This window comes from Schistocerca cancellata, chromosome 8 (assembly GCF_023864275.1).
Source record: "Schistocerca cancellata isolate TAMUIC-IGC-003103 chromosome 8, iqSchCanc2.1, whole genome shotgun sequence".
NCBI lineage: Eukaryota > Metazoa > Arthropoda > Insecta > Orthoptera > Acrididae > Schistocerca > Schistocerca cancellata.
This window is the reverse complement of record NC_064633.1, coordinates 386660493-386948850: the sequence shown is the minus strand read 5'-3', so window position 1 is coordinate 386948850 and position 288358 is coordinate 386660493.

Sequence of the window (288358 nt, the reverse complement as noted above, 5' to 3'; positions counted from 1 at the left end):
TCAACCAGACAATCGTCGGAGACGTGTTTGGTGGCAACCCGCTCAGGCTGAACGCCTTAGACACACTGTCCAGCGAGTGCAGCAAGTGGAGGTACCCTGCTGTTTTGGGGTGGCATTTTGTGTGGCCGACGTTCGTCGCATGGAGAGCGCCGTAACGGCTGAACGATACGTGAATGACATCCAGCGACCGGTAAAGTAACCACATCGGCGACATATTGGCGAGGCATTCGTCTTAACGGAGGACAATTCGTGCGCCCATCGTGCACATCTTGTGAATGACTTCCATCTCAAGAATGACATCGCTCGACCAGAGTGGCCAGCATGTTCATCAGACATGAACCTTATCGGACATCCCTGGGATGGATGGAAAAGGGCTGTATAAGGACGACGTGACCCACCAACCGCTCGAGGGATCTACTCTGAATCGCCCTTGAGGAGTCGGACGACCTGGACCGACAGTGGTTCAAATGGTTCAAATGGCTTTGAGCACTGTGCGACTTAACTTCTTAGGTCATCAGTCACCTAGAACTTAGAAATAATTAAACCTAACTAACCTAAGGACATCAGACACATCCATGCCCGAAGTAGGATTCGAACCTACGACCGTAGCGGTCGCTCGGCTCCAGACTGTAGCGCCTAGAACCACACGGCCACTCCGGCCGGCAACAGACCTCCAGTGCCTTGATGAAGTTGTGGATAGTATACCACGACGAATACAGGGATGCATCAATGTAAGAGGACGTGCTACTGGGTATTATAAGTACCAGTGTGTACAGCAGTCTAGACCACTACCTCTGAAGATCTCGCTGTAGAGTGATACAACATGCAATGTGTGGTTTTCATGAGCGATAAAAAAGCAAAAATAATGTTTTAGTTGTTCTCTAATTCAATTATCTGTACAGGTTCCGGAGCTCTTAGAACCGAAGTGGTGCAAAACTTTTTTCGGTACGTGTATATAGTCTTATCAGGCCTGTTTCTTTAAACTACTGATAGTAATTGTTACATTTTAGTCTTCTTGTACCTTCTCGCACGTTACGTTGCTGTATCCCACAATGGTGGTTACCACAAAATCCGTCATTCAAGTTTTACGCATGGTGTTTTCCATGTGTGTCTCAACAAAATAGTTGATCACTGATAGTTCAAATGGTTCAAGTGGCTCTGAGTACTATGGGACTTAACTTCTGAGGTCATCAGTCCCCTAGAACGTAGAACTTCCCAAACCCAACCAACCCAAGGCTATCACACACATCCATGCCCGAGGCAGGACTCCAACCCACGACCGCAGCGGTCGCGCGGTTCCAGACTATAGCGCCTAGAACCGCTCGGACACCCCGGCCGGTGATCACTGACAGTGTTACCACATTCTTCACCTCTTATGTGCTTACGAACTTTTGATTTCGGATGGAAATACGAAATACGCCCCTCTTACCCAATTAGAATAAGTAAGAATTTTCGCTCAGCATTGATAGCGTACCATAGTAGGGATGAAAGCTCGTGCGATCAGACATTTCTGTGGTCGATGTTAGTCAGTAACATATCAAGGGATGAAAGTCACCAGGCCATGCGTGGTGAGTTATTCTTCATTTTCAAGGTTGCGACTCCACTGAGTAGCCTGTCGTCTATTGAGGTCCTGATGCTTGAGAAGATGTCACCAGAGTATTTGATTGCTAAGAGAAGGTAAGCAAGAATTAATATTTGGTAAGTTCATAGCCGTGGAAAGCAGAGATGTAACAGGGGCCAGCAGACAAAACCTTATCAAGTAGCAGACAAAGTGATCTTTGTGATTTGGGGCCATTAGTAAAGCTGTTGACAACATCACAGAAAACCTGTATCACATCTCAATAAGACATGGGAGCTGTATCTCTTCTTACGTCAGTAACATAATTTTATCTGATCTGGAGCGAAAGTTTACTGTGAGAGTACAACTTTCCCAGGTCAAACTGGTCACTAATGGCCTTGCTAACTAGTATATGTATCTTAGCATACAACTCCTAGTGTCTAGTGGTCAACAGCCCTAGAATTTGTGTGTCATTGTCAGACTATTTGAGGTCATTTATTTGGCTCTGGATCGTGTCATCGCTTGTAGGCCAACGCACGAACGACTGCCCAGAGCGAGGAGAAACGAGTGGTATGTTGTGAACAGATAGGGGAGCAGCACAGTTCAGCGAGAAATTGTAACGACTGGTGGAGATACTAGTTGCAGCTACAGGATATGTGCCGGGGTGGTGCTCTGCCTTGCCCATGGTTGCTACAGCTGTTGGTTGGATGGCACTGGTATTAGAGTCGCATTGCCACCGAGTGTTTTTTGAACTGGAGTGAACTAGAATACCGTGATGGATTCCACAAGCACAGCTAATCTTCTAGAAGGGGATTGCTTCCGTATGGAGCCACAGCAGTACAAGGAAACAATTCTGTGACCTAAAGTGGTTGGTTCAGACTAACTGTACCCGAGTGCTCTCCTTCCCAGTATGTGGATTCAGTAACTGATATCTAAGCAAGCTATTGATTCTGAGTTCACAGGCCGCGCTTCCACTTTCACAGTGGCTGTTACTTATATAACTAGTCAGACACCTTGGTCGTCACCATGTGGGACTGACTTTAATGTCGAAAGTCACCAAGTATAAGAGGTCATATACTTACGTCAGCTTACCTTTTAATGTTTTCTGTGTAGACTGCTCTACTATTAAAGAGCACACTAAAGTCCAGGAAGAAAGATGGAGCGCAGTTCATGGTTGTGTTTTAAGAAATATTTTTTTTATTGTAGCTAACTTGAGTATTGTCATTTGCTTTATATTTATCGGGCTGCCGAGATGTTTTATAAGTGGACCATCTTATGCTACTGGTTTGCTGAGGTACACCCTTAACTTATTAGGATGTCAGGCTCATTAAATTGTGAACTTGACCAGCGCGAGTCAGTATATCTAATACTATATATGACATTAGTTTTGTGGAACCTGTAAATTTCTTACCATAACATGAAGAGTAGCTTTGAGTATCAGTGGATTATTGTAGCTATACTCACAGTGTGACTAGACTGAATACAAAAACCAGAAGTCCAAATAGGCGCGATATGAATTGTTAACGCTGATGACTCCTAGAATCCGTTATTTTTTAGATGATTAGTTTCCTTGTGCATCCTGTTACTATGACCATAACAGAAATCAAACATTGATGTTTGTATCCGGTGGGCGCTCTCCAGGTAAGCAAGAAATAATATTTGGTAAGTTCATAGCCGTGGAAAGCAGAGATGTAACAGGGCCCAGCAGACGAATCCTTATCAAGTAGCAGACAAAGTGATCTTCGTGATTTGGGGCCAGTAGTAAAGCTGTTTACAACATCACAAAAAACCTGTTGTTTTAAGCTGTTTGTTCAATTCCTGTGCTGACTTTTTGGTCAGATGCGCCTGGTTTCGTAAAATCATATTTTAAGTAGAAAGAAAAATAAAGAAAATAGTTAAACAATTAATTCATCTTAAACAAACTATTTCAGGAATCAAGTCCTTTGAATTAAATCCGGCCAAAAAAGTACGTTTTTAATTGCAAATTTTTTCCTGATATATTGGACAGATAAAACATATTTTAAAATTAATTGACTAACCAGCTGTATGTTTTTAATGAATGACCTTTTGTAGTTTTCATAGAGCACGTTATTCGCACAGACGTCGCTCCAAAAATCCTATAGTGTAAAGATTTATTATTTAGTGTAAAGTGTTATTATGAATCATTCGATCCATTGAGGAATCTATATGTGGAAGTGGAGATCGAAAAGAAACGGTAACATAAGTGTCCCTCGTAAGATGTATATCAAGTTCAGTTTCTCTTAATGTATTTCGACGTGAAATGAAACAGCTGGACGGATCTTTACAAACGAATTTAACTTACAACGTTTTCCATGGCAGATAGTGACGATGCTGAAAACCATTTAATAGTTTAACAGTCTGCTGGTAGAAAGATATGTTTTCACTTCTCGAGATAAATAATGGAACAAAACATGTGATTGCAAAAAAACTCTGTGTTTGAAACAAGGTAAAATAAACTTCAATCTACTATTTTTATTCTGTAATAACTGTCTCTAACCTCAGTATGTTCTACTGTTGTCTCTCTCTAGTTAATTTTGATAGCACAACGTTCAGTTCTAATGAAAAACTCATTGACTTGTCGAGGGTGGCGGTTGCGACCAAAGAAGTATCAATGTTATGCTTCTCTCCTTCCCCCGAAATGGAACTGGAGCAGCAGATGAGCTGTAGTGTGTTGGATCATTTTGGTGAAGCAGAAGGACTTGAAAATGGTGATAAGCTCGCATAGGAGCTAAACAGTTTATTTAAAAATTCAGTTAATCCCCTCTGATATTCTAGTGCGCGATCTTGCCGTGGAAAGTTAGTGACATATTATGGAGATAGGACTTACTGGACAAGCAACTAGCCCCAACCAGGCTTTTTTAAACAAAAAAGTGAATGCCCACGTAAAGATTTAAGTAACGTGGCGTATTTTACAATCGGCTTTAGTGACTACGTTGATCCTCACATTAATAATTGAACCATCTGACAATCTCTTCGCCTTCTGTAACACGAAAATCATCACTCACTTTCCATAATTGAGTCCACAACATTCCTGTAGTCGTTTCTACGACGAAAGTACCTTTCATCGGCTTCATACATGTTCTTTGCTGTCATATCAAATTTTCAGGTGCTTGTGAAGGAAGCTACCTACAATCTCCTTTTTAATATATTTTTTTATCTTGTCCTGTTGTTGCCTTCCGTGCCGATCATTTTACTAAGTCTTCAGATTTGCGTCATGGCTCTTGCGATCTTCTCTCTTGGTCTCCTTTTCTTCGTCGACAATTTCAAATCAGTGTCTTTTCTTAAAATTTAGTAACTCATTGGAACGATGGTATTATTATAACCTTCAGGCAACTTCTAAATTCCATTTACCTTTGGATTTTCAAAATTGCTTCCACTGTCTCAGTACTATAATTTTCTTTTCTACCTTACGCCTTCCTGCTATTACCACAAGAAAAGTGCCTATTTCTGCAAATTACCCTTCCTTTCCAATAAACAATCGACCTTTAGATTTAAACGTCCCAGCTTCAACTTAAGCATTCTGCATGTCAGTATTTCGGGTTCTCTTTTCCACATTTCTCCTTACTTCCATTACGACAAAGAAACAGAATCTTTTCCACACACTGAAAGTATTTCTCCAGTAACAATCCTCTATGTTCCTTCCGTACTTCGTTACTCTTCAGCATCCCATAGTCAAATGCTCATTTTCATCTGTCGCTTAGAGATTAAGAAAAATTTTGAATACTACATTTCTCCTATCGAACAAAAGCACTCTCCTTTGCATATACATTGCACATTACATTGAAGTACAGTGGTGTTATTAAACACCTGGTAAGTTCTACAAGTTTTCCCGTTAACAGTTTCACCTCTTAAAGCAACATATTCCTTTCATAAGAGAGCTTTTTCTCGAGAAGCGAAACATCTTATGTCATTATAAACTTAACGTACTCTTTCAGGTGAAAATTCATTGAAATTTTCGGTTTCCTCCATAGCTTACCAAGGGAATTTCATGTCGATTACAATATTTATCATTGTAATATATGAGTATGTCATTAATAATGTGCATGGACAAAAGCTCTTACGTATAGTATGATATCAGACGGCATGGAATTAATTACGTGATTTGCTAACACGACAAAGATATTTCGTTGTTTCCAGTTCACTGTTTACAGGGTAAAAGGAAACTCGATTTTGCCGCAAGCTGTGTCAATAAAATCTTAATCGCAACACGATAATCATATCCGTTAAACCAAGCGGTGCCACGAACGTAAATAAATTATATTCGAAAGTTGTATCACAGCCCAACATAGCGAGCAAAATGTTTTTGGGATTGTCTGCGTAGCGGAGATCAGTAAATAACTGATATAAATGTACAGCCAGCTCCAAAACGGAAACAATTACATTGCACTACATTTCATCCACAACGCTTAAGCCTGCGTATGAAGCATTTTCACAATATGATGTTAGTATTAGGTTTAGGATTTTCAAAGAATTTTATAGATTTGAACAGAGTTATTTAATCTGTGATATATTGGAATGGTGTGAAATACTGAAGTGATCGTGATAAAAGAATATAGGGCACAATTTTAATTTTCTACTCATTAGACCGTAATACATTGATATAAAGTAGGAATTAGGATGCTCTGAACAGTTACGAAACACACGTAAAGTTAGGTATTTGGGCTATAAGAAAAGGTATAGCATGTAGAACACATACACCAAGTGAGAGGTATAGAGAAAGTGAGAGAGATAGAGAGTGAGAGAGGGCGAGAGGAGAGAGAGAGAGAGAGAGAGAGAGAGCATTAGCTGTCAGTTAAAATCGCTGTATATTCGTACACATTTCCAGCTTCCCTCACGTCTCACAAATACTTTCAGATACATCTTACGCCTCACCGAAACGAATTTGTCGTGTCGCGAGTTGCGAGATATTCGCAATAAGATTCCACTGCCGTTTAGGAAATATTTATTTTATAATAAATCCACTTACAGACCAAAATTTTATTGATTACATCATTAATTTCGGTCAACGCTTACTGTCTTCACACTTGAGTAAATCCGTGTACTACAAAATTCTTATCGTAGTATATATAGATGGCAGGAAAACATTAACCAGCCGCACAACCTTCGTCATAAAATTATAAAATTCTTAAGTAACATGGACCTTTCATTGAAATATCTTCTAAGATAAGTCGTAGGGTCAGTATTGCCTCGCGTGTTCCTACATTTCTACGGAATCCAAACTGATATTCCCCGACGTCAGCTTCTAGCAATTTTTCCATTCTTCTTTCAGGAATTCGTGTTAGTATTTTGTAATTGTGACTTATTAAATTGATAGTTCGGTAATTTTCACATCCATCAGCATCTGGCTTCTTTGGAATTGGAATTATTTATTATGAGCAAGATGTATGAGATACGCGAAATACCCTCAGACTTCAAGAATTTGTAATTTGTATTACAAATTACAAATTCTTGATGTCTGAGGGTATTTCGCATATCTCATACATCTTGCTCATAATACGGAATCGTTTTCTTATGGCTGGTTCTCCCAAGGCTATCAGTAGTTCTACTGGAATGTTGTTTACTCCTTGGGCCTTGTTTCGACTTAGGTCTTTTAGTGCTCTGTCAGAGTCTTCACCCAGTATCGTATCTCCCATCTCATCTTCATTTACCTCCTCTTCCATTTCCATAATATTGCTCACGAGTACGTCGCTCCTGTATAGACCGTCTATGACCATTGCGTTTTCAGTTTTCCAACATCGGCTTCTTCGATATCGTGCTGTTTTAACTTTAGAATATCCTTGGTGCCTGACGATATTATTGCTGAAAGAATGCGTTGTTTACTGCACTTAAGTGACAGGATTCGTCGTTCCATGTGAGGTTCGACTAGTTCTTTCCCTAGTTCTGAGAGGAATTCTCTTCTTGCAGTTTTACTTCTCATATCATGTAAAAATTTACATTACAGAACGTAAGCATTGCGACAATCTAAATCTAGTATATCAAAAAATGTTGCAAGTGGCCAACTTCTTGTTCCACGTTTCACTGAATAATGTCTAGCCCTATTATCAACAGTATCAACTCCTGAGTTTGTTGACTTGTAGAACATTATTATAAGTATTTTAGGTTTTTTGTGCTCATGCTCGTTTACATAAAATGTTTGGTGTAGAGTAGACAATAAAATGACTGATTTATTTTGTTTAGGAACATACGAAGCTAAAACAGTATTTTGTGCGTACCCAACAATGGTCTGTGTTGATGGCAATATTTCTTTTGGTATTTCCTTTCGGCTGGCCCAAAGAGTTCCCACAAGTGCCGATGTACTAGCAAAACTTGTAAATAAGTCATCAGTTGTAATGTTTCTACCACTTCCCTTCAGGTGATCAACTAAATCATGTACCACTCGTTTCCCTTGATTTATTTCCCTTCCTTCAGCAGATTTCCCAATACATACTTGCGCATTTATGACGTAATTGGTCTCACAATCTACAGCAGTCCTCACTTTTGTCCCATACTGTCCAGGTTTCGAAGGAATGTACACAGATGCTCATTAACTCTAATATAAGGTTCAGGAGACGTGAGACGATATGCATGCATCAACGAACATTTCAAACTCAGCCCTTATAGTTTCAGTTTTCGATCGAGAAGCAGCTTTACTTTGTTCCCTTGCAAGTTTATTAACGAAACGGAGGCACATTAAAATATGACGAAATCTTGAAAAGCTCACTGTGGCTCGAAAAATAGGTAAGCCACACTTTCCTGACCAAAATTGACTCAAAGGCTTCCCATGTTCCTTATGCAAGCCAACTACCATTAGCAGACCAAAGAATACCTGCAGCTCTGTAGAATCAAGCACAATTCAGCATTCAAGAGCTGGATACGGAATTTTATTATCTTTTGCATGATTTTTGATATGCGTGGCTATTACACTCTGCATGTGATTGGTGATAAAAAGGCTGAAACAATCTGCCCTTGTCTGTAATTGTGGTCTAAGGTGACGTGGAAAATGCGCAGTTTTATGTATTACATTCATTGAAATCTGTTTAAGCACATCACGTGGTACTGTGTTATATGTTATCTGTCCATTTCTAGACACAAGAGTACACGCACTCGTTACCTATACCTTTATCATATTCTTCACAGTCATTCATATCCACTTCATATCCGACCTGTATATCTTCCTCCACGTATGACTGTCATCCTCGTTTTCAAAAACTGATGATTATCACAATCACTCTCCTGTAAATCTGCCATAGCCTGCTCGAGATCCATGACTAATAAACTATAACACCACATCTTCCTTCCACAAAACTAAAATCCAAATTGTGAATATGTCTTACCAAAGCATAAGAATCCACTCTTTGTCCAAATTTCAAATTCTTGTATTACAGACTGTGATATAATCATAAATATTTTACCCAATCATAATAAAAAGTCCGTGAATAGCATATCTGTAGTATGAGTAGCCTCCACCCGCATTGAAACAGTTTATTTTTAGTTAAACAAGGTTTTACTATGTACATACATTTTCTCCTTTCGTAGATTAAATTCAAAATCTCTTGTGTTACCCCAGGATTTCTACAAGCCCCCTTCCTTTTAGATACTTGATTCTCTACTACCTCCCTTATTTCATCTTTGAAAGCTACCCATTCTTCTTCTACTTTATTCCTTTCCCTCGTTCTTGTCAATCGTTCCATAATGCTCCCTCTGAAACACTACATCCTGTGATTCTTTCTGGTTATCCAAGTCCCATCTCCTTAAATTCCTACCTTCTTGCTGTTAATTCATTTATAACCTGCAGTTCATAACCAATAAGTTGTTGTCCTTTAAAACCAGGTTCCTAAATCTCTTTTCACCATAATATAATCAATCTGAAACCTTCTGATGTCTCCAGGTCTCTTCCACGTATACTTCCAGAATACTTCTAAACTTCTAGAAGGAGCATTAGGTATTCTTTCATGATTCTTAAACCAAGTGTTAGCAGTGATTGAGTTATGCTGTGTGCAAAATTCTACCAGATGGCTTCCCCTTTCATTCCTTCCCCCAGTCCATATTCGCCTGCTACTTTTCCTTCCTTTTCTTTTCCTGCTGTTGAATTCCAGTCCTGTCTGACTAATGAATTCCCGTCTCCCTTAACTATTTGAATAACTTGTTTTTCTCGTCATTCACTTCTTCTATTTCTTCATCATCTGCGGAGCCAGTTGGCATATAAACATGTACTATTGTGGCAAGCATGGTTTTTGCATCCTTCTAGGCTACAATAATGCGTTCACTATGCTGTTCGTAGTAGTTCATCGGCATTCCTATTTTTGTTATTCATTATTGAACTTACTCCTGGATTACCCCTATTTGGTTTTGTATTTATAAACTTGTAGTCATCTGACCAGAAGTTCTGTTCCAGCTGTCACAGAACTTAACAAATTCCCACTATATCTAACTTTAACCTATGTAACTCTAACCTATCATTTTCCCATTTTAAATTTTCTAACCTATCTGCCTGATTAAGGTGATCTAACATTCCACAACCCGATCTGTAGAATGCCAGTTTAATTTCTCCTTATAATGACGCCCTCCTGAGTAGTCTCCACCGAGAGATCCATATGGGCGACTATTTACCCTCTGGAATAATTTACCCAAGGGTACGCTATAAAGTAAAGCTGAACTCCGGAAAAATTGCAGCTATACATTCCCCTTACTTTCGGCTGTTCGCAGTACCAACACAGCTATGCTGTTTCGGTTGCTGTTACAAGGCCAATTGAATCGAACATCAAGACTGTTGCCCCCACAACTACTGAAAAGTCTGCTGCCCCTATTCAGGAACCACACGTTTGACTGACCTCTCAACAGGTACGCCTCAGTTGCGGTTGCACCTACGGTACGGCTGAACGTATCGCTGAGGCATGCAAGCCTCTCCACCAACGGCAAGGTCCACGGTTCATTGATAATTACTACACAAACAGCTTTGCCCATGACAATGTATCAAGATCCAGACTGAACCTCCATTTATAGATAAAAATATATGCACATAAAACACAAAACAGAATTTTCTACCAAGCAGTAAAGTTGTACGCTAAATGTCTAAAGGTCATTAAATAAATTGCTAAAACTTATATAAAAAGGCAGTTAAAATGTCACTGTTAAACAACACGTTCTATCCATTCACGGGTTACTTAAAGGTAAAGGAGAGAATAATACAAAATATTAATAACAATAATGATGATAAAACAGGTATAATTTCACGTAACACACCGACACTATATCATTTCCAGCTTTTCCTTCTGGAAAAACTTGCTCCCACAGCTTTGCAGTATGTAATAGCAATACCATATCCTCTTTATGAGTTCGTCTCACTCATTATTGTGGAATGCTCAATTCAGTTTTTCTTCAGGCCAGCATATCGGAAGGTGTGGTACACAAAATAGTTCTGGCGTCAGAGGGTATTGTGCGTAGTGTTACGAAAAAGTCTGTGTATAGTTTGTGCTGTGTGACATGTATTAGCAGTATAACATGTCTTTTGCATTATTAAATAACTTACGTGTGGAACAGTATTGTACAATAGGGATAAACCCAATAAGGATGCAATGTTTTTTTAAAAAAGTAGCTTAGTTTTCAGGAGGGAAGGGTAAAGTATTCATCCAGCCATTCTAATTTACGTATTCTGTAGTTTCCTTAAATCATTTCACGGCAGACTACCTGTCCCACTATTGTAGCACTAGCCAAGTAAACCAGTTAATATCTGCTAATATACTTTTATTGTTCTTAAACTGTAAAATCAAGACATGTCCAATATACTTGTAACATATATTTACTGATGAAGACAACTGCTAATATTGCTGCACCGGCAGATTAGGGAATTTTGCTCTGTGATAACCTTAGGTTAGTTAGGTTTAAGTAGTTCTAAGTTCTAGGGGACTTATGACCTAAGATGTTGAGTCCCATAGTGCTCAGAGCCATTTGAACCATTTGTGATAATCAGAGCTCAGCAGAGCACGCCTGTTCCTGTCTTTTGTGACGTGCTTCTGTCTTGGATGTTCATTGCCTGAGCTCTCACTACTGTAGCAGCAATTAATATTGGGTAGGCTGGGTGTTTCCCTTAAGATTTGAGTTGCAAGGAATTGGCTCCACATACCACTTGGTCATAAACGTCACAAGCTAGTTTACGGACAACTTCACATTCACAGCATTTATTTGAGTATCCAATTTGACATACTCTAAGTGTTTTATGTGTTTTGTTTATTATTTTGAGTTTAGTCTTAATAAATCAAATTGTTAATTTGGACCGAAGTTTTATTCTGTGGATCGGTAAAACAACCCTTTCATGTCTCACTACGTTAATGAAACTTCCCTTTATCAAATTAATTTCTATCAAATTAAATTACTGCAGGTGCCAAACTCTTTTCTACTCCACTTGCAGGATTGATTACAGTCAGTTCGCGCTCCTTCCAAATCCATGTGTAACAGCAAATGTCGGAGTTAGAAAAGGGGGGGGGGGCTTACAGCATCATATCCATATGAAGACTATAGAAGAATTTAGTGTTAAATACACTGCTAGCCCAGTACCTCGCATAAAATGGCGACCCTTAGCCTCGGATCTTTCCTGTGAATCGCTGATAAGCAAGCAGTATTCTCAGTAGGAACATTCAAAATTTGTTTAAAGATTAATACCCAAGTTTTTTTCTGGTACTTCCGCGTTTAGTTTTTAAGTAGCGGCGCATGATTACAGTTTTTGTTTTCGGCGTATATATATTTTTCGTTCATTGATTTTTGTGTTTCTTTGATGTGGTGTCCGTACCACATCACACTTTGTCCGGTTTGTGTGTGGTTTCTGTACCACAACAAATCGTGCATATAATTACAGCGTTGGACCGGCGTTTTTGAAATTTTATGTCTATGTGTAAAAAAACAGGGAGTAGATTAATTTTATTGTGAATTTTAGATAAATTTCTTTTTCATGAATTATTACGAGAAGTAAGGCACGACTATTAGGGAACGAAGCTAGAACAAAAGTGGATGGCATAATGGATAAGGGGCAGGTTATTGCCGCGGATAGGTTCGGAGATGAGATGGGCACATTTTTAGCAGGAAAGGGCGGCAGGTTCGTTGACGAGGAAGGTAATTTGGACGCAATCTTAGAGCAACATCGCATCCGTGACTATGATAGTAAGGTAGAATATGAAACAGAGACAGGCACACAGATCGAGATGGTAGCAGAAGTTTATAGTCAAACGGAGCAGCCAGAGGCCATCTCGGTCACGTCAGAGCTCTAGCGCCCAGGTGTCCAGAGTTACATCGCCCATGTGTGACATTAACCCAATACTGAGCATCCTACGATCAATGAAAGAAGAAGCTGACGAACAACGTAAGAAGGAGAAGGAAGAAGATGAGAAACAATGTGAGAAGGAGAAGGAAGAAGATGCGAAACAGCGTAGGAAAGAGAAGGAAGAAGTTGACGAACAGCATAAGAAGGACACTCAGGCAATAATTTCGCATATAGGGGAAATTCGTCGCGAATTACTAACAATAAAGAAAGAATGTGGAGAAGTAAAACAAATGACAATTGCTACATAAAATGTAGCAGGCCTGGCCAAAACGGCAGCAATAGGGACAATGAAAGTCGCGGAAGCAACTTCTAAACTCGCAGGACGCTTGCGACGTACAACACAAGCCCACTTAAAATCCCTAGCGTTCTAAAACGCAAGATAATATCGCGGTTGCGAACACCACGAAACGAACGGAAGAAGTAGAGAGTCGGATAGCAAAACTAGAGCAAAATGGGCACACGAGCACTGCGCATTCGGATATCACTGATGGAGTACACAGAATTGTGTCTCCGAGGAAAAGCCCGCCGTGCTCTAGCCCAATGACCGATTGCGGAACTAACAATGCACACGCAGAAACAGCGAGTTTCTGCGTGTAGTACAATTGTAGCACACTTAGGAGAATGAATTATGAGTGCCACTTCCACTGTGATACAGAGGTAGCACATCACAGTTATCAGCAAGATAGATTGGGACACTCAGCATACGTGCAAGTATCGGAAACGAGTGACAACACGAGTGCGAGGATGGGACAGGAGTTTGAACCCAATCACTTCCTGTCGATACTAAAGTTCCAGAATTTCAAAGATAATGGAGGGTCGATGCATCCTAAGAGCTGGGTGATGCAGTTTACAAATTCATTACCGTCAACATGTCCAACCCAGGCAAAATTAGAATTCATGTGCGGACACATCGAAGGCCAAGCCGCGGAAAACATGAGGGATGCGACAGCGACGTGTCGGAATTATCAGGAATTTGTTGATGCATTCCTGCGGACCTTTTGGTCAAAGGAAACGCAAGACAGGATTAAAGAGGAAATAATATTTTGTCCTGAACTGGAAGTGTATGAGCAAAGGAGCACAACTAAAGTTTTTGATGATTTAGTAAAGAAGAATAAATTTTTTGATAGTCCATACAGCAACGAAGAAATCATTAAATTTTGCTTTTCCAAATTGCCAGTTAGGTACCAAGAGACACTTGTCGGCAAGTGTGGATCTGATATAGAAGCACTCAAGTGTCTATTGCGTGAACTCGAAGTAGTCTTTGATAAACAAGACGCAAAGGACAGCAAGAAGGGGCAGAGTAACAAATACCACGGGCCATCAAGGGAGGACGACGACAGATCGCATAATGGCACTGGCCAGCTAGGAAACCAGGGTTACGGAAATCAAGGTTACGCCATTCAAGGTTATGGAAACCAGAGACACGGAAACCAGAACGTCACTGAACAGGATCAACCTAGACAAGGAATCTGGGACGGAGGAATAACGAACGGCAAAGCGACCGTAACTGGAGAGAGCGAAACCAAGGACAACAGTGGAGCCAGGAGATTGAAACTAGACATGCAAAATCCTAATGCACGTCAGAGGAGGGGGTCTTAACAAGAGATTGACGCCAGACTAGTGCGAACACAGGCCGCCGGAATTTCGCACGTAATCTCGGGCATGGCCCACTAGGGATGATAAATTACGAAGATTTATCAGAATTCCCGCTCGAAGAACATAAAACAACTCCTCGAAAGGATCGGCACCCTCTTATCACAGTTGCAATAGCTGAAAAGAGTATGAACGCGATAATAGATAGCGGAAGCTACATAACGGCAATATCTGAGGCAGCACACAAGAGGTGCTCTCAGCAGGTGGACTGGCCTATCCTATCGGTTAAGAAAACCAAAATAAAAGGGGCATTAGCGGTTAAATGTACGGAGGTAACCCAACAAACAAGACTGGAATTCTCCTGCCAAGGACACAAAATAGAGTGTAACTTCTGGATAGGACAAACCTGGCGATCGACATGATAATAGGAACGGACTTCCTAAATGAGCATGAAGCGATAGTTGATCTAGGACTAGATGAAGTGGTTTTGAGGAATGGGAATCCCGTCCACATTAAGTTCGACGACCAGCTGACCCCAGCTCCACTACCGTCTAACTGTGTACGGATAAACTATGCGTGTCAGAAAGACAGAAAGAAAGAATAGGTCGACGTTGCGGGTAGGGAAGAGGACACGGATGAGAATGAAGTCGTAATAATGGGAGAAATAAAAGAGAAAATAGGAGAAAAAGTGGTAGCAATAATGAATATAAGGTCTGACCAGCGCAAAGAACTTCATAAATTACTATTAGAACATGCGGAGGTTTTCATTCCCAAGACAGGATCAATAAGGTACTTCCAATATGAATTCGGTGTACGTCCACACAACCAGTTTCGTGTGCCACCCTACCCAATCCCCTTGGCATATGGACAGAAAGTAGCAGCTGAGATTACTCGAATGCTGAGTGAAGGAATAAGAGAACCTACGGCTTCAGCCTATAATAAGACAGATGGTAATATTTGTTTAGTTTTGGACTCGCGTCAAATTAATACCATAATATAACCCGAAATAGACAGACCGGAACGATTAGAGAAAATCTTACAAAACTTCCATGCGATATCAATCTTCTCATCAGTTGATCTGAAATCGAGTTTCTGGCAAATTGAGCTCCACCCAAAATGCAGACAGTATACAGCCTTTTTAGCATTTGTAAGATGTAACTGGTTTCTTCCTCTACCATTTGGTTTGAACATTTCGTCTGCCGCATTCATTCGCTGGCTGGACGGCATACTAAGCGATAATTTGAAACGTCATGTCACCAACTATGTGAACGATTTGCTGATCGCGGAGAAATCTTGGGGAGAGCACAATGCAGTCCTCGATGAACTCCTTGCGACATTCAAGGAATACGGAGTGACTATCAATACCGAAAAATCGAATTTTTGGACGATCTGTCAAATTTCTAGGACATATCATCACGGGTGAGGGCATTGCGCCAAATCCAAAAAAAAATCGAAGCAATTGAAAAGTTTCCCATTGCTACGACAAAGAAGCAGTTAAGGTGGTTCTTGGGGATCATAAATTTTTACAACCGCTTCATACATGTCAAAACTCAGAGCAGTCCTAGATTGCACCAACTTAAAGGAAAAAAGAGTCCTTGGGAATGGGATGAGGCGGCCGAATCTCAATGGAAAGCATTAAAATTCGCAATTCTACAAGCACCCATCCTCTCACACCCTAATTTAGCAGAAGAGCTTTGCATAGTAACGGACAGTTCGTACTCAGGTCTGGGTGTCACGGTGTTCCAAGACGATCTACATGAAGGAGACAGGGTGTGGAAGACAATTGCGTTTGGTAGCAGAGTACTAGCCAAGAGTGAGAGGAATTACTCGGTAACAGAGTTAGAGGCGCTGGCTATTGTATGGGAGTTTGAAAATTTAGGTACCTTCCGTTTGGTCGCAAGACGAGGGTCTACACAGTCCACAAGGCACTCGAGTTCCTGATGACTGCAAAGCTTAATCACAGGCTGCTCATTAGGTGCGCGTCACATCTGCAGCAGTACAATTTTTCGATAGAATATATCCCCGGCAGTCAGAACTTTATCGCACACGCCTTACCACGGTCACCGATTGGATTTGACCACAACATGGAAGAAGATTTGGAGGAAAATCACTACTGCCTTCGCTATATGCAAAAATGTGGCCTTTGAAAATTTTATTACCTGTAGTATGCAGGACATCAAGAAGGACCCTGCCCTAATGTTATTGAAACAGAAACGGATAGACAGAAGACACGCCACCGTCAGTGGTTCTACCTCTTGCCGTGAGGCATAATCTTCCACCGAAATTATGCCAATGACACTGAATGGGGGGTATGCATCCCTGAACACCTAATAAACAAGGTTATATGACATGTTCACCACAACTATGGACACTTCGGACCACGCAAGTGCAATCTGAAGCTAAGGACCATGTATTACTTTCGAAACATGGAGCGTCGAATTCGGAGGGTACTATCGGTGTGTAAAGACTGCCAAAAGGCTAAGCACGCCGCTGTGAGCATGCAGGCACCATTATACCCAATCATACCGACCAAATTAAGGCAATTAGCGGCCTTTGCCAAGAACAAGAACAGGATATACTCACGTATTAGTCATTGTTGAACTAACGTTTAAATACTTTACCATTACGGCACTGAAGAGGGCGACAGGACGAACTGTATCACGAGCCCTAATCCGGGATTTCCTACCACAGGTTGGTCATGTGAGTAGAATTACCTCTGGTAACAGGCCACAGTTTAAATCAAAAACATGGAAGGAGACGTAGCGTCCATGTAAAATTTATCCCATTTTTATATCATCGCACCATCCGAGCTCGAATGCTGCAGAAGGGGTTATTAAGGAACTCGGAAACCTGTGAAGGTTGTCTTGTAATAAACAGCACACGACATAGGACTTTTCCTTAAAGACTTCCAGGAGGTGATCAATGAGGCACCCCATGGGATAGCAAAATTGGCACCCATTACAGTACTGAAATGAAATGATCGTATGGCATTGTTGGCCAGGAGGCCCCATGCGGGGAAGTTCGGCAGCCGTATTGCAAGTCCTTTTTAGTTGACGCCACTTTAGCGACTTGTGAGTCAATGATGATGAAATGATGAAGAACACACAACACCGAGTCATCATGAGGCAGAGAAAATCACTGATCCCGCCGGGAGTCGAACGCGCGACTCCGTGCGCGGGAAGCGAGAACGCTGCCGCAAGACCACGATCTGCGGGCTACAGTACTGAAAAACCGGATTCCTAAGGACTTGATAACTGAGGTCGTAAACTTCCCGCCAAGCCCACTAACGCAGCACCGAGCCGTAGTGGATTTGGCTCTCAAGAGGATACGGGCTGCAGCTGTGGTCAGGAAGAGACGTGCCTACAGGGGAGCTCGTGTACGACACTTCCAAATAGGAAAAGGGGTTCTCGTGAAGTCTTTCCGACTCTCGAACAAACAAAAAATGAAATGCCAAAAATTCTATTCTGTTTACAACGGCCCGTACCGTATAAGAAGAGCAGCTCACCACATTGCCTATGAATTGGAGACGCTGAAAGGAAAGAAGTCCATAGGACTCCACCACATCTCTCACAGAAAGGTGTTAATGGAATAGCAGTAGTGTAAGTGGTGTACATAGTAGAATGGGCAAATACATGAGACTTGCTACGGGTAACAGTGATACTTGCGTTAATAGATAAAGATTGTTAAAGTATTAACACGCTTCGTTGTCTTGTTAAGGAATTTACTGCAGCTAGCCTTCTTTTTTGGTTTCTGTTCGCGACTTCCAATATCGATGGAGTAGGCGGCACTACCATTCCAAGAGCAATGTTTTTGTTCTTTCCTGCCTGGTGCCCATGTTGAGGGATAATGATCAGTGAGGAGATGTCGAACAAACGGGCACATACAAGAACGTGCTCCTAGAAGTGTTCTGGGAAGTCGTGATATGCTCCATAGCGACCAAGACCAGTTTACGAGAGGTTTATACCAATGCTTGCAGGCACGTGTCAGTGCACTGCAAGTTTGTGGCATATTGTGTGATTTCGAGGATGAATATGGGCAATATACACTCCTGGAAATTGAAATAAGAACACCGTGAATTCATTGTCCCAGGAAGAGGAAACTTTATTGACACATTCCTGGGGTCAGATACATCACATGATCACACTGACAGAACCACAGGCACATAGACACAGGCAACAGAGCATGCACAATGTCGGCACTAGTACAGTGTCTATCCACCTTTCGCAGCAATGCAGGCTGCTATTCTCCCATGGAGACGATCGTAGAGATGCTGGATGTAGTCCTGTGGAACGGCTTGCCATGCCATTTCCACCTGGCGCCTCAGTTTGGGCAGCGTTCGTGCTGGACGTGCAGACCGCGTGAGACGACGCTTCATCCAGTCCCAAACATGCTCAATGGGGGACAGATCCGGAGATCTTGCTGGCCAAGGGTAGTTGACTTACACCTAGAGCACGTTGGGTGGCACGGGATACATGCGGACGTGCATTGTCCTGTTGGAACAGCAAGTTCCCTTGCCGGTCTAGGAATGGTAGAACGATGGGTTCGATGACGGTTTGGATGTACCGTGCACTATTCAGTGTCCCCTCGACGATCACCAGTGGTGTACGGCCAGTGTAGGAGATCGCTCCCCACACCATGATGCCGGGTGTTGGCCCTGTGTGCCTCGGTCGTACGCAGTCCTGATTGTGGCGTTCACCTGCACGGCGCCAAACACGCATACGACCATCATTGGCACCAAGGCAGAAGCGACTCTCATCGCTGAAGACGACACGTCTCCATTCGTCCCTCCATTCACGCCTGTCGCGACACCACTGGAGGCGGGCTGCACGATGTTGGGGCGTGAGCGGAAGACGGCCTAACGGTGTGCGGGACCGTAGCCCAGCTTCATGGAGACGGTTGCGAATGGTCCTCGCCGATACCCCAGGAGCAACAGTGTCCCTAATTTGCTGGGAAGTGGCGGTGCGGTCCCCTACGGCACTGCATAGGATCCTACGGTCTTGGCGTGCATCCGTGCGTCGCTGCAGTCCGGTCCCAGGTCGACGGGCACGTGCACCTTCCGCCGACCACTGGCGACAACATCGATGTACTGTGGAGACCTCACGCCCCACGTGTTGAGCAATTCGGCGGTACGTCCACTCGGCCTCCCGCATGCCCACTATACGCCCTCGCTCAAAGTCCGTCAACTGCACATACGGTTCACGTCCACGCTGTCGCGGCATGCTACCAGTGTTAAAGACTGCGATGGTGCTCCGTATGCCACGGCAAACTGGCTGACACTGACGGCGGCGGTGCACAAATGCTGCGCAGCTAGTGCCATTCGACGGCCAACACCGCGGTTCCTGGTGTGTCCGCTGTGCCGTGCGTGTGATCATTGCTTGTACAGCCCTCTCGCAGTGTCCGGAGCAAGTATGGTGGGTCTGACACACCGGTGTCAATGTGTTATTTTTTCCATTTCCAGGAGTGTAGTTTATACAGTGATGTGCCAGCATTGTTGTCTTGCAAGTCGGGGTGAACCTGTGAATGTTTGACTCCAATGGTGCCCTAGACGGTAGAAATGCTGGCATAAAGCCTATCATGCCAATGTGCTGGTTGGGGATTTAGCATGCAGCTTGTGACTGTCACACTTGGAGATTCGTGACATACTGTGTAGCTGGCGTGTGGTGGGCGACTGAATACTAAACAGGAAATTACATTGTCTCTGGAAAGGCGCACTTTGATCGCTTACAACTCTAAATTGATTGTCTTGTATAGCCATGGCTAACTCAGTCTCAGGAGTTTCAGTGAGGCGTAGTGAGAATTCGGAGGCTGTGTCGCACTGCGCGCACATCACTGTCGTCGTCAACAACGGTGAGCAGCGAGACATCTCAGCGTAACAGGAATTATGTAAGAGTATTGTATAAAAAATGGTATCGTATACTAGGCTAAGTTAAACTTTAGGATTAAGCAATAACTAGATCCTCAATATTGTGGGAATTTTCTACCACAAGCAGTAATGTTTGGCGCGCGCCTGTTGGGATGCTATTTTTCAGGTCACCGAACCACAGACCCGAGATGGAGGGACGACAGGCGAGCGAACGTAGAGTAGTAGTATGTTCTTTAGAGCTCTGTAAAAGTTCAAATTGTATAATAACATAATTTATTCAAAAGACATAGAATGTGGATCGTTGAGCATGTATACTGTCGATCTATATAAGACATAATAATATTAGTGTGAGCCCGCACATTTAGTTGTTTATCCCATGCATAATATCAGTTGTCACACGCCATGTACGGTAGTGAGATCGGTCTCTACACAAATATCAAGATAAATACTCTATTCCCATGTCTAGATTAGATTCACCAAGGTTTTGTTATAATGAAAGCCGTAGATTACTAATTATAAAATGAAAATAAGAGTGTCTGAAATGACAGACCATCAATTTATCGTTATGTAAATTCATTATAACATAGAAGGTCATGGAAAAAAGTTAAGCGTAAAATTTTTGTGTGAATTGTGCAGATGATGGGTGCCGTGGCAATGCAGAGGTTAACCGGAGCAAAAGCAAGAGGTCATCGGTTACCTGCAAGAAGGGGAGCGCGAGCACCCCAGCTGACGAGAAGGGCGCAGGAACGTGCAATCCTACAAGCTGACAGTCACCGGGCCGTATACCTAAGGGATTAGGCAGGGGACAACCCTCGCCGGGCCACAAGCAAAAGTGAGGCTGGGCGTTGACAATGACACGCGACCAGCACTCAACAACCAGCTAGCTGTCCAGACGCAGCAGCTGTAGGAGGGATTGCCTGCAGCAGACCACGTTGTCGTGAGTACACGAAGAAGATCACGTACGGTGTCAGGACTTGCGCCTCATGTGCCTCAGGACAGGAAAGGACGCTAGATACACACCTGTTTGAGTTTTACAACTCAATAGCATTGGCTGATCTGCATACACAAAGTAGTATCGTGCCACAAACTCTAACAAATGAATTGTATCATTTCTAACTTCTCCTCTCACTTAGAGAGCAGTTGTAGCAAGCGTCGCTCCTAGTTCGATCCTGTATGTATGACCTCACACACTTGTGGAATCACTCCACGTGCCATCATCCCTCGTCGAACTTTAATATTGGGAAACGTAAAGTACTGTCCAGGGAGAGAAGAGATCTGGCCTAGTGATGGATCACCACTAGTAGACCTCAGAGACAATTAATCGACGTCAGGAGAGCCTATCACTATGTCTTCCTACTGTACTGCCGTGATCATATGGGTGGGTCCTGCGGCAATCTCAACAGTATCCTGCAGGTGCTCCAGCACACCATATTGCTGTGGCAACAACGTAGCAACAAAACCAGAAATTAGCACTATATGATGTCAGTACAGTGTCCCCATCCCATACACCCCCTCTGATGCTCAGGACATGAAACTACGTGCAATAATGCATATGACTCCATAGACCAACCATTCAGAGAAGCCAACGAAATTGTGAAGTGCAACGAATATTTCTAACAGTGTGATGTAGTGCCTCATTCTCAGCACAGTCATGAACATTGTGCAAAGAGCAAAAACAACTTGATATCCCATGAACCTTTTTTTTTAATCTCTTTGTCTAGTGTTGTTTTTGTAATGTATGTTATACCTTGTATGTGTTTGTGTTTCGCATGGTAATTCTTATGTAAGTAATGGAGTAGGGCACACTAATTACTATATTGTTCCCTACACCATGTTCTTTTGTATTCTGTACTTATTGTTGTGTGTATGCAAACAGTGTGCCTGAAGTCCCCATAAACTGAAGCAGATACCACCACTGTCATTGTGAATGGGCCATCAGTTCCGGGAACATTTTGTAAAGGTTATTCTTGCTGCAGGGAGACAGAATGAATCGGGGGTTGTAATTAGATTCTGAAAGCTCACAAAGAGATTGTTAACTTAAGCAGTATCATGAGTGATAGAGTTCAAGTTAGTTGAGTGACTGAAATTGTTGTAACATCTTGGACATTTAATTGTGGAGCACTCCAACTCTGATTGTAAAGAATCAGCTGCTCCATATTTGGCTCACATGCCAGGGCCATATTTAGAGTGTGAATGTCTGTGTGAATCGGTGTTTGGAAGGGGCTCCCTGGATATAAATGTGTGATGAGACTATTAGATTTCCATATTAAGAAGATGGAGTTGGCTACATCATAAATCATCCACCCTCTATGAGCTGCATCTTCTGTTGCAGTGATTTTTTTATAGAGTGCGGCATGTGGAGTCAGTTTGCAAGATTGTTCTTGGGTGATTGACTCACTACCTTGCTCCTAAGTGAGCCAACCACTCACCAATTACAATCTAAAATGGCGTAGGGGCTATGAGAGGTGGCATGAGCCCCCTCTCATACTCCTATCTTTCTCTGAGTAATTCGATTTTCCTCTCTAATTGCATGCACTGAAAAGATGCAATTCCTTCACATGTCGAGTTCCCACACAGCATCTCTCGTCACCCGGGTGGTCTGGTGTGAGGCGGGTTCTGCTGATCTTGAAAGGGTTGTACTGATGGGTGTGAGGGAGTCGAGTGGATGCTTTTCAGATGCCGACATTGCCATAAGAGTGGGGACACACGCCCACAGGGACCTGGGGGAGTGGCTGGGGCTAGAGATTCCGCTACTTCGCAGAAACTTTGTGAAAACACTTTCTGACAAGCTACCAGTGAAGCATGGGAATGACTTGGGTCCCCAGGCAGTCTTGGCGGGCAAATTCCCTCGTTTTCTGTAAAATCATTACTGTGATTGGCTTGCTCAGGGGATAGCTCCGTGACGTAGCAAAATTGGCGCAGGAATTGGCGCCAAGTATCTCCATTGATGGAGTAGTAGTGCTTCGGCAGCAGAGTAGAATTTTCCGCCGGTTTCCGAGTTCCTGATTGGAACGTTTAGCCACAGCCATTTTCGTGGGGTCGGGAATGTTCTGTGTTCCGTTTGTACAGGTGCTCTTTTGGGGTCGGCTGTCACCTTTCTGTCGGGGTAGGTTAGAAGACAGAGCTCTCGCGGTTCTGGACAGCCTGCCTTCAGTTGCCTGTCTGATATACTTTCATTTAATTGTAACTGTTTGACGTAGTTGCTGAAGTTTCGACTTCAACGTAACTTTCCGAGTACAGTTGGCAATTGAGTGTTCTGCGTACAAGAGGCCCGTGTTGTCTGTCTTGAGCAGTTTTGGCTAAAGTTGACTGTATCGGAGTTACTGTGTTACTTCGCTTGTTAAAATTAATCACCGTACCGTCAGTGATTGTGTAGCGAGCATTCTTCGTCTCCCTCAGAAACGCATTTGCGTTTATAGGAAGTCTTTAGCTTGGAACAACCATACCAGGATAATTTGTTTCGGGCTATACTCGCAACATTATCAACACCACGACGGGGCGTTGAAGCAACCAGCCATCGCCTCCGGTATGCCAGATCGTGTCCTTGCAGTTAAGAAGACAGCTTGGTAATGTATGTCCGCAGCACTGGCAAATTAGCGAATTTTGCTCTGTGATAATCAGATCTCAGCAGAGCACGCCTGTTCCCGTCTTTTCTGACGTGCTTCTGTCTTGGATGTTCATTGCCTGAGCTTTCACAACAGTAGCAGCAATTAATGTTGGGTAGGCTGGGTGTTTCTCTTAAGATTTGAGATGCAGGGAATTGGCTCCACATACCACTTGGTCATAAACGTCACAAGCTAGTTTACGGACAACTTCACCTCCACAGCATTTATTTGAGTATCGAATTTGACGTATTGTAAGTGTCTCATGTGTTTTGTTTATTATTTTGAGTTTGGTCATAATAAATCAAATTTTTATTTTGGACAGAACTTTCATTCTGTGGATCGGTAAAGCAACCTTTCATTTCTCACTACATTAATGAAACTTTCCTTTACCAAATTAATTTATATCAAATTAAATGATTACAGGTGCCAAACTCTTTTCTACTACACTTGCAGGGTCGATTACAGTCAGTTCACGTTTCTTCTTAGTCCATGTGCAACAGCAAAAGTCGGAGTTAGAAAAGGGAGGGCTTAGAGCATCATTTCCATATGAAGACCCTAGAAGAATTTAGTGTCAAATACACAGCTAGCCCCGGTTTCTCGCAATACTACTACTACTACTACTACTACTACTGCTGAACCAACCAACATCTTTCTACACTTGGACCTTATCAAAGGAATAAGCTGAAATGATGGTATAGCTGGAAGACGCGGAAAACCAAACTTAGTGAAATTATACATTCCTATTAACTTGTATATGGTTGAAAATAATATTTAGCTTGAGCAGAAAGTCTTTGCCTATTACAAAGAAAATTGTTTATGTCGAACTACTCTAAATACAGCTAAGTGATTTGTTGGATATGATAGTTTAAACCATATAGGTTTTGCAGCTACATTTTCACATGTCAATGCAGTTTTTTTGTCTTTTTAATGTTTTTTCAATCAATATTTTATCACATCAACTTTTTATAGATACACATCTTCAAGTGCTCTGAAACCATTTGCTTTCCTTTCTTTCTCTTGTTACTGGTTGCTTAATCAGGAGTGGTTCTGTCAGAATGGCGTTTGTGTAGAAGAAATCACATTGTGTTTTGTGGTTTCGTGAAACATGGTCGCCTACTACAGTTCAGAGTGTGTTCAAAGAGCCCATGGTCGAGATCCTGCGTATCATCAAATCCTGGTATCAGAAGTTTAAAGTGGGTGGCAGAGTCGACAACCGGGAAATAAGCAGTAGACCTGGAGTGAGTCACACTGTTCGTACCGTGTTTACAGCATTTCAGAACAGTCCACGGTAATCGACGCTTTGTGCTTCCAGAGGAACAGTCATACCTCAGAGCATTGAGGTGACGATTTTACATAACTTCTGCTACATCTCCGTTCATACTAGGTGTAACTCCCGCTGTTCTTGCAGCCCGATGATAGATTCAGATATGATGAGTTTGTTCGGACATGCTGCTACGAATAAATGCAGTCAGTGACTACTTTAATACAGTTTTCTTCTCCGCTGAAACGATGTTTCGCACCTCCGCGACTGTAAAGCGATATACTATCCGGGTATCAGGATTATCGCGGCACAGCAGGTAAGGGACAGCGAGAAAGTGAGTGCAATAAAGTGCTTGACAGTGACAAAATAACGTATGATTATACATCCGAATTATTGCACGAGCCACACTGATAACCAGTATCAACATCCTGCCTCTATCACCACCTTGGAAGGTAAACAATTTTAGATCATGAAACCGTTGGAGCTTTACAAGATTTTGAATTTAGAAGCTTTAGAAAACTTGTTTTGTTATCAAAATAATATAGATCCAAAATTCCAGTTTACCATGTAGATGGGAAATGATAACCGTACGTCTGCCTTGGATATTTTAGTTATGAGACGGACATTTCTTACCTATGGATGTTCTTGCAACTCTGTGGCAGCTGTTTCTCGATACCTGTTGGCAAGATGTTCTCCAGTTTTCTTTTCAGATTAGGAAATAATTCGTTTTGATGTTACACTCACATTTTACACAATTCCACCTTAAAATGTTTTACATCGCGGATAATTACTATCATTTTCTCCTATTGAATTGTATATATTTTTCAATATCTATCTTTTTGCATCGTCCCTATTATATCTTCATTGTAATTTTACTAATTGTTGTTCATATCCTGGGCTTTAAATATGTAAGCCTGCTACATCCCGTTACCATTGTGTTCTTTAATTCCCATGATAAACGTGATGTCCTCATACCTTATGTCTATGAACTACAACTGTTCATAAGACTTTTAGTTCTTAATTATTTGCTTTTATCAATTTGAAGTAATAGTTTTGTTGATTTATTGATCTTAATTTATATTTCATTGTTTGTAGTATACGGGGTGGTCCATTGATAGTGACCGGGCCAAATATTTCACGAAATAAGCATCAAACGAAAAAACTAGAAAGAACGAAACTCGTCTAGCTCGAAGGGGGAAACCAGATGGCGCTATGGTTGGCCCGCTAGATGGCGCTGCCATAGGTCAAACGGATATCAACTGCGTTTTTTAAATAGGAACCCCGATTTTTATTACATATTCGTGTAGTACCTAAAGAAATATGAATGTTTTAGTGGGACCACATTTTTCGCTTGGTGATAGATGGAGCTGTAATACTCGCAAACGTGTAAATACCTGGTATCACGCAACATTCCGCCAGTGCGGACGGTGTTTGCTTCGTGATACATTACCCGTGTTAATATGGACCGCTTATCAATTGCGGAAAAGGTCGATATCGTATTGATTGTATGGCTGTTGTGATAAAAATGCCCAACGGGTGTGTTCTATGTTTGCTTCTCGGTATCGTGGACAACATAATCCAAGTGCCCGGACGGTTCGCCGAACAGTTACGTTGTTTAAGGAAACAGGAAATGTTCAGCCACTTGTGAAACTTCAAACACGACCAGCAACAAATGATGTAGGTAATTTAGCAGCTATCGCGGCTAATCCGCACATCAGTAGCAGACAAATTGCACGAGAATCGGAAATCTCAAAAACTTCGGTGTTGAGAATGCTACATCAACATCGATTGCACCCGTACCATATTTCTCTGCACCAGGAATTGCATGGCGACAATTTTGAATGGCGTGTACAGTTCTGCCACTGGGAACAAGAGAAATTACGAGACGATGACAGATTGTTTGCACGCGTTCTATATAGCGACGAAGCGTCATTCACCAAAAGCGGTAACGTAAACCGGCATAATATGTATGCACTATTAGGCAACGGAAAATCCACAACAGCTGCGACAAGTGGAACGTCAGCGAGCTTGGCTGGTTAATGTATGAATGGCGATGTACTTACAACATGATGGATGTCCTGTACATAGCTGGTGTGCGGTTGAAGCGGTATTGAATAGCATATTTCACGACAGGTGGATTGGTCGTTGAAGCACCATACCATGGCCCGAACATTCATCGGCCCTGACGTCCCCGGATTTCTTCCTGTGGCGAAATTAGACGGATATTTGCTATCGTGATCCACCGTAAACGCCTACAACATGCGTCAGCACATTGTCAATGCACGTGTGAACATTACGGAAGGCGAACTACTCGCTTTTGAGAGGAATGTCGTTATACGTATTGCCAGATGCATTGAGGTTGACGGACGTCATTTTGAGCATTTACTGCATTAATGTGGTATTTACAGTTAATCACATTGTAACAGCATGCGTTCACAGAAATGGCATGTTCACAAAGGTACATGTATCACATTGGAACAACCGAATTAAAATGTTCAAACGTACCTACGTTCTGTATTTTAACTTAAAAAACGCACCTGTTACCAACTGTTCGTCTAAAATTGTGAGCCAGATGTTTTTGATTATTACAGCTGAATCAAATCACAAAGCGAAAATAGTGGTCCAACTAAAACATTCATATTTCTTTACACAGTATACGAATATGTAATAAGAAATGGGGGTTCCTATTTTTAAAAATGCAGTTGATATCCGTTTGACCTATGGCTGCGCCATCTAGCGGGCCAACCAAAGCGCCATCTGGTTTCCCCTTTCAAGCTAGAGAAGTTTTGTTCTTTGAAGTTTTTTTCGTTTGACGCTTATTTCGTGAGATATTTGGCCCGGTCACGATCAATGGGCACCCTGCATATTTTTATTTTTTATTTTTTAACCACACAGAGGTTTGAAGAAGACGCTACTGAGACACTGAAACGAAAATTTTGTCTACAGTGATTGTAGAGAGAAGCCATCGAATTATATAACAATGGGAATAATTTTAACAGTGAAGAGAAAACCATATTTGCAGAGCAGCTGTGCCGATTCTTTAGATGAACTTCATTTTCTATCACTGACCATAAGACTGTTAAGTTTTGAAAGGTGGCTACACTGTGCCACAGCGCCAGAGATCGCGCCAGAGAGTTTTGTTCCGCCGCCTCCACTGGCAGTGATTATTGAGAAGTAGTGGCAGGCAGTTCTTGCCGAGAAGTTGTGGTGGACTCTGCTTATCGTGAAGTCGGAGTGGAGATGTGGTAGTAGGGAGTGTTTGTTCCATGTTTTATGCAGTTATTTGATGGGAGAGAGAGCAGATGTTATTCTAATGGAGATATTGTAATGATCAGAGTGCTTTTCGTCAATATATATGAAGGTAACAAATTCCCTGTTTTTTTTTCTTTTTATCATTTCTGTGTCTCAAATAATGCATCATTACAGGTTCAGTCAACAAAGCATCTGGCTTGTGTACTTGTATTAGAGTGTAATTCTGGTTTTCTTGCGCAATTATAGTATTTCTAATTTTCTTTTATCACGTCAGTATAATTGGTATTTAAAAATTCTTGTCTTGTTGAAGAAGATCCGTGACAGATGTACATTGAGTCACACTTCCACACACAGAACAGTTACACTTGTGCTTTGGTTTCGTAGGTTTTATAGTTGCTGGGGACTTAATTAATTAATTGTGTTAACGAAAATTTTCTTTGATTCTTTGTTGTTGTTCCATGCAGTCAGATTGCGTACAATTACTAGTCAGGGCCATCCGTTTACGAGACTGCGTAATCGGACATACAGCGACAGAAAATTAAAAAGTATTTGCATTGCATTCATATTTTTTTTTAAATAAGCCCCCATGCACGTGGCGACCGCTGCTTCGGATCGTCCCTTGGAATTCTTCTGACTGTAAAAATAGTAGACAGTAGTATTGTTGTAGTAATCTGTAGTTTAGTAATTGCAGTCTATGTTGCATGTGTAGATTTGGTAATTAGCATTCTTCTAATGGTATTTTTCAAAATTTAATTTTTATTGCCTTGTGTACGCGTTTGACGATTTAGTGCAATTATTTCAATTGTTCATTAATCGTGTTTGAGGGAAACATTTCGAGTGAATGGTATTGTTGGAGATAAGGAGTCATTGTGTGTAATTTTCATATAGTGACGAGTTTTGTATATTTTGTAAATGATTACGCGATCGATGAAAAAGGCAAAAATGATGGATAGTGAGAATGACGATATTGTTAACATGGCGAACTCGCCAACACAGGAGAACAGTGTGATGAATAATGAAGTGGAAAACGATTTAATAAGTCGGGAAAATAGTCCGGAACCATTTCAAAATTTTTCTCAATCAGAAAATTCACAGAATACGAGTGTAACGATAGAAGATTCTGAAATAGTATCGAACACAGATAGCTTTATGGCTATGCAGAAGGAAGTTAGTTTTGCAGGAAATGTTAGGGGCGAAAAGAATTTCGAACCGGCTAACATGGAGCAGTTGATGGGTGTAATATTAAATTTGGGATCAGAATTAAAAACACGGTTAGACTCACAAATGGGAACAATGGAAAAACGGTTAGACTCACTGGGATCACAAATGGGAACAATGGAAACACGGTTAGATTCACGAATAGGGACATGTTTCAAAAATATGAAAGATGAATTAAAGAAAGAAATCAGAGAAGAAGTACAACCGATTTTGAATGCTCACAATAATAGATTAGTTGCAGTAGAGATTAGACAAAGGGAATAGGATAGAGAACAGGAAGAAAGAGATCGCGTGATAGTACAGAAATTTTCAGAGTTAAATTCACAACGTGCAAAAGATAAGGAAGAAATATTTGAGAGAATCGGGGAATCCGTACCAAATGACAGATTAAATAACCTAACACAACAGTATGAACAGTTAACTACTAAATGTGGTAATACTGAAACGCGAGTCGCGACACTTACGGAAGACGTAAATAAACAGAAAGAACAAATAGGTGATTTATCGGAAAGAGTTGAGGAGATTTCAGACAAATTGACAAATCTTAGTCTAAATGGGGACAGAGATTCGGATGATACAGCTCCATTACCATTTGCAGAAACCGAAGAGTACCAGAGCATAAATAAGCATGTTGAAAATCAGGGAAAATTTAATGAACGCGTTAAAAGGGAGTCTGAGGCATTAGGAAAGCAAGTCAAACAAATTGAAGGCGAAATCGTAGGAAAGGACGGTAGAAGAAATTTGGAATCACCGATAGCAGCGGGTTTTGAAGAAAGTAATTTGTTTCATTTACGGGATGCAACAAGAGAGCGCCAGGCGCGCGAACTTGACAATAATCGTCATTGTGACTGGGACAGGTCTTTGTCGCCACGAGGCGAAAACTTTGACTATAAACACTTTTTAACTGTTCGGAAATTTAAGATCTTTCGCAAATCTAAGAATGACATACATCCATGTTCATGGTTAGCTCAATTTCAGTACGCACTTCCGCCAAATTTGCCACTAAGTCACAAACTGAAATTTATGTGCAGCTATTAAAGTCCTCAGGGGATTCACTACTCTAAGTGAATATGTGCCGTAGCGAGAATAGGGCCCCGAGCTGTAGTGGTGCTATTTCTCTTTTAGTTTTCTGTACCGCTGCCTACTCTTTTACTATTCTTTGCACCTGTCAAAAAACAACTCTTCTACTATCAATCTATCTAGAGAGTAGATAAACAATAACCGGATAAGACTGTTTTACCTAAATGTGATTTCGGAAATTACCGTTTGGACTTACTGTACCTTCATCAGCATTCATTTGTAGCTTAAATGAAATTTTACCTGTTTATCTTCGTGAGAATATTACCTCATATGTTGACGACATTCTTATTGCTAAACATTCTTGGAGTGAGCACAACAAAATTTTGGATTCATTATTACGTATTTTTGCAAGAGTTGGCATTACAGTGAACTTGGAAAAATCAGAATTTGGTCGTCCACAGGTGAAATTTGTTGGTCACATTATTTCTATAGAAGGTATTCTTCCTGATCCAGAGAAATTAGACGCTGTTCGTAATTATGCTGTTCCTACCACTAAACGTGATGTTCTTAGTTTCCTTGGTGTCTGTAATTTTCTTAGACGCTTTGTTAGATTGGACAATTTGGCCACACCTCGTTTTTGCGATCTATCTGGAAAGTTCTTTTTAAACGAAAATCGGTCGACAACTCTGTTTGGTTAGTTTGTATTCCTGATGAGTGGGTTAATAAGCTGATTTGGTATACACATTTGAGTTATGCACACTTTGGTCCCAGAAAATGCTTTCATAAATTACGAGAAAATTGTTACTTCAGTAATATGGAAAAACGTATTCGATCTGTTCTTGCCAAATGCAAATTATTTCAAAAGGCTAAGCCGCCAACAATTTCTCACAGAGCACCGTTGTTTCCTATCATTCCAGCGAAATTAAAGGACATGGCTGCAGTTGATTTGTTCGGTCCAGTGGTTCGATCTACTAATGGTTTTGCGTACATTTTCGTAGCAGTGGAATTGACATCAAAATAGGTGTGTTTTACACCTAGCAAAGCAACAGCTCGTTCAGTATCTAACGCTTTCATCAAACATTTTCTTAAAGAAGTGGGTCATGTTGATAAAGTTATATCAGATAATGGATCGCAGTTTCGGTCTAAAATTTGGCTTCGTACTCTACGGCGTCGTAAGATTAAACCAATTTTCATTTCACTTTTTCACCCCCAATCTAACGCTTCAGAGAGATGGATGAAGGAAATCAATAAATTATGTCGTCTTTATTGTCGTCAGAATCACAGAACTTGGGATCAGTATCTTCATATTTTTCAAAACATTCTGAATGAACTTCCTAATGACTCAACTACTTTACCGCCTATACTGATATTAAAAAACAAAGCACTGACAAATCGCATTTCTGAAATCGTTCCTTTTCCACCTACACGGAAACTGCGGTATTTTGAAGTTGTGAACATGGCTCTGCAAAATATTGCATCTGCGGCTGCTAGAAGAGAGAAACCAGCTAAGCATCCTGGTCGTTTAAAAAACTTTTTCAGTTGGTCAGAAGGTATTAATTAAGTCTCATCGTTTGTCTCACCAAGGAAAAGGCTTGTGTCGCAAATTTTTCTGCTTTATAACGGTCCATATAGAATTCGCAAAATCATTCATGATAACACTATTGAAGTAGAAACTCTTAAATCTCGACGCTCTAAGGCAATACATCATATATCAAACGTTAAAATTTTTGTGGAATGACATACTTGTGAGAAACTAACAGCTAGATGTAAACATGAGGAGAGTACAAGGATACCGCGCTGTGTTTTGGCGGCGGCATATACTCAAAGCAACAGTCAAGCCTGCGCGCCGCACAGGGCAGTCGTTGACCGCAAACAATTACTTCCTACGTCACGCGCCTACAGCTGATCGAGCGCTCAGTGCGAATGCACTGACAGCCGTAAACAAATACACAGTTTAATTTCTCCGATTAAATTCAGTATAAAGCTATAGTGACTTGATGAATTATGTTATTAACATTCAGTATTTTTCAGGATACGGTTCTATAAAATATTTAAGAACTTCAGGTAAATTCTGTGCGTGTCCGACGTTAAGACGACTTGCTATCGAGAAAATTTCAGGAAAAATGTCGTTTCGAAGAAGTAAGTAATAAACTAAAAAGGTAATTATTAATTGAGTTTATTTTTCAGGTAACATATTTCCACTTAGGTACGTACTTTAGACGTAATTTGCTGCTCGCGATTACGTGATTCATACTTTGTGCTAAATTTCATGTTCTATGAAATTACTTGTGAAGCGACGTGCTTGCGTACGTTAACTGATTTGGACAATGATTATTAATGAACTGGGTTGTAACTTGTGTATATTATGCGACGCTTGACTGCACTGCTTTTTCACTGATGTCATATTTTTTTTATTATGTGCCTGCTGTGCTTATTTATTTAAATTATAATTGTCACCTGATTAGTTGTGCTGATATGTATGTAAGTTATACTTTGTGATTTATCTGCTTGCGCCTTCATGTTTACTTATTAAGATGACATATGAACATTTATTTGCTTATGCTGATATGATGCTAATGACCTGTTTAGTACGTAAGATATATGTTTACTGCTATGCGTATGGATTGCATATTTATACATTTCTGTTTGTCGTCACAACTACTCTTTAATTTGGTATATAGCAATGCTGATGTACAGTGTACGAACATAGAGTTTAGGTTACACTATGGTATTAGTTACAGATTGTTCGCTTGGCAGAGCCTCGTTGTAAGAATTGTGCTGCATCCACTTGTTGACATTCTGTTCTCTACTGGTATATTTACTCGCTATTGCTTGTTTTGCTTACGCTCAGTGTCTTATATTTTTAAGATAGGAAAATGAACTGCTATGATCCGACGAACGACATTAGTACAAGAAACTTCATAGAAGTCACATGAGCTGAGGTTTTATGGAAGCTGTATAAATTTATGCTAATAGGAAGGAAGCTAACGACATGACATACCAAAACTAGGTTTAGACCATTGACAGTTATTACACTGCATTTTTCGTGAGCAATTGAAATAGGAAGTGACACTTGACACAAGAAATACTCCACATGTTTGCTTCTGTTTGCCATAATTCTTGAAGTGGTGTACACACTGTGAAATATTATAATCATTAACACTCCGTAATCGTACTTAATTACTGAGAGTTATTCGAACTAAGTCTGTTAGAGGTCATGTATGCATTACTTTGTTTATAATTCATAATGAGTAGAAGATTTGGCTCAGATGGATTACACAGAGGTTGTGTGTTGACAGTGTGTCTTCGGATTGTATGGGATGATGAGGTTTGCATTAGGATTTTATCTGTGCATGTTCGAGGAGACTGACTAGAGGAAAGAGTTGTTATGGAAGTGAAATGATATTGGCGATAAGGTTTATATGTGTCGACGTATTGAAGAGATACTATTGAGGTATTGAGATTGTGTGAAGTTGATGATTATTGAAGTTTTGGTAGACAAGAGGTAAGGTAAATGATATTGATGACAAGTTTTATATGTATCGATGTAAGAGGTATTATTGAGGTATTGAGATTATGTGATGCTAATGATTATTGGAGTTTTGGTGGATAAGAGGTAAAGTAAGTGAGGTGCATATTTTTTTTTGTTGGTCTATATGGAACAAGGAGGATGAAGATAGCAGACTAGAACACTAAAGTGGAAGGAAGATTGTCTACACACACTTGTTAAATCAATAAGCAGTACATAATTTTTTTTTTGGAGAGAGGAAGTAATTGCATATCTTGGCTCACTGACAGTTGTTCAGCAACCGTACATTTTTATTTGGCTTGGCAAACATTGGTCTTGACATGATGACTATGACGTTAACTTAACTATTATTGACTGTTATACATTGCTGCCACTACCACTTGATACACATGATGAACATCAAATTTTGACAGAATTGCATTTACACAGTTAACACTATTCAATTACACAGTAGTACTCAATGTGGATGAAAGATGAGTGAGTGTATTTCGTGTGTTTTCCTTTCCTAATCCTACCCACCTATTTCCTAAATATTATTTTATTTGTTTGTAGTGGCTTGCACTGACACCCATAAATATTATAGGTTTACTGGTATTTGTGTATTTGTAATAGTTAATATGACAATTATCTGATATCATTTGTGTGTTTATTAGAATTTGTATGTTTAGTGTAAAAGCATTTGTATGTGTATTCAAACTATTATTCATGCTTGAACTGTCTGAGTAGTGATGGTGAATATTATGAACTGTTACCTGCACTTTTCAACATGATGTGTGACACTTAGAAATGTTTAATTTCTGCTGATGAACTGTGTGATCAGTGATAGTAAATATTATGGACTGTTACTTGTACTTTTTCTACATGGTTGGTGCCACTAGGACATGTTTAATTTCTGCTAATAAACGCTGATGAACAGTGTGATCAGTGATAGTAAATATTATGGACTGTTACTTGTACTTTTTCTACATGATTGGTGCCACTAGGACATGTTTAATTTCTGCTTATAAACTCTGATGAACAGTGTGATCAGTGATAGTAAATATTATGGACTGTTACTTGTACTTTTTCTACATGATTGGTGCCACTAGGACATGTTTAATTATAAACTCTGATGAACAGTGTGATCAGTGATAGTAAATATTATGGACTGTTACTTGTAATTTTTCTACATGAATGGTGACAATAGGACATGTTTACTTTCTGCTTATAAACTCTGATGAGCAGTGTGATCAGTGATAGTGAATATTATGGGATGTTACTTGTACCTTTTCTGCATGATTGGTGCCACTAGGACATGTTTAATAAACTCTGATGAACAGTGTGATCAGTGATAGTGAATATGATGGACTGCTCTCTGCACCTGCTCATCATTGGGGGGTGCAACTGATGGAACTGTTTCTACTGAAATGATGTCACCTGTTGGAGTCTGCACCTGTTCCTTAATGCTGGGTGCCACTGATAAACTGCTTCTGCTGAAATGATGTCACCTGATGGTGTCTGCACCTGTTCCACAATGCTGGGTGCCACTGATGGACTGCTTCGACTGAAATGATGTCACCTGATGGTGTCTGCACCTACTCAACAATGCTGGGTGCCACTGATGAGCTGCTTCTGCTAAAATGATGTCACCTGATGGTGTCTGCACCTACTCAACATTGCTGGGTGTCACTGATGGACTGCTTCTACTGAAATGATGTCACCTGATGGTGTCTGCACCTACTCAACAATGCTGGGTGCCACTGATGGACTGCTTCTACTGAAATGATGTCACCTCTTGGAGTCTGCACCTGTTCCACAATGCTGGGTGCCACTGATGGACTGCTTCTACTGAGATGATGTCACTTGTTGCTGTAGCACCTATTCAACATTGCTGGGTGCTACTGCTGGAACTGTCAATTACTTCTTGTGAAAGCATTTTATGTGAATATTTGTATAAACTGATTTTTTGCGTATTACTGTTTGTGAAAAGTTATGAGACTCTTACCTGCACATATTCGTCATTGCTGACACTATCGATTGAATTGTTTAACCACATGATATTTGTGTAAACTATTATGTAAAGTCATATGTATGAAAGAATTTGTATTCCTTACTGTATTTTATATATTAGGCTATTGTAAGGTCAGTGCTAAGCCAAAATTTTATCTAGTTATATGATATTTACGCATTAATACTATCTTTTATTTTTCTCTGTATTTTTTTTTTGACGAATTTGGTGGTATTTTCACCACCAATGCTGGCAAAAATACCATCAAATTCTAGCCCGTGGAGGAAGGGCATATGAAAGGTGGCTACACTGAGCCACAGCGCCAGAGAGTTTTGTTCCGCCGCCTCCACAGGCAGTGATTATTGAGAAGTAGCGGCAGGCAGTTCTTGCCGAGAAGTTGTGGTGGACTCTGCTTATCATGAAGTCGGAGTGGAGATGTGGTAGTAGGGAGTGTTTGTTCCATGTTTTATGCAGTTATTTGATGGGAGAGAGAGCAGATGTTATTCTAATGGAGATATTGTAATGATCAGAGTGCTTTTCGTCAATATATATTAAGGTAACAAATTCCCCGTTTTTTTTCTTTTTATCATTTCTGTGTCTCAAATAATGCATCATTACAGGTTCCGTCAACAAAGCATCTGGCTTGTGTTCTTGTATTAGAGTGTAATTCTGGTTTTCTTGCGCCATTATAGTATTTCTAATTTTCTTTTATCACGTCAGTATAATTGGTATTTAAAAATTCTTGTCTTGTTGAAGAAGAACCGTGCCAGATGTACGTTGAGTCACACTTCCACACACAGAACAGTTACACTTGTGCTTTGGTTTCGTAGGTTTTATAGTTGCTGGGGACTTAATTAATTAATTGTGTTAACGAAAATTTTCTTTGGTTCTTTGTTGTTGTTCCATGCAGTCAGATTGCGTACAATTACTCGTCAGGGCCAGCCGTTTACGAGACTGCGTAATCGGACATACAGCGACAGAAAATTAAAAAGTATTTGCATTGCATTCATATTTTTTTAAAATAAGCCCCCATGCAGTTTTACCTCCGACAAGGATTATCCACTGCTATCATGCCCCATTTTCCGCAATATCTCTCCGACATCCGAGCCATCAGACGGCAAGACTCAGCGGAAACAGGTGCACATGTGAGGATACCAGTGTAGTTTTGGTCGAAACTATAAAAGTGGAAAAGTTTCATCGACCACGATAATAAAACTCGACAATTTTGCCAGTAGCTAAGACATCTGATTGTGGAACCCTTCAGTCTACGAAACCTGGGTAAGTATGATGGTCATTTCAGAAGTTCTGCCAACCGTAATAAACAAATTTAGAAAACAATTTATTTTACAAAATACCTTTACAGGAGCTCAGTATAATTTCCATTCTTGTTAATTAAAGCCACAAAGTTTTGGCAACCTTTTTTATTGTTTTGGCATCTTCTGTATTCCGGACAGGGCACCTTCATTGCTGAACTGTCTGATCACTTGTGTCAGGGTCACCTCACTGGAAGCTTCATCAAATGTATCAAATCGTTCCTTCAATCTGGGAGACAAATCAAACTCTGGTTGGCTCATATCATTACTGTATGGTGGATGGGGAATTATTTCCCATCCATATTTGTCAAGCGTTTCTCTCCTAGGTCTTAGATTATCGTCCAAAATGAGGTCACCAGTTCCAAGCATGTCACACCTTCTTTGTAGAATTTTTGAGGGCAAAACTCTTTTCTAAGTAGCTTGTAGGATGTGACTGATTCAGACGTCCCGTGGGGCACTCGGGGTAGCTGTGACTCTATTCATGTCAACGCAAAGTTGATCTCCATTTCCAGCGTCGGTTGTTGGCGTCAAAACTTTTCGGGCGTGGAGAGACTGAACTCTTCCACTGTGACGACTGAGAATGTAGTTCTGGCACAGAACCTGGTGCCAAGGTTTCACAAAACGCAACAATCCTTTTCAGAAAAAGATCTCCTTCTCTTCGATAATCACCGGCCGCGGTGGTCTAGCGGTTCTGGCACTGCAGTCCGGAACCGCGGGACTGCTACGGTCGCAGGTTCGAATCCTGCCTCGGGAATGGGTGTGTGTGATGTCCTTAGGATAGTTAGGTTTAAGTAGTTCTAAGTTCTAGGGGACTTATGACCTAAGATGTTGAGTCCCATAGTGCTCAGAGCCATTTGAACCATTCTTGGATAATCTTAAAGCACCTTCTCTCACCTTTAACTTTTCACTTATGATTCTGCAAATTGAAGTTAGAGACACTTTTGTTTCATATACGTACTCGTGGTCTAGGGGTAGCGTCTTTCATTCATAATCAAAACGTCTTCGGTCCCGGGTTCGATCCCCGCTACTGCCTAAATTTAGATAAATAATCAGCATTGGCGGCCGAAGACTTCCGGCATAAGAAGTCAGCCCCATTCTGCCAACGGCCTTGACAAAGAGGGCGGAGGAACGGATAGAGGTTCAGGGCACTTTCTTGTCCTAGGGTTGGGAAATTGCTCCTAAAGGCGGAAGAATCAGCAGTGATCAACGACATGAGGATGCAGAAGGCAATGGGAACCACTGCATTAAAGACACGTAACGTGTATCCGCAGGACATGTGGCCTGTAATTGAAGAAGTGTCATGATGATCTCTTCATTAGCAAAAGATTCCGGAATAGTCCCCCATTCGGATCTCCGGGAGGGGACTGCCAAGGGGGAGGTTACCATGAGAAAAAGATTGAATAATCAACGAAAGGATAACGTTCTACGAGTCGGGGCGGGTAATGTCAGATGCTTGAACGTGGTAGGGAAACTAGAAAATCTGAAAAGGGAAATGCAAATGCTCAATCTAGACATAGTAGGGGTCAGTGAATCAAGTGGAAGGAAGACAAGGATTTCTGGTCAGATGGGTATCGGGTAATATCAACAGCAGCAGAAAATGGTATAGCAGGTGTAGGATTCGTTATGAATAGGAAGGTAGGGCGGAGAGTGTGTTACTGTGAACAGTTCAGTCACCGGGTTGTTCTAATCAGAATCGACAGCAGACCAACACCGACAACGATAGTTCAGGTGTACATGCCGACGTCGCAAACTGAAGATGAACAGATAGAGAAAGTGTATGAGGATATTGATAGGGTAATGCAGTATGTAAAGGGGGACGAAAATCTAATAGTCATGGGCGACTGGAATGCAGTTGTAGGGGAAGGAGTAGAAGAAAAGGTTACAGGAGAATATGGGCTTGGCACAAGGAATGAAAGAGGAGAAAGACTAATTGAGTTCTGTAACAAGTTTCAGCTAGTAATAGCGAATACCCTGTTCAAGAATCACAAGAGGAGGAGGTATTCTTGGAAAAGGCTGGGAAATACGGGAAGATTTCAATTAGATTACATCATCGTCAGACAGAGATTCCGAAATCAGATACTGGATTGTAAGGCGTAACCAGGAGCAGATGAAGACTCAGATCACAATGTAGTAGTGATGAAGAGTAGGCTGAAGTTCAAGACATTAGTCAGGAAGAATCAATACGCAAACAAGTGGGATACGGAAGTACTAAGGAATGACGAGATACGTTTGAAGTTCTCTAACGCTATAGATACAGCAATAAAGAATAGCGCAGTAGGCAGTACAGTTGAAGAGGAATGGACATATCTAAAGAGGGCCATCACAGATATTGGGAAGGAAAACATAGGTACAAAGAAGGTAGCCGCGATGAAACCATGGGTAACATAAGAAATACTTCAGCTGATTGATGAAAGGAGGAAGTACAAACATGTTCGGGGAAAATCAGGAATACAGAAATACAAGTCGCTGAGGAATGAAATAAATAGGAAGTGCGGGGAAGCTAAGACGAAATGGCTGCAGGAAAAATGTGAAGAAATCGAAAAATATATGATTGTCGGAAGGACAGACTCAGCATACAGGAAAGTCAAAACAACCTTTGGTGACATTAATAGCAACGGTGGTAATATTAAGAGTGCAACGGGAATTCCACTGTTAAATGCAGAGGAGAGAGCAGATAGGTGGAAAGAATACATTGAAAGCCTCTATGGGGGTGAAGATCTGTCTGATGTGATAGAAGAAGAAACAGGAGTCTATTTAGAAGAGATAGGGGATCCAGTATTAGAATCGGAATTTAAAAGAGCTTTGGAGGACTTACGGTCAAATAAGGCAGAAGGGATAGATAACATTCCATCAGAATTTCTAAAATAATTGGGGGAAGTGGCCACAAAACGACTATTCACGTTGGTGTGTAGAATATATGAATCTGTCGATATACCATCTGACTTTCGGAAAAGCACCATCCACACAATTCCGAAAACGGCAAGAGCTGACAAGTGCGAGAATTATCGCACAATCAGCTTAACAGCTCATGCATCGAAGCTGCTTACAAGAATAATATACAGAAGAATGGAAAAGAAAATTGAGAATGCGCTAGGTGACGATCCGTTTGGCTTTAGGAAAAGTAAAGGGACGAGAGGGGCAATTCTGACGTTACGGCTAATAATGGAAGCAAGGCTAAAGACAAATCAAGACACTTTCATAGGATTTGTCGACCTGGAAAAAGCGTTCGACAATATAAAATGGTGCAAGCTGTTCGAGATTCTGAAGAAAGTAGGGGTAAGCTATAGGGAGAGAGGGGTTATATACAATATGTACAACAACCAAGAGGGAATAATAATAGTGGACGATCAAGAACGAAGTGCTCGTATTAAGAAGGGTGTAAGACAAGGCTGTAGCCTTCCGCCCCTACTCTTCAATCTGTACATCGAGGAAGCAATGATGGAAATAAAAGAAAGGTTCAGGAGTGGAATTAAAATACAAGGTGAAAGGATATCTATGATACGATTCGCTGATGACATTGATATCCTGAGTGAAAGTGAAGATGTATTAAATGATCTGCTGGACGGAATGAACAGTCTAATGAGTACACAGTATGGTTTGAGACTAAATCGGAGAAAGACGAAGGTAATGAGAAGTAGTAGAAATGAGAACAGCGAGAAACTTAACATCTGGATTGATGGTCACGAAGTCAATGAAGTTATCTAGGCAGTAAAATAACCAATGACGGACGGAGCAAGGAGGACATCAAAAGCAGACTCGCTATGGCAAAAAAGGCATTTCTGGCCAAGAGATGTCTACTAATATCAAATACCGGCCTTAATTTGAGGAAGAAATTTCTGAGGATGTACGTCTGGAGTACAGCATTGTATGGTAGTGAAACATGGACTGTCGGAAAACCGGAACAGAAGAGAATCGAAGCATTTTAGATATGGTGCTATAGACGAATGTTGAAAATTAGGTGGACTGATAAGGTAAGGAATGAGGAGGTTCTACGTAGAATCGGAGAGGAAAGGAATATGTGGAAAACACTGATAAGGAGAAGGGACAGGATGATAGGACATCTGCTAAGATATGAGGGAATGACTTCCGTGGTACTAGAGGGAGCTGTAGAGGGCAAAAACTGTAGAGGAAGACAGAGATTGGAATACGTCAAGCAAATAATTGAGGACGTATGTTTCTAGTGCTACTCTGAGATGAAGAGGTTAGCACAGGTAAGGAATTCGTGGCGGGCCGCATCTAACCAGTCAGTAGACTGATGACCAAAAAAAATGCAATTTCCTTACATGTTTTTCGTGGATCCTCTGTCAAAATGTTATTTGCAGTAACCTGAGAGGTGGACTCAATTGCAGTATATGGCCTCTCACTTCTTGAACTGTCCTCATTGCCTATTCGACCTTTATGAACCGATCAGATCACTGTGATACTGTGTAGAGATCCCACACACATCTCTCAAAGGGATGTAAATTTCCATCGGATTTTTTCACGTAGGGATTTGTCTTCGATGTAGAAACGCTGATGACTACCTGTAATCCGACCTCACTCATTTTCGGCTTCCGTTTTAAAAGTCAACTGCTCACTACACGGCCATGCGAGCCAGGAAAAAAAATGTACAATCGCCACGCCTACAGTCTCGTTCACAACTGACATGAATTCCAACGTGGTCATGGTATCATAACGGTGAAGCATGCGGAGTGTGCAGCACTTTCAGAATGACACTCGTACAAGTAAGAGATAGCAGCAGTGAAGGAATATATTGCAGACGTTACATGACGGCACTTCATTGATGGAACTGACTCACTAAAATCCTCTGGAAAAGAGACAGAAGTCGTGTATTTTGACGCTGGAAAATTCACTTTCATCAGAGAGAGTATAGGTCGGAGGGATAACTTCTGTGAGAGGAATTTATCATCCGTAAATTAGTTTTCCTGTGCCCAAAAAAGTTATGAGAAAGAATATAAAATAAAGTATACAAAATGCTCTTTACAGACCTGGTTATAACAAGAGGGACATTTCGGCGCCACCTCGTCAGTTCCGCTACAGCAAGAAGACAAATAATAGTTAGGTGAGTGGGTGTGGGGGAGCGCCGCCCGTGGTGCTTCATTATCAGCGTGATCCCTACTAGGCCCCCAGGACGGTTATCAAATAAACTGCGCGCGAGGAACGGCAGTCCAGCCAGCCGGGAAGTCCCCACGTTGGGGAGATGGCGGGGGGGGGGGGGGGGGGGGAGTTTAAGGGCCGCGCACGAGCCAGGCACGCTTCCCGCAACAAACCACGCGCCGGCTGAGCCCAGATGACAACCGCCCTGCCTCCGTACGTCGGAGGAGGGCTCCGTTGCCGGCAGTGAAGAATAGCCCAGCCTGGGTCGCCATTTACGAGCAGTTGCTCAGCTCTCACTTTAACGCAAGTTTCGGGCTGCATCGTCTCTTAAGAGAGTTCGTACGAGATTTGGATGTAGCTTCGAAGTTGTGCCAGTAACAGGTGTCAAGAGCAGGTTGCCATCTGGAGTGACAGAGAAAAAAAAAAGTCTCTGAGTTTTGAGTCCACTAAGATCCATCTCTGTGTTTCCAAGATGGGGATTTATAGTCTTAGAGCACAGAAGTTCTGCTTGTCTGCCCATTCCTGTCGTCGGTAATGTCCGCCATTTTTCTATTAAGCAAGACATTTCTCTGCGTGAGTAACGCTCTTTTACTTACGAGTACTTACAAAGTTATATTTCGTGTAACAGTATTAGAACCGGCACCCCCTCTCAAAGTCGCTAATATATGTCACGGCAGTGGTTTTCAATTCGGAGGTACGGGCGTTCAAAACCTTGTTGTGTGTGATAATTTCATTGCCAATATTCGACCGCCGCGAGGAGGAGATGGTGGCATACAGTTCCTGGTCAGCAGTCTTTGCACCATTGTCCTGGATTCCCAACTCCTAAATTCTAAGCAGCGTCATAACTATGAAGTGAGGGCATGTGACACTGCAGGTGGTGACCCGCGCATGGGTTGGAGAAGGTAAGTCCGACATGACTTGGTACTGTTCGCGAGGAGTGGCCCTTTCCTCATGATAATCATCTCCCAGCACAAGCATGTCGCTACACTACACACGCATCCACTGCACTCACCTATACTCAACAAATACAAGGACGACACAACTCTTAACATATCCGCTAGAGAAGGGACCATTGAATACGGAGGCACGATGTCGTTTCCGTGTCGGCGTAGAGTATATCAGCCATGAATGGCAGGTGACCTTTCATTTAATCTAAGGGCACTATTGAATGTGCATGGCTAGTGAAGTGTTGGCAGAAGTGCCAACACCTTGCAGTTAGAGGAGGCCGAAATGCACGCTAAGCTCACGCAGGCTGGCGTGAGGTCTGAAACAGGATACGTAATGAATGCTATAAAGAAAAGTACGTAGCTTCTGGAATACTTAACTTTAATCCACATTTGTAGAACATCGCTCTTGATGATACATTCATAGAATATCAATATCTATACTGGTAATGGCGCCTTGCTAGGTCGTAGCAAATGTAGCTGAAGGCTATGCTAACTATCGTCTCGGCAAATGAGAGCGTAATTCTTAGTGAACCATGGCTAGCAACGTCGGCTGTACAACTGGGCTGAGTGCTAGGATCTGTCTCTCAAGACCTGCCGTGTGGTGGCGCTCGGTCTGCAATTACTGACAGTGGCGACACGCGGGTCCGTCGTATACTAGCGGACCGCGGCCGATTTAAAAGCTACCACCTAGCAAGTGTGGTGTCTGGCGGTAACACCACAGCTAGATTACGTCAACCGACAGTTTCGTTGGTCAACAAACATAGACAACGATGCAAGTCTCCACCCATCACTTGTGTTGGTGTAAACAAATGCTTATGATCACAGGCTTTGTAGCACACGCCGAATAATGATTACGTTCACTATTCATAGCGAACGGGAGTAAATGTAACAATATTATACACACTGCAGTCGGGGACGATAACGTTTGTGTTGGACATCAACAATGAAATAGGTGCTGGTCGTAAGACAAATTGACAACATTCGAGTGAACCACTTTACAAACGCTATCAGATAAAGCGACGCTTTGCCACACGATGTCGATTTTGATTCGATATCGGAATACACCACTTAGAGAACGGTAGACGCACTGATAATGGTTTCAAAATCATACATCATCAGATGGCATAGTACGGTATACGTGTTCCAACTGTACAGGATGCCCGTAATCAGAAGTATAGAGTAAGCAGGCAGTATGCCACAGAGACACAGGTGTCAGACCACGGCCTGTCAGCATAGTTACTTCGGGAGATTTCCTCACATGCCGGATACGTCACGTTAGTTGTGCAGCGATGTTGGCTACAGTAGACACGTGATTAGTTCTCACACTCTTAGACGAATATCTAGACTTCCATCCATGAACTATCGGACTGTAAGGGCATCAGTGGCAAATCTTACAGCTTGCTACAAGCGTTAACGCTATCTGTTGCACACTACCATTGTTGTACCTGTTAAATCGCATGTGAATCCGTAATACAACACAAAATTTCATTAATTAACAACCCACCCAGTTACAGCTCCAAGCACCTCTCTCCCGTCAGTTTACCTTGCTTATAACAACTTTCCACGACTATACCAAGTACAACCAATGTATACCCGCTCAGTGGAAGTATGGCATTGCTTCTGTCCCTTCGGCATGGCTGAACCTCTGCCTTGCTCCAGAACAATAGCATTGCACATGCGTTTCTTCCCATCTGCGTCTCACTAGTAGGACACACGGTGACCATCCTGCTTGGGGATTGCTGTAGCTCTCCCTCGATCACTATCACATGCCGATACACACCTTTCACTACCAGTAACACAGTTTTTTTCGCGTCATCAGTCCTCCGACTGGTTTGATGCGGCCAACCACGAATTCCTCACCTGTACCAGCCTCTTCTTGTAGAGTTTTTTTTGGTCATCAGTCTACTGACTGGTTTGATGCGCCCCGCCACGAATTCCTTTCCTGTGCTAACCTCTTCATCTCAGAGTAGCACTTGCAACCTACGTCCTCAATTATTTGCTTGACGTATTCCAATCTCTGTCTTCCTCTACAGTTTTTGCCCTCTACAGCTCCCTCTAGTACCATGGAAGTCATTCCCTCATGTCTTATCATCCTGTCCCTTCTCCTCATCAGTGTTTTCCACATATTCCTTTCCTCTCCGATTCTACGTAGAACCTCCTCATTCCTTACCTTATCAGTCCACCTAACTTTGAACATTCGTCTATAGCACCACATCTCAAATGCTTCGATTCTCTTCTGTTTCGGTTTTCCCACAGTCCATGTTTCACTACCATACAATGCTGTACTCCAGACGTACATCCTCAGAAATTTCTTCCTCAAGTTAAGGCCGGTATTTTATATTAGTACACTTCTCTTGGCCAGAAATGCCTTTTTGCCATAGCGAGTCTGCTTTTGATGTCCTCCTTGCTCCGTCCGTCATTGGTTATTTTACTGCCTAGGTAGCAGAATTCCTTAACTTCATTGACTTCGCGACCATCAATCCTGATGTTAAGTTTCTTGCTGTTCTCATTTCTACTACTTCTCATTACCTTCGTCTTTCTCCGATTTACTCTCAAACCATACTGTGTACTCATTAGACTGTTCATTCCGTTCAGAAGATCATTTAATTCTTCTTCACTTTCACTCAGGATAGCAATGTCATCAGCGAATCGTATCATAGATATCCTTTCACCTTGTATTTTAATTCCACTCCTGAACCTTTGTTTTATTACCATCATTGCTTCCTCGATGTACAGATTGAAGAGTAGGGGCGAAAGGCTACAGCCTTGTCTTACACCCTTCTTAATACGAGCACTTCGTTCTTGATCGTCCACACTTCTTATTCCCTCTTAGTTGTTGTACATATTGTATATGACCCGTCTCTCCCTATAGCTTACCCCTCCTTGCACCATTTTATATTGTCGAACGCTTTTTCCAGGTCGACAAATCCTTTGAAAGTGTCTTGATTTTTCTTTAGCCTTGCTTCCATTATTAGCCGTAACGTCAGAATTGCCTCTCTCGTCCCTTTATTTTTCCTAAAGCCAAACTGATCGTCACCTAGCGCATTCTCAATTTTCTTTTATATTCTTCTGTATATTAATCTTGTAAGCAGCTTCGATGCATGAGCTGTTAAGCTGATTGTGCGATAATTCTCGCACTTGTCAGCTCTTGCCGTCTTCTGAATTGTGTGGATGGTGCTTTTCCGAAAGTCAGATGGTATATCGCCAGACTCATATATTCTACACACCAACGTGAATAGTCGTTTTGTGGCCACTTCCCCAAATGATTTTAGAAATTCTGATGCAATGTTATCTATCCCTTCTGCCTTATTTGACCGTAAGTCCTCCAAAGCTCTTTTAAATTCCGATTCTAATACTGGATCCCCTATCTCTTCTAAATCGACTCCTGTTTCTTCTTCTATCACATCAGACAAATCTTCACCGTCATAGAGGCTTTCAATGTATTCTTTCCACCCATCTGCTCTCTCCTCTGCATTTGCCAGTGGAATTCCCGTTGCACTCTTAATATTACCACCGTTGCTTTTAATGTCACCAAAGGTTGTTTTGGCTTTCCTGTATGCTGAATCTGTCCTTCCGACAATCATATCTTTTTCGATGTCTTCACATTTTTCCTGCAGCCATTTCGTCTTATCTTCCCTGCGCTTCATATTTATTTCATTTCTTAGTGACTTGTATTTCAGTTTTCCTGATTTTCCCCGAACATCTTTGTACTTCCTCCTTTCATCAATCAGTTGCAGTATTTCTTCTGTTACCCATGGTTTCTTTGCGGCTACCTTCTTTGTACCTGTTATCCTTCCCAACTTCTGTGATGGCCCTTTTTAGAGATCTCCTTTCCTCTTCAACTGTACTGCCTACTGCGCTATTCCTTATTGCTGTATCTATAGCGTTAGAGAACTTCAAACGTATCTCGTCATTCCTTAGTACTTCCGTATCCCACTTGTTTGCGTATTGATTCTTCCTGACTAATGTCTTGAACTTCAGCCTACTCTTCATCACTACTATATTGTGATCTGAGTCTATATCTGCTCCTGGGTACCCCTTACAATCCAGTATCTGATTTCGGAATCTCTGTCTGACGATGATGTAATCTAATTGAAATCTTCCCGTATCTCCCGGCCTTTTCCAAGTATACCTCCTCCTCTTGTGATTCTTGAACAGGGTATTCGCTATTACTAGCTGAAACTTGTTACAGAACTCAATTAGTCTTTCTCCTCTTTCATTCCTTGTCCCAAGCCCATATTCTCGTGTAACCTTTTCTTCTACTCCTTCCCCTACAACTGCATTCCATTCGCCCATGACTATTAGATTTTAGTCATCCTTTACATACTGCATTACCCTTTCAATATCCTCATACACTTTCTCCATCTTTTCATCCTCAGCTTGCGACGTCGGCATGTATACCTGAACTATCGTTGTCGGTGTTGTTCTGCTGTCGATTCTGATTAGAACAACCCGGTGACTGAACTGTTCACAGTAACACACCCTCTCCCCTACCTTCCTATTCATAACGAATCCTACACCTGTTATACCATTTTCTGCTGCTGTTGATATTACCCGATACTCATCTGACCAGAAATCCTTGTCTTCCTTCCACTTCACTTCACTGACCCCTACTGTATCTAGATTGAGCCTTCGCATTTCCCTTTTCAGATTTTCTAGTTTCCCTACCACGTTCAAGCTTCTGACATTGCACGCCCCGACTCGTAGAACGTTATCCTTTCGTTTATTATTCAATCTTTTTCTCATGGTAACCTCCCCCTTGACAGTCCCCTCCCGGAGATCCGAATGGGGGACTATTCCGGAATCTTTTGCCAATGGAGAGATCATCATGACACTTCTTCAATTACAGGCCACATGTCCTGTGGATACACGTTACGTGCTAGAGTAGCACTTGCAAATAGCGTCCTCAATTCTTGTCTGGATGTATTCCAATTCTGTCTTCCTCTACATCTCCCTCTAGTACCATGGCCGTTATTCCCTTATCTCTTAACATATTTCCTATCGTCCTGTCGCTTCTTCGTGTCAATGTTTCCCGTAGTATTCCCTTCTTTTCAAATTCAGCGCAGAACGTTGTCTTTCCTTACCTGACTTACCTGGACTGATAGTCCACTCACTTTTCAGCATTCGTCTGTAGCGTCACGTCTCGAATGCTTCGGTCCTGTTCTATTCCTGTTTTCCCACAGTCCTTGTCTTCCTACCATATAATAGTGTGCTCCAAACGTACGTCCCAGAAATTTCTCTTTCAAATTAAGGCTTATGTTTGATTGTAGCAAACTTTTCTCGGCCAGGAATGCCCTTTTTGCTAGCGTTAGTCTACTTTTCATGTCCTCCTTGCTCCGTCCGTCATTGATCATTTTACTCTCTAGGTAACAGAATTCCTTAAATTCATTTAACTTTCAGACCACCAATCTTGATGTTATGTTTCTCGCTTTTCTCATTTCTTGTGTTTCGCATGACTTTGGTCTTTCTTCGATTTACTTTCAGTCTATATTCTGTGCTCATTAGACTGTTTATTCCATTCAGCAGATCATGTAATTCTTCTTCGGTTTCACTGTTGACAGTAATGTCATCAGGGAATCTTATCATTGGTATAATTTCGTCTTACATTTTAATTCCAGACATCAACCTTTCTTTTATTTCTTTCATTTTTTCTATGGTATGTACACTACACACTAGGGGTAAGAGATTATATACCTCCTTTATACCCTTTTTAGTCGGAGCACTATGTTCTAGGTCTACCACTCTTATTATTCTCTTTTGTCTCCTTTACACGTTGTATATTACACGTCTCGACCTACAAGTTACGCCTATTTTCCTTAGAATTTTCAATACCTTCTACCACATTACGTTGTCGTATGCTTTTTTCAAGTCAACAAATCATAGGAACGTGTGTTGTCTCGTATGACACCATATTTTAAAGCTTTCTAATCGTTTATTTTCTGTCTTTCCTGTTTTCCACGTATCGGGCGTAGACATAAAGAGCTTAGCTTCTATGTAACTTCTTCTTGTCCCGAGGATTATATTTTGGTACATGTTTTTAAACATCAACAGTAGGTTTGAATCACTCCTTTACTTCGAAATTCATGGAACAGAAAACAAAAGTAGGCTGTGAGACATGTGTATACGTTCATTTGTAGTGAACCTAGATCAACCAATAAAAAAATAGAAAGTAAGTAAAAAAAATGCGTAACGACGAAATCGCATGTTTTCCATGGGGTGGGGGTGGGGCGTGGGGTGGGGGGGAATCATCTTTCACAGCTCTCCTTAGCAACATGATATGTGGTGTAACGTCCACTTGCAAATGTAGGTTTGAAGCCGTCCTGTTTTACCATCAATGCGGTCATCGTTCCAGCACTCCTTCATATTACCCCATTCTTCGATGGCGATTCTGCATAAGGCCTGCAGAGTTTTAGAAGTCCAACAGCTAGTTTTGACCGATCCCAAGCATGTTAGATAGGGCTCATGTTCGGAGAACAGATAAGCCACTCCGTTCTGGTGATCCAGAAAAGTTTAAGAAAGATATTCACAAGAAAATCAAGGTGGGCAATCGAATTATCATTCACCAAGATGACACTGTCACCAAAATGTTAGCGATATGGTTCCTCTATTAGTTGCAGTGTACAGTCGCTGTATTATAAAGCAGTAAGATTGCCCTCAAAAACCAAGAGAGGTGTACGCTGGCTCCATGTAATGCTACTCCATAACATCATTCCATCATCACCCTGTTGAACGTGTGAGAGGTCGTGTTGGGCCCGTTTGATACTATCGGGCAGTGTACAAACAAAACACGGGGCTATAGTGTTCCGGTGGTGCTCGCCATGATGTTTGGGAATGGATATTTGTATCAAGAAATTGTATCCTAACAGTTTAACGCCGTACATGACGTTCTATAGCCACTTCGAACACCGAATTCCGCTGTGAAGCATTCACTACTCGTTTCCTTTCACTCAAAATTCGTAGATATCTGTCATATTGTGATCCGTCGAACGTGAAAGGCCTTTTAATTGTTAATCCCCAACACTACATGTCAACTGGAACCGATTCCATCTCCGCAACACATCACTTTCACTCTGGTGGGCACGTAGAGGAGCTTCCCTGGTTGAATTGCCTCATGCGCATAACATGATGATGTGGAGCCGTTCACTGGTCGCGTTGTTCTTCACAACAAGATGGATGTTCACTCTACTGCTCCACAGTCGCCACAAATTCGTCCCTACAGGTCCACATCTGCATCATACTCTGCATGCCACTTAATGATGTGTGGTGGAGGGAAATTTTCCTACGAATAAATGATTCCCCCTCCATCTGTTCGCGAATGTTGAGAGGGGAGAATGATAGTTGGTAAGCTTCCTTATTTAATTTCTCGAATTTCTCGTTATGGTTATTACGAGTTATTTGTTTGAGGATGTAAGATTTTTTTCGACTTTTGTCGGAAAGTGCTCCTCTTAAATTTCGATAGTAGACTTCTCCATGACGCACAACGCGTCTCTTGTGAAATTTCTTAACTTTTAACCTAATTGCTGCAATGCATTAAAGTGCGCAGTTATATCTGTAGGCAAATCTCATGGTAATAGAGTATACAGGGTGTTACAAAAAGGTACGGCCAAACTTTCAGGAAACATTCCTCACACACAAAGAAAGAAAATATGTTATATGGACATGTGTCCGGAAACGCTTACTTTCCATGTTAGAGCTCATTTTATTACTTCTCCTCAAATCACATTAATCATGGAATGGAAACGCACAGCAACAGAACCGACCAGCGTGACTTCAAACACTTTGTTACAGTAAATGTTCAAAACGTCCTCCGTTAGCGAGGATACATTCATCCACCCTCCGTTGCATGGAATCCCTGATGCGCTGATGCAGCCCTGCAGAATGGCGTATTGTATCACTGCCGTCCATAATACGAGCACAAAGAGTCTCTACATTTGGTACCGGGGTTGCGTCCACAAGAGCTTTCAAATGCCCCCATAAATGAAAGTCAAGAGGGTTGAGATCAGGAGAGCGTGGAGGCCATGGAATTGGTCCGCCTCTACCAATCCATCGGTCACCGAATCTCTTGTTGAGAAGCGTACGAACACTTTGACTGAAATGTGCAGGAGCTCCATCGTGCATGAACCACATGTTGTGTCGTACTTGTAAAGGCACATGTTCTAGCAGCACAGGTAGAGAATCCCGTGTGAAATCACGATAACGTGCTCCATTGAGCGTAGGTGGAAGAACATGGGGCCCAATCAAGACATCACCAACAATGCCTGCCCAAACGTTTACAGTAAATCTGTGTTGATGACGTGATTGCACAATTGCGTGCGGATTCTCGTCAGCCCACACATGTTGATTGTGAAAATTTACAATTTGATCACATTACAATGAAGCCTCATCCGTAAAGTGAACATTTGCACTGAAATGAGGATTGACACATTGTGGATGAACCATTCGTAGAAGTGTACCCATGGAGGCCAATCAGCTGCTGATAGTGCCTGCACACGCTGTACATGGTACGGAAACTACTGGTTCTCCCGTAGCACTCTCCACACAGTGACGTGGTCAACGTTACCTTATACAGCAGCAACTTCTCTGACGCTGACATTAGGGTTATCGTCAACTGCACGAAGAATTGCCTCGTCCATTGCAGGTGTCCTCGTCGTTCTATGTCTTCTCCAGTCGCGAGACATGGGCTGGAATGTTCCGTGCTCCCTAAGACGCCGATCAATTGCTTCGAACGTCTTCCTGTCGGGACACCTTCGTTCTGGAAATCTGTCTCGATACAAACGTACCGCGCCACGGCTATTGCCCCGTGCTAATCCATACATCAAATTGTCATCTGCCTACTCCGCATTTCTAAACATTGCACTGACTGCAAAACCACGTTCGTGATGAACACTAACCTGTTGATGCTACGTACTGATGTGCTTGATGCTAGTACTGTAGAGCAATGAGTCGCATGTCAACACAAGCACCGAAGTCAACATTACCTTTCTTCAATTGGGCCAACTGGCGGTGAATCGAGGAAGTAAAGTACATACTGACGAAACTAAAATTAGCTCTAACATGGAAATTAAGCGTTTCCGGACACATGTCCACGTAACATCTTTTCTTTATTTGTGTGTGAGGAATTTTTCCTGAAAGTTTGGCCGTACCTTTTTGTAACACCCTGTATGTCCACAAACATCATCTGGGGCGACCTTCCGGTGGGAACAGGAACTGTCACAATAGCAACACCCCTGAACGACATATTGGAGTAATGCAACACCTTTGTTGATGTATTTACACAGAGACATACTGCGATCCTTTCTACTATACCTCGTGGCCTGAACTGCAAGCAGGCAACGGATACGTCGATCGCCCACTGACATAATTTTGATTCAGGGAGCTGCAATAATGCTAATGTAGCATCCTGAAGTCTAACGTACTGCCCTAAAAGGTAGACTGGAAAGCTACATCGTGCAGCACAATGCGGCATCCAACAACCACGTACCTTACGGCAGCCTACTACCTCTCATAAAGCGTCTCTCCGGAGAGGTTGTAAGTGGTGACAGGTCATACGGCAGCATCACTCCTTCGGCTTCGTGCTTTCGACCGGCGCAATCTCTAAACAAATCATTTGGCATGTGTAACCAAGTTACTCCATGGCTGTCGAACAGCGTCAACAATAGGTAAACATGTTGCTCCACGAGCCGTCAGTTATTCTTGATGCTTCCACATTTCAAACGGCATCTGCTGGGGCGATGTCTTTCATATTTTCCTTCTCATCTTCCGCTTGATTCTCACACACAGACACAGACACAGACACACATCCACACACGCACACGCACACACGCGCACACTCTCACACACACATACACACACTCAAAATAAACACAAACATGAACACACACACACACACACACACACACACACACACACACACACACACACACACTCATACGCGCGCAAGCTGAGTTTTGTTTCAACGCTGGCATTGTACTGATGTCAGCTAAGTTTCCTTCACATTTATACAAAATATTTTCACTTGGGTTACAACTGCAATGTCACTGAAGATGTTTATTCTGTTTTGCACCCCACTTCCCTGGTTCAATACAACTTTCAGTGTTATATATATCATTTCTCTATTGTCTTTGATGGCAATGCAATCTGATGATGGTCTTGTGAATCTAAATCGGTTAACTACGTGTATAAATACATTCCTAGATAAAAAATAAGACGCACAATGAAAGAACTATCCAAATGGGAGGGGAATCGTCGGATATGATGAATATTCACATTCAAGAGAAAGAGCTTCACAAATTTAGCAAATCATATCGCATTGGTCCACATTTGGACTTAATGCAAACAGTTGTTCTTCTTGGCATTGACTGATAGAGTTGTCGTATGCCCTCCTGAGATATTTCGAGCTAGGAACTTCCAATTCGCACGTTAGATGTTCAAAATGCCGATCTGATTGGAGGGCCCTGCCCATAATGGCCCAAACCTTCTCACATGGGGAGAGATCAAGTGACCTTGACGGCAAAGGTAGGGTTTGGCAAGCACGAAGACAAGCAGTAGAATCTCTCGCCGTTTGTGGGCTGGCTTTATCTTGTTGAAAAGTAAGCCCAGGACGGCTATCCATGACGGGCAAAGAAACAGTGTGAGAATGTGGAGGACGTACCACTGCTATGAAATGAAATGACACCCCAGACCGTCACCATTGGTTGTGGGTCGTATGGCTGGCAACAGTCATGCTGATATCCCGGGCGTCTCCAGACACATCTTCGGTCAGCAATCTATTGTGAAATCTACTATGTTTAGTTGTTTTTATCATTGGTTATCGTGCCGTTCGCATATTCGAAAAACGTTGTGATGTTACATTTAACAGACACTTATTTGGTAATATGTGTAATTCACACTTTTTAACAGTTTTTTGATGTCGAGTTCAAAAAGAAACAGCTCTCCTATAGTGTGGTTGAAACCTCCATGCTTCTCCAGCGGGTCATTAAAAGAAGAGTTTGCTCTATCTTCGTGGTATGGAATGAATAATAGAGTAAGAAAATGCTTTCAGTAGGTTCGTATTGCTGCGATCGGTAACGGACCAGTTACCAGGCACTTGTGTAGGTCATGGATATCGTTAAATATACTCGTAAGCAAATTTCGGGTGGAGGGCGATTGCTTCATTCTTTTAGAAAAAATGTCAAAATTCCGCAACAAGTTCTTTATTTCCTTACGATCAAAATTAAAGAATTAGCCATCAGGCCGTATTTATTTAAACGTAATTTAAATTTCCTCAGCTCGCAGTTTATACAAACCAGTATACACGCAAGATAACCAGAAATGACCTTAAGTCCGACCAAAATTATTACGTGATCTACAGTCGATGCTTTGCTATAATATATGAGTTTCACATTCGGTCTTTTTCTTCAGTGGATATCTAATAAAGAAACAATCGCCAACTATTCCATAGGTGAATATGAAACATGCCATGCGGAAATCTACAAAGGCCAAAAGTTCACACTCGTTTATCTTCGCAACTAAGCACTTCACAAAACTCAAATTTCCACAATCTGTCCGTAAATGCAACTGCTTTCATGGCAATACCACCCGGACGCGAAATACCAGTAACTTCTTCATTTTACTAATAATGTAGGTGGACACGTCCAGCATGACTTGCACGTCCTATAGCTAGCCCACGAGTGACTCCCGTTCCTTCCAGGGCCTATAACTACTTGATAGAGCGCGGGAAATGCTTTGATTGGTTGTTCGAAATGACCAGCCAACCAAAACAATCCTTCGAGCTCTATCTCGGACCAAAACTGTCCTACGCCAATCAACATTCATAGACGTATTTACGTCACTTCATCATGCAAATCTCAATAAAATCTTTAACAAAACCAAACGAAAAGAAAACTAATCTTAAATGACTTTAGAATATAATTACTCTGCAAATGGCTATTCTTGCTGCCTTCTTACAAAAGCAAGTACCCTTGAATATACGTCTTCAGCAAGGTAGGGAAATTGCAGCTTTCATTGCAACTGCTTGCTTCACTCTTTACCATGACAGAGTTACGTAATGTTTAACGCCAAATAATATTGTATATTAACGTATGTCCTACATATACACTCACACTCACTCTCTTTATTCACATAACGAAACAAATAGTTATTATATAAACATTAATCCTTTCTGAATTCTATGTTACAAAAATGGAGAATGTGAACTTTTTTAATAATAAAAGATCTAAATAATTTGTTCTGCCATTTAGTGAACTACATTAATAATTAAAAATGATACTAAAAGACGAAATGCTATGAATCCTAACTGACTCTGATCGTATAAGTGTCGGTTTCTGGTGTTTTAGGTAAGTGTCTCTAAATCTGGAAGTATCTCAGTAAGGTAGCTGAGATTTTAACACAACCTTCCTTTTAATAACAAAGGGCTATATATTGACTTTTAACAAAATTGAATAATATTTAATAGTGTTTATTTAGGTTCTTAGGGGCTTGGATGTTCTGTCGCTCGAACTAACACAGGTGGCGCTTTCCATGGCTAGCCTAGCGACAGGAGAGAGTGAGTCATGCAAAGATAGCAGCAGCTGTATATTGCCACCGCCAACAGCTCCAAAGCAACGAGCCTGTACTTCAGAGTAGCATACTGCAATAAAATTCTATTGCGTATTGACTCGCGACGTTGCAGGCTATCCTAAAGACATCAGCCACGATTGAATAATTTACGATAATATAGTTTTGGCTGACTAAATGAATCACTTACGACCAATCTGAAATTTATTCGACATCTGCATCAGCTGAATATTTCGCACGTCACCGAAGAATACTAGGCAGAGGGTACACTATAGAAGTATTAACATCTTTCCTATTCTATCCGACCACTAAGCGAGAAGGGAAAGAACTTTATATTTGCCTCAGTATGTGCCATTATCCCACCTTTTCTCCCTATGCAAGATTCACGTTGGAGCAGCACAAAGGTTACACAGTCTTTCGATTACATGTTCTCTACATTTGCAGCTCAGGGTTTCGAGACAAATACTTCGTATTCCTCGCATTGATTGAATTTAAGGTTCATGGGCGTTTGTGTTACAGTTTCGTGTGGACTGTATCGAGTTGTTACGTCTCTGACAGCACTGCTCATTCGATGTTCTCATGACAGGGACTCCTAACACTGTAAGGATTAAACTCGGTCCCAGCAGTATCATGTGTCATTTCACGTGGGCCCTCCATTCCATATAGCTTCTTATTATTGATTCTAAATACTTATACGTTCTGACGTGACCAAGATGTTCACTATTAATCTTGGAATCAGATATTTTACCTTTCTCTTTCTTTATTGTGGAGATTATCTCACATTACTTGCAGTTAAACCGATGTACAGTACATTAAGCAGGCCGATACTCTTCCTGTGCACGACAGTGTCGTCGCCTAATACTCCTCAAGTGCTGATTCTACAGGGTGGTCCACTGATCGTGACCGGGCCAAATATCTCACGAAATAAGCATCAAGCGAAAAAACTACAAAGAACGAAACTCGTATAGCTTGAAGGGGGAAACCAGATGGCGCTATGGTTGGCCCTCTAGATGGCGCCGCCATACGTCAGATATCAACTGCTTTTTCTTAAATAGGAACCCCCAATTTTTATTACATATTCGTGTAGTACGTAAAGAAATATGAATGTTTTAGTTGGACCACTTTTTTCCCTTTGTGATAGATGGCGCTGTAACAGCCACAAACATAAGGCTCACAATTTTAGACGAACAGTGGGTAACAGGTAGGTTTTTTTATATTAAATTACAGAACGTAGTTACGTTGGATCATTATATTTCGGTTGTTCCAATGTGATACGTGTACGTTTGTGAACTTATCATTTCTGAGAACGCATGCTCTTACAGCGTGCTTATCTGTAAATACCACATTAATGCAATAAATGCTCAAAATGATCTCCGTCAACCTCAATGCATTTGGCAATACGTGTAAAGACATTCCTCTCAACAGCGAGTAGTTCGCCTTCCGTAATGTTTGCACATGCATTGACAATGCGCTGACGCATGTTGTGAGGCGTTGTCGGTGGATCACGATAGCAAATATCCTTCAACTTTCCCCACAGAAAGAAATCCATGGACCTCAGATCCGGTGAACGTGCGGGCCATGGTATGGTGCTTCGGCGACCAATCCACCTGTCATGAGATATGCTATTCAATACCGCTTCAACCGCACGCGAGCTATGTGCCGGACATCCATCATGTTGGAAGAACATCGCCATTCTGTCATACAGTGAAACATCTTGTAGTAACATCGGTAGAACATTACATAGGAAATCAGCATACATTGCACCATTTAGATTGCCATCGATAAAATGGGGGCCAATTATTCTTCCTCCCATAATGCCGCACCATACATTAACCCGCCAAGGTCACTGATCTTCCACTTGTCGCAGCCATCGTGGATTTTCCGTTGCCCAGTAGTGCATACTATGCCGGTTTACATTACCGCTGTTGGTGAATGACGCTTCATCGATAAATAGAACGCGTGAAAAAATCTGTCATTGTCCCGTAATTTCTCTTGTGCCCAGTGGCAGAACTGTGCACGACGTTCAATGTCATCGCCATGCAATTCCTGGTGCATAGAAATATGGAACGGGTGCAATCAATGTTGAAGTTGCATTCTCCACTCCGACGTTTTAGAGATTCCCGGTTCCCGCGCAATTTGTCTGCTATTGATGTCCGGATTAGCCGCGACAGCAGCTAAAACACCTTCTTGGGCATCTTCATTTGTTCCAGGTCGTGGTTGAGGTTTGACATGTAACTGAACACTTCCTGTTTCCTTAAATAACTTAACTATTCTGCGAACGGTCCGGACACTTGGAAGATGTCGTCCAAGCAGCATACATAGCAGACGCCTGTTGGGCATATTGTCCACAATAGCCATAATCAACAGCATATCGACCTTGTCCGCAATTGGTAAACGGTCCATTTTAACACGGGTAATGTATCATGCAGGGACTCACACCGAGTGAGTACGTGGCTGGCGACCACGGGGTCCCGAGCTGAGTCCTGGCATTGCTTCCACTTACTTATGCCAGGCTCCTCACTTTTATCTTTCCTATTTGGCCACACTCGGCCAACTCTAGTTCTTTTCCGACCCTGACGCTATTAGGTTTCGAGGGCTAGGGGTCTTCCATTTCCAGCCTATACTTCTACTGAGCCGAATATCTCCCGGGATAAGGAGATTACCTTCTATCAATTGCCAACGGCCTTCTAGGAGGGCGGATGAGCGGCTAGCAGGAAGGGCACTCTCTTGCCCTTGGTGTGGGAAACTGCTCCTAAAGGCGGAGGAGCCACAAGGTGGCCAACGGCATAGAATGGAGTAGGCAACGGAAAACCACTCCATTAAAGACCCGGGCGGGTATCCCAAGTATCAACAGCTTATGATGGAAAGCTTTTTGGTTAAATTCTCCGGAGGTAAAATAGTCCCCCATTCGGATTTCCGGGCGGGGACAATTAACGAGATACCAAAATACAAAAGCATTAATGTAAGAAGGATAGCAACATGGAACGTCAACTCACTTATTAAATGTGATAAACTGGAAGACTAGAAAATGGAAACGAAACGAATGGATGTTGATGTACTGGGAGTCTCAGAAATGAGATGGCCAAACGCTGGTGACTTTTGGTCAGGGGATTACAGAATCATACACACTGGAACAGCACAAGACAATCCCGGGATTGCAGGAGTGGGAATTATCCTCAATAAAGAGATGGGGTTAAGAGTAAAAGGATTTGTTCAACATAGTGAGAGGATAATTTATATCCGATTGGAAACTAAACCAAGAGACACAATCATAATCCAAGTATACATGCCAACTACGAGGCACGAGGATGATGAAATCGACATGATGTATGACCACCTTGAAGAAGTAATTGGCAGAATTAAAGGAGCTGAAAACCTTGTCATCATGGGAGATATGAATGCCGTTGTTGGGGAAGGTAAAGAAGAGGATGTGGCAGGGAATTTTGGATTAGGTTTAAGAAATGAAAGAAGGGAGAAACTTGTAGAATTCTGCCAAAGAAATAAACTTTGCGTTACAAATACCTTCTTTAATCATCATCCAAGAAGAAGATATACTTGGAAAATGCCTGGAGACATTAACAGATATCAAATTGACTTCATATTAGTGAAGCAAAGATTTAAAAACCAAGTTAAGGACAGCAGATCATATCCAGGCTGTGATGTGGAAAGTGACCACATACTCGTTATGATGACGACTGAACTAAAATTCAAGAACATTAAAAAAAGAAGTACATGTAAATGGGATTTGACAAACCTGAAAAACGAAAATACACTGAAGCAGTATCAACTAGAAACAGACAAGAAAAACAAATACGCAGGGCTGCAATGACATCCAAAGCAGCTGGGAAAAAATAAAAACTGGTATATTAGAAGAGCAGAAGAAGTAAGAGGAAAAGAAAGTATAGAGAAAAGGAAGGAATGGAACACTAATGACCTACTAAGTATGATGGAAGAAAGAAGGAAATTAAAAAATTCTGTGAAGAAGGAAGACCAAGAGAAATACAAGAGTCTGAAAAACAGAATCAACAGAGAGGCAAAACAAGGAAGAGAAAAATACCTTGATGATCTCTGTATATCAGTTGAGGACAACATGAGCAAGGGAAATATCGACAAGGCCTATAAATGTGTGAGACATTGCTTTGGAGACAGAAGAAACAAGTGTAGGGCTGTGATGGATGAAAATGGCAATATGTTGGATGACGATGATGAAGTTGCAAGAAGATGGAAACAATATATAGGAAACTGTACAGCGGACCAGACCTGTCTGAAAACATCATGGAAGAAGAAACAGGAGTAGATGCACACAACATAGGTGAACCTATATTACAGGAAGAGTTTGAACTAGCTCCGAAAAAATTGAAAAACAACAAATCGCCTGGTATAGACAATATCCCAGCCGAACTTCTGAAATCTGGAGGAGCAAAACTGAATCAGGACTTGTATATTCTTGTTTTCAACATGTACGAGCAGGGTAAAATTCCTACAGACTTTGAGAAAAACATTATGATCCGCATTCCAAAGAAGGTAAATGCTACAAGATGTGAAAATTATAGGATGCTCAGCCTAGTTACTCACGCCTCTAAAATATTAACCTCAATTATCCTAAAACACATAGAACAAAAAGTCGAAGCTACACTCTCCGAAGACCAGTTTCGATTCCGGAAAGATAGAGGAACGAGAGAAGCAATATTTGCTCCAAAATTAATAATAGAGAAACGACTAGATAAGAACCTGAAAACATACATAGCTTTCGTAGATGTAGAGAAAGACTTTGATAATGTTAAATGGGATAAGATGTTTGAGGTACTCAAGAAAGTATGAATAGACCATAAAGATAGAAAAATGATATGGAACCTGTACAAAAACGAGACAGCAGTTATCTGTGGACGGACAAAACAAGAAGAGGTGCAGATACGGAAAGGTGTCCGACAAGGTTGCGCACTATCCCCTGATATCTTTAACGTATACATTGAAGAGGCGCTGAAAAAAGTAAGGGAAAATTCACAGAGACGTGTAGTAATTCATGGCCAACGTATAGATATGATAAGATATGCCGATGATATAGCTGTCCTGGCTGAAAGTGACGTAGATCTTGTAGTCCTACTGAATAGAATGGATAAAGTTATGGGTGAAGAATATAATGTGAGAATTAATAACGCAAAAACAAAAGTAATTGCATGTGACAAAGAAGATCAACTGAAAGTCCAAGTTCATGTAGCAATGAACTGCTTGAACAAGCTGAGAAATTTACTTATCTGGGCAGTAATATTACCAGGGATAGAAGGAGCAAGGCAGAAGTGAGAAGTAGAATAGATCAAGCAAAGGCTGCTTTTAACAAGAAGAAAAACATATTAACATCTAAGAGCATCAGCCTTGAAATCAGGAAAAGATTTTTGAAATCATATGTGTGGAGTGTGGCATGCTATGGATGTGAAACATGGACCCTCGGGACAGAGGAAGACCAGAAGCTAAATTCTTTTGAAATGTGGTGCTATAGACGCATGCTCAAAATAAAACGGATTGACATGGTCACAAACGAAGTGGTTCTGGAAACATCAGGTGACAAGAGAAGCTTCTGGAGTTTCATTGTTTAAAAGAAGAGTGCAATTTACAGGCCATCTATTAAGACATGAAGGACTCCTGAACACAATCATAGAGGGATATGTCCAGGGAAAAAGACCAAGAGGAAGACCATGACTGAGGTACATGGATGAAATCGTGAAAGATGTGGGATGTAACACCTATAAAGAAATGAAGGGAAAAGCTGAAAGACGCACAGAATGGAGACAAGCTACCATTGTAGCTGTTGCAAAACAATCCTTGGATTGACCACTACAGAAGAAGAAGAATGTATCATGAAGCAAATACCGTCGGCACTGCCGGAATGTTACGTGGTACCACGTATTTATAAGGTGCAATGTATGCTGATTTCCTACGTAATGTTCTACCGATGTTACTACAAGATGCTTCACTGCGTGGCCGAGCGGTTCTAGGTGCTACACTCTGGAACCACGCGACCGCTACCATCGCAGGTTCGAATCATGCCAACTGTTCGTCTAAAATTGTGAGCCATACGTATGTGACTATTACAGCGTCATCTATCATAAAGGGAAAAAAAATGGTCGAATTAAAACATTCTTATTAATTTACGTACTACACGAATATGTAACGAAAGATGGGGGTTCCCACTTAAAAAAAAAAAACGCAGTTGACATCCGTTTGACCTGTGGCACCGCCATGTAGCGGTCCAACCTTAGCGCCATCTGGTTTCCCCGTTCAAGCTAGACAAGTTTCGTTCTTTGTAGTTTTTTCGTTTTACGCTTATTTCGTGAGATATTTGGCCCAGTCGCTATCAATGGACACCCTATAGTATCAGATAAATAGTTATCTGAAAAACATTGAGGCCATAATAACCTTCCTTGGTGAAATGGCGAAGTAACGGTCGTTTCTGTGGAACGTTCAACGACCTGTATAGCAGAATGGACCTTACAAGTCAAATTTCCAACGCGTCATCGGCAATTTAGCCCAATGGTCAGGTGCAAGTCTCTCATTTCGACGCCACATTATCGACTTGCCTGTACATAAACTACACCATTTACTTGAACGACGGATCGCCCCTCGTGACTCCTCACATTGTTGAGATATGAAGGATAGGTTAAAACGCAGATTCGATCTGTCATAAGACGGGGACTCCAACCCACGGTCTGTCGGTATTACATCGAAGGATTGTATCTTTGTCAGTGTTCAACAAAGTACACTTAAGAGCCTAAGAAACTGGTATACCAGTCGAACGTCGTGCAGGGACCCCGCGAGCACGCAGTCCTGCATCACGACGTGGCATGCACTGGACTAACGTCTGAAGTAGTGCTGCAGGGAATTGATACCATGAATCCTGCAGGGCTCTCCATAAATCCTAAAAATATGTGGGTTGCAAGGCATCCCAGATATGCTGAATAATGTTTATGTCTGGGGAGTTTGGTGACCAGCGGAAGTGTATGAACTCAGAAAAGTGATCCTGGAGCCATTCTGCACCAATTTTGGACGTGTGGACTGTCGCACTGACCTACTAGAATTGCGCAAGTCTTTCGGAATGCACAATGGACATAAATGGATGCAGATGATCAGGCAGGATGTTTACGTTCGTGTCACCTGTCAGAGTCGTATCTAGACGTATTAGGGTTCCTGTATCACTCCAACTGTACACGCCCCTAACCAGTGCAGAGCCTTTGTAAGTGGGCTGTTTAGCTTTTCTTATTGGTAACGCCATGTAGCGCTCTGTATGATAATCACTGGCTGAGCTGTGTGCAGTCTGTGGCTAGTTTGCATTGTTGTCTGCCATTGTAGTGTTGGGCAGCTGGATGTTAACAGTGCGTAGCGTTGCGCAGTTGGAGGTGAGCCGCCAGCAGTGGTGGATGTGGGGAAGTGAGATGGCGGATTTGTGAGAGCGGATGATCTGGACGTGTGTCCATCAGAAACAGTACATTTGTAAGAATGGATGTCATGAACTGCTAAATATATTATGACTATTATGGTATATACATTGTTTGTTCTTTATTAAAATCTTTCATTTGCTGACTATGCCTATCAGTAGTTAGTGCCTTCAGTAGTTTGAATCTTTTATTTAGCTGGCAGTAGTGGCGCTCGCTGTATTGCAGTAGTTCGAGTAACGAAGATTTTTGTGAGGTACGTGATTTGTGAAACGTATAAGTTAATGTTAATCAGGGCCATTCTTTTGTAGGGATTTTTTAAAAGTGAGATTGCGTTGCGCTAAAAATATTGTGTGTCAATTTAAGCACAGTCATGTATAATTGTTCTAAGGGGACATTTTATATGTCGACCCTTAGCCGAAGATACCTCACTGGATACTTCTGATTTTTTTTGTAGTTTGTGTAATTAGTGTAGCTTTTGTTTATTGCTAGCGCGTAATTCCTGAGAGAATCTCCTTTGTAGTTGGAGTATTTCATTGTTGTACAGTAAAACAGTTGTGGCATGCATGTAGATTTGCACCAAGTATTTAGCAGCTGCCATTGCAATTAACTAGATATTATTTTCAGTGCTATGTTAATGTGTTTTCTTATTTTTGCTCTTCAAATTGTGCTTTTCTGTGTTAACGTGTGAAATATTGTGACAATTATGGAGTGTGAAAAATGTAATACTAGGCTGCAAAGTAAACTGAGAAATGACAGTGAAGATGAAAGCAGTGTGTTAGCGCCACCGTGTAATGAATTAAATACTGTTCAGCATAGTAATTTGGTAATTGTGCATAGGGAAATTGAGCGGACGGCAAACAATGGTGTAGACAGTGAAACAGTTAGTGAACAGGGAAGCATTATCTATCGATCGATCGGTCGGCAATAGCCCGCCTCAGGAATCTGGAATGACAGGACACAATCTTGCAAATACTGCAGATTCAGGTTTTGGGTCCTCACCGTTTTCTCAAATAAGTCAAGACACATTTTCTGCTTGTCAAAAAGTGAATGTTGCCGGTGGAACTTCACTGCCGAAAAGCACTGAGGAACATGTTTCAGACACCAGTGCATTGTTATTACAGTTAATGCAACAAATGGGACAACGGCTAGAAAAGTTAGACACAACAATTGAACAAAACCAGATACGAACGGGACAAAATCTTCAAAAGTTAGACACAATGGAACAAAGTCTTCAAAAGTTAGACACAATGGAACAACACCAGAGACAACATACAGCAACAGTTAGACGCAATGGAACAAAAGCTTCAAAAGTAAGACTCAGTGGAACATACGCTTGAACAAATACGTAAAGATTTAACTACTGAGTTACATAAAATCGAATCGAAATGTCAAAAAGTCTGTAATGACGTAAAAACACAAATTTGTGAGCATTTCCAACCTACTTTTTCGCGGTATGAAAATACATTACAGAATCACGAAGAAGCCATAAAAGAACTGCAAACAATTGTTCATCAAAATCATGAGATCTTGCAAGCTAAATTGACTTAGTTGCATCTACCGATTCGGTTACACAACTTGCAAAAACTCAAGAAAACTTAAAGGACACAGTAGATACGATTTCAACACAAATGGACATTCTGAAACTTGGTTCAGAAAAACACACTGAGGAAATAAGTACACTATCGGAGAAAGTAGCCGAACTTTCAGATCAGTTCACTAACTTATCTGCAAGGGTAGATGATGATCTGAATGACACAAGACCTGTAGCCATCACTGACACAGAAGAGTATGAACAAATTAAGAAATTCGAACAAAATCAGAATCAAATTAATACGCAACACAAAGAGAAATCCGGGTAGTACAAAAACAGTTGGCACAAGTAATACAAAAATTACACTCCTGGAAATGGAAAAAAGAACACATTGACACCGGTGTGTCAGACCCACCATACTTGCTCCGGACACTGCGAGAGGGCTGTACAAGCAATGATCACACGCACGGCACAGCGGACACACCAGGAACCGCGGTGTTGGCCGTCGAATGGCGCTAGCTGCGCAGCATTTGTGCACCTCCGCCGTCAGTGTCAGCCAGTTTGCCGTGGCATACGGAGCTCCATCGCAGTCTTTAACACTGGTAGCATGCCGCGACAGCGTGGACGTGAACCGTATGTGCAGTTGACGGACTTTGAGCGAGGGCGTATAGTGGGCATGCGGGAGGCCGGGTGGACGTACCGCCGAATTGCTCAACACGTGGGGCGTGAGGTCTCCACAGTACATCGATGTTGTCGCCAGTGGTCGGCGGAAGGTGCACGTGCCCGTCGACCTGGGACCGGACCGCAGCGACGCACGGATGCACGCCAAGACCGTAGGATCCTACGCAGTGCCGTTGGGGACCGCACCGCCACTTTCCAGCAAATTAGGGACACTGTTGCTCCTGGGGTATCGGCGAGGACCATTCGCAGCCGTCTCCATGAAGCTGGGCTACGGTCCCGCTCACCGTTAGGCCGTCTTCCGCTCACGCCCCAACATCGTGCAGCCCGCCTCCAGTGGTGTCGCGACAGGCGTGAATAGAGGGACGAATGGAGACGTGTCGTCTTCAGCGATGAGAGTCGCTTCTGTCTTGGTGCCAATGATGGTCGTATGCGTGTTTGGCGCCGTGCAGGTGAGCGCCACAATCAGGACTGCATACGACCGAGGCACACAGGGCAAACACCCGGCATCATGGTGTGGGGAGCGATCTCCTACACTGGCTGTACACCACTGGTGATCGTCGAGGGGACACTGAATAGTGCACGGTACATCCAAACCGTCATCGGACCCATCGTTCTACCATTCCTAGACCGGCAAGGGAACTTGTTCCAACAGGACAATGCACGTCTGCATGTATCCCGTGCCACCCACCGTGCTCTAGAAGGTGTAAGTCAACTACCCTGGCCAGCAAGATCTCCGGATCTGTCCCCCATTGAGCATGTTTGGGACTGGATGAAGCGTCGTCTCACGCGGTCTGCACGTCCAGCACGAACGCTGGTCCAACTGAGGCGCCAGGTGGAAATGGCATGGCAAGCCGTTCCACAGGACTACATCCGGCATCTCTACGATCGTCTCCATGGGAGAATAGCAGCCTGCATTGCTGCAAAAGGTGGATATACACTGTACTAGTGCCGAAATTGTGCATGCTCTGTTGCCTGTGTCTATGTGCCTGTGGTTCTGTCAGTGTGATCATGTGATGTATCTGACCCCAGGAATGTGTCAATAAAGTTTCCCCTTCCTGGGACAATGAATTCACGGTGTTCTTATTTCAATTTCCAGGCGTGTACATATTTCAGAGGACACTCGTGCTCCAACACGGGCAGAGGGACTTGGAAATACGGAAAAGCCACAAAATAATAACACAGGGAATTTCGGAAATTATGAAAGAAATTGCCAAGTTACACCGAATTTTGAGGTGGAACCGCCGACACGACATAACAATGACCGATATGCTACTCGCCGACACGATGATTTTGACTATAAGCTGTTCATTACTACATGTAAATTCAAAACATTTAAGAATTCTGGCAACGACATTCATCCACAAGCATGGCTCCGTCAATTCTCTCATTGTTTCCTCCCAACTGGTCATTAGAGCACAGATTAGAATTTATGTGTGGCTACTTAGAGAATGAACCAGCTGTAAGAATGTGATCGGTCATTCACGATTGCCACAGTGAAGGAGAATTTTACCATGCCTTCCTCTCAGGATATTGGTCTCAAGTCACACAAGACCGAGTAAAACATAGCATCATAATGATGAAAGATTTCGAACAATCTGTACTTTCCAGTTCTGTGAAATATTTTGAAGACATGTTGCACAAGAATCAGTACCTGTCAAACACATACAGCCCCTCACAACTCATCTGCATTTGCTTAAACAAATTACTTGAACATTTACGACATATCATTTTGGCAGGACATTGCAAAGACGACATTGAAGCTTTTCAGGGACTCTTACAAGAATTAGAAATTGACACTGACAATCGCGGAACGCGAAAACAGGAACACAACAATTGCAGGTCACATCCGTCGCAATTCCGCGATGAAAGAAATAAGAACTGGACACGACAAGGCTATTCTCACAACGCAAATCGTGACAAAAACAGACACCACCCATATGACAACCGTTGGCAGAATAAGAGTTACAAAGAAAGATCGCTCTTCCGTAGTAATGAATGTGACAGTGACAACCATAGAAACAGACAATATGGGAAACAAAACAATTATTTTCAAGGTAGACAAAATAACTTCAGACAAAACGGTCCTCCACGCAGTTACGACTCAGGGAGAAGTTCTCCACCACGTGACCGACAAGAAATTAATTACAGAAATTACCGACATGACGACAGACGATATATTCATAACGACAGACCTGAATTTCATCAGAACTAGCGAGATTCAAACAGGACAGGGCCTTCTCGTCAAGGTGAATTTCTAGAAGTTAGGTCTCCTAATCCGAATAACGACGCACGTCAACAAAGAGACAGCAGACAATGACTCGCACCGCAGGCAGCCACGTGCGCCGGCTGCCTCAGAGAAAAATACCATAGATGCTAACTTTGCCGATGTACCATATACCACATGATAATTACGTTGAAACTGGAGATCTGCATAGTAGGAAGAGTAAGGGATTGCACAACATTTCACATGTAAAACCATTTATTGAAAGATAATCTGCTTCTTAGCTTCGTCTTTGTCATAAAAATTTTCACCTCACGTTACTAGTATGCCTTGTTACACTTAGAAACTGTTGACATGCAACAATGTTTTAAAGTTAACTATCCAGTCAAGAACCTGGGCAATGTATTTAGATAGTAATTGCGAATACATTGTTACAGTGAACAGACGTCACAGTGTTATTGTGTGTGTACATTCTTGTTTGTTTGTTGCACGATTACGTAATGACTATAAGGCTTACATACTTAGAACATATATAGGTACTGCTAATGAGACTTTAATGCAACATTTTGGTTTACTTGAAAATAAATTCTGGATTTAAAGTACTTTCTGCGAGATACCAGATGACACAGTGGTTAGTTTATGTGACAGTTACACGATTTTATCACGACGCTACTAATGAGTGACAATTCACAATGTTGCTTTTGCGGTGTTTCTGTTTAATATCTGCACAGTTTTTCTGAATTCTTCTGGAAAGGAAATCATGTTTTAGTAGTAACTTTTGTGGTATAGCTACAATGAGACAGTCTTTTCTGTAGCACAATAATACGTTACAGCACAGTACTTTCTTCATCACTGCAATAAGTGTAATTAGTAAGATATCTATACGCAAAGCATTTCACTTTTGTTTATCTTGAGGTAAGTACATTGACTTCTGCAGAACTTAGCTTTCGGATTACGATAACTACGACACTTCCACAGAGATTATCTTACAACAAGACGCACAGTTTAGCGCTACAGGACACGTATTTGAGTGACTAATTTTTTACTTAAAACATTTATTTTTAAGGATATTTGAATTACAATGATACAAAGGTTTTCCTTGATACATTTCATTACATTGCTGTAATCTGTAACACCTGAGGGTATAATTACATTAATCCTCAGGGGGGTACACGCTTACTTTGTATGCCATGTGTTTGGCAAGCACAAGGAGCCTTAGCTAATGGTATTTGCTTTTACAACTTTACACATTGGTACCATATTTCTCTTACACATAAATTACACAGCTCTCTGATCATTTAACTGAGAGAGACAAACATTTATTCTACTACATCAGTGACAGATGTTTACGTAATTACACCATTGGATAACTTCACACTTACGAAATTGTATTTTGTCTGTACTTTGTGAACTGTTCATATTTTTTTCGGAACCATTATGATACTATGAGAGCTTTTAATGTCGTATTTGGTATGGGATCATGATTTTTAAAGTACGTTTGAGGTAGATGACAGTATTGAAATGAGCATAGAATATTTTTTAGGGTTTGAAATTATTGTAGAAAGCTACGACGTTTTTGAGATTTGACTGAGGTGTTATGATGTTATTGTTACGATGACGATGTGTATTATGCTGTTGAGGAATGTTTATTATGATATGTATTTATTATGATGAAATATTGAAGAAGTGTTGACGAATATGTATATGTGTAATAAGGTAAGGAATAAGGAGTAGTGGTTAGGGACTCTGGCTTGTGAAAAAGGATGTTGGAAACCAAGAATCGTACTTTAAGAGTTATGAAATGTGTGTATATGCGTAATTTATCACAATGCCAGCAAAAAGTTTTTGGACGCTGTTATATTTATAGGATTTTGTTTCTACAAATTCGTAACGCAAATTCTCGACCTGTGAAATTTTATATGAGACTGTCACTGTAGTCCAAACTGGTGTCGTAAATATTACGGTAAGAAAGTTAAGTGACCACCTTCACGTAATGAGTCGTGGGTACCCAGCTGTGCGAGAGTCGCCTAAAAAAAAGCCATTAGTGTGTGCCTTACAGAGGCATGGGTGGAGAAAAAAAAAGAGGCCATTATCCTCGCTATTGGCATTTCTTTGCAGAAAGCATCGCAAATACGACACACTCAAACTTGAATACATATGATTACACTGTGGAGCTCTTAATTTATGATATTTACTGAAATGCCTAATGAAATGAAGAGAAATATTTTATGTCTATACACCTGATTATGACTACTGTCTTTCTAGTTGAGAGATTTTTTTACTACCTTATGAAATGCCGTATGGCTAATGAATGATGTTTCGTGCCTTCCTTTGTACATATTTTCTCATTTTGTTTAATATCTAGTTTCTAGTTGCACTGCAGCAATGGTTAAAATAAAATTTAGTAGATGTACTTATACAGATATTTTATGCCTACAGATCCAGTAAATAACATTTTTATGATCTGATTAAAAAAAAAACGAAGGAGCACAAAAGACATTTCCCTTGTCATGTTTAGATATAAGTTATTACATTTGCTGCTGCTAGCTTTGCCAATTTGCATTTTTTGTCATTCCTGTTTGTGTTAATTGTTTTGTGCTGCTGCATTGCCACGTCCCTTAGTTTAGGATCTGAGGTCAGTAGATTTAAGTTAGCTTAAGATAGGGTTGGCGATATAAGAGAACGACTTGTGATGAATTGGAAGAAATGCATTGAGAAGCTATAAGAAAATGGTTTGGCCAAAAACGTATTTTGAAAGAGGATATGAACAAAAAAGTAGGGTTTAGGGACAACAGATTTAGGTAGGATTTTCTTGGAAATAAATGATGAGCTAAGGTAATGGAAAATAAATAATGGGATAAGAAATATGTGAACATAAATACAGAAAGCATGCTTGGATTGGATTTTTTTGTGGAAACAAATGTTGAAATAAGACGAAAGGTCTGTGGAGTGAAGTTTTGTGCTGGACTGCAGTACGAAATGTAACACTGAAAACAAACTCTATCCTGTCTTTGCGTTATTCCGCTTTGTGTTTGTGTACCCTTCTGTATTTGTGTTCTTCCTGTTTTTATATGTTTATCTGTTAAGACTTATGTTGTAGAATTTTTCTAATACTCAGCTACATTCACTATGATGAGGAATACTGTTATCCTCACATATAATTTGCATTAATAACATGTTATTTACTTTTAAAGATGTTTAGACATCATTTATTCTGTTCTGTTTCAATGCTCTTGTGTAAAATTTATGTTTCGAAAACTATTCCCATTATTTTATTTGTTTTCTTATGTCATAATTCCTGTAACACTGATGCACATATTTATTTCTATTCTTTTGTAACGCCTGTATTACTACTAATGTTATCTGTACTATTATGTTCTTTATGATGTATTTAGTACCTTTGTAATTGTATTCTTATGATGTAAATTTATAGTTGTATAGACACCAGTTCTTCAAATAGAGTTTCATTTCAGTGCACACGTTTCTGTCGGTCATAGTATATGCACAATATGTAGAAAATAGGGACTGTTAGTGTTTGCACGTGTGTTGATAATTCAGCAAGGGACTGGTTAACAGCATTGCTGGTTCTAAGGACAATTCCAAAAACGTTGTGAGTGCACAAGTGGTGGTTTATGGACTTGCTATATTGTCTGCAAGACTCTTCAATGGTTATTGTGCACCTGCACAGTCGGAACAGATGGCTACCGGCCGTCTCTACAAGGACTACAGTGGGTCTGCATCTCTGGTGGGCCACCAATACCATAATCTCTACCAGGACTACAGTGGCTCTACTCTGTGACGACCTACCTACCAATATTCTTCAAAACTTCGACTGACTCTGCTGTGGGTTTGCTCTGTTGTGGACCAATACCTGTCTGCATGTAAAGAGTCAGCACTGTCTTTCTGTTGGAAGGACAACACTACTTCTTCAAGACTGCATTGAAATCCACTACTTCCGTATGCATTGTCTTTTACTGTTCAGACTTTGAGAAAAAGAAACACTGCAATTTTACTGTGATGAATGATGAGGACTGTCGTTATGGACTGTGAGAAAATTTTAGATTTTGACCAACATTGTATCAATAAGTGTGTGCATATGAATTCTTTGTTATTGTAATTGTAAAAAATTTTTAACGACCATGTATTGTCCAGTGCCCAAAACCATTTGTAAAATTTTTTGTGGGGAGCATGGGGGCTATGTAGGTAGGCTGTTTAGGTTTTCTTATTGGTAACGCCACGTAGCGCTCTGTATGATAATCACTGGCTGTGCTGTGTGCAGTCTGTGGCTAGTTTGCATTGTTGTCTGCCATTGTAGTGTTGGGCAGCTGGATGTTAACAGCGCGTAGCGCTGCGCAGTTGGAGGTGAGCCGCCAGCAGTGGTGGATGTGGGAAGTGAGATGGCGGATTTGTGACAGCGATGATCTGGACGTGTGTCCATCAGAAACAGTACATTTGTAAGAATGGATGTCATGAACTGCTAAATATATTATGACTATACATTGTTTGTTCTTTATTAAAACCTTTCATTTGATGACTATGCCTATCAGTAGTTAGTGCCTTCAGTAGTTTGAATCTTTTATTTAGCTGGCAGTAGTGGCGTTCGCTGTATTGCAGTAGTTCGAGTAACGAAGATTTTTGTGAGGTACGTGATTTGTGAAACGTATAGGTTAATGTTAGTCAGGGCCATTCTTTTGTAAGGATTTTTGAAAGTGAGATTGCGTTGCGCTAAAATATTGTGTGTCAGTTTAAGCACAGTCATGTACAATTTTTCTAAGGGGACGTTTCACCTTTACCAGGTTCAACAGTACCCTGCTAATGTGCAGGGTCCATGAAGGTTGTCTCCATACCCGTATACGACTATCCGTTCGATACAATTTGAAACGAATCTCGTACGATAAGGAAACATATTCCCAGTCATCAGCAACCCAGTTCGGTGATGAGGGGCTCAGACAAGGCGCAAAGCCTTGTGTCGTGCAAACATGAAGTGTACACGATTGGGCCTTTGGGTGAAAAAGACCATATGTACGATGTTTCGTTGAATGGTTCGCACGCTGACACTTATCGATGGACCTGCGTTGAAATCTGCAGCAATTTGAGGAATGGTTGCACAGCTGTCACGTTGAACGGTTCTCTTCAGTCGTCGTTAGTCTCATACTTTCAGGATATATTTCCGTCCGTAGTGCTGTCGGAGATTTGACGTTTTACTGGATTCCTGATATTCACGGTACACTCGAGAAATGGTCGTACGGGAAAATCACTACTTCATTGCTACCTCGAAAATGCTGTGTTTCGTCGCTCGTGCGCCGGCTATAGCACCACAGGAGCCGAAAATGGCAAAACGTGAGTGGGACTCGTTATGAATAGGAAAGTAAGGTTCGAACTCAATTAAATCTTGAGAACCTGCCCTTGTAGCAGCAGCAACCGATCTAACAACTGCGCCAGACACTTGTTGTCTTATATAGGCGTTTCCGCCGCAACGCCGTGTTCTGCCTGTGAAACGTCCCTTTAGAAAAATTATGAATGACTGTGCTGGTAAACCTCTTACGTTATTTGATTTCCAAACAGCAGAGCATAACTAAACGTACTCAGACATTTCTCTCTTTACTTATTCTGATCATCACTATACTGAAACACAATATTTTTAGCGTAATGTAATCTGACTTTCAATCATCCCTACAGAAGAATGGTCCTAACTAACAATAACCTATACCTTTCATGAATCACTTACCTCAGAAAAATCTTCGTTACTCGAACTACTGCAATACAGTGAGCGCCAATACTGCCAACTAAATAAAAGATTCTAACTACTGAAGTCACTAAGTACTGATAGGCATACAGAGCGATATGGTGTTGTTAACAACATAGAAAACTAACCAGCCTGTATTTGAATACAGGCCCATACGAGTTTCTTTGGCGCTTGAGTGTAGTATGGGCTTCAACGCTTTTCGGAAATGTTGGATGACGATACGTTACTGTTTACCTGCATTAGCTGTCAACCATATGTCGTTCCGGCAGATACGAAGGCATACTGAAAAGCAATGCACCCGAATTTTTCATTCTGTTCTTAATGTCGCTATAGGTATTACATGTCATGCATAATACTCGGTTCATTTTCGAGACATGGATTTGACACATTATACCAGAAATTCTTGATTGTCGTGTAGTATGTGACTAATATATATTTCATGTGGAACCAAATTAAAATGTGGCATGATGCACTGTATTAGCTATTTATTACTACGTTCAGAGAATGACTGAGAAAAGACCAGGGAAAAGGTATAGCGTTATTTCTATTATTTAAAAGTTTCAAAGTGATTTCAGAGTTTTCTGTTTCGATCTTCATTCTTGAAATTCGTAGCCCATAAGATTTATATAGATTTTTCCTTTTCAGGTAATCTATTTTAGATAAGGTCATTGTGGATTTAGAACCTGTCTTATACCGGAAAATTCCACTAGATTTACTGCTGCAGTTATGTTTGCAAACGATAAAGCATAAAAGCATAGTATCTGATTTGCAAAAAGCAAATTTCTCTTATTGCGGGTACACGTGTTTCCTTACGATTAGTAACTAAACATAAAAGGCTTATGATACAGGATATGTTAACTGATATTTCAGTTCCATAAACGCAATTCAAAAGAAAGTAAAAAATAATTTGGGGACAGTGAGACTGTAAATGCTGACCGCACAATTAGAGGACCTTTAACGTTACTTAATGAGTTATGCGCGACTTTATGACAGACAGGGGTAAGGTTTTGTGCCCACAAATGTTTAAAGTAGGTTTTTCTTTTCTTCTCAAGGCAATATATCTGTGAAGGTGGTATGCTATCCACTGAACCAGTTTTAAAACAATTGTAAAAAGAATATTCCAACTCCAGAAGGCACTGCAAACATACAAATAAAGAGCGACACGTGCCAAAAAAGTGGAACCACAGCTGTTCAGTCAATCACACGTGATTATTTCACCAATGGCCTCTCTCTCTCTCTTCCCCGCACATCTCTCTCTCCAGCCCTCTCTGCCCATATATACACACTAGAGATGAAGAGATAGAAAAACTCTGGTAACTTTTCTTGATTTTAAAAAGGCTTACGACTCAATAGATAGACAAACGTTATTTCACACCTTAGAAGAGTTCAGGATTGACAGGAAACCAAGGTCCATTATTCGACAGGCATTAACAGATACAACCTCCAAAGTTAAATTCGTAGGAGAAACTCAAAAGCATTTCATATCCATACTGGTATTCGCCAGGGAGATGGAATGTCCCCCATTCTGTTTAACATGGTTCTGGGAAAAATTGTGAAGATATAGGAAAAGGAAACATAGGGAATTCAGCTTGGGATTAAAAAAGAGCAGAGAATAAGTGTCTGGCTTTCGCGGACGATCTTGTCATTATAACCAACAATAGAGAGGAAGCCATACTTGCATTGGAAAAACTACACGAAATCTCACAGAAAACTGGGCTACAAATCTCCTACGGGAAAACACAGTATATGGAAAACAAACCTGTAGATAATCTCCCCATTACTACTCAGTACGGGAAAGTGGCACAAGTTGCCCACCTCAGATATCTGGGAGAGATAATCCAACCATCAAGACTGAACTTAATAGGCGATAAAGGTAGTCTCCATATTACAAAAAGCATATAAGCTCACTTGGAATTACTATAATAATAAATCTATTTTTGTGTCAATACGAAAGTAAGGCATTACAACACAGTAGACCAGCCAGAAGCACTTTATGCTACAGAAACCACAGTGATTCATGGTCATACTAAGATCAGAGAGACTGAAAACCAGGAAAAAATATTCTGAGGAAAATATATGCACCAGTGTTTCGGGAAGGAATTTGGATGAAGAGGCCAACGAGAGGAATTTACAAAGACATAGAAACAATAATAGACACCATTAGAAAGAGAAGGATGAAATTTTATGGACATATCTGCAGAATGAATAAAATCAGGCTCACAAGACAAATCTTTGAGACAGTAAACAAGAGCAAAAACAAGACAAAGTGGATCGCTGAAGGAGAAGAAGACATTAAAGAACGGGAGATAACGCAAGACAACATAAACAATAGAGAACAGTTTAGAAACATCATACAGAAACACACACTTAAACAAGAACATACGGAGAACAGAACGGGAAAAAGGTGGTCGGAAGAACGCAAGAGACAACACAGTGAACGTATGAAGAGAATTAGGGAATAACGAAGGTAGAAGAAGAAATCGTGACTACTCAAGTTCAATCGCTCTCTCAAAAGGGAATAATCGAAAATAATAATAATAATAATAATAAATATATGAGAGACAGAGGTTCCCCATGACTGCTGTAGAGATTTCAACGAGCTCGGCAACGGACGAGTCCATTTCGTAGTGGTCGAGATGGGTGATCTGTCGAAACGGTACCTTTGTAACTTTCCAGCTTATACGAGAATTGTACTAAATAAAACAAGTGCAATTTTTTGGTCGTCCCTCTAAAACTACTTTCCTGTCAGCGTGACATAAAGCGGCCGAGCGCGGGTGAGCCGATATACGGTGGGGAGCGGGTGTGAGGGCAGCTATGTGATCGGGTGCGATTGCACGCGCCCAGCGGGCGCACAAAGGGACTGCGTAATGGGCCGTGTCAGGAGGTGGGAGTGGCGACGCGTGGGCGCCCGCCGCTCTTAGCGCGATGACACATTATGCATACGCCGGCCCCTCAAAGCCCACATTACGCGGCGCCCGCGGTGGACCAGCGTGTCGCCCACATACGGCCCTCTGTGGGTCTCCACCGTCGCTACGACCGTGCACACAGTAGGCGCGACGAAGCGAGAAGGACTGGGGCCTGCTGAGGTCAAATAAGTCCGATTAGTGGCCGTCATCACAAAGAAATGAAAGAGGAAGCCGCCTTGTAGAATTTTGCGCAGAGCATAACTTAATCACAGGTAACACTTGGTTTAAGAACCATGAAAGAAGGGTGTATACATGGAAGAACCCTGGAGATACTAAAAGGTATCAGATAGATTATTTAATGGTAAGACAGAGATTTATGAACCAGGTGTTAAATTGTAAGACATTTCCAGGGGCAGATGTGGACTCTGACCACAATCTATTGGTTATGAACTGCAGATTAAAATTGAAGAAACTGCAAACGGGTGGGAATTTAAGGAAATGGGACCAGCATAAACTGACTAAACCAGAGGTTGTGCAGAGTTTCAGGGAGAGCATAAGGGAACAATTGACAGCAGTGGGGGAAAGAAGTACAGTAGAAGAAGGATGGGTAGCTCTGAGGGATGAAGTAGTGAAGGCAGCAGAGGATCAAGTAGGTAAAAAGACGAGGGCTAATAGACATCCTTGAGTAACAGAAAAAATATTGAATTTAATTGATGAAAGGAGGAACCATAAAAACGCAAAAATGAAGCAGGCAAAAAAGAATACAAACGTCTCAAAAATGAGATCGACAGGAAGTGCAAAATGGCAAAGCAGGGATGGCTAGAGGACAAATGTAAGAATGTAGAGGCTTATCTCACTAGCGGTAAGACAGATACTGCCTACAGGAAATTTAAAGACACCTTTGGAGAAAGGAGAACCACTTGCATGAATATCAAGAGCTTTGATGGAAACCCAGTTCTAAGCAAAGAAGGGAAAGCAGAAAGGTGGAAGGTATATATAAAGGGCTTAAACAAGGCTGATGTACTTGAGGACAATATTATGGAAATGGAGGAGGTTGTAGATAAAGATGAGATGGGAAATATGATATTGCGTGAAGAGTTTGACAGAGCACTGAAAGACATGTGTCGAAACAAGGCCCACGGAGTAGACAACATTCCATTGGAACTACTGACAACCTTGGGAGAGCTAGCTCTGACAAAACTCTACCATCTGTTGAGCAAGATGTATGAGACAGGCGAAATATCCTCAGACTTCAAGAAGAATGTAATAATCCCAATCCCAAAGAAATCAGGTGTTGACAGATGTGAAAATTACTGAACTATCAGTTTAATAAGACACAGCTGCAAAATACTAACGCGAATTCTTTACAGACGAATGGAAAAACTGATAGAAGCCGACATCGGGGAAGATCAGTTTGGATTCCGTAGAAATGTTGGAACGCGTGACGCACTACTGACCTTACGACTTATCTTAGAAGAAAGATTAAGGAAAGGCAAACCTACGTTTCTAGCATTTGTAGACTTAGAGAAAGCTTTTGACAATGTTGATTGGAATACTCTCTTTCAAATTCTGAAGGTGGTAGGGGCAAAATACAGAGAGCGAAAGGCTATTTACAATTTGTACAGAAGGCAGATGGCAGTTATAAGAGTCGTGGGACATGAAAGGGAAGCAGTGGTTGGGAAGGGAGTGAGACACGGTTGTAGCCTATCCCCGATGTTATTCAATCTGTATATTGAGCAAGCAATAAAGGAAATAAAAGAAAAGTTCGGAGTAGGTATTAAAATCCATGGAGAAGAAATAAAAACTTTGAGGTTCGCCGATGACATTTTAATTCTGTCGGAGACAGCAAAGGACCTGGAAGAGCAGCTGAACGGAATGGACAGTGTCTTGAAAGGAGGGTATGAGATGAACATCAACAAAAGCAAAGCGAGGATAATGGAATGTAGTGGAATTAAGTCGGGTGATGTTCAGGGAATTAGATTAGGAAATGAGACACTTAAAGTAGTAAACGAATTTTGCTATTTGGGGAGCAAAATAAGTGATGATGTTCGAGGTAGAGAGGATATAAAATGTAGACTGGCAACGGCAAGGAAAGCGTTTCTGAAGAAGGAAAATTTGTTAACATCGAGTATAGATTTAAATGTCAGCAAGTCGTCTCTGAAAGTATTTGTATGGAGTGTAGCCATGTATGGAAGTGAAACATGGACGATTAATAGCTTAGATAAGAAGCTTTCGAAATGTGGCGCTACAGAAGAAGGCTGAAGATTAGGTGGGTTGATCACATAACTAACGAGGAGGTATTGAATGGAATTGGGGAGAAGAGGAGCTTGTGGCGTAACTTGACTAGAAGTAGGGTTCGGTTGGTAGGACATGTTCTGAGACATCGAGGGATCACCAATTTAGTATTGGAGGGGAGCGTGGAGGGTAAAAATCGTAGAGGGAGACCAAGAGATGAATACACTAAGCAGATTCAGAAGGATGTAGGCTGCAGTAGGTACTGGGAGACGAAGAAGCTTGCACAGGATAGAGTAGCATGGAGAGCTGCATCAAACCAGTCTCAGGACTGAAGACCACAACAACAACACATCACAAACAGGGACATGGGAAGAAAATGGTTCAAATGGTTCAAATGGCTCTGAGCACTATGGGACTCAACTGCTGTTGTCATCAGTCCCCTAGAACTTAGAACTAATTAAACCTAACTAACCTAAGGACATCACACACATCCATGCCCGAGGCAGGATTCGAACCTGCGACCGTAGCAGCAGCGCGGCTCCGGACTGGAGCGCCTAGAACCGCACGACCACCGCGGCCGTCTGAAGAAAATAGATACTTCTTGATATCTAGTCCTGTCATCTAGATAACGATGCATTTTTATTTGACGATTTTACTCGTATCAATACTTTATACCAGATGGAAGCGACAAATGAAAATATGTACCACGCCCGCCATGTGAATGCAGGTTCCATGCTCACTAAGCAGATGTGCTAACCATTGTCCACCAGACAAATAGCTTCGCACCACTGCCCAGATTAGCCTATCATGCCTCCCTCCTCAATCAGACACCACGTGGTCTGAGGCATGAATGGAAAGTTAAATTGAGGGGAGAGGCGTGTGAGGGTAATCAATGCAGTAGTGCAAAGCCACTGTGCCAGTGTGGCATAGTGGTTAGCTGATTAGATTTTTAATTCATTCCATAGACCCATAAAAGAGGAAATCCTCCTGGGTGTGGAACATGTCAGATAAACACATTACAAAAATGTAATTTGAAAAACTTGAGTATTATTAATTTTAATGATCCTCTGTCAATAAACAGTAAACTTACACACATGAAATAAATGTAAACTTCTAATATTTACACGTTCATGACTTACATCTGCTTTCATTCAATCCATCATTCAGACATTTGCCAGTTTCTTGGCTATTACAACCAAGTATTATCAAAAATTGAAGTAAATTATTCATTTCAGTGATCCTCAGTTAAGAACAGTCAGATTATGTGCAAGATTTAAAGTTAAACTTCCACTATTTACAGACTTAAGACTTACATCTGCTTTCCATAAATCCATCATTCACAAAGTAGGTAGTCACTTGGCTGTTACAACCAAGTATTGTCAAAAATTAAAGTATTATAAATTTTCATTAAAATCGTCAACTGCACTTGTAGAGAAACTCATGAATGGAATAGAAGGATTAGCCCGCCAAAAATTCTTTTAAATTATGTTTAAACTGCGCTTTCTCTGAAACTAAACTCTTAATGGTTGCTGGTAACATATTGAAAATATGCGTTGCTGAATACTGGACTCCTTTCTGGGCAAGAGTAAGTGATTTTAAATCTTTATGTATATTCTTCTTATTACTAGTATTGATCTTGTGTACTAAGCAGTTAGTTCGAAAAAGAGATGTATTATTTACAACAAACTTCATTAAGGAATAAATATACTGAGAAGCTGTGGTTAATATACCCAATTCCTTGAATAGGTTTCGACATGATGTTCTTGGATTTACACTACTCATTACTCTTATTATACGCTTCTGTCCTCTAAAAAAATTTTCTCTATTTGTGGAGTTACCCAGAAATATGATACCATATGACATAATGGAGTGAAAATAAGCAAAATATGCCAGTTTTTTATATTTATATCTCCTATGTCTGGAATCATTCACACTGAAAACACAGACTTATTTAGGCACTTTAGGAGTTCGTTGGTATGTTGCTCCCAACTGAGTTTATTATCAAGTTGTAATCCCAAGAGTTTTAAACTCTCAACTTCTCCTATTTCCATGTCATCATATTTTATACACACACCAGAAGGATTCTCTTGGAAGTTCTGAACTGCGTATAATGGGTCTTTTCAAAGTTTAACGACAGTGAATTGGCTATGAACCACTTATTAACGTCAGTAAAAATTTGATTAGCTGCCATTTCTAAATTTATATTTGATTTACTATTTATTGCAATGTTGTATCATTTGCAAATAATACAAACTAGGCATCTGGTAATGTAATAGATGGCAGGTCATTAATATACACAAGAAACCGTAGTGGCCCCAGTATGGAACCTTGGGGAACACCACATGTCATTTCTTCACAGTCAGATGATGTCTGATTGCCTACTGCTGAAGTGTTACGTAATGCCACAGACTTATCCAGTGAGGAGGAAACCGAGATTCGAATCCTGGCCTGAATGCTGACTAGGATCATTTGCTACGACAGTTACTGTAACATATGAATCTGTATGGTTACAGAGATGTTTTTAAGTTTCAAACATCTATGATGTATATACGCAGACAAACTACGAATCAAAGTTTGTACCAAGGCAGGTATTCGAACCTGGGTTTCTTGCTGGCTAGACACTGCTGACTACACCACCCTCGCAAACTGGCTTTGTGCTACTGCACTGGCTACACATCTCCCTCCAGAATCGAATACCAAATAAGCTAAGGCATGAATGAAAATCATGGTTAGTGCATCTGACTAGTGAGCGGAAAACCCACATTCGAATCCTGGCCTTGTTGCTAATCATCAATTATCGCTTTAGGCTCCACTTATACGTTATAACCATATACACTCGTCAGCCACAACACTGTGACCACCGAGCCACTACAGATGTAAGCCGCTCCAGGCGATAGTAGTGTCACTTGGCGAACAATGACTGCTAGTCAGACACAAACTAGATGCATGTAGTATTAGGGGAGCGTCCTATCCATGTGTAGATGGGGACACGGGATGGCGCTCGATCTGTTTGACCGATGACAGGTCGTGAAGGCCCGAAGTCTCTCCATGAGACTTTCCGAAACAGCACTATTTCTCGGGTCTTCGAGGAGTTCTGTGTTCGGTGTCTTCATCTCGTAGTGAAAACCGAGGTTAAATTCACTCCTATGGGTCGTGGGGATGAGCGGCCACCCGTCGTTACAAAGGCTGACCAGATTCGTAAAATAGGACAGTTGGCGAACTGTGGCGGACCTGACGTCAGACTTTAATGATGGTGTTAGAATACAAAGTGTAGCGAACACCTCTATCCATGGGCCTCCGTAGCAGACGATCCATGCAGGGGCCAATGTCAGCAGCGTGACATCAGCAACAATGACTCAAATGGGCACGTAACCACTATTACTGGAAGTTGGCACTGTAGCAGAGAGTTGCATGATCTGATGAATCCCGATATGTTCTTCGTCATGCCGACAGGAGGACACAAATCCGTCTCTTCCATGAGAACAGCTTCTTGATACCTGTACTACGGAAGGGAGATAAGCTGCCGGTGGCTGCATTATGGTTTTTCGAACATTCACTTGGGCATCCACGGGCCAACTGGGTCGCATAGCAGCCAAGGAGTATTGTACACTGGTGGTAGACCCCATCTAGAGGATCTGTTTCCCGACGGCAGTGGCATTTTTCAACAAGATAATGGGTCATGTCACAAAACCAATGGTGTCGTGGAATAGTTCGAGGTACAGAGTGGCGTGTTCCAGTTGATGTGCTGGACCGCAGTCTACAGATCTGAACCCAATCCAACTCATCTTCGATGTGACTGAAAGTGGCGTCAGATTTCTTATATCCCCCCCCCCCCCCCCGCCCCACTCCCACCGGAATTTACAAGAATTAAGTGACTTGAGCGTGTAGATCTGATGCCAGCTCTCTCCAGAGATCTACCAAGACATCATTACTTGCATGCGATGACGTGTCGCCGCTATTACCCGTGGCAAATGTGAAAATACTGGCTATTGGGTAGGTGGTCATAGTTTTCTGACTGATCACTATACATCATAGGTTTCTGAGACACGGGTAGGTCTCTGGAACCACATAGATTCTTTTGACGGTACCCGGTGTTGTATCAAATTTTCATAATAATCATTCACTACATTTGTAATATGTACCCTAAATTTTTACCAAATGACCCAGTTCCAATTATTGGAGCACCAAAAGGTCAACAACTGAACGAGCGCAGAAGGTGTGCAATCCTCCTCCAGGCTGCGGGAAGTGTACTTAGCACCAACGACATTGGTTTACTTCGTTTGTGGGAATACGCCGTACCGCCAATGTACGTTTCTGGCATTTGGTGGTAGTTCTCTGCGCCAGCTGTAGTTTCTCTTTGTTGTGAAACATAGCTTTTAACTGTCGACAAATGTCACTGTGACTCACGTTGGCGTTGGGAAGCATACAAACCAACAAATAATGTGGTTTTAAAGACAAGTTGGAGGTATACATACCACCAAAACAATTTTTCGACAAGACATGGGAAGCGCACCTACCTTACAACTAAGATTTCATTTTGTGGACTGCGGAGGCATACTTACCAGCAACGTACTTGTTCTTCTATGTTCGTGGTAATACATCTTAACATCCCTGGACGTGCTTGACATTCTGTGTTAGTATCGTGTACCAGATGTATAAAAAGTGATACAATAATCTGTTTCCGTTAGTTGTGAGGACCTACTGTTCTCACTTCTGAATTCCGAATTAATTACCTTCATTACATGCTATTATGAACTAGATAAGAAAACTTTATAGTTTGAGATACGAAGAGACAGTGAATAATCATCGTTTGTTAGTAAAAATACGTGGCACCATAGAAGGATGACATGTATAAACAAAAAAAAAAATTGTTCTGAGAAAATCAAGCTTCAACAATTAGGATATTAAAAAGTTGTCCTAAGAAATTATACCTTATCTTTCGTATCTGTCGTGATAAACTTCATTGGTACTGAAAATTCAGTATAAATACTATTATAAATTTGAAAGTAATGGGATTTTTGAGTAGTACACTTATGATGCTTGTTTTATTCGATTTAAAATTTGTGGAAACTGACTATCCTTCTTCATTTTGAAAACAGAGATGGACCAGAGAGCACTTAATTTCTTTTATCAAATATAGTTATTGGTACCTAAGGTGTCGATATTTTTCTTTCGACACTTTTCCGTGTACGATATTTTTTTTTGTCAAGTGTCGATAATTTTCACTTAATAAGTTAGTCACAAGATGGATCTCTTTGAGAACCTACTTCTCCTGAATTCTAGAGACAAAGGAATTATGGAAAACAAAGAAATGGCATGAGGCTAGATGCTACCCAAATTCTGATGGGTGTCCAAGAATTCCCCGTGACAGTCTCGACTTCCTACATTCGGAAAAATAAATCTTTCTTTTATTGGTATACCGCCTTTTCAGCTGACGCAAAATTTCCTTCTTAGCCTAACTGCGTGGGCTTCCGCGGCTAGAATCAGTTGACGTAAAAGTTTTACGAGTATTTACCGGATAAACAAACGTTTCAGCCATGGTTACAGTGGTTTTCTTCTTGGAATACTGATGTGCTTTAGCTATGTGGAGTCACTTATATTTTGTCATTTCGGTTCACTGAGAACGACGTTACCTCATTATTTTAAAGAGGTCGTTGTTACAATTGGTCACTTGAGGGGGAAGGAGTGGTAACTTTATTATAATCGGTTACTATGCGGAAAGAGTGCGGGGTCTGCTGTTGTCTATTGCTTCTTGCATTGTTTTCTGTGACAGGTGCTCTTCGGCGGATGAGGCGTGGGCCACTGTTTCCCTCCTGCAGGTCGCGCGGAGGCAGCAACTCACTGGTAGTGTTAATGTCTCGCGTTGTTGGTGTGACCTGCTAGCGTCTGAGGGTTGGTTCAAGCCCGTACACATCCTCTCTATTCACGTTATTTAGGGGGATTTATTATTTCTATGGTTCCTCTGATCTTGCGTTTCGTCAAAACTGGCTGCTTAACCAATACACATACTTCGTTGAATTTGATCCCTTCTGCATTACTACGGATGTTCGACCACCGAAGGCTGCTGTCCCAGACGAATGTAGTGCTCAGGAATTCGTATGCGCGTTCCTGTTGTCGTTGATATTCACACTCAGCAAAATGCGAGTGGGGGTACTGGGCTTCCTCTGTGCAATATGCAGGATGTTACGAAGCAATCTGGAAAGCTTGTAAGGGCATTCCAGGTTACGTTGCGCTGAGGAGTAAATGTTTAGAAAAATATTCGATGCGTTACATGGCTTCCGAGTTAATCGGCATTAAAGGTAGCCAATCAGGCCGTTGCGCTCTCTAATTGGAGCACCCCGCCAGAGACGGTTTCGCGAAAACAGTTATTCATTTGGTTTCACCTTCCTATGGTTTCCTGAAACCGAAAAAGAGAGCGATATAAAAATTCGAAGCGGGACGATAGTAAGGACCGCGTCTGACCCAAAGGCTGAACAGTCTCGTGCGCTATCATCTACCCTATGGTAGGAACTTACACTAATTGTATCCAGAGAACTGCTTCAATTTGCGAGTGCTACGGCCTGATTGGCTAACTTCTACGTTTACTCGGAAACAGCGCAAGGCATGGAATTTTTTGTTTTGTTTTTTGTTAACAGTTATTTCACAGCACAGTCTCGCCTGCAACACCCTTATGAGTTTCTCAGACTGCTTCTGATTACCCTGTATTTTGCAACAGTTCACACTAATTTATTAAATATAACAAAATAAAAAAAAATCTGCATGACCGCCCGGACGTTTTGCTCAAATTTGGAAGCCTATAACCGTTAAATGACTCAAGCTATAATTCCCTGTGACATTTCGACAGACCATCTCAGAGGCATTGGTGACTGCTTTTAAAGCTAACGGCTGTTAGCTGACTGGCCGAGGAATGTTGGTATGCAGGTAGGCTGTACACCGAATGCGAGGTTTTTCTCCTTGGGTCGAACATGCGCTCTTCATGAAAGGGTAGAGATGGATCCATGGCAGCAAAGATGAATTAAATAAATTATGAAAATTATATTTTCAATGAAGGTATGTTGCAAACTCTAAAAAAAATTAATAAACGTACATTATAGACGTGCAAACTAAATACTTGAATATCAAGTACACGAAAAAAATTGCAATGAAAAAGTTACCTCATCGCAAGGGAGAACAAACGTGGTCGGAGAAAGGCAGAAATACAGCAATAAAAGGCACTTAGGAATTCAATGAATAGGAATTGCAGGGAATACTAGGCGAAATGGCTTCAGGAAAATATTAAGAAATATTAACTGAAAATATAGTCGGAAGGACTGATTCTGCATGTATAAAAATCAAAACCCTCAGTGAAACAGAATACAAGGTGTCAACATTAATAGCGCAATGGAAATTCAACTGCTAAGTGCAGAGGAAAGGGCGAATAGGTGGGTAGCGCTTAGTCAAAGCCTTTACGAATGGGAGGACTTGCCTGAGCTGATTGAGGAAGAAACGGAAGGGGAAATGGATGACGTAGGGGTCCAATAATAGGTCAGAATATAATACACGTTCGGCAGTCTTGTGATCATATAAGGCGAAAGCGATAGGTAGCATTTGTTTAGAAATATCTGAAATCATTGAGGAACTGGCAAACAAACATACAAGTTGGTGTGTAGAATGTATGAGCTGCAGACATGCCATCAAACTTTCCTGGAAAGATCATCCGTACAATTGTGAAAATAGCCAAGTCAAGTAAGTGTGAGAACGGTTGCACTACCAGCTTAATAGGTCATGCATCCAAGCTGCTGACACAGATCATATAGAGAAGTACTGAAAATACACCAGAGAAGTAGTTATGACCGTGGGCTTGTTAATGAAAGCAAATCAAGATGCGTTCATATAACTTTTCAACAAGGATGAAGAGTTCGACAGTGAGATATGGTGCCAGATGTTCGAAACTCTGATAAAAGATGAGAGTAAGCTACAGGGATAAACGAGTAATAGGAAATATGTATAAACCCAAGAGCGAATACTGCGTTTAAAAGGAGTGTAGGATATCGGTGCCGTCTGGCGCCAACATTTCTCAGTTTATACATAAAAGATGCAATGATGGAGTGCGATTAAAAACCATTGCGGCAGAGTATCCTTGATAATATTTGCTTTTGACACTGCTGCCATCACTGAAACTGAAGAAGAACTGCAGAAACTGCTGAATGCAATATACCATCTAAGAAGGGCAATCGTACTGAGAGTAAACCTAAGAAAGTGCGGAGTCAGCCATTAAATTATAAAATGACTTTTATCTTAATAATATTAATATATATGTAAGTGTTTGGAGAGAGAGAGAGAGAGAGAGACTGATTTTAGATTGAGACTTTACTTTCAGTCGTAACTGGAACCTGAATTTTGGGTTCCTTCCTCCTTAAATGATCAGCTTCTGCACCAGTTGGTGACGTATTATAATTTGGAGGAAGCAATTATTCTTTAAGATTTAAAATACGACACTGTTGGTTACTTGGCCACATTCCGGATAGCTTTGAGCCCAAGTTTTCGTAGCTTCTCATACCTAAGGGACTACTGTTGTAAGTAAATAAGATCAGACAGCAATCTGCTTTTCGTGAGAAAAGGAGACTGATTGGCACAAAAACCTCCTTCAAACTACACGTCCTGCTACATCAAAATTGGTCACAGGAATTCAGCACCGTACTATTATACAAGAATATAATCCTATTACTGTAATTAATAAATTATGAGTGGTTGTTACGTATTGAATGAAAACTATAGAGAATGCATTTCCTTTCCTGCATTTTAGTGAACTTTGTACACCTACAATTCTTTCGATTGATAGCCTGCGACGAACAATGAAGTTCACCTCCTTTTCCAAAAACAAGATATTTCTATTCTTCACTTTCAGAAAATTTGTATGTATAAAAGTTTGGCAGCTCTTGCACAAACTTTACTCGGTTTTATAACTAAAATAGTAATTTTCATTAAGTGTAACAATACGTTCTGAGTGACGGCCTAGCAACATGCCCTGTTTCCACAAGATACAGTTTAACAGTCCTCTTTTTTTCAATAAATCAATAGTCTTTTTTTTGAGTCCATACTGAAAGATTCATAACTACTGTCCTTGCGGGGATTGCGCGCTGAAGCGTTTCTTCCCGTCCAGCTGCGTTTTACTTGGTATTTACGTACTTTACTGAGCTTCTCAGAATAAAATTAGGCACAATTTAGTTTAAAAAAAGGGCACAGAGGCTCACATAACATTACAAGTTATTTACTACCAGGAAAATACATTCAAGTGTTACTGTTTGTATAATAACAGGGATGAAAGCCTGCATCTGCACTTTCAGTGTTTGTGAACTAATAGCTCTTTTAATACAACATCCTTGTACGGGTAATGTGGTTATTTTTTGTATGGCTGTTATCTGTTTGAAAAAAAAATAGTGAGATTGCATTTACGTTTGCACCAGTATCCAGTATTGCATTAGTTAAATATCCTGCTAGTATGATTTGGATTGTCACCTGAATTTGGTCGTCTTCTTGTCGGTCTACTGTATTCAGATCTTCGTCATTAATGTAGTTACTCCCTTTCTCACACAGCACCTTGTAGGCACTGATAAGATGCTGTGATAAGTTTTCCGGTGTTGAATAGTTGGTGTTACAACCATTGTTATTCCTATCAGATTGTAGACTCATTTTAGTTGATTGCGGCGAATAATACTACGTGTTGTGAATTACTCGGGTATCAAACTGTGGTGGTTCATTTATTGGATTAAAAGTCGGAAGATTGTCAGCGTGAGTGAAAAATACCGGTGGGTTGTACCGTTTCCTCTGCATTTGGTTATTTCCTCTATTCTGAAGTTCAAATAGCGTCTGAAATTCTCGTTCATGGTTCAAATGGCTCTGAGCACTATGGGACTTGTTTGAAATTGCTGATTATTTGGCTTGAATTTTCGCTTAGTATTACTTAGGTTTGTATGTTGGTAGTATACGTCCGCGTTCCGCGCGCCAGGATTCCATTCTTGTGCTTGCTGTGGGAATGCATGCTGCCAACTTTTGTTGCCGTATTCACTGCCATATGCAGTGCGCCGTGACTTGTTGCCGTAGTTAAAATTGTTTGCCTGATTCGTTGGGCGATGTCTCGCTCGGTAGTAGTTCTTATTACCTTTAAATTGTCCATTTCCATTCCACTTACCATAATACTGATCATGTCTGTTAAAATGCCTTTTCCTATTTGAAATATCTGTACCATTGTTGTTACTCGTACTTAAGGAATTGCACCTGTTGTTATTGATTTACGCTTATTACTTGCTCTCTATTTCTCATGTATAAGGTCAAATGAGTCTAATAGGTAAAGAAATGTCTCTTCGTCATCATCATAGCTGTTAACTAATTTTTCTTGAACTGATACCGGTTATTTTGATTTCAACATCATAATCACATCCTTAATTGAGATTAATGTATCACAGTATCTAATTTTCCCCCAAAACTTTTCGAAATATTTCCTTAAGCCTCCATTTCTTGGATCCTCAATCTTTTCTGATCTCCTTCGTTCCAAAACTTGGCTAAAAGTGCCTGTTCAAAATGACTGTAAGTAAGACATCGATCGACCATTTCGGTTCCCAAAATAGAAGATTCTCTTATAATATGTCGGATTACAAACTATATCTTTAGCCTATCAGACCAACTTGGTGGAAAAATTCCGGAAATTGATCGGAGAAAAACGATTGTGTTAAGGTTTCTCTTTTCGGGATTAAATAATTGGAAGTTTCTGCGTTTCAATAGGCTATCGTCGTTCATTAACTGCACTAATGAATTTACTGGAATTTGTTGTGTTCTGAGTGGTGAATGTTCTCTGCTTTGATGTGTTGTGTTGTGCTGCTCGGGACCATCGTTGCTTATATCGCTGAGTGAAAACACAAGGTGGCGGTAGCTGTGACGTGGTTCTCTGCCTTTGTTTAGAAATTGTTGCTCCAAGCTTTGTATTTTTTGAGTAATCTGTTCTTTCCAAGCAGGTGACTCTGTCGTAAATACTCTTCTCATGACACCTAATTCTGTGAAGAAAGTATCCCCAGAGGTATCTGGTGCCGCTAATATGTTAAGAGTGGCGTCCTCAACAGTGTCCTGTAACTCGGTTTTTATTTTGTTTTCGATCATTTTATCTTTCTCCGGTAACCAGTCTGCACATTGTTCACTGAAGTGTTGTACTTCTTCTTTTAATTTTTTTTCCACTTTTTTTTCTCCATTTACAGCCAACTGAGAGAATTTGTCGATCAACTGCTTTACTTTGTCATTCACTATGTGTAAAGTTCTTTACAGGTAACAACTCGTTTCTTACTAGCTCGATTTCTGATTTTACATCGTATACGTCCTTCTAATATTGTTTAACGCTATCCTCCGTCTGCTTTGCAAGTTCGCCATACCTTTTCTGAATCCTATAATCAATTTCTTGCTGTTTCTTATTACTCCATGTCTCTAACATCTCATGAAGTTCAATGGTTAACTCTTGTTTTGCACCTTGAACTGTAGTAAATGCTTTCGTCTCAAGGTCACCTTTCATAGCTGTTACAATGGTATAAAGTTCAGTCTTAGTTACTAGATTTGCCAACATTTCATAGAGGCTTCTCGTTTGCGCTTCTAATTCAGAATTTATCTTTGAATCAAGCTTTTCGCCAAAAATTTTGGTTTACGCTTCGAACATATCATCTAAACTATGGATAAATTCTTGTCTTTCCTGTTTCCTTTGTGTTCGTTCCTGCTCTTTCTCTTGTTCCCTTAGTGTCACCAAGCGCGCAAATAATGCTTCGATTAAATTTGAATCACCACCAGATGTCGACGTTGACATTATCTGAGTGGTTTGTAGTTCCTGTACGCTGCTGGGTGATACGTTTACTACAGTACTATGTGTGGTGTTTATTTCATCTGGTAGTTCATTCCTGGTCGGTACGATTGGCGATCTAATTTGGTATTGTGTGTCAACTATTTCTCCACTGTCATCTATAACGTAATGTGGTCTGCCCTCGACAATTATTTGTTTGGTTAGCCCACGGGGCTGTATGAAATTCCTGCTTGAGAAAGTTGCGCAGTAGCTTGCTAAGCCTGCTGGGGTGCACTGGGATGCAGCTAACAGTTAAATACGTTCCCACAAAATGTCACGATGTATGCTACTGATCAGAAACAGCTGAATGCCAACGTCGTAGACATCGCCGTTTATGCAGTATGGAGGTGCAGACAAATGATTTCTTTAAGCTAATACTGACTATAACGAGATCTGAAATTTTACAGTGCTACTAAATGTCTACGTACAAAATACCTACATGCACTTTCTACTGGATTTGGATAGGTTGATGGAAAAAAAAACACCGAATCTTGTTACATGAGAGGGCATTAATGAAGCTTTTCAACGGAAAGAAAGGTACTCACTCTTGCGTGTCTGCAGCTGCTAACGAATTTTTCAGAGTCCAAAATGTTCTTTTCAAAGCAAAATTTATCATCCGTTCCGCTTTTTATTTACTAGCTCAGTAAATCCGTGTTCTTTCCGGCATAATTTTGTCGTGGTGCATGAAAGCAAGTGACACCTATAAGCAACAATGAAATAGATTTTTTTTTTTTTTTTGCAAAATCTGAAATATTTCAAGTCCAAGAAATTCAAGGTAATTACAAAGGCGTTACGAACAACAACATGAAATATTTTTAATATCGTTTCGCGTCCCTGTTCGGGCGCCAATATAAAATGACATTTATCTTAATAACACGAATATTTATGTGTGTTTGGAGAGAGAGAGAGAGATTGATTTTTGATTGAGAATTTAAGTCGTAACTGGTACATGAATTTTGGTTGCTGCCTCCTTAAATGATCAGCTTCTGCACCAGTTGGTGACGTATTATAATTTGGAGGGAGATTTGTTCTTTAAGATTTAAAGTACGACTCTGTTGGTTACTTGGCCGTATTGCGGACAGCTTTGAGCCCAAGGTTTCGTAGCTTTTCATTTCTAAGGGACCACTGTTGTAAGTAAATAAGATAAAACAGCAATCAGCGTTTCGTGAGAAAAGGAGTTTGCTTGGCACACAAACTTCCTTCAAACTACTCGTCCGGCTACATCAAATTCGGTCAGTGGAGTTCAGCACCAAACCATAATACATGAACATAATCCAGTTACTGTAATTAATAAATTATGAGTGGTCGTTACGTATTGAATGAGAACTATTGAGAATGCATTTCCTTTCCTGTATTTTAGTGAACTTTGTACACTTACAATTCTGCCGACCAATAGCCTGCGACGACAATGAAGTTCACCTCCTTTTCCAAAAAGTAAATATTTCTATTCTTCACGTCCAGAAAATTTGTACACATAAATGTTTGGCAACTCTTACATATACTTTACTCGTTTTCATAACTAAAATAGCAGTTGTCATTAAATGTAACAATACGTTCTGAGCGACCTAGCAACACGCCCACTTTCCACAAGATACAGGTTAACACTCCTCGTCTTTTTTAATGAATCAATTGTCGTTTTTCTTAGAGTCCATTCTTTAAGAGTCACAACAACTATCGTTGCGGGGATTGCGCGCTAAAGAGTTTCTTGCTGTCAAGCTGCGCTTCACTTGGTATTTACATACATTACTGAGCTTCTCAGAATAAAATTAGGCAGAAATTAGTTACGAGGCTCACATAACATTACAAAATCAACGATAAACTTAGCATAAAAATTTCCGGCATCGATATGGATGAAACGAAAGAGCAAAATAATATATGACGGATGAAATAAATATAAAAAATGCAGATAATTACAGTGAAAGAGTGCATATACAGCAAAGGAACTCCAATAGCATTAAATGAAGGCCTTTATTTGACGAAGACATTTGTGATAACTACGTTAAGAACACAGCATTGTGTGACTGTGGATCTCGAGGTGTGTGTGGAAAAGAATCTAAGCTTTTGAGATGAAAGGATAAGATAAGGAATGAGGGAGTTCCGCGCTGAATCGGCGAAGGAAGAAACATGTGGAAAGTACTGTTACGAAAAGGGACAAAATGAGAGGTCCTATGTTAAGTCAACGGGAAATAACTTTCATGTTAATAAAGTAACCTGTAGAGAGCAAATCTGTACGGGGAGACAGAGACTGGAAGACATCTTAGCAGACGAGGTTGTAAATAGCTTCCGTGATCAGTTGCTGCTAGGGATAGAAAGAAAAGCTACAGCTTGTTTGCGTAAGAAACTACAATGAAGGATGGACTATAAATTTTACCGTAGTAGTTACAGGCACCTAATGTGTTGAGAAACAGCGATACGCAGTGCATTGAGTATGTAATTTCAAGTGCCTAATTTCGCTGATTGTGTGATCATACTGTATATCTCAAAAGACATAAATTTAGTTGTAATAGGACTACGTTCTCAGTAAGTCCACTGACTGTTTAACCATTTTGAGCATTTTTCGTCTACATTAAAGATTTGCGTCTACTATTGTTTCTTTTATCTATTCTGCTGTTCCTTAGTTGCTTATATTGTTCTTGGAGATGTGTCCCAATACACAACTAAATGAAATCCTGTTCATTTTATGCCACAGGCGTGTTGCTTCTTTATATTTGCGAACCAAATTTCTTTCATGTATTGTAAATAATGACTGCATTATATCAAGTTTAAAGATATAATATGATATTGGAGTTTTTCGTTATTCCCTTCTTTTTGTGAAATGAAAAACCTTTTGAGACGGTCGTTTCACAAGGTTACAATCCTCGTTTGTTATACCTACGATTCTGTGATATTACAGTTCCCCTTGTATCGTTCTGGAGATGTAGTCTTATGTACATCAAAATGGTTCAAATGACCTTGAGCACTATGGGACTTAACATCTGAGGTCATCAGTCCCCAAGAGCTTAGAACTACTTAAACATAAGTAACCTAAGGAAATCACACACATCCATGCCCGAAGCAGGATTCGAACCTGCGACCGTAGCGGTCGCGCGGTTCCAGACTGAATCGCCTTGTCCGCCGCTCGTGGTCTCGCGGTAGCGTTCTCGCTTCCCGAGCACGGGGTCCCGGTTTCGATTCCCGGCGGGGTCAGGGATTTTCACCTGCCTCGAGATGACTGGGTGTTTGTGTTGTCCTCATCATTTCATCATCATCCAGGAAAGTGGCGAAATTGGACTGAGCAAAGGTTGGATAATAGTACGGGCGCTGATAACCACGCAGTTGAGCGCCCCACAAACCAAACATCATCATCATCATCACACTGAATCGCCTAGAACCGCTCGACTACACCGACCGGCCTATGTGCATCAGGAAGCCCGATTTTCATCTCCATGTGTTGTCTGTGTGCCTTTACGGTATGTTGTGTGGCCAATTGTTTGTGCTTTTTTTATTTTCTTTTGTGCTGTGGTGTCAGTATACAGTTTGGTATTCGTGTCTTCATATTGTGATTGTCGTTGGCCCCGCTAACCTGACGAGTGATTTGGTAGTTATATTTAAGCTTTAAGCTAAGACATTTATGCTTAACGCAATAGAATCTTATTTGATGCACATGTAGTTGCCTGCATTTATTAACAGTCCAACATTATTGACGAGAATGAAAATAAATACAAGGAAGTATAACAGAAACATCTACACACTTGCCACCCAAAACTAATAAACTTCACTAATACAGAATTATCGGAGAGAGGAACAAAACTTCCGAAAAATGGCTGAAATACATGAGCACCATGATAGAAAAAAACCTCGTAGCAAATCTGGCTGTATGAATTGCTAGCTTTTTAATAGTGGAAGTGAACCAAGAAAGTAGCACTGCACATTTAGTGCTAATGAGAGGGTTGGTGAAGAAGGAAACAGACAACATTATTTCCATAAGAAAAGTAGTTGACCCACAAAGGAGGTAGATTACAAAACCCTTGTTCGAATAATACTTTAAAATTTGTAGTCAGTCTCGCATAGATATAATATAAGATTGATAGGTAAAAGAGAGAAAATCTAAAGAAGAGCAGCTGAAGGGTGCACGCTTTGTTGATTTTGGGGAAATGTAAGTTTTGCAATTTACAGTAGCGCTAGCCACACTCTGAGCATATCGCTACTTACTTGCTTTGGTATGCAACTACCTATTTGACTGTAACTTGATATTTTGTCTCAAAAGTGTTGAATTCGCGAATTGCCAGGATAAGGATAACTCGTTCAATATTCTCACCCAAAAAATTTCATGTTGATGTCATTTTATGTGATTGAGACCAGATTTTTGAAAAACTTTTCTCTGTGCTCGCTAATTGTGTGTACATTAATTAAGTAAATAGAAAGTCATTTGCAATGCTAAAACCAGGTAGTGCTGTTATAAGTTGCGAAACATACGTTTCCTCATGATCAGCAAAGTGTGCAACCATAAGCACCAGACGACGCTCGGGAGACCAGCCGCACTCCTGCTAGAATGTGAATGCAACTAATCTTAGTTCTCCAGCCTCAGCTCTCTTCGTTCTAAAAAACTCTACACGGAGGAGATGACCCAACGCTATTGTCAAAGTGATTGACAACAATATCGTCTATTTCATGAAAACCGGAAGAACGCTGAAGAAACTTCCCACTGTTGGAGCAGTAACGTAAATTAACAGAAACTAAAGTGTTACTAGCCTAGAGGAGCGTCTGCTTAGTTGGTCAGATTCTTCGTGCCAAGCATAATGGTGGGTCCACTCACTCTGATAGGTTGCACAATATTTAGGAGCGAAAACTACTGCCTTATTGGACACAATACACAAGTGATTTGATTTAATTTAGAAGGTCCTGTAAATTGTCATACAACACTTGCTTGGTTAAGCGACCCACTAATAATAAATATAAACTGTTGCACACCTAAGCTTATTGTTCTCACTGTGAGTGTGTTACCGTTTTGCACAGTGGCTACACTCAACGATGATTCTCTTATAATTCGGCGAAGTTAATGTGATTTGCACTCGCTCCTCTTGCTAAATATGTCTGTTTATCGGTTAAGGAAAAGTCTGCCGATGTCCCCTGGGATCATAAGTTATGTGTGCGTGTCACAATTTTACTAACGACCATGAAGTATTCAGAGGTAATAAGCACAACATTTTCTTAGCAATATCACAGCATAATGCACCTCACACGCAGACAGCATAAACTTCTACTTCATGCTACGTAATTATTATATCCTCGAAACAAACACGTATAACAGGCCACTAGAGACGCATCATTACTAAAACCAGAATTTAAGTTAGTTGCAGAGGTGGACCACATCTCCAGATATAAGAACCTGGTAGTACATATTATTCAGATCAGCTCTCCAGTCCCACATCCCTTTCAGCAGAATGACAATTTTTTGTTTTCGTGACATCAGCTTCTTATGTTACATGAATCACGGCTATATCGAGATTTCGCTGGCCATATAGGCTCTTCAGACCATTGCCATCCATTTCGGTATAATTTAACTGCTCTTATACATGCTATACATCATATTAACTGCATACTAAGCTGAATGACTTTATTACTGAGCACCTTTCCCGTTTCTATGTTCGATATGTTCATGTTCTGTAACATTTTCAATTTTTACCCTGTAGCACTTTTTCAACAATGAACATCTGTGATTTAAATTGTCGTCTGACTAAGACAGTAACTGTCACAATTAACTTGCGAAATCTGAGGTATAATATGGTCCCTGGTTTCACGGCGCTTGGTTTTGTAGGCGGAATCATGGCTTCCTGTGGGCACGCCTGCTCATTCTCTCCGCAAAGAACATTTTTTCCCTCGCAAATGTGCTGCGATAAATTCGGAGTCCCGTCGGCCCTCGGAGACCAATTTCTTTGGATTACGGGAGATGGCCCCGGCGCAACTTTATTGCAAAACACTACACTACTGCGGGCGGGCCTCCAGATTTTTAAGAGGTGCCGCTTGGGGGACCTCTAATGGCCTCCGAAATGTTGAACGATGCGCGGCGCCCCCTGCGGTCGTATGTTGAGCCCGCGACTGTCTGTGACTATGCAGTCCACTACAAGAAAATGAGTAAAATATTTTAAGCAATTAATTGTAGTGGAGAAATGGCATATTGCCTTACCGCACAGGAAAACAGAAGTGTGGTGTGGTTTGTTTCATCCTACAGGTATGGTGATAAAAAAAATGGTGCAAATGGCTGTAAACACTATGGGACTTAACATTTGAGGTCATCAGTCCCCTAGACTTAGAACTACTTAAACCTAACTAACCTAAGGACATCACACACATCCACGCCCGAGGCAGGATTCGAACCTGCGACCGTAGCAGCAGCGCGGTTGCGGACTAAAGTGCCCAGAACAGCTCGGCCACATCGGCCGGCTACGGTGATTGGCAGTAACTGAAGCATCACTATAATATAGTAGTAGTGCTAATAAATTACTGACACTCGAGATCACGGATCTCACATTCAATTAAACACCACATGGCGTATCCTTACCAACATCCTCTGTCCAAAGACGCCTGCGATGTAACTAATAACTTGTAGAGAAAGATTCTGTTGCCATTGTAGATTTTAATCTTTGGTCATCCAATACTATCTAATGGAGTGAACAAGGCATGACGCGTAATTTACAAAGCTTGAGGATACTACTACATACGCAGTGAAGGTTCGAAGAATGACTATTTTACGCAATGAACTACACTCCTGGAAATTGAAATAAGAACACCGTGAATTCATTGTCCCAGGAAGGGGAAACTTTATTGACACATTCCTGGGGTCAGATACATCACATGATCACACTGACAGAACCACAGGCACATAGACACAGGCAACAGAGCATGCACCATGTCGGCACTAGTACAGTGTATATCCACCTTTCGCAGCAATGCAGGCTGCTATTCTCCCATGGAGACGATCGTAGAGATGCTGGACGTAGTCCTGTGGAACGGCTTGCCATGCCATTTCCACCTGGCGCCTCAGTTGGACCAGCGTTCGTGCTGGACGTGCAGACCGCATGAGACGACGCTTCATCCAGTCCCAAACATGCTCAATGGGGGACAGATCCGGAGATCTTGCTGGCCAGGGTAGTTGACTTACACCTTCTAGAGCACGTTGGGTGGCACGGGATACATGCGGACGTGCATTGTCCTGTTGGAACAGCAAGTTCCCTTGCCGGTCTAGGAATGGTAGAACGATGGGTTCAATGACGGTTTGGATGTACCGTGCACTATTCAGTGTCCCCTCGACGATCACCAGTGGTGTACGGCCAGTGTAGGAGATCACTCCCCACACCATGCAGCCGGGTGTTGGCCCTGTGTGCCTCGGTCGTATGCAGTCCTGATTGTGGCGCTCACCTGCACGGCGCCAAACACGCATACGACCATCATTGGCACCAAGGCAGAAGCGACTCTCATCGCTGAAGACGACACGTCTCCATTAGTCCCTCCATTCACGCCTGTCGCGACACCACTGGAGGCGGGCTGCACGATGTTGGGGCGTGAGCGGAAGACGGCCTAACGGTGTGCGGGACCGTAGCCCAGCTTCATGGAGACGGTTGCGAATGGTCCTCGCCGATACCCCAGGAGCAACAGTGTCCCTAATTTGCTGGGAAGTGGCGGTGCGGTTCCCTACGGCACTGCGTAGGACCCTACGGTCTTGGCGTGCATCCGTGCGTCGCTGCGGTCCGGTCCCAGGTCGACGGGCACGTGCACCTTCCGCCGACCACTGGCGACAACATCGATGTACTGTGGAGACCTCACGCCCCACGTGTTGAGCAATTCGGCGGTACGTCCACCAGGCCTCCCGCATGCCCACTATACGCCCTCGCTCAAAGTCCGTCAACTGCACATACGGTTCACGTCCACGCTGTCGCGGCATGCTACCAGTGTTAAAGACTGCGATGGAGCTCCGTATGCCACGGCAAACTGGCTGACACTGACGGCGGCGGTGCACAAATGCTGCGCAGCTAGCGCCATTCGACGGCCAACACCGCGGTTCCTGGTGTGTCCGCTGTGCCGTGCGTGTGATCATTGCTTGTACAGCCCTCTCGCAGTGTCCGGAGCAAGTATGGTGGGTCTGACACACCGGTGACAATGTGTTCTTTTTTCCATTTCCAGGAGTGTATTATACAGAAATGGGTATATGAGAGAATAAAATATTTCCTATGGAAAGTGTTTATAAACTGGTTAAGTTTCATAAAACAGGAGCTCCCTTATACGAATGCCTCGTGTCTGTTCCTTCGGACATGTATGAGAGGATGGACACCACGGGGAATTCGCAGCTGTGGCACATATAATGAAAATTGAAGGAGGAGGGGGAGAAAGAGAAAGCGGAAAGGGGCTAATGGCATGAGCTGCAGCTGGACTTCATGGAGAATCAGCGGCGATGAGTGAAAATGTCTACTGTACTGGTAATCGAACTTGGGATCTGCGTATTATGAAACTGTGTTAACCTCTGCGCTACCAGAACATACTGGTCATCGCAAATGGGCGCCCTGTCTCATCACGCTCCCCGGCCGACCCACATTTCCACCTAGTACCACCTATCCGCAGTCGCCACCCATGTTTTCTATGCTCGCTGATTTTCAATTCCCTTAGGAGTCGAAAGTAAAAGTGCATCCGCAGTGAAGTTTATGGATTCCGATATCCGAAAGAACAGGCACCACACATTCATATATTCGAATCGTCTATATAGACAGTGGAATCCACGATCTTCGGTGTGAATGTACATTTACGTTCGAAAACCAGAGCGAATCTAAAATTATCGAAGATAGACGACATGAACGGAGGCTGCGGGTAGGCGGTGCGAGGAGCGAATGTGGATAGGCCGGGGAGCGTGAGGAGACAGGGCGCCCAATCGCGATGAGCACTAAGCCCAGAAGGGGCAGGAGGTCTCGAATTTGAGTCCTTGCCCAGCACACATGTTCACTCTGTGCCGTTGACTTCGTATAAGATCCTTGATCAGCTGATATCATTAATTCCTTCACTTTCCTTTCCTTTGTCCCTCCCTCCCATCACCTATAACGATTCAGTTGACGTAATAAACAGCTGCCTGATGCACTCACATTTCTGATCGCAGTGTTTGCATATGTTTGCAGCTGTTATACAGACCACAATTCCTAATGGAAGAAATTTACCACCGCTAACAGATACGTAGGATAAACCGGATCTTTCAAGCCACAGAGTTCACATAGTAGAACTTGAGGAGAATGTGCTAGATCGAGTAGGCAAAGATTCGACAATAAGCATCCGTCTAGTGGCCCGCGAAATACACACCAACGAACAGAGGATAAAGTACGTAATTTAATCAGGCTCGTACGATTAAATTCGCGTAAGCTGAAGATGTACGTTTACACCCCATACTTCAATGTGTATTGATGGTGGAAAAAAAATTCTTCAACAATATAACTAACGTCTGAAGAGGAGGAAAATGATTTTGCAGTCAGAATTCTGAACTGTCTTTGAATTATCTAGAGCGGTAGCGCAGTATCATCCTTCTTAACCTTTATTTAATCACCAAAGGCACATCATTAAATTGTGCTGATAGATATTTAAACCACTACAACGACCAAGTGAAAAGCAATGAAAATCCACAAATCACTAGCGCCTCAGGTCACCATAAACTTCTTCCCCGTTATTAGTTTACGCAGAGCACGTGTGGAACGAACTCATACAAGATTGCTTAGATAATTTTATTCGCGGGCACCCAGTCTGAATTACGAATTTTATCTACTGTTCCTGTTATTGTTGTGTCCAGTAGTCTCCGTACGTGGCGAGAGGGTGTGGTTTCATGTCGACACTGCGCCATGTCATGTACCAATGTCCGTAATGTAGTAAATAACGCATGCCCTCATTTTCAAAAGAGGAATGGCCAACGCTTTCGACGGAACTAACTTCAGTGGTATTTTCTATGAGGATTTGTGAAGTCCTTACTGTATCAAAACCCATTGAAAATACTAGAGGAAAATAAGGCTACCACATTTCCATGGCCTTACGTGCATATTTCGCTATATAGCTGATTCTACGGATATTTAAGAGCGTATTGAGAAGTTTTATGCGACAATGTAATGAGGTCCATAGTACTGGCGGACATCGTGTGAGACAGCTACTATGACATTATGGTCTTTCATTAAATGGGTTGCTTGCTTATCTTAACTATACGAGTAACCGAATCGTCGGTTCAACTACAGCGGACAGATACCTGTGGAACCTACTGACTTACGGTATCTAACGTAGAGCAGCTGCCACTACCGTAATTACGCAGGAACTGTGTGGATCACTGAGTCATCTGACAGTGTAGTGTTATCCGACATCATCTTATTATATTAGTACTGCTGCACTGCCGAAAGCAAGAGGAAACAAAAGTCGACAATGTTCTGTGCTACATGGTTCAATAGGGAAGGTGTTCTCTTAGGTAAGGTATTCTGGAAGTACTACATATAGACCTGCTATTACGCTCAACACTTCAGGCAGTGACGACTCGGGGGAATGGCGTCAGATAGTCAAGCCTACAGGCCTACCACGAATCAGAGAGCGAAACTTTGGCTCCGTTATTCGTTTATCTGGGTCACACAATTCCAAGAAACAAGTGGATAAGTTAAGCGGCAACAAGGATAATTGATTTGCAATGCCAGGATGAAAAGGATTTCTAGTTAGCTGGGCAGGGCCTATCAACAAAATATCAGTAGAGTATATTTATAAGAAAGTGTTACAAAAAGCAAAAACAAGAATAGTGTTGAGAAACTACTATGAACAGTATGGTGAAGGTATTATAACACATGAGACAGATACAATGTTACGACCAACGAATACATTTCTCTAATATGACCGCTGCTGATCATGCATAAGGAAAAACGTATTTTGAGTTAAATGAAATGTTATTTTATCCATTTTGGATCTTGTGAAATCCGTTAATGATAGTTGGTGAATGACGCAAACGGCCACAAATACCTTTTAAATCTTTTACTATAGTGCCATCACTTTCGGGCTACCATGCCCAGCTTTATAAGGCTAATGTTTTCAGTCACACAAAAGTTTTGAGCAACATCATGTCGTCTGATACCACATTCCACAATAATATTTGACTTTTTAGTTCCATTTTAAACGTTGCTTCACTAATAAAGGATGCTAAAGTGCTTGCATTTGTTTGTAGATAATGCAAAGTAGTTGTATTCACCTACAAAAGATCCAGTAGACGGCGTTTTGTTTTGTTGTGGTCCATGTGGTTTTTCAGGTCGTTGTACATGTTGTTAAATTCCGCACAGCACACATACTGTAAATAAATTACTGTGTCACATTTCAAAATATACTTAATGTCACTGCTGAGCATCACAACTGCTGTGCACTTGATTTTTTTTTTTTTTTTTTTTTTTACAATGCAAAGGTCATGATTAAGCCCAGACACAAAGATAAAGCTGCAGAAAACACAAAATTTAGTAATTGAGGGTAGGACGAGAGCAACAAATTTGCTCATTATCGTAGTTTATATTAATACAATTCTGCACTGATATTTTAAACTGCAGTGGTGAGACTGTTAGGGGTGCTATATCGTTTGATTTCTGTGAACTGCATCCTAACAGTCACGCCACCATATTTCAAGATATTAACATGTAATTGAATAAATATATATTACCATGATGAACAAAAGTCTTGCTCTCATCCTAGTCTCCACCTTTTTAATATTGTATTTTCTGCAACAAATTCAGTAATAATCAAACATCTGTTTATATAAATGTGTCTACATGTATGTCTACACTATAATATACAGTCAGTTTGCTTCAAAGTATTCCGTCACAAATTTCCACTCACAAAAAACCTACTAAAAACAAATTACCTTAATGTCTTCTAACAATAAGTTCACCTTTGTAGTGCAAGAATTTTCCTGTTGTTAACACGTTGCAGGTTGCACAAACAACCCATCGTCTTTGCTCTGTTAACATTCTTGGTCAATATTTAATGAATGATACCTTTGTATCGTTTCGTAATGATAATCTTTGCACTGCAAACAAAAACATCAAGTATATAGTACATGTGTGATGGCTCAACACTGACGTCAAGAATATTATTAAGGATGCCATAATAAATTAGTTACAATGTGTATGCTGTATGGATTTCAAAAACATATACATCAACCTTGGAAACCAGACAGAACACAACAAAACAAATCGGCATCCGTTGAAACATATAAAATAGAACAATATCTAGGGCGAAACGTGACAATTTCGATGAGGAGGTCAGGCGAATTATTGAGCAATTGAACGCTGACGAGAAGAGGCGGATTCAAGAAGGGACACAGAATAGTGAAGAACGCATAGGCGGCTCAGATGTTGAGGGTGAATAAGAGGTGTGGAAGTAAATGAGCATGACGGCGGTTCAGAGGATTCTGAAGAGGAAGCAGATGGAAAGGAGATTGATGAAACTGCTACGGATTTCGTTTTTTTACATCGGAAAAGACAAGGAAACTATTTGGTTCAGCAAACCCTCAGTGAAAGCTGCTTCAGGAGTACCGGCGAAGAATATCATCAAAATTTTTCCCAGAATTAGTCCGAAACCCATTGATGCATTTCTCAAATTTATAGATCTTGACATTATTGATACAATTGTAGACTGTACCAACGGTTTTATTGTGAGCAAAAGAGACCAAGTAAAATACCCTAGACATCGGGTTTTTAAGGATACTACACAGGTTGAGATTATGGGTATCTCGGGTCTTTTATTACCAGTTGTAGTGAAGCATGGGAATCGTGCGTACTGCAGGGAGCAATGAAAAGATGATGGCAAAGGTATGGCGATCACAAGGGTGACATGCAGTTACAAGCGCTTCCTGTTCTAGCTTCGATCAATGAGGTCTGATTATCTGTGCACAGGAGTGGAGAGAGGAAAGACTGACAGGCTCGCAACTGTCCGCAATGCTTATGACAAGTTTTTGGCGAGCTGTAGGAATAATTACAGTAATGGTGAGTTCACAATGGACGAGATGGTGTTCGCATTTAGAGGTAGATGTGGTTCTGTCCAATATATGCCTAGCAAACCGGCCAAATTTAGAATAAAATATTATGCAATATGTGACGTAAAACATTTTATACACCAAATTTCGAGGTGTAGTGTGGAAAGCAGAGGCCAGGCCCTAGGAATATATCAAATAAACCCTACGATGTAGTTCCAAGACTTCCTCAACATATTCAACATTCCAACAGAAACATTAGGATGGAGAGTTACTACACTAGTCTGCCATTAACTGATATCCTCCTTGAGAAAGTATTGACTGTCATTGGTACCCTCAAAGCCAAAAAAGAGAAATCCCTCCTGAATTCATCTCAAAATCACGAGAAACCGGTTCATGTTATTTTTATGGGTTTCAGTACTATAAAACACTTGTTTGCATCCAGATCAAGCGAAGTAAATGTGTACTCCTTCTATCGACTATGCATGACCGCAAAGTTACCGATGAAATAACGGGTAAACCATACATCAACACCGACTACAGTTCCATCAAGGGAGGTGTCGACACAGCCGATAAAATGCGAGTTGCTTACTCAACTGCACGGCAAACAAGGAGATGGCCTCTTAAGGATTTTTTCAGTTTTTGGACCTGACTGGCATAAATTCCTAAGTGGTGTTCCTCCAAAATAACCCCGAATTCACGATACGCCGTCGTGACTTTCTCAGTGAATTAGCGCTCGAACTTTTAGAAACTCTTTTCAAAATAAGGGCTCGGATGTGCACACTTCCAAAAGATATCAGACGGTTTCTTGGAAAATAGGGCGAGCGACCGCAACCAATTGCAGCCGCAGGTGCTGCAAAAAGAAATGGACCATGTCGTCTACGTGGAGGAAAAAAGTGCAATCGTACAACTATCACATGTAATGATTGTAGACAATTTGTTTGTAACAACACTCACGACATATTGCAACGTGTAAAGATTGTGATACGTTTGAAAATCCTGCGTTCTAATGTTTTCTACTTACCTCGATTTTCAAGAGAGAACCTCGCGAACCTACAAATTATATTCAGACCGGTAGTGATCCATTCCGTTACTTCACTCTTGCTCAACGTTGTTTATTCTGATAATGTTCTCAGCGTAAGCAGCTACCTGTTATTTTGCCTGTCAAATTCTTGTTATATTTTATTGTACGTTTGATCTGTAAGCTTGTGAAATTGGCTGCATTCATAATACATAATTCAGTTCGATATCGCGATTTCTTTCTAATGATTTTACCTACCTTACATCGAAAACAGGGCTGCTACATGAGCGGAAAAACCGATTTCCTGGAGGCAGTAGTCAGCGCAGTACGCACGCGCTCGTGCGAGTTTCACAGGCGCGCACCCCGGAAGGTTAAATAAACACTTCAAACCAGACTCTTTTATCGCGATTGGTGAGCTGCTGACAGTCAACCTGCGGCATCGGGGACAATCTCAATCAACAACGTGTATTACTGGTAGCCTTCCGTCATTACACAACGTACTGCTCGCTCAGAGCTCACTTAGCGACTTCCGCCCCTACACATGCTAGTACTACCTTAACAAATAACTGCTGTATCTCTACGGCGCTCGCGGAGCTCAACTGTCGATATTTAGTCTATATCGACCAGTGTGCGGCAAAACTACGTTTAGCTTTATGTAAGGGGCTGCGGCCGTCTTACAACATTTGCTGAAATACTCCCGTAGTTGAGCAGGCAGCTTTGGTGTTACGTCAGTGCAGCGTACTTCTCGTTTAGCATTCACAGTACCTCTGAAACTGCCAGTTTTCTGAACTTTTTACGTGACCCTGTGTTCAAATATAAATGTATCATGAGAATCACTATATATGTGTGACAGTTTTTTTCTATTAAGGTATCATCATGTCTCGGTCACGGTTTCAGAACTGGAAGGACTTGGATTCGTTGGCCACCTCGTGAACTTACTAGTAAAATATTTTCCACACAACTTGTGCAGGAATGATTCAGGGGAGTCTTATGAATATTCTTAGTTTCCTCAGTGAAAGCCTGGTTCGCGGAATAGTCTTAGAAGGCTTTCGCAAGATACGCAGTGTCTTTCTTTCGACATTTTTGCACCAGTTATTTCAGCTAGCCATCATTTTATGCGTCCGATGTCTCTTGATACTAACGATTAGTAAGATACCTCTCAAGAATGAAATGAAGATTGACACAAGACTTTACCGCAGCTAATATTCTGTGAGCTGTTAATTTCGTATCCGTTCTTTCTTTTAATTTCAATCATTTGAGAAGAAATGAGTTTGCTACCTGCTGAACGTTCAATCAAAATCTAATACGTCATTACGTTTCATAAAGTGCTCAACTGTAACTACATCTACATTAATTGTTGCCAGTATTAGCAACTGGTTGAAGTATTGTTAAGCTCAACTTTAATTTTACTAGGAAATATTCTGCGCAGACAACTGCTGGAGCTTGCATTTACTACTAATCGATAGTATATTAATGCATCAGATTTACAGAAACGGTCAAATACACTCCTGGAAATTGAAATAAGAACACCGTGAATTCATTGTCCCAGGAAGGGGAAACTTTATTGACACATTCCTGGGGTCAGATACATCACATGATCACACTGACAGAACCACAGGCACATAGACACAGGCAACAGAGCATGCACAATGTCGGCACTAGTACAGTGTATATCCACCTTTCGCAGCAATGCAGGCTGCTATTCTCCCATGTAGACGATCGTAGAGATGCTGGATGTAGTCCTGTGGAACGGCTTGCCATGCCATTTGCACCTGGCGCCTCAGTTGGACCAGCGTTCGTGCTGGACGTGCCGACCGCGTGAGACGACGCTTCATCCAGTCCCAAACATGCTCAATGGGGGACAGATCCGGAGATCTTGCTGGCCAGGGTAGTTTACTTACACCTTCTAGAGCACGTTGGGTGGCACGGGATACATGCGGACGTGCATTGTCCTGTTGGAACAGCAAGTTCCCTTGCCGGTCTAGGAATGGTAGAACGATGGGTTCGATGACGGTTTGGATGTACCGTGCAGTATTCAGTGTGTAAGTAGGCTGTTTATGTTTTCTTTATGTAAGTAGGCTGTTTATGTTTTCTTATTGGTAACGCCGCCGCCACGTAGCGCTCTCTGTACGAAAATCACTGGCTGTGCTGTGTGCAGTCTGTAAGTTGTAAATTTTTTTTGTGGGGAGCGTGGGGGCTATGTAAGTAGGCTGTTTATGTTTTCTTTATGTAAGTAGGCTGTTTATGTTTTCTTATTGGTAACGCCGCCGCCACGTAGCGCTCTCTGTACGAAAATCACTCGCTGGGCTGTGTGCAGTCTGTGGCATTGTTGTCTGCCATTGTAGTGTTAGGCAGCGGCAGCTGGATGTGAACAGCGCGTAGCGTTGCACAGTTGGAGGTGAGCCGCCAGCAGTGGTGGATGTGGGGAGAGAGATGGCGGAGTTTTGTAATTTGTCATGAACTGCTATATATATTATGACTATTAAGGTAAATACATAGTTTGTTCTCTATTAATATCTTTCATTTGCTAACTATCCCTATCAGTAGTTAGTGCCTTCCGTAGTTTGAATCTTTTATTTAGCTGGCAGTAGTGGCGCTCGCTGTATTGCAGTAGTTCGAGTAACGAAGATTTTTGGTGAGGTAAGTGATTTGTGAAAGGTACAGGTTAATGTTAGTCAGGGCCATTCTTTTGTAGGGATCTTTGATAGTCAGATTGCGTTGCGCTAAAAACATTGTGTGTCAGTTTAAGCACAGTCTTGTATAAATTGTTCTAAGGGGACGTTTCAAGTGTCCCCTTGACGATCACCAGTGGTGTACGGCCAGTGTAGGAGATCGCTCCCCACACCATGATGCCGGGTGTTGGCCCTGTGTGCCTCGGTCGTATGCAGTCCTGATTGTGGCGCTCACCTGCACGGCGCCAAACACGCATACGACCATCATTGGCACCAAGGCAGAAGCGCCTGTCATCGCTGAAGACGACACGTCTCCATTCGTCCCTCCATTCACGCCTGTCGCGACACCACTGGAGGCGGGCTGCACGATGTTGGGGCGTGAGCGGAAGACGGCCTAACGGTGTGCGGGACCGTAGCCCGGCTTCATGGAGACGGTTGCGAATGGTCCTCGCCGATACCCCAGGAGCAACAGTGTCCCTAATTTGCTGGGAAGTGGCGGTGCGGTCCCCTACGGCACTGCGTAGGATCCTACGGTCTTGGCGTGCATCCGTGCGTCGCTGCGGTCCGGTCCCAGGTCGACGGGCACGTGCACCTTCCGCCGACCACTGGCGACAACATCGATGTACTGTGGAGACCTCACGCCCCACGTGTTGAGCAATTCGGCGGTACGTCCACCAGGCCTCCCGCATGCCCACTATACGCCCTCGCTCAAAGTCCGTCAACTACACATACGGTTCACGTCCACGCTGTCGCGGCATGCTACCAGTGTTAAAGACTGCGATGGAGCTCCGTATGCCACGGCAAACTGGCTGACACTGACGGCGGCGGTGCACAAATGCTGCGCAGCTAGCGCCATTCGACGGCCAACACCGCGGTTCCTGGTGTGTCCGCTGTGCCGTGCGTGTGATCATTGCTTGTACAGCCCTCTCGCAGTGTCCGGAGCAAGTATGGTGGGTCTGACACACCGGTGTCTGTGTGTTCTTTTTTCCATTTCCAGGAGTGTAATATCCCTAGAGCTCGCCAAATTATTATTTCGATGGTTGTATATGACGTTCCATCCACACTCTGTAAACCAACCCAGTGGCGTGTTGCAATTGATGCCCCATACGGAGGAGACTACTGTCTTAAAAATGCATACAGCATTGAATCCGAAGTTGTTATGGAGTCTACATACACGGACACACCTCCCTTCGTGAATCTGTAGTACGAGCTGTGATTCGCTTCATTTGGGAATCGTCACCGTCTTTTATGCAGAAGGCCTCTTTGTTCGGTATGTTTATGTTTCTCAGCTGAGCATACGACCGAAAATTTATAAGGCACTAGATGTGAATAACTTAAAACTGTAGTCTGTGAATTTGTCACATTTTTTATAGATGGGCTCGAACTGTGGCCAGTTGCCGACTTTTTCATGCGATCGTGAGTTATATTCACTGGATAATTCTTAAACATTATGAACCCAGTGCCTCCTAGAATGTATGGGCTTCCTAAACTACATAAACAAGATGTTCCTATTCGTCCCGTTGTATCATCATTCACTGCTCCATCTTACAAAGTAGCCAGTAAACTTGATGTCCTAATTAAGAGCAAGAGTAAATTCAAACCAAAGCATGGTATTTCAAACTCTGTGGACCTAGTAAACAAGTTAAAAGGTATATCTGTCTCACACAGTGATAAATTAGTATCCTTAGATGTCAGTAGTTTGTTTTCTAACATACCAGTAGGAGAATGCATTGTTATTCTGACAGAGCTGATCCACAAGTCTAATGTCATTCCTGTAGAACTGAATGACTTGAGACTGGCCACACAGACATGCCTCGCACAGAGCTATTTCCAGTTGCAAGGGACTCTTTATAAACAATTAGATGGCTTGGCTATGGGTTCCCCTCTCAGTCCACTGTTGGCTGAAACATTTATGGACCATTTTGAACAAAATTTTCTAAAAACAGAACCTTTGAGTGCAAACATCAAATACTGGTTTAGGTATGTAGATGATGCCCTGTGTATGTGGACTGGTAATACAAGACAACTCAACACATTCTTGAAAAACCTAAACAGTCAACATAAAGATATTCAGTTCACTATGGAGATTGGCAGCAAATCAATAAACGTCTTAGATCTCACCATTGACATCAGTACACATACACATTGTTTCAAAAATTATAGAAAAACTACAACTAACTTTGTATTCCACATAGACTGTAGTTTCAATAGTTGAGGCTTTATTTTAACTGGTACTTGTATTACTGTCCATGTTTAACACCCCTTGCAGTTTTCTCATCAAATACTATTCATATTTTACTTTGCTCATTTATTTAATGATAAATGTTACACAGCCACTGCTTTGATCACAATGTTAATGTTAAAATGCAGTACCACCACACTCTTAGACTGTAGGTTCCCTCAAACAGCTCCATTTTCCTGCATTTATTTATTTCTGTTTATCTTGTTGATATTGCTTAAGTTCCTTATGTGTTCTGTATTTACATTAATAACTGTCTCTTCTTTTAATTTGTTGTGTATCACTCTCCATGTTTCATACCTCCTGATGAATGTCTAGTACTAATTTTATTTTATTTTATTAGTTCTGTTTATTAATAGAAACTGTTACGTAGGCATGCTATTCCTATTATGTGCTAAAGGTTTTCCTGTCTACTCCATTGTTATTCATGTACAGTTCAGTTTTTACTTTTTCATTGCAAAGATGTTACTTACTGTAAGTTTCTACATCAGTCTATATACGTTACTTCTCTTCCAATGTTGTCTGCTAACACTTAACTTCTTTGGTGATAATACTCAGTAAATGTCTGAAGATGGCCTTGTAAGCCGAAAACCGGTTTACATTTAAAGTAATATTGTAAAACAAAAGCAAACTGATGCTTTTCATTTATTATAGTGTTGTTCTACCAAGAACCGACGGAAGATTCTCTTAATATGATTATTGAGGTTATTCGGACCTTCTGTGCTTATTGAGTGTATATGTATGAGTGAAGCGAAATGATTCCAAACTGCCACTTTCTGCAACCATGTGTAGTGAATACAGTCCTTTCGGGAAATTTATAGCAAAGAAAAGGACGAGTGATGGAAGCTCCAGAACAGAGTCCGTAAAATGTTAGGAAAGTTTTATTATATCCCGTTAACCCCCGCTATAACTCACCGACTGTGACCCGTGAGCACGTAGGTAATGAACAGGGCGTGATGTGCAACCATTAAGCGCACTCGCTGATGGTATTTCTCTGAAAGCGCCCCTCTCAAAAGGGAGCAGCATAAAGGGGTAAAAGAGCGGTATTCTTTGAGCTAAGCGACCAGTAACTTTAGGCCGCAGTACAAGTCCTTGCCGGCAGCCGTCTTCACGAAGGTGGAACGATTTGCAGCCTAGGTGATAAAAAAGTGAGAGGGTGGGGTACGGGGAAGTTGCCGCCATTGTGTGTACACACGCTGCTCGCGACTGCCTCTAAAAGGGAGTGTGGGAGGATAATTGTCCCCCAGTAGCACGTGGCGTTGTTAGGGAAGGACGGCATTGTCCGCTAATGCGACGGGCCACTGCCTTTGTGCTGGCGCAGCGACATATCGTCCCAGCTTCCTGCGCGACGTCGCGGCTATCGCATCTGGGGCCAAAGGCCGTGGAGGAGGTCGCACAGACCGTGTCTCAGAGGGGCGAGGGGGGGGGGTGGTTGGGGGAGGGGGGGCGGCCCATCCAAGGCAACTCCGGCCCTTCCAGGCCGCTCCAATTTCGCCCACTCGGCAAAAGGGGCCCGTCTTCGATTTAGATTCAAATTACTCCGGTCTTCGCAACTACGTCCCCCGCTCGGACGAGAAGAGGTATTTCAAGTTGCCTCTCCAGTGACACGTTAAAACAGTGGCTCATTTAATTATTCCAGTTTAATTGTTTAGTTTAAGTACTGCCTTGCACTGGATAGGGATTTCATTGCTTATTGCTCTATTAAAGTGTTTCATTAAGTAATGAGTTTTATAATTATGTTATTATGCACACTGGTGATTCTCACAACGTGTACGACCATAATATTGATTGCTGTTTCCACGACACCCTCGAAGTCCACACTAAAATGTCATAACTGCGTTAGTGGTGAGAATAAAAACTTCCTATGGAGGCGAACATTCTTTTAACATTTTTACTTGAATTTATATTTACTTTTATCTTTATCGTCAGGAGTGTCCCAGGGAACTATGATACTATCGCTTTAATTTGCTGTAGACATAAATGACCTGGCGAACAGAATAAGCAGCTGTCTGCTGCTGCTTGCTGATGACGGAACGGTGTAACAGAAGGTGTCGTCGTTGAGTGACTTTAGGAGGACAGTATAGTGACTTTGACAAAATTTCTGGATGGTGTGATGGATAATGGCTAGCTCTAAATCTAGAAAAATGCAAGTTAATGCAGATGAGAATAAAAAAAAAAACACAAAATTTTCGAATACACTCAAGTGGGTTAAACACCTAGACATAAGGCTGCAAAACAGTATGAATGGAATGACTGTAGTAGACAAGGTGAATGGTCGACTCTGGATTATTGACAGAATTTTAGGAGAGTGTATTTCATCCATAAAGGAGACCGTGTGTAGGACACTAGGGCGACCCACTGTTGAATGGTGCTCGAGTGTTGGGATGCGCACTAGGTCCGGTTGAAGGAAGACATCGAATCAATTCACAGGCGGGCTACGACATTTGTTACCGGTAGATTCGAACAACATGCAAATAGTAACCGTGATACTTCGAGAACTCAAATGGGCATCACATCTTTTCTGCCGGCCGGGGTGGCCGAGTGGTTCTAGGCGCTACAGTCTGGAAACGCGTGACCGCTACGGTCGCAGCTTCGAATCCTGCCTCGGGCATAGATGTGTGTGATGTCCTTAGGTTAGTTAGGTTTAAGTAGTTGTAAGTTCTAGGGGACTGATAACCTCAGAAGTTAAGTTCCACAGTGCTAAAAATGGTTCAAATGGCTCTGAGCACTATGGGAGTTAACTTCTGAGGTCATCAGTCCACTAGAACTTAGAACTACTGAAACCTAACTAACCTAAGGACATCATACACACCCATGCCCGAGGCAGGATTCGAACCTGCGACCGCAGCGGTCGCGTGGCTCCAGACTGTAGCTCCTAGAAGCGCTCGGCCACTCCAGCCGGCTCCATAGTGCTCAGAGACATTTTAACACCTTTTAGATGAGCACTGTCGAGAAAATTTAGAGAAACGGCATTTGACGCTGACTGCAAAGCGATTCTACAGCCGCCAACGTACATTTCTAAGGACCATGATGGTAAGGTCAGAATGATTGGGCCTCGTACGGAGGAATATAGACAGTAGTTTTTCTCTAGCTCTTGAGACAAAGAGAAAAAGAGATGACAGTGGTAGAGCAGATACTCCTCCACGCACCATTCGGTGACTCCCGGCGTGTGCACGTAGATTACTCCACAGAAAGGGCTGGCTGCATATTATAATACATGCTGTGAATTACGGTGTCATCCACCACCCCTTCACGCTGTGTCTGCATCTGAAAGCTTAATTATTTCCCTGTATAAATTCAGAAAATATTAATAAAGAGGACGTAGAGAAAAAACTAAGAGCAGTTATACGTTGATATGCTGTGGTTGAAGGATAATAGTGTACAACCAATGCTCTTTGTTTCCTATGAAAATCGTGAGTTTTATTACTTTAGTATTGGGTCAGGTTTACGCTACAGACACGTGCAAAACACACTCATGGATTATGCTTTAAATGCATTCGCGACGTAAGTGAATGACAATCGATGTGACGCAGCCGTCAGATAATAGTAATAAGATAGTAGCCCGTACGAATTAATAAATGTATGGTTGTCAATTTCGTGTTATCACTGCGTACTTTGTAGCACAATGATTCTCGGCGTGACACACGCGAAGTATTAAACGACATTAGCAAGATCTGTTAATTTTTCTCAATTATAGCCTAACCCCTCTGAGCAGAGTCCTTACAACAAATAAATAGGTAGTCATATATCCAACACTGAGTTACAAAAGTATTGAAGGGAGCTAACTGTCCCGGAAGGTGATGACATACAACTTTTATTCAACAAACAACTGTAACTAACTTGAGATAAAATAACAAAAATTGTTATTTAGCCAAATTAACGACTAGATTGCTTGTTTTAATCGTTAATGAAAACCACCTCAGCTTTTTTATTATAATTTATTGAGCTACGGTCGGTTTCTTTCTTACGATATATTGTCACGTAGAAGAAGGTGTAAGTAGATGAATGACGAACACTAAATTCAGTTAACAAAGGCTTATTAAGCTCTTGCACATGCAAGAGCTCGAAGCGAACTGCCACCGACCAGAACACATACAGTATATATAGCTACAAAACATTCCAGTACAATGATTCTTGAGATATATGGATACTTCTAGAATGTACTCGAACCGAATAAAGAAATTAAAATGGTACGATCCAGGTGAGTTTCGGACTCACGACCCTCCATTCAACAGTTTAGTATGATAAACACTACAGCATAGTACTACTCAGCTTCTTCTGCGACATTTCTCCCTCCTTAAGAGAACAGCGTCTCGGTGTTACGTCCACCTAGTCCGTGAACGAGTCATCGGTCCTGCATACTCCGACTCACGACGGCTGATGCTCGCCCTGGTGGTGATCCTCTTAGAACTTCCTTTGCCGCTACGCTCTTCGTAACCTTTCCGCTTGTTGCTTGACACCGGAGCTTCCAATTTACCCTGGGTTAGGTTCCTTGTAGGCCTTCATTCGAAGGACGTGGACGGTATCTCCGATCTTTCGTCATCTTGCGTCGGAATCGAAATCTTCATAAGTAACACCAGACAGCCGTCTGACAACCTTATAAGCTCCAAGGTAGCGTCTGAGGAGCTTCTCATAGATACAAACCTTCTGAACGCCTGTGAAAATCCGAACGAGGTCACAAGGCTGGTAGACAACAGGGCGGTGGCTCGCGTCATACCTTAGGTGATCGTTTTCTTAAGCCTGCAGCGTGCGGAGTCGAGCTAACTGCTGAGCTCCCTCAGCTCTGGTTAACATCTGGCCGATGTAGTCGTCGTCCACGTCATCAGGATGTAACGGAAACACAGAGTCCATCGTCGTGGTCGCCTCACGCCCATGCACCCAGATAAATGGCGTAAATCCAGTGGTGTCTTGTTTGGCGGTGATGTAGGCAAACGTCACGAAAAGTAGCACCTCAGCCTAGTTGCTCTGATCAACATCGACGAGCACTGATAGCATGTCAGCGAAGGTCTTATTAAGGCTTTCAGTAAGCACCGACGAATTATCTCTGTCACAAGAATCGATTGAAAAACTTTCCCTCGATCCGTTATTAACGACCTTGGGCCCTGTGTTTTAATACAATGCCTTCCACTATTAATTTGGCTACCTCGGATGCTTCGGCTGTTTTCATGGCTTTTTTTAATGGCATAGCGTGTCAGATAATCAGAGCAAACAACAATCCATCCATTGCCACTAGCAGACGTTGGAAATCGTCAGATGAGGTCAATTCCAAAACGCTGGAAAGGCGTTTCGGCTGATGGAATTGGTATGAGTCGGCCAGGCGGTTTCTGAGGAACTGCCTTTCTCCTCTGGCACTCTCCACTGTGCGTCACATAGTGAATGACATTCCTAAATAAACCTGGCCAGAAAAATCTCTTGCATATTCTATCTTAATACATCCTAAATGTCCGGCCTCTGTTGTGTCAAGGAATTTCTGTAGAACATCTAAGCGCATGAGTTTAGGAATCACTGGTAGCCACCTCTTCCCAAACGGATCAAAGTTTTTCTTGCAAAGTAATCTATTAACTACCTTAATTTTCACGTCCTATGATCGATAGGCAAACATAATTTGAGGTATCTTGACGTCCTTCTTCTGCTCAGCAGAGAAATCCTGGAGTGCAGCTAGACAGTCACTATCTTCAGCAAAGTCTTGATCGCCTTGCACAGGGTTTCTTGAGAGACAGTCGGCATCTTGGTGCTGTCTTCCACTTTGTACACTATGGTAATGTCATACTCTACAAGACGTAGTGCCCACCTGGTGACTCGACCTGTTGGATCCTTAAGACCTGTCAACCAACAAAGTGAATAATAGTCTGCAACAACTGTGAATGGCCTTCCATAGAGATACTGTCGAAATCTACACATGTCCCAGATCAAAGCAAGACATTCTCTTTCTGTAGGTGAGTAGTTTCTCTCGGATTTGGTAAGTGTCCTTGAAGCAAAGGCTATAACCCTCTCTTTTCCATCCTAAATTAGCACCAGAAAAGCACCGAGCCCATACCCACTGGCATCTGTGTGTAGTTCTGTAGGAGCTCTCTCATCATGCAGACCAAGTACAGTGTCAGTCAACAGAGCTTTTCGCAGCACATCGAAAAAATCTTGTTGAGCAAAACCCCAGATAAATTTAACATCAGCTTTTAAGAATTTTTAGAGTGGCCTGGCTTTGACAGAAAATTCTTTGATAAAAGGACGGTAATAAGAACATAATCTGAGGAAGCCTCTAACACCCCTAATATATTTAGCAATAGGAAATTCCGTTATAGATCTCACCTTTTCTGGGTCTGGGCGCATACCTTCGTTTGAGACAACGTGTCCAAGTATTTTGGTTTATTTTCCTCCAAAGTGATAGTTTCTTAAATTACGTTTCAGTCCACCTTATTCAAATGGCTCTGAGCACTATGGGACTTAATTGCTGAGGACATCAGTCCCCTAAAACTTAAACAACTTAAACTTAACCAACCTAAGGGCATCACACACATCCATGCCCAAGGCAGGATTTGAACCTGCGACCGTAGCGGTCGCAAGGTTCCAGACTGTAGCGCCTAGAACCGCTCGGACACTCCGGCCGGCAGTCCGCCTTGTTGGAGGCACTTAAGAATGGCCCTCAGTCTTTTTATATGTTTATCAAATGTCTCTGAGGACGCTATAATGTCATCTAAATAACAATGACACATCGTCCACTTCAGGTGACGTAGAAGATTACAATCCGTTTAAAAGTTGTTGCAGCATTACACAAACCGAACTGCATTACCTTAAATTCATACAGGCCCTCAGGGGTAATGAATGCAGTTTTCTCACGATCAGCCTCATCTGCTTCGATTTGACAGTATCCCGAGCACATGTCAATGGTTGAGAAAAACTTAGCACCCTACAGACAATCTAGTGTAAATTCAATTCGTGGCAGCGGGTAAACGACCATTTTAATTATCTTATTATTTCCTGTAATCAACACAAAAGCGCCAACTGCCATCCTTCTTCCTGACGAGGACCACTGGTGACGACCAGGGGCTGTGCGAAGGCTGAATAACGTCATTCTTCATCATTTTCTCTACCTCGTCGCGAATTATTCGATTTTCCGTTGCTGACACACAGTACGCTCTCTGGCTTATTGGTTGATGGTCTCCAGTGCTAATCCGATGCTTCACCGTCTGTTTGTCTAATTTGATCTTCACCTGTGGATTGAGGCATTCAGAGAGCTCTTGAAGAATGGCGAGTAGCTTCTTATGAAGTTCCTTAGTGAGATCTGGTGCCGGCCGGTGTGGCTGTGTGGGTCTAGGCGCTGCAGTCTGGAACCGGGTGACTGCTACGGTCGCAGGTTCGAATCCTGCCTCGGGCATGGATGTGTGTGATGTCCTTAGGTTAGTTATATTTAAGTTCTATGGGACTGATGACCACAGATGTTAAGTTCCATAGCGCTCAGAGCCATTTGAACCATTTTGAGATCTGGTGATAGTCGAGCTGGAAGATCTTGTCTCGTAGTGGTAGCGCTAATTTCGCCCACAGGCTCGGCATAGTAGGTTTCTATGACTCTCAGCTGTTCTTCAATTAACGGCTCAGCGTTTGCTACGCACATGCGTCTTAGAAGGTTCTGCGGTTCTCGACGACAGTTAATTATCCACAATTCACCGAATCCGTTCTTAAACGAGACGACAGAGCCGGGGGTGACCAAGTTATTCTTCAGTGGTGTGCTTCTCTTACATTCCACTACAAGATCCATGAGCTGATGCATGGCATGACACGTGACGGTTACCTATCTAGCGCTGACTGCAGGTATGATCATTTCATCCAGCACACATAATCTCCACACACTCGGATGCACATCTTCCTGTCCACAGTATATCTCGTCTAGCATAATCTTCGAGCGACCACAATGTATATTTGTCTGAGAAGCTTTCAAAAAGTCCCATCCGAGAATGACGTCATGACTACACTCTTGTAAGGCGATGAATTCTAATGGCTGTGTATGGCCACATATACCCACATGAATGGTACATCTTCCTTTATGTTTTACATATTTTCCATTAGCCACCTTAAGCAGAGATGTATTGTTGTCGATGAGTACGGTTTTCTGAAACTGGCGACGGTACTTCTCCGAAATGACTGAATATGATGCTACAGAGTCCACAAGAGCTTGGGCTGCTCGGCCATCCATGAGGATATAGACGTAGTTTCTTACCATTTTTGTAGTGATCGACGGCGGAGGATTTTTCTCTTCGGCGGCCTCACCTCCAAGGAAGGTCGCACGCTTTAGTTTTCCAGGTTGCGGCAGCTAGGTGAACGGGTGGAGCTTCTAAACGGCGGTGGAGACCTTGATCAGCGTGTTGGGGAGTGTTCTCTCCAGCGGCTAGCTTGAGGCGATGGAGACCTACGTCGTCCTGCACCCACATCTTCTTGTTCATCTTCGTCGTCCCGGAGTTGGCGTCGGCTAAGATCGGTCTGCTGTCTTCTGGCGTGGGCGTCATCATACACCCGCCGCATTTGTCGACACTAGCGCACCACATGTCCCGGTCGTCCGCAGTGAAAACATACTGGTTGGTTATCCTGGGTCCTCCAGACGTCAGTCTTTCTCGGTGCCCAAACAAGTTCCTCATGCGGCATTGTAGGAACGTAACTCCGCTTGGGTGTCGACTTTTTCGCCGTTTTAAAGGGAAATGGAGGACGAGAGATTGGATTCAATGTCTGTTACAGTTCCTCCCTTATGACCTCTTGAAGGTCTCAGTCTTTTTGCTCGCCGTGCAATTGAAGTGCCTTCTGAACTTCCTCACTCGCGAAGAACACTTGTGAAATAAGTTGCTTCCTCTATCACAGACATTAATACGACGTTTGGAAGCAGTCCAAACTTCTTGCGTGTATTTTTTTTTTATGCAATGTCGCGTTACACTGGCACCTGGCACCATTTTATGATGTCGTCTGCTGTCAAAATCTCCTTCACGACTAGGGCTTGATACATGTCCTTAGCAACACCCTTCATGAGATGTGCAACCTTATCTTCATTCTAGGATCCATAATTTTACACAGATCCTAGACGTCTTGAATGTAGGATGCTCTAGTTTCTTCTGCGAGCTGTGCCCTGCACTTAATTTATCTTCAGCATTGCATTTTGCACTTCCGTCGTTGTGTGTCGCCGAAATACTTGAGCAGCTCCGCCTCGAATACTTCCCACCTTGTGTACTTCTCCTCGTTGTTCTCATACCATTGCTTGGCAGTTCCCTCCAAGTTGAAAAATACTTATCCAAACACACGGTGTCATCCCATTTGCTAAATTTGTCTGTATGCTCATATACCTTCATCCACTTGATTGGATCTTGGCCATCGTCACTTGAGAACCCGGAAGGATGTCTCATGTGATGGCACACAGTGGCTGTCATCGTAACGTCTTATTCTGTCTCCAGTAGATTGCGATCTGTTGAATATGGCTCGAACTCGGATTTATCTCCACGTAAACGGCAGCTCTGTCGTGCCGTCATGGGAGTCACTGTGTCGTCGATAATGTGCACTATCACAAGTTCCAATACCCGGCGCTTCCACCAGAATAATGTGACGTAGAGGACGGTGTAAGTAGATGAATGACGAACACTAACTTTACTTAACGAAGGTTTATTCAGTACTTGCACATACAAGAGCGCGGAGCGAACTGCCTCCGTCTAGCACACGTACAGTATATATACACATCATTCCAGTACAATGATTTTTGACAGTTGTGGATACTTCCAGAATGTACTCGAACCAAATATAGAAATTTAAATGGACAGTTTTAATCACTTTTGAGCTTACGACCCTCCAGGCCACAGTTTAGTATCACGACCACTACACCACGGTTCTACTCAGCTTCTGCTGCGATAATTTTGAGGTTAACTAATGCTAAAGTCGTGATACAAATGGACTTGAACACAACTCCGCAATCTGAAGATATTCTAACAACGAAATCGGTCGTTTCACGATAAATGTGTAATAAAAGACGAGATGGTTTTCATTCATCAATCAGTGTCAACTGTGGTGCTCAGCGTGACCAAGATTACTCTCTCAGATAAGTTGCCACAAAACCAGGTGTTTCACAGAAAACTCCTTCAATGCATCAATAAGTAGTATACAGAATCAGCCTGCTGAGAAACTGCCACCTGTGCCCTTGTAGCAAGTTTAAGGTGGGATTTAATGCGAAAGTGATCATATTTGTGTAAAGATTTTTATTAGCTCTTCATTTACTACTTAATACACAAATTTCATTTCCTGAAAATTACTTTGCATTTGTACTAGTAAGTGTGATAAAAGTAATAGTTGGGAAAAGGTTGCACGAGGCCACTATCATTTTCTGTTTCGTATTTCTTCATATTGAATATTCCTGCGGCGTTTTCTTCCAGTTTTATCAATGAAAATTCAGGGAATGTCTGTATATCAAGAAGGCTGTGGGATTACATCACTGCCAATCATACTGTATTTTTGGTTGATGGTGCTAGTTCACAATTGGTTGTAAAGGAGTAACTCTATGTAAAAACGAAGCCGCAACAAATTTGTTTCCACAACTGCTGTTGAAAATGAAGCATATGGTGCTTGTTTGGCTCTTAACTGTTCTATCGAGGCAAGGATTTGACCCACGGACTTCAGCACTGTCAATACTAAAAGAGACCGATAACAGGAGACCTTATGAAGCTGACGTTAATGGTACTCAATTTGAACATCAAGTTAACGAAAGAAGACAAACAGAGGAAAGACTGGATGACGAGGAGTATGCATATGGTTTGCACTAGTTCATCCAGGTCTAACACAGACACTGTCAATTCTTTGATTCAGGCTCCCCTTAATTTTCAATTTGGAATCTATTGGTACCCTTTCTAACAAACCGAAACGCTGGAGTACTTAAATATGGCACACAACTAGTCAATACTACAGTGAAACATTCTATGTAATGCATTTTCATTTACTAGAATAGTAAGGAATTTACGTAAGACTAAAACCCTAAAATTTGTACACTACTTTCAACGGATGTTTGGAGAGCTGTACAAATCCATCAAAAGAAGATGTAAGAACATTGTTCCCCAGATATTTGTAGTAATGTTGTACCAAACATTGCTCAAAAAACATTAATTTCACTCTGAGAGGTTTTTCACAGAAAGAGAACATCTGAACTCATCTTGCTCTAAAAATTGAGTTCTTTATACACTCCTGGAAATTGAAATAAGAACACCGTGAATTCATTGTCCCAGGAAGGGGAAACTTTATTGACACATTCCTGGGGTCAGATACATCAACATGATCACACTGACGGAACCACAGGCACATAGACACAGGCAACAGAGCTTGCACAATGTCGGCACTAGTATAGTGTATATCCACCTTTCGCAGCAATGCAGGCTGCGATTCTCCCATGGAGACGACCGTAGAGATGCTGGATGTAGTCCTGTGGAACGGCTTGCCATGCCATTTCCACCTGGCGCCTCAGTTGGACCAGCGTTCGTGCTGGACGTGCAGACCGCGTGAGACGACGCTTCATCCAGTCCCAAACATGCTCAATGGGGGACAGATCCGGAGATCTTGCTGGCCAGGGTAGTTGACTTACACCTTCTAGAGCAAGTTGGGTGGCACGGGATACATGCGGACGTGCATTGTCCTGTTGGAACAGCAAGTTCCCTTGCCGGTCTAGGAATGGTAGAACGATGGGTTCGATGACGGTTTGGATGTACCGTGCACTATTCAGTGTCCCCTCGACGATCACCAGTGGTGTACGGCCAGTGTAGGAGATCGCTCCCCACCATGATGCCGGGTGTTGGCCCTGTGTGCCTCGGTCGTATGCAGTCCTGATTGTGGCGCTCACCTGCACGGCGCCAAACACGCATACGACCATCGTTGGCACCAAGGCAGAAGCGACTCTCATCGCTGAAGACGACACGTCTCCATTCGTGCCTCCATTCACGCCTGTCGCGACACCACTGGAGGCGGGCTGGACGATGTTGGGGCGTGAGCGGAAGACGGCCTAACGGTTTGCGGGACCGTAGCCCAGCTTCATGGAGACGGTTGCGAATGGTCCTCGCCGATACCCCAGGAGCAACAGTGTCCCTAATTTGCTGGGAAGTGGCGGTGCGGTCCCCTACGGCACTGCGTAGGATCCTACGGTCTTGGCGTGCATCCGTGCGTCGCTGCGGTCCGGTCCCAGGTCGACGGGCACGTGCACCTTCCGCCGACCACTGGCGACAACATCGATGTACTGTGGAGACCTCACGCCCCATGTGTTGAGCAATTCGGCGGTACGTCCACCCGGCCTCCCGCATGCCCACTATACGCCCTCGCTCAAAGTCCGTCAACTGCACATACGGTTCACGTCCACGCTGTCGCGGCAAGTTACCAGTGTTAAAGACTGCGATGGAGCTTCGTATGCCACGGCAAACTGGCTGACACTGACGGCGGCGGTGCACAAATGCTGCGCAGCTAGCGCCATTCGACGGCCAACACCGCGGTTCCTGGTGTGTCCGCTGTGCCGTGCCTGTGATCATTGCTTGTACAGCCCTCTCGCAGTGTCCGGAGCAAGTATGGTGGGTCTGACACACCGGTGTCAATGTGTTCTTTTTTCCATTTCCAGGAGTGTAATTAAAAACGTATAACGTAAATAAGAATGAATTTATATGTGTATGCAAAGATTATTTCCTGGAAACTGCCCAAATTTACTTTGACTGCCTTGAAATCTTTGGACTTCTAAAGGTTTTTTGTAAGTATTGTAACTTCGTATCTGCCACTCCTTCCACTTGTAACCCAGAGGTCATTCACTACGGCATACTTACGAAGTAAGTTTTTTAGAGCAGAATGATGCAAATCTGTGTGAAGCAATATAACCATAATATTGGGGACTGCTGAAAAGTAATGCCTCTGAATTTTTTACGTGAATACTCCTCAAATATTTCAAATAAGACAAATGTTATTAATATTCGAGAACGAGATTTTCACCTTGCAGCAGAGTGTGCACTAATAGGAAACTTTTTGGCAGATGAAACCTATATGCCGGATCGAGACTCGGAATCGTAATCTATGCCTTTCGCGGACAAGTGGTATACCGAATTTTATTTTATTTTATTTATTTTTTTTTTTTTGAACAGAGAAATGTAATTTCAGGAGTGAGGGTTTTTTTTTTTAAGAAAGGTAGGAGAAACAGAAGCCTTTATTATTCACAAGATATAGTACATCCTTACACATTATAACTGTCCTGGAAGGAACCTCGCTGCCGTCCTACCATGCAGCATGAAATAACAACAAAGTCAAAGTGGGGCCACCTCTGGCACCCTAAAGAAAAGTATTTATAAACACGAAAACAAAATTTGAAGTACCTCCATTTGCTAACTGTGCAAGCGTTAGCTTTTCCTAGGTCGCATACTCGCATAGTTGTCCTTAGCTGATGACTTTACCTGGTCGGTTTCACAATGACAGCACCGCCGCTCATCTTTGCCCACCCGGCACACCCCAAGTATATGGCGGGTCTGCAAAAACCGTTACTAGGAAATTGGCATACCAGTCATTGCACTTTTGTAGCCATAACAGTTTTGTGTGTCCATCTTGCAAATATTGCCAGTAATCCAGTACGTCGAGTACGCTCAGAAGTGTGTCTCTACAGATGTAATGGACTGTCATACCTATGATCCACGCCACTGCGTTCGTCTTATGACGCGGAAAATATGTTTCCTCTGGAAAAAATACTATGTCAGAAAAGACTACTGCATAGATAGTGTGCAGCATGAACGCTATTATCCTCCTTGCGAGATTCCAGTCAGCCCATGCCTCGCCGCAGACCAGCCAATGGTCGTCCGTATCCAGCACACCGCATTACTGACACATGGGCGAATCCTCCAAATGTATTGCGTACTTTTTATCATTCGTAGGGTATTTTCGTTTCACTACAATGTACCATGTTGATCTGACTGTTGTATGTAGGTGGGGTTGGTGTACCGTGCGCCACACCACGTGCCAATTAACAGCTGGATGTTTCCGTTCCACCCTATTCCGGGCGATCTGTCGAAGAAGCAGATGGTACACGTCCTTATATTGACTGTCGGGTCGTCGGTAAACGCTCTCGAACGTAGCTGTGTTCCACGATGAACGTGCGCACATACGTAAACGGGAGCGATATATGGCCGACACTGACCGGAGGAGGATGCGATTTTGGTACTAGTTATTCGGTGATCGTCCCCGTAAGCGAGTGATTCCTGTTGCGCCACCGTTTGAGCATAGTATTAATATAGATGGCACGCGCCTTCTCGTGCACGTTCACTAAACAAACGCCCCCTTCTCGCGCTGGGTCGGTAAGCGTGTTGTACTGTACCTTAAAGAGCTGTCCCAGGCATACACAGTACCCAAAAGCCGCCTGAATCCTCATAGCCATCGTGCGCGTCAAGGGGAGAAGGTGAATCAGGTGACACATCATGGGCGCGAGATAAAGGTTGACGAGTAACACTCGCTGCAGCATATCCATCGACCGAAGGGCGTTTAGTCGTACTGCCATGCGGACTCTGAGTAACAGCCTTCGCTAGTCGTCCGCAGCCGTTCGCGCTGTCTCCTTATGAAAGGTGATACCCAAACAGCGGTGGTCTTGCACCGTAGTTAACGGTTCTTCCGTTCCTGGTTCTAGTCCACGCCCCACAAGCATGAACTGTGATTTTCGGTAGCTGTCCTCAGTTCCTGCTGCCATCCCATACGTCTGTGGCCAATCCAGTACTATTTGAGTCTCCCCCTCATTTCGTACGAGGAACACTATTTCATCCGGGTATGCTCTGCATTTGAATGATAAATGCCGTAGGGAGATCCCAGTAAGACGGCGGCGAAGGCCTGCGAGGCATGGTTCTATGGCGATCGCATATAGGAGGATCGTCAAGGGGCAACCTTGTCTGACTGATCTTAAGATCTTAAAATACTCAGTTCTCCCTCCATTGATCGCCATTGCTGATCTGGCACCGTGCAACAGCCGTATCACAGCAGTGGTCAATAATGGCAAGACACACATCCTGTTCATCAACGCCCTTAGCTACACACGATCCACGAGATCAAAAGCATGATCAAAATCTACAGCAACCACTGTCCCCCGGAGGCAGAATACAGCCGCGAGGATGACGACGTCACGATAGTCTCCCCGGCCTTTGTGGATATTACTGATGCCACCGACACAAGTCTGATCGACATGTATTCGATTCTCCAGAGACTTTTTGATACGATTGCCCAGTATGCGCATGACGATCTTGGAATCACTATTAACGAGGGTCAAGGGGCGATAATCGCAAGGCCGTTTGCCACCAGGGGTCTTTGGTATCGGTATCATGATCCCTTCCCTGAAGTGAATGGGAACTGGTACTTCTTGCCGCAGAAGCTCATTAAACATGCTTAGCCACATCGGTGTCATAATGGCCACAAAGCCACCGTAAAATTCCAATGTGAATCCGTCTGGACCTGGAGACTTTTTGCCGGTACCTCGTGTAATCGCTTCCTCCAGCTCTTCACACGTAATTTCAGATAACCTGTACGCTTCACCGTTCACACTCGTCGCGTCTGGGATCTCTCCCTGGACGTTCCCCAGTTCCCTCTTACCCTCCCCGTTGCCCGCATAGGACCTGCTAAAATGATCAGTGAACGCCAGTGGTGTACCCATTTGTATTGTAAAACGACGGCATCGCCGAGATCGATGTATTAACGTCCATCGTCTTCTTCGTCTCTGCCGGCCGTGGTGGCCGAGCGGTTCTAGGCGCTACAGTCTGGAACCGCGTGACTGCTACGGTTGCTGGTTCGAATCCTGCCTCGAGCATGAATGTGTGTGATGTCCTTAGGTTAGTTAGGTTTAAGTAGTTCTAAGTTCAAGGGGACTGATGACCTCAGAAGATAAGTCCCATACTTCTCAGAGGCATTTCAACCAATTTTCTTCGTCTTTCCTTTATCACATAATGCATCGAGGGAACCTCGTTGGGCAGGCACTCCTGCGACCTCGCGTGTGTTATCGTACTCGCCATCCTCAGCGTCGCAAGTTGTACCAGTTTCGACCTGAAGGACGTCTGGCGTTCTGGTGCAGGTGGTTGAGCTAACAGTTCCCGGAGAGCCGTAAAGTAAAACTCAGTCGACGTGCGCTGTCATTGAGAAACCTCCTTCCCGTGACCTATTAACGTCCTCCGTAAAGCTGGTTTCGCGCACTCGATCCACCACTGCAGGACAGAAACGAGACAATTTCGTCGACGGAGGCAGACATGCCAATTACCCCTCCGTCTGCTGTCTAGCAACGTTAACAGTACAAATATATGCCTAGTGGTCAGTAAACGCTGCCGGCCATATTTCTGCGTCCCCAATTGACATTGCTAACGTCCTTGAAACGTAGGTTCTATCCAAACGGCTCGCGGAGTGGCTAGTAAAATATGTATATCCTGGTTGGTTGCGATACTTCAGGCCCCATGTATTGACTACTCCCTAAGTTCTTGGCGAGATTGTTCGTCCTTTCCGTCGAGCACACAGTTAAAGACTACGCCGAGTATGCAGGCGTCGTATCGTCCCCGGAACAATGGTGTAACCTCATCGGCATAAAAATCTCCTCTGTCCCTTCTCTTATACGAGCCTGACGGTGCGTATGTGTTGGTCATACGTATTCCACCTACGGTCACGGCCGTACCACGGGCAGAAGGCAAATACTCTACTTCGTCTGCACGTGTCCCTTCCTTTAATAGTATCGCTGTGCTAACGCCTCTCTCGTCACACGGGGAATAGTAAATGTCGTAACCGAAAAAGTCCGAGGGGGTTGGTTGGTTTGTGGGATTAAAGGGACCAGAATGCTACGGTCGTCGGTCCCTTCGTCCAAATACTAAAAACACCCACAGAGAATAAAAACGAGTAACAGAATAGATCACAGACGACACAGAACAAGAGAAACTTGGAGTATTGGGATGCGAAGGACGTTCACAATCTCTACACGTGATGCCGGAAATACAGCGGGATGACACGTGTCCGAACTTCCAGCATTTAAAACACCGCCTCGGAGGAGGGACATATGGTTTCATATCACAGTGGTAAACCATCACTTTTACCTGTTTGGGTAAGATATCACCCTCGAAGGCCAAGATGAAGGCACCGGTGGCTACCTGATTATCCCTCGGACCCCGATGGACGCGCCGGACGAAGTGAACACCTCGTCGTTCGAGGTTGGCGCGTAATTCATCGTCGGACTGCAGAAGAAGATCATTGTGGAATATAATACCCTGGACCATGTTTAAACTTTTATTAGGGAGTGATGGTGACGGAAACATCCCCCAACTTGTCACAAGCGAGCAACCTCTGTGACTCGGCAGAGGATGCTGTTTTGATGAGCACAGAACCAGAGCGCATTTTGGACAAGCCCTCCACCTCCCCGAACTTGTCCTCTAAATGCTCCACAAAAATCTGGGGCTTGGTCGACATAAACGACTCCCCATCAACCTGCATACACATGAGGTACCGGGGAGAATATTCTCCACTGCCTTCTTTAGCCATACGTTCCTCCCATGGAGTGGCCAGGGAGGGACATGATCTTGGTTCGTACTTCTTACCTTTGAGGTTAGACCTCGATCGCTTAGTGACTGCTTGTGGAGGCCCACCAGTGAGAGATGATGTACCCCGCTTCATTGCGGGTCATCCACCCTGATGCCACCCACTCCGACCAGGGGCTCTCCCCATGGGCGCCACCCAGCCACAGCAAAGACCACCTGGCAGGATGGCCTTTGCCGGAGTCCCGATGCCCCAGAGGGATAGGAATCTACTCCTCGGCATACGTGGGGAGGTAACAGCTCAGGCATCAGCAGTGTGATCCCTGTGTAGTCAGGGGGCTACCACCAAGAGGGTACATGACAACCCCACCACAATGGACTGGCTGCGGTGCTGTATGTTGGGTGTCGAAATATCCATGTACATCACGAGGGCAAAGATGGAAGTGCACAATGGAGGGTAGGTATGCTACCCGGAACAGACTGCAGCCGATGTGGCCGGAAGCTCGATGGAAGTCCAACTCCATGACAGTATCGGGTGTGCCAGATCTTAGGGCAAGATGGATACATAATACACCACGTAAGGCATCCTTCCCCAAATGGTATGCACTAACAGAAAATTTTGAAAGGTAGTGGTCAAACCCCTTAGGGGACCATCGCATTAAGGCTGAAGCGTTTGAGACTCGTTTTAGTTGCCTCTTACGACAGGCAGGAATACTGCGGGCCTATTCTTACCCCCGAAACCGCAAGAGGTTCGAGGGGGGAAGTACCCGAACTTCTTGTAATAGTGTTATGTCTAAATCTGCAGCCTTTATCATGTCACTGATCATATTGATGTTTACTGGCGCCCCAATGCTATTGATGTTAACTGACTCTATCCGATAAGCTTGTTGCATGGTTGTCAACGTAGATAATACACCGTACAGTCGCTAATTCTTCCGTACATAGGCTACTTTAGTGCTAACGTCCCCCCACCATCCCCTCATATGGCCTGCCGTTATTCCGTGCACTCTTCCGGTCTTACACCGGGAGAGAGTGTGGGAGCAGTTCCTCCGGCATCGTCTGTTCCCCACAGGGGTGGGTCTTCCCCTAGCGTCCCATCGTTGTCGTGCGGTGCAGGCACCGTAGCCTCCTCAGTAGCAGGTTGCCGTCGATCGAACTCCATCGCTGTGTCTGGAGCATCGTCAGCGGTAGGTCGTGTCGCCGTCCCGCTGGCCACCGTTGCATCCACGCTAGGCAGTTCCTCCCTATCCATGGTCGTCTGCTCTGTACCCGAAAACGTCTCAGAATTGACTGCTAGATCAGAGTGGTCGTTCTCCACCTCGAGGCGGCACTTCTTCCGGCGTTTTTGTGATCGCTGTTTTCGTTGCTGGGCTTCGAAATCGTCAGCATGGTCTCCAGTTATGCATGGGGGACGTCGGAATCGTGCGCCGTCGTATCATCGACGTATGCAAGTGCCTTTTGTGAAGGGGCCGCAAGCGGCACCGAAGAGAGGGCGTCCTGCGACTGCTGCTGGCGATTCAGCGTAACGTTGTCCTTCCGTGGCTCACCACGATCTGCCAGTGTATGTGTGTTCTCGTACGCTTCTGTCTCGCGGCCCACGTCATCGCGTAATGCGGCGACGTAAGTCATGGGGAGCACAGTCGGATGGTATGTGAGGGGTGGATCATCCTGTGGCAGCTGTAACAACCTTCACTGAGCACACTCAGAACGGACGTGTCCCTCCTTCCCACACCCAGACAACGTCCTTGGTCGTCCGTCGTAGATGAGAATCGCCCTACCACCAGCGATGTACAAGTATGACGGAACGTGACTTCGGATTTCGGTCCGTATTTGTCTGACGACATTGAGCACAGGATACGTCTTGAAACTCGCCCATTTTTCAGTCACGTGGGAAAGGTCCGTTCCTTAAGCACGCAGGTCGTCTGTCACTAATTCTTCTGGCACTTTGAATGGAAGCTCAAAAACAAAGATCATTGGGAGTCCCATGCCAGGGTGTTCAACTGTTACCGCTCCAACATTCCCGTCCGAATGACAGAAACGAAGTCCTGGTCGGTGTCGGAGTAGTAGTTCGTCACATGCCGCTTCATTTATGAGCTTGACATAGACCACGATGCTGATTATGGATGAGTCTATTCCAACTAGAACGTCAGGTTCGATTTTCACCTCGTCCCGTAAACAACGTTCGATCTCGTAACCCTTCGGTCAAGAATATTCGTTAACAAAACTAAATTTCAGTGCTGATTTGCGGAACGACAAATCCATGATTCGTTCTATGTATACCGTGGGACACCGCTACACACTTAACGTAAACACCTCTTGTGCAGACGTGTGGCAGAGACGTAAACACCGTCCGAACCGGTACCGAACTCGGTACCCATTCTCTCCCACCGCCCAAACTTCACATTAATATTCTACGTATTTAGTGCTCTTTACTAGGTATTTCCTTACCTTATCAGTCCACCTGATTTTTAAGGAATGAGGAGGTTCTACGCAGAATCGTAGAGGAAAGGAACATGCGGAAAACACTGATAAGGAGAAGGGACAGAATGACAGGACATCTGCTAAGACATAAGGGAATGACTTTCATGGTACGAGGTGCATTAAAGTTCTAAGGCCTCCGATTTTCTTTCTCCGGACTGGAAAGAGATAGAAACATGCGCATTGTTTTAAAATGAGGCCGCCTTCATTGTCAATACGTCCCAGAGATGGCAGCACCGTACGGCAGATGGAATTTTACCGCCTGATGCGAGAATGAGAATTTTTTAAATACTTAAAATGGCGACGTTTTCCTTACTTGAACAGCGTGCAATAATTCGTTTTCTGAATTTGCGTGGTGTGAAACCAATTGAAATTCATCGACAGTTGAAGGAGACATGTGGTGATGGAATTATGGGTGTGTCGAAAGTGCGTTCGTGGGTGCGACAGTTTAATGAAGGCAGAACATCGTGTGACAACAAACCGAAACTACCTGGGGCTCGCACAAGCCGGTCTGACGACATGATCGAGAAAGTGGAGTGAATTGTTTTGGGGGATCGTTAAATGACTGTTGAACAGATCGCCTCCAGTGTTGGCATTTCTGTGGGTTCTGTGAACACAATCCTGCATGACGACCTGAAAATGCGAAAAGTGTCATCCAGGTGGGTGCCACGAATGCTGACGGACGACCACATGGCTGCACCTGTGGCATGTTGCCAAGCAATGTTGACGGGCCATCGGTTGTGACAATGGATGAGACGTGGATGCCATTTTTCAATCCAGAAACAAAGCGCCAGTCAGCTCAATGGAAGCATACAGATTCACCGCCACCAAAAAAATTTCGGGTAACCGCCAGTGCTGAAAAAATGATGGTGTCCATGTTCTGGGACAGCGAGGGCGTAATCCTTACCCATTGCGTTCCAAAGGGCACTACGGTAACGGGTGCATCCTACGAAAATGTTTTGAAGAACAAATTCCTTCCCGCACTGCAACAAAAACTTCCGGGAAAGGCTGCGCGTGTGCTGTTTCACCAAGTCAACGCACCCGCACATCGAGCTAACGTTACGCAACAGTTTCTTCGTGATAACAACTTTGAAGTGATTCCTCATGCTCCCTACTCACCAGACCTGGCTCCTAGTGACTTTTGGCTTTTTCCAACATTGAAAGACACTCTCTGTGGCCGCACATCCACAAGCCGTGGTCCGCAGCTCGTGGTCGTACAGTAGCGTTCTCGCTTCCCGCGCCCGGGTTCCCGGGTTCGATTCCCGGCAGGGTCAGGGATTTTCTCTGCCTCGTGATGACTGGGTGTTGTGTGATGTCCTTAGGTTAGTTAGGTTTAAGTAGTTCTAAGTTCTAGGGGACTGATGACCAAAGATGTTAAATCCCATAGTGCTCAGAGCCATTTGAACCATTCGAACCAGCCGTGCTGCTATTGCCTCAGCGATTTTCCAGTGGTCAAAACAGACTCCTAAAGAAGCCTTCGCCGCTGCCATGGAATCATGGCGTCAGCGTTGTGAAAAATGTGTACGTCTGCAAGGCGGTTACGTCGAGAAGTAACGCCAGTTTCATCGATTTCAGGTGAGTAGTTAATTAGAAAAAAAGTCGGAGGCCTTAGAACTTGAATGCACCTCGTATGTCTGTCGTTTGGATCAAACTTTAAAGCCATAAAATGAGAGTCTTGCCACTCCGCCAGTAACAAAACTCAGCTAGTGGTGGCATAGTCGGTGCTGAGTACCTGCATCTAAGTCGGCGCGTTAGGCCGCCAGTCTGCTCCAATTGCTCGGGCTACGGTCATTGGCGGTTGGATCGATCGGTTGGTCTGTCGCGCACTGAGACACAAATGACTTGTCCCCCTTGAGCGTCGGCGCATGTGAGGTCCCCACCTGAGTCCAGTGGGCCGCGCCGTACTGAAAGGGGTAGTGGCTTCGCGATCGACACGAGAGCAACAGGAGTCAAACCACGACATCGGGTTGCCCGGTGCGAGCTGCGACGCCGTGAGACGGGAGATCGGAGCGCCTTCCTGCGGCTGGCAGCGGACGGTTCGGGAGAGCGTTGGGGGTGCTGCACCAGTCTTCGCTATAAATCGCACTTTATTGTAAGAGTTTTCTTTAAAACAAGTTGCACTTTCGGTGGCAAGTAATTTTTTAAATGAGAGTGTTTTGTATCATTTCCATCCCTCCTGCGGGGAAAATGGTTTATGTGTTTGTGTGAGTTTTTAAAATTTGTAGTGTAAAGTCATCTGGTGTATTGCAGATTTGCACCAGTGTGGTCTTCAGAGATCGTTGTGAGCGGTCGAGACTACGGCCTTGTTAAAAGCGAGCGGCAAGGTTCTCAGCCCGAAAACTCATACTGTCAAAAAAAAAAAAAAAAAAAAAAAAGGGTAGTTCTGCCTCTGAATAAACTGTAACTTGATATTTAGAGGGTGTTTTCTGATTACAATTTTCAAAACTTTTTTTTTAAAAAGACGTCTTAGGGATAAATTTTCCATTTGTTGCAAGAAATTTGTTGTTATCAGTTACCTACTGGCAACTACTTCCACGCTCATATAGTGTGATTAAATGTGTTAATGTTCTTGATGAATGGCTCTAAATCAAGTAAATTCTTTAAGAAAACATTTTGAAAGTAAAACCATGGTTCAGAGGCAGTTGATAATAACATCGCAATAGTTCACGGCCGGCCGGTGTGGCCGTGCGGTTAAAGGCGCTTCAGTCTGGAACCGCATGACCGCTACGGTCGCAGGTTCGAATATTGCCTCGGGCATGGATGTGTGTGATGTCCTTAGGTTAGTTAGGTTTAAGTAGTTCTAAGTTCTAGGGGACTGATGACCACTGATGTTAAGTCCCATAGTGCTCAGAGCCATTTGAACCAATAGTTCAGGTTTCCGCATTTGCAGCACTACATGGAAAGACACGAATGCTATAATGAGCCTTTACCTACGAGCCGGTGTTTCTGTACGAGCATCGGAGTCGTACTACATTGCATACACGCTGCAGACGGATACTTTTCGAACGCCACTTATAAATAAAAAATGGTTCAAAGGCTCTGAGCACTATGGGACTTAACATCTGTGGTCATCAGTCCCCTCGAACTTAGAACTACTAAAACCTAATTAACCTAAGGACATCACACACATTCATGCGCGAGGCAGGATTCGAACCTACGACCTTAGCGGTCGCGCGGTTCCGGACTGGGCGCTTAGAACCGCTAGACCACCGCGGCCGGCACTTATGAATCCACATGAATGAAAATTGGAAATTCACTTTTGCATCGGAAGTCAAAGTTAGTCATTGTGCCAGCTGTGAGTTTGTTCATGGAGTTTCCCGCACAAGTCGCCCTGCTGAAGCTCCTTGCTCGCTCGTGCTGTACCCATCAAGCGGAGAGGCTTGACGGCGATAATGCAGCAAACAGATGAAGTTTTGGTATAACTATGCAGCGTCGTTTTCGTCGGCTTCACAGAACTTGATCTCCAAGCGCTCGACAGTGGAACCAGCAGTTTGAAGAAACTGGTTCCGTAAGTGAGGGGAAATAGACAGACTGCTGCGGTGTGTTGCTTCAAGACGTATCGCGCATTCAGTGAATTTTTGAACGCAGTGCACAGATGTCTACGCGTTGTGCCACTCGAGAGTAATCATTCCGCATGTGGCTCTATGGCGCGTTTTGTGTTTACTTGGGAGTATCAAACGAAACAGGGCTGAACTGCTATTTCAGTTAAGGAGATAAACTACATTATAGTTTTTTGTTAATTCTTTAGTTCTCTCACGTTTAGTTTCCCGTGATGAAGCTAATTTCGGTGATTAGATTATTTAGTTTAAGAGGTGATGTGAACCGCCACAACATTAGACAGAGAGGAACACAGTTGCCACAAACATTATGTACGCAGAGTGGAAGGAACACAAGGATTTCTGGTCAGAGCAATATAGGGTAACGTCTACAGCAACAGAGAATGGTATAATGGCAGCAGGATGAAGTAGGGATACGAATGTGCTAAGACATGAGAAGATATGCTTGATGTTCTCTAAAGCTACAGATACAGTAATAAGGAATAGCTCAGCAGGCGGTGCAGTTGAAGAGAAATGGACATCTCTAAAAAGGGCTGCCACAGAAGTTGGAAAGGAAAATATTGATACAAAAAGGTAACTGCGAAGAAACCACGTGTAACAGAAGAAATACTTCAGTTGATCCATGAAAGAAGAAAGTACAAAAATGTTCTGGACAATTCGGGAATACAGAAATACAGGTTGCTGAGCAATTAAACAAATGATAAGTATGGGGAAGCTAAGACTAAATGGCTGCATGAAAAAGTGAAGAAATCGGAAAAGAAATTACTGTCGGAAGGACTTACTCAGCATATAAGAGTGTCAAAACAACCTTCGATGAAAGTAAAAACAAGGGTGGTAACATTAAGTGTGCAACGGGAAATCCACTGTTAAATGCACAGGAGAGAGCGGATAGGTGGAAAGAGCATAGGGGGAAGACTTGACTGATCCAGTATCAGAGTCAGCATTTAAGAGATATTTTGAGGACTTAATATCGAATAAAGCAGAAGAGACAGATAACATTCCATCAGGTTACCTAAAATCATGTCGGAAGTGGCAACAAAACGATTATTCACGTTGATGTGTAGAATGCCTGTGTCTGGTGATATATCATCTGACTTTCGGAAAAAACATAATCTACGCAGCTCCGAAGACTGCAGGACCTGTCAAGTGGGAGAATTAAAGCACGATCAGTTTGCCAGCTCAGGCACTCACGTTACATTATTTTCTGCTGCTGTTGATATGAGCCTATACTCATCTGACCATAAATCCATGTCTTCATTCCATTACACTTCACTGATCGCTACTACATCCAGCTTAAGCCTTTGCATCTCCCTTTGCAGATTTTCTACCTTCTCTGCCACGTTCAATCTTCTGACATTCCACGCCCGACTCTTGGTACGTGATTCTTGCGTTGGTTATTCAGTGTTTTTCTCATCATCATATCCTCCTTGGCAGTCCCCTCCCGGAGATGTATTGCCAACGGAAAGATCATCGTAACGCTTTTCCAGTTACAGGCCACATGTCCTTTGGATCATCGTTATGTGTCTTTAATGCAGTGGTTTCCATTGCCTTCTGCATTCTCATGCTGTAGATCACTGCCGATTCTTCCGCGTTAGGAGCAGTATCCCACCCTAAGGACAAGAGAATGCCCTGAACCTCTGTCCGCTCTTCCACCCTCTTTGACAAGGCCGTTGGTGGAATGAGGGTGATTTCTTATGCCGGAAGTCTTCGGACTCCAGTGCTGGTTATTAATCAAAACTTAAGTGGTGGCGGGTTTTGAACCCAGGTTCGATTACGCTTTGATTATTAAGTTAAGACTCTTCCCTCCCCATCTTTTTTTTTCAGTATTATTCCTTGTATTTGGTCATAGCTGACGTTACATGGCATCAGTTAAAGTTCGCTGTTGATCCCTTCACTAAGTTTTTTATTGCAGATACCAGCCAGGTCTCTCACTGAAAACGCTCAACTACCGTGCCAGCGTCCCTAGACCGCGAGCTGCTTTCAAAAGTCTGCATTCCTGTTTTCAATGATTAAGTATTATTCAGGCCATCTGCGTATGTGAAATTTTTGTAAGCTTGTTCAATGCATTAGGTGGTCACTGATTAAAACAAAGCACCTAGTTGCTGCGGGTTTCAATAAGCAGCTTTACAAATTACCTTATTAAGTAGTCAAGTAAATTCATTTAGAAAATCCGTAGTTGCTTAATGCACTTAACCACTTTAGTAAACCTTCTATTGGAAACGGAAATGCCGTACGGTTAGGGCCTCCCGTCGGGTAGACCGACCACCTCGTGCAAGTCTTTCGAGTTGACGTCACTTCGGCGACTTGCGTGTCGATGGCGATGAAAGGATGATGATAGGGACAACTCAGCACCCAGCTCCTGAGCGGAGAAAATCTCCGACCCAGCCGGGAATCGAACCCGGCCCCTTACGTATGACATTCCGTCGCGCTGGCCATTCAGCTACCAGAGGCGGACAAGTTTATAATATACAGCTGCCATTAGTAACAAGACATCTTTTCACTCGTTGAAATCAAGTATAGGTTTTGATAAGCAACAAACAGTTATTTTAAAAGAGTGAGCGGGCAGGCAAGGCAGCAGCCTTCAAGAATCTGGTTTAACAAATAACCTTATTATGCAGAATGTTCTAGGACTTCTAGACAAGATCAGCGAACATTAAATGGACAATAACAGACAATAGACTTCACTAAGTTAATGTAGGGTATTATCTCAGACGCAGGTGCCAATAATTATAAAACAAGGTTCATGCACTGAAACCAAGTACAGGATTGTTGATAATTAACAAACAACAACTTTTTTTAAAAACTGTGGGGGAGGGGGGGAACAGGCAATATAACAGCCTTCAATAAACTGTTATAGCAAATAACCTTACTGCAGTAGGGTTCATCATGCATGGAGGCAATACCGAACCCACCAGGAGCTAAACAAGAAGGAGGCGAGGTGAGAGTTCACTTGGCTTGGGCTGTTTTTCCGCCCCTTATGACATCAAGAGACTCCTCTATCGTCGAACCCCTCAGAAACAACTTCAAATAGCTGTTTTCTCCAAGCTACGCTAGGATGCCCACTAACAGGAACTACTTGGCTGGAGGGACAGTGACCGCTAGTGAACTAGACGCTCCATCATCATCAGGGTTGACCGTTGGGCCGTGCACCGTCAGGATCCTCGAGCCTCCCGCACTTCCAAAACAAAATCCAGTTCCCCACTGACCTCACTGATCACGAAGCCTTCCCCCATGCTCTTTTATCGTTAGCAAGGAAACACTCGCGGGGTCCAAAGTTAAGAGGCAAAGACGATTCTACAGGTATACTGGCAATATAGCCTTTGACTTTCTGAAGAAAATCTTCCCAAGATCGCAGCAGCTAACATTTGCGGGAATAATTCCGTTAACAGCTCATTCTTCAAAAATGACAAGAATAATACACAGAAAAATAGAAAAGAAAATTGGAGATCTATTAGATGGCGATCAGTTTGGCTTTAGGAAAGATAAGGTGGGCGACAAGGGGGCTGCTGATTCATAATTACGCCAAGTCATGTGGGAGACACTCGAGCACCCGCCCTGTAGTCCTGATCTCTCTCTCTCTCTCGCTGTCGTCACACCTTCAGTCCCTTGAAAAAAAGCCTTGAATGATCGACGATTCCTGTCGGAAAGGGTGCTCAGCAGACAGTTACGGACTTGTTTACCCAGCAGGACGTGACGTTTTACCAAACCGATATCCTCAATTTGGTTCGTCGACGAGATGATTGCGTCAGTGCTCACTGCAATTTTGGTTGATGGGCATACCGACTCAGGACTGAAAGACCTTCGAGCGGGAACTTTTAGTTCTCCCCTTGTATGAAGGTTGATTGAGCTGCCCTCAACTGTGGGTTTCACGCAGGTCACTACGCCTTCAAATACCACGTGCAGGATTTTCGCATTCTCTCCCTCACTCCGTGCAAAACTACACTCCTACAGAAATAATGAAGGTTTTTGTAGGCAATTTAACTACATTAAATTCGTACTGGAAAACGTTTTCCCTGGGGCCACGTTATTCCGATTTATTCAAGAAGAACGTGTTCGAAGACCACTTTTGTATGTTTTTCTTCAGTAACTGGCGAACAGCAGCCTCTAGTGAAAAAGCATCCGAGTATAAAATTTAACTACATCAAAATTCCTACAAAAACTTTCCGATCGTTTTTTACATAGGACTAATAATTTGCAAATAGTGAGCCAGAGATGATAATCTTGCTATAAAGACTTCAACGTGTTGAAGGTTGCATGAAACCCAGTGGGATAGGCAGCTGAATCCCTCTGTGCTGTCTCATGAAATACACTATATAGGTATGACGTATGCAACCAGTAAGATAAATGAAATGATTTCACTCATTTTATGACAGGAAAGTGTAGTAACATAAATGAAATCACTTTCGGTTAATGTGTCAGAAACTATACAGAAACTTTGCTTGTGATTAAGAATCGTAGCCCCTAAGTGAATGAGTTTATTTTTTCTTAAATGAAATTGTCTTTGCAGTCTTCAAATTATTCACAAAAGAGAAAATACAGAAAAAATTCCTACGTCAGACAGCTCGAAAAAAGTTCTAGATGTTGCATGTTTGCAAGTTCTTGTATAAACATACGTTTGCTGGTCAGTAAGCTGCACAATACAGAATGGAAGAACTGAACTTCATTCATTTTTGTTTGTAATACTGGGAATCGCTAACAGAGCTAATGACGCGAGCACTACAGCTGCTATAAAGATTTGCATCAGTTGGGCTATTGGGAGGCAGACGGCTCCAGAGCGGAACTCAGATACTGACTGAACATGTGTTCCACAGCAGATTCAACAATAGCAAATGGGTGGGTCTGGTAAATGTATAATGCTGTTTATCACATAAATCATTCATGCAAAACTGTATGTAAAAAGGGTTCACTACTTACTTGATTAAAATCATGGCACAAGTGAATCTGACTTTATCATAATCATCCTCAGTGTGAACAATGATGGATGTTAACGAAGTATATGTGCAGAAGTCGGTAATGGAGGACTTTAATTATTACACGGCAAAAGCAACTTCTAATTAGAACAAAGATATGAGATACAACTAACACTGATTAATTTGGAAAAGTTACCGAAAAGGAGTAGTGGTTCAGAAACAATATCATCGTAACAGGTTAACAGCGTGAAAAGCAGCAACGTTAGTACCGAATGGTGAAATGAAGTAACGTCCGACTACTCCTGTCATCCTGGTCATAGATGAACCTTCATGAAGTTACGAGAGGCGTTCTATAGGTAATTCAACACTTTTTTTCTTCGGGCAGTGCCGTAGAAAAAATGCCAAATTTGTTGCTGGACATCGTGAGATTTTTCCGCTTCAGTCCCCATAGTTTCATGTAGTTCCGATAGATGGCGGCGCTATACGTACCTATCAAAATGGCGTCTGTAACGGAGGTGAGTTCCAAGAAGAGAGCTGACACTGACTACCTTGTGGCGAAAAACCAAAGCATTTCCCATATTCATAAGTGCTTTCAGTATGTCTACGGAGACCTGGCAGTAAACAAAAGTACGGAGAGTTGACGGGAAAGGCGTCTGTCACCTCCGCAACCAGTTTGCACAAATCTGTCCGTTCTCCCATTTGCAGGCCGACCACCCACGCTTGGAACTCCCGAAATTTTGGAACCTGTGGACACTTTCATTCGCGGTGATATACGAATCACAATCAGACACCTCGTAACTCTACTGGACGTCTGTGTTGGTAGTGCTGACACATTCATCCACTAGGAGTGGTACTCAAAGGTATGTGTACCTGCTGGGTTCCTCGGCACATAGCAGAAGACCATAAGGAACCTCGACGGACCACCTCCCACTCATCCCCTGGTTTGCTCCTCTCCTCTCTAACCCTCGCCCTCTGCCGCACCTTCACTGAAATGTCCCCCCTACCCTTCATCTCTACACCCTTCTATCACATTTCCCAAGGTGGCTTCCATCAACTCCCTAACTCCTCCTCCTGGATGTTCCCCTCTCTCCCTCCGTTTATTCCTCCTATCATTTAGGATCCTCATCTCCCCCTCCTTTCCTCTGTCCTTCCCCTGAGCTCCCTCTTCCCCCCTCCCATCTTGTTTTTTTCCTGCCTACCATCTCTCTGCCCCCCTTCTCCCCCCCCACCCGCGAGTCCTTTTGCATGTCCCTCCTCTGTCTTTCCCCACTCCCTCTCGCGTCTGTCCAGCCTTCTCCCCTCTTATGAGTCCTCGTCTTCCATCGGCTCCTTACCCCCCTCCCCCCACTTCGCTATTCCTCTCATTCCCCCGTTTTCTTTCCCATCATCCGTCCAGGTTCCCCCCATCTGCCTTCGGCTGTGGTGTGTGATATTTGTGCCAACATTTTACTGCAGGGTTCAAGTGAGTGTTCAGTGTTTTGCTTCTATCCAAAGTGTTGCGAACAGAAATCATGCTGTCGCTGGGTGTGATTTTAATAGCTCTTGCGAACTGAAGCCAGACTGTAGGCCGTGTTTTTTTATTGTCTTTCTATTATTATACCTGTCTGCTTCTATATATTTTATTAGCATCGCCAACCTTTTGTTTTGTGTTTTAAGTTCCACAATTTTCTGCCATTTTACCATTTACGTCACCGATTTTATAGCCTGCTTTCATTATTTATTATCTTCATTTTTCTAAAACAAATTCTGTAGGCTGAAGAGCGGCGTACTAAGCTGCTGCCAGCCAGCCACCTGTTGCACGTTACGAGGCTGATGAAACAGTTGTTCATCACTTCTCGAGGATTAAAGAACGGCAATTCGTAGACTGGTGCCACATCACCTCTCCTCCGTAAAAATAGGGTTCCGTAGCCAAAATAGTCGGGAACGAGTAGGTGTTTTGGAATCTCGAATAAAACCAACCAGCTTTCAGAGAGAAAGTGTGATTACTTACTGAACGCACCTCGTAATTTTCCTTCCTAACCAGAGGGTGCCGCCTGGTAATGTCACCATGATCGTTGTGTGGTGAAGCAAGTGGCGTCAGTGCACGTGACTGCGAATACTACTCGTCAGACAACACCCAGACTGCTTGTCAATATTTAGTAAAATCAGTTCACATACATACACTTTCAGGCTGACATTCTCGTTAACATGTAAATAACGCGGTATCTGAATTTTGATTATGGTTCTAGGATCGATAAACGCACTAAGAATAGTTTTATAGCTAGAGGTGGGAATTGGTGTAGCAGTTCTTGACTTTGTTGAAACAAAAGATGTAGTATCCTGCCCACTCGTCTAATGAATTGGGCCTAGGAAGCTGTTTTCTCGGATCGATAGGCAAAAATTCAAGCAAATCGTATTAATGGAGTTTATTACAGTAAGTGAAACTGACAATACTTAACTTTGCGTATCCACAAAGGCGTGTCGCAAGCAAATGGCGACATGACAATAATCAGTGTCCTTCGGTATATACAATTTTACTGCGAGCAATACAATTCAGTTCATAAATAGCTGCTGTAGCGTTTGTATGACGGCTCGTTGCTTACTCCCGCTCTGCTCTTCCATTCTTCATCGTCGTGCCAGCGCCTGTGGTTACGCCGGAACAAGAGTACACATAAAATTTGTTGAAGGAGATGAATGTATACCCACCACATCAGGGTTTTGTAATATGGCATTTGAGCTGTCTTCCTATTTTATAAAGACATTGAACCACCTCAGTCAACAGTCCCTGCTTCACAATTGCTGGGAAGTTTCTCTTTCAATAGACCGAGCGGCATGGCGCAGTGGTTAGCACACTAGGCTCGCATTCGGGAGGACGACGGTTCAATCCCGCGTCCGGCCTTCCTGATTTAGGTTTTCCGTGATTTCCCTAAATCACTCCAGCCAAGGGCCGGGATGGTTCCTTTGAAAGGGCGCGCCCGATATCTTTCCCCATCCTTCCCCAACTTGATGAGGCCGATTACATCTGTCTGGTCTCCTCCCCAAAACAACCCAACCCCAACCTTCAATAGAACTTCACTGTAAATAATACAAGACCCTATAATTGAAGGATCACTTAAGTTGCAAAACATTTTGAAATCGTTGTATTACAACAGAATAACCCAAAAGTACGTAACATTACTTTTGTTCCTGAGTGGAGGAAAAGTTTTTTCTTTTCCACTTATGCTGAATTAGCTTTGTGGTTTGTTTGACGCTTTTCGTTTCACCATTATTGCGTGATTACTTCTAACCACAGGCAGTTGTTTTGCCGTTATAGTTATTGGTTAGTGGCGTAAGATAGAGACTTGTACGTTCTCTACCCTCTGTGAGGCACTTGCAGAAAAAAAATTATACCTCAAAACTTGCTGTTTTATCGGCGACCGAGAAAGCATTTTGAGTATTGGTATAACGATGTACTTCATTTTCATTTACTGTAGGACGTTAGTCGCTGCAACTGACAAAGACAGTGAGTTCATCGTCACTGTCAGAAGGCAAATCTAAATAACAGCTTTTATATTTCCTCTGTGGAATATCATTCCATTAAAAAATCACTGTAGTTGAATGGTCGATCCCAACTTAAGAGTCAGTGTGAATACTAGTAATTATGTACAATAGTAACGGCACCAGCATAAAAAGTAACATTCAAGGAAAAAAAATTAAACACTGAAGGAGGATATTTGTACAGAAATCGTGACAAAGCAAAGTAACCTCAAAAGTGAGTTAAAATTCACACAGTGTTGCACAAGTGCAAGACACACAAACTGTCATATTAAATTCGCAGCGGAATGCACACCTTTTCTTGTTGAATAAATTTTAACTACTTGCTTTACTCTGTGTGATGTCTTACTTCGTCCTAAACTGGCTCATAATATGGCAAACACAGAATGAAAGCGCAGCCAAATTTACACTCGACGACTTTCTCTGCAATCATCCGAAGAAATTACGATAAGTCTGCTGTGCAGGCAACTACTACACGCCTCATAAAAGATATTCTCTTTAAGAACTCCGTTGTATCTGTGAAACCTGGGTTAGTTGACAAAATGGCTTAAGGAGGGAAAAAAAAACAATTCTGCAAACCATGTTGCCAACATGACACACTATGCTTTTAAGGGACCACTGTTACTTGCTTCTGGGCCACTGAACAGTTGTTATCAATTGTCCAGCCGGCCTTGCCGTGATAGATACAGCAGTTTGCGGGTCATTTTGTATACATGTGTGCGTGTGTGTGTGTGTGGGCGGGTGGGTGGTTGGGTGAGTGGGTGTGTGGGTGAGTGGGTGTCTGTTATTCAGTGAGTGATTGTGTGTGAGCTCCCGAGCACGTTCGTGTATACAGCGAATCACTTGTTGACGAACTGCTGCTGTTAATGTTTTCGTAATATATTCACACGCTCTTCTCGCACCTCATCATACACAGATGCACGATTATTAGCGTTTGGGCGATTAATGTCAGCCGTCAAAAATGAGAGGTGACAAATGGACGCGAACCGTCGTGCGCGCAAACGTCGCCGGTTAATCAGCTGTAATCGGAGCGCCGACAGCGTGCGCCGGATTAATGCGTAGCGAATCACGGCGCGGCGCCACGGCCGGCACTTCGTTAGCCCGGCGTGGGCCGGCGGGCGAGCGCGCTTTGACAAACGATCCCGCCACGCGCAAATATTAGGAGCCCGCGGAAATTAGGCGAGGCGCGCGTGGGCCGAATGTGGAGTCCCGCTGATTTCCTACGTTTGCCATTCACTGCACCACGTCCGCTGCGTTAGGACACAGCATTACGTGCTCTCAAATGACTGTTTTCCATTCTTCCTGAAGCCGTTGTAGACGTTCGAGTTATGCGTAGCCGTTGTAGTCGTTCGAGTTATGCGTATGTCAGAGGTAGTCAGTCGGCCATCGAGCATGGTACAGAAGGGTAACCGGTTGCTGCTGCTTTTAAATGAACACGCCATTAACACTGGTTAATCCCGATAAACAACAAGAACCAACTTTTTTACAAATTTCCTGCTGATGCGTTTCGGAGTCGGTCCATGTTCAGAATCTCAGAAACAATGTGTCGTGTCAAGTTGTAACTCAACTATCATGAGGACTGTGTTACGAGGTGTACTATATTTCGATAGGTGAATAAAAATCTAAAAAAATTTCAATAAAGGGTTATTAGGGTTGGCCACTATCGCTGAAGCAACAAAATTGTCGTTTATAACGCCTATGTACCACCACAAATTAATCTCCGTAATAACTGGTGTCTGAAAGAAACGGTTTTCGGTTTTCATTCCTCTTATTTCCTGTTATCAATTTAGAAATGGAGCAAAGACTGAAAAGTTTAGCCTCTCTGCTTCAATATACGTAGAATCAAAACACAAATTTAAATAGGCAAATAAAAAAAGACTCAGTCTATCCACTATTAGATGCTTTTCCCGAAAGGTGGTTAGTCGTTGAATAATACAAAAGAATCACCAGCATTCCCACATTAATTATAATTTATTTTTCAACTCTACTTAAAAACAATATCGTATTGGGAATCATGTCAGGTAAGTTGTATTATGCAGACAAAGACGGTGGAACAGCCACTTTCTGTTTTTACTTTATATCATGAAAGAATTGTTAGGTTTTTCATTTATATCTTTTACCGTAATTTCTATTCTCTTTATTATCTTGAGTCTTTTAAAGTAAAAGAAGCGTTGTAATTCACAGCTACGTCACTTCTTACAAATGTTTCCTGATTGGGGATGGTGACATTCTGCAACACTGCTCAGTTCTGGCGACGACAGCTAGAAAGTGTTGTAGAGACTATTTGGGGCTACGTCCTGCACAATGCACGTGCACCTTAAGCCGTGACAAGAGGTAACAGAGGCATTACTGTCTCAGCAGACCAATTCTTATGCCATGTGTTTGTTTCTCGTTTCTGTTCGGCGTTCTTATTAAAATAGCACTGATCGCTTTTCGCATTTCCTATAATAACACAATATTTGAAACAAATGCATGCTTTAAGAATATAAATTACTACTTTCTTAAAAAAAGTTTCTTTCATCTGAATAGGTTCTTCCATTTCTGTTATCGCTAACAGATATATCAGATTTTTTCCCCCCTCGGTTACCAGTAAAAAAATGAAAAACACCTGTTACAACCGAGACCAAACAAATGCCGAAAAACAGCAGTTATTCAAAACTAAAATACTGCTTTCCGTTTTAACTAGTCGGTTTTTCCATCCCTAGGATGTAGCCCTACCACTTTTAGAAACAATAATTAATAATCACGAAACACGTAAAATTAATGCATCATATTCACACCGGTGTCACAACAGGATGTACCTTTCAAACTTCCCGCATTTAAAACATGTCAGAGAAAGCAAAGCAGCTCAAAGAATTCGTTTATCAATGATCAGTACACTTATAAATTTTTACCATTTTCAGCACGAGGAATGTCTAGTGTGTATTCAGTTTCTTGCCATGTTCTTCGTAGCATGTCCTCTGTCTCTGTTGCAATACCAACACTGATGCAACGTCTTAACATACAAATATCGTTCACTTCGGCTGGATATATTTGGTCCTTCACGACTCAAGAAAAGAAAAAAATTCTGAAAAGTAATGTCGGAGAAACGTCTGGGTCCTCCCCGTCCGATCCAACGACTGGGAAATCTTACATACAAGCGCTTGCAAAAACAGTTTTCAGTATGTACCATCAAAACAATGTACGTCCATAAAGTCAAAAGAAAGTGGATAGCTCACATTTACCATAAAAAGATTCATCAATTACCGTTACTTTAATTGTGATCAAGTGTAGAGTTGCAGCTCTCATGGCTAGAATTATACTGACGTAGTAATAATATAGATGAAACTTTCAATACAACATAAAATCTCCTTTGCGTAATTCACATGTACTGGAACTAGATTTATCCAACTAATTATAGCGATCTAATTTAAAACCATCATGTGAACAACACGTTTTAGCGACAAGCCTCTGTCTCTCTCCACTGAAAATTCTGCTAAAAAGTATCTAAACCTCTATTGTGTTCAGAGAGGCTGCCAACGTTTTGCAATGAACAACTCTTTTCTTTATTATTGTTTACGCCCCGCCGCTGGACACATGAAAGGGGTGGCTGCCAGTGGTTACAATTCGCAGTTCTTCAGCCAAACGATTTCAGAAATATCAGACATATTAAAACTTTTATACACGAGATAATTTTTTACAATCGATGAGCAGTTTCCATCGATTTTTCTGTGGATAGTGACAACAGGGGCATTCTGGCAGTCTTTAATGTACCACAGGTTACCCAAAATTTTCCGTCTTACTGGTGAGTTGTTCCACGAAGCCACTAAGTAGTAAAGACAGAAGAAGAGATTGCGCTATGTTCTTCTAATATCCAGCCCATAAGAGAACGAGCAAACCTGGCGCTAGATTAATCCTTGTAAAACGTTTTATTTGATGTTAATGTGTGCGCCCTTCAAAAATTGCCAAGAAAAGCAAAAACATTGATATCTCCCAATATAACACGGGGAGAGTTTCAGTCAGGCCACATGCCTCTTTCTCAAAACAATATGAAAGGAATGAAATGGTAACAAGAAACACTGAATTTGACTCTGATCATTACATGACTTAAATATAACTGAAATATCTCCGTGATAAAAAGCTAAACAGACAGCAAATATTGATCACATAATACACAGACATGCTCAAGATCACAAACGAAGCAATAACACGATTTGAAGAGGAAATGAAAATAGTTAAATGAGTGAAATTGAAAGAATTTTCTAAATAAAACAACAGGGCAGTGATGAATGTATTTGTATCAACAGAAATGAAGAAAAACGTCTGGTGGAATAAAACCAGTGTAAAAGCTGTTTTAGAAAGAACCAAACCGTGACAAAAATGAAAATGTTATAGAAGACTGAGCACTATGATGAATTTGAAATGCAAAGGAAAGAAATAGCAAGAATAATAAAGAGTGCTAAACGATCATTCAAGAAGTCACAACATCTTGACATTTGAAACAGATTTATGACAAATAACTCTCGGAATTTCTATCAGATGTTTCTAATTCATCTACAGGGCTACCAAGCTCGAAGTATTTGCTTCAGGGATGAAAATGGTAAAATAGCCTTAAGCAATACCCAGAACTATGAAATACTAAAGAAATACTTTAAATAAGTCTTGAATTATGAAGAACCAATCTATAAGCGAGAATTGCCAGATCTTCATGAAAAAACGGAAACAGATCCACCACCCGCAGCGGAAGAAGTTAAAAAAAACAGTAAATATCCTGGGAAAACAACAAAACCAGTCGAGAAGACTATATTGCACCTGAACATATAAAACTTTCACAATCAAAGATTATAACTAACTTGCGGATAATGTTTGAAGAAAGATCGGAAACTGAAAAGATTCCAGAATACTCAAAGGTTGCTTTTATCTGTCCTTGCTCAGGAAAGGTGATAAACATGATGTAAATAACTGCAAATGTATATCTCTGTTACCAGTGGGTAATAAAATACTTTCAACGCCATAACTAAACAAGGTACAAGCAAAACTTCATATCCATCTTGGAAAATATCAGGGTGGATTTAAAGAGGGCAGCCTTTGCTTAGAACAGATTTTCAACCAAGAATTCATCACAGACTTACAAACTCTAAAGACATAGCTGTAACATTTGTAGATATTAAAAACGCAATGTATTCTGTTGATTTCTCAGCACCAAACAGTCATCCGAGAATTTGGAATTAAATATAAACTAGCAAACCATAACAGTGAAACGTTCACAGATATCAAGTAAACTAAAGTTTTGGGCTGAAAAAACTAAGGCACACAATATAAAAACACGAGTATGGTAAGCTATCAGCCCGTCTCCAATCCTCTTCAACTACGTCATAGTGAAAATAATAAGGGAATGGAAACAAAAACTAGAAGAACATAATTTATTACTAATAAGTATGAGGACTAAGAAGAAACGTGCTGAAATTCACTGGCTAGCATTAGTGAATGATTTTGCCATTCTTTCTGGACATCCAATAAATGTAGATGTACGACTCAGTCTCTTAGTGTAAATAGCCAACAAAGCATGTTCAAAAATTTCTGTAGAAATTAATTATGACAAACGTAAAAAAATCCTCTAGAAATCCCAGTAACTGTTATTGAACCAATAAATAGGGTTAACAAATTTAAATATTTAAGAAATATTCTTCAAGACAACGCCTTAGAAAATTTCGCTATATAAGAAAGGCTACATACAATAGAGAGAACTTTTCGTGTAACCGGGAACACTTACAACAAAAAGTCTCTTTCGGAACATTTGAAAATACAGCCCTACAACAAAGTAGTAACTCAGTCTGTCTTTATGGAAGTGGATGTTTAGTATCTAATTACAAATTATGAAGAACTTCAGAACAGAATCATTCAAAAACTACTCGGTTAACTAAGAAATACGGAGGTATGTAAATTAAGAAATAATGAAGAAATATATCATAACATAGATAAGATAACTGAAACGCTGGGAAGAGGTGGTTACAATTCTTTGGTCATTTATACAGAATGAACGACAGCAGATTATCCCAACATATTTCTAAATAACATTGGGACAAGAAGTTAACAACAACCTTCATTCAAGAAGTTAGGAAAAATTTGGAGCGGTACAACATAACTGAAAAAAACATACAATAGAAAGAGAGATTTTTCAAAATAAAATGTTAAAAATAGGAGGAATCCAAGTCAGGAGGAAGAAGAATATAGAGTCAAAATGGCCTGAGAGAAAAAGGCTACATAATGAGAAGATGAAAGAATACTGGAGAAAAATATAAGAAAAAAGGAGGAAACATTGATATTGGCATTTGATCCGTTTAGATGACCCAAGCCGAAAAATAAAAATAAAAGAAGAAATCATTAACTTTATTTCATATGGGTCAATGTCCTAGTGCAAGTCATCCTACTGGACAGCACTTCGGCGACCTGCGTGTTGCTCTAACACCGTCGTCAAGCCGGGCAGAGGATACCTTCAGCTTAACGTGGACTCCTCACATCGTTGAGAGGTGAAAGCCCGGTTAAAACAAAGTGCCAAAGAAAAGGTGTTCTGACCAAGAATCGATCCCATGACCTCTCGGTTATCACTGACTCGTTTTACCGCTAGACCAATTGAATCTACTGGTTAGGCGTCTTTCGTGTATGGTACTTGATGTTTAAGTTTGGCGCTATCAAAATATGTAAAATATACAGGCTTATTTTTTGTCTACATTAACTTAGAATTGTTTCCACCTCCAAGGAAACGTAGACCGTAGTATTTGACAGAAGCTTGAGCTTGGTGCCTCCACCCACTCTTGTAAAGAAGGTACTTTTACAGCTGGCCGAATCGTTTGATGACACGGAATTAGAACACCTGCCCCCCTGCCCCCATCCCCCCCCCCCCCCATGCGTGCTAATGGAACAATGGAACAAAAAGAATCAGAAGCACATGTCAGTTTGAGTCCTGAAAATATGTGAATCCCAGAGGTGCGTCCACTGCTGTTGGCTTCAGTTTCAACTGAGGCGGCTTGCAGTCGGAATATACGAAAAGCAACCTACGAAACTGCACGAACTGTTGCTACTACAGTGAATGCCCGTGAAAACTCCGCCAAACAGACAAATGTTTGTCTGGAAAGCAATATCTATTTTACTTCTTCTTCTAATCTAGAGCCCTCATACTGTTATTGGTTGGTTGTTTGGGGAAGGAGACAAGACAGCGTGGTCATCGGTCTCATCGGATTAGGGAAGGGTGTCGGCCGTGCCCTTTCAGAGGAACCATCCCCGCATTTGCCTGGAGTGATTTAGGGAAATCAATGAAAACCTAAATCAGGATGGCCGGACGCGGGATTGAACAGTCGTCCTCCCGAATGCGAGTCCTCACACTGTTATTCTCTTCGCTACTTACCAAATAACAACCAAGAAATTTTCTTTGACGAAAATGTACTTTAAACTTGGATTGACGACATCATTATCTCCAAACTAGTACTTTGCTGCATGCGCAGAATGCAAAAGCTACCTGTTCGTCGTCAGTCTGTTTTAGTTAATAAAGGCCGGCGATATACACTCCTGGAAATTGAAATAAGAACACCGTGAATTCATTGTCCCAGGAAGGGGAAACTTTATTGACACATTCCTGGGGTCACATACATCACATTATCACACTGACAGAACCACAGGCACATAGACACAGGCAACAGAGCATGCACAATGTCGGCACTAGTACAGTGTATATCCACCTTTCGCAGCAATGCAGGCTGCTATTCTCCCATGGAGACGATCGTAGAGATGCTGGATGTAGTCCTGTGGAACAGCTTGCCATGCCATTTCCACCTGGCGCCTCAATTGGACCAGCGTTCGTGCTGGACGTGCAGACCGCGTGAGACGACGCTTCATCCAGTCCCAAACATGCTCAATGGGGGACAGATCCGGAGATCTTCCTGGCCAGGGTAGTTGACTTACACCTTCTAGAGCACGTTGGGTGGCACGGGATACATGCGGACGTGCATTGTCCTGTTGGAACAGCAAGTTCCCTTGCCGGTCTAGGAATGGTAGAACGATGGGTTCGATGACGGTTTGGATGTACCGTGCACTATTCAGTGTCCCCTCGACGATCACCAGTGGTGTACGGCCAGTGTAGGAGATCGCTCCCCACACCATGATGCCGGGTGTTGGCCCTGTGTGCCTCGGTCGTATGCAGTCCTGATTGTGGCGCTCACCTGCACGGCGCCAAACACGCATACCACCAACATTGGCACCAAGGCAGAAGCGACTCTCATCGCTGAAGACGACACGTCTCCATTCGTCCCTCCATTCACGCCTGTCGCGACACCACTGGAGGCGGGCTGCACGATGTTTGGGCGTGAGTGGAAGACGGCCTAACGGTGTGCGGGACCGTAGCCCAGCTTCATGGAGACGGTTGCGAATGGTCCTCGCCGATACCCCAGGAGCAACAGTGTCCCTAATTTGCTGGGAAGTGGCGGTGCGGTCCCCTACGGCACTGCGTAGGATCCTACGGTCCTGGCGTGCATCCGTGCGTCGCTGTGGTGCGGTCCCAGGTCGACGGGCACGTGCACCTTCCGCCGACCACTGGCGACAACATCGATGTACTGTAGAGACCTCACGCCCCACGTGTTGAGCAATTCGGCGGTACGTCCACCCGGCCTCCTGCATGCCCACTATACGCCCTCGCTCAAAGTCCGTCAACTGCACATACGGTTCACGTCCACGCTGTCGCGTCATGCTACCAGTGTTAAAGACTGCGATGGAGCTCCGTATGCCACGGCAAACACGCCCCACGTGTTGAGCAATTCGGCGGTACGTCCACCCGGCCTCCTGCATGCCCACTATACGCCCTCGCTCAAAGTCCGTCAACTGCACATACGGTTCACGTCCACGCTGTCGCGGCATGCTACCAGTGTTAAAGACTGCGATGGAGCTCCGTATGCCACGGCAAACTGGCTGACACTGACGGCGGCGGTGCACAAATGCTGCGCAGCTAGCGCCATTCGACGGCCAACACCGCGGTTCCTGGTGTGTCCGCTGTGCCGTGCGTGTGATCATTGCTTGTACAGCCCTCTCGCAGTGTCCGGAGCAAGTATGGTGGGTCTGACACACCGGTGTCAATGTGTTCTTTTTTCCATTTCCAGGAGTGTATTATTGATGATTAATTTTTCTTTTTTGTTTTTTTCTTATATTCAAAAAACCAACGAGAAACGCTATGGAATAATCTCTGTTTAATGTAAAAGAATTACAGATTAACAGGACACCCTTATGACAAAAACCTAATTTAGTAGAACAGAAGTATCTGTTGAGCCCAAAGCATCATGCATTAGCAAGACATTACGCACCATTCAGCCTCATGCGGTTTGTGAGTAGTGAAGTCCTGTGTCTCACCCAAGAAACATTTCATGATTACCACGAAAATTTATAAACCTTGGCCTGAGAGGGTAGGCCCACAAAGAAACACAGTTAATAAATTATTCAATGCCACACATAATCTACAGGATTGTGTATACACAAAAACTAAGATGTGAGCCAGAGTAAGCAAAAAACTATGGCTTTTAACAAGAATGGAAGACCACAATTTCTTTAATTTTTCACCTTTACATCTATGGGCTGCTAAATCGAAGTTTTGATAGGACTTAAGATGGTGAAGTTAAGATTTTCTTAATGATTTTTATATTTTGAAGCTTAAAGCTCGGTGAGAAAAAACGCCAAACGTAGCCGTCTTGCACGGTTGGAACGTACGGGTAACACAGTGTCTCGGTTAACGAAGTAGACACCCTTCCACTGAACTAGTGAGGCAACTCTAATAACAGTCCGCCATCAAAGCACTTTTGTTGATGAAGAGAGACAACTGCTATCGTAATATACGGGATTAGTTCCTGATTTAGCCGGCCGGTAGGGGCCGTGCGGTTCTAGGCGCTTCAGTCTGGAACCGCGTGACCGCTATGGTCGCAGGTTCGAATCGTGCCTCGGGCATGGATGTGTGTGATGTCCTTAGGTTAGTTAAGTTTAAGTAGTACTAAGTTCTAAGGGACTGATGACCACAGATGTTAAGTCCCATAGTGCTCAGAGCCATTTGAACCAGTTGAAGTTCCTGATTTGGTCTTTAATGGCCTTCCTGGAATCAAATAATAAATAGCACCCCAATGTTACACCTCAGGGGACTAATGACCTCGGATGTTAAGTCCCATAGTGCTCAGAGCCATTTGAGCCATTTGTTACACCTCAAGCGAGATTACTTAACGGCAATGACAAACGAAAATCAACAACATTTAGCAGGACAGTTCTAAACCACATCGGGAAGTAAAGCGATGGTCACGTAGTTGCCAAACATATTCTTTGACGTCGAGAATTTTCCATTAGACCATCGATGGATGATGTGCTGACTGGCTACCAGCTGAGAAGCTCTCCTTTCGAAGATGCTGCGATGCCTGCTGCTGCCATATTGACTGGTAGCCGAAATATCTGAAGCATAGGCTGATGAGTTTTATCTGAATTTCTGTAATATGATTTTGATCTAAAGCATAGTTACAAATAATGTCCAGACTCATCGATTGTAACGCAAACATCGAAACTAAAGAGCAGGGGGAATTTTTCTTATGGCTCTGTTCTTCAGTAGCTGCCTCAGCCATTTTTGGTTCTCACGTTTTATGTGTAAGTACCCGTGGTCTAGGGGTAGCGTCTTTGATTCATAATCAAAATGTCTTCGGTCCTGGGTTCGATCCCCGCCACAGCCTAAATTTTCATAAATAATCAACATTGACGGCCGAAGACTTCCGGCATAAGAAGTCAGCCCCATTCTGCCAACGACCTTGTCAAAGAGGGCGGAGGAGCGGATAGAGGTTCAGGGCACTCTCTTGTCCTAGGGGTGGGAAATTGCCCCTAAAGGCGGAAGAATCTGCAATGATCAACGACATGAGGATGCAGAAGGCAATGGAAACCACTGCATTAAAGACACGTAACGTGTATCCACAGGACATGTGGCCTGTAATTGAAGAAGTGTCATGATGATCTCTCCATTGGCAAAAGATTCCGGAATAGCCCCTCATTCGGATCTCCGGGAGGGGACTGCCAAGGGGGAGGTTACCATGAGAAAAAGATTGAATAATCTATGAAAGGATAACGTTCTACGAGTCGGGGCGTGGAATGTCAGAAGCTTGAACGTGGTAGGGAAACTAGAAAATCTGAAAAGGGAAATGCAAAGGCTCAGTCTAGATATAGTAGGGGTCAGTGAAGTGAAGTGAAGTGGAAGGAAGACAAGGATTTCTGGTCAGATGAGTATCGAGTAATATCAACAGCAGCAGAAAATGGTATAACAGGTGTAGGATTCGTTATGAGTAGGAAGACAGGGCAGAGGGTGTGTTACTGTGAACAGTTCAGTGACCGGGTTGTTCTAATCAGAATCGACAGCAGACCAACACCGACAACGATAGTTCAGGTATACATGCCGACGTCGCAAGCTGAAGATGAACAGACAGAGAAAGTGTATGAGGATATTGAAAGGGTAATGCACTATGTAAAGGGGGACGAAAATCTAATAGTCATGGGCGACTGGAATGCAGTTGTAGGGGAAGGAGTAGAAGAAAAGGATACAGGAGGATATGGTCTTGGGACAAGGAATGAAAGAGGAGAAAGACTAATTGAGTTCTGTAACAAGTTTCAGCTAGTAATAGCGAATACCCTGTTCAAGAATCACAAGGGGAGGAGGTATACTTGGAAAAGGCCGGGGTATACGGGAAGAATTCAATTAGATTACATCATGGTCAGACACAGATTCCGAAATCAGATACTGGATTGTAAGGCGTACCCAGGAGCAGATATAGACTCAGATCACAATATGGTAGTGATGAAGAGTAGGCTGAAGTTCAAGATATTAGTCAGGAAGAGTCAATACGCAAAGAAGAGGGATACGGAAGTACTAGGGAATGACGAGATACGTTTGAAGTTCTCTAACGCTATAGATACAGCAATAAGGAATAGCGCAGTAGGCAGTACAGTTGAAGAGGAATGGACATCTCTAAAAAGGGCCATCACAGAAGTTGGGAAGGAAAACATAGGTACAAAGAAGGTAGCTGCGAAGAAACCATGGTTAGCCGATGAAACTTGATTGATGAAAGGAGGAAGTACAAACATGTTCCGGGAAAATCAGGAATACAGAAATACAAGTCGCTGAGGAATGAAATAAATAGGAAGTGCAGGGAAGCTAAGACGAAATGGCTGCAGGAAAAATGTGAAGACATCGAAAAAGATATGATTGTCGGAAGGACAGACTCAGCATATAAGAAAGTCAAAACAACCTTTGGTGACATTAAAACAACGGTGGTAACATTAAGAGTGCAACGGGAATTCCACTGTTAAATGCAGTGGAGAGAGCAGATAGATGCAAAAAGTACATTGAAAGCCTCTATGAGGGTGAAGATTTGTCTGATAAGAAATAAGAAGAAACAGGACTCGATTTAGAAGAGATAGGGGACCCAGTATTAGAATCGGAATTTAAACGAGCTTAGGAGGAGTTACGGTCAAATAAGGCAGAAGGGATAGATAACATTCCATCAGAAATTCTAAAATCATTGGGGGAAGTGGCAACAAAACGACTATTCACGTTGGTGTGTAGAATATATGAGTCTGGCGATATACCATCTGACTTTCTGAAAAGCATCATTCACACAATTCCGGTGGGGTCAGGGATTTTCTCTGCCTCGTGATGGCTGGGTGTTGTGTGCTCTCCTTAGGTTAGTTAGGTTTAAGTAGTTCTATGTTCTAGGGGACTGATGACCATAGATGATAAGTCCCATAGTGCTCAGAGCCATTTGAACCACACAATTCCGAAGACGGCAAGAGCTTACAAGTGCGAGAATTATCGCACAATCAGCTTAACAGTTCATGCATCGAAGCTGCTTAGGAGAAAAATATACAGAAGAATGGAAAAGAAAATTGTGAATGTGCTAGGTGACGATCAGTTTGGCTTTAGGAAAAGTAAAGGGACGAGAGAGGCAATTCTGACGTTACGGCTAATAATGGAAGCAAGGCTAAAGAAAAATCAAGACACTTTCATAGGATTTGCTGACCTGGAAAAAGCGTTCGACAATATAAAATGGTGCAAGCTGTTCGAGATTCTGAAAAAAGTAGGGGTAAACTATAGGGAGAGACGGGGCATATACAATATGTACAACAACCAAGAGGGAGTAATAAGAGTGGGCGATCAAGAACGAAGTGCTCATATTAAGAAGGCTGTAGCCTTTCGCCCCTACTCTTCAATCTGTACATCGAGGAAGCAATGATGGAAATAAAAGAAAGGTTCAGGAGTGGAATTAAAATACAAGGTGAAAGGATAACAATGATACGATTCGCTGGTGACATTGCTATCCTGAGTGAAAATGAAGAAGAATTAAATGATCTGCTGAACGGAATGAACAGTCTAATGAGTACACAGTATGGTTTGAGAGTAAATTGGAGAAAGACGAAGGTAATGAGAAGTATTAGAAATGAGAACATCGAGAAACCTAACATCAGGATTGATGGTCACGAAGTCATTGAAGTTAAGGAATTCTGCTACCCAGGCAGTAAAATAAACAATGACGGACGGAGCAAGGAGGACATCAAAAGCAGACTCGCTATGGCAAGAAGGGCATTTCTGGCCAAGAGAAGTCTACTAATATCAAATACCGGCCTTAATTTGAGGAAGAAATTTCTGAGGATGTACGTCTGGAGTACAGCATTGTATGGTAGTGAAACATAGACTGTGGGAAAACCGGAACAGAAGAGAATCGAAGCATTTGAGATGTGGTGTTATAGACGAATGTTGAAAATTAGGTGGACTGATAAGGTAAGGAATGAGGAGGTTCTACGCAGAATCGGAGAGGAAAGGAATATGTGGAAAACACTGATAAGGAGAAGGGACAGGATGATAGGACATCTGCTAAGGCATGAGGGAATGACTTCCATGGTACCAGAGCGAGCTGTAGAGGGCAGAAACTGTTGAGGAAGACAGAGATTGGAATACGTCAAGCAAATAATTGATGGCGTAGGTTGCAAGTGCTACTCTGAGATGAAGAGGTTCGCACAGGAAAGGATTTAGTGGCGGGCCGCATCAAACCAGTCAGTAGACTGATGACTAAAAAAAAAAAAGTGTACCGAGTCCTTGAAGCTAACTGACCGCAAATGATTTACTTTTTTTCATTACGCGACAGAACTAACATTATGAGTGAAAGTTATTCCTGTCAGTATTATTCAGAAGTTTTCCGTAAGAAAGCTTTCATTGGCACTACCTCTCACACATAATAACACAAATGAGAAGACAACATAACACTCGTTACAAAACACTTACATGTACAAAGTATTTCATAAGGTGCAAATAACGCACAGTTTCAAACTGAAAAAGCAAACAGTGCAAGGAACTCTTTCTTAATGACCAAAAAACAGTACTCAAAAATCAGTGAAGATAAGAAAGCAAGTGAATGAGTACAATGCAATTTCGATAATGTTCTATAATGTTGGAGACTACGTTGCTGATCATTAACTTGCTCCAAATGTTTATCTGTAGTGTTCAATAAACTAGCGCAAAATCGGTATGTGTACACTGTACTAATAGAAATGAATTGCAACTTATCATAGTAAACTTACAACAGAAGTCTTCTGTGAAAAAACAAAGAACCCGTAACAGAGTCGCCCCAAATCATCACAATTAACGAGATATTATCCACTTTCGACATAAAAACCGTCGGTGACTATGTGCTGTCCATGATCATACTTCTGTAGCGCTCCTGTAGAACTGTAGCAGAGCACATAGACACACAACGAAATCCAGTTAAGAAACATTCAGTGCCTCAATTAAGTCACTACAACTATTTTTTGTAAAAAACTAAAAAATAGCTCAGCAGAAGCTGAAAATGTCGCAAGTGTGTAAATCTGTAAGATTTACCTTTTTGAGGTCTACTGAATCTAGGTAGCAAGAAAGATATTTGAGGGAGAAGTTTTGTAAACAATTCTTTACTTACTGTCGACCTGATTGACATTAACTTTGTAACACAAAAAGTAAATATGTGTTCTCCCACGAAATTGCAACCGACAGCTATCACAGTCTTTCCTTTGATTAGTGAACACTTTACCGCAGAGCGAGCATGCAATTAACACATGGAGTTCTCTCTTTACTCTAGCGATGGACAGGAAGGATAGGTTGCAATGTAAAAAATGAAAGTCAAAAACATAAATTTTCTCGTTTTGTGCCATCCCTTAAGGGTACCATTAAGAATATTTGATCGTAATGGCAAGAAAATATGAGTTAAATATAGTAGGATAATTCTGTTTCACTGAGGAAGTCAATCAAAGTTGACAGTGTTGCCAAATCTATTCCGGGATGTCACGTCTCTAGTTAGTGGCAGTTACACTGTGTCTTGCACGCCTCCCACTTACTTTGTGAAGAGTTGTGAAGAGATGAGACACAAATTATTTTCTAACGTATCAACGACAATTACTAGAGAAAGTCGGGCTCAGGGAAGATCAGTTCGGATTCCGGAGAAATATAGAAGCACATGAGGCAATAGTTACCTTATCTCAGAAAGTAGGTTGAGGAAAGGTAAACTACCGTTTCTATCATCCTTCGATTTTAAGAAAGTATTCCATAATGTGACTGGAAGACACAGTGGTATTCTTAAGGTTTCAGGGCAAAAATACAGGTAATTTGAGGTTCTTTACAACAACTTGTATAAAGACTAGACTATGATTAAAGGACATGAAGTATATGAGTTGTAGAGAAGGCAATCGGAGAGTGTTGTGGTCTAGCCCCGATGTTATTCTATTTCTGCGTTGAGCAACCAGTCAAGGATACGAAGAGGAAGGCTGTAAACGAAAATAAACTACAGAGAAGAAAAAGTGGTAATAACTTTGAGTTTTGACAATGACAGTGCAATTCTATCGCTGGCTGAAAAAGACTTAGAGAAACGGTTGAATGGTAGGACACCGTCGTGAAATGTGGTGGTCATTTATTCAATCATCCACGCAATGAGGCCCAGTGGACCGCGCGCCACGAACGTTAGAGCTCTCCATCTGTCTCTGTCTTCTGGTATCTGTCTCCAGTTTTTCGTGATTCCCAGATGCAACAAGTCTTCTCTCACTCCATCAAAACGATAATTTTTCACAGAACTAGAACGAGGATAATGAAATGTAGTTGCATTAAACCAGTTGATTGTCAGGGAATTACATTAGGAAACTGGGCACTGAAAGTGTTGTATGAGTTGTGTTATATAAGCAGCGAAACAAGTGAAGATGCTGAAGTAGAGAGGATAGAAAGACCAGGGTGCAACAGCAACAGAAACTTTTCTGGAAATGAGATACTAGCTTACATCCAATATAAATTTAAAGGTTGGAACGTCTTTTCAGAAGACAGAAATTGAAACGTGGTTCAGACAAGAAGAAAATAGAGATTGTTGAAAAGTGGTGCTTCGGAAGTATGCTGAAGATTACAAAGATAGATCAGACATGAAGAGGTACTGAATCAGTTTGGGAAGGAAATGTGTTTATTTCACAACTTGACTAAAAGTACAGATCGATTAGGAGGGATCATCATGAGGCGCCAAGAATCATGTTTTGGTAATGGATAGAGGTGTGTGTAGGGAAGAGGGGATGGAGGGGGAAGAGTAGTTGAAGAAGACCGCAGTTTGAATACGGTATGAAGATCCAATTGGTAATAGGTTGAAGCAGCTACGTAGACATAATGCACTTAACGGATTAGCGTCGAGAACTGCATCAGAACAGTCTTTGGACAGAAGACAACAACTGCAACAACATATACAAAATTCTGTAAAGAAAAGTTTGTTTCCTCCAGTCTTCTGAATGATTTGATGCAGCGTGTCATGGCTTCCTGTGCCATATAAACTTCTCCATTGCACTAAACGTGTTCAGTTATATGATGCAGGTATTTCATTATCTGTCTTCCCCTACAGCTTTTGCCCTCTATGGCTCTCTCCAGTCCCATGGATGCTTTCTCTTGCTGTTTTAACACTTGTTCAGAAACCGTGATTTTGTTAATAGTTTCCATGTATTCCTTTCGTGGTAGTTTCCGCAGCTTATCTCCTCATATCTTATCAGTCTTTATCAGGCTTGTGTAAAACTACACCTCAAACGAATTTACCCTCTTCTTTTCCGGTTTCGATATGAAAATATGTCACATAAACTGTCAAAGGTGAAAATTCCTGGATAAAAGTCTTAGATTAAGCCATTCCCGCAATCTGAGTACATTATGCATTTTCTAGTATGATAAAACATTGAGGAGCAACCAATATGTCGGCTTTCAGCAGTTGTTTTTGGCTTTTGTAGAGATGCACTAACTTGTGACTGCTGCCTGCAGCCTTTTCTGATAGACAGCCGATATAGCACAGTCTTTGGGCTTTTAAAAAGCAGGAAACACTGCTTTCAGAGCAGTTCCGACTCATTCTGCATGTCAGCAGAAGGTGAAATTAAATTAAATGAGGGTCACCGACTAAGTTACATTCAGCTACAAGTAGAGTATAATTTAAAGTAGAAGGCTGTTTCTACAATTACGGTATGTTAATGCTCACGGGAAGTTTCTGATACGCTACAGCCTTCGCTAGTATGAAAAAATCAGGAACTAATGTAAAGCAAACATCGCCAGTTGCGAAGCGCAGCATAGAAACTTGACCCCAAACTCAGAGCGATGGACCTCTTACTGATATTTTGGTTTGCTTCCATCTGAAACACGCTGCATGTAGACACGGTAATACATAAGACGCATTTCGCTTTCACTGGCAAATCAGTATCCGCGATTATATAGTAATGAATAAAAATACTACTCGTTATTTTGATTATTTCAGAGAGAACGACAGTATCCCTTATTGAAGACATGTTTCTCCGAACAGAGACAATATTGTTAGCGTTTTATGTTCTTTTTTTTAATATGCTGATAACAACTGCTTCTCCCTTCATGTTAGCGGAAACGCGTATCGGATTTGTTTCGCACACACTCTCAGGGGCCATTTCTTGCCGAGTTTCTGAGCCCACTTCGCATTCTTGATCTTATACCTTATTTCACGCCCGTGAAAGTATTCTTAATAAAAATTGTTTGCAAGTGCTTAATGGTAAGAAGAAGACAAAATCACTTCTCCTCATAATCCTTACAGAATAAACACAGGAGACACTGGAAAAGAAAAATAGGTGAATCACACAAGGCGAATGAGTTTCTCAGTTTGGCAGAAATAGTAATTACGACTATTACTGGAAAGGAGGGCAATCTAAATCAATCCCCTTACTTTTTATGTATGATGTTTAAGTTACAGTAGATGAATCTTATATTATTAAAAAATAATGTGCTTTACATCAAGTCGAGCGGGATAGCCGTGCGGTCTGTGGCGTCTTGTCGCGGTTCGCGTGGTTCCGCCCCCCCCCCCCTCCCCACCCCACCCGGAGGTTCGAGTTCTCCCTCGGGTATGGATGTGTGTGTTGTCCTTAGCGTAAGTTACTTTAAGTTAGATTAAGTAGTGCGTAACTCTAGGGACCGATGATCTCCACAGTTTGGTCCCATAGTCCTTACCACAGTTTGGTCCCATAGTCCTTACCACATATATAGGAACAGTAACATGCAATAGCTAAAACTTGTACGGCACCTGAGTTGCCATTGTCCTCAGACGTTAGTAACAAGCAGGGTCCGTTCCCTCTCCTTGCAATCATCAAGTGTCGTAAATATACGAAAATTGATTAAGTACTTACTGCCAGTTTTTTTGTTTGCTAATGAACAGTCCCAGTACTATTAATTTTCTGCCTTCGTAACTGTTCGTTCCTGTTCTGAGTATTAACTTCATTCACTTAAAGTAACGTAAAATTCCACATGCAAAAATAGTAACTAGACACAGTACGAATTAAGAATCCGAAATTTTATGAATTCGGTATTTAGCCTAGCGAGTGACTTCTTCTGCCTTGGTATATATTTCATTGTTGGTATTTTAAAACTAGATCCGATTCTCACATGCTTAAAATAAATTCAACCCGATCCTTCAATAACCAAAAATTAATTGCCAGCCTCTTTCTAAATTTCGCATTACGTTTCACTCAGGTTACCGAAAGTCATTTCCTACATAACAAAGTTTAAATTACAGCCAATGGTTTGTTTAATCAGTAACTTCATTTAACTTTGCTTTAAAATTTATTATTTCAGAATAATTTACTGCAGACTCGCTGCTTCCTGATTTATTTATTCTCTCGTGAAATGTTCTGTTGTGGAAAAGCGTGACAGCCTCCTGTGGCGACGCCAGCGATTATTTGCTTGATTTTCTTTACCTTTACCTCTCTTAGGATTTTGGATATTCACTGCCCTGTTAGGCTAGAATTTTCTTTGTATTAAATATCACGTGGTACCCTTTTCCCCCTGTGTGGTTCGTGAGATACTGCGTTGTATTCCACCCATTTCAGAATTATTACCAGCATTTAAATTAAGTTTAGAATAGATTCTTCCTGTAGTAGGCTCTGTTCTACACTTTCCTCTGATTAACCGGTATTATTTTCCTTCGATAATGATAGCCTTACTCACTGTAAAATTTCATTAGGCATAAGCGATCACGGTCAATTATATCCCAGTCCAGAACGCCGTTTAGGGAGGAGGAGGTTACAAATGGACGTCGGCATGTGTAGTCCATCTGTAGATGTTCCGTTGAATGACAGATCGAATAGGTAGGATGCTGCCCAATGTAAGTTACCTGCGGGCGACAGACGTCAGTGCCCGCATAAGAAGGGATGTGCTTCTTTAAATCTAAAAGTACATTTCTCACGCCAGTGTCAACTTCCTATGAAGGAAAGGTGACTAGATAATGCCTCTACAGTAATAGGTACATTTAGCCACTTAACAATCCTGCGATGTTGTAGATGTGCGGACGACGAAGGATGTAGCCAACGACACTGCTGAGCTGCTGCTGGTGGAGAACCACGAATCGTCTCCAGACCCACGGATGAATATTGGACAGCCAATGGAATTGCAGCGTCTTCCGCCTGTCCACTCCTACCGGGCTCTAAATGCTCGCGGATTAACGATTAAGGGGCGCATACACTGGCGCGATTACAGCTGCACATCGCGTCTGTGGGAATGCTCAACAAGTACTTAAGAAGTCTTTCGTGACTCAAGCTGCTCTACCTCCTCTCTGCTCGCAGCGTGACACAGACTCTCCACACGCAAAGACAAACAACGACACAGCTACTGCCATTTCGTCGTTGCTTTCGATACATTTAAATCAAGCTGGCCTTGGCTATTACCCATTGCAGCGAGCTTGTCTTAAGTAACAAATTCCACAGCTGCTGTTATGCGATGTCTCAGTTCTTTCATTGGTGTCGGTAACGGAGACACATAAACTGAATCTTTTAGAAGCCCCCCACAAGAAATAATCACATACAGTCAGTTTCCGTGACCTTGAAGGCCAGTAATGTAAGACTGAATCATTTGGTCTAGTGCGACCGATTCATCGTTCAGTAGTCCCTTGGTTTAAAAATTCCCTCACTTCCGGACGTCAGTAGATTAGATTAGATTAGATTAGTACTTGGTCCATAGATCATGATTACGACACTTCGTAATGATGTGGAACGTGTCAGATTAATAAAAGTTGCCTATAAAAGATATTACATTACACAAAATGTTACATGACACTTAATATTTATAATTTTTTTGTGGATTGGGGGGGGGGGGGGAATTACCCACTTACTATATCAAAAAATTCATCTAATGAGTAGTAGGAGTTGCCATTCAGAAATCCTTTTAATTTCGTTTTAAATGCTACATGGCTATCTGTCAGACTTTTGATGCTATTAGGTAAGTGATCAAAGACTTTTGGGGCAGCATAATTCACACCCTTCTGAGCCAAAGTTATATTTAACCTTGAGTAGTGAAGATCATCCTTTCTCCTAGTGTTGTAGCCATGTACATTGCTATTACTTTTGAATTCGATCGGATTGTTAACAACAAATTTCGTAAGTGTGGCTTGCCGCATCCTGTTGGTATATATAGTCGTTCGGGCCAGTCTCCATGTGTGCGAGAAGAAAGTTCCCAAGTATATCGAGATATGTACTTCCTGTAACAGTGTTCTCGGCAAAGAAAAATGGACCATAAACCATTTCGCGCGAAACTGCACAAAACACATAAAATTTTGGAGACTTCCTCTCATGTTGTACAACTTCACACGGTTGTGCCGTGTCCCATATTCTCACATTACGACGGTTAACCTTAAATGGACTAGTGTCGTCACTAAAGACAAATCGTGGGAGATCATCCTCCATACTGCCAAGAAAGAAATTACAGAAATCCACACGTTGTTGTTTGCCACCTATACGAAGAATTTGCAGTAGCTGAATTTTGCATGGTTTCATGCGTAAACGTTGAGGTAACACACGCTAGATGGACCGGACATTGGGAGCATGTTGAGCTGTAGCGCTGCACAGCGAACGGATTTCTGCGGACTTCTTGTGAAACTATGGCGGATGCGTTCGACGTCTGTGTCAGACACTCGGGGATTGACCGGCGATTTGCCTTTACACAAACAACCTGTTTCTGGAAGCGGTTCATGTCATCGTCTAATGCTCTATGCTGTATGAAGATCCACACCATACCCAGTACGAAACTGACACTGAACAGTAATTACTGACACGCACTGCGCAAAATGTAGAACACAAACGCTTTGTGTTGTTCCGACACCATTTTTACTAGAACTGAAGTGGGCACACACTCCTGCTACCTAGCGGGAACCATGTAAGACTCGAGGGTTTGCTCTTTCCAACAGTGCGTTGTTCGCGCACATATCTCAAATGGCATATTAGATATGATTTTTTAAAAATCGGATGATTCTCTTTGCTACATAATATGTATTTTCTCTAACTATGGTTACAGGTTCAGAAATTGAAGTAGAGTACTGATTATCAACGGATATTAAACGCCGAAAAATTTTGGATGGTGTAGAAGGTATTTTATATGCATTTTCGGTGTTACATAATTCAATTTCTCCGCGAACGTTCAGTAGACGGTAGTGAGAGACTGGTTCTTTTATTGAGTGAGGTAGTCGCGGGGACTGTGCAACAACCCCGGGAATCTTAAGAGGTTCACGAAGCGGCAACGCCAGCTCAAGTTTAAAGCAGTGGCAAAGACATTCGGGGAAGGATGGACGTCACTGCAGCTTCGTCATTCGCGACCGTACATTTACCGCTGGACGCTAAAGATGCACCGGTGCCCGCATCTCGTGGTCGTGCGGTAGCGTTCTCGCTTCCCACGCCCGGGTTCCCGGGTTCGATTCCCGGCGGGGTCAGGGATTTTCTCTGCCTCGTGATGGCTGGGTGTTGTGTGCTGTCCTTAGGTTAGTTAGGTTTAAGTAGTTCTAAGTTCTAGGGGACTTATGACCACAGCAGTTGAGTCCCATAGTGCTCAGAGCCATTTGAACCATTTGATGCACCGGTCACCTCTGCAAATATTCAGAGCGAGACGTAGAAGCAGGTGGAGATCAGATTGCCTGAACCACTCTTACCGGAACAGATTCCGACAGAAACGAGAGAGCGACGTCGAAGGAGAAGAAGAGGACGGGGTGGCAAACACGCCCACGTCAGAAAATGGGAATGAGGTTGAACCTCAGTCTTCGTGCTCCGTATGAAGCGAACCACCGAGAAGCCAGACCGCATTCGGGAACAAACCGAGCACGTGAATGCATTTCTGAGAGGAAAAGCGAGCAGAGCAGCAAACAGCTACCGCAGCGCAGCCGCAGGAACTCGCTGACGTCAGCCGCAACCTCTCTCGGCTGCCAGACGCGTGCGTCCACGTCGACAGACTGAGCCGGCGGCCGAGGGCAGGGCGGCGCGCCCTCGGCCCTTCACACCGACGGCCATGGACCCAGGTGGCAGCAGGACGAGGAGGCGCAGCAGTAGCTACCCTCTACTGTGTCTGTCGCAAACCAATTCTCTACCGTTCCCCCAGATGCTACGGATTTGACGTTTCGCCTCATATCACAGACGCTACAAAATGAACTTGGTGTAAGGCGTCGAGAATGATGAACCCAACACTTATATCTAATCGCCCTATATGTCACCAAGTACGATATCCAAACCTCAAATATTACCAAACTTAACATCAATTTGATTTAAAGTGGGGTGAAACTCTTTCTTGTCTGGTACCAGCGTTGACATTGCTATTTTGCAGTAAATAGTACTCTACTGGCCATTAAAATAGCTACACCACGAACGTTCTACAGATGCGAAATTTAACCGACAGGAAGAAGATGCTGTGTTATACAAATAATTAGCTTTTCAGAGCATTCACACAAGGTTGGCGCCGGTGGCGACGCCTAAAACGTGCTGACATGAGGAAAGTTTCCAACTAATTTCTCATACACAAAGAGCACTTGACCGGAGGTGCCTGGTGAAACGTTGTTGCGATACCTCGTGTAAGGAGGAGAAATGCTTACCGTCACGTTTCCGACTATCATAAACGTCAGATTGTAGCCTATCGCCGATTGCGGTTTATCGTATCCCGGCATTGCTGATCGCGTTGGTCGAGATCGAATGACTGTTAGCAGAATACGGAATCGGCGGGTTCAGGAGGGTAATACGCAACGCCGTGCTGTATCCCAACGTCATCGTATCATTAGCAGACGTGATGACAGGTATCTTATCCGCATGGCTGTAACGGATCGTGCAGCCACATCTCGATCCCTGAGTAAACAGAAGGGGACATTTTCAAGACAAAATCCATCTGCACGAACAGTTCGACGACGTTTGCAGCAGCATGGACTATCAGCCCGGAGACCATGACTGCGGTTATCCTTGACGCTGGATCACAGACAGGAGCGCCTGCTGGGTGCACGAATGGTAAAACGTAATTTTTTCGGATGAATCCAGGTTCTGTTTAAGCATCATGATGGATGCATCCATGTTTCGCGACATCGCGGTGAACGCACACTGGAATCGTGTATTCGTCATCACCATACTGGCGTATCACCTGGCGTGATGGTATGGGGTGCCTTTGGTTACATGTCTCGGTCACCTGTTGTTCGCATTGACGGCACTTTGAACAGTGGACGTTACATTTCAGATGTGTTACGACTCGTGGCTCTACCCTTCATTCTATCCCTGCGAAACCCTATATTTCGGCAGGATAATGCACGACTGCATGTTGCAGGTCCTGTACTGACCTTTCTCAATACAGAAAATGTTCGACTGCTGCCCTGGCCAGCAAATTCTCCAGATCTCTCACCAACTGAAAACGTCTGGCCAATGATGGATAAGCAACTGTCTCGTCACAATACGCCAGTCACTACTCTTGATGAACTGTGGTGTCGTGTTAAGCTGCATGGGCAGTTGTACCTGTACACGCCATCCAAGCTCTGTTTATCTCAATACCCAGGCGCTTCAAGGCCGTTATTACGGCCACAGGTGGTTGTTCTGGGTACTAATTTCTCAGGATCTATGCACCCAAATTTCGTGGAAATGTAATCACATATCTGTTCTAGTATAATGTATTTGTCCAATGAATACCCGTTTATCATCCGCATTCCTTCTTGGTGTAGCAATTTTAATGGCTACTAGTGTAGGTAGCAACAATAAGGGAGAACATTTAAATTTTGATAATAATGATGTTTCCACATTTCTTAGCGTTTATCTTGCACATCTTATTGTCAGTGGTGACTTCGTTCGTGAGCTTAAAGACAAACTCCTAACAAGAACAGGTGTCTGGAACTTGAAAACTTAATTTATGACACCCCTCTTCACGATATGTAGAAAAAAAACACGGTGAGCGAGTTGCATGCACCTTAAGATGTCACTCTGCCATTCGTCTGGGTATGATCAATGTGGTGTCACCGTCAGACACCACACTTGCTGGGTGGTAGCCTTTAAATCGGCCGCGGTCCGTTAGTATACGTCGGACCCGCGTGTCGCCACTATCAGTGATTGCAGAACGAGTGCCCCCACACGGCAGGTCTAGAGAGACTTCCTAGCACTCGCCCCAGTTGTACAGCCGACTTTGCTAGCGATGGTTCACTGACAAAATACGCTCTCATTTGCCGAGACGATAGTTAGCATAGCCTTCAGCCACGTCATTTGCTACGACCTAGCAAGGCACCATTACCTGTTACTGTTGAGATTATGAATAATGTACCGTCAACAGCGGCGTTCACTATTTACGGATTAAAGTTAAGTATTCCAACAGCTACGTCCTTTTTTTGCTAAAGTCTAACTTCCTTGTCCTGTTCCAGACCTCACGCCTGCCTGCGTGAGCTAAAACGCGTGCCTTTCGGCTTCCTCCCATAGTGGGTTGGCTCTCTCACCAATCCACAACAATCAATATCTCTGAAGCACTCCGGCTTCAAACTGTGAACTGTGACAAAGCTCCAGTCAAAATGCCCGACCATTGCACATATCAGTTTTACCTTAACCTACAACGTCAGCAAATTTACCGTGTCAATGGCTACTGGGAACTGAATGACAGTCTTCTGTAGGATGCGCAATCGAAGAGGTTGTGAACCTAGGCAACAGCTCCAGCGCCAAAGACTTCGTTTCACTAGCGTCTACAGTGGTGGTTTCAGTGTTGCAAGCCAAAATTACGTCTCACTATCATTAGATAGTTTTGGCAGAAACAGACCTCTGAATTTTACTATCGCAATTTGAGAGAAGTGTATAGTCAGACTAACAATCTTCCACGCGATATAGGTGTACAGATATAAAGCCAAAATAACGATGATTCAGAGAAAACAGATGGGAGGAACCATCGAACGTGCCTACCCAAGACGTCGCCGAAGAACTTCTCTGTACCTTATTCTGAGAACGACAAATCGATGTACAAATGGCTCTGACCACTATGGGACTTAACTTCTGAGGTCATCAGTCCCCTAGAACTTAGAACTAGTTAAACTAACTAACTGAAGGATGTCACACACATCCATGCCCGAGGTAGGATTCGAACTTGCGATCGTAGCGGTCGCGCGGTTCCAGACTGTAGCGCCTAGAACCGTCGTTGATGTGCAGCTATGTTGATTGAAGCAGTCTTTGATGAGGCCGAGAGTGCCTTGACAAAGCATCATGACATCATCTCCCACGTCTAGGAATATTATAGGTAACTTAATAGGAAGCAACCTGTTGATGAACATTCTAGCGATAATTTTCTTATGGCCTTGAGTTGCCGCTTGCCACACAAGGATAGTGCATACCTCTAATCTGTTTTGACACAGGAAGAAATGAGACTAGCAAGGCATAGCAAAGAAGCGGAATTCACCAGGACCCGACGGCCTCAGTGCTGAGTTTTAGCGGCCCTACTGGAACCGCCTTGGCCCGACACTCTTGCAGATAGTGAAAGAAATCTGGCACCTGGAAGACACGTCCACGGCTTTCAAGGGAGTTATCATATTCTCCTTATCGAAAAAGGTAACAGCAGGAAGGTGGAAAACATGCGGTCATCACACTACTTAATGCCAATTTAAAAATGATCGCTAGAATGATTAAGATCCGGATGCAAACCGTTATGCACAAGGTTTTAGGCAATTACTATTACAGTGAAGTTCAACGCCAAAGTGCAACCTCAGCTGCCTGTGACATGAGGGACATCATCTGTTCACATGCTGAACATAAAGGTCGTGGCGCCCTGATATTTTCAGTTTTGAGAAGGCGTATGATCGTGTACTTCATGGCTTCCTATCTAAACATAGGGTGAAACTAGGTTTGGATCTAACTTCATCGAGTTTATTCGCAGAATCACTGCAGTTGTCTTTTCCAGGATTCTCATTAACAGCCATTTTAGAAAATAAGTTGATACTGTACACTCCATCCGACAAGGATGTCTTCTGTCAATGATATTATACGCCATTGCAGTGGATCCTCTACAGAACAACTAAGTGCCCAGTGGGATCGGACTTAGCATCGATTCTGTTACTATCTTCTGCACTGCCTGTGCTGACTATACATGCGTAGCTGTCATCATCACAACAACGTGTGTCAGTAGAAATTCATTTAGAGGCGTTCGCATTGCTTTCAGTAGCAAAATTAAATACACTCCTGGAAATTGAAATAAGAACACCATGAATTCATTGTCCCAGGAAGGGGAAACTTTATTGACACATTCCTGGGGTCAGATACATCACATGATCACACTGACAGAACCACAGGCACATAGACACAGGCAACAGAGCATGCACAATGTCGGCCCTAGTACAGTGTATATCCACCTTTCGCAGCAATGCAGGCTGCTATTCTCCCATGGAGACGATCGTAGAGATGCTGGATGTAGTCCTGTGGAACGGCTTGCCATGCCATTTCCACCTGGCGCCTCAGTTGGACCAGCGTTCGTGCCGGACGTGCAGACCGCGTGAGACGACGCTTCATCCAGTCCCAAACATGCTCAATGGGGGACGGATCCGGAGATCTTGCTGGCCAGGGTAGTTGACTTACACCTTCTAGAGCACGTTGGGTGGCACGGGATACATGCGGACGTGCATTGTCCTGTTGGAACAGCAAGTTCCCTTGCCGGTCTAGGAATGGTAGAACGATGGGTTCGATGACGGTTTGGATGTACCGTGCACTATTCAGTGTCCCCTCGACGATCACCAGTGGTGTACGGCCAGTGTAGGAGATCGCTCCCCACACCATGATGCCGGGTGTTGGCCCTGTGTGCCTCGGTCGTATGCAGTCCTGATTGTGGCGCTCACCTGCACGGCGTCAAACACGCATACGACCATCATTGGCACCAAGGCAGAAGCGACTCTCATCGCTGAAGACGACACGTCTCCATTCGTCCCTCCATTCACGCCTGTCGCGACACCACTGGAGGCGGGCTGCACGATGTTGGGGCGTGAGCGGAAGACGGCCTAACGGTGTGCGGGACCGTAGGCCAGCTTCATGGAGACGGTTGCGAATGGTCCTCGCCGATACCCCAGGAGCAACAGTGTCCCTAATTTGCTGGGAAGTGGCGGTGCGGTCCCCTACGGCACTGCGTAGGATCCTACGGTCTTGGAGTGCATCCGTGCGTCGCTGCGGTCCGGTCCCAGGTCGACGGGCACGTGCACCTTCCGCCGACCACTGGCGACAAGATCGATGTAGTGTGGAGACCTCACGCCCCACGTGTTGATCAATTCGGCGGTACGTCCACCCGGCCTCCCGCATGCCCACTATACGCCCTCGCTCAAAGTCCGTCAACTGCACATACGGTTCACGTCCACGCTGTCGCGGCATGCTACCAGTGTTAAAGACTGCGATGGAGCTCCGTATGCCACGGCAAACTGGCTGACACTGACGGCGGCGGTGCACAAATGCTGCGAAACCTAGCGCCATTCGACGGCCAACACCGCGGTTCCTGGTGTGTCCGCTGTGCCGTGCGTGTGATCATTGCTTGTACTGCCCTCTCGCAGTGTCCGGAGCAAGTATGGTGGGTCTGACACACTGGTGTCAATGTGTTCTTTTTTCCATTTCCAGGAGTGTAGAACCAAAACCAGAGCCTAGCACGACATGGTATCGGCGACATATCCCGAGCTACCCGGTGCAGAAGAAAGGATTGTCAGAAAACTCTCTGTGTTACCTTCGAGCCCATTCCAGAAAGATTCCTGACGAAGACCTGGTCACAAATGCTTAACAAATTACGTGCTGCTTTGATATTCCACTCTGGCTGTGATTTGAACCTAATACAAAAGATTAAGACCACAGAGATCGCCACTGCAAGCAAGTTGAATTATTTGGCACAAAATCTCCATATAACCGACCATCTAGCGAAGAGCATATAGCAAACACTATTTTTAGGGAAAAATTTTCGAAGTCCAGTTTGGTGCATTGACTTTATCCACGTCCAAAGGTGGTCTTCAGCTCATTAAAGTACACAAAAAAATATGTAACGCTGATTATAAAACACATCAAGAAGGTCATACCCGGAGGACCAGTATAATCACATACCTCATTAAGCGGTGGAAGCCCCATAGCCTTGGCCCACCATGTGATACCACCGGCATTCCGCTTCATTACCGACATGTACGACTGTACTACGTGGAAATGAGCTAATTTCGACACAACTTCGTCGATGACGGAGGCCTAACTAACAAGAATCTTTATGAGAAATAAAAAAACCTCAGAAATCGTATCGAAAAGAAACATCCACATACGAAATGGAACGTAGTTTGGCGAAATGTGCACAACGACAAGTTACCGACACACGTCGTAAAACGATAAATTAGCGACGAATATGAGGCTATACAAGATAAACCTTCACCCGATCCGCACTTGTGACGCATGTGGGAGAGTAGACACATTAATTCGTGTGTTCAAGTGTGCACATGCAGAAGTAATTGCAATATTTCTTCATCATGGATTGTCGGTGACAGACCATACGACGCCCAGTTGTGTAGACCTCTTGAGGTCCTTCCACCACAAAAAACGGAGATATTAAATGAACAACACTGTTACGTGGATCATGGGCCCCACAACATTGTTTGTCATGCAAAACAGTCATGTTACTGTCATACATCAAAAATAAACACCTTAAAATTAGACAGCATAATTACAGGCTGTCATTTGGCAATAAATTAAACATCATAACCAAGGTTAACTAAATGAATGTAAATAATTCGGATAGTAGACGGTGACATAGATCTGTATGTATGACCCGTAGTTACTTCAGAGGACTTCAGGTCTGTTCAAATCTTTAAGGAATTATACAGGCATTAAACAATGCTGCAGACAGATTTATTTCCCATTTTTGTGTTCTAAAATTTCTTTCTCTCTCTCAGTGAATAGAAGAGTTAACTTCCGTTCAAAAATAAAGTAATAATTATTCGTGTACCATTTTGCTGTTACTATTTTGGAGAGGACAAATATCAAGAACTTTCCTTTCTTAAATTGCTTAAAAGACGATTGCAAATAATACATTCCTTTGTTAATCTACTCCCACCAAAAATACAGAGAATACATTTACTTTATTTCTTCAGAAATAAAAAAAAAATTGTAAGGTGGTCGCCTTTTTTCTACTCTCACAAGAGGCCTAAACATTTTGTCTACTTTTTACAAGTTCTCTTATCGAGCTGCAAGCTTTCAGGCAAATAACCATTAGGTAAAATGTTATCCAGCCAAGCTCCTGAATACGTATCTTTGTGAAATCAGCAGAGTGTAGACGGGGGGGTTCAAGTACAGTAGCAACATAAGTTGCAGTAAAATAAAATGAAGTTGAAACAAATGAGCCCTCGGTCACAATTTTTAGGTTTTAACACTTGTAAGAGTGCCTTCATCAGAAGCCCACAGTAGTTCTCTTTTATGCATTTTTTTCAAAAGTTTATGAGTAAAGCCCTTCTGGTCTGTTATTTATTTTATACGTGACATGTAAATACTGACTCTGTCTTGTGTTGTGACACAAAAGATATAATTTTCCCATAAATTTGGAATTATATTATAGGCCACATTGAAAATTAAATTCTGATGAGGGCACTCTTGGAAATGTTGAAGCCTGGTTAATAATACTAAAAATTGTGACCGAGGACTCATTTGTTTCTACTTTTATTTATAAAAGGTCACTGAACCCAGCAGCCATGTTTAAAACTTAACTATTTGCCAGTTCCCTAGGTCGCTTTTCGCACGTTGCAGTGCAAGGTGCCTCAGTTGTTGAAACACATGCAAACTGCGATGGACAGCCCTCTCGGATGCAGCTACTAACGCAAATCATGTTTTTCGTGGCACTAGATACATAAAGTTATATTTTGTTGCGTGGTTTTTTAGAGCCAACTGTCGTTTATTGTTCAAATCGCTGTCTGACCATCCTGATGATGATGTAGGCTTTCCGTTACTTCCCTAAATCGATTTTTTGGGCATTTGTAGCTTATCTGTATATCCGTCCGTGTGTTAAGACCGCTTTTTCTCAGGAACGGATAGAGTTATCTAGTTGTAATGTATTTTAAATACTGTTGTCTAAGGTTCCTTGTCGGTGTACAGAATTTAAGGTCCTAGTCCAATGTAATCAAAAGAAACGCAAAAATCCTCTTTTTTTCAAAAATGGAAAGATGTATCAAGTCGAAATTAACTCAAATATTAACTTCAACGGTCCCCTGGGGGTGTAAACAATTTAAGCATCTAAGTAAATGTCATAGGATAAGATACGGCAATATTGTCACACATTTTGAAACTTGCAAACTCAGGCATCAAACCCCGTAGAGTATAGCGCGCTGTGTGTACAGCATCCTCTTAGCTTTATTTGTGATATCCTCCGTTGCAGAGTGGCATTGTATAATGACTCAAAGTAACAGAAAAGAAACGTTGAAGTCTAAATTTGATACCAAGTTATCTGGACGAAGTTCATTCGAAGAATAGTCATGGTTAGAGGAAACTGCCAAGATCACTTTCAGTGAGATTGTGGGAATTATTTTGTCTGTAGTGAGCAGAGCTGTTAACGTTAACGAATTCAGACATGTGTGACACATCAATAGAATCTAGTGGAGGAATTTTGCAATTCAAACATATAGATGGAAATGTCAGTGAAACTTACAATTTCGTACGTGGGACTTTGTATTCGCACAGCATGGAATTTCGTACTCTCCTTCTAAATTATGGCAGAACAAACAAATTCTGTGGTAACACCTTATGCCATGTGATCAATAATATTGCAGAAAAGGTGGTCGAAAGCATGAAAATTCCAAGCATTGAACAGAATTGGGCAGATCACGATTGATCTATGGAAATACATACTTTCGTATACTCACGTCAGTGGACACCGTGGGATAGGGCTATGCTATGGGCAGCCAAGAATGTGCGCTGGCTGTGGTGCGCCAGGCCATGTTCCCAATTTCAAGCTACCAGGACCCAGGGTGTGGACATTGCTTCTACACGGGAGCGAATCTAGACGAACTAGTCGAGGCCGAATGCTGATGTGAAGGAAGATACCATAGGGAGCTCTTCCAAAAACGGACAAGCTGATGTTTTCCATTAAATTCACGCACTTGGAGCCAGGGCGGGACAGACTTTGCCTTTACAGAGGACGAACCTCGAGAAACTACACTCCTGGAAATGGAAAAAGGAACACATTGACACCGGTGTGTCAGACCCACCATACTTGCTCCGGACACTGCGAGAGGGCTGTACAAGCAATGATCACACGCACGGCACAGCGGACACACCAGGAACCGCGGTGTTGGCCGTCGAATGGCGCTAGCTGCGCAGCATTTGTGCACCGCCGCCGTCAGTGTCAGCCAGTTTGCCGTGGCATACGGAGCTCCATCGCAGTCTTTAACACTGGTAGCATGCCGCGACAGCGTGGACGTGAACCGTATGTGCAGTTGACGGACTTTGAGCGAGGGCGTATAGTGGGCATGCGGGAGGCCGGGTGGACGTACCGCCGAATTGCTCAACGCGTGGGGCGTGAGGTCTCCACAGTACATCGATGTTGTCGCCAGTGGTCGGCGGAAGGTGCACGTGCCCGTCGACCTGGGACCGGACCGCAGCGACGCACGGATGCACGCCAAGACCGTAGGATCCTACGCAGTGCCGTAGGGGACTGCACCGCCACTTCCCAGCAAATTAGGGACACTGTTGCTCCTGGGGTATCGGCGAGGACCATTCGCAACCGTCTCCATGAAGCTGGGCTACGGTCCCGCACGCCGTTAGGCCGTCTTCCGCTCACGCCCCAACATCGTGCAGCCCGCCTCCAGTGGTGTCGCGTCAGGCGTGAATGGAGGGACGAATGGAGACGTGTCGTCTTCAGCGATGAGAGTCGCTTCTGCCTTGGTGCCAATGATGGTCGTATGCGTGTTTGGCGCCGTGCAGGTGAGCGCCACAATCAGGACTGCATACGACCGAGGCACACAGGGCCAACACCCGGCATCATGGTGTGGGGAGCGATCTCCTACACTGGCCGTACACCACTGGTGATCGTCGAGGGGACACTGAATAGTGCACGGTACATCCAAACCGTCATCGAACCCATCGTTCTACCATTCCTAGACCGGCAAGGGAACTTGCTGTTTCAACAGGACAATGCACGACCGCATGTATCCCGTGCCACCCAACGTGCTCTAGAAGGTGTAAGTCAACTACCCTGGCCAGCAAGATCTCCGGATCTGTCCCCCATTGAGCATGTTTGGGACTGGATGAAGCGTCGTCTCACGCGGTCTGCATGTCCAGCACGAACGCTGGTCCAACTGAGGCGCCAGGTGGAAATGGCATGGCAAGCCGTTCCACAGGACTACGTCCAGCATCTCTGCGATCGTCTCCAAGGGAGAATAGCAGCCTGCATTGCTGCGAAAGGTGGATATACACTGTACTAGTGCCGACATTGTGCATGCTCTGTTGCCTGTGTCTATGTGCCTGTGGTTCTGTCAGTGTGATCATGTGATGTATCTGACCCCAGGAATGTGTCAATAAAGTTTCCCCTTCCTGGGACAATGAATTCACGGTGTTCTTATTTCGATTTCCAGGAGTGTAGTTGACACCAGATGCTGACGAAAAGGAAAATTTCCAAGGGAGCACTTCCCCAAAAAATCGAGAGTGGCTCATCAGGGCTCTAATCAAGTAGCCCCAATACTTGACGAAAAAGGGAAAAGGATTTTTAGCCAAATTACTCGGGAGGCTCCAGCAACGCGTGATTCCAGCCACACTGCGTCAGGTCAAAGGGAAGTTAATAAGTCAGCTGCCTCTGAAATGGATTCACATCAAGAGGCACTTGTTGACATGATGTGCAGACAGTCTCAACCACAAATGCCAGATCATCATGACCTAGGAAAAAACGGGTGACATTTTGTACCAGACCACAAAATCTTGGTTGAGTAAACTGAGGAAATGGTTGTGATTACAGACATGGCTGCAGCCCACAAAGTGAGGGAGAAAGCGCTGTCATCCCAAACGGAGCAGCACACAAGTACAACAAGACTTTCCAAGAACGCACCGACTTTGGAAGGTGGGTTTTATATGGGCTGCCAACCGAACGATCCTAGTATTCCTAGTATAATCTACAAGAATTTTAATTAACTTCATTATTCCAACGATTGTTATAGCCCTGCAACAGTTCTACCAAAAAAATTAATTAATGGCCCAAAAAAAAAATCACCATTTGAATGTGAGTTTGATCCATAAAGATCAGCACAAATACTTTCTCCTTTCCATTTTTACCAATTGCTAGAATTTTTCTGATCTTCGACGTAGAAATTGCATAATTTTATCAACTGCAATTATTGTGAACACATCAGATTTAAAATTTGAACACTATCAAAAACATTTTTCTTTCTAGTCCTTTTAAGAGGATTACACCACGAATGAAATCAAGGAGCCCTACAATAGGCAGAAGAAAGGGTTTTAGTTAAATATAACCTTTGGGTTGCATGTGAAGAGTGTTAATATAGTCAGTTAACGTTATATCAAATATGAAGTGAATTATACTCGTCTCTTTCGACCTCGAAGGTTGGTAAATGTTTACTAACACTACATAATAACTGAAGTCAAATCCGGTGTATTACTCTGACTAATATAATTCAACTATTAGGATTCAATTAAGGAAAGGTAAAGCCAATATCAAAGCTGCCATCTTTTTATATTAGCGGTTAAGTTCTGTTAACATTTCTAGCTTTTATATGGTTTAAATGAAACATTACATTTTCACTGTAAGTATAATATATCTATAAATATTACCTAAAAATTCAAATATATCCTTAACATCTTTTGTGTCACACTACAATTATAAGCTGTTTAGGTGTAAGAGAAAATATTACTAAAATAAACATTAAGAAATGAAAGTTAAAAGATAGATCTTAAAAATAGAATTATACGAAACTTGAACGTAACTGATTAAATAAACGTTCTAAACAAACAATGACCACCTAATAGTACTCCCCAACTATAACCGAAAGACTTATTAATAAAAACCCAACTTAAAAGTTAAATATGTTACAAATTATCTTGAAATGAAAGGTATACATCATATAGGACCAACAAAACTAACAAAAGGTAACATATGTGAGCTGAGGACTTCTCGGCGTATATGCTGTTTGAAGGGTTCCCGTGTGTCAGCCGGATACGATCGTCGAGAGCCCACGATATTTCGGCGCTCTCTGGCTTTAGTATTTATCCAGTGCGGGTCCAGGTCCGATTTCGTGCGCCGATGGCGTGTCCGATGGTGAGTAAACTGGAGGCCACGGTAGGTGATTGGGAGAGACGGGAGGGTGCGGTGGAAATATCTCTTCCGCGGCCATGGAGGACTAATGTCCTAACCACTAGCACCGTTGCTCTTTGATGGAGCTTAGTATTGGTTCCCAGGCCTTACTGAGTTGGTAACAAGTGTATCTGTTGGCGAGGTTGTCTGTTACGCGAAGTTATATGGCCTCTTTCAGGATGCAGTCCCAGTAGTTATATGTGAAGTCCAGAACTTTTGCCTCGTCATAATTCACTGTGTGTCCAGCGTTTATGAAATATTCTGCTACTGCAGATTGGCGTGGTTGGCCTAGGCGGGTGTAGAGTTGCCATTCTCTGCATCGATCTTCCACCGAACGAACTGTTTGACCGATGTAGGATGTTACATAGCCGCACGGAATCCTATATAAACACAGGACACGGAGCGAACTATGGCTAGACAAAATTACTGGCCTCCACAAATAACTACGTGGCTGCATCTTCAAAGAAGCCAAAGAAATTCGAGTTACAGACAACCTCGTCAACAATGGCACTGGTTACCAACTGAATAGGTCCTGGGAAAGCGGACACGAGATCATTCCACCACTGCCACCGAAGTAATACTGAGCCGACACCCCCCACCGCCGCACGACCGCACAACCTACCGCAGCCTCCGGTTCTCTCACCACCACGCACACGTGAGGGATAAATACCAGATGCAGAAAGCGGAGGAGGGACCATTGGATCAGCAGCACCGGATGTTGGCGGAACGGTTATTCACTAAAATGTCGTGGGCAGTCGACAATCGTATCTGGCAGGACCCACGAGAACCCTTCAAACAGCATATAAACCGGGAAAGCCTTAGATCACATATTACCAACCTCCATGGGGGAAGATATGTATCATCTGGTGAAGAAACAGAATAAGCATCGAAACCAGAAAAATCGTCTGCTAAGTTGACTCACCTTATCGTTAGGGTGCAGAGACAAACACACCATATCTACTTTCGACAAAGTCGTACGTCACATATGCACACCAGCAGTGAATCGTATCAAGCGAAGAGACAGCCTGGCCGTAGTCAGGGAAAGGATTTTCTGCATCCGACAACAACTCGACAAGAACACGAAGGAGCTGCTGCACCTTCAGCTGCGACCATCCTTCGAGCTCCAAGAATACACATGGGAATGGAAGGATGGTGTTACCTCCCCCAAGCAGAATGGACGCACTCTGAAAACTACGGAAAAGCAGATCACTAAGTTTGCATGGCTACCTGGAAAACCACAAGAAGAAACAGTGACCACTCGTTGCACCGTCATCAATCGCTCAGGAAAACGACTTCACAAGTACAGCCGTACTTAAAAAGCGACACAGCCTTACGCAAAACCTGCTACTTGCCCGTTATCTGAAATATCTTTAGTAGAAAAGGGTATCTGAGGGCTGTACCAGACGACAAGGCTGAAGAAATCAGGAGGTAAACGTGCTGGATTCTTTCGTTAGAAAGAAGCAATATCTCCAGAGGGGAAAGAACAGCACTACACAACCTCTAAGAAAAGATAGTGATTGTCAAATGGTTCAAATGTATCTGAGCACTATGGGACTTAACATCTTAGGTCATCAGTCCCCTAAAACTTAGAACTAATTAAACCTAACTAACCAAAGGACATCACACACATCCATGCCCGAGGCAGGATTCGAACCTGCGACCGTAGCAGTCCCGCGGTTCCAGACTGCAGCGCCAGAACCGCACGGCCACCACGGCCGGCATAGTGATTGTCGTTCACCCTACCAACAAAGGGAACGCTGTCATTCTTGATGGACGCGAGCATGAACAGAAGATTTCTGAGGGACGCGACCATAAACAGAAGACGCTGCAATAACTAGAAGATACAGCATATCGGAAAATTAAAGCAAAACCGACTATGAAGGAACAACAAAACACCACGCTAGAGGAGAAGGACGTCAAGAGACCCCACCAACACTCGGCGGTAACACCGAGGATAAGTGGCAGTCCAAAGACGCACAAAGATGGAATGCGACCGATGGTTAGCAACATAGAGACACCGACGTACCCCGGACACAGCATATGGCGGTCCTGCTGCAGCTCTTCGTGGGCAAATGTGCGCTCCACATCCGGAATTCGACGGACCACACTGGTCGCCTGAAGGAGCTAACAATACGAGAATCTGACATCACGGTCAGCTTTGACGTCCTGTCGCTATTTACACGAGTCCCCCAGGAAGATTCTATTTATTAGTGAGAAATTCGGTGCAGAAATGGCCACTTCTGAAGCATACGCTAACATGGACCTACCTTGTCTTCGACGGCCAGTACTACTTGCAGACCGCCGGAGTGACCAGGGGGAGTACTATTTCTACGGTGGAAGGAAACCTATTCGTTGAGAGATTCAAAGAATTGACCCTGGAAACGGCTGAACTGAAGCCTGCATGTTTCTTCCACTATGTGGACGACACGTTTTTAATCTGGCCACATGGAAAGAATCAACTACAAATACTTGTATAAGACCTAAAATCCATCCATAGCAACATACAGTTCACTATGAAAAGCGAGAAAGATGAACAACTACCCTCTCTCGATGTCCTGGTGCAGAACAGGTCAGATGGCTCACTAGGACACAGTGTGTGCCGCAAGGCCACACACAGTGACCTGCACCCACATGTTTCCAGTTGCCATCATACAGCTCAGCTAAAGTGAGTGCTTAACACCTTACGAGATCACACACAATTTCGGACGAACAGAACCTATCAAAGGACCTCAGACACCTGGAGAACATGTTCCGCAAGAATGGGTACGGCAGCCGCCAAATCCAAAGAGCCTGCTGACAACAGAAGCGCAATAGGGAACAAGATGGAGAAGAAACGGAAGAATGAAGAAAAGGGCTTGACGTTTCTATCTTTTTCAGGCAACGTGTCGTCCAAAATAGGAAGACTATTGAGGCATCACGAGATCGACACAGTCTTTCGACCACAGGCGAGGACGCGCGCCATACTGGAAACGGCGAAAGACGATGTAGGCCTCATGAAAACGTGCGTACGCAAAATTCCGTGCTACTGTGGTAAATCCTATAGCGGTCAGACAGTTCGTACGACGGAAGATTGATGGAAAGAACAGCGATACACCCGCCTAGGGCAACAAAGCCAGTTTGGCCTACATCAATACTCCCTAAACACTGTACACACAGGGAATCACGACGTGACAAATGTACTGCCCTCCACAAAGAACTACTGGGACTGCATCCTCAAAGAAGCCATAGAATTTCGCGTAACTGACAACCTCGTCAGCAGAGACACTGGTTACCAACTCAGTAAGGCCTAGAAACAAATACTATGCACTATCAAGAAGCAAAGGTGCAAACCAACACGAGATCATTCAGCCACGACCGCCGAAGAGATACTGGGCCATCCTCTCCTACCACCTACCACCCACCAACGGCACCCATAGGGGTGCACCAGAGAGCGGAAAGACCACTGCATCGGCAGTACCTGATGATGGGCGAAGGGTTATTCACTGAAATATTGTGGGCACTCGATGGTCGTATCCGATTGGACTCCTGAGACCCATTCAAACAACGAGATGATATATTTAAAGAAAATAAATTACGAGGAAAATGAGAACCTAAAACAACAACAGTAATTGTCGAAAACTTCAAATACGAAGGTAAGGCTATTATATGAGGAACAGATATAATTAATCAAGATAAAAGTCTTACACCAAAAATAGCAACGAACAATAAACTAACTAATCCCAAAGATATATAGAAACCCTTTCAACATGGTCCATTTATAGTCACATTAAATATTAATAAGATCCAGCCGTATCTGCACCTTCACAAACTATAAGACTTTTTGTATGCTGCAGATATAAACATTCTGTTCCTACTAGAAGTAGCTGCCATTGACTTGCAAAGAATAACTTGGTCTTTGGAGCCGAGAGGAAGAGATTGTCGTGACAGACGTCGAAGAACTACCAAACAGTAGAGGAATCACGGTCACCTTCAACCGCACACGTATAATCAATGAGTGCGCTCCACATTGCTATAGTAATCGGCTATAGCAAGCTGCGAGGCAGGCCAAGCTCTCTTAAGAGCGAAATAGTTCCACTTTTTGGGAGGAACCACGGCCATCTAACACTGGCAGGTGATTTCAGATGTGTGACAAGCCCAAAACACCAAACACCCAATTTCAATAAATATATGGAACAGAAATGTCTCGTTCACAAAACGTGTTTCATGGTTACATGGAAAACATGCACGGCACAACCCCTGGTTTCACACATGTAACAAGCCACCATGCCAGTTGGCTGGACAGAACTGATGTTTCGTAACAACTGACGACTCAATTCCTACGCTCCAACGTTCGACCGACGATTTTTTCTGATCATGTCGCGTACATACGCACTGTGAACATGGGCAAACAAGAAATATTTCTCCGAGAACGTACATAGAAAGTCAATAACAGCCATCTCCAAGTCGTGAAATGTCAGCGACCCTTCGACGATACGTTGAGGGAATGCAAAGAGAAAGCCTCACAACAAGGCTCGGTGACAGAATGGTGGCTAAAACATGCCAAACCACATAATATGGAAATGTTTCAAATTTGCGCAAGAGAAAAGTATTCATGGCAAAAAGAACACAACTGCTTATTATTTTACTTGTCTCAGAGATCTATACAGATCAGATGCGTCGGTCGTAGAAAATTGCCTACGGATAAAGAAATTAAAACTCTAGAAACAGTAGACGAAAGGCTACGGACTATGGTCTAGGACGCATAATGTGATAGAACGAGAAAAATCATCTACTATCCGCGTAATCAGTGAAAATAAGAGAAGGAAGAGGGAAATAAGAACACACACATGATGGCATTACAATCCTGCATCCAAACGAAATCAAAACCGCAATGCATACACCCCTGGAAGAGCTGCCAGCTGCAAAACACACCGATGCTGGAATACAGCGAGAATTACTACAAAACCTCAACAGTAAATTAAGTGTTGCTGAAGTCGAAAACCAAAATACAGCGAGAATTACTCCCATATGTTTCCCATATGTTCCTTTCCGCGCCGTTTCTGCGCAGAATGTCGTCGTTTCTATTCTCTGTAGTGCCACATCCGAAAGGGTTCGACTGTCTTCTGTTCCCACAATCCATGTCTCACAGCCATACAATACTATGCTCCAAATGTGCATTCTTAGAAGTTTCTTCTTCAGATTAAGACCTTGATGCTAGCAGACTTTTCTTGGCCAGGAATGCTGTTTTCGTCAGTGCTAGTCTGCTTCTTACGTCCTCCTTGCTCGATCCGTCATACGATATTCTGCTGCCAAGGTACCAGTCCTCCCTTCGCCCGAATTTTAATCCCATTCTTGAGCCTTAGTTTCAATTCCCTCGTTGCTTCTTCGACGTACAGATTGAACAGTAGGAGCGAATGACTGTCTTATAAAGTTCTTAGACGGAGCACCTCGTTCTCGGTCTTCCAGTCTTATTGCTGCCTCTTGGTTCTTGTACATGTGTATATGGCCCACCTTTCCCTATAACTTACCCCTTATTGTTCTATATACAGTAAAATATAAATGACACCCCCTATCTCTCCCATTTGACCACTCCAAGTCGCGAAAGAAACCGTTCCAGCTCTCAAAACTAACATCCTGTCCATACTCTGAATTCATAAATCCCAAAATCAATTCCTCTAGTTGTTTCTAACAGTCTTACATGTCTAAGATGTTGTAATCGTAAATTCCTCCTTACTTCCACTCTCTCCTGCAGTAAACGTTATCTGTTATAGCTATTGATACCAGCTTTTCCCTTTGGCGCACTGACAATCAAAGCTGTGACAAAATTTAACTCCAAAATATCACGCAATAATTCGGTATCAACCATCCAAATATTTCCCAAAATTCCTTACCCCAATTTTCTCTGCATTATTGTCATCCACTGACCATATTATCTCCCACTCTACACCTGCTTATTATTTGTTAAACTGATTACAGCCATTTTACTCTAAATATAATCTTGTGGGAAATGTCTTGCCTGCAATGAGAATTTGAGACTGGAGAGAAACATTCCCCTTGTCTTGTGTAAACCAATGCCGTCACCTTTATGTGATACGTAGAAGCTATCCACTCCATGAGGCACCTATAGCCACCATCAGTCGAAGTTGACTGAATAACTGATACTACCATATCGATTTTAAACTCCAGCGTAACGGCCTAACTGCTGGAAGTACGATTTATTTCGTTACTGCTGTACCACGATATACTCTCTTCTAAGCTCTTCTACGTTCCTCGACTAGTCGCATCCGCAGCATTGCCTGTATTCCACACAACTTTCGCTACCGTGTACTCCGAAAACCACTACCAACCTTTTGCATCATGGCTAGATACCATTCTCTGACAATACATCAATCATGGCCGGCAGAGCAAGTCCCACCCTAACGCAAACAAAAAGCTTAACATCTCCACCACTTTTGTAACAAACTCGTAACAAACTACATCCATCCTAACACCTCAGGTCAGTTCTTTATCCTTCATCCACCATCCTAACCATTCTCTCAGTTACATCCATTATACAATGTATGTGAAATTAAATATTACAAACACTACCACAATTATCAAAAATTCATACCCAACCGACAATATTAATGTCACTTGCATTTTTGTTAATCATTTAATGTTTTCACGGCGTCGTCTTTAAGTAAGACGGTATGGCTTCAGAGCAGCCCTTGTGCTGCAGTTAAGTTTCTTACTGCCCACTCCACAACCTCTCCAAAAACGTTAAACGACACTACAAAAAGAATCCAATTAAAAGCTGAATTATTACTATTATTTTCTCGTACTTTATGTGCTGGTCTGGAATCACTCAGAAAACAGTGAAACGCCGCAAGAGACCAAGTAACTCTTCTGGTTCACAATGGCAGACCAGTTTGCCTAATACCAAAATTAGGTTCTGATATCGTCAAGTGGCCAGTTTCGCTTATAAGTTCCTATTGTTAACCTAGAATAAGGTCTAACTCATCTATATGTAGAAAAGTACTGAGACGTATCATTTAGTTGAGTGTTTAAGCATAAAACAGTTCTCTACACATAGATTAATGTTGCGGCCTCTACTGAGTTACTAATTACTTTTATCTCGTAATAACAACATCTCCTGGGCACAGTGACCTGGCGGAAGTCTTTCAGTTGGACGGTATTTCAGGGACTTGCTTGTCCATTACCTATCCCAGTAATTGTACCGGGAAAAAGCGACCATCGGTTTGATGTGGAATCCGAAATGCGTGACAATTCTGAGAAATCTTCCATAATCTGAAAGATTATAACTACGTTAAAGGCAGACTGAAGAAACTGTTCACCGACAGCGAGTCAAATATGCTACCCATCAGTCGGCATTTACACACTTCACTGCCACACCACTAGCCCCGACACTTCTTCCACTTCACAATCTAGTAAACTTAGAAGAACATTATATATCCCAATAGAGAATTATGTATTACACAAAAACTAAAATACATATGCAGACACCAACAATGAAAGTAGGAATGTTTCATCTGAACTAGCAAACTTAAAAGAGTGCTCATATTTGTTAACATTTTTGAAGATATAAAAAGTTGGTATTTAACCTCTTAACATATGTATTGTTTACAATATGATGGTTCTTTTTTCTACTAATTTTTTATTGCCAAAATGAAATATTCAGTGAAGCACAAGAATGACAGTAACAATGTAATTATTTTTAGGTGCTTAACAATGGACATTTTCATCTCTAAGTAGCCTCTGGCCTAAAATCTTCTTAAAATTACAGTAATTCTGTGCATCGAAGCACTAAAAATGAACAGTAATACTAACCATTAAAATTTAGAGCCATTGTTTATATGTTTGTGGCTGTGTGAAATACCCTGAAGCAAGGATCAATACACAAAGCTACACCACAGTCTTTGCACATGTCTCTTGATTCCCTCCGTGCCTTCTTCCTTCTGGCATCACACACATTAATGCACATCCTACACGTTTATCTTGGATTCTGCTTCTTCTCTGTCGGAGGAATCGTAGATGGAAAATGACGTCCTACAAGTCGCGTTGGGGTTGATTTTGCTGATGGACGGCCCGCTGCTTTGGGTGAATATTCCTCCCCCTAATGTTTGGCAATGAGCTGTTCAGCGACAGCCACGCGAAAGTCAAGGACAGTGAGCTTCCCTCCATGTTTTTTATATAGCACAAAGGCATTCCATTCTGCTAATTCCAATAGATGAAAAAATATCTTCTTGTAGTACTATTTACCCCTCTTTCGTGGCAGTGGATTGTTTGCGATGTGCTGCTCAACTTTATCCACACCCCCCATTGTGTCATTATAAGCAAATACAGCCACTGGTTTGGCAATATATTTGTTTCTTACTTTCGGTGTTTGTACTTCTGCATTGTGGATAGTGGACAGCATGCAGACGCCTCTATTATCTTCCCATTTTAGTGCAGTCACATTACCTCGCTGGAATGTTGCAACCTCACCTTTCTTCTGTTTCTTGGTCCGGAAAGAAGGCGGCATTTCTTTTCTTGTAGGACGCACGGTGCCATTAATATCTGTTCTCTTTTTTTAGCAGAAGGTCAGGAAGCTGGGGAGAACTATAATAATTATCTAGAGTCAAGCAGTATCCCATATTTAGCAAGAATTGCATTAGTGTCACTACAATTTGTGACGATCCTTGTATTCTTCCTCAAATGTAGTGCCCTGGCCAACGTAAATAATTAGGGACAAAAACACATCCAGTCTGTGACCCAGAACATGAATGTTTTTGTGCCAAACCTAGCTCTCTTGAGCTGCAAATACTGGATCAAACCCAGTCGCCCTTTATATAACAGCAAGCTTTCATCTATGCTGACATATCTTTCTGGAACACAGCTGAATCTACATTTAGCCGACAGGTAGCTCACAATAGGACATACTTTATTCAGTTTGGGTTGTGGATGGCTTTCTGCATTATAGGTTGCATTGCCCGAAAAATGTAAATTCTTCTTCAAATTGACCAACCTCTTGAATGGTAGAACCTCTCTAAAAATTGGTGTGGCTAATGCAGCTCTTTTTGTCCAGTACATCTGATATGTGAGTTTTTTCACAATGCTTTGTAACAATATTACAGCAACAAATATGTACGTCTCGTCAGTTGTTGTTAGCTTCCATGTCGGGACTTTGTTTGTGTTGCATATTTCTTGGTCTCGGTAACCAAAATTAGCATGTATCCGTCATCAATGAACTGTCTAAAATAATGCAAGACATGTTCAATACAGGGTTCACAATTAATTTGAGGTTTGCCAGTAAAAGGAAAACGTGGTGGAGCTGGTGACAATGGCTTAGATGGATCTATCTCGTACCACACTCTGGCGCTCGGAATGTCACACTCAGAAGAAACTGGTTCATCACTTCCTTCTTCCGAACTCTCATCATAGCTATCTTCAGAACTCTCACACCCACTACACTCAATATCAAACTCATCTTCACTCTCCACTTTCATAAAACGTGAGTAAACAACAGGCAAACTGCAAGAACAGATTGTAGAGTGACCGCTAGTATAACAGCCTGATTCAGAGACATCTGTTGCCAGAAATATACACTTCAGAGTAACACACCGCAGTGACATCTACCGAAACTATAAAGGAACTGCCAAAACACCGGATAGAACGAATAAATTCGGCCTTTTAAAACGTGTGCCAGTCGGAAATGATAAGCCCGAGTATACTTGGCCTTTTATTATTTCGTCAGAATAAAAAAAAACGACTACACTCGGAATTTTATGTTAAGTGGTTAAAATAAGATTTCCCAGGGAAGCAGATAATCAAACGTAGCATAAAGTTCAGTGAGAAATACACAAATGACGTCGGGAAAACGACAAAGATCATGTAATAACTTGTTTACATTATCCAAAGTGTCCTGGAAGGGATTTAGAAAACAGTTTCGAATAACAGTATTAATCTGACAGAACCGGGAACACAGTGGGCGATTCCTGTTTACTGATTTAATTGTGTTAAGCACTGTCCATCGGCTTACAAATATTGCCGGCATGAATATGTGAGGAAGTTCTTTATTCATTAAGTAGCTGTGAATGTAATACGTTTTTAACTCACCGATTGACATGAAAAATGTAATAAGAGATAAATAAACATCAATAATCTGTTAATTCGCATACATATCCGATTTACCATTCATATGGAACTGAATTGCATCTGTTAAACTTTAATTGGAATCGACACGGCGGATGCTGATGCCGCATTCCGGCTAATGGAATAAACGTTATACATACAGTGTTAGCTGCGATATTGGTTTCAGACACGTTTTCTGTCAAGTTTCGTTTTGTAACTAAACTCTTGAAAAGTGCTTGCAGCGTTTATAGTAATTTTTTCATGACTGCTGTGCAGTAAATTATTTTCTAAGAGATTTAATGCAGTGATGACAGTAATGATGAAATAGAATCATGGGTACTAACTGTACTATATAAATTAGTTCGTTTAACTATGCTGTTTTAAGAAAAATGTTAACACTTCAGTTTGAAGAGAAATTGGACAAGAGACACAATAATGTTATACTATTGTAACAAGTCTCAAAAGGGAGAAGAGCGTATGCAATGAAATCCTTACGTACGGTACTCTGGGAATTTTAACGTGACAATTCACTACGTATTAGCTAATCTTCTGACTTTCGGTACTAGGGGGAGCTGTAGAGGGTAAATTGCAGAGAAAAGTGGAACATGGAATAAATCCAACAAATAATTGAGGACATCAATTTCACATGTTAGTTCGAGATGAAGACGTTGGTACACGAGGAGTGTTCGCAGCGGCTCGCACCAAATCGTTCACATGGCTGACGAATGTTTTAAATAGAACTACGTGTAGACATTCGGTCGAAGGCTATTATTAATCCTAGCCGCTATTCGTGTAAGAAATGAATGAATAAAATTTCGCTTTACAGAAAGTACTCTAATCGAAAGTAGCAGCTGCAGAAAGAATCGTTCACTTTGCAAAGAAGTGTAGGTTGTTTTCAAACTTGCTGGCTGTGAAATTTGTGGAATATTTGCTGGCAGAAGTGAGGCTGTGTGAGAGAGTAATCGTGTCTGGATAGCTAAGTTGATAATGGCATTTTATGCAAGGTTCTATGTTCGAGTCTCCATCCAGCACACAGTTTAAATCAGCAAGAAGCTTTCAAAAGTTGCAGTCTTACATATTTTTGAACAGACAGTAGCAAAATTCAGTTAACTGTTTGTACAGCTCTTGTGACAATAAAATAATACTTCTTTCTCGACTAATTACAGCATGTGATGAGGTTGCATTGCGTATGTCATGTTTTACGGCACATTTAGGACCAAACATGTTACTGTGATAAGTATCAGTAGGCACTGTACGTATTAATGATATGTGGCATAAATATTACCGGAGGATGTAACGATAATTTAGTTACATTACTTAACTTTCTGTCCATATAACCGATGATGAAACTATAAATCCACTACCGTAACCATGTTAAAATTACGTACATGCTTTTGGTGTTATAAAGTGTACAATTACCTATGTATACAAGAATAATGTGCGAATGTTCATTTACTGTCTTCGGGTTCAAGAATTTCTTCTCAGGAGATACCTAAAGAATACTTACGCTGTAGAACCGTGCAGTTATTACGACGCAGCATTCCTATGAACTTTCAGTGTCACTCGATCTGGTATGAAACATACGATTCGTAGTGACATATTGGCTAGGAGCTAGAAATACAAATTACCGTTGTTTTACGTATCCACCCACAACTTTCATGCTAATCAGTGGAATAAAATGTCTTTTCTGTTGAGGAAAAACATTAAATTATTTTATATAACTAAAGAGTCTGACTCATCATAAAGTACCAATACAGCTAATTCTACAGCCTCCAACGCTTATTTAAAATCATGATCATCAGGAAATAACACGAACTTCGTAAATTGGACAGGAATGTAGCATTTAACAATACTATATACGCTTGACCCAACAGTATAAAGAGGTTTTAGATTTACATATATCGACTGATGGCAAAAAAAGTCTACCATTGAGGAAGGTGTTTCTCAAACTGTACGCTTGGAGCAAAACACAGAATGGAACTGTTTCATGGACTACGGAAAACTGGAAGAGAAGAGAATTGAAACAATTGAGATGCGATGCTGTAGAAGAATGCAACAAAATAGATGGGCAGTGTAGGTAAAAAGTTAAGAAATTCTCCACGGCACTGGCGAGGAGAAGAAGACGCGGAAACATTGACCAGAAGATGAGGCACAATTGTACTCCATTGGTTAAGTCTTCAAAGAATAACTACCATGGTACCTGGAGAGAACTGTAGAGGGTAAAACTGTGAAGGAAGTGAGAGACTTGAATATATCTAACAAACAACTGACGATGTTTTTTGTAGGTGCACACTGAGATGAACTGTTTGCGCAGGAGAAGAATTTGTAGTGGGTGGCATCAAATGAATGAAATGAAGGATGCATAAAAACAATCACGATTCTCTTCCTAATCCTTTCCTCCAGTGGTACTACATTACACACCGCGTGAGGGAGCCCTTTGTAACACGTGAATTTGTGGCACCCACCTTCAGTGTCTGTTTAATCTCATCTAACCAGTGACTTTCTTCCAAACTTGGAGCAATTAGGGTCATTGTTACTGAGTCCAAGTATCTTCTGAGCCTTTTAACGCACGCTTCACGGAAGTACATATTTGAGAGATTGATTTTGCGTCTAGAAACGAAGACATACTATAGATCTCTTGGCCGTTCCCTGTTTGCACTTGACATACATTGTAGTGTTGTTCATGTACCTCCGTGCAGCGACCTTTGTGATTGAATCTGATGGCAATAGATTTTGTCAGTACTATGTTCTCGGTTAACATCCAGAAGTTAAAGAAATCATATGATCAAGTGGCATAATGGCCTCGAGATACAGCCAGGGGTAGTTCGCGTGTCTAACGCAAGTTTTTGTATTTGACGCCACTTCAACACTTTGACGATGATGAAATGAGGATGGCAACACAACACCCAGTCCCCGACCAGAGAAAGTCGTGAATGTGGGCGGGAAATGAACTAAGGACCTTAGGTTTTAGGGGAAGCAAAGCTAATCACAAGTCGACATTCCGCTAACAGCAGCTAGTAAAAGTGTCAGTACCAGGTAGTGAATGTATCAGTGCTATCACCACATAGATACCTGAAGTCGACTCTAACTTACTAAAGCGTTTAATGTCACGCAACTCAATGATTTTTTGTGTGGGAGGCACCGGCGCTCAAAAAATTAACTAATTCAAACTCACAATCTTCGCCCAACGCATTCGGTAGACGTGACTCTGCTGTATGTGGCAGGTACCTTACATTCAGAATCTGCTACTGTCTTATCAAAAATTCCAGTCTGCGTGTTTCTGAGTAGTAACTGACATAAGAACTTTGGGTCTGTTATGGCCTCATTATCACTTCTGACATGGTTTGAGGGAGAGGAAGGAGAGAGGTACGTAAGTAAAAGACACCCAACAGCATTAACAGTACCTAATGAAGAGGGTTATCAGGGCTGAAGGAAGGATTTCTTGTGAATACAACTACCTTCCGGTATACAACTCACTGAGAAGATTAATGGACAGGGCGATTCAGCTGCTCCTACCGAATTCTTTTACGAACCTCACATGACAGAACAATGTTGTTTACCAGATCGCTCTGGAGAAGGGGAGCACATTGTCAGAATGTCGCAGAACAATTGGTAAAGCATATGAAGGTATTTTAGACCTGCTGTACAAATTTGGTTTATGAAACTACCTTAGTAGATTAACGTGGTGATTCATATATAATTTTTTTTCATTCGGTCATATACCGGAAAGTTGTTATTAACACACTTACCATATCGATATACCTGCTAATTTGGTTGTTCTCCATGGAGAAACACGCTTTATAAGGTAAAATTTCTGAACCATTTTCCAAAGATAAAGTACTGTAAACGGAAGAACCCTACAGAGACATCCAATACCTCTATGATTACACCGCTAATTAAATAAAGATTGGAGACACTTCGAGAAGTACGGCAGAAGTAAGGTATACTTTGGTCCAAAAATATCGTGTAACTTTTGGCCAGTCCTCAATTGCTCTTTTTTGCAGTATGATTTAATTTGGTAACAGTCGCCCAAAGCTCTGAGACGGCTGTTACCTGTTCTGGATACTGTTCCGATACTGACGTAGTGCGGTTTGCATAATCTAAGCGATATGAGGAGTTGCATCACATTCCTATATACTGAAGAAGGGTGATCGAAATGTTTTTGTTGTTTCCATTATCTGTACCGTCATGGTAAAACTAAGCTTCCTTCATGTAGTTTTGCCCATATACTTGTACCGCAGTACTGGAATTAACAAATTCAGTTAACTGTGCTCAACAGCTTTTGCTAACAAATGTATTAATTGTCTGTTATGCACCAAACGATCATTAACGTAAAATAGCACCTGCATGCTGGACTGGTTGTAACAAGCATATGAACCAGATATAGATAAAAAGGAAGAGAAACAACAGTAATGGCAACTTAATCTTCTGTAGAAGAAGACGACAGACGAAGGTAACGCCAGTATTCAATTACTGCTCGTGCTTTTATCAGCATTCACCTTCGGATGCTGCCAAGTAGAAAGGTTCCACGTGCAAGTAAGGTTCAGACTACCAAAACGCCTGAATTGCAATTTTCATACATTCTCTCGAAGTTCCACGGAAAGTTTTGTTGAAGAATACGTATGACGTAAGACTTTTAAAATCTCTAAGCACATGCAGACACGAAATTAAGTGTCATGGTTATTCACTACGATAGTACTAAACATCGCCGCCGTGGCAGATATAATGATGTGATACAATTGAAATTAACACATTTGAAGCAACAATGAAATCTGTTTTTAAATGTTCACATTGAACTACTTTTTTAACAGTTTTAACAGCAGGTAAACTGCAATTGCTGCTTGGACGACAAAACAGTCGCGCGTTGGTGATAGCTGAATATTCGCTGAAACCGGAGCTGGATATCACAGCACGGTGTAGATTTCAAGCCGTGCGGGATATAAAACTCAATCCACTGCCGCAGTTGCCTGGTATCACGTTTCATATAAAAGTCGGTAACAAAATATAGAGTCTATAATCTTCACGGATGACAAGCTTTCATTTTATCAAGTTGAGTGTATCACAGACTCCGCCATTTATTGACAGAGATTTCACCAATAGCGTTACACGATACTGGTATTTGCGGCGGTTTTAAATTTTATCTGAAATTCACAGTCAGTTCGTCGCACAACAAAACCTTTTTTATATTTATTTAAGAGTACGCTTAGTGAAGCCTATGTTTCATATAATTCCTTGGTTTCAGTTACGTCAGTGAGACTCAGAAGTTTTTGATAAATTAAAATTTTAATAGATTTCGTCATATTGGGTTACAGAAACGAAACAAATTATCATTCCTTGTAACATACGCTGATGTTTATCGTAAGGAGTAAACTGCTACAACGATGCCATGAGTTGGTTGGATATAAAGTACTAAATTTGGTGAAAGAGGATTTCTAAATGAAGCCACAGCAACTGAATTCCTGAATTCATACTTAATGTCACTGTCTTCAGAACCTAATATAATTCCCAATTCGATGTAATTGTTAGTCTGTGACGATCAGCTAGAGTGTCTTTAACTAGTTGGTGTGTTACTGCCTTCAACAGTTGATAGGTTTAAAAATTACAGATAGCAGCAACTGAAAATGTTTCCTAAATTATAGAAAACAAAACTTGATATGAACAACAATTTAAAGCAATGTGCTTAAGTACATTCTCTTACAAACTGAAATAATTAGCCGAAAATTTAGATAGTAGAAAACATACAGTTAATCTACAGCAAATTAGTATGTAAGTAAATGCCTAAATTACTTCGAGAGAACTTGAAATACTCTTAGGAAACACATCACAAATAAATAACGTACATGAAATTTGTCCCATAGCTCTGAGCTGAAAATGAAACTAGTGCTTCGCGATTGTAAATCACTAGCCCGAGGTACGGAAATAATGACCGGAAAGGAACACTTGACGTTTTTATAAACCATTTATACGACAACAGCTTAAGCTCGTAGCAAACTACAATTAACCCGCCGCATTGCATTCGGTACAACGGAACGCCAAACTCTGCTGCGTTATCTTAAACATTCCAGTTGCCACCGGTATGATGAGACAGAGAACTACGAACCTACCCATAGAATCGAAGGTGGAAGGCGCTGACTTGTGTTTACGACGGGTTTGGCTTAAGAAAGTAGTTCGTAATACTCTGAAATTTCTCTAAGAACATTCTCCAGCATCTGTTCTACATCCTCAAAGGTCCTCCCCTGTGCTGCAATTGCCAGGTCATCGGCATACAGAAAATGTTGTGTATGTTTAGATATCAGTTGGTCGTTGGTGTACAGATTAAATAGGGAGGGTGCCAAACTACTTCCCTGGGGTAAGACAATTTTTATGGTTTATCCGTCTGCTCGCTTTCCCATTGAGGGCAACATAAATTAGTCTACTTTGTATAAAGGACTCATAATCTTTGCAAATTGATAGTGTTTTAGTTCATTATAGAGCTTCCGGAGCAGCGGCCTGTGGTTAATTGTATCAGATGTGTGGAATAGATGCTTTGGATGTCTTCACGTCGTAGAAACGAGCGCAAGTTTTTACCATTACGGAGAGAGATAACACGTTTCCTGACAGGTCCGTACTATATGAAATTCTCACGGGCAATCTCTGCGAGGTGCGACAACGCACGTTCAAACACCCATTCTCTCAACAGTAGGCTTTACAGTAGTTTGTTTCTGAGATGAGGCAAGCGTAGCAGTCACATTGGATTTAGAGGTGTTGTCGATCGTGAATAGTCCGTCGGAATATGTAATCGAAAGATAGGCAAGTACCTTACTGGACACATTGGTCGCGTGTCAGCGGGACAGAATTTATGAATTTGGCCAGATTTAAATAACTCAAAATTAAACTTTTATTCGAATCTCGTAGTACGATTTTGTTGTTTTAATTCAATAATAACTTTCGACAAAGAATGCGAAGTACTCTACAGGACACAATGGCCGCGTGTCAGCGGGACAGAAATTATGAATTAGGCCAGATTTGAGTAACTCAAAATCGAACTTTTATTCGAATCTCGTAATACGATTTTGTTGTTGTTTTAATTCAATAATAGCTGTCGACGAAGTATGCGATACGTAGTTAGTGGCATATCCATTTACTGTGCTCAATGAACTACATCCAACCTTTCATCAATTAAGGCTGCCATTAACTGAAGTTCCAGTTTCGAAACGCTGTAGAAAGAAAGCCAGTTCTCAGAATGACGTCGAATTTAAACAGCGTTTAAAGACGCATAAGAAGCGTCATGGAAAACAAAAAGTTAACAAAAATCTTAGCAGCAGACGGAGCTGCAAGCGTAGGGGTATGCACGTCAACAGACATGCAGCACATGGCCGATCATCAGTTTGTGTCGTAGAAGCACAACATGACTGTCACCATTATGGGTCGTGCGCTCCAGGTGCAGCTGTTTTACAAGAATTATGACTGTGAACCGATACCCTTGCAAAAGTTCCGGGCGTTCAAGGATGTAAAAAAAGTCTTAGGTCTGATGTCTGCTAGGGATCTGGAAAAAATTATTACAAAAATCCGAAACACAGATTCTTTTGAAGTACTATGTGGCAGTGGAATAAAGCAATTGATCCGATGTCTGTCGAAGATGTGGGCACGGCATTGCAGAATGGGTCGAGGAGTTGTGTGCAAAAAATGCAGCACTCGAAGAATTTCCCTCACATGGGACATACCTGCTAGCACAGTGGAGAACATCGTATGAGACATCGTGCATTGCTATCCATATGAAACCATCTATATTCAGGAGTTGCTTACTGATGACTTGCCAGCCAGACAAACATTCGCTCTGGAATTTCTTGGTAGTATGGAAGTGGACGATAAATGGCTGTAGAACATTCTGTGGACAGAGATGAGTCCGGATAGCTCAGTCGGTAGAGCATCTTCAGTGGACAGAAGAAGCCCACTTCCATGTCTGAGGCAAGTCAATATGCAGAAATGCAGAATATGGGCAACATAAAATCCTCACACACACATCAACCAGTACCACTTCATTCTGCAAAGGTGACTGTATGGTGCGGGTTAACGGCATCGTTTATGGTAGGGCAGCATTTTTTCGACGAGATGAGTCCTACAGATTCTGTTAACTTTACAGTCACTGGCAAACTCTATATGAGTCTTCTGGGCCCTATTCCAACCATTTAAAGGCGTGGATGTGTGTGTAGGATAATTTGTATGTGAGACGGTGCTCTTGCACACATTGATTAGGCTGTTAAGCGGCTGCTGCCAACATACACTCCTGGAAATGGAAAAAAGAACACATTGACACCGGTGTGTCAGACCCACCATACTTGCTCCGGACACTGCGAGAGGGCTGTACAAGCAATGATCACACGCACGGCACAGCGGACACACCAGGAACCGCGGTGTTGGCCGTCGAATGGCGCTAGCTGCGCAGCATTTGTGCACCGCCGCCGTCAGTGTCAGCCAGTTTGCCGTGGCATACGGAGCTCCATCGCAGTCTTTAACACTGGTAGCATGCCGCGACAGCGTGGACGTGAACCGTATGTGCAGTTGACGGACTTTGAGCGAGGGCGTATAGTGGGCATGCGGGAGGCCAGGTGGACGTACCGCCGAATTGCTCAACGCGTGGGGCGTGAGGTCTCCACAGTACATCGATGTTGTCGCCAGTGGTCGGCGGAAGGTGCACGTGCCCGTCGACCTGGGACCGGACCGCAGCGACGCACGGATGCACGCCAAGACCGTAGGAACCTACGCAGTGCCGTAGGGGACCGCACCGCCACTTCCCAGCAAATTAGGGACAATTAGGGACACTGTTGCTCCTGGGGTATCGGCGAGGACCATTCGCAACCGTCTCCATGAAGCTGGGCTACGGTCCCGCACACCGTTAGGCCGTCTTCCGCTCACGCCCCAACATCGTGCAGCCCGCCTCCAGTGGTGTCGCGACAGGCGTTAATGGAGGGACGAATGGAGACGTGTCGTCTTCAGCGATGAGAGTCGCTTCTGCCTTGGTGCCAATGATGGTCGTATGCGTGTTTGGCGCCGTGCAGGTGAGCGCCACAATCAGGACTGCATACGACCGAGGCACACAGGGCCAACACCCGGCATCATGGTGTGGGGAGCGATCTCCTACACTGGCCGTACACCACTGGTGATCGTCGAGGGGACACTGAATAGTGCACGGTACATCCAAACCGTCATCAAACCCATCGTTCTACCATTCCTAGACCGGCAAGGGAACTTGCTGTTCCAACAGGACAATGCACGTCCGCATGTATCCCGTGCCACCCAACGTGCTCTAGAAGGTGTAAGTCAACTACCCTGGCCAGCAAGATCTCCGGATGTGTCCCCCATTGAGCATGTTTGGGACTGGATGAAGCGTCGTCTCACGCGGTCTGCACGTCCAGCACGAACGCTGGTCCAACTGAGGCGCCAGGTGGAAATGGCATGGCAAGCCGTTCCACAGGACTACATCCAGCATCTCTACGATCGTCTCCATGGGAGAATAGCAGCCTGCATTGCTGCGAAAGGTGGATATACACTGCACTAGTGCCGACATTGTGCATGCTCTGTTGCCTGTGTCTATGTGCCTGTGGTTCTGTCAGTGTGATCATGTGATGTATCTGACCCCAGCAATGTGTCAATAAAGTTTCCCCTTCCTGGGACAATGAATTCACGGTGTTCTTATTTCAATTTCCAGGAGTGTATAACGGAAACGCTAGCGTTATCAGCCGTCATTTCCCTATCCAGATCACTAATCTTAACCCGTATGACTTCTGCCTGTTTTTCTTTATCAAGTTGTTACAAAAACGGCGAGAAGCCTACTGAGCATGTCTGAGTGATGTCGTTTCGCTTTTTATGCGGTTTTTGCCTTCAGGACAAGAACCAACAGATTTTTCCCTAGGCTTCTCTGTGGCAAAACTGCTGAATGCCGAAGTTGTGCAGTCATACACACTGAACAGAAGCCCACATTCTTCAAACGTAAAATATCCACAAACGATACGGGAATGACGTTACGTAGTAACATTTCCCTTCAGGCCATGGGAGGCACGAATACATTAGTTTATTTACAAGTGAAAGTATTAGCAAGGATATGAAATGAAGCACGCCGATTGCAACTGATAATTAATAGGGTTGTCACAAATACGCATGGCCTGCAAGAAGCGAAACTTCGTGGAAAAAAAACATAGTTGCTTATGTTTATGGGAATGGAGTCTAATATCAAGTAGATGTCAAATAACACAGGTGTGCAAAAAATTTTTGTCGGCTGGATGAAATATTTTTACTGATTTATGTGCTTTAGAATGCGCTGATTTCAGAAGTGATGTCCATTTTTTCTATCACATAAGGTTTTTCTTTGCAAATTCAGACAAAGAGATTGGTAAAGGCACTCGTTTATTCAAAATTATCAAACATAATATTTCTTTACAACCAATGAAACATTATTTTAAGAAATGTAATAACAATATTATAGTTATTCATGTTTTTTAATGAAACCTTTTCTTCTTTTCCTTGATACTTCGCCGAGGCCCTTTCTGATTTCCGTCTTTAGTTTCCCGCTTAAGCATCCAACAGTAAGCAGCAAGCATAGTGACATGCCATCTTCCTTGGTACCGTCTCTGGATATCACGGACACCCTGGTGAAACCGCTCCCCCTGTTCGTCACTGTAAGCTCCCAGGTTTTCAGGAAAACCTTTTCTGGTGGTACCAAAGTAGTATTGATAGTATTGTTTATATTTTTCTCTCCAGGTTTTACAGTTTAGCGGGATGGCCAATCACTTTTAGCCCATTGATGTTCTCTGGCTCTACTGTCCCACAATCATAAGAATTATGGGTATTTAGTATAGCCTGCCTGCTGACCCGGATGTATCGTGAGTATTTTGAAGTCATCACAAACCATCCATTGATGGTTCTGATATATGATTCTTTCCAGAATAATGGCCAAATCGTTATAGTTTTCGTCGATATGCACAGAATGTCCCATCGGAAGCGATGGAAATTTATTTCCATTATGCAATAATACTACTTTAAGACTAGTTTTGGATGAATCAATGAATACGTGCCATTCAGATGAGTCATACTGCTTATCAAAGCAATGCATGAAACCTTCTACATCATTGCAAAAAACTAAATTTCCTTGTTTTGAGAAAAGTGGGGTAAATTCTTTTTCTCTGTTTCTGTTCCAATAAAATGAGGTGCCACATGATAAAAGGTTTTTGTTGCTTAATCTGGAACCTAACAGTTCGGCTGCATCTTTCGAAAGACCTAAATCTCTTACTAGGCCATTGAGCTCACTTTGAGAAAATAGTTGAGGTCTATCATCTTCGGCTGAAGAAAAACCCGAGCTTCTTTCACCCTGAGGATGTAATATAACTTCGTCCTCCAACTCATTTGGGTATTTATCCAAACTGGAACGTGGCTGTGGGATAGGTATTCCAGAGCCATGGTGCACTGGACGTATAGCTGAGTCAAGGTTAGGATAACTTATGATTCTTTTGTATTTTTGAATTGAATCCCTTTACGTCAACTGCACAGAAGTAGCAATAAGTGGTATGGTTTTTCTGCTCACGCCATATCATAGGAATTCCAAATAAAAATGCATATTTATCACTCTTCTTCACATCTCCTACACTCCTTATGTGGGGCCTATGGTTTATCTTGATCACCAATTTTTAATTTAAAATAAGCCAAATAAACCTTCCTCACAAAATCACTTAAGTTTTTCAGTTCACTTTTAATAGTGTATTCACCACAGATATAAGAAAAACTGTTTGGACAAATAACACAACCTCTTGTAGCCATGACTAGACAGAAACAACAGGACTGTTCCCTTGAATAGCAATATGTCTACTGAGAGTTTCTCTTCATTTCATGCGAGATACAACTCTTCATTTGAGGTGTCGCAACATGATAAAACTGAAGAATAAGATAGTCTGCATTTGCTTCTGGCTCGCAGGAGTTCACAGTAAAACCGGCAAGTGGTAACAAAGAATAGTTAACATTGCAAATTATCTAAATTTAAGTTTATTTTATCACAACTGAAATAATTTTTAGTAGTTGAAGAAAGCGATGGACTATGGGCGTAGTTGGATTTACGCCCGTTTTTCATCAAACTGCTAAGTCGATGCCTCCATATTTTAATTACCCACCCTGAAAATTTCAGCTCAATATTTTCGGTGTAGGCTAAGCAATCATCTTAAGAAGGCAGTGGATGACTGCCAGTTGTCACCTTGTTTAATGTGAATAGGTTATTGTATCGACTCTGATCTGCGTTGCATGTTAACTTGTCGATATAATGAGTGAAGTGAGTGGTAATGAGTCATAAAATGACCTCACAGACAAAAAGAACTCAATGTGACCGGAATTTTGGCATTTATGGAAGAAAGTTGAAGGAGAGGGAACCTGTACATTCAAGAGAAGAGTATGCCATAATCCTTAAACAATGCAGGGAGAAACCAGAGCTATTACAAGTCATTGACGGAAGTGAGCTTATTAAAGATTGGAATAAAACTTTAATCTGCTTCTTCTCATCAAAGCCACATGGGAATTTCCTTACCATCTTCAGTCATATGTAAGGATGCAATTTGTCAGTGATGGCACAATCGGTGCTTCAAAATCATATTGGAAGGCCTCTATACCCTTTAAGTTCATTAAGAAATCAATAAGACTCCATGAAGATATTTCATTTTTGTCATTAATAGAAAAACCAACTGTAGCAGCAGCAAAGTTGAATGGCATTCAAAATCTGTTGCGTTTTCTTCCTGATACAGTAAAAGGCTGGTATGCAGAACTTCTAGACAAGGTAAATTGTGAAGAAGCTACTGATCCTGAACAGGGACATAAACTATAATTGCTATGAACATATATTTTTGTTAATATACAGTTTAACTGGATAATAAAAAAAATAAAAGCAATTTTAATCTCAATTTTCATGATATTGTGTAGAGGTATCATGGTTTGATGGAAAAAAGGGCGTCAACCATTCATCATATTTTGAATAATGCATCATAAATGGTATAAATACCTAAGGTTGTAAGGAATGATTCTGTATATGAAAAATATGGTGTAAAACAGAATTATTACATCATTGAAGTATAACTGTTTTTCAATAAGATATAAACATGCAAATGTTCAACTCACTTTTACTGGAAATGCACTTTTCGGATCTACGCCCATAGGCCATCAAACTCCTCGATTATTAAATTAAAAAAAGCCACATAGGTTTATTAATAATGAACATAAATACTGCAATATACATAAAAACCTATGTGATAGAAGTTTTTGAACATTTTTCCTGTTTTTTGGGAGGTCAAAATCTATAGGAAAATCTTAAAAAAACCTATGTAGTTGTTTAGTCGCAGACCTGTGTAATAAACCGCTTGACAGTTGCTAAGAAACAGAGACAGTGTTGTACAGAAATAATCACAGGCCATGATGGACAACCTGAGACACCGTACATAAGTGATAGATATTTGGTAGTAGATTTATAACAGAAAATGGTACTGATTTCACCCTAGGGAATGCAAGATAACAGAAATAAATTTTCTTGTTTGACACAGGTCAGACGCCCAACATAAAGGTCGATATCGGACTTTCGGTAAGGAATATGCCGTTCTCGAGAAGTAATACACGTTTTGCTTCTTTTAGTCACGCCTTTGCCAAACGGTTGATGAGTGCTGGGTGCCACTGTCTCACTCCCTTCTAGAAGAAGTTTTCAGTTATTCCACGGTTCGTAGACGGGGTATTGTTCAGAAATAGATCTGCCAAGACCATCCCAATTATGCGCTCTAGGATTTATATCCAGGGAGTACGCAGGACATTCCAAACGTTCAATACCTTCACTTTCCCGTGTGTCCGACACCTCATCGGTCCTCTGTGGGCGCAATCCATTGTCCAGAAAAATTTTCCATCAATACCGCTGTGGTCTAACAATACCACGCGCGAGGAACTGCAGAGGTGTTCGGCCATTACGTATAATGCCTGCCCACGCCATATCACCTGGGTTACACCAATGACGTTCAAGAAACTTCTGTGTTTCCTTCCCTCTCCACAATAACTGGTGCCCAGAATCACTTCTGAGATGCGTCGGAGAAGATCAATCTGGATCAGTGCTTCTGACCCCAACCAACGTGTTCCTTACATCATGGAACTTTTCCTCGGCGATGTCGTGGTTGAAGTGGTATGCATTTTACAGGCTTCCGAGCCTACAAACCAGCCTGACTTAGTAGCCACGAAATAGTTCTTGTAGGGACACGTTTATCTGTAGCGGTTAAAGGTCTACAGTGATCTGCCTAGGAATGAAATGTTTCTTCGTTTTCGCCACTAGGGCTACGTATCGATTCTCTTGCAGTGTGGTAGTCCGCCTATCCATTAGCAGCGGCTTTTCTTAATCTCGAGATGACACTTTTGGACACACTCAATACTGTGGCCACGGTACTGCCCGACTCACAAGCCGTCAATCTGCTAAGGCCACGGTCGTAGGCACCCAAAAGGTATCTTGTAGACATATTGGCGTACCACAAGGAATGTCGCAGGAATGATTTGAACAAACACCTTCGTCAAACACCGGACTGCATGTGTAGTTCAGTGCGCACAGAGCGCTTATGCACAGGCTTCGCTACAATTAAAACATCCCGCCCTCTACATTACCTTTTACTATCGTTGTTCGGGTGTTCTGTAGCAACTGTCATTTGTTCTGTGGCAACTGTCATTTGTTCTGTGGCAACTGTCATTTGCTCCTTAGTAAGTGCAAGTTATTATCTAGTATTCGCCAAACAGTGTACACTGTATCGTTGCTAACTATGAGGCCTGTTAATAGGATCATGGATGAAGAGAATGGTAATAAACAGATGCTGCATTTTGCCAGGTAGGATGTTGCATCTTGGAGCACTTTTCAGACATTCGCCTGTAGCCAACGGTGTAATAGCGGTGTAATGAATTTTTATATTCAATATTTTTTTATCTTCTATTTTTTTGTGGCATCTGTTATAATTGTTATTTGTATATTTAGAAGCCTAGATGGAAACATACCTACTTTCCTTTGAAATATTGAGAAGGCACTTAACAGTATAAAAGAAGTTAGTAAAACAGGTGCCACGTGTCGTTACTGTAACATAGATTTCAACAATAACTGGAAAGACAGATTAAATCTCGAGGCCTTAAAACATTAAATCGCCAACCAAAGTCACCAAATCTACCAGCCGTAGTATAGATCAGATACAAATAAACATACATAATTATTATAAAAAGTGGAAGTATGAATACAGGTTTCAATGATCATTAGGAATACTTCATTGAATTCCCAAAAGTGATCACTGGCAATACTGGGCCACAAATAACAAGAAAAGATAGAAATAGGAGCAAGCTAAATTTACAACATTCAGGCACATTCTAAACAAAAACATGGCACGACACATACAACTGTGTTGGTACATGTAACAAAGTTGACATAATTATGGAAATATTCTCACATTACTTCAATTTTTTTCTTTTCTAGTTAAAAATCAAAAATTCAAAACCCATAAAAGAAATGATTCTTGGCTGGCAACAAGGTTAAAATATCTTCTGCTGAAAACAGGATACTTTATGAAATTTTAAACACACAAAATGTTACTGAAGAATATCACTAATTATAAGAGAGTGTGTCACAAAGTCATAAAAAATCTAAAAAATGGCAAGTGAGTACCACATAATTATGGCCAGGAACAAAATGAAAGCCATGTGGGAGATAGTCAAACAGCAAGTAGGTAATATGCTCCTCCAGCTACACCAAGGCAGAAAAACAAATTACAAGTCCAAAAGAAGAAGCCAGTGCCTGTCATACATATTTTAAAAATATTAGTGAACATTTACTCTGTACTAGAAAATCTTCCAACATAAATTCTGCCAGCTCCCCAGCAAATCTAAATAGAAACTGTAACTCCCTATTTCTACCCTCAACTATCCCTAACGAAATTATACAAGCAATTAGCTAGTTAAGAGCAAAATTTTCGACAGGTATGGATGAGGTTCCGGATTATGTCATTAAAAATGCAGGTGGCCTCATTACTGTACCATCGTCCCACCTTTTCATTAGTTCATTCGTGACTGGAATGTATCCTTCCTCCTTAAAGATAGCGAAACTCCACCAGCTGATCAGAAAGAGTAAGAAATAAGACATAGCTAACAATATACCTATTGCTCTGTTATCTGTATTTTAGAAAACCCCAGAAAAATTTTATAATAAGTTATAAGATTTTCTAGCAGAGTGCAACATATTATTCACAGCATAACATTCTGGAAAGATTAGTCAACAGGCAAGAGAAATATTTGACTTTATCAGTTGAGGACATATAGTCAAAAAATGAGTTCGCAGTAATATTGTGGCAATTTTTTTTGTAAAGGTCCATCTTGATCACACAGTCTTTTACAATTTACTATTAACGGTTTTTGCTGCAGTCATCTTAACCTATGTTACAAACGAAAAACAGCGTTGTAACCAACGAAGTTCAATTAGCTAAAGCAAACTCTATAACGGGCCTGGTGAAATACAAGAAAAATTAAAAATAATGACATGATTGACAGCCATGCATACCAGTCGCACACACCATAAAATATTCTGATGTTTATAATAACGTAAAATTTATACATGTAGGTACATAGTAAATGCTATTGTTCACTTGGATGAGTGTGGTATTGATACGAATGACTAAGACCATCAGAGGGCCCTATAGCTAGGGTACATGAGTAACCAGTATCGTAAATTTAATAGTTAAAAATAGGGTTTGCATAGTCATTAATTAAAATTGCTTACACATGGCCAAATGAGCATTTGATAATAAATATGTAGTGACATACAATATGTGGGATAAGATCCATACATAAAGTAATAATGGGAAACTCCTAGCCTGGCAAAGCAAAACACAAAATTCTGTAAAAGCCAGTATAAAAAGTTTAAAAATCAAATCACGTCGATAATTCGAAAAATTCCAACACGAACAAACAATTAAATCAAATCGTAAGTGTAAGGAAATTAACGAAACAGTAACTATTACTTGAAAAGTCGTTGGTCGTTAACACGTCCGGAGCGTGATCTCAGTGGCGCCGCCTTCGGACTTCTCTGTATAAAGTTCTTGTTTTCCAATAGGGGAACGTAAGGAAGAAGGCATAGTTATTTCAACGGCATCCTGGCAACCGGAATTATTGCTGAATGAACAAAATGAATGTAACCTGAATGCTTATTTTTATGTGTTCAGAAACCTACTAGTTTGAGCAGCGTCTAGCACGGCAACAGAATGGATTGCGATCGTGTACACCGGACACCATCTGCGAGAAGAATCTAAACAACTGAAAAAAAACTGTCGTACCAGCTACTTAAACAGACTGTCAATACATGGCACCTTCTACAACATTTTCATAAATATGTTTTCAGAAGAAAATTTTTGATGAAAATAAAAACTTCTAACTATTGTGTATTTTCCGTCATTACTGCTGAAAGATTTTGAAAATGATGTCTCAATCATTTATTTCCATTAATTAATAAGAGAGTTACAGCTCACCGAGACGAAAACACTGCTCAGAATAATATACTGGGTGATCCATTGATCGTTACCGAGCCAATATCTCACGAAATAAGCGTCAAACGAAAAGGCTAAAAAGAACTGAACTTGTCTAACTTGAAGTGGGAAACCAGATGGCACTATGGTTGGCCCGATGGTTGGCGCTGCCATAGATCAAACGGATATCAACTGAGTTTTTTGAAAGAGGAACCCCTATTTATTATTACTTATTCATGCAGTAAGTAAAAAAATGTGAATGTTTTAGTTGCATCACATCTTTCGCTTTGTGATAGATGGCGCTGTAATAGTCATAAAAATATGGCTCACAATTTTAAACGAACAGTTGGTAACAGGTAGGTTTTTTAAATTAAAATAAAGAACCTATGTAGCTTGAACATTTTATTTCCGTGGTTCCAATGTGATACATGTACCTTTGTGAACTTAACATTTCTGAGAACGCATGCTGTTACAGCGTGATCACCTGTAAATACCACATTAGTGCAATTAATGCTCAAAAGGATGTCCGTCAACCTTAATGCATTTGTCAATACGTATATTGACATTCCTCTCAACAGCGATTAGCACGCCTTCCGTAATTTTCGCACATGCATTGACAGTACGCTGACGCATGTTGTCAGGTGTTGTCGGTGGATCACGATAGCAAATATCCTTCAACTTTCCCCACAGAAAGAAATCCGGGGACGTCAGATCCTGTGACAACCAATCCACCAGTCATGAAATATTTCAATACCGCTTCAACCACACTCGAGATATGTGCCGGATATCATCATGTTGGAAGTACATCGCCATTCTGTCATACAGTGAAACTTCCTGTACTAACATCGGTAGAACATTACGTAGGAAATCAGCATACATTGCACCATTCAGATTGTCATAGATAAAATGGGGTCCAATTATCCTTCCTCCCATACTGCCGCACCATACATTAACCCGCCAAGGACGCTGATGTTCCACTTGACGCAGCCATCGTGGATTTTCCGTTGCCCAATAGTGCATATTATGCCGGTTAGCGGTACCGCTGGTGGTGAATGACGCTTCGTCGCTAAATAGAACGCGGGCAAAAACTCTGTCATCGTTCCGTAATTTCTCTTGTGCCCACTGGCAGAGCTGTACACGACGTTCAAACTCGTCGCCATGCAATTCCTGGTGCATAGAAATATGTTACGGGTGCAATCGATGTTGATGTAGCATTCTCAACACCGACGTTTTTGAGATTCCTGATTCTCGCGCAATTTGTGTGCTACTGATGTGCGGATTAGCCGCGACAGCTGCTAAAAAACCTACTTGGGCATCATCATTTGTTGCAGGTCGTTGTTGACGATTCACATGTGGCTGAACACTTCCTGTTTCCTTAAATAACGTAACTATGCGGCGAACGGTCCGGACACTTGGATGATGTCGTCGAGGTTAACGAGCAGCATAAATATTTTGATCACAATAGCCATACATCAATAAGATATCGACCTTTTCCGCAATTGGTAAACGGTCCATTTTAACACGGGAAGCAAATACCTACCTCACTGGCGGAATGTTACGTGATACCACGTACTTATACGTTTGTGACTATTACAGCGCCATCTATCAATAAGCGAAAAAGGTAGTCCAACTAAAACATTCATATTTCTTTACGTACTTCACGAATATGTAATAAAAAGTGGGGGTTCCTAATTTTAAAAAACGCAGTTGATATCTTTTTGACCTATGGCAGCGCCATCTAGCGGGCCAACCATAGCGCTATCTGGTTTTCCCCTTCAAGCTAGACGAGTTTCGTTCTTTGTAGTTTTTTCGTTTGATGATTATTGCGTGAGATATTTGGCCCGGTCACTATCAATGGACCACCCTGTATATGATTATGGAGAAGTAGATAAAATGAACAACTGAATTACATAAAAGAGTAGTGGCTGTTTGCAGTAAAACTCTTTTTGTCATCATACATTCAGAGGTCACGTAATTTAAAAGGAATCTGGCTAGATACGCAACCATGCTCTGCCTTATAATCTGTTAACCTTTTTCCCCATTAGTGACGTGTCTCTTGCTTGACACAGTTTTCGGAATACGACGATTGATTGAATGAACAAAAATTTGTCACCAATTCTAAACCATCTAAGCTTCAACTTGGTATTTGGTGCTGTAGAGTTAAGACAATCCCGCCTATCATCTTGGGATTGAATGATACACGATTCGTCCCAGAACATTTCTTCTCGTTTAGACGAGATGACGTGCTTCTTGCTGTCCAAAAAATCCATAAGTTCTGGAGAATGGAATGCGATGCAGAATCGTATGTGACACTAGCCCAGTTAAAAGCGCCAAAGAACCAGTCCATCCACAATTATATTCCGGCGTCGAGCCCACATTCTAGATAGTTGTTAAGTCTGTTTTAACTGGCGCTCATTCTGTGAAGTGGTCACACTGAGTGGTCCATTTCATGCTTGACACTACATACTATCCTGCTAGTCACTCCTCCCTCGCATTAGGCCTCGTATTAGCCGAAATGCCGCTGTATGGTCGTGATTCGTTCAAAGTAACCCACATACTGCAAGTCGTTTAAGTATTCAAGGGCAGTGGTTCTCAATTTTTTTTTTCGAAATGGAGACCATATGAAATACAAAATATTTTACAGGGCTCTAAAATTAGCAAAACCTGGTTCTATGTTCATTCTTTAATTATAATCATGCAATGAAAATCATATGAAAATAGGCACATTACACCCTCCTGAATTCTACGACTAATAGAAAATAACACACAATATTGCAATATACAAAATTACGTATACAAAATAGTACTTTATCGATTTCACTGTAAAGTGATAAAATTTGTCCATTTAATGGTAGGTATGAAGTTGTTTCTCTGTTATAGCGCAACTGCTGAATGTCAGTTTTAATTAAAGAGTTGTAGACTCATGTATGGTTCAGCATCCAGCATACTGCGGTACTTTGTCATTATATCTGCATACTCTGGGAATCCCGTTTAGTCAGGTATGCTGGTGCTGATGGAAGAAGATCTCTCAAAACCCTTGAGCCAAATTGTGGATGTTAAACACAAACTCTGCACCACTAATCATCAGGTGACATTATTTTGAGCAATGTGTTAATGTAGATGATCCCATTTCTGGTCACCAATTTTAATGTATACGGGCAGGGAAGTTGGGGGAGAAGTTTGTTACATCTGCCTCGTGTCGACAGTGTGCAGGAGGTCGAGCAGTCAGGATTTGAGAGTGGGCACCCAGGGGTGCCGTTAAATGACGAAACAGGAAATTAGGGACAACAAAGAGTATATATTTCAGTGTATTGTGTACAAGGTGCGCGCCTAGGGTCGCAAGTTTACTCCAGTCTGAGAGGTCGAACAATTAAGTGAAATGGGCAACGGAAGGGAAGCGGTTCATGTTAACTTACGTTGGTGGCCAGTCATGAGAAGCAGAGCCGGAGGCTTTGCCTCCGAAAAGACGTCAGTTCGGTTCAAGGTCGGGATTACAAGAGAGAGAGGCAGCTGTTTACCGCACCGCAGAACACTCCAGCGACACACACGTGACCTATATCCCACGCACGATACTGGCTAAAACCAATGGCGTGAATTCCATAGCAGTTTCAGCAACCGTCTCAGGGCGTCTCTTGTCAGCAGCTTTAACTGGACATAACTGCATCGGCTTAGAAACTCAGGCAATTTGTGTCACGTAGGCACAGCGAAAGTTACTCTGGGAGGAAACTTGTAAAGATTTCACTGGGTCTTTGAAATAAATTTTTTAATCAGTTCCCCTAAAATATCCCTTGTCTGACTGCCACCCTGTACATTCCTTCCCCCTTCCAGAGAAGTGGTGACAAACATTGTTTACAAAATGACGTCAACCACTCCCCGGAAGAAACGGCTTGCCCCAGTAGGGGCCTTAATACTATGGGAGGGATCTGTTACAATATTTCATTTATTGTATATAAGTGGGAGGGGACTTAATGCAGTTAAGTTTATCAAATTTCATGAGTTAAGAAAATAGTAAAATATTAACTATTCAAATGACAATACAATATCTCCTGTAACAGTTGAAATCATCACTGTCCATATAATCAGATTTTAAAACATAGAATGTTTACGATGTTAAAATCATACCAGAAAGATTCACAAAAGTGGAGTAAACTATTTTGGTTCTCAGTTAGGTTCAGGAAAAAAAGAATCTGTTATTAATCTGCTGTTGCAGTACAAACTTGTTGTCTTATCGAGTAGATGGTGGCCGAACTGAATCAGCACCGATCTTTTAATGATTTACAGGCGTTGTTCGTATTATTTGGCCAATACTAATCTCATTGCTAGGTAGTGGAAATAATATCACAAATAAAATGCATAAACAACATGACAGAGTACTCAGCTCTAGAATAATCAAAGTATTTGGGTAAAAAACATAATGAATGACTTTAATGCAATCGTTAACATGTGACTTGGGTAATAACTGGTTGAAGTACAATTAAAAAGAGTGATAACAAATTTAAAATTGTGCAATATCCTCCACATATTAGTTAAGCGTAATAGTTGCACAAAGTTTCACAGGCTACAAAATATTAATACAGTTCAGTAGAATGGAGGATGTAGTTAGCAAGATGAAGTAATGATGTTCCATAAATCACATAAAAATCTTTAACTACGTAAACTCATTTTAAAATACAGGGTAAAAAACGTTTTCTAGGAAAATCCTGTAATTATTGATGATTTCAGGGGATATGAAAGGCTACACATCAAAACCATCTACATCCAATACCTAAATGCTACCTTCTCACTTTAAAGTACCTTAAATCACTTCATAGTGCAATCTTCCTTCAAAGCATGGCATACTGGAATACATACTAACACACAGTAAGAGTAGAAGACAGTGAAAAATTACACCTAGGTCAAAATTACTCAGTAGTTTCAACCGTACAAATTGTAACAAAAAGTAGCCAGAGCATCTGATGTGCTGTCACTAGCTCAACTAGGATAAATAATTCGAAATGGTCAATAGAGCCAAATAGTAGTAAAGATCTCAGAAAAGCAAAAGATAAGACATATCTATTCATTTACAGGTGATTCCATGCCTAACCTACAAATGATTCTCATGTTTCGTTCCAGGTATATTCCGGATTTTGCAAATTCAGTAAAAATGGATTCTGAAAGCACTGACTAATATTTTTGTGTTCTGCTCTTCAGGTAAAAACGTCTCTAGAGATCCATACGTATCATACGAACATTGCATCAAATCTTCAATGTTCTATTTCGTAATACTGTTGCCTCACCAGCGAACACATGGCATGTTAAAAAGCCTTCTTTCTCTCTCTTTCCAAACATACCTATAACATAAAATTTTAATGTAGTTATTTTGTTATTGGCACTGAAAACTGTTGTCTGTTTTTCTTGTAAATACAGATTTAATTCATTAAACTTCCGCATATATTTGCCGAAAAAGAAAGCTAACCCGAACAACCGAATCACTTCGTTCAGACGGTCATTCAGTTGAAAAGAAATGTCGGAAAAGCTTGTGATGCAGCTGTTAGCTCGGATAATCGGATAACCTTGTTACGGTCTCATGAGGTAACCATCTAACCTCGTTGTGGAGTAGTGGTCTTTCATATTGAAACGTCCCCTTAGAAAAATTATACAAGACTGTGCTTATACTGACACACAATACTTTTTAGCGCAACGCAATCTGACTTTCAGAAATCCCTACAAAGGAATGGCCCTGACTAACATTAACCTGTACCTTTCACAAATCACTTACCTCACAAAAATCTTCGTTACTCAAGCTACTGCAATACAGCGAGCGCCACTACTGCCAGCTAAATAAAAGATTCAAACTACTGAAGGCTATAACTACTGATAGGCATAGTTAGCTAATGACAGATTTTAATAGAGAACAAACAATGTATTTACCTTAATAGTCATAATATATATAGCAGTTCATCACCTCCAGTCTAATAAATTTCAAAACTCCGCCATCTCTCTCCCCACATCCACCACTGCTGGCGGCTCACCTCCAACTGCGCAACGCAACGCGCTGTTCACATCCAGCTGCCGCTGCCCAACACTACAATGGCAGACAACAATGCAAACTAGCCACAGACTGCACACAGCACAGCCAGTGATTTTCATACAGAGCGCTACGTAACGTTGCCAATAAGAAAACATAAACAGCCTACTTACATAGCCCCCATGCTCCCCAAAAAAATTTTACAACTTGTTTTGGCCACTGGGCAATACATATTTGTTAAAATTTTTCATAATCGTAATAACAAAGAAATCGTAATAACAAAGATATCAAATGCACACACTTATTGATACAATGTTGGTCAAAAGCTAAAATTGTCACACAGTCCATTAAGATAGTCCTGATCATTCATCGTAATAGTAATTACAGTTTTTTTTCACAAAGTCTCATTAGTAAAAGAAATTGCACACAGAAGTAGTGGATTTCCATGCAGTCTTGAAGAAGTAGTGTTGTCCTTCCAACGGAAAGACAGTGCTGACTCTTGACATGCAGATAGGTAATGGGCCACAACAGAGCAAACCCACCGCAGAGTCAGTCGAAGTTGATGCATATTGGTAGGTAGGTCATCACAGAGTAGACCCACTGTAGTCCTGGTAGAGAGTATGGTATCGGTGGGCCACCAGAGGTGCAGACCCACTGAAGTCCTTGTAGAAATAATGGTACTGGTGAGTCATCAAAGGTGTAGACCCACTGTAGTCCTTGTAGAGATGGCCAGCAGCCATCTGCTGCGACTGTGCAGGTGCACAATCACCATCGAAGAGTCTTGCAGAGAAGATAGCAATTCCATAAACCACCACTTGTGCACGCACGAAGTTTTTGGAATTGTCCTTAGAAGTCTTGCAGACAATATAGCAAGTCCATAAACCACCACTTGTACACTCACGAAGTTTTTGGAATTGTCCTTAGAACCAGCAATGCTGTTATCCAGTCCCTTTCTGAATTAGTAACACATGTGCAAACACTATCAGTCCCTACTTCTCACATATTGTCCATATATTATGACCAACAGAAAAGTGTGCAGTGAAATGTAACTAACAAGTTAATAATATGATGAACTTGTATCAATTACAATTTTATAACATAAGAAGACAATTACAAAGGTACAAAATACATCATTAAAAACACAACAATACAGATAACATTTGTAGTAATAAACGCTTTACAAAAGAATAGAAATATACATATACATCAGTGTTACAGGAATTATGACATGAGTACATACATAAAAGATCAGAATAACTTTTGAAACATCAACTTTACACATGAGCATTAAAACAAAACAGAATAAATAATGTCTAAGCATATTTACAAGGTAAATAACATATTATTAATGCCAATTATACTTGAGGATAACAGTATTCCTCATCACTTACAATATCTGCTCCCTTAATCTTCACACAAAATTTAAAACAATAGGCGCTGAAAACAGAGTGACAGACGGCAATATGCTGTAATTATTGCTTCATTTAGAACCAAATTTAGAATTCGTGGCATCTTCTTTATCACGAGTATTGGTCTGTGCAGGATACAATGGCTGTAACTACAGTTTGGCACTTTCCTTTTATAATACCACTCCTGCTGTTTCTCCAATCATTTTCTGGGTCCCATCTACCGAAATGTAGTCCTTCCAATGCACGTTGAGAATCTTGTTCACAATAGCAATACATCAAGACGATAGCGACCTTTTCCGCAGTTGGTAAACTGTCCATTTTATTACGGGTAATGTATCACGAAGCAAATATCGTCCGCACTGGCTGAATGTTACGTGATACCTCGTACTTATACGCCTGTGACTATTACAGCGTCATCTATCAGAAAGCGAAAAAAGTGGTCCAACTAAAACTTTCATATTTCTGTACGTTCTACACGAATAAATAATAAAAAATGGGGATTCCCATTTAAAAAAGAGCAGTTGATATCCGTTTGAACTATGGCAGCGCCATCTAGCGGGCCAACCATTGCGCCATCTGGTTTCCCTCTTCAAGCTAGACGAGTTGCGTCCTTTGTAGTTTTTTCGTTTGACGCTTATTTCGTGACGTATTGGGCCCGGTCACTATCAATGGACCACCCTGTATAGTTCATACATATTAGGAATCGAAAATGTCAGTGAATTTCGTCTGTTACCGATTTAGATACCGCAAGACATTGGACCCACGAATCATAAAACCGTATCAAACCCGCCGCGGCTGTTCCTGAGACTAGCACGGACATACAAAACGGAGCGAGCAGGAGACTTCAGTTTGTATATGTAGAGAGAGAAGGCTTAATAGAATTTTTATTTACTTCCAAAACATGACTACTACTTACGTTTTATGCTTGCATGTATTAATTTTCATATATTGAACCTTTGTCATATGATGACTGCAGTTTATGTTGAAATAGCAAAAGGTATTCTCTGTGTTATGTAGTTATAATGTAACAAGTTTAAGATTTTTTTTTTTACTTTTCTTCTACTGTGAAACCTTTGCTTGTTGCCGAAATTCATGATTCTAGGTCAACCAGGAGCCTCCGACAGCTCTTGATGAGTGAGTTTTCGAGTATCAAAATATCTGACACAAACAGACGTATCTTTTGACTGCATTGATTTAGCAGCTTACAATTTGTACACCGCTAAGGGACCACTGAGTTTTGCAAGCGACATGAATGTGAACTAGCTATGCCAAACTCTTCCAGAGGAAAAGGGTCTTAGGAGATGGAGAGACAAACAGGTAAAACGTATACCTTTTTCTTGTTTACAATTGCAGGCTGTCAATTTTCGGATTTTTTCTCTTTACTTGTAATGTGAAATCTCACTTCTCGCCAAATTTCATGATTTTAAGTAAACTGAAAGCACCATTACCGTTTACAATGAGTGAATTTTCGAGTATCAGTATATGTGACATAAATGGCGCCTATTTTCGACAGAAGTGAGTTATCAGTTTAACATTTTTACACGTCCAAAAAGTTTTAGACCTCAATATGTGACACTCATGTGGACTCGATACGTCTGCCCGTTAATGAGAGAAAGGGTTCTTAACAGTCCGGCAGGTAGAAAGACAGAGGGACAACAACGCCATCATATAAGGGTTCCTTAAATACAGATTGAGGCGTACAACCACCACCCCCCTCCCTCCCAAATAAAAGAAAAAACGTAATTCTGAATACTAATTACAAGTCATCAATCGATAATAGTCACCTGAATGAATGAAACTAAGAACCGAATAGAAAGGACACTTACCAAGTTCACCCCCTTCTCTAGATATTTTTGTATTATATTATTTCATTAATTGTCCGTGAATGGCCTGTTATACAATGAAGCAAATTAAAAGCTAAATACTAAGTACAGGTCAAAATAGAATAAGCAGTAATTGAAATGTCATGTAATAAAATTGTTTCACGTCACTGTGTTTGAGAGAAATTCATGACGGCGGTGAACCCTGTTGCAATTATATTATTAGAAGCTGTTCTAGCTATCTAGAGCCGGTAATCTCAATATAAAAAAATGCATTTATTTGCTCCGGAAGGCGTCCATGGCGTTTTCACAAAATACTGAAACTGGTCTTGTGACATTTACATTTCCGTCGGAGTTCTGCGAATGCAACTTGTCTTTTTTTTCTATGATGAAACTGGCATCCACGACGGTCTTAAGTTTACACACTGTAGTTTTCCCTCACTGCAAATAACTAGAGAATACTACACCGCGACGTCATAAGATTCCCCGCTGGGCTTCTTAGTTATTTTTGTCGTACCGTCCTAGGTGACGGGTGGATTTTTATTTTGCATTCACTGTGTTCTCTCTTCAGTTATTTTCCAACGTTAGCAATAATATCTTAAACAAAACATGCCCGAGGGCATAGTGGCGATGGTGGCGTGCAGCCGACGCAACAAAATGTACAAGAAACGAGTATATTTAGTTGATATGTGATACATGCTTTATTACTCATCATAACCAGAAGACATCTTGTGGGCACAAAAGATTACTATAGTCAAAAGCAGCAGTCAGTAGTGCTCTAGTAACCCTCCTTGTTTCTCCGACATAGTGTTAGTTAAATTAGATTCAACTATCAAATAGCAAATCGACCAAAGTTTTTTATTTCCACTATATCTCCCAATATTTTTTACTGCAAGAGATAATCGTTATGGCTCATTACCTATCATCGCCGTAAAATGCACCCTGCTCAAACGGCAGCATTGTTAAGTGACTATTTTCTTCAGTACCCCCTCTCACAATACACTTTTGAAATACATAATGTAGCTGCTTTTGTTTGGGTATCTCACTTTTTATCCCCATGTCTCCCTCTCTCTCTCATGTCTCCCTGTCAATCTCAGCTACATTTCTTTCTACATAGGGTTGCCATACGTCGCGGATTTCGCGGACAGTCCGCGATTTCATGCTCGAAGGCGGGTGTCCTGGGTGGAGAGGAAAATGTCCGCGAAACAAGTGGCTACCCAGTAAAACAAATTTTTTACGCAAGTTTTGCCACTGGCCACCGATCAAGTGTTTCGCAACTCCTGTAAACTTGACGATAGCCGTTGAAACCTGTGCTGATATTCCGTATCACTTCAGAATCGCTCGGCTATTTGAGCAACAGACTGTGGAAGCAGTGCAATAATCGATTCTTTGCGACTGTTTCAGTTTTCTGCCGTTGGTTTGAACGTCTCTGCTGTCGGTATCTGATATTATTTGACCGTATAAAGTTAACGTTCAACTGTGCGAAGTGTACTTCTGGTGTTGTTATTGCACAGAATTTGAAATTTAAGATGTCGAAACGGAAAGTACATTTTCGAGATGAATGTATTGACGCGTTTCAACCACATCTTCATGATTACCACTGTAAAGATTCAATGGAAATGCAAACCAATGGTCACTTGAACAACATATCGGTCCGTGTTTCAACCACATCTTTATAATCACCGACTTTTGTCCTTGATTTTCGTCCTTGGGTTATGGCAATCCTATTCCTACACCTATACTTCTGCCTTCCTCTCCACCTGTAGAGCCTTCTCCTGTTCGTCCATTTGTCGCCTTCCTTTACCATTCTAGGCGATATCGTTATTTTACATTTGGACGAAGGTACAGTTACCTGGCTATTTAATCAATGTCTCCTAGTACCTGTACAGGTAAATACTGTGATTTGTCGGCTAAGTTACATTGACAAATGAAGCTCAGATAAAGCTTAAAGTCAGCAGTGTGCCCAAATCACTGCCAGGTTTCCTGTGGATAATTTATGCGAGCACAGCAACACAGATCTGACCCTTCTGTCGTCACCAACCTGTACCACAAACTGACGTACCCTGAACATGCAACCACGTCGATGCACGTTTGTTTTGTGGAAACGTTCTTTGGTGTATGATTATTTTGAACGTTATGACTGCTAATCTTGTCAATAATTTCTCTGACAAAACATAGACCACAAATCAGCCGATTAACTACAAAGCCTGCGCTCTGCAAGGTTGCTAATGCTGCTTGTCGAATACGTCTAAGATTTGACACGAGACTTAGATGGTGAGCGCTGATAGCATTTAAAGACACAGTTGTCGTCTATGAGGCGATCTACTCCAACTCCAGGTGCAGTCGGATGCCTAGAGACAGTAAATGCATTGTTAATCAGCAACATGTACCATACCAACACCATCACTCCTGCCACCTTATAATACATTGCACAAGGACACACAAACAGGAAAAAGCCTCCAGATGTTCCGAGTTTGTTTCACAGCCGGAAAGATTTAAAAATCAGTATGGTGCCTCTTAGGTTCTTATTGTCTTGCACGCAGAGAATGTAGAAAGTACGGGGGGCGTTCCATAAACAACGCATCATATTTTTTTCCGAAAACAGGTTGGTTTTACTCTGGTTTCCAATACAACATATTACTCCCCCTCTTTTATCTACAAAACCATATTTTTCAACTTTAGCTCTGTTCAATGCGACGGCCTTGCGCCACCTTAATGGGAGAGCCTATAAGCCCGTGTGGCACCACTCTAACTGTCGACGACGAAAGTAATGTCATGCTGCATCAATAACCTCCCTATCATCGATCTACTGCCTATGGCACAGCGAATCCTTCGTTGTGCCAGACTGATGTGGGAAGCTGCGAGGGTGGATGAGAGGGAAGAGTCCAAAAACTCATATCGGGTGTACCGACTTGTGTGACGCCTTGTGTTATCGTGGAGATGGAGAAGTACTTTTGCATCTTTTGTGCCGACGAACTCACTGAAACTGTTTCCTCAGTTTCCTTATGGTAGCACAATACACATTATAGTTGATCGTTACACCATAAGTGAGGGCTTCGAATAGAATAACCCCTTCGATTTCCACAAGACCGTCGCCGCAACGTCTCCAGAAGAGGATGCGGCTATAAACATTCGCTTCGAGGGAAAAGGTGAAATGGCGCCACTCCATGGGTGGCCGCTTCGTTTCCAGCTCGAGGTGATGAAACCAGCATCCCACGAGCACCTAGGGATTTATGTGGTCCACCCTGGCTTTGCCCCGCTCACCTGGGTAAGCCTTATACAACAGAGGGTCGGCCGGTCCTCTGAGGTGAGTGACTCACGACTGTTCACAACTCAACAGCCTTGCGCCCCATAGCCGCCAGCTAACGCAGAGGGTGAGTGTTGTTTATAGAGATTGTCCTTCACTTGCCCAGGTCGTTAAGCCAAGACTCCGGTCCAACGCACGCACGACGTTCCACTCCGTGCCTCACAGACGTCTTCGAAGTGCGTGTATCCTTTCGCTTCGGAGGAAAGGTGGTGTGGCGCCACTTCATGGGTGGCCGCTTTGTTCCGAGTTAGAGGTGATGAAACCATATTTCGTCTCCTGTGACAAAAAATCGTCACGATTAGCATCGTAAGGCGCGAGTAATTCCGCACAGATGGCTCGTTTTTGCTCTTTATGGTTTTCTGTTAGGTGGCGAGGAATTCAGCGGTCACACACTTTCGAATACCCAGAGTGGCGGAAGAGTGTATCAGCAGTACCAAGATAGAAGTCCAGTTGTGCTGCGAGGTGTTTGACTGTCATCCATCGATCATATCAAATAAGAGCGTCCACAAATTCCAGCATTGCTGGATAAAGAGATGTGTGTGGCAATCAGGCACGCAGGAGGTCGGACAGGTTGCCGCAACTTACCTGCGATGATGACAGACGCCTCGCCCAACGACTCACCGTGCTTTAGTTCATTGCCTTATCTCCGTAAACACTCCGAAAGCACCTATGAATATCGGTGATGCTCGGGTTTTCCGACAAAGGAAAATCAATTACGACTCTCAGCTTCGAATGTACCACCGTTGCAGACGTCGTTATGAAGGCTACGTATGCCGCCGCTATCAACCCGGTACTTCATGATACTATAGGGGCTGAAGTTGGAATATTCAGTATCAAATTCCGCATTTTTTAAACTGAAACTGGATTACAAAGAAAATGTGTTGAATGATTTACGGTAGGAACCTCGTATTTAACCCTATTGCAACTGAATCATGTTCTAAATTTAAATTTACTAATTCGCATCACAGTCAAATAAATTACAATAAACTTGCATGCCTTTCTTCTAGGCATCACATCACCTCTAATTTTATTATGTAATTTCTGCAGATCCTAATATTTTGATACGATATTTTATTTCAATTCATTTAACCTTTTGCTATCAATATAAGCGTTCACTAAGTGATACAGAAAATCTTGCACTACTTAAATAAGTCCTTTCTGTATGGCTAAATTACCGTAACAGATCGGTTATTAAAGCGCGAGGAACGTACTTTTGCTGTTGTTGGAGCATCTGATCTTCGCGGAATGTTTTTCACTTATTTTTTTCGATAAGCTCCGAATTCATATTTGTTCTGCAAAGAGGATTCTAAACAGAGTTTTCTCATGCACGTGGTTTTTGAATTTGGGATGCTATCGGGTCTCTTATCACACCAATTTTGTCACATGATGTTCAGTTATGGCGCCGAGTTCGCCAGAACTGTAAGTGCACATGTGTAGCAATAGGGATCCCATATAAAACAGATTTATGCAGAAACATTCATAGCAATAACGAGTGAATTATCACGTATACTGGCTGATGTGTGCCTCTCTGCCGGCCCCATATGGCCGAGTGGTTATAGGCGCTTTAGTCTGGAACCGCGCGACCGCTACGGACGCAGGTTCGAATCCTGCCTCGGGCATGGATGTGTGTGATGTCCTTAGGTTAGTTAGGTTTAACTAGTTCTAAGTTCTAGGGGACTGATGACATCATATTTTAAGTCCCATAGTGTTCAGAGCCATTTGAACCATTTTGTGTCTCTCAAACGTTCCCAAATCTCATTCTTATACAAAGCAAACTCTCCATGAATTTATAAGTCCTTACGATCAAGTTTTTCTCGATTACTGAATAATTTTGAAAGAAAGCAGACACTGTGGGTGTTACATTTTTCCTGTATGCTTAATCGGATGGCTAGACGGAAGACAAACATAGCGCATTTTGACAAATTTTAACACATTCTGCTTGCATTTCTGTAGGAATATGATTGTGGTTCATTCAGTTTAGAATAACCTGTTCATACATTCTATATGCTTCTCAAGCAATGCAAAGTATGAGATTCTCTGACGCAGGTATTATGGCTACGGTTGACAGAATACTGAGAGCCGGCAGCTATGGCCGAGCGTTTCTAGGTGCTTCAGTCCGGAACCGCCCGGCTGCTACGGTCGCAGGATCGAATCCTGCCTCGGACATGGATGTGTTTGATGTCCTTAGGTTAGTGAGGTTTAAGTACCTGTAAGATCTAGGGGACTGATGACCTCAGATATTAAGTGCCATAGTGCTCGGAGCCATTTTTTTGAAAATTTTCTGTACAAGGATAAACAGAATTGTCTCAATTTCAGATTGCTATCGAACAGCGAAAAGCTCTACAGTCTTTGATAGTCTTGAGCCGATTTCAAATACCGAGCGAGCTGGCGCAGTGGCTAGCAGAATGGACTCGCATTCGGGAGGACGACGGTTCAATCCCGCGTCCGCCCATCTTGATTTAGGATTTCCGTGATTTCCCTAAATCGCTCCAGACAAATGCCGGGATGGTTCCTTTGAAAGGGCACGGCCGATTCCCTAATCCGATGAAACCGATGACCTCGCAGTCTGGTCTCCTTCCCCAACCAACCCGATTTCTAATGGATAATAAAATGCAAACTAACATCGAAAAATAACTGGAAACACATTTATTTGTAATATTTATAAAGGTAACATGGACGGAATTACATATCAGCGATGTATATCAGAATTCAGTGAGTTAGGCAGTAATGACTACTTATACTTATTAAGTATAATAAGTGGTTTAGTCACATCCTAAGGGATGTTTCCTGGATGTGATTTTCACTCTGCAGCGGAGTGTGCGCTAGTATGAAACTTCCTGGCTGACATAAACTCTGTGCTGGGCAGAGAATCGAACTCAGGTCCTTTGTCTTTCACGGGCAAGTGCTCTACCGTCTGTAGGTAGGAGACGAGGTACTGGCAGAAGTAAAACTATGAAGACGAGGCATGAGTCTTGCTTGGGTAGCTCAGACGGCGGTAGAGCCCTTTCATGGCAGATTAAATCTGTGTGCGGGACCTAGACTCGAACTCAGGACCTTTGCCTTTCATGGGCAAGTAATGTACCGTCTGAGCTATCCAAGCACGACTCATGCCCTGTCCTCACAGCTTTGCTCTTGCCAGTACCACTTCTCTTACCTTCAGACGATAGAGCACGTGCGCACTAAAGGCAAAGGTCCTGAGTTAGAGTCTTGGTCCGACACGCAGGTTTAATCTCCTGGAAGTTTCATACCAGTGCACACTCCGCTGCACAGTGAAAATCTCATTCTGGAAACATCTCTCAGGCTTGCCTAAACCATGTCTCTGCATTATCCTTTCTTCCAGGAGTGCTAGTTCTGCAAGATTCGCAGGACAGCTTCTGTGAAATCTGGAAGGTAGGAAACGAGGTACAGGCAGAAGCAGAGATGTGAGCGCAGGGCGTGAGTCACGCTTGGGAAGCTCAGACAGCAGAACACTTGCCCACAATAGGAATAGGTCCAGAGTTCGAGTCTCGGTCAGGCACACAGTTTTAATCTGCCAGGAAGTCTCATAGCAGGGCACACTCCGCTGCAGAGAAAATATCTCTTACTGGTGACATGAAGTTGAGCACTTCAAATCAGATGACAGACGATAGATTCAGCTAATGCAATGCAAAGCAAGGACTGAGTAGTATTGTAATGTCCCCGTAGAAAAATTTATGATTGACTGTACTGATAAACCTCTTACATTATTTGCTTTTCAAGCAGCTGAGCAAAACTTAACGTACTCAGATATTACTCTCTTTACTTATTCTGATCAACACTAAATTGACACACAATATTTTTAGCGCAAAGCAATCTGACTTTTAATAATCCCTACAAAAGAATGACCCTGACTAACAATAACCTACACCTTTCATGAATCACTTACCTCACAAAAATCTTCGTTACTCAAACTACTGCAATATAGCGAGCGCCAATACTGCCAGCTAAATAAAAGATTGTAACTACTGAAGCCGTTAACTACTGATAGGCATAGTCACCAAATGAAAGATTTGGATAAAGAAGACAAAATGTATTTACCTTAATGATTTTCAAAAGACATCATATATATGTATCAGTTCATGATATCCAATAATGCAAAATTACACTTTCTAATGGACACACGTCCAGATCATCCGCTCTCAAAACTCCGCCATCTCTCTCCCCACATCCACCACTGCTGGCGGCTCACCTCCAACTGCGCAACGCTACGCGCTGTTAACATCCAGCTGCCCAGCACTACAATTGCAAACAACAATGCAAACCAGCCACAGACTGCAGCCGGCCGCGGTGGTCTTGCGGTTCTAGGCGCTGCAGTCCAGAACGGCGGGACTGCTACGGTCGCAGGTTTGAATCCTGCCTCGGGCATGGATGTGTGTGATTTCCTTAGGTTAGTTAGGTTTAAGTAGTTCTAAGTTATAGGGGATTGATGGCCATAGATGTTAAGTCCCACAGTGCTCAGAGCCTTTTGAACCACAGACTGCACACAGCACAGCCATTGATTTTCATACAGAGCGCTACGTGGCGTTACCAATAAAAAAACCTAAACAGTATACTTACAGTATTTATCATAGTAAAACTGTAAAGGATGTAATTCTTGGATATGAGACCGTAAATGATAGTTATATTATCTCTCCAGCTATAAGGGGCGACCTGATAATAATGTTTTCGTTTGAAGGTGTTGCTGTAGCGCATATGCAACGGCGCGCGACTCGATGTTGGTATACAACAGTTACCGACATGTAGGCAAGGAGTTATTGTGGCTTCCGTGTCTTTCCGGGGGCATGCTGTAAATGCGGAAACTTGAACCATGGCGACGTTATTACCAAATGCGCCCAAACAGGACCAGCATTCTTTTATCCTTTTCTCGGCTGAAGAAGGACAAACATTGGTAGGCATCCACTGGAGAATGAAGAATGTGAATGGGACAGCATGTCTGTAGAGAACCACCATTGTGGAATGGAGCGACAAGTTACGTGCTGGTCGAGATTCGACACTAGACGCCAAACGAACTGGCAGGCCAGCCTTATCCATCAAGTGGGGGACACTTGAGCACCTGCCTTATGGTCCAGATGTGATTATGTGATTATGACGCCCTTGGTCCCTTAAAAAGGTTCTTGAAGGGTCGACAATTACTGTTGGATGAGGATGTGCAGTGGGTAGATACGGGCATCTTCATGCAGCAGGGCACCCTGTTTTACCGAATAAGTATATTCAACCCGCTGCGTCAGTGGGATGATAGCCTTAGTGCTCACGGCGATTTCGCCTGAGTGGCACAAGAATTCTGGATTCTACGGCCTTCGAACGGAATCTTTTTGATGACCTATTATAAAAGAAATTCAGACAAATCTATCTTTAATACAGTTGTATGCAACAGTAACAGATTCAGATGATATAGACCACGTTCCCAGTGATGATCTGCAGAAAGCTCCGTACTTAATGCCAAAGAAAGAGACTGCAGTTATGATGGGACACTCCAGTTCCCATGTTCCGGAACAGAGAATTACAGGGAAATAAAAGGAATTCATCATCAAATATGTTATAGATTTCTGTATATAAAATTCGCTTATATTCCCAACACATTCCTCAAAAAGTATAAATGTCATCTTTACACGTGCACAGCCAACTGGACTTTACAGGAATCAAATTGACGATGTATAGGTAAAGGAGGGGGATAAATCTGTACAGCCATGAAGAAACTACCAGGTGCAGATTATTCAGGCCACACATTATTAGTAGCAAGAATCTGAAAACAGTGTACAGACCAATAAATTACAATAATGAAAATACTGCAGAAAATTACATCGTAAAAACAACAAATAGCTTCCACTTATTTGAATTCATTGTCAGTAATGGTAATACGACATAGGAAAATATTAATACAAAAACTGAAATGTTTAAAACATCCATACATAAAGCCAAAAGAGGACGGGGAACACATTTGGTGACAGAAAAATCAATGATATTGGCAGATGGAAAAAACATAAATGAGAGTAAAAGGGACTCTCTACGCGGTCGGATGACTAAACGGCGTATTCCAAGAATAAGCTAGAAAAGAGTAAAAGGAATAAGAGAGAAGGTCAATTATTATCCGCAAAGTAGTTATAAAGTTTTATTCTAATCAAATAGGAAACTTACAAAAACATTTTTTGACATAGTCTCCTTGCGTTTCAACGCACTTGGTTCCTCTTTGTACAAGCTTCCTGATGCCCTCACAAAAGAAACTTCTCGGTTGAGCTGCGAGCCAGGAATGCACCGCTTCTTTCATTGCTTCTGACACACAATATTTTTAGCGCAACGCAATCTGACTTTCCAAAATCCCTACAAAAGAATGGTCCTGAGTAACATTAACCTATACCTTTCAGAAATCACTTACCTCACAAAAATCTTCATTACTCGCACTACTGCAATACAGCAAGCGCCACTACTGCCAGCTAAATAAAAGATTCAAACTACGGAAGGCACTAACTACTGATAGGGATAGTTAACAAATGAAAGATTTTAATAGAGAACAAGCAATGTATTTACCTTAATATCATAACAAGTCATAATATATGTAATTTCAAAACTCCGCCATCTCTCTCCTCACATCCACCACTGCTGGCGGCTCACTTCTAACTGCGCAACGCTATGCGCTGTTCACATCCAGCTGCTGCTGCCCAACACTACAATGGCAGACAACAATGCAAACTAGCCACAGACTGCACACAGCACAGCCAGTGATTTTCATATAGAGCGCTACGTAAGCCAATAAGAAAACATAAACAGCCTACTTACATAAAGAAAACATAAACAGCCTACTTACATAGCCCCCATGCTCCCCAAAAAAAATGTTACAAATTGTTTTGGGCAGTGGCCAATAATGATTTGAAAAAAAATTTTCATAATTACAATAACAAAGATATCAAATGCACACACTTATTGATACAATGTTGGTCAAAAGCTAAAATTTTCTCACAGTCCATAAAGACAGTCCAGATTGTTCATCACAGTAAAATTTCAGTGTTTTTTTTTTTTTTCAAAGTCTGAGCAGCAAAAGACAATGCACACGGAAGTAGTGGATTTCCATGCAGTCTTGAAGAAGTAGTGTTGTCCTTCCAACGGAAAGACAGTGCTGACTCTTGACGTGCAGACAGGTAATGGGCCACAACAGAGCAAACCCACAGCAGAGTCATTCGACGTTTCGAAGAAGATTGGTAGGTAGGTCATCACAGAGTAGACCCACTGTAGTCCTGGTAGAGATTGTGGTGTTGGTGGGCCACCAGAGGTGCAGACCCACTGTAGTCCTTGTAGAAATAATGGTATTGGTGGGCCACCAGAGGTGCAGACCCATTGTAGTCCTTGTATAAATAATGGTATTGGTGGGTCATCAGAGATGTAGACCCACCGTAGTCCTTGTAGAGATGGCCAGTAGCCATCTGTTGTGACTGTGCAGATGCACAATCACCATTGAAGAGTCTTGCAGTTAATATAACAAATCCATAACCACCACTTGTGCACGCACAAAGTTTTTGGAATTGTCCTTAGAAGTCTTGCAGACAATATAGCAAGTCCATAAACCACCACTCGTCCACTCTAGAAATTTTTTGGAATTGTCCTTAGAACCAGCAATGCTGTTATCCAGTCCCTTGCTGAATTATCAACACACGTGCAAACACTAACAGTCCCAACTTCTCACATATTGTGCATTACTATGACCAACAGAAATGTGTGCAGTGAAATGAATGCTTACAAGTTACTTAATTTGATGAACTGGTGTCAATTACAATATTATAACATGAGAATACAATTACAAAGGTACAAAATACATCACTAAAGAACATAACAATACAGGTAACACTTGTAGAACAAGCTTTACAAAAGAATCGAAATAACATATACATCATTGTTACAGGAATTATAACATAAGTTCATACATAAAAGATCAGAATAACGTTTGAAACATCAACTTTACACATGAGCATTAAAACAAAACAGAATAAATAATGTCGAAGCATATTTACAAGGTAAATAACATATTATTAATGCCAATTATATTTGAGGATAACAGTATTCCTCATCATAGTGAATGTAGCTTAATATTAGAAGAAGAAAAAATTCTATGAAACTACACAGAGACAGGAAGAAAACAAATACACAAGGGTACACAAACACATAGTGGGATAACACAAAAGGAAAGGACAGGGTTCGTTTTCAGTGTAACATTTGGTACTGCAGTCCAATCCAAAACTTCATTCCATAGATCTTTCGTCTTATTTCAACCTTTGTTTCCACCAAAAAAATCCTATCCAAGCATGCTTTCTGTATTTTTCTCGTATAACCTCTCAGTGCATTTCTTCAAATTCGTCGCAACTCATTCTCTTATAGGCTACGCCCTCTTAAGCTAACTTAAATCTACTGAGCTCAGATGCTAAACTAAGTGACGAGGCAATGCAGCAGCACAAAACAATTAACACAAACAGCAATGCAAGCAGCAGTAAATCTAAATTAACAGATAAAATGCAAAATTACAACTAATATGAGCCAATGTGCAGCAACAAGAAAAATTAATCAGTAGTAAAACTGGCTTAACAGCGTAATACAAAGGCAAATTCAGTAACACTATGCCTGGCAAACAGCAGCAGTAACTTATACCTAAACATGACATAGCTCAAGCAGAAAAAATATTACAGTAAAAACAACAATGCAGATAAGGAAAATGTATATTCACATCTTAATGTCTATGTAATTAAAGTGGTGCACCACAAAAACTAAATCTACAAAAAATTACCAAGTACTTGAAAAGAAAATTATATATGCAGTTGTTGTTATCAGTCCCTTCTTATTGTTCTTTCCATTCCAAAAGCTCCTTTTTCGAAGAATGTGGATCATAAAATAATTATATAATAGATCTGTTGACAGAAAGTGTTCACATTAGCAAATGCATCTAAGTTTATTTTATAAAACTAATGCTGCAACACAGCTGGAAACCAGATATTAAACAAAATGAGCAATATCTCAACTACAAAGACAATAGATGTAAAATGTTTCTAATCATTTCATTAGGCATTTTAGTAAATATCATAAATTACGAGCTCCACAGTATGCTTTCAACAAGGAAATGTCAATAGCGAGGACAATGTCCTCCCCTTTCTTTTTTTCTACCTGTGCTTCTGACGAGGCTCTCACTAATGACTTGTTCTCCCGGCGTCTGACACAGCTGGGTGTCCACGACGCATTACATGCAGGTGGTCACTTAACTTTCTTATGGAAATATTTACGACAGCAGTTTTCGCTACAGTGACAGTCTCATATACAAAATTGCGCGGGTCGAGAATTTGCGTTGCAAATGTGTAGAAACAAAATCTTATGAATATAACAGTGTCCAAAAAAATTTTGCCGGCATTGTGATACATTTACGCATTTACACACATTTCATAACTCTTACAAGTATGATTCTTGGTTTCCAACAACCTTTTTCACAGATCAGAGTGCCTAACCACTACTCCTTATTCCTTACCTTGTTACACATATGCATATTCATCGACATTCTTCAATATTTCATCATTATAAATATGTAGCATAATCAAATTCCTCATATAACATCGGCTTATTGATCATAAACATACATCAACAGCATAATACACATCGTCGTCGTAAAAATAACATCATAACACCTCAGTCAAATCTCAAAAACGTCGTAGATTTCTGCAATAATTTCAAACCATAAAAAATATTCTCTGCTCATTTCAATAGCGTCATCTACCTCAAACGTACTTTAAAAATCATGATCCCATACCAAATACATCATTCAAGGCTCTCATAGTATCACAATGGTTCTGACAAAATATGAACAATTCACACAGTACAGACAAAATACAGTTTCATGTGTCACTGATGTAAAAAAAAAAATTATCTCTCAGTTAAATGATCAGATAGCTGTGTAATTTATGTGTTAGAGGAATATGGTACCGATGTGTAAAGTCGTATAAGCAAATACCATATTAGCTAGGGCTCCTTGTGCTTGCCAAACACATGGTGCACAAAGTAGGCGTGTACCCCCCGATGATTATTGTAATTATACCCTCAGGTGTTACAGATTACAAGAATGGAATGAAATGTATTACAGGAAACCTTTGTATCATTGTACTTCAAATATCTTTAAAAAATAAATGTTTTAAGTACAAAATTAATCACTCAAATACGTGTACTGTAGCGCTAAATGTGCGTCTTGCTGTAAGATAATCTCTGTGTAAGTGTCGTAGTCATTGTCCTCTGAAAGCTAAGTTCTGCAGAAGTCAATGTGCTTACCTCATGATAAGCAAAAGTGAAATGCTTTGCGTATAGATATCTTAGTTATTATGCTTATTGTTGTGATGACGAAATTACTGTGCTGTAACGTATTGTTGTGCTACGGAAACGGCTGTCTCATTGTGGCTATACCACAAAAGTTACTACTAAAACATGTTGTTCTTTCCAGAATAATACAGAAAAACAGTGCCGATATAAAACAGAAACACCGCAAAAGCAACATTGTAAATTGTCACTCATTAGTAGCGTCGTGATAAAATCGTGTAGCTGTCACATAAACTAACCGTTGTCTCATCTGGTATCTCACAGAAAGTACCTTAAATCCAGAATGTATTTTCAAGTAAACCAAAATGTTGCATTAGAATCTCATTAGCAGTACTGGTCAATGTTCTAAGTATGTGAGCCTTATAGTCGTTACGTAATCGTGCAACTAACAAGCAAGAATGTACACACACAATAACACTGTGACGTCTGTTCACAATAACAATGCATTCGTAATTTCTATTTAAATTATTTCTCTTGGTTCTTGACTGGATATTTAACTTCAAACATTGTAGCATGATAACAGTTTCTAAGTGTGACAATGCATACTAGATATGTGAACTGAAACGTTTTATGGCAAAGACAAAGTTAAAAAGCAGATTATCTTTCAATTAACGGTTTTACATGTGAAATGTGGTGTAAACCTTTACTCTTCCTAGTACGCAGAGTTTCAAATTCAACGCAATTATCATGCGGTATACGTCTGTAAAGAATACTGGAATTTTGCTCAAGGTTAGCGTCAATGTTATTTTTCCCTGAGCCAGCGGGCGCAAGTGGCTGCCTGCGGTGCGAGTCATTGTCTGTTTCTTTGTTGGCGTGCGTCGTTATTGGGATTAGGAGACCTAACTTCTACAAATTCGCCTTGGCGAGAGGGCTCTGCTCTGTTTAAATCCCGCCAGTTCTGATGAAATTCAGGTCTGTCGTTATGTCGGTAGTTCCTGTACTTCCTTTCTTGTCAGTTAAGTGGTGGAGAATTTCTCCCTGAATTATCACTGCACGGTGGACTGTTGCGTCTGAAGTTATTCTGTCTCCCGTGATAATAATAGTTCTGGTTGCCATATTGTCTGTTTCTATGATTGTCTCTGACATATTCATTACTACAGAAATGCGATCTTTCTCTGTAACTATTACTCAGCCAGTGGTTGTCATACGGGTGGTGTCTGTTTTGGTCACGATTTACGTTGTAAGAATGGCCTTGTCGTGTCCAGTTATTATTTCTGTCGTCACGGAATTGTGATGGATGTGACCTGTAGTGATTGTTTTCCTGTTATCACATCCTGCGACTGTCTGTGTCAATTTCTAATTCTTGTAAGAGTCCCTGAAAAGCTTCAATGTCGTCTTTGCAACGTCCTGCCAAAATAATATGTCGTAAATGTTCAGGTAATTTGTTTAAGCAAATGCATATGAGTTCTGAGGGGCTGTATGGGTTTGACAGGTACTGATTCTTGTACAACATGTCTTCAAAATATTTCACAAGACTGGAAAATTCAGATTGTTCGAAATGTTTCATCATTATGATGCTATGTTTTACTCGGTCTTGTGTAGTTTGAGACCAATATGCTGAGAGGAAGACATGATAAAATTCTCCTTCACTGTGACAATCGTGAATGACCGATCGCATTCTTACAGCTGGTTCAATCTCCAAGTAGCCACACATAAATTCTAATCTGTGCTCCAATGACCAGTCGGGAGTAAAACAATGAGAGAATTGATGGAGCCACGCTTGTGGATGAATGTCGTTGGCAGAGTTCTTAAACGTTTTGAATTTACGTGTAGTAATGAACAGCTTATAATCAAAATCATCATGTCGGCGAGTCGCTTATCGGTCATTGTTACGTCGTTTCGGCGGTTCCATCTCAAAATTCGGTGTACCTTGCCAATTTCTTACATAATTTCCGAAGTGCCCTGTGTTATTATTTTGTGGCTGTTCCGTATTTCTATGTCCCTCTTCCCGTATTGGAGCGCGAGTGTCCTCTGAAATATGTAATTGTTGTATTACCTGTGTCAGCTGATTTTGTACTTCCCGGATTTCTCTTTGATGTTGCGTATTAATTTGATTCAGATTTTGTTTCAGTTTCCTAATTTGTTCACACTCTTCTGTCTCATCAAAGACTATCGGTTTTGTGTCATTCAGATTATCATCTACCTTCGTAGATAAGTTAGTGACCTGATCCGAAAGTTCGGCTACTTTCTCTGATAGTGAACACATTTCTTCAGTATGTCTTTCTGAACCTATTTTCAGAGTATCTACTGTATCCTTTAAGTTTTCTTGAGTTTTTGCAAGTTGCATAACCGAATCGGTAGATGCAACTGAGTCAATTTTAGCTTGCAGGGTCTCATGATTTTCATGAACAATGGTTTGCAGTTCTTTTATGACTGCTTCGTGATTCTGTAATGCATTTTCATGCCGCGAAAAAATAGGTTGAAAATGCTCACAAATTCATGTTTTTACGTCATTACAGACCTTTTGACATTTCGATTCAATGTTATGTAACTCAGTAGTTTAATCTTCACGTGTTTGTTCAAGTGTGGTGTCTAACTTTTGAAGCTTTTTGCTGTGTTTGTCTCTGATTTTGTTCCATTGTGTCTAACTTTTGAAGATTTTGTTCCATTGTGTCTAACTTTTTAAGATTTTGTTCCACTGTGTCTAACTGTTGCTGTGTTTGTCTCTGGTGTTGTTCCATTGTGTCTAACTTTTGAAGCTTTTGTCCCATTTGTTGCATTAATTGTAATAACAATGCACTGGTGTCTGAAACATGTTCCTCAGTGCTTCTCGGCAGTGAATTTGCACCGGCAACATTCACATTTTGACAAGCAGAAAATGTGTCTTGACTTATTTGAGAAAAGGGTGAGTACTCCAAACCTGAATCTACAGTATTTGCAAGATTGTGTCCTGTCATCTCGGATTCCTGAGGCAAGCTGTTGCCGACCGATCGATCGATAATGCTTCCCTGTTCACTAATTGTTTCACTGTCTACGCCATTATTTGCCGCCCGCTCCATTTCCCTATGAACAATTACCAAATTACTACTTTGAACATTAGTTACTTCATTACACGGTGGCGCTAACACACTGCTTTCGTCTTCACTGTCATTTCTCAGTTTACTTTGGAGCCTAGTATTACGTTTTTCACACACCATTATTGTCACAATATTTCACACGATAACACAAAAAGACACAATTTGAAGAGCAAATATAAGAGAACACACTAACATAGAACTGAAAATATCATCTAGTTAATTGCAAGCGCAGCTGCGAAATACTTGGTGCAAATCTACATGCATGCCACAACTATTTTACTGTGCAACAATGAAAAACCACAACTACCAATGAAATTCTCTCTATAATTACGCGCTAGCAATAAACAAAAGCTACACTAAATACACAAACTACAAGAAAAAATCAGAAGATTCCAGTGAGGTATCCTAGGCTAAGTGTCGACATATAAAGCGTCCCCTTTGAACAATTTATACACGATTGTGCTTGAACTGACACAATATTTTTAGCGCAACGCAATCTGACTTTCAAAAATCCCTACAAAAGAATGGCCCTGAGTAACATTAAACCATACCTTTCAGAAATCACTTACCTCACAAAAATCTTCATTACTCGCACTACTGCAATACAGCGAGCGCCACTACTGCTAGCTAAATAAAAGATTCAAACTACGGAAGGCACTAACTACTGATAGGGATAGTTAACAAATGAAAGATTTTAATAGAGAACAAACAATGTATTTACCTCAATATCATAACAAGTCATAATATATGTAATTTCAAAACTCCGCCATCTCTCTCCTCACATCCACCACTGCTGGCGGCTCACCTCCAACTGCGCAACGCTACGCGCTGTTCACATCCAGCTGCCGCTGCCCAACACTACAATGGCAGACAACAATGCAAACTAGCCACAGACTGCACACAGCACAGCCAGTGATTTTCATATAGAGCGCTACGTAAGCTAATAAGAAAACATAAACAGCCTACTTACATAAAGAAAACATAAACAGACTACTTACACTTCGTCCGAGGAAAATCTACGGCCCTTAAATGGCTGTCTGAATGACCAAACAAGTGATAGTCAGATCGGGATCATATGGAGGATGATCCAGTACTTCAAATTCGAGATCCTGGAGCGTTTCAGCAGTGTGGGCAGCAGTATGCAGACGGCCATTGTCGTGCAACAACACAACACCTTTAGACAGGAATCCTCGGTGTTTGCTTCGAATTGCCGGCTTGAGCATGGCAGTAAGCATCTGACTGTAACATACACTCGTTTTCGTTGTGCCCCTTTCCCCATAATGGTCCAGTACTGGAACTTGTGCGTCCCAAAAACCGTAAGCATCAGTTTTCCTACGGACGGTTGGGTCTTGAAATTTTTCTTGCACGGCGAATTTGGATGTTTCCATTCCATACTCTGCGGTTTCCTCTCCGGCTCATAATGATACATCCATGTTTCGTCACCAATAACGATCCTGTCTAACAAGTTGTCCTCTTCATTACCATAGCGACCCAATGTTTTTTGCAGCGCGTTTGTTTTTGCAACTGACTGAACTGTTTTGGGACCCATCTTGCACAGACTTCATGAAACCCAAGTCTGTTGTGAATAATTGCGTAGGCAGAGCTGTTACTATTTTGCAGACGATGTTCCACTTCATCAATAGTTAATCGTCTGTCTAAGACAATAATTTCACGCCAGCGCTCAATGGTATCTTCATTTGTGGCGGTAAACGGTCGTCTGGCTCCTTCATCGTGCGTAACACTTGTGCGACCATTTCGGAATTTTTCAAACCATTCGTAGACACTCCGCTGTGGCAAAAGAATGTTTCCGTACTGTACCGAAAGTCTTCGATGAATTTCGGCTATTGTTATGCCTTCCGACGACAAAAATTGAGTTACAGATGTTGCACTTCTTTGTTGCAAATAGACAGCAGAGCAGCCATGATTAACAGCACGGCAGCGATAACGATATTAACATAGCAGCTTGAAAATTGAAAATATATAACAACAAATAAAGAAAGCATGCATCATCAACGTAAAACGACAGTACTACCAAAATAAAAAAATATAACTAAATTGCGGATAATAATTGACTTGCCCTTGTACATAAAAAATAAGTTCAGATATTAAAACAACAGAAAGATGGGAAGGAGAGTTCTCTTCGAAGAGACCAAAGACCCAACTAGAACATTCTGGTCAGCTATTGACATAGTAGAAAGGACTACCAGTTAGATACTAACTGAAAGTAATGAGGTTTCATACAAAATTGAGTAAGTCAAAAACCTGTTAAACGACGGTGGAGGTATCAAATGAGTCAAGACACATGGTACCCACAGTTACAGGAAATTCCGTTAGATGAGCTCTGCTGGAAATGATGCAGGAAAAGCACCAGGACTTTATGATGTCTAAATAAAGCTGTTAAAAATGAAGGAAATGAAGTGACTGAATTAGTAACGTTAATGTACTATGTATACGGTCTATAGTTTGGAAATAAAAACGTTTACACATGAATAATGAACAAATGTGTCATAAGATAATTTTGGAATTAGCAGACTATGGCTTTTATACCACCAGATAGCAAAATTCTCTTAAAAACAGACAAAACGAACTGAAATCTATAGAAGTTGTCAAGGGAACAAGTACGGTTCAGAAAGGATACTGGTACTAGGGCTCAAACAGTGAACGTTAGACGGATCATAACAAACATCAGAGAACAACAACGAGACGAGTCTTTGTGCTTCCTGCACATACAGTGAAGCATCTGACTCTGTAAGACACTTAGAAATGTGAGAAACGTAGCGGTCGCGCGATTCCAGACTGTAGCACCTAGAAGCGCTCGGCCACCTCGGACGGCGGAAAGGTATGGCAAGAGAAATTAAAATAATTGGGAAGGGGGTTAGGGGTTTAGTTGATCAGTAATTAGACATATGCATGTCATACAAGACCTATAAGCAAACAATGAAGATGTCTTTAAAAACATTCTTGAAAAATACGAAAGGAAAGTGAAACAAAACAGAGCTAAGACTATATTTGAAGGAAACCAAATGAAATATCGAAAGGAAATAAGCGCATTGTGGCAATAGACTGAGATATCTTTGAAGAAGGCAATGCATATAGTTGTATGTTTAGGATCTACGTTAGCATATTGTAGCTTCTGCACTGTGGAAAGGAGAAGAAGGGTGGAACTTGCAACAATTAAATTAAGTATGGTACTAAAGGAATGGAAATGTCACTACTGACAGAAACAAATATGACAAAAACTTTGAAGATCTCCGTACTTTTCTAAGAATTTGAGTCATGAATAATGAAAAAATGATTTTTAAGAATCGATTTTTCTTAAACGTATGTTTGGGGAAATATTTTTGTGATTTCATGTGTGGAAAAGAAAAAAGAAACTATTCTTGGCTTCCAAAATACTCCTATACAATGGGCATACCACAATATCCGACTACTCACTTTATGAATTTCTAATGCTCGAAGATCATAGACGTAGGGAATAGACGAAGCATATGGTGGGTAGCCCCCCTCCCCCCCCTCCATGAACCATAAACCTTGCCGTTGGTGGGGCGGCTTGCGTGCATCAACCATACAGATAGCTGTACAGTAGGTGCAACCATAACGGAGGGATATCTGTTGAGAGGCCAGACAAACGTGTGGTTCCTGAAGAGGGGCAGCAGCCTTTTCAGTAGTTGCAGGGGCAACAGTCTGGATGATTGACTGATCTGGCCTTGTAACACTAACCTAAATGGCTTTGCTGTTCTGGTACTGCGAACGGTGTAAGTAGGCTGTTTATGTTTTCTTATTGGCAACGTAACGTAGCTCTCTGTATGAAAATCACTGGCTGTGCTGGGTGCAGTCTGTGGCTAGTTTGCATTGTTGTCTGCCATAGTAGTGTTGGGCAACGGCAGCTGGATGTGAACAGCGCGCAGCGTTGCGCAGTTGGAGGTGAGCCGCCATCAGTGGTGGATGTGGGGAGAGAGATGGCTGAGTTTTGAAATTTGTAAAAATGGATGTCATGAACTGCTGTATATATTATGACTTTTGATGATTATTAAGGTAAATACATTGTTTGTTCTCTACTAAAATCTTTGATTTGCTAACTATGCCTACTAGTAGTTAGTGCCTTCCGTAGTTTGAATCTGTTATTTAGCTGGCAGTAGTGGCGCTCGCTGTATTGCTGTAGCTTGAGCTGGGCGTTGGCTTGCTACGTTCACCTGTGTTAACGCGCCACAGCAATGCCTCGGCGACGTGTATGGCGACGTCGCTTGCGGCGCAGCGTTCCTGTTTATAGTGCATTGAAGGCAATTGATATTGACTTGGCTGGACAGTTTAATGAACAACAACTGATTGGAGGTCCAAATGTGTTTCGAGGACTCCGCCTGAACTTCACATGTGATGTACAGGCTGTGTTTGGAGGTAGTACATGGCTCACACTAGCTGTAGTGTGGGGCAATCATTGTGCTTATGGTGGCCTTGAAGCATTTCCAGATGCTAACATTTTGGCCTGGAAAACTTATAGTATAGCTGAGACAACAGGATTGTTAGTCAGGGCCATTCTTTTGGTGGATGTGGGAGAGAGATGGCGGATTTTTGAGTACATAATGGATGTCATGAACTGCTATATACATTATGACGGGAGAGAGATGGCGGAGTTTTGAAATTTGTAAAAATGGATGTCATGAACTGCTGTATATTTTATGACTTTTGATGACTATTAAGGTAAATACATTGTTTGTTCTCTACTAAAATCTTTCATTTGCTAACTATGCCTGCTAGTAGTTAGTGCCTTCCGTAGTTTTAATCTGTTATTTAGCTGGCAGTAGTGGCGCTCGCTGTATTGCTGTAGCTTGAGTAACGAAGATTTTTGTGAGGTAAGTGATTTGTGAAAGGTATGGGTTAATGTTAGTCAGGGCCATTCTCTTGTAGGGATTTTTGAAAGTCAGATTGCGTTGCGCTAAAAATATTGTGTGTCAGTTTAAGCACAGTCTTGTATAATTTTTCTAAGGGGACGTTTCAACGGGTACAGCCGTAATTTTTCCCGAGGGCATGCAGCATTACTGTATGAATAAATGATGGTGGCGTCCTCTTAGGTAAAATATTCCGGAGGTAAAATAGTACCCCATTCGGATCTCCGGGCGGGGACTACTCAAGAGGACGTCGTTATCAGGACACAGAAAATTGGCGTTCTACCGATCGGAGCGTGGAATGTCAGATGCCTTTATCGAGCAGGTAGGTTAGAAAATTTAAAAAGGGAAATGGATAGATTAAAGTTAGATATAGTGGGAATTAGTAAAGTTCGATGGCAGGAGGTACAAGACTTTTGGTCAGGTGAATACAGGGTTATAATTACAAAATGAAATAGGGGTAATGCAGGAGTAGGTATAATAAAGAATAAAAAAATAGGAGTACGGGTAAGCTACTACAAGGACCATAGTGAACACATTATTTTGGCCAAGATAGACACGATGCCCACGCCTACTACAGTAGTACAAGTTTATATGGCAACTAGCTCTACAGACGACGAAGAAATTGATGAAATGTATGATGAGATAAAAGAAATTATTCAGGTAGTGAAGGGAGACGAAAATTTAATAGTCATGGGTGACTGGAATGCGAGAGTAGTAAAAGGGAGAGAAGGAAACATAGTAGGTGAATATGGATTGGGGCTAAGAAATGAAAGAGTAAGCCACCAGGTAGAACTTTACGCAGAGCATAACTTAATCATAGCTAACACTTGGTTCAAGAATCATGAAAGAAGGTTGTATGCATGGAAGAACCTTGGAGATACTAAAAGGTATCAGATAGATTATTTTATGGTAAGACAGAGATTTAGGAACCAGGTTTTAAATTGTAAGACGTTTCCAGTTGCAGGTGTGAATTCTGACCACAATCTATTGGTTATTAACTGCAGATTAAAAGTGAAGAAACAGCAAAAACGTGCGAATTTAAGGAGATGATCCCTGGATAAACTGAAAGAATCAGAGGTTGTACAGAGTTTCAGGGAGAGCATAAGGGAACAATTGACAGGAATGGGGGAAAGAAATACATTAGAAGAAGAATGGGTAGCTTTGAGGGATGAAATAGTGTAGGCAGCAGAGGATCAAATAGGTATAAAAACGAGGGCTAGTGGAAACCATTGGATAACACAAGAAATATTGAATTCAATTGATGAAAGGAGAGAATATAAAAATGCAAATAAATGCAAGCAAAAGGAATACAAACGTATCAAAAATGATATCGACAGGAAGTGCAAAATGGCTAAGCAGGGATCGCTAGAGGACGAATGTAAGGATGTAGAGGCTTGTCTCACTAGGGGTAAGATAGATACTGCCTACAGGAAAATGAAAGAGACCTTTGGAGAAAGGAGAACCATTTGCATGAATATCAAAAATATCAAGTATCTGTATGGAGTGTAGCTATGTATGGAAGTGAAACGTGGACCATAAATAGTTTAGACATTAAGACAACAGAAGCTTTTGAAAAGTTGTGCTACAGAAGAATGCTGAACACATGAGTAATGAGGAGGTATTGAATAGAATTGGGGAGAAGAGGAGTTTGTGACACAACTTGACTAGAAGAAGGGATCGGTTGGTAGGACATGTTCTAAGACATCGAGGGATCACCAATTTAGTATTGTAGGGCAGCGTGGAGGGTAAAAGTCGTAGAGCGAGACCAAGAGATGAATACATTAAGCAGATTCAGAAGGATGTAGGCTGTAGTAGGTACTGGGAAATGAAGAAGCTTGCACAGGATAGAGTAGCATGGAGAGCTGCATCAATCCAGTCTCAGGACTGAAGACCACAATAACAACAACTTGGTAGGTAGAGGACATAAAAGAAAGCACTGGAGTGACCCTGGAAGAACTGACTAGCAGACCGTTCCTGAGTGCATGAGGGGAACTTCGATTAAAATTTCATCAGTTGTTGGAGAGACTTGAGGGATCTTAGCGAATGGTATAAAACTAACGCCGCATGAATAAATACAAACAACTAATCTCAATAACCCATGGAGTATGATCAGCAGAGTCGTTACTTATAGAGTACGTACAAATAATTAGTGTCACCGTTCGTTCGTTCACGCATTGGTTACGTTTAACAGACGTTTCATTAGTGCCATTTATTTTCCAGTGTTTATCCGACAGCATCATTACAGTATTAACTGCTAATTTCAGTGAACTGGATTTAATGAATGCATATTGACAATTACGTTTAATACGCTACAACTATTCACCAATTCTGTTTAATACGGTACAATTATTCGCTGCTTAGGAATACACTTTTACTTTTTATGTTGATGACGCTAATTAATTGCATTTTATACCACTTGAATTGTTATTTTTTGCTGATTTCACACAAACTTGAAGTTTCTATTCTTGTCTCAGGGCTTCTTCGAAATTTTGGAAGTATGGTGCCACGTAGGATTTTATTTCAGATGTTACACTAACAACTCTGAAATCTCTTTTCATATCACTGGATTCCATCTGATTATGACCACTGCATTGTTAATTAGACTTATCATTCCAGTTTACTACAATGAAGTACGCATTTAATGAAATTAGAGATTAGAGGTACAGCAAATCCTGTCTTTTGAAATAATGTTTCAACAAGAAATAGATTATAAGATGCTGGAAGAAACTCATATTTTGGTGAATACAAAACTTTTATGCCGGCAACTGTCGCTCCGTGAAAAAGTTGCCTAAGAGGGCAAACGAAATTAGTGCGCCCCTGCAATCGGGAATTCGACCCTGGTAACGATCCCATCTCATAACGTTTAATGAGGTAAGAATTTTAGTTGTCTTACAATATTATATAAACAGACAAAAAAAAGGGGGAGTCTGACGTTTATTAATAACTGAGAACAAGAAGGACGAATAGTTGTGAATGTCTATGTTCTGTTACGTATAAATTTTAGTTAATGGCTGTAGGACATTTTCGTGAATCAGTTCTTCATAAATTCTTCAGACATAAACTATCTGTGTGATGAACAATCACAGAATATAGAGACATATGTATGTTCTAAACTAGACAACCGACTAGGAAAAGTACGAGGGCTATCCACAAACTACATTACGTTTTGGGATTAAAAATAAATAATGTATTGGATTTTTTTTTATTTGATACAGATGAAAACCACACTTAAATACTACTTTTCTACATAGTTGCCATTTAAATGAAGGCACTTGTCGTAGCGATGGACGAGCTTGGAAATTCCTTCGTCGTAAAATTCGGCCGCCTGCGCCTACAACCACGTCGTTACCTCTTCTTTTGGGACAGAAAAGGTGTGATTTTTGTGGATTTCGTGGAAAGAGGCACTACATTAAACTCTCAAAGGTATTGCCAAACTCTTCACAACCTCAGAAGAGCAATACAAAACAAGCACAGGGAAAGTTGGGCTCAAAGGTCTTGCTGATTTACGACAACGCCCGGGCCCACACGGCAAATGCCGCTCGTGAATTTCTCGAATCTACACTCCTGGAAATAAGAACACCGTGAATTCATTGTCCCAGGAAGGGGAAACTTTATTGACACATTCCTGGGGTCAGATACATCACATGATCACACTGACAGAACCACAGGCACATAGACACAGGCAACAGAGCATGCACAATGTCGGCACTAGTACAGTGTATATCCACCTTTCGCAGCAATGCAGGCTGCTATTCTCCCATGGAGACGATCGTAGAGATGCTGGATGTAGTCCTGTGGAACGGCTTGCCATGCCATTTCCACCTGGCGCCTCAGTTGGACCAGCGTTCGTGCTGGACGTGCAGACCGCGTGAGACGACGCTTCATCCAGTCCCAAACATGCTCAATGGGGGACAGATCCGGAGATCTTGCTGGCCGGGGTAGTTGACTTACACCTTCTAGAGCACGTTGGGTGGCACGGGATACATGCGGACGAGCATTGTCCTGTTGGAACAGCAAGTTCCCTTGCCGGTCTAGGAATGGTAGAACGATGGGTTCGATGACGGTTTGGATGTACCGTGCACTATTCAGTGCCCCCTCGACGATCACCAGTGGTGTACGGCCAGTGTAGGAGATCGCTCCCCACACCATGATGCCGGGTGTTGGCCCTGTGTGCCTCGGTCGTATGCAGTCCTGATTGTGGCGCTCACCTGCACGGCGCCAAACACGCATACGACCATCATTGGCACCAAGGCAGAAGCGACTCTCATCGCTGAAGACGACATGTCTCCATTCGTCCCTCCATTCACGCCTGTCGCGACACCACTGGAGGCGGGCTGCACGATGTTGGGGCGTGAGCGGAAGACGGCCTAACGGTGTGCGGGATCGTAGCCCAGCTTCATGGAGACGGTTGCGAATGGTCCTCGCCGATACCCCAGGAGCAACAGTGCCCCTAATTTGCTGGGAAGTGGCGGTGCGGTCCCCTACGGCACTGCGTAGGATCCTACGGTCTTGGCGTGCATCCGTGCGTCGCTGCGGTCCGGTCCCAGGTCGACGGGCACGTGCACCTTCCGCCGACCACTGGCGACAACATCGATGTACTGTGGAGACCTCACGCCCCACGTGTTGAGCAATTCGGCGGTACGTCCACCCGGCCTCCCGCATGCCCACTATACGCCCTCGCTCAAAGTCCGTCAACTGCACATACGGTTCACGTCCACGCTGTCGCGGCATGCTACCAGTGTTAAAGACTGCGATGGAGCTCCGTATGCCACGGCAAACTGGCTGACACTGACGGCGGCGGTGCACAAATGCTGCGCAGCTAGCGCCATTCGACGGCCAACACCGCGGTTCCTGGTGTGTCCGCTGTGCCGTGCGTGTGATCATTGCTTGTACAGCCCTCTCGCAGTGTCCGGAGCAAGTATGGTGGGTCTGACACACCGGTGTCAATGTGTTCTTTTTTCCATTTCCAGGAGTGTATTAAGTGGGAATTGTTTCCTCATCCGCTGTACAGTCCAGACTTGGCACCGAGCAACTTCCACTTATTTCCAGCAATGAAGAAGTGGTTGGCTATGCAGCATTTTGATGACGACGCACAGCTTCAAGAGCAGGTAACCACATGGTTGAAGGCACAGGCGGCCGAATTTTACGACGAAGGAATTTCCAAGCTCGTCCATCGCTACGATAAATGCCTTAATTTAAATGGCAACTGAGTAGAGAAGTAGTATTTAAGTGTGGCTTTCATCTGTATATAATAAAAAAAATTTGCAATACTTTATTTATTTTTAATTCCAAAACGTAATGTACTTTGTGGATAGCCCTCGTATTTGGTAGTTTTAATACGTCAGGAGCTCTAAAAACGACGCTTTCTCCCGCGAGGAATGGAAGTTCCATTCCTCGAAAACCCACGTGTGTTATGGGGTGTGTGTGTCGATAATGGTAGTGTGGACATACTATCTATTGAAGCATCATGTTTTAACCCCTACAGTAGCAATGGGGTGGGGCGGGGATTCTTAGTGCCCACTTTTTTGGAAATATTGTAATTTAGGTGGGTATCAAATATTTTGAAATTCTTATAAATATATTTATTGTTTTATGTTATCTCCTCTCCCAGATTTTAAGATACATAGATTTTTTCAGCTATACGTAATTCGTTAATTTATCTCTAACGGCGGTCGGCTTTCAGTCAGCCTCCTCAGTAGTAGATGTGACTTGATAACGTCTTATTCCATAAAATATAACATTTCAGCAGTGTAGACCCTCTCGGCACTGAATTTCTGTGTGTGCTACAATGACCTTAACAATGATTCATTTCATTTAGAAGACTTTAAAGATTCAGAAATTGAATTTGCTGATAGTTATGAAGTGGTGGGTGAAACTGAAGAGGAATGTGTTGTGCGCACAGATGTGGACAGCGATATTTTACAAACAGACTCTGAAAATTAACTCTAGGCACGTGCAGCGGATGATGACACAGCTGGTGAGGTCAATGGGAACCACTGGAAAAGTTTTTGCGTGCAAACCTTATCATATCACAAGGCTAGCAGCACAAAACAAAGTGAAAGAGCGAGGAGGCATAAGAAATGAAGATAACGTAGAACAATAAGAGAACCATTTCAAAAGATATTTTCTTCAGAAGTTAACATCAAAATAAACCATACCAATGAATAAGCATTGAGACGGAAGTCACCTGAAAGACACTGACTTTAATTTATGACATGTATAGGGTTACTTATTATTATGGACAAGAAGGGCAATAGATAGTCACATATCCACGATTTTTGGTTCAACACTTCAGGAAGAATTGTTTGCACTGCTACTATGAGAGGAAATGGATGCATGGAAGAAAAGTAATTGACTACAACAATCAAATTCAGCTGCAGCTGCAGTGAAACGCGTGGCTGTTCCTATACGTAATTTGGGGAGCAATGTCACCACACACAGACTTTAGGTTTAGCTGATTTGGCCTAAGATTTGTGGAGGAATCACAAGCTAACTCTCGTGGGAACGTTACAAGCGAATAGAAAGCATACACCTGAACAACTAAAAGGTACCTAGAGAAGAGAATTATGGTCCAATAAATTTGTTTTTAGCTATTGTAGTACTAGAAACATCCCAGTCAGAACCGTTTCTTACACCTCCACCGTGCAAAAAAAAAAAAAAAAAAAAAATGCTTTTATTACTGTCGAATCAACATTGTGACGCTGCATCTGGTTCATCTACAGACACTAAGAAGAAAACAATCATAAATGTACATTGTAATGAGATGAAAGGCGGCGTTGACACAGTCAATCGAATGGTGAGGAAATTTTCGACTAAGAGGGCTAGAAGAAGGTGGCTGCTATGTATTTTCTACACTCTTGTGGACATAGCATCGTTACACGGTTATACAATGTTACTGCTCAGCTTTTCAGAGTGGAACAAGACAAAATCTAATAACCCAAGGCTTTATCTTCAAGCATTGGGACTACAGCTCACGAAATTGAGGTGTGGTGACGTCACGTGTGCTGCACTGCTGTTGAAATAGCTCGTTAATATTTTATAAATTTTAGTACTCATTTACATATTTTAAAGCATATTTGTGCTGATATTTGCCGTAGAAGTAACTTATTAGTGGATTTTCATTAATCTCAGTCTTTCATCCTGTGTTATTGACTCGAGTGGTCTATTAATTGTGAGTGTGCTTTCGTCGTTCGTCTAAGCCTCGCGCCTCAGTAGTGTGTTTACATTTTGCGGCGTTCACTGCACCTGTAGCGGTTATAAGCTAAGTACTGACAAACTTATTTGTGCACGGTAATACAGTTACTAAATTTAATAGATTTCGGTGGTGTTGCGCGCCGTTTGTGGCGAAATAACGACTTAATAAACTTTTGTAATCATTCGCTCGCTGTGTTTTTTAGTTTTCAGTGGGTTGAAGTCGTTTAGTAAATTCCGTGCTTTAATTTTCAACAGATGTTTATTATTCTTTGCAGTGAAACATTTCAGTAATATTTTTATTCAGTGTTTTAACTTCGCTTAGTGTTACAGTGGTCTTTTTAATTTTTTGGTTTTAGCTAATAATTTTGTGAAGTTTTGCTGTTATCGGTATTGGCTGTGTTGTAGTAGTATTAATACAAGTAGCTGCTTTCTTAGTAGGCAGAGACTTTCGAGACCATTATTGTTAGTTCTTGAATAGTTCTACTGGTGTAATTGAACTTTGGTAACGTAGACATAGTTTTTTTCAGTAATTGCAAAATTTTATCATGAGTGAAAAGTGTGGGCTCTGTCGTAGGTTTGTGAGTAGCGGATTACGGTGTGGGAATTGTTCAAAGTATTTTCATTGGGGGGAATGCAGTGGGGAAGCCAGTGATTATTTTAGGGAGATCCTCTCCTTGGAATGAAGAATCTGTAGCAGAAACGAGTTAATAGAGGAGCAGGAGCGTAAGATCTGTGCTCCTCAGGTGCAGTTACAATGCGCTAAGGAGGAACTAGATAGGTTGAGGAGGGTGAAGGGTGGTAGGGAATGGGAACTGGCAGTTGGCAAGAAGGTAGCTAGGAAGAGGAGGTATTCAGACAGTTTTACTTTGCATACGTGCAATAGATACGACCAACTGTCAGAGTTGAGTGGAGAGGAGCCTGGTGCAGCTGTATATGTGGAGAACTTGCAGCAGTCCTCAGCAATTAGGAGGCCTAGGTTAGTTGCAAAGTCTAGCAGAAAGAAGGTTCTGCTGCTAGGTAGTTCCCACGGTAGAGGTGTGGGCCAGCAGTTGCAGGAAGTGTTCAGGAGTGAGTACCAGGTCACCAGCATTGTGAAGCTTAGTGCAGGGATGGCTAAGGTGACTGAAAGCATAGGGGAGTTATGTAAGAATTTTACGAAGGAGGATCAGGTAGTGATAGTGGGTGGAGCAGGGAACAGTCTCGACAAGTATGGGGAATATGATGTCAGTGGTGACTTGGTTAAGATAGCTACTCAAACTGGTGGCACTAATGTGCATTTCGTGCAACTGTTTCAGCGTCATGATCGGCCTCACCTTAATGCGGCTGTTAGGCGCGTTAATGTGTGGCTGGGGATGGCACTGATAGCGGAGGGCTTGGATCACATCTCGGTGGTTCCAGTTGGGTCTATCAGTAGATGGGGTTTCAATAGGTATGGCCTGCACCTCAATGGGTGTGGGAAGGGGAGGCTGGCTAAGCTTATAGGTGACAGTGTAGTGGGTGGTGGTGGTAGTAGTGTCACTCATGGAAAAATTCCTGTAGCTGTTGGTGTTAGAGCTGCACCTTTTTTAGATTGAATTCAGCTGATAGGTATACTTGCTTAAAGGAAGTCCCTCTAAGGGCTCACCTGCAGAGGATGTAATGTCTCCAAGTAGAGAAAGAATTAGCATATTTCATTAAAGTATAAGAGGTAGTAAGGTTAATGAACTGCTACTAGATGTTAACTCTGAAATTATTGTTATATCAGAGTACCACTTAAATAATTTGATAATTCAGAGGCTTCCTTTATCAGGCTACAGATTAGCTGGCTGTTTCTCAAGGAATTCCTTGCGTGGTGGGGGAGTGGCTCTGTATGTAAAAAACAGTATTTCATTTGAGTCCATAAACGTATCACGACACTGCACTGAAGAGATATTTGAAAGTTGTGCAACATTAGTTGAATTTAGTGAAACTAAACTTTTAATGCTGTTTTTTATAGGTCCCATAACTCCGACCTCAGAGCATTTTTGCCTAAGCTAGCGAGGGTTCTTGATTCACTTTGTACGGAGTACCAGAAAGTAGTTATATGTGATGACTTCAATATTAATGGTGCATATTATTGTGCAAGGAAAAGGATGTTGGTAGATCTCCTAAATTAATATGATCTGATGCAAACTGTAGTTTTTCCAACTAGAGTGCAGGGGAACAGTATCACAGTCATAGACAATATTTTTATTCATTCTTCATTACTAGATAGGCATTCTGTTAGTAAAAGTGTGAATGGCCTTTCAGAACATGATGCACAAATGTTAACTCTAAAAGGCTTTTGTACTCAAACCAATGTCATATTTAATTACAAACTATGTAGGAAAGTTAATCCAACAGCAATAGAGAGTTTTTTAAACCTTATCAAGGAACAAAAGTGGCAAAATGTTTATAGTGCCAATAATATAGATGATAAATACAATGCTTTCTATAACACATTTATCATGCTCTTTGAGAGTTGCTTTCCATTAGAACATTCTAAAAGGGGTACTAGCAGTAATGGACAGCCCGGTTGGCTGACTAGTGGGATAAGGATATCTTGTAGAACAAAGTGGGAATTATATCAAAATGTTAGAAGTAGTCACAATCAAGCTACAGTATCCGATTACAAACAGTACTGTAAGGTGCTTAAAATGTTATTAGGAAGGCAAAGAGTATGTGGTATGCAAATAGAATAGCTAATTCACAGGATAAAATTAAAGCCATATGGTCAGTTGAGAAGGAAGCAGCACAAGGTCGATGATATAAAATCAGTCCGCAGTAATAATATTTCTGTTACTAATAAATCAGATATATGTACAGTATTTAACAATCATTTTCTGAGTATTTGCTGGTGAATTAAATAAAAATTTAGTTTCTACAAGAAATCATATAAATTTCTTAGCAAATGTCTTTCTGAGATTGATGTCTAAAATACTCCTCTCTGATACTGACAAGAGGGAGGTTAAGTCAATAATTAAATAACTAAAGACTAAGGACTCTCATGGTTATAATGGAGTGTCTAGCACAATATCAAAGTACTGTGCTGCACATGTTAGCCCTGTATTTAGCCATATTTGTAAGTTTTCCTTTAGGAATGGTCAGTTTCCTGAGCGCTTTAAGTAGTAAAGCCGCTTTATAAAAAGGGAGAAAGGGATAACATAGATAATTTTAGACCTATTTATATGCCATCAGTGTTTGCAAAAGTTATCTAGAAGGCTGTGTACATAAGGTTAATTGTGCATTTTATATCACACGATTTGCTATCAAATGTACAGTTCGGCTTTAGAAGTCGTTTAACAACTGAAAACGCTATATTCTCTTTTCTCTGTGAGGTAGTGGATGGGCTAAACGAAACGTTTCGAACGCTTGACGTATTTTTTGATTTCACTAAGGCATTTGACTGTGTTGATCTCACAATATTGCTCCAGAAGTTGTACTACTACGGAATAAGGGGAGTAGCTCACAATTGGTTCACCTCTTACTTTAGTAACAGGCAGCAAAAGGTCATTATTCACAATGTTGATAACGGCTTTGATGTGAGATCTGAGTGGGGTACTGTCAAGTTGGGGGTGCCCCAGGGATCAGTGTTTGGGCCAGTCCTATTCCTTATTTATATAAATGATATGCCCTCTAGTATTATTAGTAACTCTAAAATATTTCTGTTTGCTGATGACACTAACTTGATAGTAAAGGATAATGTGTGCAACATTGACTCGGTTTCAAATAGTGCAGTACATGACCTCAGTTCATGGCTTGTAGAAAATAAACTAACGTTAAATCACAGTAAGACTCAGTTTTTACAGTTTCTAACACACAATTCAACAAAACCTGACGTTTTAATCTCACAGAACGGGCATGATTAGTGAAACCGAACAGTTCAAATTTCTAGGTGTTCAGATAGATAGTAAGCTGTCATGGAAAGCCCACGTTCAGGATCTCATTCAAACACTTAATACTGCCCTTTTAACTATTCCAACGGTATCAAAAGGGAGTGATACTTCGACACGTAAATTAGTCCACTTTTCTTAATTTCATTCACTTATGTCGTATGGTATTATGTTTTGGGGTAACTCTTCCCATTCTGGAAGGATATTTTTGACTCAGAAACGAGCGGTTCTGGCAATAAGTGATGTGAGTTAACGAACCTCTTGTCGACCTCTGTTCACGAATGTGGGTATTGACATTGGCCTCTCAATATGTATATTCCTTATTGTCCTTTCTTGTTACCAATATTAGTTTATTCCTAAGAATAAGCAGCTTTCACTCGGTTAATACTCGGCAGAAATCAAACCTCCATTTGGATCGGACTTCCTTAACTCTACTGCAAAAAGGTGTGCAGTATACTGCTGCATACATTTTCAATAAGCTCCCACTCGAATTCGAAAATCTTAGCAGTAATCCACATGCTTTCAAATCGAAACTGAAGAGTTTCCTCATGGATCACTCCTTCTATTCCGTCGAGGAGTTCCTTGAAAAATTAAGCTGATTCTTTTGTATTGCTGATAGCGTTTATTTAAACTAATGGACAAACTTTTTCAGGTTTATGAACATTTATTTTTACGTGGTATTACTTTTATGTTGTAAGATCATGTACTGACACGTTCCATGACCTTGAAGATTTGCTCCTCAATTTGGTCCTACGGAACTTGAGGTGTAAATAAATAAATAAATTGTAGAAAGTGCTGCAAATATCAGAGGACTCCAGAGTGTGTGGTTTCAGATAAGAGAAGTATTCTCAGATACAACATCAAGCAGAAGTTCAGTGCAAAGGAAGCTGAAGGATGAGTGGTAACATATCATTTGTGTTGTCTTAAAAGCTGGTCAAAAGCGGTGAAGTACGATGAAGTGAACTTAACAACAATGACCTGTAACAACTGTAAGAGAATAATCATGCAGTAAACACAGCAAGAAACACAGCAAGTAAAGAGTTACACGTTCCAAGTGTACAGAAAGTGATGATAAGTGATCCCAGAAACTGTGTAATGTAAATTGCTGTATTTAATCTAAAATTTCTGTAATGTTTCTGAATTACAATGGAGTGTTCTTCAATAACTCTATACTGACTTTTACTACCATTGTAAAGAGATACTGCGCATTAAAAGGAGACAAAATGAACTAAAATGATGAAAAAATTGAAAAGGCTAAATGTGATTTTGTACAGTATGCTAAAAGAAATTTACAGTTTCTGGATATTTATTACACATAGCAGCTTTTTATACTATATTTTTTTAATGAATGTGAATAACATTTAAGGAAATCTGAATTACAAAAATTTTTCTGTTGGACATAATGTACCCTCCCCTAGCTACTGTGCATTATAGAAAATACTTTGGTACTGAACGGATAAACGTAGAGATTGCGTCGAAGAGATGAATGAGGGTAACCCAAAGCCGGAAAATAAAACAAAAATGAAAGCAGCCTTCGGAGAACGAGCTGTGAATCTTTGTACCCACAATTTTAATCCCCTGAGTGAATTACTGAGTGCTGTAAAGTATCTGAAGGTGTCGTAGCTTCTGGAGATGACCTATTCATGACGGTTGCAGGAATTTCCTAACCGTAGAGTAATAAAGAGCTTTATAGATGCCATCCGTGTTACACTACATAAAACAATGTATCTGTTACTGAATGATAAGTTATTTCCGAATAGGAAGCCAACTGTAAGAGTGGAATGAGTACCCACTGCACGCGAAAAAATATGCCGCAATCTTGAAGGACACTTGAATGGAAAGTTCAGTTTCCTCGATCAAGTAAGTATAGTTTCTGTGAAATTAATTTTTTTTTCTTAAGACGTCACGTATTCAATCAACAACGTTTAAAGGCCTTTGTATGCAACAAGTATGTGTCACAGCGGCTACAGCCGTCAGTGGGCAATCTTGCGAAGCGTTCTGATTGATGTGGCAGCTACATTCTTGGGAGCCTTCTGAACCACGCCAACAGCTATTCCTGGTCATACTAGCTACATAATACTAAGACATTTTGGTTTGGTACTAGACTGAAGTGTACTGGCTGAAAGTATTTAATGTAGTCCAACGGAGTCGTCAATGTTAGATTTGTCGACCCAGCTCGAGGGTGTCTGAGAAGTGTAGGTTTGTCAGGGTGGCCGTTACGACCTTCTCACCCCGAGCGTGGTCTCGAGCAGTGAGTAGCAAGACTAGATTCAGGAGGGCACACGTTGCAAAAATATACATTTATTATTCTTGGATTATGTACGGTAATGCTGGAGGTTCTAGCTCAGAGAGAAAACTGTCCATCAAACCGACAGTCCTTGGTGACCTTTCTCATTGTTAACAGCGTAGATAGCCTAGGAGTGGAGCGATCTTCCTTGGCAGGTAATAGCTCACCGCAGAGTCAGTGCCGGCGTCACACACCCGCAACATAGCCACACAGCAGTAGGATTTTGTCGCCGGCCATCCAAGCAGCGGTTTTCTGTGATGGGAGTATCGTCCACCCAACTTCGAGGTGGCAGCGTCCAGTGGCACTACTTACTAGATTCTTAGTGGTTAATAGTGTCCCAGTTCGGCAACAGGGACCATTAGTGCGATAAGGACAATTGTAGGAGTCGCACAGCGAGGGGCTTCTTGTATGACACTGACTGTGCCAGCACCAGTGAACGGTTACTGATCTACAATGCTTCTCCAAACTCCACGGCAGTTGCCCGCCTAACCGTAGTTGCTGACTCAATGCTATATTCCAGCTGGGCAGACGACATATATACGTGCCCTGGCCCCTTGTGTTGTTATGTAGACTCCCCCAGATGTGACACAGTCCATCTTTCAATAAATTTCAAGAAATACGTAAGCATTTGAAGGGCATATCCATTAGTCGCATCTTCTGCACGAAAGGCTCAAGCAAGGGGATTAACCAGCAGATTGAAGTAAAACAAAGAAGTAGAACAATAATAAATGTTCGGGTGTTTTAATTAGGTATGTTGAAAATGCTCTGATAACATATAGTGTACAAGAAGTACAGCAGATATTTCAGAAACCAGTTTTATTACTCATAGATGTATGTGCCTTGAGAGCCTCTTCATGCTGCAACAAAAGTTTTAATTTTTCAGATTCAATTATTAGTGGTGGGATATTCTGAAAAATTTCAAATTATTACAAAAACTTGATTATGCAGCTCTTAAGAACGTTAATTGTTTACCAACTTCAACATGGAAAATAATTTTTATACATCTCTTCGAAGATATCCCTCTAAAGCTAATATGCCAAATTACTTTCCAGGAGGTGCTTAGCGCTTAGAAATGAAACTGTGCATAAACAAATACTGCATTATTATACCCCCTCTACATATCCGCCAAGTTTCATCAAGATCGCTTCTTTACACTTGGAAATATTCCATTCGTAGTTACGTAGGCCTAGAAGACCGACGGTGCTAGATTTGTGTTCCGAAGTCAGGGTGCAATAAGTAGAGTGGTTGGTGTACACAGATCAAACGAAAGATTGACGCCTCAGGCGGTTAGACAGGGTAGTCGTTCTGACTGTGGAGGTTATTGACACTTTAGATGTTATTTACAGTAGGAAAAAACTGGACACCATTGATCAAGGTGATGGTATCAAAAGGGCACGACTTGGGTGAGTATGTCTGTCGTGCCCTATGCGGAGGCAAGGTTGTGTTAGCAGAACAGCGAAACGTGGTCCTATTTCGGTGCTTCAAATTAATGGAAACACTGGATGTGACGGCTATGGATGGTCGCCCAGAAGGCTGCAAATCGTGAAGCTCTGCCGAAGCGCCTTCTGTGCCCTCACACTATATGTCGACTGTATATGTTCCATAGAATTAGCACAAACGTTTGTGAATATTCTCCTCAGTACCTTAATCTTCAGTGAGAAATTACATTATGGTACCTTGTTAATAACGTACATCACCAACAGACGCCATTTTGAAACTGTCCTACAGCCATGCTATCTGTTGGAAGTGTCGGAATCTTGGCGCACTCACTCAGGAGACTTCAAATAATCCTTACGTAACATTTCGTATTCGTAGCATTGTTTTCGGCTGATAAAAAAAAAGCGGTGCATTACTACCTGCTCAACCCTTGTATGTAGCATCCCATCTACGTGTATCACGTTAACAAGGGAACAATAATGGCAGAAAACAAAATACTAAATGTTTCTAGATTAAACCGGCGTATACCTTTTTAAATTTTAGCACCTTACTGTGGATTCAGCGACGAAACATTTCGCCATGATAACAGCTGACACATTTCAGTCTTTCATTGAGCGAGTCTTCAGACTGCGCCACTCATTAATCTCTCGGGTATGAACGCAGTGAAGTCTTTTCTCTGATGGTGATCATTACTAATTAATGACAGGCCCCCTCAGCGTCTGTCAGAGGAATAAACTTAGATAATCCTTCTCAATGTGCTAAATTAAGCATCATTAGTGCTGGACATAGTAAATAGTTATATTTCGTGTTATTTTAACTGATCTTACAAGAGAATTATTAGACCTCTTATTCACATACTTTGACGAGTCTTACGTATACTGTAGAGAGACCTATGTACCTGTCTAGCTGCTTTTCGTGCCATGGCACCTGTTTCCAAGAAAACTGAGGTTGAAGTTTTGTGTGTATTTCCTCCACCTGTAACTCTAATTGTGTTTTCGATCAAGTGAGTGTAGCGCAGCGGTTAAATTTTACAGCCACCATGTTGTTGCTACAGGTTAAAATCTTGACTGGATGTGGAGCAAAATTATTCTGAAATAGTCATTTTCACCGTAATTGTATCATTAGTGAATTAATCATTACAGGAAAGATTTTTTTCAAATTGATATCGTGTTTGTTACAGAATAGATCACAGAACCATCTTTCTCACTATTACTTACATCGCTTACTATGATAGAAAAGAATTCCCGATGGTATTTTCGCAGAATCAGCCCAAGGAAAATATCTGAGAACACCATGCGAATTGAATGGAAGCTACTGCTTTGCAGGCCCACGGATGTTTCAGAAGCGATAAGTGATACCGAAAAAATAGATTCTGTTTAAGTTCAAAAAGATTGTTCTCTCTCGGATGTACTTTGTTGTGATCTGCGCGCATTTGATCATTTCAGTGAAGAAAGATGCACTTGCTCATGAAAAATTAATTTTTTTTCTTTTTTGTAAGGAATGTACCCTCGAAGAGATTTCTCTATTACTCATTGCCATGTCTAGAATCCTTTGAAATACTTAAGTGGAACTTTTAATCTTCCTGTAAAAATAAAGATCACACTTTCATAAGTTTCAGCACATATGGTGGAAATAATTTGCACGGTGTAGGTGAGAATACGTATCCTGCATCTGCAAAGCTTTCATCGTAAAGTGATTAGTCAGTCCTCGCCACGAATCAATAAAATGAAGAAATTTTACTTGCCGCTGAGTGACCGAGTTTTAAAACTCTTCATGAGCATTTTCGTGAACTTATCTATTTTTTTTTTTTGCAGGTCACCATTACATGTTTTACTTTATTAGTCAAATTGTCAACTCTTTTTCGAAAGTCCTCAACTATTTGCAGGATGTATTCTCATCTCTGTCTTGCCCTTCACTGCTTACTCTCTACAGTTCCCTCCACAACCATGGATGCTGAGGTCTGAACATATGTCTCATCATTCTGTCCCTCACGGTTGTTAGTATTTTTAATATGTCCATTCCTTCTCCGATTCATTCATTATCTTATCAGTGAACCTTAGTTTCATCATTCTTCTGTAGCACATCTCAAGCGTTTCGTTTCTCTTCTTTTCCGGTTTCTCCACTGTCCAAGATCCACTACCATGCATTGTTGCCCTGTAGAACTACTATATTCTCAGAAACATCTTCCTCAAAATATGGCCCTTGACTGTCACCAATGTATTAGCAAGATAACTGAGGTCAAAATTTGAGACGAATACTGTCGCATGTAGCTGGAAATTTTCCACAGCTGCTAGTGTTTCGTGCACCATTGATAACTTTTAGGAGATGTCGAAATTATGAACCACAAACTGAATACACATCAGGAGATAGTCTGTTGCGAGGATTGATTTTTTAATAAAATTACTAAGGTAAAAATGACTGTTTCTGAATAATTGTGACATATACTATTTGAGGATATTCTGTACGATGAAAATGAAAAAAAATGTGCTCTGAATAATTGTGACATATACTATTTGAGGATATTCTGCACGATGAAAATGAAAAAAAAAAAAAAATGTAGGAGCAGACTTCGAACCTGTACCAATTGTGACGACGTAGCCATGAAACTTAGCCGCTGTGCTGCACTCGCTTGGTCGACACATGTGTCAATTTACATGTATAGGAAATACGCATATATATACATCTACCTTGCTTCAGTTTGATGATTACCTACAAAGCGAAGCCATCCGTAGTATCGTATTTAGGAGCCACCTCTCTAGATACGAGCTGCGGATATTTATACCGATGAGGTCCGTCCACAGACCTTGTGACCATTAGATATAGACTGCAACCCCAAATAAACAGTGACCCTTTATTTGAAGAACCGCTTAAAGTAGAAAGATTATTTAATCAGTCACTAATGTTCACGCTCTACGGGCCATTCATCTTTCTGGTCATTGCGATGCATCCAATTATGTATCCAAAATATACATGCTCCTCACTGAAGATCTGGACTCGGTCTACGTTGAGGGGCATACAAATATGGACACTAAATTTGACTATTATTCTAGATTTTATTACTCCAAACTGTGATAACTAACAGAAGCTTTATTCTTTAAGTAAAATAAATTTTATAGTCATACATTTGTACACTAACTAAAAATGAAAGGGTACAAGAAAATACTTTAATTGCCTCGTAATTAAACCTGAAATGCTTGGGACAGGTTTTGTGGACAGTGTCATCCTAACATGCTTTTTGGTATCCAGTTCGCACGGTCATTCCTTTCATACTTCATGATATTACTTATCCCCACACTTTGAAACATCGCTAACGACCAGATAAAATACTACTCTAACCACAATGATACTGACATTCTCTTTATAACACCCCACAAAAGTAGTTTACTTGCTCATCTGAAGAGGAATGTTGCAGGTAATGACATTCTCCTTAAGAAAAACCCCATTCACATGAGGTAGGTTTCTCAACCAATAAACTCAGGGTGCCTATTTCGCACGGGCTTTATGCGAACAAAAACAGGGTCCACTGCTCTGTGACACTCACCTTAGGGACGCCTCGGCTAACTAATTTGCACACGCTTCATTTCATTACCTCACACTCACATAAAGCTATTGTAACTCTCAGACATCGAAACGGCACTTCAGACTGACCCGTGCAATGCCCATCTATGGACCTCGAGACCAACTTCGTGTTTCTACTCACCACCTTGTCCTTTCCCACGTATTAGGACAACACACGAGATGTGACTTGATACAATAGAAGAATTTTCGAAGTATGTCACAAACACGCAACAAGTCGATCACGAAGTGTCTGAAGGTAACGAGATCTCCCACACAATTATTTAACTATTTGTTTATCGTGCTACCATGCTCGCAGTCCAGAGAAGCAAAGTCGCACACGCATAATCTCAATGTTACACATCCTGCTAATAATTCGGAGTTTACCCCTTATTCTTCCACGTTCCACGAACTAATCCCGTGATCCAACCAAGTTACTGTATCTAATAGAAAGCCGTTTCCCGAAATTATTTTACTAAATATTTAAAAAAAATTCCTGTGGAAGAAAAACTGTTTAGTCACTAGTCTATCTTACGTATCTCAATACTTTACCAACCACTGACTAACAAGTATACGAACCACATTCAGACTACAACATTTCTTCATTGGCGTCGGCGCCAGACTGCCACAAAGACCCTCTCTTCCATCCGGTTAGTGGAAGAGAGGCCTGGACTTCCTGTGGCTAGCCAACCGTAGCACATTGTCTCTGCAATTCCACGTTTATCTTTTACACACACCCTGGGTGGGTTGACAATGTTGTTAAGAACTGTAACTTGCCTATGCAGAGTCTATTGCAGCCGCCTCTAATAAGCAGCAGACAAGACTTTCACCAAAAACGTATTGTTAATTACAATCAACCCAACACACTCATTGTGGCATGTCTTTGAAACAAGTTGGAAAACGAGAACATCAGGTTACCTTCCATAAGGAAAGTGGGTTCACCCAGCGACTGTGACATGATTTATAAATTGTAGAGTGCAGCAATTGGTCCTCCTTTTCTGCAGGTTTTATTTGGCAAATCCAGATTTCGGCTAGTGCCTAACCATTATCAGTGCACTATTTTCTAGGTTCGATGCATGTCAATTCCCTGTTGTTCGGGCGTCAGTCACAGTACATTGAATATTACTCAAAGTACAGTAGTATTCAAAGAAGTGTGACTGACACGCGAATAACAGGCAACTGACATGCATCGACACTAAAAAATAGTGCATTGATAGTGGCTAGGCACTAACCGAAATCTGGATTTGCTAAATAAAACCTGCAAGAAAAGGGCGACTGATTACTGCACTCTATAACTTATAAAACGAGAACACTTGGAAAAGATGTCGCGTTGTACAATAATAAAAATAAATCTGACAATAGCTCCCATTTCTTCTCCATAGACTATTATGTTAAAATACAGCCAATCATGGGCTGGTGTCACAGCGTGAATGGAAACTGTGAAAGCGAAACAACGTTCCTCTTTCAATGGACTCTCTTCAAATCAGACTTAAGTGGCTGGCAGAGGTATCATCGAACAACCCTCATTATAATTCTCGCTCACGAACAGAGCGCGGGAAAAACGAACACATATATCTCTCCGTACGAGCTCTAATGTCTCTTCTTTTATTATGATGTAGGTCGGTGTCAAAAAAATAATTTCGTATATCAGAGGAGAAAGATGGTGACTGAAATTTCGTGAGAAGATCCCGCCACAACGCGAAACAGTCCTTGAATTAATAATGCTCAACCCAAACCCTGTATCATGTCAGTCAAACTCTCTCCATTATTTCTCAACAATACATAAGGTGCTATTCTTTGGACATACTCGATGTACACCGTTAATCCTATCTGGTAAGGGTTACACATCGCACAACAGTAATGCAAGAGCCGACGGACCAGCGTAGTGTAGGCAGTCTCTTTAGCATATCTGTTGCATCTTCTAAGTGTTCTGCCAGAAACAAACAGCTATTGGTTCACCTACCCCACAACATATTATGTGTATTCTTCCAATTTAAGTTGTTCGTGTTTGTGATTCCTAGGCATTTAGCTGAATTTACGGTCCCTATATTTGATTCATTTATCGTGTACCCAAAGTTTAACGGATTCCTTTTAGCAGTCACAAAAATAAAGTCACAACTTTCATTAATTAGAGACAATTGCCTATTTCCACACCACACAGGTATCTTATCTAAATCATTTTGCAATTGATTTTGATCTTCTGATAACTTTACTAGACAGTAAACGACAGTATAATCTACAAAAAGCCTAAGAGGGCTGCGCAGATGGTCTACTATCCAGATAAGGATAAGGAAAAGCAGAGAGCATATAACACTATCTTGGGGAACGCCACACATCACTTCTGTTTTACTCGATGACTTTTCACCAATTACTATGAATGTGGCCTCTCCGTTACGAAATCATGAATTCAGTCGGGCATCTAAGACGATATCTCGTAAGCCCGCAATTTGATTAGTAGTCGCTTGTGAGGTCCTACAGGAAAATCAGAAATGCCTAATCAATTTGAAATCCCTAGCCGACAGCACTCAACACTTGCTGTAAGTAAAGGTTTGGTGAAGACCGCTGGCCTCGCACGTGGGGTGCAAGAAGAGATCTCTATTTGCAGCATCGTTCCCAGAGTGGATCGAGGTCCATTGGTATGGAGCCGAGTGGAGGGACTCAACCAGAGGCTTCGTCGCCTCTGTGACGGTCTTGGCTGCTGATTTCTATACTTGCGCTATTGGATGGGGAACTGTAGGACGCTCCTAGATAGGTCAGGGGTGCCCTACACAAAGGAAGCGGCTACTCGGGTAGCAGAATACTTGCGGCGTGGACATGGTTTTTTTTTAGGCTAGGCAGTAGTGCGAGGTGTCCTGATGAACACTCACCAGTCGAGGTGCAGGCAGGGAAATCAGGACGCGCTCAGTGTAAAGGCACTTCCGCTATAAAGATATTAGCACGATATTCTCAGAGTGTTCGGAATAAAGTTCCTGAAATTACTGCCCTCCAGGAAGCGTGTTGCGCGCAAATTATTCTCGGGACTGAGACTTGGCTGAACCCTGAGACAGGAAGTTGTGAAATATTTAATGAGGGTCGGAACGTGTATCGGAAAGACAAATTAGACACCATAGGAGGTGGTGTCTTCATTGCAGTTGACAAAAATATTGTGTCTACTAAGGTCGAGGTAGAGTGTGATTGTGAAGTTATCTGGACACTTTTAACAGGGCTAGGAGAAATAAAGTTAATTGTTGGGTGTTATTACCGGCCACCAGGTTCCACCGTGACAGTTCTAGAATCATTCAAAGGGAGTCTATACTCTGTATCGCAGAATTACCCGGATCATGCTATATTAGTCGGAGGCGACTTCAAACTATCTAGTATAGACTGGGATGTCTATGGATTCATTACAGGTGGTACACACAAGCCGCAGTGTGAATTACTTTTGAACACATTATCCGAAAACTGTCTTGAGCATCTAAATCGACAGCCAACGCGTAATGGAAATATTTTAGATCTGGTAGCCACGAACAGACCAAACCTCATCGACGGTGTCAGTGTTAAGACAGGGATTAGTGATCATGATGTTGTCATTACGACTATGGATACGAAAGTTAAAAAGTTGGTAAAGAAGGCTAGGAGAGTATTCTTACTAGAAAGAACAGATAAGCAGTTTTAGCATCCCACTTAGTAGATGAATCGACTTCATTTACTTCCCGTACGATGGACGTGGAAGAATTATGGGCAAATTTTAAACACATTGTAAATCACGCATTGGAGAAGTATGTGCCGAAAAAGTGGGTTACGGACGGAAAAGACCCATCGTGGTTTAACAGCGCAATTCGGAGAATGATCAGGAAGCAAAGACAGTTGCACTCGCGATACAAGAAAGATCAGGAGAATGAGGACAGGCAAAATTTAGGAGAGATTCGTGCTGCTGTAAAAACAGCGATGCGCGAAGCATACAACAACTACCACTGTCGTACCTTAGCAAAAGATCTTGCTGAAAACCCAAGGAAATTCTGGTCTTACACAAAATCGGTAAGCGGGTCGAAGGCTTCCATCCAGTCACTCACTGATCAGTCTGGCCTGGCAACGGAAGACAGCAAAACGAAAGCAGAAATTTTAAATTTAGCATTTGAGAAATCATTCACGCAGGAGGATCGCACAAACATACCGCCGTTTGAGTCTCGTAAAGATTGCCGTATGGAGGACATGGTGATAGACATTGTGAAGCAGCTGAATGGGTTGAAAATAAATAAAATCCTGATGGGATTCTAATTCGGTTTTACGGAGAGTACTCTACTGCATTGGCTCCTTACTTAGTTTGCATTTATCGTGAATCTCTTGCCCAACGTAAAGTCCCGAATGGCTCTGAGCACTATGGGACTCAACATCTTAGGTCATAAGTCCCCTAGAACTTAGAACTACTTAAACCTAACTAACCTAAGGACATCACACACACCCATGCCCGAGGCAGGATTAGAACCTGCGACCGTAGCAGTCCCGCGGTTCCGGACAGCAGCGCCAGAACCGCACGGCCACCGCGGCCGGCGTAAAGTCCCGAGCGACTGGAAAAAAGTGCAGGTGACGCCTGTATATAAGAAGGGTAGACGACGGATCCTCAAAATTACAGACCAATATCCTTAACATCGGTTTGTTGGAGGATTCTCGAACATATTCTCAGCTCGAATATAATGAATTTCCTTGAGACGGAGATGTTGCTGTCCATGCGTCAGCACGGCTTTAGAAAGCATCGCTCCTGCGAAACGCAGTTCGCTCTTTTTTCACATGATATCTTGCGAGCCATGGATGAAGGGTATCAGACGGATACCATATTCCTTGACTTCCGCAAAGCGTTTGACTCGGTGCCCCACTGCAGACCCCTAACTAAGGTATGAGCGTATGGGATTGGTTCCCAAATATGTAAGTGGCTCGAAGACTTCTTAAGTAATAGAACCCAGTACGTTGTCCTCGATGGTGAGTGTTCATCGGAGGTGTGGGTATCATCTGGAGCAACCCAGGGAAGTGTGGTAGGTCCGCTGTTGTTTTCTATCTACATAAATTATCTTTTGGATAGGGTGGGTAGCAATGTGCGGCTGTTTGCTGATGATGCTGTGGTATACTGGAAGGTGTCGTCGGTGAGTGACTGTAGGAGGATACAAGATGACTTGCACAGGATTTGTAATTGGTGTAAGGAATGGCAGCTAACTCTAAATACAGATAAATGCAAATTAATGCAGATGAATAGGAAAAAAAATCCCCTAATGTTTGAATACTCCATTAGTAGTGTAGCGCTTGACACGTCGATTAAATATTTGGGCTTAACATTGCAGAGCGATATTTGGCGCAACATGCATGTAATGGCAGTTGTAAGGGAAGGCGGATAGTCGTCTTCGGTTCATTGGTAGAATTTTGGGAAGATGTGGTTCATCTGTTAAGGAGACTGCGTATAAAACACTAATACGACCTATTCTTGAGTACTGCTCGAGCGTTTGGGATACCTAACAGGTCGGATTGAGGGAGGACATAGAGGAAATTCAGAGGCGGGCTGCTAGATCGGTTACTGGAAGGTTTAATCATCACGCGAGTGTTACGGAAATGCTTCAGGAACTCAGGTGGGAGTCTCTGGAGGAGAGGAGGCGTTCTTTTCGTGAATCGCTACTGAGGAAATTTAGAGAACCAGCATTTGAGGCTGACAGCAGTACAATTTTACTGCCGCCAATTTATATTTCGCGGAAAGACAACAAAGACAAGAGAGATTAGGGTTCGTACAGAGGCATATAGGCAGTCATTTTTCCCTCGTTCTGTGTGGGAGCGGAACAGGGAGAGAACATGCTAGTTGTGGTACGAGGTGCCCTCCACCACGCACCGTATGGTGGATTGTGGAGTATGTATGTAGATGTAGAGCTAGCTCTGTTTTACAATAACGATGTTTTCGAAATCCGTGTTGAATGTGCGTCAACAGACCGTTCTCTTCTAGGTAATTCATAACTTTGGAACACAATATATGTTCCTAAATTGTGCTGCATATCGATATTAATGATATGGGCCTTGACAGACATATAACAATGTTCGTGCATAAATTTGTATTAATTTCTAAATTTTAAAAACAGTCAGATTTTTCTCTTCTTTCTCATACTTAGGATCAATTGTAGGAATATTGGCGTATCTTTGAAGTCCTTTACACTTAGGTTGTGTGGTAGGAATACTAGTGCATTTTGTAAATATGTGTTCTGAATATTTGTTTTATGCTATCTTTTACGTCCTTGAGAATTTCATCATTACTGTGCAATGTCGGCAGTTATCGATAGTGACATCAAGTGGGAATGCCCTGTCTTCGGGTGGGAGGTACTGGAGGTTCTCTGCCGCGAGGGAAGTGTGGCGGGCGAGGCGTGGCTGGTGGGCTTAGAGAATTGGACAGAACGTGTGGTGTTCCTAATGCCCTGCTCTGTCTGATTACAGAATTATCAGTCATAAGTGTTGTGTCCGCAGCTGTGGGAGTCAGCACCAACACAAACAAGAAAGGAGAGAATAATTGCGATGGCCGGTGGCAGGAATCCAAATTATCTGTACAATACACATGAGTATTATTTCTAAAAACAAGAGAACCTTTATGTAACTTGTTGTACCTCATCTGTGCAAATAATTTGATTATCTCGTACCACTCGCAGAACGCAGGCTACGTATCGTCTTCCTAGTACACAGTACTGATGCTCTTGAATACTGCCATCTTACAGGGGCCGATCACCAATGGGTAACTGGTTAAATCAGCGTTGACAGGGGCGCTGAACTCTGTCTTTTTGGGGTATGGAGCTGCCCTCTCTTTCCACTGGCGGGCGAATCAGTGCCTTCATGATGCCGTTTCGTTTTAATGCACTGGTCGGTGTGCGTTCGGTGCTTTAGGACTGCGCAATAACTGCATCTGCGACAACGTAAGCACGTACGAAGAAGACGTTTAAATTAAGGTATGACTGAATTGTGCCTCTGCTGACGGTAATGGAAAAGCTTCTTGTAACTGTTCAGCGTTGTTTGTTATGGCCTGTCTCTTGTGAAACACCAACTACTGTATGTCTACGAAGACAAGGTGCTGAATTAAATAGTGGCCAGTTCTTTGCGATGTGCCAATGGTATTTTAAAAGGAAAACTAAAGGCATCGTTACAAGACGCCAGAGTAATATACTAGTGTTTCTTTAATGATTTTAGTAGCAGTATTACGCTACTGACCTAGTTATTGGTGTTCGCATATTATTTTTTAAGCTGATGAAATTTTGTCGTTTCCACTGTGTATTATATTCCCGTTGCAGGGTAATGAAACCAGAGCATGATCTGTACCGATGAACTCCATGTAATGTTGCTTACGTAAAAGAGAAACGGGCCATATACATGTTCTATGTTCCTGAATTACTACACAGGATAGTGGCAGCAGTTGAGGCGTGCTACAACAGAAGTGAACCATTACTTTGTATTCATTACAGGAAGCAGTATTTCTATAAGAGATGAAACAGGTGTTCATCTATTGGGCGCTAACCTGGATCGAGGGATCAGTGGGTTCAACAGTTACTGTTTGTTCCATAAAGGCGATAAATCAAGATGGTTTTATAAAAGTAGTAATTTTCTATTTCGTTTTTGTTGTTTTCAAAGTAGCCTGGTGTTAAAAAGATCATGTAAAGTCTCTGATTATCAGAAACTATATTACGAGAGTAAATCGTTGGAAATTCAGTTTTGATAAGAACTTGCTGCCGCAATTCAACTTTTAGTAGCTTTATAATGTTATTTATTCTTTTATTAACTTACAATCATTACGTTGTACAGTGCTATTATTATAAGAATTATGGTACAGGACTTCTGAAAACCGATTCGTCTTTGTAATTTCAAAAAAAATGTTTCAAATGGCTCTGAGCACTATGGGACTCAACTGCTGAGGTCATTAGTTCCGTAGAACTTAGAACTAGTTAAACCTAACTAACCTAAGGACATCACAAACGTCCATGCCCGAGGCAGGATTCGAACCTGCGACCGTAGCGGTCTTGCGGTTCCAGACTGTAGCGCCTTCAACCGAAATCCCTGACCCCGCCGGGAATCGAACCCGGGAACCCGGGCGTGGGAAGCGAGAACGCTACCGCACGACCACGAGATGCGGGCTTTTAATTTCAAATATTAACTAAAGAAGAAAAGTCTACAAGTGAGGAAGAACATTATAGATAAAGAGAAGATCGTTTCTAATACTTCAAATCAATGAATTATGTCAACAGTACGTACATATCTGTACTATGACATGCCATGTCACTGATTTTACCGAAGTGTTTATTATTTCGATGAAATTCCCGTTTGATTTGGTAATTGTGTAAAATACTGTGTATCACAAGTGTATTACTCAGTAGTCATATTTTAAATGATCTTAGTATTTTGTTGGATCCCCCCTGGCCCTTACAAGCCTTCAGTCCGTCAGGCATAGAGTCGATCAATTTTCTAACATCTGATGTCAGTTTCGTGGTGCCACACTTTCACAATCACCTCGAAATTGTTCAGTTTTGTTTCACACTTCTTCTTTTTCTGAACACCTTTCCCAAACAGTCTCCACAAAGTCTCAAATGAATGTAGGTGTGGCGAATTTCCCAGCAGCAGAAGATCTCTGATACTCAGAATGACAGAACGAATTTGTAATGACAGATCTGGACGATATGTAACGGTGGTGACCTTGGTTATGACATTACAGAGATTAAATAAGCAGAACTCACCTTTTTTAGATGTGTGGCATGCAGCTAGATCCGGTTGGAAAATCTACATATACATTTATACTCCGCAAGCCACCCAAAGGTGTGCATCTGGGAAAGAAGCATGTGCAGTTAACATCAGAATCACAGCTTTGTACTGACCACTGTTAGCTGTTCCATCAACAGAGTGCAGAGTCCGAACACATTTTTATGCCATTGATACCCATACTGTTACCAAAGGAGTATGTCTCATGGTTCGCAGAAAGCTGTTGGAACCGACCCTTTCGTTGAGGTCACAGCTGACGACCTGTGGCCTATCGCTCACCATGGAAAATCGGCTGTCATCAGAAAATATAACAACCTTCCAGTGCTCCTATTTGCAGCGTACGTGCAGTCTGGCTCATGCCTGCCTTTTTTTGCTCAATGCAGCAGTTAAAAATGGCGTCCTCCTGGTAACTATGGCCTTCATTCCCATTGCGTAGAGTCTGTTCCTAACAGCTGATGAGCTGGAATCAACTCAAGTAGCCTCTGGCCTTGCTTTTTCCAGTTTAACTGAGGTAGCACTCCTGTTTTTGGGGCTTAGACGACGAGGGCGAAGAAGTGAGTGGGCGCCGGCTTTGTGCTAAGTTTTCCACATTTCCTTTGGTCATAAACCTCTGCAGATTTCGACTCACAGCTGACCTCGGACAGTTTAATCTCTTCGTAAGTTTACTGGCGTTTAGTCGTTCGTTGTGTAAGGCGTCGATTTACTTTTTCTGGTACGGGTAAATTCATGAGTTTTAACCATGACATTAAATGCACGCGCGTATACTAGGAAGAAAATTTTTAAAAATCTAGCAGAGGCAATTGATGCCAAAACAGAGCAATTTCTCAGGCAGTAATCGAAATTATGAGATTGTAGTCGCTTGGCTTTGTCACACGCCCCCTTCCCTCCCTAACCAACAAAAAAAGTTTCATACACATTTATGCGTGAGGATATGTAACTAACAAAAGAATATCATTGCAGTCAAGGGCACACAACACTTTGAAACAGTTGTGTAGTCAATTTATTTATACTTGGCGTAATTTTATCAATAAACTTGACCATCTATTATATACTTAGTCAATCGCCTCCACTAGAAAATTTTTTGCGTCAAATTACCTGCTGCCGCTACTCTATCAATACATGTAACGTAAAGTAAATCCATACTGTGGTTACATTTGTTGATTTTGCTGTTCCCGAAAAGGGGTGGGTGAGCTGGGGATTTTTTTAACTGCTTCCTATACTGCCGCCACTTGCAATACGGCGGTGGATGCGGCTGGAGCACGCCCTCTGGCGGACGGAAAAGCGCTGTCCTCTTGCCGGCGCAGCCTACAATAAGCCGTTACCGCTCTCGCTCCAGCGGTGCGGCAGCGCCAATGCGGCGGCTGCGACTGCCGGCCGTGGCGCTACGAGAGAGTAACACGGGTTGGCCCGCTCACCGGCGGCGAATATTCGATCCCGAGCGGGCTGGGAAGCGGGCGGGCAGGCGGCGGAGCAGAGCAGAGTGGGCGCGGCGCGGCGCGGCTGCAGCAGATGGCGGGAATCCGCCGCCGCAGCCATCGGCAGGCGATCAGCCGGCTGGCTTTCGGCCGATTGCGAGCGACGGCGCCGCCGACGCCGCCGACGCCAGCCAATCGCGGGGCCCCGATGCTCTCCGCGTCTGGCGCAGAGGAGGCGTCGTCTCCGCGCAGCGCTCTCCGGGATCGGCTGCACGGAAATGAGGGTAGAGACCCTCCCAAAAAAGTGTGCGTCTCTATAATATGATTCTCATTTGTCTCAAAAGGCGCGGAAAGTGCGAGAACTACGCTCGGAGGTATTCCAGAGTAGTAAAAATTACTGTTGAGAACTAAGGGAAGGCAAAGTATGTGTTGCGTCTTCATTTCGTTTTGCCAGCCTTAAGGGGGTAGGGGGGTTGTACGTAAAACGGGTCAAATATGTTGAAACATTTTTGCCTCCAGATAGATCCGTATCATTTTAGAAATAATGTCTTAGTTTTCAGAGTTCAGTTCATGCTACAAATAACGTGAAAGCCATCATGCTCCAAAAGATGCGCAGTGCCAGGTTCCCTCTTCTAAATGTCTCTGTCCTTATTCGCAATATTTTATTGTTTCCTACCATATGAGCATACATTCGCAGAATGTATACGGCTGTTAGCCCATATACTGTGTGATAGATTACGATTTATTGAAGAAACGTAGTCATGGACTGTGCGGCTGGTTCCAGCGGAGGTTCGAGTCCTCCCTGGGGCATGGGTGTTTGTGTGTTTGTCCTTAGGATAATTTAGGTTAAGTAGTGTGTAAGTTTAGGGACTGATGACCTTGGCAGTTAAGTCCCATAAGATTTCACACACATTTGAACAGTTTTGAAGAAACGTAAACATGGTGGAAAACGAACTCGAACAAAAACTATAAGATGCCCATTTAGAAGGGATGTCGAAATAGAACATTTTGTTCATCTTTAAAACTCGCTCATATGACACTTACCTGGTATACAGTGAGGGTTAACACTAAGCCCGTAAAGGAGTAGGATTTGAAACACAGTGCTCACTGAAACATACTGAAGTAGATTGATGTGCGTATTGCTGTTTTGAAATGTCAGTGAAGGATACGACGCAAAGGGCAGGCCAGAAGGATCATAATAGAAGGAAAGAGCTACACGAAGATCTAAAAGACCACATGTATGGTTTTGGCTAACATAAAGGCAATTTGTTCTGGCATAAATGCTAATAAAATATTTTTTCTGCTTTTTCTGCCACTTTCGTTTTTTTAGTGTAATAGAAACATTTTTCACTGAACCATTACAGATAAAAAGTTTTAAGATTCTACAGACTATTTACGTACTGTAACACAACTTCTTGTGGTGGAAAATTTTTCAAAGTGCGTTACTGTCAGGTCTATTTAAATTTTGTGAAATGAAAATTGCTGTGTCACACGCACATACATTTAGAACATTGCTGCGAGAGATCTGAGACTGGTATTAAGAAAATGGCACACAAAAATATGGTTCAAATAGCTCTGAGCACTACGGGACCTAACTTCTGAGATCATCAGTCCCCTAGAGCTTACAACTACTTAAACCTGACCAACCTAAGGAGATAGCACACATCCATGCCCGAGGCAGGATTCAAACCTGCGACAGTAGCGGTCGCGCGGTTCCGGACAGTAGCGCCTAGAACAGCTCGGCCACCCCGGCCGGCAAACTAGCACACAGACTTATTTGTATAATTACTGAGAATAATCTGTAACTTTTTGAAAGTGATACGTAACGTAACCTTTTTGGAAATGTTCCTCATGTAATAGTACATCTTCTAAAAGTATCCACCAAGAGCGTTATTAAATTATTTGACAAAAATTTGGAAAATAGAAAAAAATCCACATTATAGCCATTAGCGTAATTGAAACACATGTAAAACTTAGGTGATGTATCTCTTGAACAGTAAAAGTGGCCTGCCAGTGTGCACGTGCGGTTCTAGACGCTTCAGTCTGGAACCGCGCGACCGCTTTGATCACAGGATCGAGTCATGCCTAGGGCATGGATGTGTGTGGTGTCCTTAGGTTAATTAGGTTTAAGTAGTTCTAAGTTCTATGGGACTGATGACCTCAGATATTAAGTCCCATAGTGCTCAGAGCCATTTTTCAGTAAAAGTAACATTAACTAGTATTTACCCGTGTATTTTCTCTTAAGCTCCCCGGTAACGCAGAAGTAACGTACCGAAAGACATAATTTCAACTGAGGCACTCTTCGATAACAGCGATCTTAATCCTAGAAATATACACAAGGGTCTTTTCGATCCTGAATATTTTTGTTTGTTACTACGGTTGCGTCACCGCACATGCACAGCCCGCTGCCATTAATGTAAATTCAGCATTGAGTGAGACATAGTAAAGGAAGGACGTTCGAAGTAGTGAGACGTTATTGTTTAGTTAATTTGACACAGATATTTTCTGAAGGGTTACTGCGACCTCGGAGTACACAATGTGTAACCGTTCCATCGCTGAATGTGAGGCATATTTAGGTGTAAATGGCACACAGAAATATGTTTTATTAAGAGAAGACTTAGACGCACCGATTAACCTGCAGAACAGGACAGGTGGTTTAAATTGTGGAAAGGCATAAATAAGGGGCTAAGAGTTACACTCGAACATACAATTTTATTATTTGATGAAACATTACTATAGTTGAAAAAAAATTTTTTTAATCACACAACTTTAATATTTGGGACATGATTACCGGCTAAAAGCCACTTTAATTGAAAAACGGCTGAAGACCAATAAAATGGTTCAAATGGCTCTGATCACTATGGTACTTAACAGCTGAAGTCATCAGTCCCCTACAACTTAGAACTACTTAAACCTATCTAACCTAAAGACATCACACACATCCATGCCCGAGGCCGGATTCGAACCTGCGACCGTAGCCGTCGCACGGTTGCAGACCGAAGCGCCTAGAACCGCTCGGCCACACCGGCCGGCGAAGGCGAATAACTTGAAACGCAAGCATAATCAGAAATTTAAAAGGCAAGCCTTATCTTAAAACAGTTCTTTAGTTAGGCTGAAGGCCCAAAGAATCAGACGCTTCAAGATCAAAAAAGTTTAAGAGAAATCGGCTGAAAGCCTACTACTTAAAACTCCATAACAATTTTTTTTAATACCGAAGGCCTTCCGTGAAACATTTCTTTAATTTAGGATGACGGCCTTAAGAGGAAAAAAAAAACCCAAACTCAATACCGGCTGAAGGCCCAACACTTAAAATTCAACAACACAAAAACCTTTAAAATGCCAGAGGTCTTAAGTGAAACAGTTCTTTAAATCAGACTGAAGGCATAAAGAATCATACGCGTCAAGGGCAAAACAACCTTAATTTTTAAAAATCGGCTAGAAGCCACACAAGTACAAACAAAAAGAACAAATTTAAAAAGGCAGTACACCCAAGGACGCTCAGGTGTTTGAGGGTCGGCCTGGAATTCAAACACTAACGCTCGCTTAAGTGAGACAGGCACTCGGGCCAACCATTCACTATCTGACGACAACCCAACCACTGACAGTCAACGGACCCATCGACAAGGTAACTTACACTTCACCCGACCAGGGTGCAACAGCGACTTCAACGGAACAACATACACTCCTGGAAATGGAAAAAAGAACACATTGACACCGGTGTGTCAGACCCACCATACTTGCTCCGGACACTGCGAGAGGGCTGTACAAGCAATGATCACACGCACGGCACAGCGGACACACCAGGAACCGCGGTGTTGGCCGTCGAATGGCGCTAGCTGCGCAGCATTTGTGCACCGCCGCCGTCAGTGTCAGCCAGTTTGCCGTGGCATACGGAGCTCCATCGCAGTCTTTAACACTGGTAGCATGCCGCGACAGCGTCGACGTGAACCGTATGTGCAGTTGACGGACTTTGAGCGAGGGCGTATAGTGGGCATGCGGGAGGCCGGGTGGACGTACCGCCGAATTGCTCAACACGTGGGGCGTGAGGTCTCCACAGTACATCGATGTTGTCGCCAGTGGTCGGCGGAAGGTGCACGTGCCCGTCGACCTGGGACCGGACCGCAGCGACGCACGGATGCACGCCAAGACCGTAGGATCCTACGCAGTGCCGTAGGGGACCGCACCGCCACTTCCCAGCAAATTAGGGACACTGTTGCTCCTGGGGTATCGGCGAGGACCATTCGCAACCGTCTCCATGAAGCTGGGCTACGGTCCCGCACACCGTTAGGCCGTCTTCCGCTCACGCCCCAACATCGTGCAGCCCGCCTCCAGTGGTGTCGCGACAGGCGTGAATGGAGGGACGAATGGAGACGTGTCGTCTTCAGCGATGAGAGTCGCTTCTGCCTTGGTGCCAATGATGGTCGTATGCGTGTTTGGCGCCGTGCAGGTGAGCGCCACAATCAGGACTGCATACGACCGAGGCACACAAGGCCAACACCCGGCATCATGGTGTGGGGAGCGATCTCCTACACTGGCCGTACACCACTGGTGATCGTCGAGGGGACACTGAATAGTGCACGGTACATCCAAACCGTCATCGAACCCATCGTTCTACCAATCCTAGACCGGCAAGGGAACTTGCTGTTCCAACAGGACAATGCACGTCCGCATGTATCCCGTGCCACCCAACGTGCTCTAGAAGGTGTAAGTCAACTACCCTGGCCAGCAAGATCTCCGGAACTGTCCCCCATTGAGCATGTTTGGGACTGGATGAAGCGTCGTCTCACGCGGTCTGCACGTCCAGCACGAACGCTGGTCTAACTGAGGCGCCAGGTGGAAATGGCATGGCAAGCCGTTCCACAGGACTACATCCAGCATCTCTACGATCGTCTCCATGGGAGAATAGGAGCCTGCATTGCTGCGAAAGGTGGATATACACTGCACTAGTGCCGACATTGTGCATGCTCTGTTGCCTGTGTCTATGTGCCTGTGGTTCTGTCAGTGTGATCATGTGATGTATCTGACCCCAGGAATGTGTCAATAAAGTTTCCCCTTCCTGGGACAATGAATTCACGGTGTTCTTATTTCAATTTCCAGGAGTGTAGAAGATTTTGGCGTCCACAACCATTCATACATAAAGCTGTCCAACTACACACCGTGCTTGACAGCAGCAACTCGACGAGGAAACTACACTGCCCGAAATTCACGTCAACGGCCAAGGCAGTTAACAGGAACGTTAACGGCCACAAGGCAGAAGATACCGCTGGTGCACTTAGGTTCAAATATCCAAATACAGTGAAACTCCACCCGAGGGTGGGTACAATTTTCCAACTTGAAAACCACGTTGTTGCTCACGGGAATATCCCAACAGCCGACAACGAGCTACAAACGACACATTGTGAACAGTTTTAACTTGCTGGTAGATTAAATCAAAACTCAATTTTCGTGTCCAGGGACGGTGAGCTACGGTTCTCGTAGCAATGGGAACAGCCTCACACACTCCGACACTGCATAGAGACCGCCAGCGGCCCCGGCCAAACAACGTCCCACGGAGAATTCCTCGCTGCTCCATGCCAACCGACCAAGTGGTCGCGCACTGCCTAGCCGGAAACTATAAGCGCAATGTCAATGATAGTCCAAGGTGCGAATATCGATACACACCGCTGCTGCCACCCACGGAATGAAGGGATGACAGCATAATCGCGATAACCGCGGGAGACTAAACACAGAATCGCAACGAAGTAGCATGAGCCAGCCACGGCTCAAAGATGCTCTCCTGGTGAAAGTGATTCTGAAGCTGATGCTCCTGCGGCAGTTATGGACAATAGACGAAACCGATAAGTCTGCCAAATATTGAGACAACGATGAAGGAAATGTACTCGCCCACGGCAACACTGCCCAGTGGTAGAATTCAACGGTCCTTAATAGTAGAGGACAGCCGGTTGCCGGTTAAATTGTAGTAGATATTCCCAGAGAGTAGAAATAAAGACTGAATGGCTTTATGAATAACTAAACTACATGAACTTAAACAAAGTCTGTTGATCCGGATCACTTTTAAGTTTCATCACGGGAAACCTTCCATCACAGTTTTTACTTAGTGTCCAATTCTGGATTATTAATACTAGCAGAAATACATAGCAGACCTTAAAATAAATTCAATTCGTATATCAGAGTACAGTTTCGTTATAAAATATTTTACATTCAGCCAGTGCCTCCAGGAAATACATGTGGGTAATTGTGACCGTGGTGTACATGTCGTGTGACGAATTCAGAGATGCATGCAACTAGGGTTAAAAAAACTAAAGATTCACATGCGCTTAAGGACATAAACAAGGAATATCAGAACCTACTGCAGTATTCACTCTCAACTGTTGACGTTGAGATTACATGACGCAGTAAGGAAATAAAGTACTGGTAGGGCACCTAGAGGGAAACCGTCCTGTTGGGAGACTGAGGCGTAGATGGGCGGACAATGTGAAGGCTGATTTAAGGAGCCTAGGCATTGAAGGTGAATGCAAGGAAATAGCCCAAGACAGGGACAGGTGGCGAAAATACGTTGCTGCGGTAATAGAGTCTCGAGTCCGGTATGACCAGTGAGTAACTAAGTAAGTAAGTACAGAAATCATGAGCGTATCAAGACGGGCAGGGTATCATTCTAACGACGATACGGATCGTTAAGTTACTAAATACATTGACATTGACGAGACAGACTGTTATTGCTTGGCGCCTGGAAACAATCATTTCCGAAACGGGGAAGCTGGTCGGCTGTTCGCATGCTGCTGTTTTATTCACGTATAGAATGTGGTTGAAGGACAGTGAAACCTCGAATAGCATATAGACTGTTAGACGTCCACACCTCATTACTGAACTCGTAGGTCGAAAGCTTGCCCACTTTTCAATGCAGGATAGCTAGCGATCTATGGCAGGTCTGACGACAGACTAAGAAACTAATGCTGTGCAAGTGTTCAGCACCATAAGTTGTTGAATATATGTAAAAATCTCAGGAATGTATTTTATTTCGCTACAATGGAAATTTAGTATGCCAGTTTCTTTGTGTTCTACCAACACTAACAACAGTTCCGCGACCTCACTCAGGAAGTTACATGTAAGTCATACCACTGATTTTCAACAACGCCTACTTCATCTTTCCTTGAGGAACATGCAGTAAGTTGTCAGCTGAAGGGCAAGGCGCCTGGCCCAGACGGCATCACAGCAGAGGTGTTACAATTCCTGGTCCCCCAGCTGGTGGCACCTCTCACAAAGCTATACTACGAGTACTTGAGGCACGGGAAATTCCCCCAAATCTGGAAAAAAGCCAATGTACTGATAATTAAGAAGGGCCCAGACAAAGTTCAAAAGAAGCCAAATCGTACAGGACCATCTGTGTACTGGACCTACTGGGGAAACTTTTTGAGAGGTTGCTAGCAGACAGACTGGCAGCACAACGAGTACTGTGTGGGATGAGTGACAGGCAGTTCGGTTTTCGGACGGGAAGATCGGCGTCTGACGCCATCGCCCTGACAGTGGAGGTCTGTGGCTCAGCCCCACATCAATACGTGGTCGGCATGATGGTGGATATCAGTGGCGCCTTTGACACCTTGCCAGGGTCGCTATATAGCTGTCACGAGCTATTGTGAGGATAGGGAGGTCTGGCTGTTGTCCCCTAGCGGGAAAAGCAGTAAAAAGATTACAAAGGGGTGTCCACAGGGATTAGTCCTGGGGCCACTATTTTCTGATATCAACATGGATTCCGTTTTGGACAACCTGCAGAACAGCGACGATGTGCTACTGGGCATAGCCTACACAGATGACTTCCTGCTACTGGTTGGCGGTCGTAATCGCGAAGACCTGGAACCAAAAATTGAGAGGGCCATATCTAAGTTGGGTGCATGGTGCCGCACTGCCAAAATGAAGATCTCACCAAGTAAGTCCACATACACTTATTGAAGGGACAACTAGTTACGAATCCGACACTAAGAATAGATGGCTCACCAGTGCTTCGACCCCCCGAGGCATGATACTTGATTGTAGTCGTCGACGAGAGGTGGAGTTACACATCACACATTGACACTGTAACGCCAAGATCCTTAGACACACTCAACAATCTGATAGCGTTTGGACACGAACGATTACACCTGCCACCAGAATTAATAAAACTATATCACAATAGTATTTTGACGTCAATTGTAGGATACGGGTAAAGAGTCATGCATGCCATGGCTCTAAGAAGAGTGCAGCGAAATATGCTCCTGCGATCAGTAGGGGCATATATATTAACTCCATGAGGAGCAATAACAGTATTAATGGGGCTTTGTCCACTCGACATAAAGATCAGGGAACAAGTGGCATGGTACTGGGTCAAAAAGGGAAACTGGGACAAAATAACTGAATTAATGGAGATTCACGTGGGGAACAAGCTAGGGATTAGACGTAGGGGGGAGGAACTTTGGCAAGAACAGTGGGACAATGGAGACACAAGTCATAGAACATATGAACTACTGCCCAACATCAGGGAGCGTCTACAGTTAAAACACTTCAAACCATCAAGAGGGCTGCTGCACTTCCTTACGGGACATGGACCCTGCCCAGCATATCTATGCCGGTTTGGGAAACGGGCTACACCAATATGTGACAGTGGGGCCGCACCAGGCACCCCAGAACATGTGGTGTAATTACGACAACTGTTACTAAACTATGACACGTATCACCTGCTCAGGCATGAGGACCACTTCCCAATCCTGAACAAGTTAGCTAATTAAATATCACACAAAGTCATAAAGAAATTTCTACGGAACAATAACTTACAGATCATATCTGATCACCTGACTAGACTCTGTGCCCCTTCCTGTTCCACTGAGGCATCGACTTGGCCAGTCGCTTAATAGCTCGGACCCACCACGTCTGGGATTAGGGGGAGGTAGCACCTGTTACATGATTCTGACACTCACCGGACTTGACATAGGACTAAATATAAGGTTAGATGTAGGATAAGCTAGGATAGCAACATTAGTGTAGTACTGCAGCGATTAACCACTCTGGGCCAGTTCGGTGCCAGGGGCATGCCCACCGGAATTAGCTCGGTGAGCACAGCCAACTAATGATAATTTATATATACGCTGGCACACCTGTTACGCTTTACATAGAGTAGACTAGCATAAGTAGTAGACATAGTCAAATACTGGTAACCTTAGGACATAGCAGTAGTGCTCATAGTGGAAGACTAATAGAACTAACATTCTTAGAATAAAAAGCTGCAGTTACATTCTGTTAGTATGAGTTAGGACCCTCTAATGAATTAGGTGGTGGGTTGCTTATGTGTCATGTACTGAAGGAGAAAGAATTTAAAAATAAAGTTTTCAGTTGTGTCTGGCTTGAGGTAGAATGAGCTGAGCGCGGGAGCAAGCTTCCCTGTTAGTCGGTCTCTTTACGGTGCGTTTTGGTGTGGGTCAGTCCATTCCAGCGCGCCGTAAGGCACGGAGACTCGCACCAGGATGTATCGCTTCTCGTCAGGGGTGCCGCGAAATGCCTCACAAGGGGAAGTGACGCGTCACACATAGCCTATCCTTCCCAAGTGGCTCTTTCCGTCTTCCCATGGTGCCAAACGTCAGCATTTCCCGGGCCCTCCAGGAATTTGCCTTGCATCAAAAGGGAGAGCTGCGACTCAACCCGATGTGAAAACAATGGATGTGTGGCACAGGGAGAGCTGTGTCAATGCACCAAAGATCAGCCCCTCCAGAGGGGGAGGGGAGGGGGGAGGTTGAGTCCGGCTGCTAGGCTGCGAGGGGTGTTGCTCAATCTGTATGCGACCCCTTTGCGCTGGGCGGCTGCTGCTCCTCTCTCTCTCTTTTCTGTAGGGAACAGACTAGCAGGTGCTCTGCGTGGCCGGTCGGGGTGGCCGTGCGGTTCTAGGCGCTACAGTCTGGAACCGCGTGACCGCTACGGTGGCAGGTTCAAACCCTGCCTCGGGCATGGATGTGTGTGATATCCTTAGGTTCGTTAGGTTTAAGTACTTCGAAGTTCTAGGGGACTGATGACCTCAGAAGTTAAGTCCCATAGCGCTCAGAGCCATTTGAACCATTTTTTTTGCTCTGCATGCCGACGACATTGTTTGTCGGCGTGGGATCTGGGCGCGAGTCGGCAAGGGTGCTTCGCCGCGCCCCTGGTTAACCGGAACGTTTTCTGCCAAATCCAGGAGGTGGTGAAATCGCCTGGGCCAGGTTAGCTGGGTCCTAACCGCCGAACGACCCGGTGACCGGCCCACCACCTGAGTAGGAGTGGGTCCTCGGCCAAGAGGTGGAAGCTCGGGCAAGTAGGCGGCGAAGGGCGAGTGAGAGGTGCATCCACCTCTCTGTAGTGCGGGGTGCCTAGGAGCGTTGAGTATAATCTTCAACGAAGGGGCCGCCGATGTGGACCAGTGTGCTGGCGATGGCGTGTTGAAACCGATGGCTCGGGAGTGCCCTTGGCCTAGGGACGAGGTTGGTGGGCAAGCTGCGTTTTGTACATCCCACCCCCTCCCGACCCCTATGGCAGAGGAGCCGGTCCGGGGCAAGAGACGGGCTCCCATCTTTACATCACTCGTTACAGAGATGGCTGAAATTGAAACGAGTGATTCAAGGGCGCCTAAACAGGCATCTGTGGCGTCTACTCCCTCTCCTCAGGATAAGATGGGACAGGCAGAGGATGAAACTGTCACCCAGAGACAAGCAAGAATTACACTGCTCTTAGAGCCAAATATCAAAAATTGTAAAATCAATCAGGCGGCTTTGTCTGTTATTAAAATCGAGTTGGCTGCTTCGGCTATAGCCAATACAGAACTTAGAGGCCGCACCGAAGAATTAGAGAAAGAGAACGATGGATTAAGGAGGCAATCTACTAAGACCTCGGCGGGTGTGGCTGCGAAATCGCCAAATAAGCCACAAATGACAAGAGACACGATCGAAAGAGTAACCTAGCTGCCAGACACGGCAGTCTTCCTTAGCAAAATGGTTCAAATGGCTCTGAGCACTATGGGACTTAACATCTATGGTCATCAGTCCCCTAGAACTTAGAACTACTTAAACCTAACTAACCTAAGGACATCACACAACACCCAGTCATCACGAGGCAGAGTAAATCCTCGACCCCGCCGGGAATCTAACCCGGGAACCCTTGCGTGGGAAGCGAGAACGCTACCGCACGACCACGAGCTGCAGACGTTCCTGAGCACACTGCCTGGCCAAATACTTAGAAAAATACAAGAATTATTGACAACTACTACTGATCCTGCCAAAGACAGAATTAAAATTAAAAGGGTTAAACCAAGCGGAAACTCGGCAACTGTAGACGTTGCCACCGAGGAAGACGCCGGGCTGGATCCCAACGGCCTCGTATCACTAACAGTCGAGAAGACAGGCATCTTATCTGCATGGCTGTAACGGATCGTGCAACCACGTCTCGATCCCTGAGTCAACAGATGGGGACGTTTGCAAGACCACAACCTTCTGCAAGAACAGTTCGACGACGTTTGCAGCAGCATGGTTTATCAGCTCGGAGACAACGGCTGCGGTTACCCTTAACGCTGCAACACAGACAGGAGCGCCTGCGATGGTGTACTCAACGACGAACCTGGGTGCACGAATGGGAAAACGTCATCTTTTCGGATGAATCCAGGTTCTGTTTACAGCCTCATGATGGTCGCATACGTGTTTGGTGACATCGCGGTGAACGCACATTGGAAGCGTGTATTCGTCATCACCATACTGGCGTATAACCTGGCGTGATGGTATGGAGTGCCATTGGTTACACGTCTTGGTCACCTCTTGTTCGCATTGACGGCACTTTGAACAGTGGACGTTACATTTCAGATGTATTACGACCCGTGGTTCTACCCCTCATTCGATCCCTGCGAAACCCTACATTTCAGCACGATAACGCACGACCGCATATTGCCGGTCCTGTACGGGCCTTTCTGGATAAAGAAAATGTTCAACTGCGGCCCTGGCCAGCACATTCTCCAGTTCTCTCACCAATTAAAAACGTCTGGTCAATGGTGGCCGCGCAACTGGCTCGTCACAATGCGCCAGTCACTACTCTTGATGAACTATGGTATCGTGTTCAAGCTGCATGGGTAGCTGTACCTGTACACGCCATCCAAGCTCTGTTTGACTCAATGCCCAGCCGTATCAAGGCCGTTATTACGGCCAGAGGTGGTTGTTCTGGGTACTGATTTCTCAGGATCTATGCACCCAAATTTCGTGAAAATGTAATCACATGTCAGTTCTAGTGTAATATACTTGTCCAATGAATATCCGTTTATCATCTGCATTACTTTTTGGTGTAGCAATTTTAATGGCTAGTAGTGTATATGAGACAATGAGGGCACACAACTTCGAAGACATAAATGACGAGGAGTTCAAGAATTCTTTGAAGTTTAGATTCAAAATGGGGCCTCGGGATCGTGATGTTGTTCATCTCGTTGCCGAGGTCACCGAACAAATGTGGCAAAAAATGTGGACAGTGGGCAGACTATACGTAGGTTTCCACGTGGTAAATACGAGGGATTATATCGTGGTACCTCGTTGCCACAACTGTGGTGACCTGGACCACATTCTGAGGCACTGAACCAGGAGGTCGGCGTGCTCCAAGTGTGGTGAGAGTGGTCACATTCGAAAAGATTGCAGGGCAGCTGGAATTTGCATCTCATGTCAAAGTCGTGGAAAGAAATTCTGTGGAGCCACTGGACTGAATTTCCCTACCTACAGAAGGCTTGAAGAAAGACTGATCTCAAGGGTGCAGTGACCAGGATGCCACGGCGAAAATCCCCTATCAAAAGGAGGAGGGATGCCATGATGCCTAACATTTAAAGAATTCCTAAGGTCACTTTCGGGTGCTGCCAAAGTTGAAACTGTGGACAAAGGAATTCAGAGTTCCATACGACGGACATAAATATTCAAAAAGATCTCCCCCTGAAGATCACAGTTCCCTCCTCCCAAAACAGGGGAATGAGGCCGATTAAAAACGAACAAGCAAAGTAGAGCGACAGCCACTCCCAGAATTCAAAGTAACCAGGTCCAGTGCATACTCAACCACACAAGACACCCCTATAATCACGTTACCGCCTGTCGACCCGGTTAGAGTGTACCCCAACATTGATTACACTATGCATTTGGCAAGGATGGAGCAGCCGACCATCCTGACCACTGCCTTACGACATGTGGTCCGGGTGGGACATGAGAACGCCAGAAAGGTCACCTTTTCGGTAATGGAGGCTGTAGAAAGAACACAGCTGAAGTCAGTGAATCTCCCCACCGACTTCAGAGCTCTGCAGGACTTACTTAAAAAAGTTTTTGAAGGACGTTTAGAGAAATTTGAGCTCAATGATATCTACACTCAGTCAGTTCTGTCAAATGGTCGTATTGCCTTCGATTGGAGCAAGACCTGACCTGGTGATAGACTACATGTTTACTTTCCATAATGACTAAAATAGCTAATGGACAACTGAAAACACATAACAGCATACTGGTGATGCAGGGGCTACGAAGTGTGGTGGAGGAGAGGAGGCTTGATGTGCTCTGCCTACAGGTGCCATACTCTCAAGCTGGGAAAATATCTTTCGCAGCTGCTACATGGCAGGTTGGCAGCAGTGGGGATATCCCCAAAGCAGCAATGGCAGCTACAAACAAAGCCCTATGCGTAAAGACACTTTCGCAGCACCCCAACAGTCATTGCAAAGTCTTGGAGATACTATCTCCTGCGGGGGTCATAACTCTCGTTAACATGTACTTCCAGCATGGAGACAACATTGAACAACACTTACATCACTTGACAAGAGTAGCCACAGAGTTGCGGGGACGAAAAATGGTCATAACAGCTGACATAAATGCAAAATCCCCCCTATGATACAGTGGTACAAGAGATGAAAATGGTGGAAAAGTGGAAGAGAAGATCATGGCTGTACAACTTATGGTGGCTTATAAGCCTAGCAATCCTCTCATCTATATGGCTGGAGGGGGGCAAGGTACCAACACCGATGTGACTTTAGTCACGCCGAATGTCGTAACCATCTTGCAAATCAGGAAAGTTGAAGACAATGCCGCCATAAGTGATCACAGCCTCATTACCTTCACTTTGGGATACAGAGAGGGCCACTGGGTGCCTAGCGAAGGAGTTCGACATTCCTCCATTGCCAGAACGTGACGTTCATCAGGACCTTGATGTAGATAAGAGAGCTGAGGAGCTGGTGAGTGCAGTAACCAGAGCAGTGAAGGCAGCCGTACCAACTAGGAGAAGGGCCATGGCGGCCTCTCCATCACCATGGTCAGCTGAACTAGAGGAATTGCGTCAGTCAGTCAGAAGGCTGAGGAGACACTACCAGCACAGTATCATCTGGTGGGAAAAGCAAAGATGGTTGTTGCTACACTGGGAAGCGAAATAAAAATTTCAAAGTGAACTTCAGGCGGTCAGGGTACAAAGTTGGGGAAGTTTTGTGTTGAATCAATTAGCTTTGGACCGATGGGGAGTACCCTATAAGCTAGTTAGGGAAAAGATCCACCCCCAATGATGTTATCAACGATCAGGCATGGCGACGGGATGAAGGAATCCTGGCAGGAGACTGGGGAGGTCTTCCTCCGGTCCCGGCTGCGTGTTGACGATATGATGGAGACACTGAAGATCAGCACCAATTACGGAACGACGATCTCGACAGGCATGCAAATGATAGGGCAGTCTACCCCTTTTCTGAAGAGGAGGTGGCTGCCAACATCAAATCTCTAAAGAGAGGGAAAGCTCTAGGACACGTCGGCATTGTGGCAGAGGTGGTGCAATTCTTAGCTCCCTAGCTGGTAACTCCACTAACCCACCTAGACAATGAATGCCTCAGGCAGGAAAGGTTCCCGAAAATCTGTAAAGTCGCTAATGTGGTAATCATTAAGAAAGGCCCCTATAAAGACCCAGCTGAAGCTAAGTCTTGTAGACCCATTTGCTTATTAGACGTATTTGGAAAACTCCTAGAGAAATTGCTAGCTGACAGACTGAGTGGACACCAAATGCTGTGTGGGATGAGCAGCAGGCAGTTTGGCTTCAGGCCTGGGCGATCGGTAACAGATGCAATCTCCCTCGTGACTGAGGTCTGCGGCTTAGCCCAGTACAAGTACGTTGTTGGCATCATGATCGACATCAGTGGCGCCTTCGACAACCTGTGGTGGCCTTCGCTCTTCTCCTGCTTGCGGGAGAAAGAGTGTCCAGGGCCGCTATATGGTTGCCTGAGGGGCTATTGTGAGGATCGCGAGGCCTGGCTATCATACCCTAGCAGTAAAGTCGAAAAAACCTTAACAAAGGGATGTCCCCAGGGTTCCTTATTAGGTACCCTATTCTGGGACATCCACATGGAGCCATTTCTGAACAACCTGCTACAGAGTGAAGAGGTGCTAGAGGTGATAACCTACGCTGATGACCTCCTCCTGTTGGTTGGCGGCCGGAGCCGCGAAGACAGTGAGCCGAAAATAGAGAAGGCAATGGAAAAATTGCAACTGTGGTGCCTAAATACCAAAATGTCAATTTCACCATCAAAATCAACTTGCCTTCTGCTAAGAAGACAGCTAGTGAGAAATCCTACTGTGAGAATTGAGGGCTCACCAGTCCTTAGGCGACGTGAGACACGCTACTCGGGAATTATCATTGATGAAAGATGGTACTTCGGAAGGCCCATTGAACCCGTGACCCAAAGAGCATTACAAGAACTAAATAACCTCATCTCTATAGGTCATAAAGGAATTCACCTTCCCCCTCACCTGATAAAACTGTACCACAATAGCATACTAACCCCAATAGTGGGTTATGGCTCGGGAGCTGGGCATACAGTCTCACGAGGGAGGTGCCCGCCATGGCAGCGAGAAGAGTACAGAGAAACATGTTGTTAAGGTCTGTGGGGGTTACAGGACATCTCCAGGGGGCAGTAATAGTGATAATGGGGCTCTGTCGTCTGGATATCAAAATCTGGGAACAAGCCGTGTGGTATTGAGCTAAGAAAGGTGATGATATAAAAATAGAAGACTTTTGGGAGTTCTGGTTAGGGACAAGAGTGAGATAAGGAAAAGAGGCGTAGAACTATGGCAGGAATTATGGGAAACGGACGACTCTGGCAGAAGAACTTTCCAACTCTTACCAAATATAAACGAAAGGCTAGGTGTGGGATATTTTGAGCCAACCCGGGGGTTTCATCCATTTTGCCACTGGTCATGGGACCGATCTAACTTATTTATGCCGGTTTGCGAAGAGGTCAACGCCCGCGTGTGTTTTTCGGCGCATCAGAGGCTACTCCCGACCATATGGTTTACGAGTGCTCCCTCTTCGATGATGTAGCAGCTACATTACGACAGCAACTACCAATCAACGACACATACGAATTGCTGAGACACGAGGAGACATTCCAAACCTGGAATAATCTGGCTAACGGGGTATCACCAAACGTTCTGACAGCATATTTGAGGGACATTCGTGATGAGTAGCAAACTACCGAACGCGTCCTAGTACCCTAATCATGTACCGCCTAGGCATGGACAGGTCGACTTGTAAGTTGGAATCCGCCACGTGCAGGGCTAGGGGGAGTGGGGTACATTAACTTCACAACAACGACATGCATCGGACTTGACGTAGGTTAGTTAGTAGTTAGTAGGATTTAGAAATAGAAACCGGAATAGGAACCTCCAGCGATTAGTAATTTTGGCCTGCCTAGTGTCAGGGACACGCTCATCGGGATTAGCTCGATGAGCAAGGCATTGCAGTAGGTTTATATCCACACTGAGACACCTGTGACGCAGCAGGCAGTTAAGATTAGCTATAAGTAGGTATTAGTGTGTATAGTTTAACATAGTACTTAAGTTTGCTCATTAACCAGTACTGTCTGTAGCTTACAAGTAAGATGTAATTAGCTGCAAATAACAATATTGCAACACTTAGGACCCACTAATCATTAAGGTGGTGGGTTGCATTTGTATAATTATAATCTATTTTGAATAAAGAACTTTTTTTTTTAAAAAAAAAAAAAAAAAGGTTGTCAGTTGTGATGTGTCAACACGTCATTCAAGTTACGGTGACGTGAGTCAATAATACAAAAATCTGACCCATGTGTAAACAAGAGAAAGTATGATGGTAATTAGGTGTGGATTATCACATACAGGTGAGAAGGACTGCCCAAAACCGTAATGTGTTGTTTGTGGTGACATTCTTGCTAACAGTAATCAGGAACCAACTCTGCTTCAACGCCATTGAAGAAATGAGACCTAGCCCACATTAAGAGATCTGCTGAATTTTATACACGAAAGGCTGACAAGTCGAAACATGATTTAAGTACTTTGTATCACTGCAAGTACTGCAAGCAAGTACTGCAAGTACTGCAAGTACTGTCCATGCTTGGAGAATCTTTCACAAGAAGAGTCAGTATGGTATCATTTTCCGACTGCCGGATTAAAGACACGTCAAATTATACCGACACTGATTTTTTGGAAAGAGTTCGTATCAGTCCTTCTTTTGCGATCCATCTTGACGAATCAACGGATGTTTCCAATTTAGTCATTTCGTTACTTCTCTTATTTTTGTATTAGTTAGGAGTCTCTAGAAGAGAAGCTAGTACTCTGCTGATCCTTGTGAGGACTACGAGGGGGGAACTAATTAATGTGAGATCGTTGGATTTCCCGGCGTTATAAGTCTTTAAAGTCAGTTCGGGTTTGCTGCCGGATCCTGAAACCAACTCGATTCGATATTTCGGCTGTCCAACTGGTCACCATCTTCAGGGGAATGCTGAATCTGCTGATGAGTCCCGCTGAGAACTGATGCCAGCCTGCCAATCGACGCCCTATATAGGCCAACATACCGTACACGGCGCATGCGCCGCCCATCACAGTTGCTGCCCTCCAAGACTGGGCAGGGGGCGCCATCCTTAGTAGAACACGAGCGGCAACGATGTGTCGTACTGAGTGACGATATTCGAATACTCGGATTGGCCACACCGAGGAACGCGGGATAGTGCAGGATTCCACGCTCTCCTAAGAGGAAACCCATTGTCTCTGTTAATCAAACTATACTCCAATCTAATTTCAATTGCTTCTTTGTAGACACTGTTCCAAAACCCGGAAGTGTTGGCAACTATCACAGTTTCGTCCAATTTCATACCATGTTCCTCATTTAAGGTGTTCTGCTACTGTCGATTTTCGCGGCTGCTGTAGCCTCGTAAGAAGGCGATGTTCCACACTCCTGTCATGAACTCTGCGAATCGTACGGCTGATTAAACCTTCACACATTGACACAGAATTTTGAATACACCGGGTTTCTTACGTTCCAAATCGTCTTTCACAGAGCCGAGTAGTGCTCTAATCTTAGAAGGTGGACGGAACACACTCTTAATGTTAAAATGCCTTAAAATTCTTCCTGTTTTAAATGATATGCCCCCAGCATAAGGGATAAAGGCCAACGAATTATGTTCCTCTTCATGCACCAAACTAAGGGAAGGGGTACTTCTACGCCCTGTTGTTAGTAATTTGGGTGCGCCCACTTATAACCTGGCGAAGTATTTATAATCTGTTTTCAGTCCATATGTTGACATGTGTGATCACCATATCTCAAATTCGGTGGATTTTATTCGACGATAGAAATCTTTGAGACTGAGTCCTTAAGATCTATTAGTGAGTTTTGATGTGGTATCTCTGTTTACACGAGTCCCCCTGGAAAAGCCCCTACGTTTGATTAGTGAAAAACTGGATGAATGGTGGGTGAAGCTTTATCGTCATGTGCTGACATCCACGTATTTTTTATTTAACGTCAACATTTTTTAACTGAATGGCGCAGTGGCTATGGGTAGTCTTTATCACCCATAGTCGCCAGTTTATTTGTGGAGGGCTTCGAGGATAAGGCACTGAGGACTTCGGCTTTGCTACCAACGTGCTTCTGGAGATATGTGGATGATATCTGTTTCGTCTGGCCACATGGACGTGATGCTCTTAATTGGTTTTTGGACCAGTTCAACTGTCGTCAGCCCCACATTAAATTTACCATGGAGGTTGAAAGTGAAAGGATGCCTCAATTTTTAGATGTTATGGTTTATAAAAAAGATACTTTGGGACATAGTGTTGACCGAAAGCCGACGCACACTTATCGACATCTGCATTCTAAGAGTTGTCATCCACCACAGCAACGCAGTGGCGTCCTTATGACTTTGGCACGAAGAGCATATGCCATTTCCGACGCGGGCAGCTTAACAGAAGAACTTGCCCATTTTAAAGCTGTTTTTAAAGAAAACTGATACTCTGAGAAACAGATTCATCGGGCTATAGAGTTTGGACCATCACTGGAGTTGCATAAACATTTGCATAAACAGTTCCTCTTAGCAGGACATGGAATCCTGCACGATCAAAACAGAGCGTTCTTCGGTGCGGCCACTCTATTCGAATATCGTCTCTAGATTGCAATATATCGTTGCCTCCGGTGTTCTACAAAGGGCGGCGCCACCTGCCTAGTCTTCGAGGGCAGCAATAGCTATAGCGGGTGTCGCATGTGCCATGTACGGTACGATGGCGTATATAGGACGTCGACTGACAGGATGGCGTCACATTCGAGGGTTGGATTCCCTCACTTCCTCATCGAGGACTCCCACTGCCTGGGCTACTCTCAGGGTGTATCTTAGACGTGGAAGAGCCCCAACCGTGCTTGTCACGTTGTTGCCCGTCTGCACGCCGTCACTGCTGCCCGCCGCCGCCGCCGCCGCCGCCGCCGTCGTCGTCTGTTCGCCGCGGCCCGGTGCTTGCCGCCGCCGCCGCCGCCGCCGCCGCCGTCTGGTCGCCGTCTGTCGGTGCTCGCCGCTTCCTCTCCTGCCGCCGCCACCCGGTCGCCGCTTCTTCAGCCGCCGCCGCCGCTGTCGCCGTCTCTTGGTGTTCGCCGCTTCTTCTGCCGCCGTCTCTCGGTGCTCGCCGCTGCCGCCTGCAATCATGGACGCCCAAACTACCACCATCATCTACACCTCTCCTTCACCTGCCCCCACTGTAACGTCATGGAGTGCATCCTCTGGGATTCACCCGTCTCATGCACCTCCCCTACTCACAGTCTCCTCCCCATCTATCTCCTCTCCATCGCTGTATTCCCATTTGTTCATCACTCCTGCTCCTACCCCTGCTACTGCCCCTGCTGCTTCTCCCGCTCCTGCCTCTGTCCCTGCTCCCAACCCCCCTCCCGCTCCTGTCGCCCGCCGAGACGACTTTCCTCCTCTCCCCCCTGCAACTACCACTGCTTCCCCTGCCAGAGTTTCCGCCCGCCGCGCCACAGTCGCCGCCACAGAGCGCCCTACCCTCTCATCCGGTGCTACTGCCTCACAGGAGGACCCTGCCTCCCACCACCTCCCCATCCATCCAGTCCCTCATCCCTCCTCCCAGGCAACACCCACCAAAATATCTTCCAAACGGCCCAGTGGCGACCTCTCCTCTACTCCTTCCTCCAAAAAGCCAATGCCCGTCCCACCTCCCACTGACCCCGCTATGGATAACACCCCACCTCTCTCCTCTCCAGCCCCCTCCCTGTATACCTTTGTCCTAGCCAACCCTGATCCGAAATTCCTGGTTGCCCGCACCCTCACCCTTGCAATCCGGAAGTACATCCCCAGTGCTCCCATCACCCAACTTATCCCTTGCAGAGACTCTCTTCTCATCAAGTCTCCCTTTCCGTCCTTCCATACTGATCTCCTCCGGCGCCTTCCCCGCATCACCTTTGGGCCCCACTCCTTACATCCTCCTCTCCTCGTCAACCCCAACCGCCTTGTCGTCCGCCAACCCTCACTGCTGTCATCACAAAACTCAGCCCTGTGGTCACGGAGGCTGAGGTTTTGGCGGAACTGAATGCCCAACACTCCCTGGAAGTCCACTCTGCCCGCCGTATTTACAAATCCTCTGGCCCTACTTTCCTCATGCTTATCTTTACAGAGTCCGCCTCCTCCATCGACCACCTCCTCACGCAGGGAGCCCTGATTTTCAACCGCCGCCACCCTGTTGACCCATCCCGTTTCCCTCCTCAATCCTACCGCTGCCATCGTTGTCTTCTGTACAATGACCACTTCATCCAAAACTGCAAGAACCCACCCACCTGCCCCCATTGTAAAGCCTCCCACTTCCTCAAACAGTGTCCCAACCTCGCCTCCCCCCATCCTGCAACACCTGCAATGAACCTCACCCCACCTGTTCCTCCAAATGCAAAGCCAAGCCCCCTCCCACCAACCCTGAACTCACTGTCCCCGTTCGCCCCATTGACCCACCGATCCACCCTAACAATTCCCTCCACCCTCCCCCTACAGCAGAAGACATCATCTGGTTCCTCACCGTCATCCTGCAGAACATCCACCCCTTCCAGCGCCCCCACACACTCCAGCAGATTTCCCTTGCTGCCCGCTTTGTTTTCCACATAATCACCTACGCCACATACTCCCACAACCAGGCCCACTTTACCTTCACCCGCCTAGACACCCTCGTTTAAGCCCCTCTCTCCCCTTCCCACACCCTTCCCACACCCAACCTCATGGCTCGTCAACAGTATCGTATCCTCTACCTCAACATTCGCTCCCTCCCTGCATACCCTCTCCCAGCACCAGGTTGATTCCTTCAACCTTAATGAAACCTTCCTCCAACCCCACCATGTGGTCCGCATCTCCCCTTATCTCCTTCACCGCACTGACAATCCCCTTCCCCTAGCTCGAGGTGGGGTCGCTATAGGCCACCTCAGGCATGTCCCTGTCTGGCCACAACCCCTCCTCCATGACCCAATGGAACACCTTCTCTTCAGCCTCTTTTTTCCCTCCCTCACCGTCACCTGTGCCACTATCTATATTCGCCCCACAGCTCCTCTCCCCTTTGACTTCATTTCCCATGTTGACGATACCTTCTCCACCTATGTGATCGCCGCTGACCTCCACATCCACATCCGTGACCCTGCCACCCTTCAGCGGTGGCATCAGTTCCTTGCCACCCTCCACAGTGACCTTGTTCCTCTCCCACAGCACACCCGTCCTGACAGTAACTCCATCTCTGATGTTATCCTCGCTTCCCTCAACCTCCTTGGTCGCATTGCCGTTGATGTCCTCGATCCCGTCGGTAGTGACCATCTCCCTGTCCTTCTCACCATCTCCTCTACCCGTCCTGCCACTGCAGCCACCCGCCCAACTGCCCCTCCAAAGTCTGTCCATGACTACCACCGTGCCAATTGGGATGCCTACCGGGAATCCATTGCCTTACAGCTCGAAAGCCACCCCCTCACTTTCCACCAACCTGATGACATCACCCATGCCTCTTCCTTCCTTCAGAAGACCATCACTGACGCTGTGGAGGCTCATGTCCCTACCAAACTCATCCACCCTCACCGCCCTTCGCTTCCTCCATAGGCCGTCCTTCTTCTGCGTGAATCCCGCAGGCTCTACCGCTCCTTCCTCTGCACTCGTGACTGGGATACTCTCACCCGCCACCAGCAATTACAGCGAAATATCCGGAAGCTCCTTACAGCAAAGAAACGCTGGGACTGGCGTCAGGCATGCACACGCTTCAACTCCACCCTCCCTGTCAACTCCTCCAAGTACTGGTCAGCATTCCACCGCCTTACTGGTAGCCATCCCACCCCACATTACCCCATCCTCCATGACGATCGACCCTTTCCTGACAACCTCAGTAAGGCTAACCATTTTGCTTCCCACCTATCCAAGGTCTTCTCCATTCCTGACGATCCCCATTTTGATTACTCCCTCTTCCCCACCGTCCTTGACCGCACTGACACCTCTGTCCCCCCACTCGCCCCTAGCTTCCAGTATTTGAATCGGTTACAACCCTCCGACATCAACACTCCCATCACCATGCAAGACATCACACCCATCCTCCGCTCCAAACGCAACACCACCCCTGGTCATGATCGTGTCAACTACCGTCACCCAAGGAATCCCCTCCATTCTTTCTGTCTGTCCTTGCTACCCTGTTCAATGTCCTCCTCTCCACTGGATTTTACCCTGACCTGTGGAAGACTTCCCATGTCCTGCTGTTCCCTAAGCCTAACAAACCCCCCCTCTGCTATCTCTTCCTATCGTCCCACCTGCCTCACCTCCGTGTTCAGTAACGTCTTTGAGGCCATCCTCTCTCGCTGTATCCACCGCCACCTTAACCAGCACCGCCTCCTTCCTCTTACCCAATGTGGCTTCCGGCCCTCCTTCTCGGCTGACGACCAGCTCCTTAACCTTACCCATCTTCTTTCCCTCCAACTTAACTCCCGTCGCTCTGCTATCTTTGTTTCCCTTGATCTCCAAAACGCCTATGACTGTGTCTGGCATCCCGGGCTCCTTTTCAAACTCCAGACCTATGCTCTCCCCATCAACTTCGTCCGTCTCGTTGCTTCCTTCCTCTCCCATCGTCCCTCCTATGTGACTATCCACAATTCCAACTCCCGTACTTTCTACCCCTCTGCCGGCGTGCCCCAAGGGTCTGTCCTTTCCCCTCTCCTCTATCTCCTGTACACTGCTGATATGCCCAAACCTCCCTCTCCTGTTCATCTTCTCCAGTTCGCTGATGACACCACCTTCCTAGCCCTTTGTCCTACCCTTCAACGGTCCCAGCGTACCCTCCAGACCCACCTTGACCAATTCACTGCTTGGTGCAACCAGTGGTTCCTCCGTGTTAATCCCACCAAGACCCAGGCGATCATCATAGGCCGTACCACCCACCACCTCCATGATTTCTACCTCACCATTTATGGCCGTCCTATCCACCTCACTCCTACGCTGAAATACCTTGGCCTCACACTCAACTGACACTTCACCTGGACTCCCCATCCCCTTACCATCCAACACAAAGCTCACAACCGCCTCCACCTCCTGAAACTCCTGTCCGGCCGGACGTGGGGTCTGCATCCTTCCACCATCCTCCACGCCTACAAATCCATGAACCGCCCCATCCTTTGTTATGCCAGCATCGCTTGGATTTCCACCATTCCCTGGTTCTATAAAGCCCTCCAAATCCTCGAACGCCATGCACTCCGCCTCGCCTTCCGCATCCGCCTTCCGTCCCCCACGCGCATCCTCTATGACCTCATCCCCTTCCCCCACCTACTCCTTTTCCTTGAACACATCCGCACACTATATATTGTCCACCTCCTTGATCCCCCTCACCCCCTGGTGTCTCCCTTCCTCTCCACTCCCAACCAGTTGCCGCGCCTTTACCGTTGTGTCCCTCCCTCTCTCCATCTCCACACCCTCCATCTCCTTTCCCAACATAACTTCCACCGTCTACCCCCCCCCCCCCCGGATGATGAGCTTCACCCTGACATCTACCCTTCCTACCAACTCTAACCCCCTCTACCTGCCTCCTCCTCAGGGCTCCCTCTCCTCCCCCTCCCTCCTTCTGAGCGGATTTCCCCTCCTACTCCCCCTCCATCTCTTGTGCCTTCTTTCAGTGTCTCTGCGCTCCCTCCTGCCTGTCTTCCCTTTTCCTCTCCCGCCCCATGTGTCTCCTGCCTCTTCATGAACCCACGGTTGCCCCTCCTCTCTTCATCCCGCCGCTTCCCCAGCTGCCCCATGCTCTCCCCCCCTTTTCCATCCTCTTTGAGCTTTCCCTCGGCAGGTCCCATCTGGTAGTTTTATTCTTCATCGTGTGTGCTCCAAGTGGGTTTTAAGTGTGTTATTTCGGAATGTTTTTAATACTATGGCCAACTTTTAACCTGTGCATGCACATCCAGTGTCTTCTCTGTGTTTTAAGA